Source organism: Sorex fumeus, unplaced genomic scaffold, assembly GCF_029834395.1.
Source record: "Sorex fumeus unplaced genomic scaffold, SorFum_2.1 ptg000128l, whole genome shotgun sequence".
Taxonomy (NCBI): domain Eukaryota; kingdom Metazoa; phylum Chordata; class Mammalia; order Eulipotyphla; family Soricidae; genus Sorex; species Sorex fumeus.
The window spans coordinates 13,217,929-13,506,286 of NW_026606185.1; the positions used below are offsets into that span (position 1 = coordinate 13,217,929).

A 288,358-nucleotide genomic window follows, 5' to 3' on the forward strand; every position below is an offset into this window, starting at 1 on the left:
TGACATTGTTTTAATAACACCAAACATCAGCCAAGCGGCACAAATGCTGGCCGACTTTGACCATGAGTGTGGAAAGGTAGGACCCGTGGATATGACAAATTATTCTGAAATTTTCACAGACTCATTTTCTTTCCATTTGTTTGGAAGCCTTGCAGGGTGGTGCTCAGGGAGCATGCAGTGCCTGGGCCCAAACCCAGGCAAAGCCCGGACATGGCCTTGGGTTCTCTCGCATTGTCTGTGTGTCTTACTGTCCGCCCCACCCCCAGCCCTCAGCAATCCCGAGCATGTTGCCCCCACTTGAGGGTCCGCCCCTAGCTTCTCTTTCCTGCAGCCCTCCTGGGCTCTCCCCCTGGGGTAGAACACCTAGAGGCAGACTGAACTGGGTGCAAATGCCGTGGGTGCTACTAGCTCAGACCTTGTGCACTGCCTTCCTGCAGTTCTTCCTTGGTCAGCTGCACACCCGTGGGTCTAAACTAGAAGCATAAGTGACTTTAGGAAGTGAATGACACATGGATAAAAGGGGCGGTGGTACAGCGGGGAGGGCATTAACCTGGCCTGTGGCTGACCCAGGTTCAGTCCCTGGCATCCCATATAGTCCCGGAGCACTGCCAGGAATGATCCCTGAGCATAACTGGGTGTGGATCAACACTCCTCCACCACAAAAAAAAAAAAACCCAACCAACCAAACAAACAAACAAAAAAACCCCAAAGATCCAGCCTGGCATCTTTCTGTGTCCTTGATGCAGAGGCTCTTCAACTGTGCTTCACGGGCCTTCCCAGACTGTCTCTGCCCCCCACTTGGCACCCGCCCCCCATTTCCTGGCGCTGCTATTTCACCAGGTGATTCATCCCACGGCACCTTCTTCCCCCACAGTTCTCGCGCTCCTGCTTCTAAGGAACTGCTGCCTGCCCTCTCCTAGAAATCAGTTTCCTCCTTTTGGTCTCCCAACCCCCGTGCTCTGCCTCCGCACCTCCTTCCCCTCCTTCCGTCTGTTCCTTCTGGTGTATTCGCTCCACCCAATATCCCCATCCACCGCTCCTTCCTTCTGGCTCAAGCTGGGGTCACTGCTCACACCCTCTCTCCTCTCTGATGCCCCATGTGCCCCTGTGGCCTCGGGTCATGCCGGCACTTTCCCCATCTTGTCCAAGTCTCTTGAAAGTCTTCTGTGTCCGCTCAGCCGCCCGTCCCACCAGCTGTGATCTGCTCACGCAGCTGCCACTGCCTTGGAAGGCACAGGGAGACTTCTGGGATGAAAGCTGCACATAGAAAGATTTTTTTGGGTGAAGGCTGAACAAAGGAAGACTTTTTTGGGGTGAAGTTCACACCCAGTGGTGCTCTGGGGCTATTCCTGGTGCTCAGAATACCAGGCAGTGGGGGGAGGGGGGGGAGACACACCATACTCACCACAAAGCACGACCTCCCACCAGTTAAACTGTCTCCCTGACCCTCCCCACACGAATATTAAAGAAAATCCTTCTGCCCAGGGGCTAAAGTACAAAGTACAGTGGTAAGGGAGTTGCCTCCATGCAGCCTGCCCAGGTTTCCACAAGTCCTGCCAAGAGTGACTTGAGCATAAAGCTGGGAGTAAGCCCTGAGCGCCTCTGGGTGTACACTGTCCTCTCCTCCCCCCCCCCAAAAGCACCTTTTTCCGGTTTGATTTTTTTGGGAGCGTCCCAAGTGATGGCTGGTACCCCCCCACCCCTGGTCACATAAGGCAAGTGCCTTAAGCCCTGTGGCATCGCTCCAGCCCTTTTCCGTTTGGAATTCTCTCGCTGAGGACAGCTTCTCCTAGGGATTCTCTCGTTTGCTTCCAGGGCATCTCCAGCGCTGTCTCATCTTTGTGCTTCTCGGATGCTGGGGTCTTTGTTCACCTGTCGTCCAGGTCCACCCTCTTCAGCACTTCCAGCGGGTGTTAAGGGACTAGAGTCACGTGGCTGGCCCTGTCAGAGTCAAAGCACCAAGCACCAGTAAGTGCTCAGCAGACAGGCTCCCCTATCAGGAGTGATGGCATATGATTGCAGAGCGCCCCCTGGAAGAGATGAGGGGAAAAGGAGGCTTCCCCAGATGGAGAGGAAGGGAAGAAAGGAAGGAAACACCCCCTGGACCTTGCTGGGCAAGGGAAGCAGGAGACACATTTGCAGGAAGGGAAGTTTTGTTTTGTTTTGCTTTGTGGTTTTTTTTTCTTTTTTCAGTCACACCTGGCGAGGCTCGTAAATTGCTCCTGGCTCTGCACTCAGGGATTACTCCTGGTCCAGGGGACTATATGGGATGCCAGAGATTGAACTGGGCTGACCCTGTGCAAGGCAAGCGCCCTACCAGCTGTACTCTGGCTCTGTCCCTGGCATGATGGCATTCTGAACCGGAAGCTGCGGAGGAACTATGTTCTGTCTTAAGGCTCTGACCCAGGGCCGAGCTGCTCCCCCACGTTTCACTGCCCCACTCCCAACCCCTTGGAGACGTTGGAAGGTCTGGAGACATTTTTGTTACCCTGCTGGGAGTGGTATTAGCACTCGTGGGTAGACATCCCACTATGCCCAGGGCAACCACCCTCCCCCTGCACAAAGAATTGTCCAGCCCAAAGAGTTCATCATAACTCGAGGCTAAGAAATCAAGCAATACTCTAACTCCAGTTTGGGGAGTCTGGCTTCAGGCCCCAAATCTCCCTTTGATCTTTTTCAGACCTGCTCGACTGGTAGTGCCTGGGTTGCCTGGAGAACGTGGGAGGGCGGAGCGCGCCCCCTGCAGGCTGGATGGGGGCACAGCCTCAGTTCTTCAGCTTTTTTGAAGACAGTGAGAGGCTCAGCAAGTGCCCTTGGCCGAGGCCAGGGTGGAGGAGACAGGGCCTCAGTCAGCACCACCTTTTTCTACTTGGTCTTTTCTCTATGTTTAATACTTTCCACTTCTGGGAGCTCAGTTCCCTTCTGTTGCCTTCTAAACAGTCATGCTATTTGGTTGCTGTGTTTGGGGTGTTTTAAGATTTTAGAATTTTAGAATTTAGAATTGTATGCATTGTCCAGTTTCCAATTTATAGCAGACAGACCTAAGAGAAGAAATTCACAGAAGACAGAAAGAAGAAAATCTCAAGGAATGTAGGCAGCGAAGGTAACGCAGGTATGCAGGGGGCAAGCTGACCACAGCGAGTCCTGAAGGCTAGCTATCCGGTGGTCCTCTGGGGAAGGGGGGGGGGCAAGCCTTGCTGGAAAGGCATATCCAGTTTCTTGTATGCCATAAGAAGTTATTAAACACTGAAATATGTGAGTAAAGGCATTTCAATGTGTACAATACTCCTGCTGCCAGGGCCTGTGCTGACAATCTCCTCTCCTCAGCCACCCTGCTCTCACACCCCCACCTCCTCGCCCAGAGGTAGTGTGTGTTTCCACATCCTTCTGCCCTGGATTGGTGACACTCTGGAATAAACCAGAGAAGCCAGTGGGTGAACTAAGAGTGCGTATGGGGAGAAGGAAAGACTCACTGACAGTGGAGAATGAGGATGAGAGGATGAGGAATTTGACGATGTGAGAATGTGGAGAATGAGATGCGAGGATAAGGAGCATGAGGATGCGAGGATGCGGAGAATGAGTCTATAGAACAGGGTCTGTTCAGCGGGGTGGGGGTATGTGGGGGGGGGGAACAGGAAGGGATATGGTGTGGGCAAGAGACAGGACAGCAGGGAAGTCATTTGCCTTTCATGTGGCTGACCCGGGCTGGTCCTCCCACCCCCCCAGCTCATCAGGAGTAAGCCCTGAGCATCCTGGGTGTGGCTGCAACCACCCTACATCAAAGTAAGAAGGGACCTAGAAATGTAGGGGGTGGGGCAGTAACATTGTAAATTCTAAATATTAATATTACTGTTTTAAATCATGATACCTCTTTTTTGGGCGCTGTGGGTCTCACCCAACGAAGCTCAGGGGTTACTCCTCACTCTCCACTCAAGAATCACTCTTGTTGGTGCTCAGGGTACCATATGGGTTGCCAGGGAGTGAACCCTGGTCAGTTGCTTGCAAGGCAAGCACATTAGTTGTTGAACTCTCTGGACCCAAATCATGATACCTCTTTTAAAAAAATTCAAGAACTTCAAATACTCAATCAAGTTTCCCAAGTACTGAGCAGAGAATTCTCTCTTAGGAGAAGCCCATTTGGGGGACCAAGGATCGGTCAGGGGTCGAAGTACTTACCTTGTAGGCATGAGACCATGAGTTGAATCCCCAGTGCTGCCCACATGTGCTGAGTGCAGCCCAGGCAGTGTGTCCAGTTGGGGTCTCTGGCAGATGTGTGGGAGCAGCTCAGTCTAGCACCTGTATGAAGTCCAGCCATCACTAAAAACAAGATCCAGAATGGGAACGGAAGGGGCCCAAGCCCGTTAAAAAACATTGCTTTAGTATGCATAGTCCCAAAAGTGTGTGAATAAACAAATATCATGCCACTGTTTAGAGAAAAGACCTTAGCTTTGCCTGTATTTAGGTTTCCCGGAACTTTGCCTAGAGACCTGTCAATTGGATATTTGGTGAGGAGGGTAATATGAGTAAATATTTTATAATCAGTAGTCACTGTAGTAAAATTAAAAACTAAAGTTTCTTTGATCTTTATGCTTAGTCTATAAGTCTTACTGATCAGTCCCACCATCTAATAATGTTGAAAGAAAAAAAAAACTTTCCATGGGCTCAGTTTAGGTATACATTTAACAGATGTAATTTCTCCAAACAACTGCATTTTCAGACTTGGATAAGTTCATGCTACAGTTACGAATGCTGTCTCAAACTCGTTCAGACACTTCAAGTGCACACTAGACACCCACAAGCGAATCTGATTCTCTTGGTATACATTCCCTGGCACTTGAAGAGCTCTCTTCGTTCTAATAAATCATGCTTCAAAACCTGACAGACCAGGTTCCCTTCACCTACCACATGTGTAACGACAGTCAAAGCCTAAAGTAGCACAGTACTTTGAAAACTTGCTACTACAACTAGACAAACAACTTTACAAAGTCCCAAGTGCAGTGGGCTTGATTCTGTTCTGAAGTCTGCATTTCAGACGTGCGTCCCTAGCCGATAGACGGGAGCTGAGTGGATCCCGCTGAGTGGGCTTGGGCCTGTAGGCTTGTAGGATGCTGAGAATGGCAGGTTTCTGGCTGAGTCAGCAGGCCGAGGCCCTTACCTCTTTATATTTTGGTTTGGAAGCCACGCCCAGTAATGAGTGTTTACTGCTGACTCTGTGCTCAGGGGTCACTCCTGATGGGGCTTGGGGTACACATGGGGTGCGGGGATCCAATCCGGATCAGTTCAATGCAAGGCAAGTGCCCTATCCACCGTACTATCACTCCCATCCTGTTTTAATTCTTTTTTTTGGGGGGGGGGGGGGCGGGGGAGGTGGGAGGAGGCCCATACCTGACTGTGCTCAGGGCTTATTCCTGGCTTTGTGCTCAGGTATCACTCCTGGCAGTGCTCATAGATTGTGCCAGAGATTCAGACCAGGGTCAGCGATATGCAAGGCAAGTTATCTATTATTCCATTATGGGACAAGCCACAATTAATTTTTTTTTTGCTTTTTTTTGGGGGGGTCACACCCGGCTATGTTCAGGGGTTACTCCTGGCTCATGCACTCAGGAATTGCTCCTGGCGGTGCTCGGGAGACCATATGGGATGCTGGGAATCGAACCTGTGTCGGCCATGTTGGCTGCGTGCAAGGCAAACGCCTTACCCGCTGTGCTATCGCTCCAGCCCCCACAATTAATTTTAATACTGTAGTAGATATCCAGGCTTGGGTTGTTACACATAATGCTTCAATGGAGAGTTTGTTTTGTTTTGTTTTGTTTTGGGGGGTCACACCTGGCTTACTCCTTGCTCTGTACTCAGGAATCACTCGTGGTGGGCTGGGAGGATCATGTGGAGTTCCAGGGATCAAAATTGATGTCAAACAGGTGCAAGCAACTGTCCCCTTTCCCTGCCTCTGCAATGACTAGCCTTGCTCGGAGTTCTGATGCTCCAATATGTGTGTCTCAGTGTCTCAGATGTGGAATCCTTGTACTGGTGTACAAGGATTGGTGTCGTGTCCAACCTGGCAGTTCTCTGGAACATTTTTGCCCATGGCTGTCCACCAGCACAGGGCTGAGAGCTCGCGTTCTCCTCGAACGTCACTCCAGGTTTTGGGCTGTGTTGGTTGTAATCTTATTGTGTGTCATTGATTTCTGCAAAACAATGATCCAAATTAGGTCCCTTAAAAATGTCACGTTTCCAGAGATTCTTCAGAGTCCCCAGCAGAACAGGGCAGGTTCCATGCAATCTTTTGTGAATTGCTGTGAAGATACTGCAGGGCGCTCCTGAGCCATCTGGGCCACTTCGCTCCCCCGTGGCTCACAGGGTCACACTTCTCCATTCCCCTCTCCTTGGAGGCCAGGTTCTTTCCTGATAGGCCTCTCCTGGTTAGATTCTGTTTGGGTCGCTGAATGAGACAATCTGTTGATCCTGAACGGATATGGGAAGGGAGCATGCGCCCTCTGCTGGGGATTTACAGAATTCCTCTTTCCTGTCAAGACGTGAGCCTCTGCGTGGCGCTGATTCAAACTGATCACCTTCAGCATTTCATTTAAAAAAATTTTTTTTGGTTTTGGGGACGTACCCAGCGGTGTTCAGGATGTACTCCTGGATCTGCACTCAGGGATCACTCCTGGAGAGCTCAGGGGACCATATGGGATGCTGGGGATCGTTTCCAGGTAAGGAAGCTCCGTATCAGTTGTACTATTGCTCTCACCCCAGCAATTGGTCCTCTCTCCCCTCCCTCCCTCCCTCCCTCCCTTCCCTCCCTCTCTCCCTCCTTCCTTCTTTTTCTCCCCTCCCTTCCTTCCTTCCTTCCTTCCTTCCTTCCTTCCTTCCTTCCTTCCTTCCTTCCTTCTCTTTAACCTACATCCAGGGTGCCCAGGACTTATTCCTGGCTATGCACTGAGGAGTGCCCCCTGGCAGTGCTCAGGGGGCCACAGTGCTCATAGGTTCCATCCATATCTGCGATGGAACAGGGCTTGACCACATGCAAGGCAAGTGCCTTACCCTGTGCATCTCTCTGGTCCCTTTCTTAGCTTTTCTGACTGATAATTGTTTGCTTTGACATCCTTTACTTTAAAACTATGTTTCAGAGAGGAGAAAAAATATATAATTTAGTCCAGAAATGAAAAATAATAATTTGTGGGGGCTAGAGAGGTAACTCAGAATTGCTAAGGTGCAGCCTGGCAGGCACTGACCCCACATTTCATCTCTTGCACCTCAAAACTTCCTGAGCAAGGCTGGGTGTAGCCTGGTGGCCCTGTCCCATCGGGAAGCCCTCAGTGTCTTTTCTGTTTGTTCCTGGCCACACTTGGTGGTGCTGGGCGACCGTGCAGTGTCAGGATGGAACCTGGGGCCCTCAGCATAGCAAGCACGGCACAACCCTTAGGACTCTCTCCTTAGTCCCCTGTCAAAATGAGATTCAAATAAAAATATGCAGCTATTTCAGCCATTCCATTCCTATACTACACAAAGTCCTCAGGAGGGGCTAAGAAAATTGGTATAACTAGAATCCTGCTAATTTTTAAAGAGTGATCATTGTGAGGTATGTGTGTGTGTGTGTGTGTGTGTGTGTGTTTGCTTGCTTGCTTGTTACCAAATTGGCTTATTTCCTTCCTTCTTGCCTTCCTTTTATTTTATTCCCTTCAACCCTTTCATTCTTTTTTAAAAATTTTATTTTTATAAACTTCTTCACAATGATTTATTACATTCAGTATTTCAACACCAATCTTACCACCATTACACCTTCCCATCACCATTATTTCGAATATTCCCACCACCCCCAAAGTCTGCCCCCACAGCAGGATCTAAATAATTTATTTTGCATTGCTTATTATGAATAATCCATTAAAAATAATCTAAAAAAGTTTCCTTAGGGAAAAGTATGTGGCTATTATTGTATCTCACTCTGGAGTCATTAAGCCCTTGTATAAGAGATTACTAACTTGTTGTGACAGGTTGAGCCTGTGTATGAATATATATATATATATTTTTTTTACTTGAGATTGGTTGCCTAATACTTTAAACCCCATCAAATGTGGTGTGCCACTCTTGGTACATCAGTGGTGTATCAAGAATATGAGATGTCGTGTGTGTGTGTGTGTGTGTGTGTGTGTGTGTGTGTTTACCAAACTGCTGTCTATTTCCTTCCTGCCTGCCTTCCTTTTATTTCAGGAATTCTAAAATTTTAAATAACCCTTTCATTCTTCCTTCTTCCCTCTGACGTCCTCTCTCTCCTTTTGCATTAAAAAAAGTCATTAACTGAAAATAGAGCAAAGATATTGGGTGAAGTCTCTTTCCGCAGTCTGACTCTCCGAGTCCTTGCAGAAGACTGAGGTGGGCTGAGGAAGAGCAGCTGGCCAGGAACTCTATGGTGTCATGGTTCTGGGTGCTGGGCTGACAGCTACTTTGCGGCTCGCCATCTTTGGGGGGCCTCTGCCCCCTAAAGACACAGGAGGATGTGGCCAAGACCCGGACTGGGAGTTAAAAAACTCGGTCCTCATGACTTGATGTCAGTATCAATTGTTTCTTGGGTGACTATCTAGTTCCCTGGCAAAGAGATCCTGCTCACTGTTCAATCAGCTGGGAACCAAAGTTTTTGTTTGGTTTTTGGCTTGGGGGCCACACCACGCAGTGCTCAGGGCTCACTCTTGGCTCTGCACTTAAGAATCACTCCTGGTGGTGCTCAGGGGACATATGCAGTGCTGGGTTTACTGTGTGCAAGGAAAATGCCCTCGAAAAGCAATTTGTTGTTGTTGTTTGGGAGCAAACTCAGTGATGCTCAGGGATTACTCCTGGCGGTGCTCAGGGGACCGTATGGGATGCCATGGATTTAACCCGGGTCAACTGCATGCAAGGTAAGTGCACTTCCCTGCTGCACTATCATTCCATTCCAAGAAAGCAATTTTCTCAAATCATACATGTAAACCTCAGGAGCACCATCAATGTGAAAACCTACCATCACATCCTAAGGACAAGACAGACTTCATGTACACATATTCGGGGCATCTAGATTGGAGTCAGACTAGCATCTTGCTACAACCGCGCAAAGCACTGGACCAGGTACTCACGGGGGATTAAGTCCTCATTAAAGATGTCTGTGCTCAGAGCTAAATGGTTCTGATGCACGAGTGTGGGAACCCAAAGGCCAGACTCTAGACCATTCCAGAATGGGGGTGGTCGCAGGTCCACCCTCCCTACAATGATAGGCTTCCTACTGAAGACCAGTTCTCAGTCTTGGCAGCCTTTGGGTATTTATTGTTTCCTTACTGTGCCTCTAGATCCTGCATACGAGGGAGATCATTCTGTGGTGTCCCTCTTCTGATTAACTTCTCTCATCTTGATACTCTCCAGATTCACTCATCTGATGGCAAACTGCATGATGTCAGCATTTCTTATAGCTAAGTAGCATTTTATTTATTTATATTTTTGGCTTTCCTTTTTTTTTAACTTTCTAAACTTTTTTTTTTTTATTGAATCATTGTGAGATTGACCATTCCAGCAGCTTCACAGTGGACCATGGCTCTTCCGGTGGACACTGGAGTGCTACCCTGCTTCTGCTTCAAGGTATGTAGATGATATCTCACCCAATGGAACCCCACTGAACATTCCAGAGAGTCTTTGATTCACTATTGTCATCACAATCCCTAGAACATATTTTTGCTGTGACACTTTTCAGGCTTTATTTTGTTTTCTGGGGCACTTATGTAAACGTTTAAAAAATCTCGTGTGATGGACATTTCTTAACAAAAGAATGAGTGAAACTGCCTGCTGAGACACTGAACTTGAACAATAATAGGCGTCAGGATAAAGATGGGACAGAAGAATAAAAGGAGAGACTTTCCCAGAACCCTGAAACAATTTCCTCTGGAAGATGTGAAAGTCTCAGGACCAGAGCAATAGTACATGGTTAAGGTATTTTGCATACAGCTGACCTGGGTTTGATCCCTGGCACCCCACATGGTCCCCTGAACACTCCCCGGAATAATTACTGAGTGCAGAGCTAGAAGAAAGCCCTGAGTATCACCAGGTATAGCCCCCAAACAAACAAACAAACAAACAAGATATAACAGTCTTAGCAGTTAGTATTTATATTATTCTCATAATTTTACAAAATAAATCTAAGACAAATAGTGTCTAAGACTTTCAAATAGGTTTTGAATATTTTTGCCTGCCTCTACTCCTGGGCATCCATCATAATTACATGACTCACCCCCCCCCCCCCTGCCTGCATCCCCTGCCTCCCCAGCAGAGAGACAAAGACATGGAGAACCACGAACTGATGGTCAAAATGAACTGTTTAATTCAGGGCTGCTAGAATACTTCAAGAGCATTTGAAGGAGTCTCAGGTATAGGACTGCACGTAGGTGTGATTGGTCATTTATAGATGTAGAGCATTTCGGTGAAGGCAATTCTCTTGGGGATTAACTTAAGGAGAAGTTCTGTCTCCCAGGGACATCTATATTACTTTTCTCTTTCCCTTTAGTTGTACATATTAAACAATTAAGTTTATTTCTTATTGATACTTGCACTTATTTGGATAAACACAGTAAGAAATACAGATTCCAAACCTTAGTTCTCTGGACTCTGAGGGCAAGCAAGGCTTTTACCGTAAATCCCAGACTTAAGTCCTCCTACAGGTCCAGCTTGTCCTTCTGTATGGACTTGCATCAAGACTGTGTTTTTATGCTTTCTAGACTGTCCCATTTCGATACTAGGGTAGCTTTGCCGCTCGCCCCGGGTTCATCCCAATCCCACGGTGGGACCTCCCTTTGTGGGGTGTTAGGAACTATGGCAACGGAAGCTGGAGTCAAGTAATTATGATGGATGCCCAGGAGTAGATATATTTCAGAGTCAATCAACTCCCCCAAATTAGGAGCACAGTATTAATGGTTTATATTTAAGCAAAGAACACTAGTCTATAGTAAAATATGAAAAGGCTATAGGGGAAATAAAAAAGCAAGTAATTTACTCTAAATACGAAGTCCAGAATCTCTAGAAGTTTGGGCTTGTAAGTAACCAAGACTGACTTGAGGAATATTAACAATGAGAGGTAAAACACAAAGGAAAGATTAAAGATACATTCAGGGGATTAGGGGTGCTCACAAGAGCACTGTAAATTTCTCTGGAAGGAGGAAAAGGGGTGATCCACTGATGAAGCCTAGAACACTTAGGGTTAGCATCCAACAGGGTTGTTTCCAGGTTTTGGTTACTGTGAATGGTGCTGCAATGAACAAAGGAGTGAGATGTGTTTTCTAATTTATTTATTTATTTATTTATTTATTTTTGAGGGAGGGTTGGACCACATCCAGCTGTGCAAAGGGCTTATTTCTGGTTCTGCGCTCAGGGATTATTCCTGGTGGGCTCAGAACCCTGGGTTGGCCAGTACAAGGCGAGCATCCAACCTGCTGTACTATAGCTTTGACCAGCTGCAGGTATCTTATCTGAATAGCGTTACTGGGCCCTGGGTAAGTGGGTCATATTAAAGATCAATTCTTAGTTTTCTGAGGTGTGTCCATATCGTTTTCCAAAAAGGTTGAGCCAGTGGACATTTGTCATTAGCAGTGGATGAGGCTTCTGAAAGAACCACTTTATTTAAACTAATCATTTATTTTAGTTTTAGAGTCACATCTGGCTCTGGGCTCAGGGCTCACTCCTGGCAGGGCTCAGGGGACCTTATGTGGGGGGGGGGGGCATCAAACCCTGGTTCACCGCATGCAAGCAAGCACCTAACCTCTCTTGTTCGCTAAATTCTCTCTATGCCCCGCCTCCATCCCTGAAAGGATTCCTTTTATGTAATTCTTAAAACTGCCTGAGGATAGCCCGCAGTTGCATCTGTATATGAACGGGAAGGCAGAGGAGCTTCAGCAAGCGGTTGATCAGGATTCTAACCCTAGTTGGCTTCCTCCGTCAGGCCCGACCCTGCAGGTTGAGAAGTCGCTTCCTCTTTGCCTTCAGAGGCCGGTGATTACTTAAAAGTCTGCAGTGCGTAACCCAAACAGGCGTTTTGCTGGAGGGTTTCCAGATTTCGCAGGTTCCACGAAATTCAGCAATGCAGAGATTTGAAACAAAGAAACCAGAATGGGTCGTTTGGGTCTTGCCTAGCCCAGCTCAATGCCCACAGCGGGCGGGGCGGCCGGGAGGGACCCGGCAGTGCCCCTCAAGGCGGAGCCAACGAGCCTACCCCGGAGGGGACGGGACCCGTCAGAGGTCAACTGGGCTGGCACGCGCCCTGCGGCCCGCAGACACAAACGCACAGACGCGCCGGATCCGCGGCCGGCCCGTGGCGCTCGGGGTCCTCTGTCCCGGGGCTGGCACAGACCGTCCCGCCCCTCCCGCCGTCCCGGGCCGGCCCCGCCTCCCGGCCCCGGCCCGGCTTCGCAGCTCCCGGCCCCGCCTCTCCCGCCCTCCCCCTCCGGCATAGGACCCTCCCGCCGCTCCTCCTCCCGGCGCGGACCCCCTCCCCCCTCCCGGCCCTCCCGGGACAGGCCCCTCCCCCTCAGGCCCCTCCCATCGCTCCTCCCTCCCGGCACAGGCCCCTCCCGCCGCTCCTCCCTCCCGGGACAGGCCCCTCCCCACTCCCGGGCCTCCCGTCACAGGCCCCTCCCACCGCTCCCCCTCCCGGCACAGGCCCCTCCCGCCGCTCCTCCCTCCCGGCACAGGCCCCTCCCCACTCCCGGCCCTCCCGGCACAGGCCCCTCCTACCGCTCCCCCTCCCTCCGGGCACCCCCGAACCTGGAGCGATCACCCGCGGAGTCGCGGGGTCACAGGGTCTCGCTGGTCTGGGACGCGGAGAGTCTGACGGCTGCAGGACCGAGTGAGTCTGGGGGCTGATGCCCCGCGCGTGCTCCCGGCCTGTCCCCGGGCCCTGTGCTCGGGACTCGGGGCCTGGTCCTGCTGGGACAGAGCCGCGGGCTGGGCCCGCCTGGGTCTCGGGCCGGGGTCCGGTTTCGGGCTTGTTGGATCAGGCCCGGGTGAGGTGGCTCGTGCGAGAGCCGGGCGCCCGCAGCATCTCCCTTGTGTTCTGGCCTTCTTACAAGACTCCTACTCGTAGGTGAACTGTTTTCTTCCTGCAAACCGGAACCTCCTTTTAGAATTATGAGTCACCAACAGTATTGCGAGTAACCAACAGAAATTCATTTGACTATTTTGAGTAATCGACAGTATCCCGGAAATGAGTTAATTATTTGTTGGAAAGTCACAGTTACTTAAGGACCATGATGTATGTTAAGGGTCTTTTACATCTTAGTTTGCTGATGTAGATTGGCAAAAAAAAAAAGCAAACCAAAAAATCCTATCTTTTAAAAAAGACACCATTTAAGATGAAATGTTTAATATATATAAATAATTATTTTCATGTTAAACTCGGAGTAAACATTGCGGTCACAAGAGAAAAAATTACAGGAAGCCTTTTCCATCTACATTTGGGAGAGAGTTATAGTAGCTATAGTACAGCAGGTAGGGTATCTATCTTCCTTGAACAGGGCCGACCTGGATTCGATCCCCAGCATCTCATCTCATCCCCTGAGCACCTCCGGGAATAATTCCTGAGTGCAGAGCTAGGAGTAACCCCTGAGCATCCCTGAGTGTAACCCAAAAAGCAAAAAAAAAAAAAAAAAAAAAAAAAAAAGATTTTCATCTAACAGGAAACTCTTGTTATAGAACATTGTTAGCTTGTACGTTCTCTGTGTGTATGTCTGTTATTTTTTTCTGTTGTTTTTTCCTTTTTTAAAAAAAATTGTGGCAAAACATGCATCATATAAAACTGACCATCTTAGCCACTGTTAGGTCTGGTTCACTGTATATAGAGTGTATTCATTTCTCTGGTGTGCTCACAGCTTCCCATTCCTGAAACTGTTTTATCTTCTCAAACCTCGATTTCCTATTCATTAAGTAACAATTTCTTTTCTCCCCCTGACTCAGTTCTGGTAACCATTATTTTATTCTCCATCTCTGGGAACTTCTCGAAGGTTCTGAATGATGTCGGTGGACCCCATGGGTGGCTCACGTGAGTTGGAGAGGAGAGAAAGATGGTCACCTTCTTCCACTCCACCTCTGCCCCCCCCCCCCCACTGGGAAGACTAGAACTGGGAAAGTCTGCGATGAGCCCTGCTCAGCATGGGCCTGAGCCCACCCCCACCCCCCACCCCCCAGCTGCACCTGAAGTCCACTTGTTCTGCCAGGCATGGAGTTGATCCCCGCCACCCGATTTCTAGGGAGCCATGGACTCAGGCTGGAGCGAGGATTTGCTCTTTGCAGGAAAGGAGAAACCAGTCCCATCCTGACCCAGGGTTTTCCGGGTTCTTGTCTCACCTCGTAGAAAAGAATTTTAGGAGTAGACAAGCAGTGAAATAAAACAGATTTTATTTGAAGGAGGGAGGGAGGGAGGGAGGGGAGGAGAGAGAGAGAGAGAGAGAGAGAGAGAGAGAGAGAGAGAGAGAGAGAGAGAGAGAGGCTTAAGAGAGAACATGGGCTTATCCAAGGGCGGAGAAAGCCCTGCACATTTCATATGAGAGAGAGAGAAAGAGAGAGAGAAACGCGCTCAAGAGAAAACATAGGCTTCTCCAAGGGTGAAGAGAGCCCTATACATTTCATATGTAACACCTCACCATTAGATATGGAAGCATAAAAGTATACATCTCAAGAGGAGAGATGCGGGCGACATGTGCTTCGTCGCCACATGTTCTCTGCCACGTGGGCACAAGCAGCACATGGGCTCTAACAGCGTATTTGGTCAAGGTGGCTTTTATAGGGTTTTCAACCTGCCTCACGTGGGGCTTCTACCTAGATAAGAGTATTACAAGTGGGTAGAATTGGGTGTGGCCTTTGAAACTCCTTCCCTTGGTCCTGCTGGATCTTCTCTGGGCTCAATCACTCTAGTTAGTCATGATTAAGGGAGAGGTCGAGGGTGTTCGAGGGATTTCCCTTGTGGGGAGAGGGCCAGTCTCCTCAGGGTCCGCTGCTGTATGCACAAGGTGGGTCAGCGGTAGAACTTTCCTAGCTAGGAATTTCATTGCCATCCTGTGTGGTGGGGGGAAGGGGGGGAGTGGAAGGGCTTCCCTAACCTACCTGCCTGCATCATGAGTGCCTCAGCTAAGCTCACTCTCAGTAGTCTTTGTTGTTCTCTGATTGCCCCCTTTACTTAGTATAATTTCCTTGCAAATTACAAGGTTCTCCAGTGTTAGTAAAACAAACACAATATGAACACAATGTAAAATGTTTCTGAAAAGTTTCTGTCTTCAACCCAACTGTAATAGAATGTTGCTTTGCTTTGGATTTTGCATGGAGGTTTGGTTGACAGGGTCCTCTGAACACAGCAGGCAGTAAGCCTGAGCATTTCTGAGTGTGGCCCCAGCACAGGCACGGTCATGGTCACCATCCTCCCGTTGTTTATCGATTTGCTTGAGCGGGCCCAGTAAGTCTCCATCATGAGATTTGTTGTTACTGTGTTTGGCATATCCAGTACGTCACGGGTAGCTTGCCAGGCTCTGCCGTGCGGGTGAGATACTCTCGGTAGCTTGCCAGGCTGGAGTGATAGCAGCACAGGCAGAGCAAAACAAAATGATAAAGTTGCTACAAGCATTTGTTTGCAGTGTGTGTGTGTGACTTAAAACTTCTTTGGGCAGATACCAAAGGGCGTGTTTGCTGGATCATGGGATGGAAGTCTGCGTAGAACCCAAGTGACTGCCTCACTTAGCAGTCCCACCATCAATGAATGTGAGATCCTGTTGGTCCATGTCCTTGCAATATTTGTGTTGTCAGTGTTATGGATCATGACCATGCCAACAGGTGTGTAGTGCTGTCTCCAAGGTACATATCTTAGACATGAAGTTGAAGTACGTGACCCCCGCTGGTGCCTTATGTGAGGCGCAGAGGAGAGATGGTCACTTTCTCCCAGTCCACCTCTGCCACCCCAGGACCAGCTGGGAAGGCTGGAACTCATAAAGTCTGTGATGAGCCCCTGCATGGCACAGGACAGAGCCCCACCAGCCCCACCAGTTGCCATCAAACCACACCTGAAGGCCACTTGGTCTTCTCAGCCTAGGCTTTACCCAGTGTTGCTGGGTTCCTGTCTCCCCTTGCCGAAAGAAATTTTTCAGTGAAGCAAAACAGATTTTATTTGGAGGGTTTTAGGAAGAGGAAGGGAGAGAAGGGGGTTGTTGGTTTTTGGGGGGGGGGCAGAGAGAGAGAGAGAGAGAGACCTTGAAAAGCAGAGAGAGCCCCTACACACATTTCTGCATGAGATATAGAGATATGAAAGCATGAAATTACACATTTCAAGAGGCGAGATGCTGTTGTTGGTGGCACATGGGCTTGGCCACGTGGGCACAAGCAGCACATGGGCTCGGGTAGCATGGGTTTTTTCACTCCAGCCTAGGTGGGGCTTTCTAGCTAGGTAGGAGTTCATTGCTAGGGCTGTTGCCAAGGGTAGAGCTGGGTGTGGTCTTATCTGAAACTCCTTTTCTTGACCTTTGTTCCTGCTGGATCTTCCCTCAGAGTGGGTCTAGCCTTCTTGGTCTGGGTTAGCCGAGCCTCCAGGGTTAATCACATTAAAGGAGGGAATTGAGGGTTCTCAAAGATTGTAAATCTGTAACTGTACCTGTATCTCACTGTGATTCATAAAACAAAAAACAAAAAAACCAAACAACTCAAGGATTTTCCTTCCAGCCCTTTCTGTAGGGAGGGTCCAGTTTCCTCAGGGTCTGCTGCTGGGGAAGTTCCTGTCAGGCCTGGCTTTCTGTATCCACGAGGAGGGTCAGCCTGAGGACAAGTGGCTTTGTTACTCCCCAGAAATATTGCCTTGAGGCCCTTCCCTGTCTGACAGCCTGCACCAAAATGAATCCAGAAGTCAAATTAATTGAACACTTTTATCACCTCACATTGTTACCTCAGTGTGTGTGAACATATGAGACTTTCTTACCTTTGGATCACTTTAAAAATCAGTTATTTATTCTCTTCCTCAGTTTTAAGAGTTCTCTCTCTTCTCGGCAGCAGTCTTCTGTTAGATGTATCTGTTCCAAGTATTTTCTCCCAGGGCCTGTGTCTCTGTCTCTCTCCAACGTGTTGCTCATTTGTGTGTGTGTGGCTCTAGGGATTGAGCCCAGTGCCTCACACATGTAAGCCAGGTGCTCTACCACTCAACCCAATCCCAGTCCATCTGACCCTTTCTTTTTTTCTTTTTGGGTCACACCTGGCGATGCACAGGGGTTACTCCTGGCTCTTCACTCAGGAATTACTCCTGGCAGTGCTTAGGGGACCATATGAGATGCTGGGAATTGAACCTGGGTTGGGCCGCATGCAAGGTAAACGTCCTACCCGCTGTGCAATCGCTCCAGCCCATCTGACCCATTTTTAAGTGTAGAGTTCAGCTGTGGCAGAGACTAAGGGCCTGGGAACTAGCTGAGATGCTAGTGTGTGCATGCAGGCGCAGGGAGAGGGCTCAGACGCTGGAGCACGCCCGTGCAAGCATGAGGCCCCAGGTTCGATCCCCAGCGCCTACAGCTGCTCCCCCTGTGCTGTTGGGTGTAGCCCTGATGTCCCCTGAGTTCCTGAGATATACTTGAGTGCCTCCAGCCTGAGAACGCAGGTTTCGAGGAAAGTTTCATATTTATATATGTAGCTGCTGGGCTGGAGCGATAGCACAGTGAGTCGGGCATTTGCCTTGCACGCGGCCCACCCAGGTTCGATTCCTCTGCCCCTCTCGGAGAGCCTGGCAAGCTACCGAGAGTATCCCGCCCACAGCGCAGGGCCTGGCAAGCTCCCTGTGGCGTATTCCATAGGCCAAAAACAGTAACAAGAAGTCTCACAATGGAGACATTACTGGTGCCCTCTCGAGCAGATCGATGAAAAACGGGAGGAAAGTGCTGCTACAGTGCTATAGCTGGTGTGCCTAATCATCGCTGGACTTATTACAGTTGAGATCAAATTTAAGGTGCCCCTTTGGCAAGGTGACTTCAGATAGCATTAGAAAGTGCCCCCCACATGTGAGTGCAGAATGCAGCTGTGTCCAGGACGTCCGGTCTCGAGAGTCTCGCTGACACCTATGCTGATGCCATCTACTCCCCGGGGTCTCTCTGCGGCTGTTTGAGTTAGGCACTGCGATATCCAGCCTGTAGAACTCCCCTGGCATGTAAGGTTATCACTCTATATCCTGACCTATCTGCTCAGAAGAAGCACCTCACGGTTTTCTCTGGCTTTCCCTGAATATTATTCCCCTCAACAACCTGATACTGGTGATGAAGAGGGGAGATGCTGTGATCCCATTACGTGGTTTGCAAAGGGCATGTGGAATGCTGGCTTGGGCTCTCTCCCATTCAGCTGAGCTGTGCCCTGGTGGGTGTCATAACAGGATGAGGTACTGGCAGGGACAAAGGGGGGCTTAACCCACAGCACTAAGTTTCCTTTGTATTCCTGCTAAGATCAGAGGGCCTTTTGCTGTGTGTGTGTGGGGGGGGGAGAGGGGGCCAGGGGGAGTTGGGATGAGGGGTGCCTACACTCTGCAGTGGGGAGATCTATACTCAGCAGCATAGGGTGGGATGTCTACACTCTGCAAGGGGTGGGGGTGGGTGGGGAAGAGGTAAGAGCTGGAGGTGGTGTCTACTCTGTAAGGGTGGGTGTGTCTACACTCGAGGGGTGGGGGCAAGTGGGTGAGGGGTGGAGTGAGTGTCTACACTGCAGGAGTGGGATGGGGGAGGGGTGGAGTTGATTTTCATTGCTACTGCTGGTGGGCTGCAGATTTCCTTCTGTCATGTCAGAAAAGGAGGTAACAGTCTTGGCCCTGAGATTGGCTTGGAACTTGGCACAGGAAGTGAGGTCCCTTCCCCCATTGTTTGTTTGTTTTTTCTGTTTGGGTCACACCTGGCGAATGCACAGGGGTTACTCCTGCTTTTGAACTTAGAAATTACTCCTGGAGTGCTTGGGGGACCATATGAGATTCTGGGAATCGAACCTGGGTTGTCCACATGCAAGGCAAATGCCCTAGCCGCTGTGTTATCGTTCCAGCCCCCTCCCTTCCCCCACTGTAGGACTGTCACCTCATGTGATTGCTGTGCTGTTTCTGGGGTAAGAATGGATTACCTCTTCCCTCTCAGTGCTGAAAAATCACTGTTTATGTCACGAGGCCAAACGGGCTTTTAAAAATGTTATTCATATAATGTTGAAGGTTTGCTGGTGGCTTGGTCAAGACAGGGCCAAGGGAGGTTGACTCAAGAGAAAAGTGTTGTAACTCTGCCCTGACCACCTCACCATCAGCTCTTGGGGGCTTCTCCAGAGCACAGATACAGAGCGACAGGGAATGAGATGTGAGTTCCAGGGAGAACAGGAGCTTCAGATCCAGCCCTGAGTGACTTCCTGAAGGAGCATTTATACAATTCCGACAAATAGGACTTTCTGGAGTTTTGCACAATGAGAGTTAATCTGGGCATTGTCACAGGGCAGCCTTGCACATAGATGGTGCATAATCTCATCCTTTGTTGATCTCATGGATTCTTATGTACTTTCTCCTTTTCTGAGGGGTTCCCCCCTCTGTGGATGGGTCCTTAAGTTTCTGTATCTGGGTGCAGCCTCAGTTCCTCCTCTCCAAAGGTGTGAGGAGAGAAGGTTTGACACATACCTTATTGTGTCAGGGGAATGTGGTCTTCATGCCTCTGGCTACTTCAGAGCCAGGAAAGCTCTTAAATCTTATCATTTGTCTGTGCATTGACACTGTGTAGCAGTGTATCGCCAGGGTCCCTCACCTGTCTGCCTACACCAGGGTCTTCTCAAGAAAATCTGTGGTGACAGCAGCTAACTTTCTTTCTTGCTTCCCCTCTTACTTTTGTACTTTCCCCTCCCTCTCTCTTCCTTTCTTCTTCCCTTCGTCCTTCATTCCACATCTAGCCAAATGGCTCTCTGTAGGTTATTTTTAATTCCTTTGTGGAAAAGAGAACATCACAGTTTGAGGGCAGAGACATGGGGTCCCAGAAACCCCATATGGTGCGCCAGACCTGCCAGGAGTGATCCCTATGTGCAGAGTCAGAAAGAAGCCCTGAGTACCACTGGGCATAGCCCAGAAAGAAGAAACAAAGTCCCTGAAATCTATGAAACTTTCCTCCTCCTCCTCCTCCTCCTCCTCCTCCTCCTCCTCCTCCTCCTCCTCCTCCTCCTCCTCCTCCTCCTCCTCCTCCTCCTCCTCCTCCTTCTTCTCCTCCTCCTCCTCCTCCTCTTTCCTCCTTCTCCTCCTCCTTCTTCTTCTTCCTCCTCCTCCTCCCGTGTGCCTGCCTGATGGCTCTTAAAAAGAAAAAAATTGGGGCCACGCCTAGCAGTGTCAGGACTGGCCGGGCTATATCTCTACCTGCTGGACTATGGTTCTCCCACCAGTGGTTCTTGTCTGCATCTGCTAGGTTATCGTTCACTGCGATTGAGCCCCGGGGAACAGTCATGCTGTGAGTGAGGGCTGGAGACCGGTGTGTCCAGGCTCATGCTTGTTTTGGGGGGGGGGGGGGTCGGCCCGTTCCTGCAGGGGGCTGCCTTGAATGCTGCTTCTGAATGAAGTCCTTCCTTTCCCCAGACCTTTGATCTCTCCTGTGGCAACCTGGGAGCTTAGTCATCACAGCTGACACCAGCTTCTCACCAGGGAAGACGTGGGTGTAGGGATGATTCAGCCGTCATTCTGGTTTTGGCTTCAGAAAAGCAGGACCTGGGGAGGCCTAACATGGGGCCCCCTGGCTTTGTTTCTGTTTTTGGAAAGAATTCCATGGTTAATTCACTTCCAGCTGGTAGTTTACTTAGGGAGAAATATTATAAGGAAGACTTGTGTGCTCTCAGGGAGAATGAAGAACAATTTTATTTGAACAAATTTAAGTTTCATAGGTTTTGTTTAATTTGTTTGTTTTGGGGCTATGCCCAGTAGTGCTCAGGGCTTACTCCTAGCTCTGCACACAGGCAGGAATCACTCCTGGCGGGTTTGGATTGCCAAAGACGGGACCTGGCTTGGTGGCGTGCAAGGCAGACACCCTACCTGCTGTATGATCTCTTCAGCTCCTCAAGGGTTTTTGCTTTCCTTTTATTTTATTTATATATTTTTAAAGTAAAACAAGTTTTATTTGGGAAATAAAAGGAGGCAAGAAAAGAGCTAGATAAATGTGTCCTCAGAGAGAACAGGGGCTTCTCCAGAGTGGGAAAGGAAGTGTATTACATGTTCCATGCAGACATTTCTGGTCCTTTTAAATTATTTACTTATGTATTCTTTCTCTCTCTCTCTCTCTCTCTCTCTCTCTCTCTCTCTCTCTCTCTCTCTCTCTCTCTCCCTCTCTCCCTCTCTCCCCCCACCCCCGTTTATCACTATTGCTTCGACCCTTATTATCATCTTACTGTACACAGTTACCACATGTCACCATTACCAAAATTCCTCTGCCAATAACCGAATATCGTTTCTAGTTCACCTCATTTTACTTCCTCCCTTTCCCGTGCTATCCCTCCTCGACTCTTCCCGCCCCATTTGGTAGTCTATTTTGAGATCTAGGGTCAACAGTTTATTCCAGTTTGGTGTGTCTGTTCCCATGTCTTCTTTGTGTGTGTGTGTGCTTTTTTTTTGGGGGGGGGGGGGTCACACCTGACGTTGCACAGGGATCACTCCTGGCTCTGCACTCAGGAATTGTCCCTGGTGGTGCTCAGGGGACCATATGGGATGCTGGGAATCGAACCTGGGTCAGCCGCATGCAAGGCAAACACCCTACCTGCTGTGCTATTGCTCCAGCCCCTCCCATGTCTTCTTTATGAGATTATCTGGTATTTGACTTCTGATTTATGCCACCTGACAGCCTCCAGCTCTATCCTTGTTGCAGTGAAGTGCATGATCTCGTCTTGCAGCTTCAGAGTCTTCCGTTGTGTAGATGTACCACAACTTCTTCATGCATTCATCTGCCCCTGGATTGTTGTGCATTCATCTGCCACTGGGTGGTTTCCATATCCTGGCTATTGCATTATGTACATAATCTTTTCAATAACATATCTTTTCAAATGATCATTTTTGTGCTTTGGGAGTAGATGTCAGAAGAGGCTCACTGGGTCATATGCTAGTTCTATTTCTGGTGAACTGCCGTGAATGAAGTTTCCTTTTGAATAACAACCCAACTGATCCTGGTTGTTTCTAATCTTTAAAAAAATTTTTTTCTTTTGGGTCGGGGCGATAGCACAGCGGGTAGGGCATTTGCCTTGTACGCAGCCAATTCAGGTTTGATTCCTCCGTCCCTCTTGGAGAGCCCGGCAAGCTACTGAGAGTATCCTGCCCGCACGGCAGAGCCTGGCAAGCTCCCCATGGTGTATTCTATATGCCCAAAACAGTAACAAGTCTCACAATGGGGACATTACTGGTGCCTGCTCAAGCAAATCGATGAACAATGGGAGGACAGTGGTTTTGGGGATATACTTGATGTTCCTTAAAATTTCTTTCTGGTGGTTCTCAAGCTTCACTGTGCTCAGGAAACCGTATGTGGTGATAAGGATGAAACTCAGTTTAGCTGTGTACAAGGCAAGTGACCTACCCATGGTCCTATCTCTTCAGCGTGCCAGTCTTTTCAATATATGTCATTCTCACTGGTCACACCTTTTTTTTTTAAACTGGATTTTTAAATTTATATATATATATATATATATATGTTTAAATTTTTATTAGTGAAACACCATGAGGTACAGTTGTAGACTTAACAAATTTTTGTGCTTGGGTTTCAGTTATACAATGATCCAGTACCCATTCCCTCCACCAATGCCCGTTCTCCACCACCACTAATCCAGTATCCCTCCCACCCCCTATCCCCCCATCCCACCCTGCCTCTGTGGCATGGCACTCCCTTTTGTTCTCTCTCCTTTTGGGTGCTGTGGTTTGCAAAAGAGGAATTGGGTGGCATTCATGTTCAGTCTATAGTCTACTTTCAGCATGCTTCTCCCATCCTGGGTGAATCTTCCCAACACCCTTTATTTGGTGCTCCCTTTTTAGTTGAAGTACTCAGGAGAATTAACCCCTTTTATCTTGTTTACGGGTTGGAGCGATAGCATAGTGGTCATGCATTTGCCTTGTGCGCAGCCAGAGTGAGCCGGGTTTGATTTCTCCGCCCCTCTCAGAGAGCCCGGCAGGCTACCGAGATTATCTCGCCCTTGTGGCAAAGCCTGGCAAACTACCCTTGACATATTTGATATGCCAAACACAGTAACAACAAGTTTCAAAATGGAGACATTACTGGGCCCGCTCAAGCAAATCGATGAACAATGGGAAGACAGTGTTTGTTTTGTTTGTTTGTCATGCTTACCTGGCTCAGATGTGGTTGAAAATAATGTGTGGTATGGGACACTGCAGAGAAAGAGTGGAATAAGTTAGGAAAAGAAGTGAATCCAGGCTCCAACAGCTGCCAGGATTGCGTTCAATGCATGTGGGACACTGGAGATTTCAGCTCTCAACCACGTGCTTGAAAAATAACTTGCTATTTCCTCTGGGTCTCCTCCCAATCAGTTTTGGGGATGTTTCAAAAGTATTGGTGTTAATTTTTAACATTTACAATTTTCCAGGTAGTCCATCTAGTGGATTTCAAGTTTAACAAATTTAAGAGAGAAAGTGAGACAGAGTCAGAGAGAGAATGGGAGAACCAGCATGTCCTAAGGTAAGCAGCTTGTCCTAACAAGTCTTCAGTTTAAGTTAAAAGGGGAATGAGGGGCTGGAGAGATGTACAGTGGGTCAGGCGCTTACTTTGCACACAGCCAACCCTGGTTCAGTCCCTGGCACTGCATAGGGTCCAGGAGCCCTTCCAGCAGCAATCCCTTCAGTAAGCCCTGAAGGTTGCTGGGTGTGGTTTCAAAAGACATCAATAAAAGGCTTCAGGACAGAGAGGAGAAAGGAAGGGTCTGGTGTGAATTTTCAGAGTAGAATTCCAGGAAAAGCAGTTGATCCTAGATCATTTGCAAAATTGCATTTGGCTTCTCTGGCTGAAAGTACCTAATGAAACGTAGTATTTCTTTCCTGGTCCCTTTTAAATCAAGTATTTACTATAAATGAAATTTACATGCAGAGGAAGGATAGAGAGAGAGGAGGCATAGTCCCCAGAGCCATTTTACTCTCTGTTACAATTTCATTTTCTGAGAAACCACAGATGGAAATGATTGTTTAAGAGGACAATGTGACAATTGCCAGCCATCAGTTGGAATAACTCCACAGAGGTTTCCTCATTTTTCCATTCCTGAAGCTATTTCTGATTCTGAGTATGCTTTAAAGCTTTGATAAAGCTCAAGATAGATATTTGCTCTGGCTTATTTTTTTTAAGTAAGTTTAAAAAAAATTCCACATCTTAGTGGTTGCTTATTATAGAACACCACTGTGAAATAAGCTAGGGATTTTTACAGGTGCTGAATCTTAGTCTTAATTCCTGTGTGCAAATGTGAAGTTTTGAACTTTTATTTATTTATTTATTTATTTATTTATTTATTTTTTGCTTTTGGGTCACACCTGGCGATGCTCAGGGGTTACTCCTGGTTCTGCACTCAGGAATTACTCCTGGCGGTGCTCGGGGGACCATATGGGATGCTGGGAATCAAACTTGGGTTGGCCACGTGCAAGGCAAACGCCCTACCCACTGTGCTGTCACTCCAGCCCCGCAAATGTGAAGTTTTGAAGACTGAATTTCACAGAGATTAGTTTAGACCTTAACAGACATCAGAGTGTTCAGGACTTTTTTTGGGGAGGGAGGAGGAAGGGAGCGGAAGGCACACCTGGCAATGCTCAGGAGTTACTCCTGACAGTGCTCTGGAGTCCATATGGGATGCTGGAGATTGAACCTGGATTTGCTGCATGCAAGGCAAGTGCCTCCCTATACAATGTACTGTCTGTCAGGCTTCCATATTGCCAGGGTTTCTGCACACATTGTCCATGAATCTTCATTTCTTTTTGGATTAAAAAGTGCTGAACTTACACCCAAGGTAACATACTTCAAGAGTTGTATGGCCTGCTGACTTTGAATGTTCTGGAGGAGTAGTGAATCTTTTGGGGATTCCAACATAATATTCGATGATTTTCCTTATTTTGTATCCTACCTTAAAGATGTGTGTAACTGGGGATGTGGTGGTAGAAAATGTACACTAGTGAAGAGACAGGTGTTGGGATACTGTATAACTGAAACACAATCATGGAAAACTTTGTAACTGTGTCTCTCATGGGGATTCAGTTAAAAGAAAATCTGTATGACATATTCACTTTTGATGATTTTTCCAAAGTAGTAACCAAACTTATGCATCTTTGGATAAATAAGAATATCATTCTTGGAGGATCCTCCCAGGAGGGGAGATACATGTTGAAAGTAGACTATGGACCGAACATGTTTGCCACTCAATGCCTCTCTTGCAGACCACAACACCCAAAAGGAGAGAGAGAACAAAAGGGAATGCCCTGCCACAGAGGCAGGGGCCGATGTGGGGGATGGGGGTGGGAGGGATATTATCCATGGTGGTGGAAAATGGGCACTGGTGGAGGGATGGGTATTTGATCATTGTATAATTGAAACCCAGGCACAAAAAATTGTAACTCTACAACTGTACCTCATGGTGTTTCACTAATAAAAAGAAAAAGAAATGTAAAAAAAAATCATTCTAATGGTGTTATTCTGGCATATGGATGTATAGAGACGTCCTAGAAAATAAGTTGCCTTAGTAGTACGTGACATATTACCTTTGTTAGAGTACAAGGCAATTATTGAGTGCAGATTAAAGGAATTTGAGAGACCCTAGCTCTTAACAGAGGGAGGTAGTGATAGTATTACCAAACATATTCCGATCATTTTTCTTCTCTTTTTCCTTTAGGCACATGGCTAAGGCTTGGGCACCATCCGACTCTCACAGAATTCTACAGTTTTTTTCATGATGGTTTCTAGATGGACTTGAGTCTTGGCTGCTGGAGACTCCTGGTGCAGGGAAATGGCGATCAGTCTAAACTTCAGAAAGCAGAGTTTTCAGTTGTTAAAAAGGAGAATTTTTTTGCTTTTGAAACTTCTAGCTCTTGTCTTCACGGTGGTTCTATTTTGTGAATTTTTAATCTATTACATAGTGATTTTTCGGTGTGATTGGCCAAAGTTGAAAACTCCAGTCAATGATGGGCAGCACGAGAGACCAGAGCCAGTGCTGAAAGCTATGTTCCTGGCTGATACCCACTTGCTTGGACAAATTAAAGGCCACTGGTTCGACAAATTACGAAGGTAAGAGTGAGAATTGGGGATCTTCCCTTTTTCTTTTGCAGGAGTGGTTGTGTTGGTAGGACTGGGTGGGAATGCCCAGCAGTGCTCCAAAGCTGCTCTGGGGTCACAGGTCAAGGGTTGTTCCTGGTGGTATTCTGGCCATGGACCATGAGGTTTGGGACCAAAGCTGGACTGCTTGCATGCAAGGCATGTGCTTTGCCCATCAAGCTCTCTCCCTTGCCCTCTTTCTGAAATTCTATAGACAGAAAGAGGAGCTTGGCCCCTCCTTGTGCCACCTGCCCAAATCTCCTCCCTTTGTAAAGGGAAACGAGACCCCCACTGTCTGTGAGCACCATGACTTATTATTCCATTCACCAGTGGATGGACACTCAGGTTGCTTCAACCTCGTAGCTATGTGAGTAACACTCTACTGAAAGGTGCTTTCATATACTGGCTGGAAATTCTTTGTTGCTGGCCCTGTATGTGACTACCCTTCCTTCCAATGGCAGCATCTGTGCTTCTCTGAATAGGTGTTTGCTATTGCCTGGGGCTTCATCTCTGGAATGCCTTGGATATAGATGAAACTTGGTGCTAGCTGGGAGGCTAGTTACTTTCTTTCTCTGGAGGTGAGAGGAGGCAGGAGGAGAAAGGTGGAGAAGTGAAGAGTTCACCTTTGGAATGAACGGGAGGGCTGCCTGCCTGCCTCTCTTCTCATGCCTATAATGAATCATTTCTAATCACTAGATGGGAATGCCCGGTGGATCCTTGGGCAAGGAGCCATTTGAGTTCATCTGTTTTGTCTTTGTCAACTCCCAAGAGCTACTCAGGAAGCCAGGAGCATTCTCTCCCATGATTCTTGACCAACTGACCCATTGGTTCAGTGTGGTGGTTCTGTGGTGCCAGGGATTACCTGGTACCGGTGGATTACCTCCCACTGGCGCTAGGGAGAAAGGAGGTAGTCTCCAGGGCTGCACCTGGAGATGCTTGGGGGGTGGGGGGGGACCATGTTGTGCAGTGCTGGAGGTTGAAACAGTGTCAGTCTCATAAAGGTCCATGGTTGGCAGCTTGCCTCATGAGCTGGGGGAGAGGGCAGCTAGGATAGAGAAGACATCACTAAGTCAGTGATGGTTGGAGGGATAGTTCCATATAGGAGATGTGTGCTGAAAGTAGATAAAGGACCAAACGCGATAGCCTCTCAATATCTGTATTGCAAACCATAATGCCCAAAAGTAGAGCGACAGTATGGGGGAAATTGTCTGCCATGGAGGCAGGGGGAGGGCTGAAAGGGGGGTGGATACTGGGGACATTGGTGGTGGAAAATGTGCACTGATGGAGGGATGGGTGTTCGATCATTGTATGACTGAAACTCAAACATGAAAGCTTTGTAACTATCTCATGGTGGTTCAAAAATAACTAGTTTCAGTCTCGTGCAAGGTGGATCCTTAACTCCAAGTACTGTCTCTCCTGCTCCTTCACCTTTTTAATATGTGTTTATTTGTTTGGTCTTTGGGGCAGCATGAGGTGATGAGAATCTCACTGAGTGGTCCACGTGCAAAGCATGTGCTGTAGCCTTGGAGTTCTCTTCCTAGCCTTCAGTGGCCCTTTCAGTGTGCCTAGGGTGGGTTCCCCTCAAGAATCAGACTCACTTAACTTTTCTCTGTTGATGTCAAGGGAATGGCAAATGGAGCGAGCCTTCCAGACCGCTTTGTGGTTGTTGCAGCCGGAAGTTGTCTTCATTCTGGGAGACATTTTTGATGAGGGGAAGTGGAGCTCTTTTCAGGTAGGACCCGGGAATCCAAGTACCTAATTCTGTTCTGAGGGCCTAACAGAGGCAGTGCACAGCCTCCACTATGTAATTTCAGTGAGGCTGAAAGTTTTGCTTAGTTTGTCTGTATTGAAGATGGACAGTCCCCCTGAAGGGCTGTTAATGTCTTTTCAGCATTAGTAGTTAGGTTGGCTAATCTTATCTTTGTGTAAAAAGTACATAGATTAGTCAGACATCAGTTTGTTGAAATGAACATTTCAACAATGAATGAACCTCTAGGAAAGTGGAAATTTAGGTGAGAGGGTGCCATATTAACATGTATGTTTAACTTTTTATTCTTTTCTTTAACCATAATCTTAAAGAATTGCATTACAAAATTAGATTTTTGCCCCAAAACTTACTTGCCACTCTTTTTACTTGCCTCTGAGTGAGAGGTGTAGATGAAGGAGTTTGATATGAGGTCCCTTTGCCTTCAGGGGGTACTGAGGTGATGAATGTGTTCCCACAAACCAAAGAGAAAGTCTACTTATAGAAAGCTTTGCTGGAATTGTGTGTGGGGGGCAGAGAAGAGAGAGAGAGAGACAGAAGGAGGAGGAGGAGGAAGAGGAGGAAGGAGGAAGGAGAATAAGGAGAAGGAGAAAGAGAAGAAGAAGAAGAAGAGAAGTGCTAGGTCACAAATGGGTTTGGAAGGCATTTTCTTTAGGTAAAGGGCATTTAAAAAAATTATTGGTATTTCCCAGGAATTCAAAATTGAAAGGAAGTCTTGGTCCAGATGTGATAGAAACTCATTGTTTATAAGGTTGCAATTCTGTTATGTTATCTCATAATGAAATATTAGGTAATGGAAATGGTCTACATAAAAACCATCTCGTTATAAAATGAGGTTGGCTAGATGTTTCTTTTGCAAATTAAATTTCTAATTGTATGGTAGTCTAATTTTTAACTATTTATTAAAATGAAGTCTTTGTATATTTAGGATTCTCTAACCAGCATATTTCTAATGATTGGGCTACAGTAAATACCTTTGGACAGAATCAATATTAAGAGGTTTATTGCCTACTTTACAATATCTATCCAACAGATTCTTTTTTTTTTTTTGCTTTTTTTTTGAGGGGGGTCATATCCGGTGATGCACAGGGTACTCCTGGCTTTGCACTCAGGAATTACTCCTGGTTGTGCTCAGGGGACTATACGGGATGATGGGAATCGAACCCGGGTCGGCCACTTGCGAGGCAAACTCCCTACCCACTGTGCTATCGCTCCAGCTCCCCAATAGATAATTTTTAAGATTTAATAATAGCACAGCGGTAGGGCGTTTGCCTTACACGCAGCCAACATGGCTGACCCGAGTTCGATTCCTCCGCCCCTCTTGGAGAGCCCGGCAAGCTACCGAGAGTATCTCGCCCGCACGGCAGAGCCTGGCAAGCTCCCCGTGACGTATTCGATATGCCAGACACAGTAACAACAAAGTCTCCTGATGGAGACGTTACTGGGGCCCGCTCGAGCAAATCGATGATCAACGGGAGGGCCTTTACCTTTTACCTTAATAATAACCAACATATTTCTCAAGCTTTAATATCCTAAGCAAATGTTAGAGCAGTTGTGGAATTTTTTCTTGATTAAAAGACTTTTTAAATTGAATCTCCGTGAAATACACAGTTACAAAGTTCATGATTGGCTTTTAGTTGTAAAGTTTTCCAACACCCGTCCCTTCACCCATCCCTTCATCCCTACATTTCCCACCACCAGTGTCCCTAGTTAGCCTCCTGCCATGCCAGCTGTGAAATGTTTGACTTTCTCCCATGCCCATCAGTTCTGATTACCCCAGTCATGGCCATAAGGAAATGTTCTCACTGAGGCACGTGCTCATGTTTGGCCAGTTGGGATACATGAACAATTAACTTGGCACCTCCAAAGAACTGACTACAGCATGTCCAGACCTACAGCCATTGCTCAACTTGAGGTTCAGGCAAAGGTCTGGAAATGACAAGAGGTGTTTGAATCGAATATTCTGGTCATTGTCAGTTAATGTTTTAAGATGATGGGGGGGGGGGAGGAAGACCATTGAGCTAAAACTTGACCTTTTTCTAAGAGAAAAGAAAAAGAAAAATAAATTGGAAACATGATCCTTTTGAACTTTTGGCATTGTACAGGGATAACTTCTCACCATCAAGATGTAAGTCATGTTTTGCAGTAAGAGGAAAGAGAGGGTCTCTCTGGGATTTAGCCACGAACCCTTGTCCCCGCAGGCCTGGCAGGATGATGTGGAGCGATTTCAGAAAATGTTCAGACACCCAGGCCAGGTGCAGCTGAAAGTGGTCGTTGGCAATCATGACATTGGCTTCCACTATGAGTAAGTATCTCCCCAGCCTCACCCCGAGAACAACATGAATGCTCATGGTTTGTTTGCTCTTAGGCCACACCCAGCAGTGCTCAGCTTAGTTGTGGCGCTGTGCTCAGGGATCACTTTTGGCTTGGGGAACCAGAGGGGGTGCTGGGGATTGAATCTGGGTCAGGCGTGTGCAAAGCAAGCATTCTGCTGCTAGCTCTGGTGTTGGCCCCGGTGAACGCTCAAGTCAGCCCTGAGTTTTCCAGTATGGAAGTGGACATTTGTTTTCCTTAAAAGACAACCACTCCGGAAAGTCAGGTTCCACGAGGGCACCGGCAGGGAGTTTTGTCTGGCACGCTGAACTCCCTCAACAAACCTCTGTTGGGTCAAAGATTTGTATGTGCCCTTGGGGGAGTCTCACTTGATTTCATGGCCATTTGTTTACTCTGGGAATCTGAAAACAGGACATTTAGACACTCCCACCTAACTTCAGTGTAGCGCTTATGATGTGCGAGATTGAGCAGTTTACTCTCATATGTTAACTCTTAATTTTTTTGTTTGTTTTTGGGCCACACCTGGCAATTTTCAGGAGTTACTTCTGGCTCTGCACTCAGAGAAGTCACTGTGGCAGTGCTGGGGACCAAAGCTAGGTTGGCGGTGCACACCCTACCCACTGTACTTTCACCCCAGCCCCCATTCATTTAATTTTTACCATGATCTTAGTAAAACAGTTTCCACCACACCCTTCCCCCCACACCTTTTTTAAATTTAATTTTATTTTTATAAAGTTGTTTGAAACAACTAATTTCATTCAGTGTTCCAACACCAATCCCACCACCATTACACCTTCCCACCACCATATTTCAAATTATTTCACCCCTATCCTCCAAGCCTGTGCCTAAAACCAAACCCCTCCCTACACACCTTTGTATGTGGTTTTGGTTTTGGGTTTCAGTTACATGCTGTGATCTGTGGTCTGAAGGGAACATGATTGAGGTACTTGGAAAGACACCAGGTGCACATAATTTGTCTGAACTGTTCGATGTTATTATTGGCTATTGTTGTTCAACTCTCCCTAATTTATAAATTAAAGTTTGTCATGGGAATGCACATAGAGGAGGCAACGTGGTATAAGGTTTGGTACTCACCGTGTTTAGGCATCACCTGAGACGTATTTCCAGGGGGAAACAGGCCCGGGAGCTAAGTCAGCCCTTGAGACCTCATGGTTAGCCTCAGGGGATGAGAGGTGCCCCTCGGGGCTCCACCCAGCAGGAGACTCTAGTAACGCCAATTGGGCACTCAAACCATGAGTTATTTTCTGTATTCATACTAACCCGTAAATATTCTAAAATGACCTGTTCTCAATTATTTTCCCTCTTTTATAATTGAATATAGGATGAGCAGATACAAAATAGACCGCTTTGAGAAAGTCTTCAAGCCTGAAAGGCTGTTTTCCTGGAAAGGAATTAAGTGAGTATTCATTTGCAGATTTTCAGGAAGCCATTTTATCCTCAGAAACTGAATTCTATCAGGGGATCTGGGGGTCTATCAGGTCCCTGTGGGGTCTGGCCTGGCTCTGTCTGGCCCAGGAAGCAGACTTTGGTGTGGGCTGTGGGGAGAGGTCTCCACCCTCCTTCTCCTGAGAGTCCCCAGCCAGTTGGTCAGTCGTGGACTTTGCCCAGCCACTCAAGTTTTGTTCTTTCTGGGTGATAGAATTCATCAGCCACCGGTGCAGTCATTTATTCACAGTTTATTGATTCTGCTTTATAAAGAATATGGTTGTGGTGTGCTGGATCCAGATGGTACTCACCTTGTTTCAGGCATCCCCGAGATGTATTTCAAGGGGTCTAGTGGACTGTCTCCTGAACCTTATGGGCCTTGTGGTCTGAGCGGCCGAGAACTGGGTCTGGTGCTCTGAGTACTGGGTGCCTCAAGCACTGGGTCTGCTGGTCTGAGTACTGAGTCTTTGGCCCGAGCACTGGGTGTGTGTTCTGGCTGTGTGCTGTCTCACTGCTTCATGGCCACGCCACTCTGCGCCCCCAGCCTTGGTGCTCATCTTGAAGCCCCCTAGCTTGGTCTTATGTGACCATCAGCACCTGTTCCCCTCCGTGTGGCCATTTCCTTGCTCATCTCAGGGTGCTTTCTGGGGAAGGGTTGTAGCTCCCTGGACAAAACCATGTACCAAGTCTACTTGCTGGCACTGGGGAGAGATCTGGTGAGGAGCGTGTCCTGTTTGCCATGTCCTTCCCGTGGGCTTCAGTATCACATCGTCAGCTTTGGCTGTAGCAGTTCAAGGGGCCATCAGTTGAGACATTCTCTGTGAAGCTCCTGTAAACCAGGTTCAGTGGGTTTTCTGCAGATAGCCCCCCTCCCCCTTGCAGACACACCAGAGTGTATAGGGCCAAGTTTCTAGAAACTTCCTTTGCACTGTTGTCATGGAGGTGACACAGCCTGTTATTCCTCAATAGGCAGAGAGAAATGAAATATGCATATCTGCATCTTGGCATTTGACTGCAGCCCCTTCTCTCTAACTCGTTCCATTTTAATCGGCCTTTATTTTCTTTAAACCTGGTTGATCAGTGTGTAGGAAAGAAAGGAATATGGAAGGATATTTAAAGGATATTTCCATTAAAAGGATATTTAATAAAAGACTGTTGGAGTAGAATTACGGTCAGGGGGTGACAGAGTACCCTGACCACAGTTGGCTTTGCTCTCATCCTGGTTTGGAATCACCAGAGCCCCTTAGCGCTAATCAGCACCCCCCATCTCCCCTCCTCACCGCCCCCCCCACACACACACATCACTCTCTCCGTCCCGTCCCAGTGTCCCTGAGTGTTGCCTACCTTCACTCTCTGGAGCAGTTGTGACAGCTGGCAAGCCCTTTCAGGGGCCAGGCTGTGTCCTGGAGCAGATGATACTGGCGTGTGTGACTACCATCCCCAGCGTCCCAGAGAGGAAGAGAACCTGGGACACTTGGCCAGGAGCGAGCTTCCTGGGCCTCTGATCTCAGTTCTTGTTGCTTTAACATGCATTTTTCTCACAAGAGCAGAGTTTTACTTATTTTTGTGTTTTGGGCTTTACCTGGCTGTGCTCAGGGCTTATTCCTGGCTGCGTGCTCAGGGATCACTCCTGGCAGAGCTCAGGAGACCCACTGTGGTGCTGGGGATTGAACCCAGGTCAGGGTGTGCAAGGCCAGTCTCTCCTGCCCCTGTTTAAGGTTTAAATCATTCTACTCTCAGTCATGCCATTTGATTCTCCTCCTTGGGACTTGCAACAAAAGTTTCACCCAGAGTGAGGGCTGCTGTAGGGTGTCTGCACACTGGTTTCCTTTCATTTCCTGAAAACTCCTTGCTATCCCAACTCTCAGCCTGTTTTGCTTCCCCTCTCTCCTAGCTTTGTGATGGTCAACAGTGTTGCCATGGAAGGAGACGGATGTGAAATTTGCTCTGAAGCAGAAACTGAACTCATTGAAATCTCCCGCAGACTGAACTGCTCCCGAGAGGTAGGCGCTGCACCTTCGCACTGGTGCTTCTCTGGGCAGCCTCGCAGCCCCGCCTCCCTGAGCTGACTGATTTTTCTCCAACAGGAACACGGTTCCTACCAGTGTAGACACAGGCAGCGGCTGCCAGCCTCAGCCCCAATCCTTCTGCAGGTGAGCGGAGTTCATGGGTTTGCAGGGACGGTTCAGCAGTCTCTAACACCACATCTGATTCCTCTCTGAATCCTGGGCAGCATTTCCCGCTGTATCGGAGAAGCGATGCGAACTGTTCTGGCGAGGACGCAGCCCCTCCTGGGGAGAGGGACCTGCCTTTCAAGGAGAGATACGATGCGCTTTCCAGGGAGGCTTCCCAGAAGGTGAGCTAGCGGCCAGACATGTGCTTTTGTGATTATCGATCAGGGTTTGGTGATGCCTCATATTTTCATGTCATTGCTTTGTTTCTATCTCTCCCGCCCCGCCCCGCCCCGCCCTTAAATAGCAGTGAATGTACTTCTATTTGCTGATATCGAATTAATAACTATCTCAGTTATTTTTTTTTCTTTTTGGGTCACACCTGGCAATGCAAAGGGGTTACTCCTGGCTCTGCACTCAGGAGTTACTCCAGGCGGTGCTAAGGGGACCATATGGGATGCTGGGAATCGAACCCGGGTCGGCCTCGTGCAAGGCAAACGCCCTACCCCGCTGTGCTATCTCTCCAGCCCCTATTCTTTTTTTTTTTTTAAAGGAACTTTACAGACAGTTCTTTTTTCTTTGGAGGGTAAGGTTATTTTTGTTTGGGGGCCACATCCACTGAAGCTCAGGAGTTATTCCTGGCTCTGTGCTCCTGGTTCATTCCTGGTGGGACTCTGGGTACTGTATGAAATGACAGGGATTGAACCTGGATCTGCCATGGGATCTGCCATGGGATAGGCACCTACCTTGCAGTGCTAGCTCTCTGGCCCCACAGAGTTCATTTTTTAAATTATTAGGCTTTCATTTTTTTTAAAGGGTCTTGGGGGGATTCTTTGGACAGTTCACTTTTAAAATCAATTACTGTATTTTCATTCCTTTTTAAGGGGTGTTGAAGGAGTCTTTGGGCCACAACTGTTGTTGCTCTGTTCTTACTTTTAGCTCTGTGCTCAGGGAGTCACTTGTGGCAGTGCTTGAGGAACCATATGCAGTGCTGGGGATCAAACTGGGGCCAGCTGTGTAGAAGGCCTTACTTCCTGTACTATCTCTGTGGTCCCTAAATTATTCTTTACTCTTACTCAACTTTTCTCACCAATCTGAATGGGACTTAAAATGTGCCTACATGATGCATATGTAGCTCTAAGCTAAATTAATAAAAGTGCTTCTAAAATATTACAATTAAAAATCTGGGATGAGATTATATTGTCTCTAAGAACCTGTACTTTTTTTTTTCTTTTTGTGTCATACCCAGCAATGCTCAGGGGTTACTCCTGGCTGTGCACTCAGAAATTACTCGTGGCGGTGCTGGGGCGACCCTATGGGATGCCAGGGATCGAACTTGGGTCGGCCGCATGCAAGGCAAACGCCCTACCAGCTGTACTATTGCTCTGGCCCCACTTTTGTTTTTGTTTTGGGGCCATGCCTGACAGTGCTCAGGGTTTACTCTTGACTCTGCTCAAGGATCACTTCTGGCTGGACTCTGGGCACCGTATGAGGTGCTCTGGGTGAACAGGGGTCTGCCGGTGCAAGGCCAGAGTTCTACCCACTATACTGTCTCTCTCACTGCAATACCAGAACTTACTTTTCATAATAATTTCAGTGTTATTTTTAAACTGAGATGTTAAAACTTAGTTGAAAATAAGTTCAACTTACTCCTTGGAGTAAGTTTAGTCTGTCAGGATAAAGTGTTCTTAAGGGCGAGTTTTGTCTTTCCCGTACTGTAGTAGCTACTCCAGACTCACGTGCATCCGCCCCCCTCTGCTTTCTCGCCCCCAGCTGCTGTGGTGGCTGCGGCCACGGCTGGTGCTGAGCGGCCACACACACCACGGCTGCCAGGTGTTCCATGGGGCAGGCCTCCCAGAGCTCAGCGTGCCATCCTTCAGTTGGCGGAACAGAAACAACCCGAGTTTTGTCATGGTAACTGGAACGTTTATTTCCATCAGAAAGCTTTTATACGTATTGAAGTCAACACAGTATTCAACTACATCATTGCTGCTATCTGTTACAAATATATAAAGATCATAAATAAACTCTCCCACGGCACACAAACGCTAAGTTCAATATGAGCCCCCTATCCAAATGCTCTCTGAAGACAAACCCAGAGGGTGGAGATGGTTCCTGGAGGGTCAGGGTGAGCCTCAGCAGAGGGATTTACCTCTCAGGATGGCAGTGCCTCTGATACTAGGCTCTGTATGTTCAACTTCCAAAGGAAACAGCATTGGTTATTCATCACCTACACTCTTATTTTTTGCCTTTTTGTCTGCACATACCCATCTTCCCTGGAAGGAAAAAAAATACCATTTGCCAGGAAATAAATCTGTTTCTATTAATAACCACCTGATGGTTCAGCTTCACATTTTCATCCCTGGGCTCCACATTCCAGTTCATTATGCTGATTTATTTATGTATTTTGGGGGCCCATTCCCAGCAGTGCTCAGGGCTATTACTTCTGGCTCTGTGCTCAGGGATTACTCTTGGTGGTGCTTGGGGGACCCTGTGAGATGCCTGGGATTAAACCTGGGTCAGCTGCATGCAAGGCAAGTGCCCTACCCACTGTGCTGCTGAACTGGCCCCGCCGTTCATTATGCTTTTATGTCAGGTGCTTTTGCCTTCATAAAAAGATGGAGGAACCCTCCTGTCTTCAATTCAAAATAAATGAAAGCATTCTCCACTGCCATCCACATAACAGAGATGACTGCCCCCAGCCCCCCACCCCTACCCCCAACATTGAGATGTCCCCTGGGCATGTGTATTTCTAGGTAAGAGTTTATTTAAAATAAATAAACTAAGATAGCATCAAGTGGCATGAAAAATAAATCGCTTTGGATTCCTTGTTTCTGGACGATACTGGCTCTAGATGTCAACTGCGTCACTGATAGATGCAGCTCTTTCTGCGTTGGTCAACATGCCACTGTATTTTTTTGTTTATCTTGTTTTAATGCTACACCTGGTGGTGCTCATGGCTTACTCCTTGCTCTGTGCTCAGGGATCAAGGATCACTCCTGGCAGGGCTCAGGGGATCCTATGGGTTACCAGGCAAGCACCAGTCTTCTGTCCTATTTCTCTAGCCCCCACCATATTTTAGAAGAACTTGTGGTTCTGGTTTTAGTTTGCAGTGGGGAGGCCAGCACCTTATCTTTTCCCACTCAGCACTCTTGGACCTTCCTTTCCCTGGCCAGTGCTTGTGGTGGGCAAGTGGTCGTCTGACTCGGCGGAAGGCTGGGCCCTTTCCTCTGTGGATTGTAAGTCATGCTGATGTGTGGGGGCTCACACTGCTACTCACGGACTCACTTCCCTTTCAGGGCAGCCTGACGCCCAGAGACTATGCCCTCGCCAAGTGCTACCTCCCCACAGAGACCACGGTGCTCGCCACGTACGCTGGGACAGCGGGGCTGCTTGTGATCCTTGTATTGCTTCACTTGAAGTGTCTACCCTCACCGTTTCATTTTGGTTGGAGCCTACTCTGGAAATATAAGACAAAGTGAGGAGCCAGAGACCTCTGCATTGAGTCCTAAATCACAAAGCCAAGGACATGGAACTTCGGGCAGTGCTCAGGTGAGATGACACCAAAATAGGCTACCTTGATGTACATCGCAGGAGTCCTGAGTCACCGGTGTGACTCACAGGAGGGTACCTAGTTGATTCTACTGTTCTCATGCTATAAAAATGGGACACGTACTCTACAACAAGTCTGTTTTCTCATTTTATCAAATATATGTATAATCAAAGGTTGTATCTGTACAGTATTTAAAAGCTATTAATGTCATCATTTGCATGCACTAGAGAATCTCTCCTTCTCCAAGATGGAGCCTGCAGCCCTGGGACACAATCGGGATTATGTGAGCATAGACAGTGGATTTGCTTTGTCCATAACGTGGTTCTCAAATTCCTTTCTGTTTTAATTCTGTACACTTAAAAGTATGGATACTACCAGAAAGAATATATTGGTTTTGCAGATGTTTGTACTTCAGTGCTACATGAGGAATCCAGATTTTAAGATACTATTTTTCTCTCCAGAGGACCAAGTTTTAAAATCTGGATTTCATACTTGCTTGTGATCAAGAGAAACTTGAAATATGAACCAGGATATTGTTTTTGATATTTAAACATGTGGATAATTAGAAGCCTGACCTGATAAAATCGGGGTGTGTGTGTGTGTGTGTGTGTGTGTGAGAGAGAGAGAGAGAGAGAGAGAGAGAGAGAGAGAGAGAGAAAGACATCTGGCCCTGTAGCTTTTGTTTGCTTGTTTGTTTTGGGATCAAACTCAATGATGCTCAGCAATCACTCCTGGCGGTGCTGGGGGACTATATGGGATGCTTGGGATTGAACCCCGGTTGGCTATGAGCAAGGCAAGCACCCTACCTGCTGTACTACTGCTCTGGGCCCTGGCAATGTAGCTTTTAAATAGGAAGTTAGAGGAAAATTGTTGAGAAGGAAAGCATAGACTGTACAGTTAACTTCAATTTTGTGTGTGTGTGGGTGCATATCTTTAGATTTCATGTTTTACTTTGAAGATACAATGTGAAATGAAAACAGTCTCCACTGTATATATTTTAAGTTCAAATGAGTTTTATGAAATGGGAACTTGGTAACAATGAAATAAAGTGTGTTTCTGCTATTCATTGTCTATAAAGTGTGATCCTTCTTTTCATGGAAAAGTATCACCAAAATTTGGAAGAGTTTGTAAGGATTAAAAAAATGCTGATTGATAGATTAGACTTTAAAATATTACAAAAACCAAAAGTTCAGGAGGAAATGAATGCATCAGTGTTGTTGGATTAGACTCACTTTTTTGGACTTGCATTGTTTAATGTACTTTGAGAATCTTCACAGATTATCTTCAACCTAAGAAAACTACCCACAAGCTGTGTCTGTAATGTGAATTTGAAGTATCAGCAGACCTTGATCTTGCTTTCTAGCTACTGAGCCAGCATGTTTGAAGCTGCACTTGCAAATATTTCAGGTGTGAAAATAGCCATATAGTCTGACTTAATCTATCAAATACAATGTTCTTAATGATTGTTATTCACAAGCCAAATGAAGATGCCATGTTTTGATTCTCCTGGGCCAGACACAAACATTGATAAATTCTGGTCTTTTTCTTTCTCTTTATGATAGAGCCTGTGATCATGCCCAGGGGCCAAATGCTATGATTAAGGGAATGGCGGGTCTCTCCACTCAGGGAACATGTGGACGTCTCTAAAAGGCAAAATGACTGAGAAACACACTGTCTGGGTGGGGGAAAAAAATCTTGAGAACCCTGAAAGAAACTGTGGTACAGCATTCTTCATAAGATGTATATGAGGCTTACATATCATATATCTATAATTCCTTTATTTGATTATATATATATATATATAATCAAATAAAGGAATTTTTTAAAAGTACCAACATGAAAAAAAATGTTCTAAACTCTACAGGTACCGTTCATTCCCTTTTTCAGAGCAAGTGACAGAGAATGTTGACATTTAGCTGTTCAGCACAAAAAGAACACATTATTATTATTATTTTTACAAGTATAGCCATGGTCAAGGCACAAAGAACTATGAGTATTTCTCTTTAGTAGTTGTACAAAATAAGGTTACATTTGGTAAACCAGCAACAAACCAACAGCAAAAGATAATATGTGGAAGGAGAATAATGACCAAGCAGAGTGAAAGCTGGAGAAGCCTTTGACTGAGAGGCAGGACTTGGTTTGCAGGATTGAGCAAGTATGACAGGTCAGTCGCCTACTGGAAAGGCTCAAAGTTGAGTGGAAAGGCCTGAGGCTGGCAGCAAAGGGCCTGCTTCTAGCAGCAGGTAGATGTGGACTCATGGGGCCGTTTGCCACCCACCCCTCCATGTGTCCTCAGCTAAAAAGTTGAGGGGCTCAGCTCCTTCCTGCATGGGCCTCTCCTCCCCTGCAGGAGAGCTGAATAAAAGTGCATTTCTCACCTGTCTGCAAAGTCAGCAAGAATTGGTAGGTGATGATCTAGTTACTGCACAACTCCGAGGGGGCCACCCCAGATTTCCCTGCTGCCTCCCAAGAGAACGGAGGGGGCAGACAGTGAGTCCAACTGCTGGGGGTGGGGTGAGAGATGGTGGCAGGTCAAGTTCAATGGAAACAAAAGCTACGGCACCAACCCCGAGGGGGCAGGAGGGAGGGCAGAGGTAGCCAGCAGCTAGGGACACCAGGGCATACGCAGGAAGGAGGGGACAAGGGGACTCACTACTTTCTCCCAGGGCTTGGCCCACACAGGCAGTCCGGGGCGGAGGGCCGCACCTCACAAGAGTTCGTACTGTTTGAGATGCATCCTCTGGATGATATCTCGGCAGTCATTGAACACCCGGCGGATGTTCTCCGTGTCCACGGCGCAGGTGAAGTGTGGGTAGCAGTAGTGTTTGCCGTCTCCCGTGGCTGTGCTGATCCTCTGCAGAAACATACCCAAAAAACCATCAGCCCAGTGGCCCTGGGCCCCGGGAATTCTGGGGTGAGTCTCCAGCAAATTTCAGGTAAGTCTGCAGGTGGAGGAAGTGGGTAATAATCGACTGGACAGAGAGCAATGGGGGTGATCCTGCTGGAACACCAAATATTGAGTGGGATTCTGCTCCCTCAGAACCCTGCCTCAGCCCACAGAAGCTCAGACTTGCGCTGAGACAGAGCCTCTATTTCAAAGTCAGCCTCTGAAAAAGGGGTTTTTCCAGAAATTAAGATACAGACCAGAACCTTCCCCTAGAACTTTGTGCAAAGGAATGTTTTGTGGAAACTTGTTGGGAACTGTCTTTGGTAGCCCCTGCTTGTTTTCCCTGAGAAGGGAATGAGCAGGGGGGAAAACTGGGCATGTGGGCATACCATGCCCTGGTGGCTTACCCTGTAAAGGGGGGCCAAAGGGAAGGCTGCACCTGATCGGCCTTCGCCGGGCCAGGAGCCACATTCTCATTCCTGAACTGCCTGCATACGCAGTTGCAAAGCAGAATAACAGATAACGGCTCACTCAACTTGTAACCCTCGGCTTTCCCACGGAGTGTTCGCTGCATACTATAAAAGAAAGTGAGCTTTGGAATAAAGTCGCCATATGTTTCATGCAGTCCTCCCTACCCCGTCTTCACCTTTCATTCCCTCTCTCTGGTCGAAGTTCAAGTTGGCTGTGCGGGACACAGCAGCTCTTTCCGGGCTGAAGTGTCCTCAGGGATTGAATTTCTAGTTCTCTTTTTTTGGTTTTGGGCCATACCCGGAAATGCTCAGGATCACTCTTGGTGGGGTTAGAGAACAGCATGCTGCCATGCCAGGATCTGAACGTGGATTGGAACCACGCAGGGCAAGGGCCTTAGCTGTTGCTTTTCACATCTCTGTCTTGCTCTACTCTCTTGCCTTGCTTCAGGGGACTGAACCCCAGCATGTTGCAGGCAAAGATGCCAGGGTTCAATGTTCAACCCAATGAGCTATCTCCTTAGTTCGGATTCTGTATAGGCAGTTTCGAGGTACTGTTGCCTTCTCCTTGCTGAACACCTGTGCCTGGTCTGGTCTTAGTTATGAGGTATGCCATGAATTCCCAAGGAAGGGAATTGGGGAATTAGAAAAAAAGCCTGAAAGAGCTGACTGTGGTGCTGTTCCTTCAGGCACCTAGGATAGCGGGGTCTGTTTCCCCCTGGGTCCTGTCCTTGTCGGAAGCTCTGCGTCCTGAGATGAGTCTAAGAGCTCTCACTACAGTGTGCTCTGTCTGCTATGTTATAAAATAATCATTTTCTCTCCTGGTTTATCATTTGGAGGAGATGGAATGAGACCCCTAGAAGGGAAATGACTTGCTAATTAGGAAGAACAAAAGCACTTGAAGGTATCAGGGGAAAAAACAAAGGTTACCAAAAAAAAAAAAAAAAGATGTACTTACCAAAAATAGATCGCGGATGAAGAACTTTGCTCTTGTCACTTTGGGATCTTCTCCTGCATCTGGTGTCGCTGTAAAAATGACAAATGGAACTGCATGTTAGCAATGTGAGGCCGAAAGACAGTTCTGCAGACAGGATGGTTCTCAGTTGGGCTGCTGTGCACTCAAAGCATTAAAAGACATCAAAAATGAGACTAACTGGGCCGTAGAGATAGGACAGTAGGTATGGCGCTTCCCTTCCATGTGGCTGACCTGGGTTCAATCCCTGCTACCCTAACATGATCCTCTGCACCCACCAGGACTAATCCCTGAGCACAGAGCCAGGCCTAAGAACTGCCGAGTGTGGCCCAGAAAACAGAGAACAAAAAGTGAGACTGACTTCACTGCTATCTCTCCTCACAAACCATTTTCCTTTTGACGAGGAGAGCCTCTGAACACCTTGGTGGTGGTGTAAAGCTCCCTCTCATGAGAAGTGTAAGGCCTGTGGAGAACATTCCCCTAGCCGCTGTCTACACCCGCAGAGTACCCAGCCTGCAGGTTGCCTCCTAAAAGCTTGGAGACAGGCCCTGGCCTCTGCTCCTTGAGCTGCTCCTCATCCCACCAGCCCCGTGAGGGAGACCCCGCTTCCCAGTTCCCACTGAGACCCAGGCCGCTGGAGCCCCTTTGCTGCTTGTCACCGTTTGCCATGATGTGGTAAAGGTAAAGGCCCTCCCGTTGATCGTCGATTTGCTCGAGCGGGCCCAGTAACGTCTCCATTGGAGACTTTGTTGTTACTGTGTCTGGCATATCGAATACTCTCGGTAGCTTGCCGGGCTCTCCGAGAGGGGCGGAGGAATCGAACTCGGGTCGGCCATGTTGGCCGCTTGTAAGGCAAACGCCCTACCCGCTGTGCTATCGCTCCAGCCCTCATATAGTATTTCCTAGGGACCCAGGAAGTCAATTTTCCTAGACTCATGGCCCCTGTGAGTGTTCCGTCTCTCTTCTCAGTGTGGCTGTGGCAGTGACCTTATCGGTCACATTGCACACAGTGGAAGGAAGCTCTGTGGGTTCAGGAAGGGCCCAGCTGAGGCAGGTATGGCTCAGGGTACAAGAGAGGAGAGTGACGGGGAGCACACAGGGGAAAAGTAGGAGTCCACTGGACAGAAGTAAAGTGCCTGCGGAGCATGGGGGGAGAGGAGATCACTAAGCCCAGGGTATCGAGAGAGGAGCACAGGACACGGAGCAGGTAGGGAACCCATCTGTGGTATTGCCTTGGCCTGGCTGGCCTCTTAGCTCATGCTGAGCTGATACAGCCTCTCATCATTGATGGTTCGTTGGGATCACCAGTAGGGTGATGATTGTGTTTCAGAAAATGACTTTGGCAGAAGTTTAAAAAATGTTCTGGAATGATTCTGGAAAGTTCTGGAAAGATGTTGAACAGGAGCGAAGAAAATGGTGCAGAGGGTTTGGAGTGACAGCACAGTGGTAGGGTGTGTCTTGCATGCAGTTGACCAGAGTTTGATTTTGATCCCTAGCAGCCCATAGGGTCCACCTGAACCTGTCCGGAGTGCTCCCTGCACACAGAGCCAGGAGTGAGCCCTGAGCACCACCAGGTATGGCTCAAAAAACAAACAACACAAAGGAAAACGGCTCAGACATTCAGATTTGGAATCAGTGATTTGAAGATTGCTGTGTCCTCACAGGCTCTGTCTGAGGGCCATTCCTTTCCTCCACATGAGAGTAACAGAAACGACCATGTGAGGTCAGGGTGAAGGTTGAGGAACAGGGCTGGTAAGGACACAATGAACCCAACCCAATGGTAGCACCATGAGGCAGGACATAGCAAATGACAGTCACCCATGGCGTCCTTCTCTGTTGCTCCTGGTGAACAGAGAGATAGCCACATATTTGAATACTCTAGTGGAGAGGCTAGGGATAGAGAGGAGTGATGTAAGTTCATGGGGTTATTTGAATTCAAGTCATTTGTTGCCTTCGCTGCCAAGATGTGAGCTGAGAATGCATCATTGGGCAACATTTGTGAATGTCGAGTTGACTTACACAAACCTAATGGGTACAGCCAGTGACATACCTTGGCTATATGCTATTACCTATTGGTGCCCCCGTTCACCAAAATGTTAACAATAGGGTGATTAAAACATAATTCCTGTTTTATTTTTGTTTTTGGGCCACACTTAGATGTGCTCCAGGCTTATTCCTGGTTCTGTGTGCTCCTGGTGAATTTGGGGGGGGGCCGGTGAGGGGTGCCAGTCTGCCACGTGCAAGGCAAGTACCTGCTGTACTATCGCTACAACTCCTAATTTCTTTGTTTTTTTGTTTTTGGGTCACACCCAGTGATTCTCAGTAGTTACTCTGGGCTCTGTATTCAATAATCACTCACTCCTGGCAGTGTTTGGGGAACTAGGTGCCGGGAACTGAACCTGGGTTGGACACGTGCAAGAAGCGTCATACCGGCTGTACTATTGCTCTGCCCCCCAAATTTTATTTCTTAATCTTGAGAAACTTGTGTCAAAATCTTACCATCTTCGGGAACAGTATAATTTGCATACTCTGGGAAATAATCTTCAATTTTTGATTTCCCTGCCAAGACTTTTTCTGCCAACATATCCTGTTTGTTCAAGAACAAGATGATAGAAATGGTTCGTAACCACCTGAAAAGGAGAAAGAAACATACATTTAGCTTTTGCTAGCATGTCAAGGTAATTGCAAAGTTGGAGTTACCCAGTGGAAAGAACATTACCGTCTTTCTGAAAACAAATAGGATTAAGAATATTTTGTTATATTAATATTTCAAGCCCCCCCATACAAGCAAGACGTTTTATAATGATAAAGACATGATGTACCTAAAGCAGCACACATGTGTTTGGTTTTAACATACTTGCTTGTATTCTTTGTCCCTCTCGGAGAGCCCGGCAAGCTACAGAGAATATCCCGCCCACACGGCAGAGGCTTGCAAGTTACCTGAGGCATATTTGATATGCCAAAAATGGTAACAAGAACGGGCCTCATTCCCCTGACCCTGAAAGGGCCTCTGATACGGCAGCATTGGGAAAGATGAGTAAGGAGAGGCTGCTGAAATCTCAGGGCTGGAACAAATGAGATGTTACTGGCGCTCGCTCGAGTAAATTGATGAACAGCGGGGATGACAGTGACAGTGATACAGTGAAAGACATGCCAATAATTAGATCTGGGAGACTCCACTGGACAAAACTAAACGGAGGGACTCAGGTACTGCAAAGATGAAGGGTGTTAAGTTTTTCTCTGTGTTTTATCAAAAACAAGCAGAAAACTGGCTTAAGACAAGTTCAACTGTGCAAATTACTAAACACTTGAAAATTCCATTACTTAAAAGGAATTGAACTGACTGAGAAAGTAGGGCACAGAACTTTCCTAGGGGTTAGAAACAAAACCCATTCTCTCTGAAATAGAAAGCGTTATTATTTCTCCCAGTTACATAGTTCTTATACATGAATTGATACTTCATACATAGATGAATCTTTAATTATTAAAAAAGACATATTATACCCAGAAACAACTACTATGAAAATTTCTATAATTTTGTTTTCAGGGTTTGTTTCTGTCATCATGCATTAAAGCAAACTAAATCCTGAAGTTTTAGAATCTGTTTTTCCACTGAAATATTGTGATGATTTCCCATATTTCTCTCTAAATATACATCAATACCTTTATCTATTTACACCTATCTAGATCTCTCTCAGTCTATGATCTATCTCTGCATGTGTTTATACATACACACACACACACACACATACATATACACACTTGTATGACTCCAAAGTAGTGTTCCTCTGTATACCCAGTCATCCATTTTCTTAATTCTATGAGATTGGGAGCAGCTGTTGAACAATGGGTAGAGAAATACTTTTTATTTATTTTTTTTGCTTTTTGGGTCACACCTGGCGATGCACAGGGGTTCCTCCTGGTTCTGCACTCAGGAATGACTCCTGGCGGTGCTCAGGGGACCATATGGGATGCTGGGGATCGAACCCGGGTTGGCCGCGTGCCTGGCAAATGCCCTCTGCACTGTGCTATCGCCCCAGCCCCGAGAAATACTTTTTAGACAATTTAAACCCTTCGTAAGTTTAGCTTAGACTTCTTGTCTTTAGTGACTTTTTTTCCTAGATACTTCAGAAGAAGCCACTGAGCTACTAAAGGAGGTTTTAAATGGCACTCAATTTAAAATTTAGAAAAAAAAATTTAGAAAAACAGGGCCAAAGAGATAGTACAATGAATGGGGCTTTTGCCTTATAGCTGGCTGACCTGAGTTCCATCTCCAGCATCCCATATAGAACTCTGAGCACTTCCAGGAGCGATCCCTGAGTACAGAGCCACGAGTAAAATCTGAGCACTGCCAGAAGTTATCCCTGTGTGCAGCGCCAGGAGTATGCGCTAAATATCCCAGGTATGATCGCAAAACAACAACAATAGAAACAATTTTAGAAAAAAAAAACCACTTAGGCCATCTACTATATTAGGCTTTCAAAACAGATTTAGATTTTCCTGGCAAAGCACGAGGAAGAGTTTCCTTAGGGAATATACCCTATTTCGTCTTTCTATACACTAAATGGATTAAGAGAGACTTCCAATTGAGTAGAGATTCACCAGTAAGGAAAGCATCTGTCTAGAGCACAGAACCAAAAGTGAGCTGAGCTATGGGTTTTCAGGAAGGAACGTTGCAAGCTACAGAGACAGTGAACTTTGTTATCACCTGTTGTTCCAGATGCTCTCGAAGAGGTCCAGAGACTCTCGCAGCCGGTTGGTGTTGTTATCTTCCCGGATCACCATGTTGTAGCTGCTGCAGGCGGCCACATAGATGATGGCAGTGACATCTGAGAGGGAGGGAAGGCAGGAAACCCTTAGACACGGCCGACGTAGCCTGCTGACAGCATCTGCGGATGGCGTCTGCCACTGGCCACTGCCCACACCCTGGGATCTTTCCCTCCAAGACCATGGCAGTGAACGAGAGCAAGCACTGTATGTAGAGAGGGTGATTTCTACCTGTCTGGCCAGGAGCCTTCTCAGATGAGTGAATGACAGGTGTATATATGGGACCCTTCAAGTCTTTACTGAGGAGACTGCTAGAAAAGAAGCTTATTTTTTTTTTATGGATCATCTGGGCTTGCCTTGCACATAGCTGGCCTGGGTTAGGTCCCTGGCATCCTATATGGTACCCTGAATGATCCCTGAAACCCCAGAGCACCGCTGGGTGTGGCTCATCCCCCCAATTAAAATAATAATAAAATAGGTGATCTAAATCAAAATTTCTTCAACACAAGTGGCAGGAATGAAAGTGAAGTTGAAAGGCCAGAACAGAAGGAGAGAGACAAACGGAATAATCTCTCATCTTGGGAGATAAAAAAAATCAAAGTAGGGCAATAATGAAGGCCCAAGGGTAACAGAAACAAAGATCCTGAGAACTGGTCTTTAGTACGAAGCATGCCCATACAGGGAGAAGACGGGATGGGAGGGGACACTATGACAGTGGTTGAGACAAGTGGTCATTCTGGAGGAGGACACAGTGAGGAAGGAGCTAATGTGATATGTCTGAAACCATATAAGTAACAGCATTGCAAACCACGGTGGAAAGAACAGAAAGGAGAAGGAGAGAGCTCCTGCCATGGAGGCAGGCTGGGGGACTGGAGGGAAACTGGGGACATAGGTGGAATGAGATGGACACTGGTAGAAGGAGGAGTGTGGGATCACTGGACACCTAAAACCTAGTCATAAATAACTTTGCAATTTACAGGGATTCAATCGATTTGCTCACGCGGGCCCAGTAACATCTCCATCGTGAGACTTGTTGTTACTGTGTTTGGCATATCGAATACATCACGGGAGCTTGCCAGGGATTCAATAAAAAAGAAAAAAAGAAAAAACAATAAAATGCTGAGCCAGTCACCGTTGAAGCACTGGATCCATTTTCTTCTCTCGTCCCTCTGGCCGCCGACATCGAACATGCTGCGGGAGCAACAGGCCACAGTTACTGGATGCAGGGGCTTGCACGCTCTGCAGCTGTGCTGCTGTCTCTGTATGAAAGTGCATGTGGTATGCGTGTGTGTGTGTGTGTGTGTGTGTGTGTGTGTGTGTGTGTGTGTGCGCATGCATGTGAGTGTGTGAGAGACAGATCTTGGAGGGTATGTCTTAATTTGGGGTGTGTCTAGGATCTCAGGGTGTGTGATCTTGGAGGTGTGTGTCTGATCTTGGGGGCATCTATGGTGTTGGAGATGTGTGATCTTTTGGTGTGTGTGTTTAATCTTGGGGGTATATGATCTTGGGAGGGTATGGGACCATGGGGTGTGTGTGTGATCTTGGGGGGGTGTTGGTGTGATCTCAGGGTGTTTATATGTGTGTGTGTGTGTGATCTTGGAGGGTATATCTGTGATCCTGGGATGTGTCTATGATCTTGGGATGTGTGTGATCTTGGGGATGTGAATGATCTTGGGGTGTGTGTGTGATCTTGGGGGGGTGTTGGTGTGATCTCAGGGTGTTTATATGTGTGTGTGTGTGTGTGATCTTGGAGGGTATATCTGTGATCCTGGGATGTGTCTATGATCTTGGGATGTGTGTGATCTTGGGGATGTGAATGATCTTGGGGTGTGTGTGTGATGTTGGGGGGTGTTGGTGTGATCTCAGGGTGTTTATATGTGTGTGTGATCTTGGAGGGTATTTCTGTGATCCTGGGATGTGTCTATGATCTTGGGATGTGTGTGATCTTGGGGATGTGTCTATGATCTTGAGGGGTGTCTATGGTGTTGCGAGGGTGTGACCTGGAGGGTGTGATCTTTGGGTGTGTGTGTGTGTGTGTGTGTGTGTGTGATTTTGGGGGGGTGTGATCTTTGGAAGGTGTGTGATCATAGGGTGTGTATAAATGATCTCGGGATGTGTGTTTGTGTGATGTTGGGATGTGTGTGTGTGTTTGTGTGTGATCTTGGAGGGTATGTCTTTGATCCCAGGGTGTGTCTATGATCTTGTGGTGTGTGTGTGTGATCTTGGGGATGTATGTCTATGATCTTGGGATGTGTGTGATTTTGGGGGTGGGTCTATGGTCCTGAGGAATATCTATGGTGTTGGGGGGTGTGACCTTGGAGTGTGATCTTTGAGGGTGTGTGTGTGTGTGATCTTGAGAGGGTGTGAGATCATGGGGTATGTGTGAATGATCTTGGGGTGTGTGTGAATGATCTTGGGGTGTGTGATCTTGGGGTATGTGTATGATCTTAGGGTGTGTGTGTGTGTGTGTGTGTGTGTGTGTGTGTGTGTGTGTGTAGGGGCCCTGCTGGGGAGTTTGGTGTCTCCCAGTTGGCTGAGGGCTCAACACCTGATTTCTCTGGGTCACAGCAATGTGCACACATGCTGAGTTCCTGGATGACTCTGTACCTGGCTATCCCCACACCTCACTTCTGACTCTCAGATCTGTGCTCCTTCCCTGCACCTAATACAAGTCCTTTAGGGACACACAGTCAGACACGTAGTGGGGTGGCAGTTCCATTCTGGGGTTCCACTCCTCACAGCCTGTGCTTCAGGCTGAGTGCCCTGAACCACGACCCCTGGCCTTCCCATCACCTGCCAGGGCAGGCCATGACCCGCACACTTACTGGAAGTTTACTTTGTCCACTTGGAATCGAGTCTCAAAAATACCCGAGGTCAGCACTCTGCATCTGAGAAGGTCCTGAGAAGAAGAAAGAATGAAGCAAGTGATATCATTGCTCTTACACAGACCAATCACTCAAGTGACTGTTTTCATCACAAAGTAAGGATAATAACTGAAAGTGGGCTGAGCAATGTACAGGGTGCTTGCCTTGCATGTGGTCACTTGATTCCATCCCCAGCACCACATATGGTCCCCTATGTTCACCAGGAGTGACCCTGGATGTTAAATCAGGTGTGGCTGGGTGTCGCTTGAAAGCCAAAACTAAAACTAAAACCCGAACTATACAGGGCCGAAGACAAAGGACAAAACAGTTGCCTCATGTTTGTCGGACTTGAGACCTGCCAGATCTCTGAGCAAAGGTAGGTCTTCCTCCCCCCTCTTACCTCCAACCCCCAAATTGTAGATGTATTCCATTGGTTGGTCTTAGAGACTCGAGGCCTACGCTTTTATTTTCTTTAGGATTTTTTTTCCTTGTTTGGTTTTTGAGCTACACCCAGCTGTGCTCGGGTTACTCCTGGACCTGCATGTAGGGATTACTCCTGGTGGTGCCTGGGGAACCATATGAGGTGCTTGGGATTGAATCTGGGTCAGTCATGTGCACGACAAGCATCTTACTGGCTGTACTATCTCTCCAGTGGCAAGGATTTTTTTTGGGGGGGGGTTGGGGGGCTATGTGTGTGTTTGGGATACAACTGTCATGCTCAGGGATCACTCCTGGCATGCTTGAAAGATGACCAGGAATTGAATGGGGATTGAATCTAGAACTCTAGCATGCAAATCTTGAGCTCCAGGCCTTTGGGTCATCTCAACAGCCAGGAATCCTGTTTTTCAAATCAGTTATGAATATGCCCCAGTGGCCCCTGGCAACAGATCCCAGCTCCTGCTCCTGCTGTGATAGTTGTTACAAAACTGGCATCTTCTGGGCCTTTGTTAGATGCTTTTATGGCTTTATTTGTTTGTTATTGGGCAACACCCAGCAATGCTCAGAGGTTACTTCTGGTTCTGTACTCAGGAATCACTCCTGGTAGTGTTCAGAGGATCATATGGGGTGCTGGGGATCGAACCTGGGTTGGCCACATGCAAAGCAAGTGCCCTCCCCACTCTATTATCACTCCAGTTCCTAGAACTCTAGCAACTCTTAAAGAGGGTTCTGAGTCTTGTGACACTTTTCTTTTTGATCAAAATAAAATAGCAAAATGTCTAATTGATGTGAATTTATTGATAAGTCGATAAACTGAATGCAAGTTTCTGCCTGTAGAGTGAATTCTGGGTCTTTGCCAGATGCCATTCTGAGTCTCCTGAGGCAGCCGCTCAGCTCTGATTCTGCCAAGTGGAGGTGGTCAGCCCCTTGGCCCCAGAAGCACTTGGAGGAACTGACTCAAGGCTGGGAAGGCTCCACGGCACTCTTGGTTCATTTTGAGTTCATGGAGTCAGCAGCCTCAGTGGGAGAGATGGACCCAGGGGAGGCTGAGCTGTTCAGACCGCAGGGAGGCAGAGAGCACTCAGGAGAGTCCCAAGGCCAGGCTCCTCGGGAGACATAGTCACAGGAGCAGAGCTGGTAGCAGTGGGAGCTGATAGTCTCTAGTGTCACCTGGCTCTAGAGGTGTCTGGATTGGGGTGGAGAGTGAGCAGGGAGTTCTAAGCTCAGCAAATCGGTCTGCAGGGCCCGTTGAACATGTGTAAGTGATAGAGACCCCCCTCATGCCCCCTGGAATCCCTGCATAGGTTCCAGTGGGCACAGATAGTGCATCTGTCACTGACAAATATGCAGTGGGGACTTTTCTCCAACTCCACCTACCCAGTGGAGGCAAGCTGGGTCATACCCGCATAGTTTCTTAGGGTCCATGTGCTATTGCTTTTAATCATATCTGGCTTGCTCAGGACTTCCTCCTGGCTCTGCATGCAAGAGTCACACCTGGCGGGTTCACAGGACCATAAGGGATGCTGGGGATCCAACCTCGGTCAGCCGGGTGCAAGAAAAATGCCCTACCCGCTGTACTATTGCTTCAGCCTGGTCTATGACCTAGTACATGGCCCAAGACTGAAGGGTCAGTTTGTGAGGCTGGGGAAACAGTGGTTTAGTTTTCTTGTGGAAATTACCAGGAGGAATGGAATTGCACATTCTATTCTTCACTTTCATATTTTGGGTTGGGGGCCACACCCACAGGCTACTCCTGGCTCTATGCTCGAAGATGGAAGTGTAACTACTGGAGTTGCTCAAGGGCCATGTACGGTAGGGAATAAAACCAGGGCCATCTGAGTGCAAGGAAAGCACCTTTAGCCCTGAACTATCTCCAACTCTGCTTCCTACTCTTTTGCAGAAAGTATTTAGATAGTCAGGGGGACAAGCCACAACAAGGCATAATAAACACATCTGCTGCCCACATGGAGATACTGCAACTTGCAAGTAATTATTTAAGAACCCTCTTCCTGCTTCTTCTCTGACCCCTCCCCCCCACCATCAACTAACAGTTCTTAAACGAATAACACTAACCACAAAATCAGGGTTTCTGGCAGATGTTGGCAGGCTATACTGTACTTACCTGGTCTGTGGGTGTGTAGTCCACCAAGCTGACACTGTCGATTCTCTCCAGGAAGCTGGAAAGAGAGCAGCACATGTTCAGAAGCCTTCTAAGGTATGCTCTGTTCACTCCTGTGCAGTGAACAGGGGCCGCGAGGGAGGCTAAGTTCCCACTTTCTTTTCTGGGCATGAATCTACTTTTGGAGTGTCCTGTTCTCATGGAGCTAAGGTTGGGTTCACACTTGTTTTTCTCCCTCTTTCTCTTGCTGGAAAGAGGGGCAGGGCTGAGGGAAGGGAAAGGGGCCTGCTCCTGCAAGGCCCGGCTACGGGAGGGCAATGCCAATGCCAATCGAGGGAGAGATGCCCTGTTAGTCTATTAGTGCAAGTTCCTAATAAGCTCCTGGAGATGTGTGTGTGTGTGTGTGGGGGGGGGTGTTGCCAGGTCTGGTCTGTATGGGTACCTGGCAGGTCTAAGAAGTGTCAGATTGAGGACTGCTCCTCTCAGCAGTCTGAGGAGCGCCATGAACAGAGGGCAGGAGCACTAAAGCAAGGAATCACACGGTCTCTGCTAGCGGGAGGAGTCTAAAGCTATGGGGCACTTCTGACTCTAGCTCTCTCTTTGCTGAATCATCCCCTTCTCGCCCAAGTGCAGAGCTCATGCTGTCTGTCCACTTCTGCAAACTGCTTAAGAAAAAACTCAACTACAGTAAAAGTTGGGAAGGCCAGAGGGTGTTTTTACACGCTGCTCCTTGCCAGGTTCGCTGCACATTCCCTGGGAAAGCATAGCTTCATAAGCTTCTCAGCATGCAGATCCCTCGCCCAGTAGGACAAGAAGCTGCATCCCCACGTGTTGCATAACATTGGTTTGTCCCTGCTCCTCCCATTGGGAGCTTAGGTTGAATTACTCCTGTAACTGCTCCTGAGGCACACCCAATTCCATCAGGCACTAATCATCCTATATTGCTTTTGTCTTTTCTTTGTGTCCTTTGCATGATTTAGCAATGTCCTTTTTGTATAGACACAGGAAGATAGTTGATGCTGTGCTTTTGTTACTTGGGAGTTGATTGAATCCAAATAATATTTACTCCTGGGCATCCATCATATTTACTTGACTTAAGCCTCAGTTGCCCTTACTTCCTAACACCCCCAAAAGAAGGGTCCCAGTGAGGGATAAGGATGAACCCAGAGCAAGCTGTAAGCTACCCTGGCATCGAAAAGGGACAAGCTAAGTGCCATAAGAAGTATAATAAATTAAAAGCATGGTCATGGAACAAACTATCATGTCCCAAAAAGAAGTAACTGAATAACCCTCTTGAGGTTAGGAAATACTAACTTGGCCTGAGGACAGTAGTCTGGGATATATAATGAAATGTCCCTAGGAAAAGCCAACCTTTAAGCTTAATATATCTCTTGCTTAATATATCGCTTACTGTGTTCATACAAAATGACTTGAAATATTAGTAAGAAGTAAATTTATTATGATTGTTTAAATGGATTACTAGCTGAGGAAAAGAGAAAGCAATACACCCTAGATGAACTCCTACCCTTGAGCAGATCTCCTAGTAATCTAGTGTGTAGAACCCTCAGATGAGTTCTTGTTCTTGAGTTAATCTTCTGGAACTTCCCCTGAACAAGGGACTTTACATCTGTTTGTTGTTATGACAATGTTCAACCCCATCTGTGTGTACCCCCATATGATTTCTACATAACTATGCTATAAGGGGAGAGAAGGAATGATGTTGGGGGAAAGGGAGAAATGCTGACACTGTAAACAGGGAGAAATATGTGTAAGAGAAAAGTAAGGAGAATAAAGCTGTAAAGATGAGGATGATAATTAATAAACACTCACTGACTACCAACCAGCCTGGCGCCCTATTCCCAGTTCTTCATCTGTCCATTACCCTGGGCTGGCCAGAGGCAGTCCTCAGCCATCGAAAGCTCATGCTTCATTTACCCACACTGTTTTGAAACTCACACCCACGGGCTCCTGTTCTTCTCCCATGGTCATTCAACGAGAAGACACCAAGCTCCCTCTTTTATGTATAACATCAAGCTATCAATCTCTGTGAATTGGCCTTTGGTTCCACTATCATTTGCATTTCCAACTGTTCCCAAGGAAACCTATTTTGCTGTGAAAAAACTGGTTGATTCCCTTTCTGTCTCTCCCTCTCTGTCTCTGTCTCTCTGTCTCTTTCTCTCTCTCTCTCTCTCTCTCTCTCTCTCTCTCTCTCTCTCTCTCTCTCGATGGGGGAAGGCCTGTGCCTGGCAGGACTCAAGGGTTATTCCTGGCTTTGCACTCAGGAATTACCCCTGGTGGTGCTTGGGGGACCATACAGGATGCCAGGTATCAAACCTGGGTTGGTGGCATGCAAGGTAATTGCCCTACCTACTATCGGTCTGACCCTTGTTTCTTTTTAGAAATAATTATTTATAATACACGCTATATGGGCTTCCCTCAGAAATGCTTGGCATGGAAATGGGGCCTGATGCTTGGGTCCTGCAGGGACACCTGATTTTGGGGACCCAAAGCAGGTCCTCACATCCCTGATATATGCTCTTCCACTTGAAATGATGCCCTGACCTCCACTGACTAGGATTTTGTTTTTAAAAACTTTTCTATTTTTTTGGACCACACCTAGCTGTGCCCAGAGTATACTTCTGACTCTGTTCTCAGGGATGTCTGCTGGTGGGACTCAGGGTACCACATGGGTGCTGGAGTTGAATCATGCCAGCTGTGTGCTCTGTGTCTGCTTTCCACAACCTTTTTTGTTTGTTTTCGGGCCAAATCTGGCAGTGATCGATCCTGGTTCTGCACTTAGTAATCACTCCTGGTGGTGCTTGGGGGACCATATGGGATGGGGATCAAACCCTGGTTGGCCACATGCAAGGCAAGCACCCTACTCGCTGTACTATTGCTCTGGCGCCCTGTAACTTTGTTTTAAAGATCAATACAACTCATCTAAAATAGCACCCTTGTCCACGTTCATACACTCCTTTAATTTTTTTTAAAAAAGCACTTAATTGACCTGTTATTTTATATTTGATTAGCTTTGTGTTATTTGACTCTTCCTCCAAAATTTAAGACCCACGGGGCAGGTTACTGCTGGGGATGTGTGTATCCCCAGCAGAGAGCACAGGCCTAGCCCCCAACGTCTGTCAGATGAACGGCTGTCCGCTCCCTTCTTTCTCTGGCAGCTGAGAGCAATAAGTGAACTGAGTAGCCCACAAGAGCTCAGGGACAGAGCCCTTGCAGATAGGAGAGGTGTGAAAGGACAACTAGTACCCATGGGCCCCTTCCATGGGCAGCGGGGGCTTTGTTCAGGGAGCAGAGTTCAGAGTGGCCCAGGCTCCTTGATTCCCTGCAAAGTTAAAGGTAACCCTTAGTGAGTCAGCTGGGGGCCTGGTGCAGAGAACCTCTTGCTGACTGCATCCACCAGAAGCAGCTGCTTCAGACCCAGGGCTTGAAGCCGCACCCCACCTGCCCCAGGGGAGTGTAGGCAGGGCCCTTGGAATAGCTGCTCCTAGGAACCTCCTTTCAGAGACCCAAGCAGTGGGAGCAGCCACAAGAATGAGGCCTGGCCAGTTGGAAGACCAGGCCCAGCCCACCTGAGGGGAATGTGGGTCTCCTAGGAGGGGGAGACATGGTGCCTTGGGAGATGGCAAAGGCAGGCAGCTGCTCATCCCAGAAGGCAGGGCTGTTGAGGAAGTAGAGGGGCTGCGGCCGCAGGCAGCTCCCCTGTACCCCACAGGAGGTATCCTGCACCCGGTGTGGGAGCTGGTGAACCCTAAGGCAGGGGAACTGGAGAAAAGAGACTCCACCTCTGCTAGTTCTACCAGAGGGGACATACATGGGGGCATGTGCTAGGGTGGCATGTGGCCCTGCCCGGCCCAGCCCTGCCTGGGGCCTGGTGTAAGAATCTGGCACTTGGGTCTTGGCTGTTTTTGGTCAGAGCTGTGAGCATCTAGGAAGTACACTGAAGAAATATATCAGGCAGGAAAAAGGTCAAATAGGAGCACTGGGATGCAGTGACATATTTCTCCTTTCGGAAGGGTGAGAGTGTGTGTGTGTGTGTGTGTGTGTGTGTGTGTGTGGCGGGTGGATACTGCTGGGAGGTGAGCCCAAATACCGTGCAGCAATAAGAATTTGATTCAGAAATGGTCTGCCCTTCTGGCAGGGGCAAATGAGACACTCCAATAAGAAGAGCTAAAAGGGATGGAAAATGAAGCTAAATATGAAATCTCTGGCTATAGTTAAAGTTTAGGAAGCAACTAATTTAAAATAGGATGCAGTTCAGGTGGAGGTAGGTGGGTGCATTGATTCAGATGGTAATAGCTAGTGTTAAGTAGAAACAATGAAATGAGGTTAACAAAAAATACATCAGAAGTGCTTGATTGATGTGATTAAAGACTGCTTCCAAAGGAAACGGTGGGAGTACCTTCCTGAGGACTATTAAAAGCAAATGGTTTTGAGCTGGGGATGCTAAAGGCAAGATGTCAAGTTCTTTTCCCATCCTTAATCTCCAGGATAGAAAGCCCCGAGATTTCCTTCCAGCTCTGGTGTTTAACTCTCTCCCTGAAAGAAATACCCAGGCAGCATCAAGGAATATTTCCCAGAGTATCTTCTGAATTATTGCTAAAGCTGAATGGTATTGAGAATTCGTGGATTTCAAGTTTGGACAGTGAGAAAAATAAAATGAAAATTCACCCCTGAAGGTGCATTTCTTTGAAAGACTCTCTAAGGAATAAAATGAATGTGGAGAGTGGTAGACTTCTATCTGCTTTGACCTTAATCTTTTGGTTCTACTGGCATATTTCCCAGCGTGTAACAGTACTTTCAATTGGGGTTCTTAAGAGAACACATATACAGATGAATTTTAAAATGGTTTTAGAGCAATCGCAAAATCTCATGACTACATTTTAAAGAGTCAGTAGCATTGCCTTCTTAAGTATGCCTGTGAAACTGAAAAATCAACCAGATCTAAGAATAACCCTCCTAGTCAATTCAATCAGACCAGATATGAAATTGCATGACAACACTGAATTACAGTTATTAAATTTCACCCTTTGTGTGAAAACTATAAAAGGTTGAAAGTAATTTACATAAAATTAGTTTATTTTGATTTTTAACATTTCCTGTTATAGCAAAGGAATTCATGCTGGCAGAATTGTTTTTAGTCTCAGAGCCTGAGAGATGGTACAGAGGCTAGGGCACTTGCCTTGCACGTGTCTGATCTGGATTTGATTCCCTGCACCCTACAGGATCTCCCAAGCCTCATTAAAGATTGATCCTTGCTCTTAGAGCCAGAGTTAGCCCTAAGCACATCTGGGTGTTTCCCCCAAACTAAAAAACAAACCAAAAATCCAAGTGATTTTAGTCTCCTTGATTTTAGATCTCCTTTTCAATAATGGTATAAAATAATTCTGAAACAAAACTGAACAAAATGGCTTATTTCTCATCTTTTGTCTGCAGTCCTGCTGAAATAACTCAAAAGTCATCATTCTTCAGGCCCTCGAATTCATCATGAAAAGGGACAAAGAGTCACGAGGGGGAAACAAGAAAACTGGGTCTAAAGAAATAAAATTTAAACCGTTTCACACACAAAAAACCTAGTAATCTGCAAGCCTATTTCCTATGTTAATGGAAATCATGATGTTTGTGTGGAGCGATAGCACAGCGGTAGGGCGTTTGCCTTGCACGCAGCCAACATGACCGACCCGAGTTCGATTCCTCCGCCCCTCTCGGAGAGCCCGGCAAGCTACCGAGAGTATTCGATATGCCAGACACGGTAACAACAAAGTTTCTAATGGAGACGTTACTGGGCCCGCTCGAGCAAATTGATGATCAACGGGAGGGCCTTTACTTTTACTTTATGATGTTTGTGTACATGATGCAAAAACACTGGCGGAAAAGTGTTTCATAGACGGTGCCAAAGAACCAGGTAGTGCGGCATTCCGTGAGCATTCTGCTTAGAGAACTACATCAGAGGAAAATACTGTATGATTGCTCTCATAGGTGCTACTTAGAGAAACAAATGAGTGAGCCTTTTAGACTATGGGACCAAGGACTGGTTACTGGAAGAGAAGACAGGAAGGGAGAGAGGAATACAACAGATAAACGGGGTCAACTGTCTGGTGCAGAAATAAGTGTTCCTCGGTGAGCTTAGTGATTACATGCAGATGATACTTTATAATAATGCCCACCGAAGCATTTATAATACCATGTTACTTTGATAAAAATATTAATAACCACCAAACAAAATCATACCCAGACCCATGGTGCCCTTGGAATCAGCATTTTCGGTGCCTTAGCAACATGTGTTCACATCTAAACTGTGACACTTGGTGCATCTCTCTGTCCCTGTTTCGGCCCCCACGCTCCAGGCTCTGTTCTTCCCTCACCAGCACCTCTTTACTGATGCCTCTGCCTCTGCTTCTTTCCTCAGGGAAAAGCCAGTTTCCAAGTCAGTTTGATTTCTTCTTCACACATTTTTGGGGGGGGGGAGGGTGGAGGAGGATAGTGGAAGGAAGGCTTGGAGTACACCTGGTGGCATTCAGGGGCTACTCCTGGCTCTATGTGCAGGGAACACTCCTGGCAGAGCTTTGGGGCACTGAAGGCTAGAACTGCGAGCAAATCAAGTGCTTAAACCCTTGTACTACCTGTCCAGTTCTGTGCTTCACTCTTGATTGCTTCAAACAAACCTTTCATTACAGTCAAATCCTTAAGTATCTTCTCAAACCTTGGTGTAGTTCCCACTTTTAAAATTTGAAATGCCAGATGAAACCTCTTAGAAGTAGTGAATTCTTGCCACCACTGACACTGCTATCCCGTGCTTAGTGCCTTATGACTCACAGAGGTGGACACACACAGGGTCAAGTGATGTCTCCTGAGCTGCTAGTGGGGACTTTCATGTCTGTGTCCAGTCATGTTCATTTTCCTCTTCCTCTCCCCCCCCCAATATTTAAATTGAATCACCATGAGATACACAGTTGCAAAGTTGTCCATGATCATGTTTCAGTCATACAGTGTTCCAACCAATATTCTATTTCCCTCCTGCCACCCCTCCCCAGCCTGCTCTATGGCAGGCACTTTTCTTTTCTCTCTCCTCCCTCTCTCTCTCTCCACCTCTCTTCTCCCCCTTTCCTTTTGGGCATTATGGTTTCCAGTATAGGTACTGAAAGGTTACTGTGTGTATCCTTTTATCTCCTCTCAGCACTCAGTTCTCTACAGTGACCATTTTCTTTCTTTCTTTTTTAAAATTGAATCACCATGAGATACAGTTACAAGCTTTCATGTTTGAGTTACAATCACACAATGATCAAACATTCATCTCTCCAACAGTGTGTATTCCCTATCACCAATCTCCCCAGTATACCCCCACCCTCCTTTCCCACCCTCCCTCCCCCTGCCTCCATGGCAGACAGTTTCCCCCATACTCTCTACTTTTGGGCATTATGGTTTGCAATACAGATACTGAGAGGTTACCATGTTTGGTCCTTTATCTACTTTCAGCACATATCTCCCATCCCAATCGATCCCTCCAACGATCATTGTCTTAGTGATCTCTTCTCTATTCCAGCTACCTTCTTCCCCTGCTCATCAGGCAGGCTTTCAACTATGGAGCAATATGACCCTTGTATCTACTGTCTTTGACTGTCAGTCTCATGTTATGTTATTTTATATTCCACAAATAAGTCCTTCTATGTCTGTCCCTTTCTTTCTGACTCATTTCACTTAGCATGATACTCTCCATGTAGAATGACCATTTTCAACTATCGTTGTCATAGTGGTCCATTTTCCATCCTAAATACCCATCCCCTTTTTCCTTCCAATTATAGCAAGTTGCAACCATGGACCAATCTTCCCAGCCCTTGTTTCTACTGTCCTTGGGTATTAGTCTCACATGATTTTTTTCCCCACAAATGAATGTGATCATTATATCTCTCTCTCACTCATTTCACTCAGCATGATACTCTTTATGTCCATCCATTTATCCACCACCTTTCTCTTTATGAGATTGACACTTACCTAACTACACTAGCATTGAAGGCAGACAAATTTTTGTTTTAAAGGAAAACATGAATTCATTGTTGAAAAAGTACAAACTCCCTTAGCAAGCTGGGAGTAAATTCCTTTTTTTTTTTTTTTTCCTTTTTGGGTCACACCTGGCAATGCACAGGGTTTACTCCTGGCTCTGCACTCAGAAATTACTCCTGGCAGTGTTCAGAGGACCATATGGGATGCTAGGAATCGAATCTGGGTCAGCAGCATGCAAGGCAAACCCCCTAACCACTGTGCTATCGCTCCAGCCCCAAATTTCTTAATCTAGTAGAGGGCAAGCGACTTTGAATCCTCTTGAAAGAAACCTCCCAGAGTCAGCATCTACACATCTTAGTCTAAATTTTAGTTCATCTGTGTAAACACCGCTGAACTCTTGGTCCCAACACAGCAAGGGCCAACACTGATGTAGAGGTATGACCCCGAAGAAAAGGATAGGGTGCTGTAGGCATCTAACAGTGTTTAGGCCAAATACCCCTTGTCCCCATCTCATTGCTGTGGACATGGTTGGCTGCGATTTTCAGGGTGAGGACATCCCATCTTCATCCCACTAAAGGTGACAGGGCACCACACCCAGTTAGGCATCAGTGGGGCCTATAGTGCAGCCCATCCTCTAGCTGGAGGAAAACTCAGGTAAGCCAGGCATTCTGTGAGTTCTGCTTGTTGATTTAAGAAAGTCAAATGCGAGATGGTGTTCAAAGGGTGGAGCGCATGCCTAAAATGCACAAGGTCCTGTGTTCGATAACTAGTGCTACAAGTTTCCCTGACCACTGCGTGGGGTGACCCTGGAGGCTCCCAGTACCTCTGGGCTGCAGTGTATGGCAGGGCCTAGTACTGATCCATGAGGCCAACAGCACCAGGCCCCACATCTTTAAAGGATTTGCTTCCCTATTACTGTTGTGTGTGGTCCCTTGGCAAATAAGTTACAGGGGCCTCTTCATCAGTTTAATGTCTACCGGTGTGTAACTTTTCCAGCCCTAAGTACTTACTTTTTTTTTTTTTTTTGGGGGGGGGGCACACCTGGTGACACTCAGGATTTACTCCTGGCTCTGTACTCAGGAGTTGTTCCTGGCAGTGCTCAGGGGACCGTATGGGATGCTGGGGATGGAACCTGGTTGGCGTGTGCAGGGAAAGTACCCTACCTGCTGTTCCACTGCCCCAGCTCTTAATCTTTACTAATGTTGGGAGTTTAGGACTTGGGTTACAGAAACACACCTAAGGGAGTGCTGAATCACAGAGGAATTTAGTATGGAAAGTCCCTCCTCTGATTTATCTAAGACTGTCTGGCTGATCCTAAGCCTACTCAGTTAATAAAGTTAGTCTTTTAGGTACGTGTTTCCCAAGAGAAAGACAGCAGAGTTGAATAGTATTGAAACCTGGTAGTGTTTGTCAAAGAGGCACATAAATGCATTACAAGGAAATTTTACTGAGACTGCTCTTCAATACTGCACAAAGTTCTGAACTAAAATAAACTTACCAGTCATAAAATAAACTCAAAGTTTTTCCCTAAATGCCTGTTGGAAATTGTTCCTTTGAGAGCAAGAAATAGGAGAAATAAAAGTAAAAATTATATTAGTTGCTAAATGGAAGATTATTTCATGAGTATGTCTGACATGGATCCTTTTGTAAATGACACATTTTTAGTGTAGAGAACTTTCAGTGAGGAAATAAATCTTGACACAGATAAAGGATTATAAGGCAGCATTGGCAAGGATATCTAGAAATATTCATGAGAACTAAACAGAAATTCAGATGGTTAAGGGTGAATTTTAAAAATACCTTTTGTTTCAATGTAACAAATCTCCCTAAATTTTTCTTAGCCTTTTAAACAGGATGTACACTCAAATGCAATAATGTATCATTGAAAATGGTTTATTTGACACTTTTGTGATTTACATCTCAGCATTTCATTAACTTCAAAAGTAAGGAATTAATTCATGGGCCTGGTATGCTTTTGAAAATAATATTTATGGTCTGTAAAAATGTACATTCATATAGATCAAAATGAACATATATTAAGAAAGGTCAAGCATATTCAAGCATTGTTCAATCTCACAAAATATATTCACTTTGTTGGGAATATTTTTACTATAAAAGGATCAGTTTAACAAAGGGTTCAGCACTAAGCAATTTTAAAGTTGTAATTTTTTTAAAGTGTAGACGAGTTATTACACACGCTATTCTACAGCTGTCTCTGTGTAACCACAGGAATAGATGAGACACTCAAGGTGGGGAAATTCTAGAAATTAAATGACAAAGTTGGGCAGATTAACAACACGTGCCTTACAAGGAAGATTCTGGAATATCCAGTCTGCTGTAAAGACACTTAAATATGAAGGTCAGTCCTCATCTGCATATATGTGTTCTATTTTTTTTCACTCACTCAAAACATGTAATAATGAATTCTTGGTTACGAATCTTTTCAAGGGCTTGTGGAATGCCAATAATTATTTCCTGAAACACCAGAAATCTTACAGTGAAGGAAAGGACGGTTTAAAAGAAATTAAGTATTTAATTTAGGTTAAGATACTTGCTGAGGCAAAAGTAAATCTCTGTTAACCTTGAAAAAGTGATAGCCTTGCTTTTTAGCCAAAGAATAGAAGCTGCCACTCCTATAGAGAGGGGAACACAACTGGGCTCTGGCTTATGTCAAGGCCTGCTGTCCAATCCTGTCCTTATCCTCTTTCCCACTGGCTGCTGCTTTTAATTATTCTCATGGCAAAGAAAAACACTCAAATATATATTCCTATGGTTTTTAAAGCACTATTGCTTTAAGACAAATGCAAGTAATTAGAACTTAAAAATAATGGTTCTAATTTTCTGTTCACTTTTAGTTGCCACAATCAAAACAAAACAAAACTTACACACATGCGCGCACACACACACACACACACACACACACACACACACATACACGGAGTTCTGGGAATTTCTTAAACCAACCAACAGTTCTTTGGCAATGTTAGAGTGAGTAAATCCATGCTAGCTAACATACTTTAGGATGTAATTCAAGTGTTGAAATATGAAAATAACAAGAAATACTACCATTTGAAAGAAATGGTGGTCACATTACAGTCTGTCTTTCGAGAAACTCTTTAGATAATAAAAACTGCAAGTGAGTGAAGTTTTCCTTAAAATAAATGGGAACTAGGTGGCATTTTCCAGTTATTAAAAAAAAATCCACAACACAAAAAATTTATAGACCATATGCATACAGTGAGTATTAAATAAGTGTCCAAGTTTTAGTTTGCTAGTTCAGATCAACAATCAATTGCAGCTTCAATCTGATGTCAATAAACAACACAGGAAATTCCATTAAATAACGAAGTAATCATTTTCTTCCCTTTAATAGTTATGTACCATTTGTCAGTTTTAGATATTACCGAGTAAAATAAATGAAAAAAAAAAGCACTTAAATTAGAGCAGAAAACAGAATACAGAGGAAACAAGCGTTTCGACCAGATTTTTGGGAAGAGATTCATATACACTTAATTAGCTTTTCAAAAGGTAGCTAGAAAAATACACATCACAACCCATAGAGAACTTAAGAATCCGAGGAGAGTGGAGAGAGCCGGGAGGAGCTCCGTAACGACCCGGAGCGCACTGTAAACCCGAAGGCAGCAGCGTCTTCGGTCGGGAGCCTCTTCTAGCACTGGGCTCCGCCCGGCGGCTCCCGGAGTGCGCTGCCCGCTCCCGGCGCGGGGGCGGCGACGGTCATTACACCTGGTCGCGGAGGCGGGCCAGTCTCTGGGACAGCTCGTCCTGTTCGGCCGAGGCCACGCTGGTGCCCACCGAGCCGGTCTGGCCCTGCGGCAGCTCCATGTTGAGGTCGAGGCCTGCCTCGTCTGCCATCTCCTGGAGCAGCATATCCACCTGGTTCTGGGGAGTGGTCAGCGTCGTGGTGCTGCTCATCGTGTCCTCCATCTGCTGCGTTTGGACGTCCAGCGTCTCAAACTGGTGCTCGAACTTGTCCATGAGGGCGGAGATCTTCTCCAGGTTCATGGTCTTCAGCGTCGCGTCCATGGACTTGACCACCCCGGCCATGGACTTGGTCACCTTGCCCATCGTCACGGCCGTCTGGACGCGGGCGGCCACGGCGTCCACGCGCGCGCTCATGCGCAGGAAATTCACCGCCTGGTTCTTCTGGCGGATGGCGTTCTCGGCGTGGATGCGCGCCACTTCCATGTTGCCCTTCTGGATGGCCTTCTTGATCTTGGCCTTCTCCGCCTTCTCCTCCTTGTCGCATTTCTTGGCGCTGCGGCTCAGCTCTTTGGCCGCAAACTTGAGGTTGAACAGGTGTTTCTCCATGTTGGACATGGTCGGGGGGCCCGGAGTGGGCGGCTGGCCTGGGGCGCCGAGAGCCGGGACTGGCAGGACCGCTCCCCGCGGCCGCGCCTTTGTTTTGCTCCCGCTTCCTGTTTCGGCCGCGGCGGCGCGGGGATGACGTCAGAGAGCCGCGCCGGGCGGGGCCCCTGGGGCGGAAGTCGCGGGAGGGCGGGGCCCCGGGGAGCGGCGGGAGGCGGCGCCTGGGCAACGTCAGAGCGCCGCGCCGGGCGGGGGCCCCGGGATGGAAGTTGCCGGAGGAGGGGACCCGGGGAGCGGGGGTGGCGGGAGACTGGGGGGGGGGGGGCCCATACCCAATCCCCCCAACTCCCCGTTCTCTTTCTCTGGTTGGACGGGGCGGCGTGGGCGCCGTCAGGGGCTCCTCCCAGGTCAGTGCTCTGGGAGGCCTTAACGGCTCCTGTTGCACGGGCTGGGGTCGCTCCGGAGCTCCCTCCCGTCCTCACCCCGGTTTTGGGGTGTAAACGAATGAGGTCATTCAAACTGCGTGCTGGCAGCCCCTCTGATCCCCGGAGCAGCGCCAGGGTGTGGCCCCAGTACCGAACACCAACAGTACCCCCGCTGCAGCCCACACTCGGCTCCTCGGCCCCGGCCCGCTGGAGGAGGTGGGGTAGTGTTTGCTCCGCAGGCTTCGGGGGCTCTGGCCAGGCGCAGAGGAACACCTGCTGCACGCCATCGCGGGCTTGATTGGCATGGCTAGCTTCCATTTTCTCTGGGGTACCTGGGTCATCAGACGTATTAGGAAACAAAATGCGAGTTGTAGCCTTGGCCCTGGTGGGATTCTGGACTGCAGTCTCTGGTTACAGAGAATGAAAATACCTTTAAAACCGTTCACCACCTCCTGGCTGGCTATGGCTAGAAGTTCAGCTTCTAGGTGATTTAAGTCACTGTCACGCCAGATTCTAAGGTGGTTTAGGAATAAAAAGTCCCATCTTTGCTGACATGATTCTCCCTTTGATGTTTTATAAATATCCAAGAATCTTCACTCACAGTTAAGTCTGACAGGTTAAATTGTCACTTTAAATTATGTAGGCAGAGCATGGCGAAGTATTGGGACCCACATTCACTGGCTTACATCAAAACTGTCACTGTGTATTATAATCTTAAAAAAAAAATGCAGGCTTTCAAATTGCGGCATTGTGTGCTGAAGCTTTTTCTTTCAGGCCGAACTCAGGTAGTGGAATAACAAAATATCAGAAGGTCCAATCTGGGCCATGAATGTGGCTGAAAATGAATGCCCTGAGCTAATTTTGCTTGGAGGTAATTTTAGTCTGGTGTTTCATCATCGTCTTGGCCTCCTCTGATAATGTGCCGCCATTCTTGGGCAACGAAGAAGTGCTGCTGTCATGTGTGCCTCCTAAAACACAGCTCTGACTATGTCTTTCTTTACTCCAAAACCGGCATAAAGGCTGAGCTCTACGTGGCACATGGAACCTCACACTGAACCTTTCTTCTTTTACTGCCAGGCAAAGCAGACCAAAGCAAAGAAGCTGAGCAGCATTTGTTCACCAAATCAGGGGGATGAGGCGCCATATTCCTCTCATGGTGGACACTGTTCCTGCTATCAGGCCTTGCTGCCATGACTTGCATCTCTTATAGCTCTGCCTGCTGAGACCCTACCCAGACTCAAAAAGCTTACCACCACCTCCAGGATGCCTTCTAGGACACCCTTCTCTGTGCTGCCCCCACCTGCAATTTCTGTCCTAGCACCTGGAGCAAACCACTTGGCCTGGGGTCTCTTGGTAGAGGTCGCCTATTATGTTGTGAACTCTCTGGGAGGAGAGCAGTTACTCCTTTTGCCCTGTGGGACCCAGCACACACTTTGCATAGGTGGTGCATTCAACATCACTTTGCTGAACTGCATAGCAGCTGAGTGGTGCAAGTATGTTACTCAAGTTAGTTGAGATTATATTCTATATTTTCTTTCGAACTAATAGAACTAGGTCACACCAGACATTTCTAGGAATAATATCGACCAATGAAAGTGAAGAAAGTCTGGAGTGGAGCTCTTGTTTCTAACCCCAACTCTGTTTATTCTCTGTCCCACTCATTCCAGGGTTTGCCCTGCCATCTGCAAACCAGTTCCTTGACCTGACTCTGTCACTGTCACTGTCCTCCCATTGTTCATCGATTTTGCTCGAGCGGGCCCAGTAACATCTCCATCCTGAGACTTGTTACTGTGTTTAGCATATTGAATATTTCACGGGTAGCTTACCAGGCTTTGCCGTGCGGCCGAGAAACTCTCGGTAGGTTGCTGGGCTCTCCGAGAGGGGAGGAGGAATCGAACCCGGCTTGGCCGGGCCGGCTGCATGCAAGGTAAATGCCCTACCACTGTGCTGTTGCTCCAGCCCCCTGACTCTGTTTTGTCTTTGATTGTTTAATGACAAATTGGAATGAAATGAGTTGGTCTGAGACTCTGGCCTACAGACCTTATATAGTAGGGAAAGCACAGCAACACACAGGACCCTGGCTGGCCAACACTCGTCTGCCCTGTGTGGGAAACAGGACTCTCTGGCCAGAGCAGGAACCAGGACCATAGCACTGGAGGCATCCCCCTACGTAGCACGATTACAAGGTAAATTTCCTTTGTTCTATTATATGATGACTGAGCTGTTAATAAGCGACAAGGCAAGGTTGTTAAGTTAAATCCCTGAAGCTATCTTTTTAAACATTATTTTTTGAACAATAGCACCAATATTATTTTACTTTTGTTTTCTGAGCCGCGCCTGGATATGCTATTATTCCTGCAGTGCTTAGGAGACCATATGCAGTGATAGGGATTGGAACTGATAACTATTGCAAGCAAAGCAAGCAAGTGCTATCACTCCAGCCCAGTATCATTGTTTTATACTTGCGTACCGCTACACCATGCTCACCACCAAAGTTCCAAGGCCCCTCCAGCATTATCTCAAGGTCTCCTACCCCATTAGCAGCCCAGATCATACACAGTTCTATTGACAATATCTCAAGATTGTTTCCAATGGGGACTGGCTAGTTCCGTGCTAGTCTCATTTTTCACTTCCTTATACTCAGCATAGGAGTGTTTGTTCTTTGTTTTAGACTCACTTCACTCAGCATGATTTCCTCCAGTTCCATCCAAGTTGCAGCAGACTACACAATTTCATCTTTTCCACCGCTGAGTAGTATTCCACTGCACATGCACACCACACCTACTGTTGGGCACTTGGATTGTTTCCAGATCTTGGCTATTGTTAATAATGCTGTAATGAATATAGATGTATGTATACATCTATGTATGTATACATAGAGGTCCTTTCTGATCAGTGCTTGGGATAGATACCCAGGAGATGATGTACAGGCTTATATGGCAGTTCCAGTCTTTATTTTTGGGAGAAACTTCCAAACTGTTTCCCAAAGAGTCCCAGGCAGGCAACAATCTGAGCCGTCTCTGCACCAGCACTTATTGTTCTCAGACTTTTGATAAAGATCATGCTTGCTGGCGTGTGGGGATATTTCCTTGTCATTTTGATTTGCATTCCTCTGATGATTAGTGATGTGGCCATTTTTTTCCATATGCCTGTTTGCCATCTTTTTGTTATCTTTGGCCTCTCCTTTTCCCATTTATTTTCGGGGGGTGGGGGCGTACATCTGGCGATGCTTTGAAGTTACTCCTAGCTCTGTACTCAGGAATTATTCCTGGCAGTGCTTGGGGGACCACATGTGATTGAACTCGTGTTAGCCACATGCAAGGCAAAAACACCCTACCTGCTATACTATTGCTCCTGCTTTCTTTTCTCAATCTTGAATGGGGCTATTTGTTTTGTTGTTAAGCTTTGCGAATGCCCTTTAGATCTTGACCCTTTAGATTTGGTAGCAAATATGCACACATCACACAACAGAAAAAGGTGCTAAAATCCAAGAGAGTGGTAGCTACTTCTTTAAATGAGAGCAGGTTGCTGTTCTGGCTAGTCAGACAGTCCAGAAAACTGGGCAAAGTCCCAGGACCCCTACTTTCTGACAGCAGGACAGAATGGTAACCCCAAGAGTCTAGTGGAGCCTTGGCAGCTCATTCCTTGTTCTGGGGAATCCTGCTTGCTCCTGAAAACCCTGTGGTCCTCTGTGTGATCTAGATAGCAACTCTCATTTTCACATTTCCATATCAAAGTTCTAGAATCTCTGAGTTCCACGATGTCCCATAGACTCCTGCCTCTCAAGCACTAATCTGTGGCACAAGATGTGTGAGCAGCTCCTCACCATTGCCTGCCTTGTTCCCAAACCTGCTCATCCCCATTTCCGCATGGGCACCTCTACTCTCGGAATTGCTCCAGTAAGAACCTTAACTTTTCGCTTCTCTGCATTCCACCGAGGGGTAACACCTTTCATTTGTTTTCTTTTTCACGCATTTAGGAGATATGTGAAGGTATGTTTTCCACATAGTTTGCAAAGCTACAGTATGTAGGATTTATGAAGGGTTATCAAAGAATTCGGATTGTTCAGGAGAACCTTCTGGTTTTAACTCGAGTATGTAAGACCGTATGCAGTCACTGGATTAGCCAGCAGCTCTCCAGTGGCAGCATCTCATACCACCCTGAGCTGATACACATAGGTCCCCCCCCCCCCGCCCCCAGGACCTGGAAGAAAATTCTCATCAGAATGCCGACATTTTCAGAAAGTCATGAGGCAAACCAATTAAGTTATTTTGGTCATGAGTTTGATCTAGAGCCATCCCAGAGTGGAGTGTGACCTTGGTGGCTCTGTCACTGTGATCCCAGGGCACAGAGATAAAAACATGTAGCCCCTGTCATTGCAGAACAACAACTACAATAAAAAGGAGGGTTTAAAAAATATAGTGGGAAGAAATGTACTTTCATCAAGCCTACTGAACAGTAGTCAGATATGACCTACTTCTTTTCTTTTGCATCAATACAAAAGGTTAAACCTAAGATATCTAAGCAATTCATGTGGTTTGATTTCACTAGAAAAGAATCACTTGCTAAATCGAGAGATCAAAAAATGGCAATAAACTGATAAAAAATAATCTTAGTGTCACACAGTGTGTGGCATTAAACTCTGACTGGAATTTCATAAATAGGTTCTAGTTGCTTGGAAATATGATATGTAGAATTCTCTCTCTCTCTCTCTCTCTCTCTCTCTTTGTCTCTCTCTCTCTCTTTCTCTCTCTCTCTCTCTCTCTCTCTCTCTTTGTTCTAGTTGCTTGGAAATATGATAGCTGAAACTCCCTGTTTCTGTCTGTCTCTCTCAGTTCTTCCTTGCCATGATTTGTATCCATGTCTGTATTTCTGTTGCTTTGTTTAGTAACACAAAGCTAATGTTTCCTTGGATCTTTTAAAATGATGAACTTCAGCTTACTACTCCTACCAGATTCCTGGAAACTTCTCAAACATACTGGGTCTGTTTCTGTAGAATGAATGGATGCTGCAGAAGGAAATGGCAAGAGTCAGATATTCACTGGGGGACAGTTCAGTGACTACACTTGACTACATTATACAGATTATTCTTATATATATATCGATTTTTAATTTAGGAGCAGTTATGAAAAATTATGAGGTACCTTAAATCTTGTGAAATTGCAAAGTTGTTGTCCCTCAAATTATGTTTGAATGATATTAAGGTTTAAAGAGAGTATGCAGGGCCAGAAGAATCATGCTAGTATGTGTGAAGCTCTGGGTTTGATCCTGACACCACATGAACCCTGAGCACTGTGGGAAGAGGCTCTGGGGGCCTCTCAGTACCAGCTGTCCTCCACATTGAGCTCTCCCCAGTCCTGCACCTCAGCACTGTTGGGTGTGACTTCTATAATAATAGTAATAATAATAATAATAATAATAATAATAATAATAAAAGAAATTAAAGCAAGAGACAGACGGAACTAGAAAAGTAGCATGTGAATAGATTTCTCGAGTGCCCCACATGCAGGCTGGCAGGTGTGTGCGCTGTTTGTGCTGCCGGTATCAGTTTCTGCTGAGTATGGGCATCAGCTGGGTCTCTGTCTCAGTGGTTTCATTTGACAGCTACTATTTCACTTAATTGGGTGTGCTCCTTTGTTTGGGGGGGGGGCACACCTGGCAGGAATCAGTGCTGACTTCTGGCTCTATGCTCAGGGATTACTCCTGGGGGGTGTTCAGGGAACCTATGTGGAACCAGGGATTGACGGGTGATTGACAGCGTGTGCCCTGCCCTGTCTCTTCTGCCCTGACATCAATCTTACGCTAACAAAGGGCTCTCTGCTCCTCACACCGAACAACTAACCAAGTTGGTGGCAGGCTGACTTTGATAGTAAGGACTAAGGACAGTGAAGACCTGCTCTTGCCTCAGAGGAAAGTCATGGACACTTGCCTGACGCACTCACAGAAGGCGTGTCATATCCGTACCTGTCCCTCACTGGGCTACAAAAACAATCCGTATTTAGGATAAATCAATGGTGGTATTTCTGAAAAAAAATGTCCTGTTTATTTTCCTATTTGGATTTTTTTTAAAATTTATGAAAAGTGCCAGTTTCTTTTTAGTTCAGTCTGATTTCATGATGATTTTGGGTTTTTCCACCGAAGCCCGTCATGGAAAAATGGAAGGATTCCTTTGATTGGAGTGAGGTCCCTCACTCAGTTTCCTTCTGGGCGCAAGTGTGGGATATGCATGATTGATTCCTTGTGGGACTCACTTGGAGGCAGCTTATGCCCAATCTGTTTCCTCATTTCTTTTTGGGCCACACCTGGACCCAAAGTACTCAGGAGTTACTCACTGCAAACAGCTGGGACTGGGGAGTGAGTAGGTCATTCCCTGTGGTACTCAGGGGGCTGTGTGATGCCAGGGACTGAACCTAACTCTCTTGCATGTGTTACTAAATCTGGAAAGGGAGGATCCAAGGTTCAGCAGGAGAGGAAAACACCTTTCTTGGGCCCTTTAGCAGTAGCCAGGGAGGCTGCTTTAAACTTTTTTTTTTTAACTCACTGTGCTTTAGCACTATAGCATGGTCCTGTTGTTCATTGATTTTTCTCAAGCGGGCACCAGTAATGTCTCCATTTTGAGACTTGTTACTGTTTTCGGTATATCGAATACAACACGGGGCTTTAATAAAATAAAATTTAAAAAAATAAATGGGGACCACCACACCAGACTAGGGAACCTGTTGGTAGAACTGAGGGGGAGGGGGGTTAGGAGTGAAACAAGGTTGGAAGGAGGGGTTGTGGGGGTGGGGGGGAAGGAAGGTTGACGGACACTCTGCATTTCTCAACAACTGCCTTTCTTCTAGGTTCAAGAATGATATTTTGTTTCTAGGTTTGCTCTATTTGCCTTTACTCTCTCTTTTTTGTAATAAAATTTTAAAACTGAATTACAGTCAGATACACAGTTACAAAGTTGTTCATGATTGGGTTTCTGTCACACCATGTCCAACATCTTCCCTTCACCAGTGTACATTTCCCACCACCAATGCCCCCAGTTACCTCCTGCTACCCCTCCCCCACCTGCCTAGGTAGGCCCTTCTCTCTCTCTCTCTCCCCACATCCCCAACCCCTGCTTTGAACATTGTGGCTTACAACACAGATACTGAAAGGTTATCACGCATATCCTTTTACCTCCTTTCTGTGCTCAGTTCTTGTCCAGAGTGATCATTTCCAATTATTATTGTCATCGTGGTTCCTTCTCAATCCTAACTGCTTTCTGACCACTGCTTTAAACTATTCTATTAAAAGAAGTAGGGGCTAGAGAGATAGTACAGCAGGTAAGGGTCTTGCCTTGCATGCAGCCAACCCAGGTTCAATCCCTAGGATCCCATATGGTCCCCCAAACTCTGCTAGGAGTGATTACTAGGAGTATAGAGCCAGAAGTAACCCCTGAGCACTGTTTGCTGGGTGTGACCCCCAAATCAAAACAACATTTCTTTATTGTAGGTTTGGTAACATATTTACTATTATGAATTTTTTTTGTGGGTGGGGGTGGGGGGGGAGGAGGGCATTAGGGCTGTCTCTCAGGTTTACTCCTGGCTCTGTGCTCTAGTGCTCAGGAGACCAATTGTAGTGACAGGGACAGAACCTGGCTCAGCCAAGTGCAATGCAAGTGCCTTACCTACTGTATTATTTCCAGCCCTTATTAAAGAAATGTTTTTATAGAAAGACAATCTATTAGGGGTTGGTGCTTCAGGGAGAGAAAAATAGAAGCAGACAGATATGAAAGAAAAATAAAGACATGCTATATTTTATAGTCTATGAAAAATGCCAGATAGCTTCTCTTTCTAATCACTCTTTGCATTATTCACTGGAAATCTGTATTACGCTACATTTTTCTTTTAGGAAAAATGTATTCCTCTTGCAGAGAAACATGTTGCATTGTTTAACAGTCATCTGGCTAGTGGGAGATCAGGAGGTCCTCTGCAACCTGTTCTGGATGGAAAGTGATTTTACGGCTATGAAATCTGAGTGATGGACAAGAGTGTACAAGAATGCACACTGGCCTTGCCAGATTTGCGCAGGACCTTTCTGAAGGAAGCTGGAGGCTGACTGTTTCAATGTCACTTGAAACAAAGTGAAATCAAGCTTACAACCTTTAAGTTCAAATAGTTAAGGTGCACACCAGCCTGCAGATTTTGTTGAATATAAAACTTGCTTTTGGCACACCATTTGTGTAGAAAGCAAACACATCATTAGGAGCCAGGAGCTTCCCCAGGGCTATTTTGGGTGGAGCCCTGGGAGATGGGGAGGGAGGGAAACAGTCTTTCCATTCTTTATTGATTCTCTTGGGAACAAAGGTGTGGGGTTGACACCATCGCAATCACATCCTTAATCAGCATTGTATTTGATCTGTTGGAGACACAGCTTTCCCTAGCATTGTGGTGGAGGTCAAGTCAACTTAATTGCCCATGGCCACAGAATGGCCACTAGTTCTAACAACCCCATATTTTGAACTCCTTTAAATTTCTGTGTGAACTTCCTGTTTTATGTGAAGAAAGAAGTCACTGGTCATTAATTTGCTTTGTTTTAGTTTTGGGGCGACACCCTGTGGTGCTTAGGGCTTTCTCCCAACTCTGCTCAGCGATCATTCCTCATGGGTCTTGAGGAACATATGCAGTTTCCAGGGATCAAACTGGATTTGCCTATGCAAGGTGAACTGCAATATCTCTCTGACCTGTCACTGGCAAGGGCTGTTGCAGCTAAGCTTAGGCACCAAAGCGAGACTGGTTAGTTTAAGCTGGTAGCTTTAGTTATGAAGCACAATGGTATGAGAAATTAAGTATAACTCAATCCATGAGTCCTATTAGAAATAATGTACTTTTGGTTCTTTTATTTAGAATATAAACTGTTCCATAACAAAGCACACTGACTTTCACTCCCATACTTCTACAATGTACTTTCTCAGTATTCAGTTTTCTGATATAGAGCTCCCTGGGGCCTCAGAAAAAAAAATCTATCCTAACACAGTTGCACGGTTGTCTTTATTGGAGAATTAACTGTAAAACAGCTAAGTCATGGGAGCCAAGGCATCTCAAGTAGAATGCTGCTCTTTTTTTTTGGGGGGGGGGATTGCTTTATTATTTGCAGTTCTGGGGACTGAACTCAGGGCCTTCCACAGCCAAAGCAAATGCTCCACCACTAAGCTACATCCCCCATTCCAGATACGCATTCTTGTTTTATTATTTGATGGTTTGACTAGGTGTCTCTTCTAGCTTGTTTGTATTCCACAAATATTTACTGCATTAAAAGTTTGGGGATAAATGTTATAGGGGATAAGCAAGTCATTGGCAATCATGATGCCTTCACAACATTTCATAAAGCAGAAGCATTTATTCCTCCTTGGATTTCCTCTCATGGAAGGTTTTCCACATTAAGTTGGCTGAACTTCCCTGGCATGTTTGACAAGTGAGGGATCCTAGCAGCTATTTTCCAGGAACCCGCAGGCTGCCATGGGACATAATTAACCACGTCCTAAATATAATCCAAATCCTAGCCAGGATTGTATCTGGAAAGCCATACTGAAGAGCACATTTTAGCATATTGCCTTAGAAAGAAAATATATTTTTAGAATAGTTTGGGGATTAAGAGAGAATTCAAAGTTCATTGAATTTTGACTTTTAAATTCTTTTTGTTGTTGCTTTCTGTTTTGGGGTCACACCCAGCAATACTCAGGGCTTACTCCTGGCTCTGTGCTCAGGGATCACTCCTGGCAGTGCACCGGGGCCCATATGGAATGCCAGGGATTGAACTCTAGTGCCCTACCCACTGGACTATCTCTCCAGCCCCCGACTTTTAAATTCTTTATTGTCATCTGCATTAAGAAAAATAAAAGGAGGAAACAACCACAGCATTGCATTCAGCCTCGTCCTGCTCATTTCAAGTGCTTCAGAATCTCATCTGTGTTGACTCACACTTGTGTATGTGCCTAGTGCCACTCGCAGCAGGTACCCCTGAGACCACCAGCTCATCTCCCCCAGCTCCTTAAAAGACTCAAAGAAGGCTCTGCAAGACACTTGTGGTTGGACTGAGTGGAAAAGGACATCTGTGAGCTTGGGGCAGTTTCTCAGAGAACAAATCACCCCTTTGTTGAGATCACACACATGTGACAAAGCACTGGACTGAGAAATTGGCCTCTCTGGACTCTGATCATCTCACATTGAGTTTCCTATTTTAAAAGCAATCTAAGATGTCATTAAACATGTTCAATTGAGGATAATAAAAATTTCCTTTTTTGAAAAATGATTTATTAAGTCTTGTTGATTCCAGAAGCTCTACTGTGTGTATCTCAACCAAGAGGCAGAGCAATTGGAGGTCTTTTCTTAGCAGTTTCTGCTTGCCTCACTCCAGTGGCTGCATGAGGAATCTTTCATTTTCCCTTCACAGAAAAAGAAACCACCACTCCACAGCCACAGCCACAGCAGACAGAATATGAGACAGCTCAGATCATGTACCTGATTGTTGCTTGGTGAGTAAGTGTTGACAATCAAATAAAAATTCTACTTGTGCTTAGCTTTCCTTGAGTTAATGCAGTAAAAGACTAGAGTTTGTATTTCAAAGGCAGCATGGTGTTGATAACCTGGACCCCAGTTATCATGTGATCAGTGGGAAGCTCAGTACACCATGATAGTGCATTTTTACCCCTGAGGGGTACAGTATCTTAAGGAAAGCCCCTCCTCTTTTGGATGCTTTTTGATAGGAAATTATTACTATTATTATCTTTCTTTTGGAGGCCACACTCGGCAGTGCTAAGGGCTTACTTCTGGCTCTGCACTCAGGAATCGCTCCAGCTGATGCTTGGGAGGCTATATAAGATGCTGGGAATGGAACCCAGTTCAGTCGGTGCAAGGTGAGCTACCCACTTGCTTCAGCCCTGATAGAAAAATTTTAAGGTCAGAGTCTCTATTCCCTAACTCCCATTTTTAAAGCTTTAATAAATTTTAAATTGAGGTTTGGCTGACACCTTACTTTAAGGTGTACAACATAATTTTTGATATATTTGCATATGTAAAAGTAAAGGTAAAGGCCCTCCCGTTGTTCATCGATTTGCTTGAGCGGGCCCAGTAACGTCTCCATTGGAGACTTTGTTGTTACTGTGTTTGGCATATCGAATACGTCATGGGGAGCTTGCCAGGCTCTGCCGTGCGGGCGAGATACTCTCGGTAGCTTGCCGGGCTCTCCGAGAGGGGCGGAGGAATTGAACTCCGGACGGCCATGTTGGCTGCGTGCAAGGCAAGCGCCCTACCGCTGTGCTATATCCAAATATCTCTTAGCGCTGTAAGCATGTTCTCCTTCTCAGGAAGCCATGCAGCTCTCACACAATGTGCCAATTCAGTATTCCGTGTCTCTGAGGCAGGGAACTCTGCTATTTGAACAGTGGCCAGGGAAGAAGCACTGAACTTTGTTCCTTTTTCCTTTTTTCGGGGATGAATTGTATTCCCTGATGTGCAGACCACATTTGCTTCTCTACTCATCATTTATACTGTATCAAAGTTTTTATTTTGGTTTCTGACCCACACCTGGTGGTGTTCAGGGATCACTCCTGGCAGTACTCAGTTGACCATATATGGTGCTAGGATTGAGGACAAAAGCCTTATCCATTGTACTATATCTCTGGCCCCTTTATGATTTTCCTAATAATTTCTTTTCTCTAGCTTACTTGTCCAGATACATCATACATAAAGCATATAAAATGTTAACAGACTATATATAATATCTTCAAGACTGTGTGTTATCAACAGGTCATTATTAGAATTTCCATATGGGGAGAAGAGCCAAAAGTTACACTTGAGTTTTGGATCATATGGGGTGCTGGGGGAAAGGCTGATTCCCCTAACTCCTGTGATGTTCAGAGCTGAGCTATATTTCCATCCACCCTCCATGCAGGAGAAGCTGGGTGTTAAACTCTACCTAGGAGTTGCAAATTCCAGTTTTCTTTTTATTTAAATGGCCACATAGCTTTTATGAAGTAAATACCCACCACTATACATTGTGGCACTCAGCATAATAACTAAGACATGGAATCAATGTAGGTGCCCAATGAGTAAGGAAAGTATGGGGTATATACACACAATGGAATACTCTGCAGCTGCAAGGAAGGATGAAATCGTGCTGCAACTTGGATGGAACTGGACCTTATCATGTTGCGTGAAGTCAGCCAGAAGGACAGACAACTGATGACTTCGCTTATCTGTAGTATACAGAAGAATCTCAGGAAGAGGGAATGCATGGTTGCAAAGGGGGATACGCACATTACTTTTGCCCCCAGGTTATAGAAACCAAAAGGCCAGAGAAGGAAAGAAACTGAGGAGGGGAAGTAAGAAGAGACAGGTAACAGGGTGGGGGTGAGTCAGATGCCTCTAGCTCATCGGTGAGGTACAGGTATGTACAAGTACATATGTGTTATAAGTATAGAGAAACATCAAAACTACAGAGCCAGCAATACTGCAACCATGAGCTCTAAACTGTAGTAACCAAACTTGAAAATGTGCCGGCCATGGAGGGAACCTGGGGACACAGGTGGAGGAAAATTGACATTGGTGGGGAATTGGTATTGGACCACTGCAGTCCGGAAATTTAACTAAGACTAACTATGCAAACCATGGTGCCTTAATATTGAATCAATAAAGAAGGAAACACCGTCGATGCAAACATTTCGACTCCCTTTCACTCTAAGGAAATGCCACTCTGCTTTGATATATTTATTCTGATAGTTGGCTACCACTCTGACTTGGTGTTTAAGTCACATTTGGTCCTGCAGCTACCAATTTTATTTCCCAATGTGACTCTGTAGCCCAGTGTTTCCTGGTGCCAACAAAGGGGCAGGGAAGAGGTTAAGCCAAGCACTCTGGACTGACTCTTGCCAGGCTGACCAGAGCAGGTGTGACATCTCTGCATTCCTGGGACCCAGACAATTCTGCTGGACAAAGGAATAAATAGAAAGACAGTTTGAAGGGATCGACGACTTCAACAAATGATCTATAGTTCAATCACCTAATTTCCAAGCCAACAGCTGCATTTAACAACCTACAGTGAGTGGGCAAAACAGTTAGAAGCTGATGGAGCTGGAGGGGCAAGGACTGGAGTCTCCCTGTCACCATGTCCTCTCTTACAGGAAGTCTGCAAACTCTATGAATGACAAATGTGAACTTACCTGGATTCCACAAAGAGGCAGTTTTTTGGAGAGATTACAAAAAATTGTCTTTTTGTTTTTGTTTTTGAGTGACATCCAGCGATGCTCAGAAGTTACTCCTGGCTCTATACTCAGGAATTACTCCTGACAGTGTTCAGGGAACCTTATGGGATGCCAGAGACCAAACCCTGGTCAGTTACATGTAAGGCAAATACCCTACCTGCTGTACTATTGCTCTGGCTTCCCTCCAAATCTGCTTTCCTATTATGAAACAATAGGAGAAAAACTCAAACAAATGTATATTTGTGTCTGTCCTTGGCTCCTGGATCAAACTTGTCACTTCCTGGGTGACAAGGAGAAATCTTCTCTTCTGATGAAGGGTTATCTAGTGTATGTGTGGGGGTGGGGGTGTGTGGGGAGAGGTTGCAGGGTTCTTAGGCAGTCAGCACTGGTCATCAGAAAGACCAAACCAGGATCAGCACTTTGAGATCTGGGGCCCAACCTCTATTCGGAAAGAGAGGCTAGAGATTGGGTTATCATTGATCATAAAATTGTCCAGTTTAGGGCCCGGGAAAGAACTCAGGGTCAGGGTGCAGGCATCACATGTGCAGTACCTGGATCTAGCCCGAGGCTGCCAGCACTTCTGTGTGTGGCCTAGAGGAAGCTCCAGTGAGAATCGGGATTGGGGTGCTGTGTTTGTTCCAGGGACAGTGGTCTGTCATCACCCATCAGAACAAGATAAAAATGAAGCTTATATTTTGCCAATTTCTTGATTTCAAACAGAACTTTTTTTGTTTGTTTTTAATGTATGGGCACTCAACTAAGAGTTGGGCCCTTAAAGGAGAATAATAAAACACACAGTCAGAGGAGTTACAAATTTAGGTGAATGGACGAGATGACGGGAATACCATGGTCCTGGGGCTGTACTCTGAGATCCTGTCCCCTTTGGCTGGCACAGAGATGTCACTGCTTTTAGGACAGAACAGTGACCCTGGCAGCCACAGTCAAGCCTAACAAATACGACTGAAGCGTCATGTCTGAATCCTCCATTCCCAATGACTCCTGGCCAACCAGTCAGCGTCTCAGTGCTGGGGTGTGAGGAGTGGTGTTCTGAGGGCTCTGAGTGATCAGATCCTCTAGGGACACACCCAATAATGCTTAGGGGACCCGTGGTGTCAGGGATCAAATCCGAATTAAGCACATTCCCTATACTTTCTCCCTGACTGTAGCAGCCTTTGATTGGTAATGAAACGACAAATTTGAGAGAGGGAAGACAAAGGTTCTTGGAGGGGCCCTCACAGCATCCTTTGCCCATTCTCAGGGCCAAGCCTAACCCCGCCGGGCTCTCTTGCACCCAATGAGCCTGTTGTGGAATGAAAACCAATAGGCATACTAGCAACTTGAGAGCAGCACAAACACGTATCCACAGGAGGGAATACGCCCCAGGGCATAGCCATGTCAAGCAGGGACTGTGATCTGAAGGCAGGTCCTCAAGGGCAGCGAAGGGGAACCGTTAAGGAAAGACCTGAGCAGAATTCTTAGTCAGATAAAGCTATTTCTCCCCTTCACTTAAGTTTCTTTATCATATACAGTGGAGTATCGTGAGTTCACGCACTGGTCATCTCCACGCAGGTATCTTTGTGCCACTAATGCCCTTCAGACCTAGGATTGCTCTGTTCACTTTCTGTGGGCTGAGTGGCCAGTCCTTGGTGGGGATCAGGAGGTTAAGATAAACTTTAGTGACCTTTATGCACCACAAAGAACTGTCCCCACTTTTGTCTGCTGTCCTCCCCTGAAACTCTACCGCTTTCTACCCACTTCTCAGAAGTGAGTTGAGGGTCTCCCTCCAGAAACCAACGTCTGAAGTGTGGACTTTGCCAGGTGCAGCCCCTCTCCCCCCTAACCTCCCCCTCCCTGTCTTTGCGGACCCTCAGCCATACTTACATTATGAGTTTCTGAGCTTGGGGTTTCTACTATCTCTAATTAATCCCTTGGATTAAGGGCATCCCAAACTTTTTTAACTTCTCCAAATCCTTGCTGGGTATCTTTCTCTTCACCCCAGAATCCACACTCTGGGCCGTTATCTGAATCAGTGGCATCATGGCTAACATTCTGTTGTCCTCAGACAGCCTCGTTCTGTTCACTTGGCTCCCACTGCTCATTTTTCTGGTACCACCTGACCGGAAGGACCACAGTGGGGTCTCCCTTCCTCCATTCGATTCCCTACACACCAGCTGGAGCGATCCTGGTCATCTTATTTTTCAAGTTATGGGCCATTCGCTGCTTCTGGGAGAAAACCCAAGTTCCATGGCATGGCCTTTGGCATGTGAAAGGGCTGGCTCCCACAGCCCATGAGACCAGACTGCTAATGTTACTCTCGCATTACCTATCCACAACAAAGTGCTTCCTGTCAGGGCTTGAAGCATCCCCCACTGCCCCCCCCCCCCCCCTTGCCCTCTAGCTCTTGCCATCAACCAACAGTCTAGCCACCACAAGCAACGAAAGGGGGGGAGTGACTGCACCACCTTCAATTTCTCAAAATCACTACTCACAGGGGAGCTCCATTAATTCCTTTCAAACATTGTGAATTCCCAGATTTGATGGTTATGGCAATTCTACTGGAATCAATTTTTAGAGTTTGCAGACTTTAATGTGAAAGCACTCATTTCTTACTGCCCACAGAGGCAAAACACAGTTTTTGTTACCCAAATAGTGAATATACCTAGAACTTCTTGATTACCATTTTCCTGGGGCTCTCAAATGGTAAGAGAATGAAGCTAATGAAAAGGAGCTGAAAATGAGTGTTTCAGGGAAAAAACAATGAGCCATTTACTTTTTCAACATATTCTTTCATTAAATATTTACTCAGACCAATTATCACCTACTTTCCTGTCTCCTACTTTACTTCTAATGGCTATAAATGAGTTTCTCTGATAGCTTGGACTTGATTTCAAATGCTGATACCTAATTTGGGGTTCCTTGCTCCAAAATTGAAATATAATAGCAAATATCTAAGTGGATTAAAAACATAAAAATGCGCTTAACTCTATAGAAAGAAAAAATAAAACTGAAAACAGTGGCCAGAATAAAATGAATAGTCCTGTTCTGGCTGTTTATTGAAAATATGTATCGTATTAAATTTCCAATTTTCCACCTACAAAGCATGTTATTTTAAAGCTGATGTCTGTAGTGAGAAATGATTTGTTCCTGGCACAACTTTGGCTGCAACTCTGTCTTTCAAGAGGTCTGGCAAGGTTGGAGGACTTACTATTGTGCGCAGTCAATCAGCTGGTATTCGTTTGATCTCTCAAAGCATGCCTTCACGCCTTCATCATCCCAAAGTTTCTTCACATGATCAAAGAATTCCTAAAATCAAAAACAGTTGCAAATAAGAAAGCACATGCTCTATAACCTTTCAAACAGTAGAATGATTCCTTCTGTAAATATCCAGGTAGCACAAGAGTTTTGTTTGTTTTTTGTTTTTATTTTGAGGCCACACCTGGTGGTGCTCAGGACTTAGTCCTGGCTCTGCTCTCAGGAATTACTTTTGGCAGTGCTCGGGGGACCATATGGGATGCTGGGGATTGAACCTGGATCAGCTACATACAACGCACGTGCTTTAAGTGCTTTTCTATCTCTTGGCCCCTAAAAGACATTTCCCCCGGCCCCTTGGAGTTATACTCTGTGATGCCTGGGCTCCCCAGGACTGCTCTCAGTGATGACGCGGGGTGGGGGGGGGGTGATGGGAGCAGCAAAGGGTGGGCGGCATTTAGTGCTAGGCGTGAGCTCTGCTCCTTGAATCGTATTCAGGTCTCTTAACTTCTGAGGTTTTAATCTTGTTTTCATGGGTCCTGATTTCCTTCTAGAATCCTCTGATGCTGCTCCTATGAGTGGAGATTTTGTAGGGTTTTCTTTAAAAAAAAATTCCTGACCAGGGAGATAGCTGGAGAACATGCTTTTCTAGCAAGGCTGGATTCTCTCCTCAGCACTGTATGGCTCCCCAACCGTGTCTGAGATTCATCTGTATCACTGTGTTGGGAGGAACAATTTAGCATCACCAGGTGTAATCAAAGCCATGACCCCCTAGGGCTGGAGCTATAGCACAGTGGGTAGGGCGTTTGCCTTGCATGCAGCTGACCTGGGTTCGATTTCCAGCATCTGATATTATCTCCTGAGCTACCGCCAGGAGTAATTCTTGAGTGCAGAGCCAGGAATAACCCCTGTGCATTGCTGGGCATGACCCAAAAAGCAAAAACAAAACAAAACAAAAACAAACAACCCCCCCCCAAAACAAACAAAAAAACAACACCCATGACCCCCTAACAAAAGATTCCAAGAGCCATATGAAGGACACCCCCTCCACTGGACATACACCCATCAAAGAGAAACCCTCTCATATGTTATCAAGTCTTAGGAGAGAGTAATAACTCTGTTCCGGTCCTCTCCAGCCTTAGTTCTACCTCTCTCTTCACCTGGTCCCTCAAACAAAGTCTTCATCAGTGTCTTTAACAAATAGTAAAATCATGTTTTTAAAAAATAAAATTGGGACTGGAGTGATAGTACAGAGGATAGATCATTTGCCTTGCATGTGGCCAACGTGGGTTCAATCCCCGGCATCCCATATAGTTCCCTGAGCACTGCCAGGAATAACTCCTGAGTGCAGAGCCAGGAGGAACCCCTGAGCATCACCGGGTGTCACCCAAAAAAGCAAACAATAAAACAGAATTACAGAAGTGCTGGTGAAGTATATGCTCTCTGGGGGACATGTTGGTAACAGCAGCAAATGAATGTGGATGTTGCAATTTTACAATAACTGCAAAGAAATCAAAGGGTACCAAGCATCCCTATGGGCTTCAGCTTTCTGTTGGTAAGCAAAGATGTTGCATGAGGACATAGTGAGGTCTCCTGGAATCTTCATGTTCACTTTTTTTTTAGCTTTTTGGGTGACCCCTGGCAATGCTCAGGGGTTACTCCTGGCTCATACACTAAGGAATTACTCCTGGTGATGCTCGGGGGACCATATGGGATGCTGGGAATCGAACTCGGGTTGGCCACATGCAAGACAAATGCCCTACCCGCTGTGCTATCAGTCCAGCTCCCTTCATGTTCAGAATAGGGATTCTACCGGGGTTAGGGTGCAAGGTCCATCACAACACCATCCCCTCAGCATCTCTGGGTGTGGATGAGAGAGCCCCTGAGCACTGCCTGTTGCCCTGATGGTTCCTCGCACTACTGGGCCCAAGGAGCAGTGCACTGACCAAGACTGATTTGCAGGTGCGGTTGGGCCAAAGATTACTGGGAATGTTCGCTGGGAGATCTCCATTCCGGACATAAAAAGGATTGGAAGAACATCAGGGAACATTTCAGGACTGCTGCTACTGTTGCTTCTTCTGCAGTCTATCAGGAAAAACTTGAAACTCACAAAAGTAGAGAAAATCAGCCCAAGGGACCTGTTACCCAGGGTTACATGGATCAACAAGTGGTTGATTTACTTTCATGTAAACCTCATGCTTTCCCCAACGTTTATTAGTTTGCAATGAATCTCTTGAATGATTTTATGGCAACTCTAATTTTGAAGGATAAAGGTGAAAAAGGAAAGAAGTCATAACCATAGTGCTACCATCTTAGCTGAAAATACAGAAACCAAAAAATGATTCTGTCAAGTCATTAACTCTTCAGTAGTCAGTGAAACTTCTTTAGCTATAACCAAAATTTTGTCCAGAGCCAGGCTTGAGTTCTCACACATTTGCTGAAACAACTGCAAAATAATCACGAGGAATAATCTGAGCATGTCTTCATTAGTAACTCTGATGAATAATACTAAATAAAAATAATACTGTTATATAGAAATTGAGAGCATAAAATGATTACTAAGTAACAATTCTAACGTTTATTACTGAACTTGAGAATAACTATATATTTAGCAAGTGAAATTAATATAATTTATTTTTATACAAGGGGCCTTGAGTTATGTTATAAAAGATAAATATGATCATATAAAATTTAAACCTCCTTTATTTTGTGGGGGTCCACACTTGGCTATACTCGGAGCTCCTCGCTCTGTGTTTAGGGATCAGTCCTGATGGGTTTGTGGATGGCCTGGGACTGAACCCAGGTTAGCTGCTTGAAGGCAAGCTCCCCACCTGCTGACTCATATCTTCTATTTTAATGACAGAATCTTGATTTTTAAATTAAAACTAAAACAAAAAGTATTAATACCTAATTCCTCCACTCCCTCTCATACTATTTTCTTTCTGTTACTACTATAAACCCCCTTGACACATAAAAAATACTCAAAACAGAAAGAATTCTCAGAGGAATAACAGTACATTTTTGCCTTTAATTTGAATGATTTCTCTGATCATGCAATAAAATGACTTTTTGATTATATACTGACACCTGTCACCAACTTTTTATTTTTGAAATAAGATTCAAAATCTCATTTCTTATCTCTTGAAATTAATGTTTTCCAGCTACACACACAGACATACACACACACACATCACACACACAACTCATGAAGTACCATTTACACATGCAGTGCCCTGTCCTAAGGCTGAAGAAAACACCGTAGTTTGAGTACGAAAATTTTACAGAGTGATCCCTGAGAGCAGAGTCAGGAGTAAGCTCTGAGCATCACTAGGTGTGGCCCCCAAACACCAAAAAACAACAACACATAGTTACTCTTTATCTAATTGTACAGTATTTTTTCTAGGGTGACTTATGAAAACTATTTCCAATTTTAATGTCAGGATTTTTGTTTTTGTACTTGTTTTTGTACTTTGTTTTTAAAAGCAACTGCTTTTAAAACATTATTTTTAAAAATGGTAACCTTATGGATTCTGTGAACTATTTGTTGCATTACTGAATTGACTTCATGCATGCTTAGAAATAACATTTTGGGGGCTGGAGAGATAGTACAGTGGGTAAGGTTTTTGCCTTGCACGCAGATGATCTGGGTTCAATCCCTGGTACCCTATATGGTCTCTTGAACTCACCAGGAGTGATCCCTGAGCACAAGTCAGGGGTAAGCCCTGAGAATTACTAGGAGTAGTTCAAAAAACAAAAACAAAATAAACAAAACAAAAAAAAAAATGAGGCTTTGGGCTCAGTCCTGGTTTGTGGGTGCATAGTTTCAGTTATTCTATTAATGCATAACTATGTGAGCAATGATAGATCTTTTCTGGAACAAGATGAAGCATAAATAAATAATGTAACTTTTTATAGGAACATGGTGAATAATGTTCACCACCATAATCAAATGGACAGTAGAAATAGGCATTTTCAGGTCCGTAGTCATTTAAATCTCATTTCATAAAGCTCGAGTTTCAGTCAGATTCATTTAAAATACACCCACTCAATTTTATCTCCCAGATAACAAAACGATCTAATATGTTCTGTCATTTCTTTTATTTTCCCCCCAGTTATTTGATGGTTATCAAGTTGAAAATCGGTGGTATCTGTCATGCCTGGTAACAGTGTAATTTTGTTATTTATAACTTCTGCCTATCCTAAAGTCTAATTTAATATAGTCTGCCTAAAGTTCCATTTAGGAGCTTAATTCCCCCCCTCCCCAAATTGTGCTAATAACACAAATTAAAAACGATTAGCAATTCCCAGGCCTCTGTCTTTCCTTCTGTGTGAAGTGAGAGCGGCAGGGGCAACTTCTCAACAAAGAATCAAATATCAGAAAGGTCAATTGGCATTTATTGAGTGCCTGGAAGGTTCCAGAAACCTTTCTAAGAGTCTCATGGTCAAGGTATCATTTGAATTTCAAACAAATCTGCCATATAAGGAATTTCCTTCTCCTTTACAGAGGACAAAAAGGAAAACAATTCAGGACACTTGGCTTGTTCAAGCTTCCTGGACTAGGAAGTGGTCAAATCTGAATCAGATGCATGCTGAGCTCAGTTAGTTTCAGTTCTCTACTCAGTTTGTTATTGGTCCTGGGCGAGCACTGTAGCACTGTCCAACTGTTATTCTTCGCTTTGCTCGAGCAGGCACCAGTAACATCTCCATTTTGAGACTTGTTACTATTTTTGGCATATCGAATATGCCACAGGGAGCTTGCCAGGCTCTGCCACGCGGGCAGGATACTCTTGGTAGCTTGCCTGGCTCTCCAAGAGGGGTGGAAGAATCGAACCTGGGTCATCCACGTGCAAAGCAAACGCCCTACCCGCTGTGCTATTGCTCCAGGTCCTGGGCGAACAGTGAGGACAAACACAAATTTACAACACACATTGCTCTCACTAAGTTCCCCCCCCCCCCACCCCCTTAGAACAGCTTACTTGAGCTATCCTCAGAAAACATTTTGAAAAGATTTTGGATGTGTATTTTATTTACCATAAAGTCCACCCAATTTTACAGTCATATAAACTCCAACACAATCAAGTTTTACAAATACCCTCTGGAGCCACGCTTTGCCCCTGTCTCGATAGATTTTAATGTATTTCTATGTTTAGAGTATTTTTCCCCCTAGAAATTACTTACAAATGAAATGATATGATCTTGTGTCTGACTTCTTCACTTATCATGTGATTTCAATGATTCACAGGAAAATAACAATATTTTGTTATATTTGTTAGTGGTTTGTTCTTTAAAAAGAATCACTACTGAGTTCTGGGGTAGGAAATGTAGCTCAGTGGTAGAGTTCATGCTTTGCAGACTTATTAGATTTACTCTTCTTTCTCTCTCTCTCTCTCACCCACACCCACACACGTACACACACACACACACACACACACACACACACACAATGACTGCTATGTTCTATTTCATTGTAAAGATACAGCACAGTTTGTTTATTCATTTACCAGATGATGGTATTGGGGGTATTTTCAGTATTTTACTGTTAGGAATATTGTTTCGAGGAACATTTGTGTGTAAAGAGTTTGGTTTTCCGTTCTCTTGGGCTGATACCTAGAGAAGAGGAATTACTAGGTTAGATGGTAAGTAAATGTTTACCTTAAAATTTTTTGCTAGGGGCTGGAGCGATAGCACAGTGGGTAGGGCATTTGCCTTGTATGCGGCCGACCCGGGTTCAATTCCCAGCATCCCATATGGTCCCCTGAGCACCGCCAGGGCTAATTCCTGAGTGCAGAGCCAGGAGTAACCCCTGTGCATCGCCAGGTGTGACCCAAAAAGCAAAATAAAAAAAATTTTTTTTGCTAGATTGTTTTTCAAAGTGGCAAATCTGTTTTTAAATGGCCAAGAGCAAAGCTTGAGGGTTCTAATTTTTCCATGTCCTCAATCCTTGATTTTAATTGTGATTCTAGTAATAACTGAATAGTGGTATTTTATTGCAGTTTTACCATGTCTTCATGGTACATGGTACCATGGGGCATCGTCATGTGATTTTTGGCTGTTTGCATATCTTATTTTTGAAGTGTCTGTTCAAATATTTTGCCTACTTGAAAAACTGGGTGCATGTCTTTCTATTGAATTTTTTAAAAATAAGAGGAAGGGCTAGAGCAATGGTGCAGCAAATAGGGTACTTACTTTGCACTTGGCTAACACAGGCTCACACCCTGGCACCACATATAGTCCCCTGAGGCACAGAGTTATCTCTGAGCACAGAGTTAAAAGTAAGCCCTGAACACTACCAGGTATGGCCCAAAAACCAATAAATAAATAAATAAATAAATAGTAAGATCACTGTATTACTGTCATCCCGTTGTTGGTTGATTTACTCGCGTGGGCGCCAGTAACGTCTCTATTCCTCCCAGCCCTGATTTTAGTAGCCTCTCCTCACTCGTCTTTCCCAATGATTGGAGGCTCTTTCAGGGTCAGGGGAATGAGACCTGTTATCATTACTCTTTTTGGCATATTGAATATGCCACAGGGAGCTTGTCAGGCTCTGCCTGTGCAGGCGGGATACTCTCGGTAGCTTGCTGGGCTCTCTGATATATATATATATATATATATATATATATATATATATCTCCTCTTATTGTCTAATTCTCACTCTCAGAGAACCCAGCAAGCTACTGAGAGTATCCTGCCCGCCTATATGCCTGACTGGGAACACCTGTAAAGGTGATTAGAGGCTGCCCCAAAAGCCTCCATCCCTCTCGAGGGATAGTGATAACAACGAGGTGATAGTGATAGTGATCACTGTCACTGTCCTCCCGTTGTTCATCGATTTGCTTGAGTGGGCCCAGTAACATTGTGAGACTTGTTACTGTATTTGGCATATCCAATACGCCATGGGTATGCTTGTCTTGTAACCTTGCTAATTTCAGTTCTTAGTAGTGCAGTAGTAGCTAACCATCATTTCCTGAGTAGCAGCATAAAGAAACCATTACTCAAAGATCTCTGGCCACTCTTCCCCCCACCCCACCCCATCTGTCCAGGGGCAGAATCAGAATTCCCTACAGACCTGAAGACAGGGAAACTGAGTCAGGGACTTCTTAGTGCCTACAGGAGCCAGGGCATGCATTTTGCTGCCCTGACACTAGGTTGGAAAAAAAATGTTTTAAGACGCAATACAGTTTACCCAGGGAATCTTCTTTTCCATTTCTAAAACAATAATGATAATCTAACTATGGTTATGGGAACATATGATCTGCCTCAAGTATTTTCCCCCCATAAAACTAGATTTTCAGCTTTTAGTTTTCCCCTCACAACACTCCCACTCCTTTGCCGCAGGTTCTATAAAATCCTGATGCACTGAGGAAAATGTGCACTTGGAGCAAACCAGCAGAGACACACAGGAGAGACTTATTTGTGTGGGAACAGAAATAAAATAATTAGGTATTTTCATAGGGGATAAAAGACTCACAGAATCACGATTTTAATCTTTGCTTCTAGACAAGGTTCTATCAAGTGATCTGACACACACACACACACACACACACACACACACACACACACACAAACTCTGGTAACATCAAGCTGAGGTTACATAACACTTGAAGGTATTCTTGGTCTTCTTAGTCACCCTGAATCCTCTGCGCCATGTGTGCAGAGGCAAAATGGAGGCAGCAGATGTCTTCGGGAAAACAAGACAGGATCTGAAGCAGACGCCTGTGAGTGTGGTTTGCTGAGTCTCACTGATGAGGGCAGCTGAACTGGATACCTGGCTCTTTGGCAAACTATTCGTGTGAGACACAGGGAAGGTGCCTAGTGAGAAACCATAGGCAATATCTGTGCCGTGGGCAGTTAGGTTTCTGAATGCCTGGGTTCAAATCCTGGCCAGGGGCTCCCTGACACGGAGGCTTTGTTAGCCCCCAGCCCTCCAGGGGGCAATGGTAGCTCTGCAGGGCAGATACTGACTCTGGCACCCAGCACAGGTGCAGGTAGGTGGGTGAAGAGGGCCACAAGGAGAAGAAAGGATGAGATAAAGGGGCTGCTGGAGAGAGCACAGACAGCAGGAAGGGGTGACACCAGGGAGGGGGGTCTCTCTGGTCTGTCAGGGCGAGATGAGCAGGAATGTGAAGGGTGGCAGGGGTGAGGGTGTGGAAGGCGCTTCAGCTCTGAACACACAGCAAGATATCAGGTGCATGGCAATGTAGCTTTGGTCAAATCTGCCAAAGCTTGCCAGATCCCAACATGTCAAGAAATCTATGGTGAGGTAATACAAGCGTGAAGATCTGAGAACCTGATTCTAGAAACGTCTACATTATACCTTCTACCAGGACGAAGCATTGTGCCGTGGGTGTGATGTGAAGGAAGTGGGTGAGGGACTTCTAAACAGGAACCCTAGGCACCTCTCCAGGAGATGCAGATAGAAGCGTGTCAGCTGAGCCTGTGGAAGTGTGTCTGCTGTTGTGTGCTGACACTGAGCCTCCAAGTGCTTTGACATGGGCCAGTGATCCTGCACTGAGACCAGCACTCACCTCTTCAAGCAGCTGAGGGTGGGGGGGGGGTGTGGAAGATGAGGGAAGCCCAGAGAGAGGTGCTGGGACCCACCATCTGCTCCTAATAACCAGCAGCTACCCACATGCCCAACACCCTAAAATTAGCTGTGGGAAGCTAGTGGGGGAGGAACACAATCATGCTTGGGGTTTTTGACTTGAAAAAGTTCAGTCCCGTACTTTACGTCCCCAGAACGGTGGATGCCTTTTCCTGAGAAGTGAAAAGCTAAAAAGAAACTCAGCACCTCAAATATTTTGGAGGTATCAGCTAATTCAAACTTCAATGCAGATAGAAAAGATTTGCGAGCAACTCTGGTTTTGTTTCCTATTTCCCCCCCTTCCTTTTTTATTGCATATGTAACTGCCCCATGCCTGGCTGTCCTCACTGGGGCCCCTTGGAGGGGGGTGGGTTGAGTTTCCCTCCCCGCCCCAAGCAGCGCCCCAGCAGCTGAAGACCTCCAGAACCAGCCACAACCATGCTGAGACCACTCTCCACATGCATGAAGGTACTGGCAGAGGAACAAAGGCATGTGGGTCCCGGGGCTGAGATCTCCAAGCCTGCTCGGATCGGGGCTGATCATCCTCCACCCAGATCCTCCATCTTCCAGTAGGCAGGGGTCACACCCACCAACTGCCCGCACCCCCCCCCCCCCCCCCACGCTGTGTAATCCCATCAACGGCCAAGACCCAGAGACTATAAAACCCAGCTCCTAGAAGTGCGCGGCCGCATTTGCAGCCGTGCGACATCTTATGATCTCATTCATGCTTTGGACAACCTGGCAGGCTACCGAATGTAACCTGCCCACACAACAGAGTCTGGCAAACTCCCTGTGGCGTACCCAACATGCCAAATACCAGTAAAAATGTGTCTCATTCTCCTAACCCTGAAAGAGCCTTGAATATGGCACTTTTTAAAATCTCAGGGCAAGGACGAAGGAGACGTTACTGGTGCCTGCTTGAGGTAATCGACGAACAACAGGATGATCATGATCATGATCGTAACTGTATCAAGATACAACCAACACACCAGAAAACCCACCTATTTAGGGTACACTTCAGGCTGGAGAGATAGTACAGAGGTTAAGGCACTTGCCTTGCATGTGGCTGACCCTGACTCCATCCCTAGCACCATATGTGATCCCTTGAATGCTATCAGGAATGATCCCTGAGCACAGATTGCCTAAGCCCTGCAAGGTGTGCCCCCCAAACTAAAGAAACAACAACAACAACAAACACTTCTCCCTTCCCCCCAACCCACCCAAACTAAAACTCCTACTCAAGCGTGCAGTTTAAGGCTGCTGGGTCGATTTGTAGAGTTGTTCAGTTTCATCATCTCCAAAGGAGAATCCCCTGCCGAATGGTGGTCACTTCTTCTGCACTCCCCCTTTCTTTGACATTGTTAATCTGCTTGCCTTTTCTGTGATTTTTGTCTACTCTGGACATGTCCTGTAAAGGGAGTCATATAAATATCCTCGTGTTTAGCTTCTTTGACGTATTTTCAAGGTTTAGGTATGCTGTAGCAGGAATCAGTGCTTCATTTATTTTCATTGCTACTTAATATTCCACTGAAAAGATCTCCCATATTAATTTTTTCATTCATCATTTATATGGGTTATTTTCATTTTGTGGCTATTAGGAGTAATGGTGCTGTAACTGTTATTTCTTCCAAGAAAATTTTTGGGTTTATCTATAGACCTAGGAGCAGATCTCTATTTTTTTTTCCCATGAGAGATGCCTGGAACTAATTTACAACAATGACTTGTTCCAATTTCTGCTTCATCATGGCTAACTCATCTCAATCACTTAATAACTTAATAAACTTCTAGTTATTCAGTCCAATGGGGGTGAAGAGTCTTGAAGATATTATTGGATAGGCCATCAGATTTGCTTTTGGGTATATTTTAGATTTCAGTTGAAGACTTGACTGACCTCCTTGGGATGCCTGGCAGTTTCAGATCAGCCAGTGAGTCTCTGAGATGGTCTAAGGGTGCAGCTTCCCGGACCTGGCACCTTTCCTCTGATGCTCAAGCACAGCCACTTTGGGGCACGCTATGGCAGAGGAGGAGGTGACAGAGAAGAAGACAAGACTGGACTTTCCCTCCTTTATGAAGTTGAGCGACCAAATGGGTGCTTGGAGGGAGACGTGTTTGGGAAGGGAGAATGATTCTTTCTCCCATTCTCTTCACCATGGACTCAACCAAAGCAAGACTCATGCCATCAATCAATTCATTCAGCAAATTATTCACAGATGGCTGGGAATGGATAAGATTTTTAAGGTCACAGTGAGAGCAAACAAAATTTTAAAAAAGCAAAGCCAGGAAGTGCAAGAGTTAATAATCTCTAGGCTATTCATTCAGTGATTGATTCTTGGTCTCTGTCTAATGGGTAGCACCCAACATGGTAGGTATCGGCCTCCTGGCCATGCTGCGTCCTGGCTGAGCTGGGCTTGATTCCTGGGATCACATGTGCCCCTCGCCCCCACCCCAAGCACTGCCAGGAGTGATCCCTGAGCCCAGGACTAGGAGTAAGCCCTGAACACAACTGGTGTGACTCAAAAACAAACCAAAGCATGTTATCAGTTTATTTTTCTACTTTCTTGTTAACATAACTAAAAATATCAATCAAAGGGAATTTTTTTTTGGCAAATGGTTATGGACATAGTGTGGTATAGAAGGCAGCTGACAAAGGACAGAAAGCCAAAATATTGTTCCTGTGTGCTTTGTCTGAAACCCATCAAACTGGGTCGCTTCCTGCCACATGGAAACTGTCAGAGAAACCGGGAAGCACACGGCCACAGCTTTGAGCAGTTGAGGATCATACAGCAGCTGCGTGTGAGACCTGTTCCTGGGGTATTGGGCGGCACCTCCAAATCCCTGACACAGAAGAGCTTCTGCTTCCCAATGGTGGGGGGTGCTCTACTCCCTGCAACCTAGGAAGCTGCTCAAACTCAAGACGACTAGCACTCTATTCCTCCAAACAAGCTGAACTCGCCACCCTTGCCTCTCAGAGCTGCCCACTCTGGCCTTCCAGAGCTCTACCAAACCATGAAGCCAGCCTGAGGCCTCTGTAGCCACACTGAATCCATCAGCATAACTGTGCTCTGCATGGAATCACAGTCAATTTGTTTTTGCTTGGGGGCCACCATGAAGGGTGGAATTCAGGGCTTGTTCCTGGTTCTGTGCTGAAAGATTGCTCCTGGTGGATCCAGGGGACCTATGGCGTGCCAAGGATCAAATCCAGGTCAGCTGCATGCAAGGCGAGTGCCCTACCCGCTGTACAATCTCTCCAGTCCATGGAATCAGGGTTGAACTTCTCCCACCTGCTTGGGCCTAACTCCTAATCTCCCCATCTGGATCACAACCCACTCCCTCCTAGTTGGGCTCACGGTTTCCACTGAGGAGCTAAAATAGAGTCTGGTGGCAGGAAGATGCTCCCACAGGCCAGCCAAGAGCGTTCCTGTAGCCTGAACCTCCTACAGGGTCAGTTCCCTCAGAATCTACAGTCTACAGGTGGTGGTAGAGTCTTCCAAACAAAATGCAGGAGACTCTCTTCTGGCAATACTAGGCACAGAGGTCAGTGATGATGTCACTTTCCAAACAACTCTGTGGTTTTGGGAGCCGCTGGTACCAAAATGGTGGAGCTTGGGTCAAATACAGGGGTTTATGCATGCAACATGTATGCTTCAGCGCTTATTTCTCTGGGTCCCTCTTTTTCTTTTTTAAAAAATGTAACTCCCTCCCAACCTCTTCACAGTTCCTTCCCTTCATTGCTATTTCCATGCCTAAGGGCTGTATACTTGCTCTTGTGTTAGGGACCCCAAAGGGGGTGCTCCAGGATCACACTCTAGATCTGGGGTCCTGATGGGACAAAACCATCCCTGGGACCCAGAACCCCTCTTTCCTTATCCTTATTCTTTCCTTTCTTATATATGTTCCAGTTAATATACATGCCAGTAACTCTGACTTGATGGGAACCAGGTCTGTGTCTGCTATGAGTTTTGCCTTTTGATTTTTAATGACATGTTTGTCCTGTCTTTGCTCCTTGAATGAGTAGGAAGGCACTTGATTTGCAAACAACTGATGTCAGGTTTGATCCCTGGCATCACATATGGTCCCCTACGCATATGGTGCCAGGAGTGATCCCTGAGTGCAGAGCACGAAGTAAACCTTGAAAAGATAGTGAGTTCTGATAGAGAAGGGAGCACCAAATAAAGGGTATTGGGAGGATCCTCCCAGGATGGGAGATGCATGCTGAAAGTAGACTATAGACTGAACATGATTGCCACTCAATGCCTCTTTTGCAAACCACAGCACCCTTTGGGAGAGAGAGAACAAAAGGGAATGCCCTGCCACAGAGACAGGGTGGGATGGGGGGGTGGGGGGTGGGTGGGAGGGATACTGGGATCAGTGGTGGTGGAGAATGGGCACTGGTGGAGGATGGGTACTCGATCATTGTATAACTGAAACCCAAACACAAAAATTTGTAAGTCTACAACTGTACTTCATGGTGTTTTACTAATAAATATTAAGGTAAAGGTAAAGGTAAAGGCCCTCCCGTTGATCGTCGATTTGCTCGAGCGGGCCCAGTAACGTCTCCATTGGAGAGTTTTGTTGTTACTGTGTCTGGCATATCGAATACTCTCGGAAGCTTGCTGGGCTCTCCGAGAGGGGCGGAGGAATTGAACTCGGGTCGGCCATGTTTGCCGCTTGTAAGGTGAACGCCCTACCCGCTGTGCTATCGCTCCAGCCCCTAATAAAATAAAAAGAAATAAAAATTGACAGCTATTGGGGCTGGAGCGATAGCACAGTGGGTAGGGCGTTTGCCTTGCATGTGGCCGACCCGGGTTCAAAGCCCAGCATCCCATATGGTCCCCTGGGCACTGCCAGGAGTAACTGCTGAGTGCAGAGCCAGGAGTAACCTCTGAGCATCACCGGGTGTGACCCAAATAAAAAGTAAAAAAAAAAAATACAAACAATTGACAGCTATTGCTTGTTTGATGCCTGTGAGATCCCTACAGTAACTTGAGCCAATGTACTATGTGCAGTAATAAGTTTAACCCAGATTGATGACAAATTTTGTTTCTTATAAGTATTCTCAGTGCTTTAAGCTTAGTAATTTATATTACTTTGTCTTACTGTGGACAATGTTTTTAGCTTATGTATAATTTCTTTCAATATTTTCTTAATGGTGCTAATATGACTTTCTAATACTGGCCTGCCATTGTACAACCAATCTTTTATCCTAGTGAAATTTAAAAAAAATTTTTTTAAATTAAATCACGGCTTTTTTTTTTTTAAAGAAAAGATACCGAGTTCTGAGTTTTGTGGCTTGTAGAAGCAGAGATATATGAAAATGGAAAAGGAAAAGGCGGAGAGGGAAGCAGACACATACAGTAAGTGTCAAAGGAAAAGGAGGAGAAGGAAAGATAGGGAAGGAGGTGAGAGAAAGAGAGCAAGCAAGAGAGAGAGAGCGAGCGAACGCATGCGGTTACTAAGGGGTGTGTGTGTACAGAGTCTGCAGGAAGAACAGGGATGTGTGGTAAGCAGGTTCACCTGCAGAATCACTGCCAAGCTTTAAATCTCTCCTTTCACTGGTCGTCATCCCCACAGTGGGCAAGTGGTGAATACACATTGACTACAGGTGACCACAAGGGGCTGCAGGTACCTCTCTATCTCTATGTGTCATGGGGAAGCCAGGGAACCCCTTTCGCTGTAGAATAACAGCACAAGTGTTGAAGACAGCACAATGGAAAAATGTCACAAGACCTTCAAATGATGTGATGCCACAGCATGCAGAGCAAAGCACTGGCTGTGCTCTCGGGCTGGAAAGATGACAGGTCTTCCAAAAACACAGTCTCAGAGGCGTGAATTGCCTCTGTGCTTGGGGAAGCAGGCATGGGGCCTGGGGGCTCATTAGCTGGAGGTGTAATTTCTAAAGATGTTGTTAGAGGTAAGCTCATTTAAAATTTGTTAAACAACTTAGGCGCTTTTTGCTTATGATTCAGCAACCCCTGTATGATTCCAAACATCCTATTTTTATGATAGAAATATTGAAAAATAAGAGAGAACATGTCTGCAACCCTCAGAGGGATTTAACATCTTTAAAACTCAACATACATTGAACGGTGCATTAAAATATTGAATTCTGAATGTGACAGAAGTCAGAAAAACCATTAATATATCCATGTTGTAAACAGAAATATAACTCATATATCTTTGCAGAACTGAATTAGCATCTGGCCTTTATTAGAAAGTCGAGAATGCTGGAGAACACTGAAATGTTCACCTCTTCGGCCACACAAAGGAGAAAGAATCACCAGGTAGGGTCAGGCCAGTGGAGATGCATTCCATCCTACTCTATTTTGTTTCTTTTTGTTTGGGGGCCACACCTGGAGGGGCTCAGGTCTTAATCCTGGCTCTTCACTCAGGGTTCATTACTTGAGGTGCTTGAGGGAACCATATGGAGGGATGGGAACCAAACTTGGGTCAGCCACAGAGAAGGCGAATGCCCTCCCTGCTGTGCTATTGCTCTGGCCCCTACTTTGAGCTTTGCTTCCAGGAAGCACAAGCTTTAGTTTGTTCAATAGGAACCGGTGGGAGAGGAAGCACAGCCACGTGTTCTTGTTCATTCCAAAGGCTCCAGAGACTTAGTTCAGAGAATGTAACACTAACCAAGGATTGGTTACCATAAATATGTTTCACATGGTTTCTGCTGAAGGTATGAATTTGCTCATTACATCAGTTCTAAAGGACCCGTTGGGTTTTAGTTCTTGTAGAAAATTCAAGTTTCTTATCTAGATCATAATGGTGACTTTGTACTTCATAGCCAACTCACTCTTTTTCTCTCTTCAGTCCAATGCAGTGACACTTGATTAGTCTCCAAACACTGGAGTCTTGTATGTTTGACCTCAGTGTGGATCTGTTTGCCAAAACCACAGAGTCTTTCTTAAATTCAGTAAGAAATTTGTGTCTTTGTCCAAAAGAGCTCTGCAAGGTGGGGGGTTGTGGCTCAGAGGCACAAGGCCTGCGTGCCTTGCAGGCCTGAGGCTGTTAGCTGGATGCCTGGCACCATCCCATAGGCTCTTGGCCCTCCTAAAAGCACCACCATTTGTGAGTCTCAGTGCTACAACATAGGGGTGAGCTCTGCCACAGCTCAACCGAGAGTGTGCAAGCATCACAACCAAAGTGTGCAGTTCAGTCTAGCACTGCAACCAAGGCGGCGTGACAGGAGAGAGGGGGAGAGAGGCGGGTAAAATGTCCTATGGGTTAGTGAAGGGATTGGTGCTAGGACATTGTGTAGCTAAAACTCAGTCAAGAATAACTGTATTAAAATCAGGGTGATTTAATAAATTATTTTTTCTTCTTTAAAGGAGGAATACCGAGAGTATCTCGCCTGCACTGTAAAGCCTGGCAAGCTACCCGTGATGTATTCAATATGCGAAGCACAGTAACAAGAAGTCTCACCATGGAGATGATACTGGGCCCGCTCGAGCAGATTGATGAACAATGGGAGGACGGTGACAATGACTCAGAAATCAAGAAGTTTGGGAAAATATAGCAGCCAGAAAAAAAAAAAAACCTTTGTTTCTAGCATTTAAACTGTTTAAATTAGATTGGTACAAACAAGCAAGGTAAGTGCTTTTAAAAGCAAGATGAAGGCTTTACAAAATGTTCTGGTCTCTCTAAGCAGTTCTATCAGGAACTTATAGTAAGGGGAGGGGAGGGTTGAAATCTAAGAGTTGTTAAAAAAAAAAAGAGACAAGTTTCTGTAGTAATGTGAACAATAGTAAAAAAAACTGGTGTATAGAATAGAGATTTTGTTATGTGAGTAATGGGATAATCACATGATGAATACCATGAAGTCATTAAAACTCAGGTCATAGAGGCACCTTTACAAAAGGAAAACTGATTCTAAAACTTTGACAAAGCAAGCTTAAATGAATTACTACACTAAAGGTCCAAATTTAGTCAACAGGAGTTCTGCTTGCCACAGGCTCCTGAGACCACCAAAGGCTTGTGGTGTGTGTCTCTGGGGTATGAGATGAGGGAAGGATTATCTTTTTTGCAGAGCTGGGCTTGGAACCTAGGACCTCAGAAATGTGAGATAGTGCTTTATCACTGAGTTACATGCCTGGTTTTAGGGTCTATTTTTTTTCTTTTCATAATAACTTTTACTCTCTTTTGCCTTCCGAGGCCCCCCCCCCCCCGCCCACCACCCCCTTTTCATTTCTTTGCATCACACACCATGGTGCTAGGCTCTGTGCTCTGTGCTCAGCAGCGCCCCCCTGGCAGTATAAGGAAGCACATGCTGTACAAAGTATGGAAATAGGGTCAGCTGCAAGAAAGGCAAGTGTTTTACTGTCTGCACTGTCTCTGGCCCTCACAATACCTTTTTGTATTAAAATGAAAAAGTCCTGATCTGGGAATGTGGCTCAGGTAATAGGAGTACACAATTTGCATTGCAAACCCAGGCACATGCCCGGGCACATCCCCAGACCTATCCATGCCCCTGGGCCCCCAGTATTGCTCTGTGTGATCTACCCAGAAAGTCCTCCAGTAAACACACACCCTCTGGCACAGAGGGGTCACTTCCGCTGGCCTCCTGCTTATTCTGCTCATCTCCAGCAAAGGGCATGTCTGCGCAGAGTCATTTAAACCTGACAGAATGAAATGGTCCCTTTTTTCCAAGTATGCAATATTTTTGGGGGGCAGTGTGTGTGTAGGGGGGATGTGGGGTGGAGGAAGGCGTGGAACTTGCTGCCTCTGAGCTGAGCCCAGCTTTGATGCACCTCACTGTTGGGTCCTCCATTCTACCAGGGCTGATGAAACGAGAAGGGTTTTAGCCCTAATCCCCAGGGAGGGCCGCTGCTCCTTAGAGAACACTGTTTGCCTGCTCATTGGAATCTGATGAGATCCTCAACACCCTGCTGAAATCTAGACCTTCAGCGGACGCCATTCCTCTCGGCCCTACATGCCTCTGAGAGCCAGAGGCCTGTTGGGGAATGGGGGGAGGAGGGTCCTGCTGTCTTCCGGCTCTGTGACACAGCTCAGACTCACAGACCAAGACCTAAGCGCTATTATGCGTCTTCAAGGAACTATCTGCCTACAGGAAAAAGTTTTTTTTTTCCAAAAGCTCAACTTAATTTTTTTCCTAAGAGAATTTATATTGTATAGGGACCACCGCTGGGGTGGGGAGGTTCGAATTCAGGGCCGAACACATGCTAGGAATATGCTTTGCCTCTTGAACTCTATCCCTGATCCTTTATGTAACCAGGCCCTTCTGTAACCAACCTTAAATCTGCTGTTTAACATGATTGATAGCTGGCAAAAATGTTTCCTTGATTGTGATTTAATCTACCTTCCATAAAACAAATTTTAAGAAAGCTGTTTCTTTCTGGCTGTGCTCAGGGTTACTCCTGGCAGGGCTCAGGATATTGAGCCAGGGTCAGGTGCATGTGAGGTAAACACCATACCTGCTGGACTCTCTTTCTGGCATGGAAGCTATTGTCTCTTGAGGATGGGCACTGACATTGTTAGGAACTTATATATGTCTTTACGTTTTTAAAGAATTGAAGTGAAATTCATCTAATACAAAATGAGTCACTGAAAAGTGGGTCATTCTGAGGCATTAGTACATTCACCATTTTGTATAAACAATACCTCTGTGTTCCAGAATGTTTCTCTCTTCTCTTTCCTTTGTTGTTGCTATAGCTGAGGGGACACATACACTTGGTTGTGGGGATTGCCGAAGGTGGCACGGCTGATTGTGGTGCTTTGTGTGCTTTCCTGGGCATGGGGCTCACTGGGAGTCACACACTTGACTGTGGTGCTCATACATGAGCTTGGGGCCTCACACACACACACACACACATACACACACGGCTATGCATCAGAGAGCAAATGCTCTGCTGAGACCCTGGTTTGTGAAGTGCATGCAGGGAGCTGCAGGGACTATGCTGGTACATGGCACATGTAGGAGATATCAGGAATCCAACTCTGGCCTCACGCTTGCAAGACAAGTACTTTTTGCCACTGAACCTTCCATGAATATTACTTCCAATAAATTTGTTTAAAAAACAAGTTTATAAGAAAACCCTGTGATCATTAGGAAATCAGTTTTTATTCTCTCCTCATTGCTCCAGGCCCAGGTAGCACTAATTTGCTTCTACAATTTGTTTCTATGAATTTGCCTATCCTGCATTATTTCATAGAACTTGAATCATATGATAAGTTTGGCTTTTTTGACTCAGCATACTCAGTATAATGTTTTCAAGTTTCATCCATATTGCAGCATGTAGAATAACTTTATTTCTTCTACAGTATTACACACACACACACACACACACACACACACACACACACACCCCACATTCTGCTTATCTATTCATTTGTTGATGGGAATTTGTATCGTTCGTACCCAACTATTATGCATAATGCTGCTGTCAACATTTGTTTACAGAGAGCTATCTGATTTTTTTGCCTTTAATTATTGGAAAATGTCAGAGTTATGTAGTAATTTTAAGTTTAACCTTTGGATTACTATCATGATCACGCTCATCCTGTTGTTCGTCTATTGCCTGAGCAGGCACCAGTAATATCTCCTTTGCCCTAGCCCTGAGATTTTAAAAAGTGCATATTCAAGGCTCTTTCAGGGTTAGGAGAACAAGACCCATCATTGTTACTGGTATTTGGCATATTGAGTACACCACGGGGAGTTTGCCAGACTCTGCCGTGTGGGCAGGTTACATTCGGTAGCCTGCCAGGTTGTCCAAAGTAAGAATGAGATAATAGCGGCCACGGGCTTCTGGGAGCTGGGTCTTGGCCTGTTGATGGGATTACACGATAGGGGGGGGGGGGGTGGGGAGGGGATAAATGGATAAATGGCCAAATTGTTTTCCACAGTGGCTATACCACTTTATACTTTCCCAACAGTATTTGAGGGTTCCAGTTTCTTCTCCTCATTCATACATGTTATTTTCAGTAATATATATGCATATATATATATATATATATATATATATATAAAGGGCGATAGCATAGCGGGTAGGGCATTTGCCTTACTTGTAACCAATCTGGGTTCGATTCCTCTGCCCCTCTCAGAGAGCCCAGCAAGCTACCGAGAGTATTCTGCCTGCACAGCAAAGCCTGACAAACTACCCAATATTTGGTATTCTGTATGCCAAAAACAGTAACAAGTCTCACAATGGAGACATGATTTGTGATTTAATCTGTCTCACAATGGAGACATTTCTGTTGCCTGCTTGAGAAAATTGATGAACAATGGGAGGACAGTGCTATATATATGAAACAACTTTTGTAACTCTGAAGTGGTCTTTCATTATGTGGCTAATTTGAATTTTCCTGATGATTATTGATACTGAACTTCTTCTCATTTGCCTATCATATCTTGGGAGAAAAGTCTTTTCAAGTTCTTTATTCTTTTTGAAGTTGAACTGTTGATCTTTCACTTGTTGAGTTGAAAAGTCTTTTTCTATATTCTTGACTCTAGAACTTTCTTGGACACATGATTTGCCCATACCTCTCCCCATTCTGCAGATTGCTTTTTCACTTTCTTGACTGATGCCCCTTGATGGACATTTTATAGTTTGATGAACTTCAGTTTATACATGCATACACACATATATATTTTGTTTGTGGGACTTCTAGTATCATATATGAGCAATCACTGCCAAATCTAAGGTCATGAACATTGAACCCTGCTTCCTTCCAACTGTTTTATGATTTGAACTCTCCTCTTTAGTTCACTGATCCACTTTGACTTAGTTTTTGTGTATGGTGTGAGATTGTGGATACGACTTAGTTTCATCTAGATGATGTCTCAGATTCATTCAAATATTTTCTTGGGGAGAATTGAGAATGACATATTTCAATACTATGAGATATTTATGATACACTATAATATTTAACTGTAGGAAGGAATTTTGGTATTGCGCTGTTTTTCACAAATGGATAAAAGAATTTTTTCTTTTCTTTCATTCTTTCCCCGCCCCCCTCTCTGTCCACACCCAACTCTGCTTGGGGATTACTCCTGACTCTGCACTAAGGGATGGTTATGCTTGGGAAGGATATGTGGTACCAGGGATCTCAACCCAACTGGCTGCAAGGACAAGGGCCTTAACCACTGTATTATCTCTCTGGCCCCCGAAAGAAGAATTTCATATGAAAGTTGCATCATTGTGGCAGTGTGTCTTAAAGACATTTGAAAACAGAGACAATCTTCTCCCTTTCCCTCAAAAGTTGCTGTCCACAGACAAATATTTTCTAAATGTCATCAATCATTACTTATTGGGTAGGTACTGAGTTAGGTAAGGTAAGAGAATGAAAGGAATGAGAAAGAGGTGGTACCTGGCCTCAGGGAGTGGGAAATTTGCAGATATGTGTCCAACACCAGTTAAGATGCTGAGGAATAGACCACAAAAAGGAAGCACAACTCCTGTTGTCAGGAACTTTGCAGCTTAGCAGGACCCCAGGGAAAGTAATCAGAAAACAAGAAGGAGAAAATTCTCCATCCAGACGGTGACAAAGCTAAGGCACCAAGTATGGAAGCCACTGAAAGCTGCAGGGACAGGGAGGGCCAGCGCTGCTCCCAGGTCAATGGGTCTCCACAGGAGGGGGCCTGAAATGCAAGCAATCTGCAGGATGTAAGAAATGAAGGTGGTTCTGAGCAGGGAAACTGATTCCAGGGAGCTGTGAGAAGCCAAGATGGAGGGTCTGCTGCGGGGTTTTCTGGCCTGTTCCCTCACTCCCAGGTCACTGCAGGCCACAGGGAAGCCAGGCTTTCCTCCTCCAGCACTCACAAGCTTTGCAGTGATGCCCAAAGCAAAATAAAAATGTGTTTTAGACACAGTCATGATGGGATTGCATCTCTAGCTAATTTCATTCTTCCTCTCTCTTTCCTTTCCTTTTGGTGTTGGTGTATAGTGGGCTCAGGAGTCATTCCTGGCATGATGCTTAAGGGTCACTCCTGGCAGTGCTTTGGGGAGCCACGCGGTGCTGGGGAGCTAACTCAGGCCCCCTACATGCAAAGCATGCGCTCCTGCTGACTTATTCTTTATTTCTTTATTCTTTAATACTGACATTTTACCTAAGACGATCATACGCACAGGCAGGTTGCCTGTGCCTGTGCAGCTGCGTGAGTTCAGGATCTTATTTAGACAGTGTTGATGAGGTGAGAGTTGGTTTCTTTTTCTTTTTAAAAAGCTTGTACAATGTTTTACCAAGAAAAACACTCAGGAGAGAAATCAGCTCATTTATTTCAAACAAACAACCACGATCTCTTGCTAATCAACCTTCTGTTTAGAAGGCAAATAGAGTCCCCGAGGGCTGGCCTGGTGTCCCTGCTCGCCAGGGCGTCTCTGTCCTGCGACTAGGGAGCCCTTTCTGCTGTGGCTACGGAAAAACATGTCGCTGTTCCTGCTCCTGGGGCTGGCAACAAAGACACACACACACACACACACACACACACACACACACACACACACGGGCAGGGAATTTAAAAATAACAGTGACGCTGCCCTGTTTCAATGGTGCCCTCAGAGCCTCCTGCCTCAAAATCCTTGCAAGTCCAAAGATTTCCAGGAAGAAGCTTCACTACCTATCACAGCTGCTCTGGGGCGGGATCTGAGACCCTTTCTCCTTCCCAGGAGTGCTGGCCCAGAAGATTCTCAACTGTTTTCTTCCTCTTACTAAATATTGAGCTCAGCGTGAAGGAAAAATCAAGAGGCGATATACTACATAAATTCACACCCTAGTAAGTGCCAAAGGGGAGATCACAAGCATCCCAGACTGGCTTCCTGCCCAGTGAGGGCACCAGCCGCTCACGGTTGTGGTGTGACAATTGCCAAGCTGCAGTAAGTATTGCAAAACTCTAGGCAGAGCAACACTAACAATCTCATAAACAACCCTTGCCCTCCCCCCCCCCCCCCCCCCCCCCCCGGGACACAGTGACGTCAGCATCCTAGAGGCTGGAGACTGACAAGCACTCTGGAGAATTCTTCTGCCCCAGCCATGATGTGCTGAGTCCCAGCAAACAATGGCACCAGGCAGGGTTTGGAGCACCCCACCTATGGGCACCCCTTCCCCCCAAATACTCAGCACTCAACTCCTCATCAAAGGATGGCAGGGGTCACTGGAATCCTCAAATGCCCTTTAAGTTTTACTTTGCATACATGTGGTATCTCACTATCTTTTTTCTCTTTTTTTTTGGTTTTTTTTTTGTTTTTGGGTTGGAGGATCAAGGAGGACCATATGGGAGGCTGGGGATTGAACCCAGGTTGGCCGTGTGCAAGGCAAGTGCCTTAATCCTGCACTATCTCTCCTGTTCTTTCTTATTATTTTAGTTTTATTTAAAATCTTTTTCTCACTTTTTTTTTAAAGAACACTTTTCCTAGATCCTTGGAAATCTCTTTATAACTGGAGCCTAGAATTGTTTTTCTACAATTTTGTCTTCTCACTTTCACTCTCAATAATCTGAGCCATTCCTTCCTCAGTACCTTGCAAGTAATCAGGTTTCAAATGCGTTTCGCTCCAAGTCAACCATCTACTTCTACTCTGAGCACAGCAGCATCATTATGCATTGGCAGTTAGAAGATTGTATCATGGTCTCTGGGTCTAAACTTTGCCTTTCTTCCTCCAGACTAGATAATCTCTATTTGTATTAACAGTGTGTCACTGTTAATCTATTTTCAAATCATGATAGTGAGTAGGATAGAAGCAGAAACAAAGTTCTTGCTTTAAAAAATGAACTTAACAAAAGAATATTTTGTTTATATTTAAAATTCATCCATCAGCACAGCGGGTAGGGCGTTCGCCTTACAAGCGGCCAACATGGCCGACCCGAGTTCGATTCCTCCGCCCCTCTCGGAGAGCCCGGCAAGCTACCGAGAGTATTCGATATGCCAGACACAGTAACAACAAAGTCTCCAATGGAGACGTTACTGGGCCCGCTCGAGCAAATCGACGATCAACGGGAGGGCCTTTACCTTTTTAAAATTCATAAGGTTTATCCATTTATTATTAGATTGCTATATGGGGAGTCTGGTTGTCTACAGCTAGACTTCCCAAGTACATTAAGTTTTCAGGAGGGAGGTTTGGGGCCACATCCAGCTATGCTCAGAGCTCTGTGCTCAGGGATCACTTCTAGGAGTGCTTGGGTGACCACATGTGGTGGTGGAGCTTGAAAACACGTTAGTTGCATGCAAGACAAGCACCCTCTCCACTGTGCCCCAGGCACCATGGTCTTGTTACCTATACCAGGAGTCTCCTGAGCGAGCTGAGAAGCTGGAAGGAAATGCTGACCATCACCGAGCAATACCAACAAAGCAGGAATCGATTCCTCATTGTCTGTAACTCTGCATAGTGTGGCTGGAGCAAGAATTTTTAACCCCACTGTATGCTTATTTTATTATTGACTGCTTCCCTGGTGTAAAACACATGGAGAAAGGAAAAAGAGATGCCTCCCTCCTTCTTTTTTTTTAACAGACTCCAACATTTGGGTGGGGCTGGGCTGAAACTTTTTGGCAACCCAAAGCAATATGACTATACTTAGAACCAACAATGCGCCCACATGACAAATAACACTTCACTGCTTATGACAAGAAATGTCCTTGTGCTTATGCCCACGGCACACAAGACTGCAGCTGAGAGCTTCACATCCTACCCTTGCCACCTCTGTGGCCTGGGAATGGATGCAAGGATGGATTGATAGATGAATAGATGAATGGACGGGTTGACGGATGGATGGGTCCGGATGGATGGACGGGTGGATGGATAGATGCAGGCTGCCAGACACAAGGGCCATGGTGCCGGGAGCTGGGAAACCACTCTGGGATGGACTCAGCTGAGACAGGCCTAGTACTGGTGAGGTCTGTGGTGTCAAGATCTCTATAACAAAGCTTTGGTTGTTGTTTTGTTTTGGGGGGATCACATGTGGCAGTACACAGTCCTGACTCCTGGCTCTGTGGTCAGAGATCACTCCTGGTGGGTTCAGGGGAACCATATAGCGTGCTGGGATCCAACTTGGGTTGGCTGCTTGCAAGTCAAGCATTCACCTCTCTTGTCTCTTTTGCTCCCTATCAGCCATACCTTACAGGTTACTTTCCAGCACACCATCTGTCTTTTAAACAGAAATAATGTCCGTGACCTAAATAATCAATAGTAAATGTGAAGGGCTACCGGAGGGCCCCATCCCCATATCCCTGACAGTGTAGGTGAGTTTGCAGACAGTCCAGACTGCAGCCCTCCTTGCACTCAGCACGGAGCCACACCCCCACGTTCTGTCACCACTGCCAAGCCTGAGGGCCAGCAGATGCCACCGGCGCTTTCTAAATAAATAGGTTCCTCAAATCTGTCCCCCAATTCCTGAGTCCAAATCTCAGTGGGTGGGTTGGTTTAGGGATCTTGCTTTTCAGTTGCACAGGGAAGCCAAAGCCCCAGGCTGGTCTGGGAGTAATGCCTGGATCCAGGCGAGCATGACTGGAGGCTGTATGGAAGTTCGAGGTGACCTGTGCTCATGGCTCTGGGAGCATGGAGCATGAGCTATCTGGAGTAGCAGAAACGAAGAAAGGGGAGGTCTGCAGCAGGAACCGTGAAATTAGTTATGCAAATGGTTCTTAAGCCCACTATGGGCTTTTCTTCATTATCAAGCCACTACAGTGCCGTTGCTTATGATCCTGTTAAGTAGATTGTTCAGGTTATGAAAAGTCACTAAGGATATAGGGCCAGAGCAATAAACAGTACAGCAGGTAAGGTGCTTGCCTTGCATGCAGCTGACCCGGGTTTGATCCCCAGCATTTCATATGGTTCCCCAAGCACCGACAGGAGTAATTTCTGAGTGCAGAGCCAGAAGATCCCCCTGAGCATTGTTGGGTGTGTCCCCCTACCTGCCCGAAAAAGTCACTAGGGATAGATAAACTTTTGATAATTCCATAAAAGTCACAAACCGCCTCAGCCCAGCTGGCAGAATAGTCAACCATCCCTCAAGGCACAATGTTTTGACAATTGCCCAAAAAGTGATGTTAGGAACAGAAACTTTGGGGTGGGGGGCACAAGAACATCCAGCAGTGCTCCCGGGACCATGTGGCATTGGGGAGAGGACTGAGGCTCCCATACAAAGCATATACCCTAGCCATTTCACCAGGACCCTAAATAGCTAAACATCTTAAGGCAACATAGGAAGAATTGTCTTAAAATGCGTACAACAGAGTTTGCCACCATCAGATCCTTCTTTCCCTTTTGTTTATGGGAAGTAGAGACCATCTTTTTTTTTTCTTTTTTTTTTTTTTTGGGTCACACCTGGCAATGCACAGCGGTTACTCCTGGCTCTACACTCAGGAATTACTCCTGGCGGTGCTCAGGGGACCATGTGAGATGCTGGGAATCGAACCCAAGTCGGTCATGTGCAAGGCAAACACCCTACCCACTGTGCTATCGCTCCAGCCCCTAGAGACCATCTTTTAACAGAGATTTTTATTCAATCCTATGATCTCTTGATTGCTTGCTTCTTAGGAGTGTTGGCCCTTTCTTCCAAATTAGACACAGCAATAAGGGGTTATTTCTAAAACCCTTTCTACATCCCTCCTTGTCCTCAGAGCCTAATCAAGCTCCTCGAATAATACTAGAGCTGAGTGTATATGTAGAATATATTCCTGGCATGAGCAAAGATGAGTTGAAGTAACAGGGAAATGATGCTTGCATCCTAAAATAGAACAAGAGTGAAGTGGAAATCTGTGGAATCCATCTCACTTTTGTGACTTTTGTAGCCATGTGCGAAAGAATCCTAATCCAACACCATTTCTCATTCGGATCTGAGCCCTGCCCTCAGCAAATGGTCTTACTTCTCATGCCCCCCCCCCCATAGAAACATAAATAGTGTTTCTATTCCCCTTTCTATTCTTTATTTTTCAGTTATCAGGGGTCCTTGAGTGAAAGAAGTCAGAAGACCTCGCCCCTCTGACTTGAGGTGTGCCCATGCAGAGGGCACTGACCTAGAAGCTCAACAAAGTACAAAGACCGAAGGACAAAGCTCCCCTTCTGAGTTCTGAGAGCATCTGCTCAGCCCATTTCTGATGACACCCCTCCCAGGTAGGGAACAATTAAGGGGAGGCAGGACTGCAGAACTCGCTTTTCTGCTTTTCTTCTTTCTCCTTTTTAGAACACAGAACAGTCACTTGCTTTCACTTTAATCATTTTCTCCCCAGAGAAAGGAATTTAAATGTCTTTCACTTGCTGTAGGAGTGGGAGGAAGGTGGGCGGAAATCTTTAAAGACCTTCAATAACAGTTTGACACAGAAAGGAGTGCAGGGGCTGGTGCTGTAACCCGTTCAGAGCCGGGCCCTACACTTGATGCTCTGCAGCAGGAATGAACCCCAGTCCCAGGTGCTCATCACTCCTCAGGGGTTCATCTGCACCAACCTGGACCCTGGTTCGGGAGGGTGCATTGCAAAAAAAAAAAAAAAAGCTAAAGACCAAAGTGAAATGAAGCAATGCAGGGTGGCTGGCACCACCTTTCTGCACCTAAGATGCTTGTCAGCTAGAGGGAGAACAAATGAAAACCTACACACAGGCAGGCTGGGTGCTCCCTGGGAGGGGCACGGCCTGCAGAAGCTCACCAGGCTGGCGGGCAAAGTGATCTCTTCCCAGGCACCCACTTTGGCAATCCTGAGCACTCTGGCTTGGTGTCTTTACTGTCTGACTGTTAGAGATCTGTGAGATGGATTTTCCATTTGTTCCACTAGTTAGGAGGCTCCCTGGGTAGGCTTACTCTCGAGCATCCCGTTCTTCTACCTGCCCCACAGAAGGCCCTCATCTTTGTTCTTATTTATTTATTTTGGGGTTTGGGGCCACTTCCAGCGGTGCTCAGGGATCACTCCTGATCAATGGTCAGGGGACTCTGTGGTGCTAGAAACCAAGCCTGTGTTGGCCAAGCACTTTCTCTGTCTCTGTCCTATCTCTCTCCCCACCATCCAGCCCTCCTATTTAGATGTTTATTCCAGGATGAAATCACGGGAAAAAGGGGATCCATGTCCACCTGCCTGAGCTTGGTCCCAGTTTTCAGACTGAAATTCTTGCTTTTCTGTTTTCCAAATTCTATGAGGCAAACATCTTGCAAAATACCGCCCCCCCCCCAAAAAAAAAAAACCCACCTCACCACTGTCTAGAATATTTTACTGGATTCAAGTGGAGGCAGAAAGGTGCTGCTTTAAATGGCTAATCAGGGACAGAAACTGAGTGGGACAGACAGAGTCTGAGTCACCATAATTCCAGACTTTGAAGGAACTGGAAAATGCCTCAATATCTGGAATTTTCTCTCTACGAATGCTATTGTGTGTCTTCTGATTCCCAGCTTTAAATAATAGTAACCGAGTTAATGCCTCTTGTTTATAATCTCCCTGTCCTAATTCCAAATTCTTATAGACTATGAGCCATGCATTACCCCCGTTCTACTGCCTCCCTGAATACGTGGCTGGATAACTGCTAACCTCTCATTATTTAACAGGGCACACATTCACAATGACTTCCTTTAGTGTTGGTTTGTCCTTGCTCCTCCCACTGGGAGCTTAGGTTTATTGAGCTACTCCCACTACAGTGCTCCCCAGGCACACCAATTCCATCAGGCACTCCTAATCCTACATTGTTTTTCCTCTTTCCTCTATGTCCTTTGTGTGGTTTAGCAATGTCCTTTTTGTATAGACACAGGAAGACAGTTGATGCTGTGCTTTTGTAACATGGGAGTTAATTGAATACGAATAAAATTTACTCCTGGGCATCCTTAATATTTACTTTACTTAAGCCTCAGCTGGCAAAACAATGCAGAGAAGCCATCAAGGATGACCTCAAAGACAGGAGAGCAGCAGTGCTGGTAGATGCAGCAGAAGCTGAGAAAAGCATTCGTAATGCCCGCCTCTCCTTCACCAACTACAAGACCAAGATGACTGCCCTCCGACATCCTGATGGATCTATCACATCTTCCAGAAGGGCAATGGAGAAGATTATTCATGACTTCTACTCAGATCTCTTTAATAGCCACGTCCACTTGCCCACATACCACATTCCGCATGATGGATATATCATTCCCAATGTTCTCCCTTCCGAAATCCAACATGCCATCTCGTCGGTAAAGAAACAAAGAACACCTGGCCCAGACAAGATCAGACCTGAACACCTGAAGAACGTACCATCAGTACTCATCAATACACTGGCTCGGCTCTTCACACGCTACCTGTCTGAATGCAAGGTTCCATCCCAATGGAAAACCAGGAGGACTGTACTACTATACAAGAAGGGAGACATCCACGACATTGGCATCTATCGCCCAATCTGCCTATTGTCTGTCATCTACAAACTGTTCACTCGAGTTATCCTGAATAGGATTAGCAGAGCACTAGATGAAGGACAACCATGTGAACAAGCCGGATTCTGAAATGGATTCAGTACCATCGACCATATCCACACAATTACTAAGCTCATTGAGGTTTCTCGGGAGTTCAAGATGCCGCTCTGTCTAACATTCATTGATTTAAAGAAGGCCTTTGATTCTGTTGAGACAGAAGCGGTCATAGAAGCCCTAGCCAATCAGGGTGTACAAACTCAAAACATAAGGATCCTTCGTGAGCTCTATTACGGATTCACTACCAGGATCTCACCATTCTACAAAGAAGTAATCATCCATGTCAAGAGAGGGGTTTGGCAGGGTGATACAATTTCACCAAAACTCTTCAGTGCCACCCTCGAGAACATCATGCGATGACTGGAATGGGAAGGAATGGGAGTGAAGATAGATGGTCGGCAACTACACTACCTCCGCTTTGCTGATGACATCATTCTAATAACACCAAACATCAGCCAAGCGGCACAAATGCTGACCGATTTTGACCGTGAGTGTGGAAAGGTCGGACTACAGCTGAATCTTACGAAGACAATGTTTATGAGAAACAGCCTCATTCCTGATGCTCCATTCGCTCTCAATGGAACCACCATCTCCGAATGCAACAGTTATATATACCTAGGTCGAGAAATCAACATGATGAATGACCTGGCACCTGAGTTGCGCAGGAGGAAGAGAGCGGCTTGGAATGCCTTCAAGAGCGTTGAAGAAATAACTAAGAGGACAAAGAACCTCCAGCTACGAGCACATCTCTTCGATTCCACTGTTCTTCCTACATTAACATGTGCCTCAGAGACCTGGGCCCTATGAAAACAGGATGAGAACGCTATTCGGGTCTCTCAAAGAGGAATCAAAAGAGCTATGCTTGGAATATCACGATTCACTCAAATAAGAGATAGAATCCGGAGTTCTGATCTCCGTCAATGCTCAAGAATCAGGGACGCTGTCTCATTTGCCAAGGCATCAAAAATCAGATGGGCTGGACACGTTATGAGGCTTACAGACAACCGCTGGACTAGAGCCATTACTGACTGGATTCCACGGGACATCAAAAGATCGCGTGGACGCCCACCTACAAGATGGTCAGACTTCTTTATCAAGACCCTGAATGATCGGTTTGAGGCTCTGCATGTTCCAAGAACGAACAGATGCCATTGGGCTACGCTAGCATGCAACAGGAATGAATGGAGATGTTACTGGCACCCGCTCAAGTAAATCAATTAATAACGGGGATCAAGTGATCAAGTGAAGCCTCAGTTGCCCTTACTTCCTAACACCCCTAGAAGGGGAGTCCCAGTGAGGGACAAGGGTGGACCTATGGCAAGCTGTAAGCTACCCTGGCATCGAAAAGGGACAAGCTAAGTACCATAAGAAGTATAATAAATTAAGAGCATGGACATAGAATAAATTCTGTCATGACCCAAAAAATAACTAACTGAATAAAGACCCTGCTGGGGTTAGGAAAGACTAACCTGACCCGTGGTCTATAGTCTGGGATGTATAGCAAGATGTCCCCAGGAAAAGCCACCGTTTAAGCTTAATATATCTCTTATTGTATTCATACAAAATAACTAGAAATAAATGGACTACTAGCTAAGGAAATGAGAAAGCAATAAACCCTGCCCTTGAGCGGATCTCATAGTAATCTGGAGTGCTAAACCCCCAGATGAGATTTTTGTCCCTGAGTTAATCTCCTAGAAGAACTTCCCCTGAAGGAGGGGCTTTACATCTGTTATGATAATGTTTAACCCTACCTATGTGTACCCCCACCCTTCATGATTTCTATATAGCTATACTGTAAAGAGAAAGAGGAATAAACGGTCCCTGACTACAATCAGCCTGTGGGCCCTTTTCCCGGTTCCCTTATTCCCCCATTCTCTGTTCATCCATCACCCTCAGTAGGCCTGGGGAGACGGTTCCAGCCATTGAACTCATGCATCCTGCACACCAACACTTTTTTTTAACTCACACTTTAAGGCCAGAGATCTTTTGCTGCTTTTCTCTTTTATTTTTTTTCAGTCCCACTGACATCATAAAAAGCATCCCCCAGCCACCACATATATCCTACTGAGATTCGTAATCATTTTAAATATCCACAGAACAGAGGCAATTTGTGTGTATGTGTGTGTTGGGGCAGTGGGGGAGAGGGGAGCATTAACAGCTTAATGCTCTTCTGGGTTTTGTTGTTGTTGTTGTTGTTTGTTTTGGGGCCACACCCAGCAGTCTCAGAGTTTACTCCTGGTTCTGTGCTCAGAGATCACTCCTGCCAGTGATGATATGGAATACAGGGGTAGACCCACATTGGTTGTGTGCAAAGCAAATGCCCTGTCTGCTATAGGATCACTCCAGCCCCTCATTTGTATGTTTATAATAAATTATGGTATGCCTTAAACAAGAAATACATAAAAGAATATTGAAAGCAGGTAAAGGGATATACATGATAAACTTTCAGTATTTGTATTGCAAAAAGAGAGAGAGAGAGAAACAGAGACAGAGAGGACAGGGAGAGACAGAGAGACAGAGAGAGAGAGAGGGACAAGAAAGAGAAGAAAAGTGCCTGCCACAGAGGCGGTGGAGGGAGCAGGGGAGGGGAGAGGAGGACAGGTATTGGAACATTTTATGACTGAAACCCAATTATGAACAACTTTGTGTATCTCACTATGATTAAATTATAAAAGTAAATTAAAACGAAAAAGAAATACATAAACGAAAATAAAAAGAATGAAAGTACAGTCTACAGTCTACTGCTCCAGCTGCACATAATCAGACTCTTTGTGAATAAAGGGAGCAAGAATGTATTTGATCAACACAGCCTGAGGCTTAGGGCTGCTTTCTGCAGCTTTGGGAAGGGGGTGCTATGGGCAGGGGACGAAGGTCTCCTAGTCACATCTGTTGCACACACCGATGCATGCACATAGCGTGCACACATATGTAACCGCTGTCTGCGACAGCACCTGGACAGCAAAGGGCCTGTGGCTGCTTTGGTTCCAGAGTAGGTCAGGGTGACTGTGGGAGCACTCACAGGAGACCCAGAACCACTCAGCTGGATTAGAGGTCACGCCCACTCAGAAGACGCTTCTTCACTGACCTGAAGACAGAAGAGGCCCTGCAGAGAAGGTTCCAGGTAGTAAGGGATTCTCAGCAGCATTGGGAGGACAAAGGCCAGTTCAGCTGTGCCCAAAGAGGAGGAACTCAGCTGCGTGACCTGGGCAGTGCCCACTCTGGGCCAGGTGGATGTGAGAGTACCTGGGGAGGCAGAGAAGCCACACCAGGCCTGGCCCTATAAGTATCAGAGATGCACAAGCTGGGGAAGAAGAACTATTTCTTTTGCTGCATCCTCCGGCTCCACCCTGCTTGCCTCTGTGGCAGCGACTAGCGATGTGAGTTCTGAGCCTTTGACACGGGGCTTGCTCCTGCTGTGTATGTGGAGCTCACGGTGAGTTTGGGGTATTGATGGGGAACAGAGAGGAGGAAACATGTCATTAATAGTTTCTAGAAATTTCATGGTGAAATACTATTTATCCTATAGAATATTTAAGATGTGTATCACATTTCACTTGTTCGTATTTCACTTCTTTAAAAAAGTGAAAAAAAGTGGCTATCCGTTAAAGCCCAGTTATATCTGGAGCTGGTATTTGTGGATACCATTTATTTCTATGTTCTGTATTTTGTCAGTGCTGGTCCAAAGAAAAATGTTTAATTTTAATCCTGTATTTCTTTTTCTTTTTTCTTTTTGGGTCACACCTGGTGATGCACAGGGGTTACTCCTGGCTCATGCACTCAGGAATTACTCCTGGCGGTGCTCGGGGGACCATATGGGATGCTGGGAATCGAACCTTGGTCGGCCGCGTGCAAGGCAAATACCCTCCCTGCTTTACTATCATTCCAGCCCCTAATCCTGTATTTCTTCTGAAAATTACACAGCATACTTGTGATGTGCATTAAGAGCACTACTGTGAAGTAGGTCCTACTTTCTGTCCACTGCAGAAGGGATCAGCCTGGTGCGAATCATAGCATCAGTGCTTGGAAAGACAGAACTGAATTCTGAGCTCACATGGCCAGGTATCCCTTCATACTCAATTCTTGGCCAACCAGGACATTGGTTCAGCACAAGGGACTGTGGATGTGATATTGTTTGGGTCCTAGAGTGACAGGGATACTCAGTTCTCCCCAGCAATGTTCAGGGCACATGTGGTACTGGCTGAGACACATCCTAGACATGTGCCCTAGCTACTGAACTATCTCTACTGAACTAGGTCAATATATCTTTATAAAAATAACCTGGATTATATTATAGAAAAGACAAAAAGAAATGAGAAGCTTCATCTTTGGAATTATAGTCTGATTAACAGCAAGAATAACTGCTAGACTGTGATAGGAAATGTACAGAAAGATGAAAGTCATTCTCTTATGAATACTGATGGTTTACCCCTGCAAAATTAGAACCAGTCTTCCTGAAGGTAATAATGTGTTAGTGAATCTTAAAGCACTGCCATTGACCTCAAAAAGCACAAACCTCAGGAAGGGAAAGAACTCAGAGAACTGAGCCCATGCCAGCCAGTGTGAGGTCCTGAGTTCCATTTCCAGAACCACAGGCCCCCAAGGTCAACTGGATGTAGCTTTGTTGGCCCCAAGCACTAGCATAGCCGTGGGAATGGCTTAAGGCATTGAAACACTGTTTGGAGAACTCTTTCATATGAATCTCAAATACAATACAAAATATTTAAGATTTTCTTATTTTGCTGTCTGCCCACAAAGCCACTTCAGTCATCTATGTAAAATTGCCCTACGGGCCAAAGTGACAGTACAGTGGGTAGGGCACTTGCCTTGCATTGCAGCCAACCCAGGTTCCATCCAGATTGACCCAGGTTCAACCCAGGTTCCCTGACCACCACCAGGAGTAATTCCTTGGTGCAGAGCCAGGAGCTATCCCTGAGTAATGCCGAGTGTGGCCCCAAAACAGGAGAGAGAGAGAGAGAGAGAGAGAGAGAGAGAGAGAGAGAGAGAGAGAACGCAAATTTCAAGGGGTGGGGATGTCTCTGTAGCAGAGAAAATGCCTAGAGTGTCAGACTCTGGGATACTGGCTTGAGCATCAGTCCCCACCCCTCAAAGGGCCACAGTATCAAAAGAATGTATGCCAATAAATTAGAGAATTCTTATGGTGGTGGTGGTGGTGGTGTGTGGATCATACCTGGTTTACTTCCAGCTCTGCGCTCAGAAATCACTTCTGGCAGTGCTCAGAGATGCACCTTGTGCATACAAGGCAAGTGGCTTACCTATTGTATTCTCTCTTTGGCTTCTAATTTCTTTTTCTTTTCTTTCTTTTTTTTCCCTGACTATTGGTAAATTGAATTCAGTAATGATATAAAGTCATCGTTGGTATTTACATGATCCTCATTGTTTGTATTAATTATTATATTTGTTTCTAGAACAATGAATAACCATAATCTCCTTTCGCTCCCCTCCTCTAGTCAGGATCATAATTTACCTGCATTTCCCGCTACATGTCCTCTGCCTCCTCTCCTCTTCCTCAAATAGTGTTTTCTCTTTTATTATTTATTTATGTTTTGTTTCTGGGCCACACCCAGCAATGCTCAGGGGTTACTCCGAGCAGGGGATCAGGGGACCACCCCATGCAATGCCAGGGATGGAACCCAGGTTGGCCGTGTGCAAGGCAAGCATACTTCTGGCTGTACCATCTCTCCAGCCCCAGTCTTTTCTCTTTTACAGAAAATTACCTCATGCTTTAAAAGGTAAGGTAAGGTAAAGGTAAAGGCCCTCCCGTTGATCGTTGATTTGCTCGAGCGGGCCCAGTAACGTCTCCATTGGAGACTTTGTTGTTACTGTGTCTGGCATATCGAATACTCTCGGTAGCTTGCCGGGCTCTCCGAGAGGGGCGGAGGAATCGAACTCGGGTCGGCCATGTTGGCCGCGTGTAAGGCGAACGCCCTACCCGCTGTGCTATCGCTCCAGCCCGCATGCTTTAAAAACACATTGAAAAAAATCTATTATTTTTTTGCAAAAGAGTTTTGTATTCTATCTATCTATCTGTCTGCCTTGTCTGTTTATCTGTCTATCTGTCTGCCTGCCTGTCTGTCTGTCTGCCTGTCTGTCTATCTGTCTGTCTGCCTATCTGTATATCTGTCTGTTGCCTTTCACCTCTTCTGTGCTTCAGCCAGCACTGAAATTCTGAGATTCCATCCATTTTTGTAGCATGGGTAGATTTATTCACTTTCACTGCTGTACATTTCTCATGTGGGCTTTGACATATTGCATATCATGCTAATTTATTTCCAGTTGTTTGCTCTTATAAGCAGTGCTATTAATATCCCTAAACATTTTTTCAGTCCTATATTGACTAGAAGTAGCTTTATTTTTTATTATTAAAATTATTATTATTAAAAACAACTTCATTGTAATCCTTGTCCTTCTAGAAGTAACAACTCCTAGATTTTTCTCAGAAATGGCCGAATAGAGACTGAAGAGATAGTACAAAAGCTAAGATTCTTGTCTTGCATGCAGGTGACCTAGGTTTGATTCCTGGCACTATATGTATGTATAGATACATGGTCCCCTGAGTTTCACCAGGAGTGATCGCTGAACACAGAGCCAGGGGTAAGCCCTGAGCACTGCCAGGTACCAAAACCAAAAGATCAAACAAACAAAATGGAAACATAAACAAAGAGGTGGAACATCAATGATTCTATTCTGTGCAATTAAGAATTTTCTGTTAGGGCGTTCGCCTTACACGCGGCCAACATGGCTGACCCGAGTTCGATTCCTCCGCCCCTCTCGGAGAGCCCGGCAAGCTACCGAGAGTATTCGATATGCCAGACACAGTAACAACAAAGTCTCCAATGGAGACGTTACTGGGCCCGCTCGAGCAAATCGACGATCAACGGGAGGGCCTTTACCTTTTACCTTTACCTGTTACTTAATTAATATAGGCCTTTAGTCCCATAACTTATATGCATACTTATTTCACAAGGTAATTTATCATTCTCACAAAATGATAGGTTAATCTATCACAATTATAGATCACAAAAGGCAAGGTTGATCTTCAAACAACTCAGTAATTTGTTCATGTGTAAAATGATATCTTTAGAGAATTATGCAATTAGCCCAGGGAATGTCTACAACTACTCCTTTCTTTTTTCTATGCAATATGATATTTAATTTTGCACAAAATTCTGTATTTTCTCTTCTCTTGATGTAGTACAGTTTTAATAATAGATTTTTGAGGGTGTGAGGGTGTATAGGAGCAGAATGCTATCACATTAAATGTGCATATCTATTATAAGATACTTGGCAATCTCAGAAATTCTACATTTAAAAAAGGTGTATATTAAGGTTCTCTTAATCCCTGGTAGGCTCCCTGGCTTGGGTAACACAAAGGAACCTTAAGAATTATTCAGTGCCAGAGAGATAAAGTGCACAGGGATTAACGTGCTTGTCTTGGACATGGTCCTGACCACAGTTGATCCTTGGACTGCATCTGGTTCCTCAAGCACCACCAGGAGTCACCCTTGAGCACAAAACAAGGAACCCCCAATTCTCTACTGCTCCCTCCCCAAAGGTGTTTTTTTTATAGTCTAATGGCTAGGTATTTGTAATTCCTATTTTTTGTGTATATACTGGAATTGCTTTCTTTTTGTTGCTGTTTGTTTGGGGGCCACATCTGATGATGCTCCTGGCTCTTCACTCAGGAATTACTCCTGACAGTGCTTGGAGAATATATGGGATGGCAGGGATTTGACCCAGGTTAGCCGCATGCAAGCCAAGCTCCCTATATGCTGTGCTATCACTCTGGCCCTATAAGCTACTGTATTTTTGCGATACATATACAGCATGTTGAAAACATATACTTAAGAGTTAAGTGTCCACACGCCACTGGCCAAGCAAGTGAAAACAGAAATAGACAAATGGGACTATCTTAAACTAAGAAGCTTCTGCACCTCAAAAGAAACAGTGACCAAAATACAAAGACAGTCTACAGAATGGGAAAGGATATTTGCTGAATACACATCTGATAAGGGTTTGAAATTAAGGATATACAAGGTACTGGTTGAACTCCACAAGAAGAAAACATCCAACCCCATCAAAAAATGGGGCGACAAAATGAACAGAAACTTTCTCAAAGAAGAAACTCGAATGGCTAAAAGGCACATAAGAAAATGCTCTACATCATTAATCATCAGGGAGATGCAGATCAAAACAACAATGAGATATCATTTCACACCACAGAGACTGGCCCACATCCACAAGAACAAAAGCAACCGGTACTGGCATGGATGTGGCGAGAAAGGGACCCTCCTTCACTGCTGGTGGGAATGCTGACTGGTTCAGCCCTTTTGGAAAACAGTATGGACGATTCTCAAAAAATTAGAAATTGAGCTCCCATTTGACCCAGCAATACCACTCCTGGGAATATATCCCAGAGAGGCAAAAAAGTATAGTCGAAGTGACATCTGCACTTGTTTGTTCATTGCAGCACTCTTTACAATAGCCAGAATCTGGAAAAAACCTGAGTGCCCAAAAACAGATGACTGGTTAAAGAAACTTTGGTACATCTACATAATGGAGTACTATGTAGCTGTTAGAAAAAGATGAAGTCATGAAATTTACATACAAGTGGTACTACATGGAAAGTATCATGTTAAAGCAAAATGAGTCAGAGAGGGATAGACATAGAAAGATTGCATTCATCTGGGGAACATAAAGTAACAAAATGAGAGACTAACACCCAAGAGTGGCTGAGATTAGTACCAGGAATTCTGCTCCATGACTTGGAGGCCAGCCACACATGCTAGGGGGAAAGGCAGCCCAGATAGAGAAGGGAGCACCAAATAAAGGGTGTTGGGAGGATCCTCCCAGGATGGGAGAAGCATGCTGAAAGTGGACTATAAACCAAACATGATTGCCACTCAATGCCTCTTTTGCAGACCACAAAACCCAAAAGGAGAGAGAGAACAAAAGGGAATGCAAAAGGGAATGCCCTGCCACAGAGGCAGGGTGGGATGGGGGGTATGAGGGGTGGGAGGGATACTGGGACCCGTGGTGGTGGAGGATGGGCACTGGTGGAGGGATGGGTACTTGATCACTGTATAACTGAAACCCAAGCACAAAAATTTGTAAGTCTACAACTGTACCTCATGGTGTTTCACTAATAAAAATTTAAAAAAAAAAGAGTTAAGTTTTCACAGATAGGCATGAGATGATCTCACTCATCAGTGATGTACAGGAAACAACACAAAGGAAAAGATCATACTCATTGATAACTGCAGACTGGAGTACAAATTGAGAACCCCAGATGGGGAGAATATGTAGATAGAGGTGACATAGGGGCATGGGTACGGGGTCTTGGGGAGTTTGGATGTGACACAGTTACATAACTGTGTACACCAAGACAATAAACATCATTGTAAACACATTACCTTAATTTCAGTAAAAACTTTTTTTTAAAAATAAAATAGTAAGTGTACACAGGAAAGGTCAGAATTGATATTTTTTTTTCAAAGAAAACATACAAGTGACCAACAAGTACATGAAAAGATGTTTAATACCAGTAATCATCAGGGTAATGCAAATCCAAACTACTCTGAGATAATCACCTCACATCTCTTTTTTTTTTTGTTTGGTTTTGGGGCCACACCAAGCCATGCTCCTGGCAGGGCTTGGAGGGCTTATGTGCAGTGCTGGGAATTAAACCTGGGTCCACTGTGTATGAGGCAAGCGCCCTACCCTCTGTACTGTCTCTCCAGACCAACTTCACACCTCTTAGAAAGGCCATTATCAGAAAGACATGTGTTGGGCTGGAGTGACAGCACAGCGGGTAGGGCGTTTGCCTTGTATGCACCTAACCCCGGGTTTGATTCCCAGCATTCCGTATGGTTCCCCTGAGGGCCGCCAGGAGTGATTCCTGAGTGCAGAGCCAGGAGTAACCCCCGTGCATAGCTGGGTATGACTCAAAAAGCAAAAAAAGAAAGACATGCACTAACACCCGTTAGTTGGGTGGAGGGAAAGGGGACTCCTTGTATACTGTTGGTGGGAATGTAAATTGTGTGGCTACTATGGAAACTGTATGGAGATCCATAAAAAAAAATACAATGATCATATAACAATTCCCCTTGGGGCTGGAGCAATAGCACAGTGGGTAGGTTTTTGCCTTGTATGCGGCCAACCCATGTTCAATTCCCAGCATCCCATATGGTCCTCCGAGCACCACCAGGAGTAATTCCTGAGTGTATGAGCCAGGAGTAACCCCCGGGCAATGCTGGATGTGACCCAAAAAGGAAAAAAAAAGTTACTGAGGGTAAATACTAAAGATGCTTATTACCAAAGGATAAACAATTTTTTTAAATTATGCAATTGATTTATTGTAGTGGCCATGTGTATTAAATACAAATATAGGATTACTCTGCAATATACCTGAAATGAATATAAATAAGCTGATTATCCTTCAAATTAAAAAAGTAGATGCCAACAATGAAAAGCAAAGCATATTTCCTATACACTCTAAAGTCTTAATTGGAGATAGGCATAATAATCGCTGGTACATTTTTATTATTCAGTGGCTGACATTTAAAATTTAAACTTGGTGGGGCTGGAGCGATAGTACAGTGAGTAAGGATTTGCCTTGCATGTGGCTGACTTGGATTCAATCCCTGGCACCCCATATGATCCCTGAGGACAGCCAGGAGTAATTCCTGAGTGCAGAGTTGGAGTTAACCCTGAGCATCACCAGGTTTGGCCCCCAAATCAATAACTAGTAAGTAAGTAAAGGCCCTCCCGTTGATCATCGATTTTGCTCGAGCGGGCCCAGTAACATCTCCATTGGAGACTTTGTTGTTACTGTGTCTGGCATAGCACAGGGCTGGAGCGATAGCACAACGGTAGGGCGTTTGCCTTACAAGTGGCCAACATGACCGACCCTAGTTCGATTCCTCCGCCCCTCTCGGAGAGCCCGGCAAGCTACCGAGAGTATTCGATATGCCAATAACTAAATAAATAAAAATTTTAAAAAACTGAACTTGGTACAGGAATACAATAACACAATCATTTGGCAATTTTTCATTTCCAAAAGGAATGAAAACAAATGTGTACATAGATTATGCATCTGGATAATTAATAATTTACATATTTTTTCTAACTTGGTTAATGCTTTTGCAATAATCCATAATGAAAAACTGGGAACAATGCACCTGTGAATGATCTGAAAATCAGTGGGCCACTTAAAGAAAGTCCAGTCAAAGCTGCATTCGGTAAGACTATTTTTTCAAGGGAATTAGAGAAACTGCCTCTTATGGAGGTAAATAGCAGTGTTTACTTAGGGACAGGAGTAAAGTTATGATAGTAAAGGAAATTTGGGGGGGCGGGACAGCTGTGTTCTTTATGTGACAGTCGTTGATGGATATATGCACTATTCAAGACATATGCATTGTATACTTAAAATTGGTGTATGCAAAGGTTACATCTCAAAGTTGATTTAAAGTATTAAAAAAGTTTAAAAGAAGATACTCAGGTTAAGAAAGCAATTGGCCTGTGAAATCATTTAAAATTGTTTTATCGATTTAAAAAAAACTGAACTTGGGTCGGTCTTGGAGATAGATCAAAGCCCGGGTTTGATCCCCACAGCAACGGGGGTGTCTTGGTGACCCTGGAGCAGCAATAGTTGGTGCAAGCATCAAAACTGTCAGGCCCACACCACTGGCCTGAATGTCACTGGGCTGGAACTGCTGGGAATGACCCCTATATCATTTAACCTATTTAATTATTAGCACTGTAGCACTGTCCTCCTGTTGTTCATCGATTTGCTCGAGCGGGCCCAGTAACGTCTCCGTGGTGAGACTTGTTGTTACTGTGTTTGGCATATCGAATATGTCATGGGTAGCTTGCCAGGCTTTGCAGTGCGGGCAAGATACTCTCAGTAGCTTGCTGGGCTCTCCAAGAGGGGCAGAGAAATCGAACCCGGCTCGGCCAGGCCAGCTGCGCGCAAGGCAAACGCCCTACCGCTGTGCTATCGCTCCTATTATATTATAAAAATTTAACTTTCAAACTCTCAACCCTCTAGTCAGAGGATCCACCTGAGAGGGTTCACGCAGAGACTCCTGGAAGGAAATAATTTAATGGCATTCCTTAATGTGTGTCAGAACTTCAGGGGCTAGGAAGGGAGTATTAGAAATGTTGGTCAGTGCTTTCCATTTCTTGCTAATTTTTTTTTTTTATTTATTGAATCACTATGGGAAAGGTTACAAAGCTTTCAGGTTTATGTCTCAGTCATGTAAATATCAAACACATTTCCCTTTACCAATACTTATTTTTTACCATGAAGAACCCCAATAAAACCCCACCCCCCACCCCTCCCCGTCCCTGTGAGGCAGATGAATTCTAGTTAACACTCTATCTGCTTTGATTAGATTCATTGTTTCAATAAAAGATTCACCACTATTATTTAGAGTTTACCCCCCCCCCCCCCCCCAATCAGGCATGCTGAAAAAGCATTGTGAAGTGATTTGCTTTCTACGGCTGGGTTCAAGAATTAAATGTTGGTTTTGGATTTCTGCTCTTTTACCTATTGACCCTGGAAGTATTTCTACTGAAAGTCAGATAGTTAAGAAATTGGTTTCTGTGTTCTGGAGTCCTGGCCGTGCTGGAGAGCCGCTCGCGGGGGGCAACCGGTGGCCTCGGTAGGGCGTGAAGGGCGGAGCGAAACGCCCCCCTTCCCATGAGGTTTTAGTCGCCCCCACACTCCCGGCTCATACCTGCTGTCCACAAGGCTCCCATGTGGCCGCCATCTTTCTTTCCAGAGAGGAGAGGGCGAATGGGGCAACACCCTTTCCCCTCCGGCAGACTTGATGGCCTGGATCAATGCATAGTCCGTTCACTTTTCTGCTCCAAGCTTCTGGGTTCTGCATTAAGCCCTTGTGCTTCTGGGGCTGTGGCCGTGCTGGAGAGCCGCTCGTGGGGGGCAACTGGTGACCTCGGTAGGGCGTGAAGGACCAGAACACCCCCCTTCCCATGAGGTTTTAGTCGCCCCCACACCCCCGGCTCATACCTGCTGTCCACAAGGCTCCCATGTGGCCGCCATCTTTCTTTCCAGAGGGAGGAGGGCGGAAGGGAGCAACACCCTTTCCCCTCTGGGCAGAAATGATTGCCTGGATTAACGCATAGTCCTTTCACTTTTCTGCTCCAAGCTGCTGGGTTCTGCATTAGGTCATTGTGCTTCTGGGGCTGTGGCCGTGCTGGAGAGCCGCTCGTGGGGGCAACTGGTGGCCTCGGTAGGGCATGAAGGGCGGACCGAAACGCCCCCCTTCCCATGAGGTTTTAGTCGCCCCCACACTCCCGGCTCATACCTGCTGTCCACAAGGCTCCCATGTGGCCGCCATCTTTCTTTCCAGAGAGGAGAGGGCGAATGGGGCAACACCCTTTCCCCTCCGGCAGACTTGATGGCCTGGATCAATGCATAGTCCGTTCACTTTTCTGCTCCAAGCTTCTGGGTTCTGCATTAAGCCCTTGTGCTTCTGGGGCTGTGGCCGTGCTGGAGAGCCGCTCGTGGGGGGCAACTGGTGACCTCGGTAGGGCGTGAAGGACGGCTAATTTTTATTACAATTTTAGTCCCTTTCTTGGTTTGGGTAGTTGAACTTGGCCAATAGTAATAATACTAATTCACACTTATTGTATTCCTTTTTACCTACCAAGTTCTTTTCATGATGTGATCTAATTAGTTTCTTTTTGTTGTTTGTTTGGTTTGGGGGCTACATCCAGTAGTACACAGGGCTTACCTGGCTGTGCACTCCAGGATCACTCCTGAGTGGGCCTTTTGGGGTGCTGGGGATCGAACCTAGGTCAGCAGCATGTAAGGCAAATGCCCTACCCTCTGTGCATTGCTCCTGCCCTTGTTTCACAGAGAAACTTCATGGACTAGACATTACTTCTTCCAGTTTACAGATGGGAAAACTCAAAGGCAAATTTGCTGAGACATGGTGTCTGCTCAGAATAAACTTAAATCTTTTCAATCTTGGGCTTAATTCACAATATCACACCTCTCTGGGGCTAAATGGAGTAATTCTGAAAACTGTTTGGATTGTGAACTCAAAATAAAATTTATATCTGAAGTAATTTTCATTTAAAGAACCAAAGAGGGTCTTGGGCAAAACTATTAGTACTCTATTTCACATATTTAAAGATACAAAATTTGCATATCTTAAACTTAACAGAAACTTTTATTTTTGATTTCTGGTTCATACTGGGCAGTGTTCAGAACTTACTCCTGGCTTTGTGCTCAGGTGTCACTCCTGGTTGCGCTTGGAGGACCACATGGGGTGCTGGGGACTTGACCAGGGTTGACTGTATGCAAGACAAGTGCCTAAACCCGTCAACTTTTTCTTAGGCACTGACAAAAACATTGAAAAAAAAAGGAATATAGCACCAGGGAGATATTCAAAGTGTTGGTTGTACTGTATTCCTGACATGCGTGAGGACCCCAGTTTGATCTCAGCACTTTGCCATGGCGCCCAGCCCTGGGTGCCACAATCAATGCCATATCCCTAAGCCCTGGCACTAAACAGTTTGGATGCATATCAATAGACAAATTATCACCAGGAGTAGTCTTTAGGTGCTAAGCACTGCTGGGAGATATCCCACTTCCCCCGCACAAATAAATAAAAGATAAATACAAATGGAAGGCATGGTACCTTTTTTTAGGTATTTACTTTTTAACAAAGGCATTATGCCATTATTTTTAGGATTCACATATTACCATTATTTTTAGGATTCACATATTACCATTATTTTTAGGATTCTCATATTACAAACCGTTCATAGAGATAAGCCCCTGTATGAGATAATTACCATGATTATACAAAAATCCCTCTACTTAAGGGACTTAAGGAGATTCACATTCTTTTTTTTTTCTTTTTGGGTCATACCTGGCCATGCACAGGGGTTACTCCTGGCTCATGCACTCAGGAATTACTTCTGGCAGGCTCGGGGAACCATATGGGATGCTGGGAATTGAACCCGGGTTGGCTGCGTGCAAGGTAAATGCCCTACCCACTGTGCTGTATCACTCCTGCCTTGAGATTCACGTTCTTATGGAATTATTGTAGGTAAAAACGCATGAAAAGAAGCTTACAAAAATAAAAAAAAAAGGTGAAGCTGGGGAGACAGCATAGAGGGCAGGATACTTGCCTTCCCGTAGCTAACCTGGGTTTGATTCATGGCACTCCTTATGGCCCCCAAGCACTGCCAGGAGTGATCCCTGAGCACAGAGATGGAAGTAAGCCCTGAAAAACATTGGGTGTGAACCAAAAACAAACCAAAAAATGCAAAAAGAAACTTTATTACAGAGATATTTTTATACTTGATCTAAGAAATGTCACATCGCCCATAAAGGATGCTAAGAAAGGATAAAAGCATAAAATAAAAACTGCCAGAAAATTACTCTTTGAGCTAATGAGCCATGTTCTAATGGCATAATTATATCACAACAACAACAAATGATTAAAGACAGCTTTCACTGTCTGCTGCAGAATACTCCGAGTGAGTGGAAACTTAATCCCTGGTTGCTACTTTCCATCTTGATTTCTGTTAATGATGGCACAATTAAATTTTTATTGAATGATGCAAGAAAAAGAATAAAATGGCAAGAGTATTCAAGTGAAAACGGATGACTTTAAGCAGAGTTGAATTTTGACAGACTGTGTTTTATTTACTGTGCTATTCCAGACTTCATATTCCCCCAGACCACCTTGTGAGTGTTCAGAAATTCTACCGAAGTGAGAGAGAATGGAGGGATTGAGTGACTGCTAGATTTCACTCTTTACAGAGGAGCTGGAAGTTGGTTCCAGTGAAGTGACCAAACATCCATGTAATTTCCCTTTTCAGGCTGCAATATGAAGTGATTCCCCTGCTACAGAAGTCCATAGGCCAGTTCCGTCCACTATACTAAAGTCTACCCATTAATTTTAATGCAGCTTATCAAGACTATTATTATTCCACCTTGCCTCAACCATCAGTATCACGCACACATATACATACACTGTGCACTAGGATTCATAAAACAGAAACCATAGAGCTACAAATTGTTTAAAAATATTTAATGATAAGAAATTTTAGGGAGCATGACAAACTCTCAAAAAGGTACAGATTGGCATACAAGAAAGTTGCTTCTATTGTTAAGTCTCACTTATTTCTTGTCTTCCATTAAGCATTATCATGAGGTATACTCTCCAATCCTGCTTTTTTCCCATACTCCACTAATGTTATCATCTCTGGACTAAGAAGAACTGGTCCCAGCCTAACTTCTACACACTGTTTCTCATTCTTTACACTGTCTCTATCTGTTCCTATATAGCTCCCAGGCCAGGCTGGAAACTGATAAAGCAGGTTCTTGAGAAAAGAACCTACTTATTTTTTGCTTCTTATGGGAATTTCCATCAATGCATCCATTGCATTGATCAAATAATATCTTTATCATAATTCTACTGAGTTTTTCTGAGCTGGAATAGCTTTCAGAGTACCTTACCTAGTATTTTTATAGATGATGTTATGGAAGCTCCGGCAATTGAGTGACTTTTCCTGAGGTTTCAGTAATAGTACACATCAAGGGAGGAGAACTAAGCTTTGTGCTGTTTCCCTCTAAGATCACTCTGCCTGTGCAAGTGTGATTCCAGCTAACAGACTTGAGTCATAAACAATTGCATGTTCACGCTGTGTTCATCTGGAAACATTATCCAAAATATAGCTAAAATATTGTCCACCTTGCATATGGCCAACCTGGGTTTGAGCCCCAACATCTCATATGGTCTCCCCAATCACCACCAGGAATGATTTCTGAGTATAGAGCCAGAAGTAATATAAAATCATTGCCAGGTGTGCCCTGAAACAAAAACAATCAAACAATAACAACAACAAAATATTAAAAACATGAGGACTTAATGGGACTAAACATAAGACATGTAAGTAATCTTGTCTATAGACTCATTCGCTCATAGTTCATACAGCCTAGAGAATTTAACTGTTTTTTTTAAAATTCAGCTTGTTCATCTATTCCAAAGATGAAAATCATAATAGGTCAAAAGAAGAACATTAATTATCATTTGGGCATAGGTAGGGAGGCCACCCCCGGTTTTTGTTCCTGGCTCTGCTCAGGAGTGAGCCATGGTGGTGCGCAGGGCACCATCTGCAGTGATGGGGAATGAGCCAGGGCAGCAAGGCAGGTCACAACAAGGCAGATGTTGTGACCCCTCCCTGCACTATCTCCCTATGCCTTTCTTTCTTTCTTTCTTTCTTTCTTTCTTTCTTTCTTTCTTTCTTTCTTTCTTGTGAGGCACCATGAGGTACAGTTGTAGACTTACACATTTTTGTGCTTGGGTTTCGATTATACAATGATCAAACACCCATCCTTCCACCAGTGCGCATTTCCCACCACCATGGACCCCAGCATCCCCTCCCCCCGCCCAGCCCCCATCCCACCCTGCCTCTGTGGCAGGGCATTTCCCTCTACCTCCTTTTGAGTGCCATGGTCTGCAAAAGAGGCATTGAGTGGCAATCATGCTTGGTCGACAGTCTACCCTCAGCATGCTCTCCCATCATGGGCGGATCCTCCCAACACCCTTTATTTGGTGTTCCCTTCTCTTTCTGAGCTCCCCCTTCCCCTAACATGTGTGGTTGTCCTCCGGGTCATTGAGTAAAATTCCTGGTACTAATCTCTGCCATACTTGGGTGTCCTATGCCTACTTTTCAATTCTCCAGGCAGATTATCAAGCAAATGCTGTTTTTCTTCGGCCCCAATAGTCACAATTCATTGTGATGGGTAGTTTTATATATTTCTTTTTTCAGAATTGCACATGCTTTTCAGAACTACAGTCATATGTGGGAAGAAAGCTAGCAAGGAAAATTTGGGGTGCCATACAAGATGGTAGGAAGGTGCAACTTCTGATGTCCAGAGGCAGTTCAGGGCACAAAGTGTATGGATTTGGTGCTGGAACCCCCCCACTGGCTACTTGTGTGGTCTTTGTCTATGCCCTCTAGTATGAGTCTGCAAAATGGGGTCCTAATTCTTCCCCTTCTTGGGTACTATGAGGCTGAAGTAAACTATTTCTAAAGCCTTTGGTGAGTCATGAGTCTATATGAGTGTCCTCTAGTGTGAAAGCTGAAATCCTTGGAAAACTGCAAAACATGTAGGTGCCATTTACAACTTGCAATGAAGAACATTAAAATATCCAAGTGCTTGGGTCTTGAGCGATAGAACAGCGGGTAGGGCATTTGCCTTGCAAGTACTTGACCAGGGTTTGATTCCAGGTATCCCATATGGTTCCCTGAGCACCTCCAGGAGTATTTCCCGAGTGCAGAGCCAGGACGAACCCCTGAGCATTGCCGGGCGTGACCCAAAAAGCAAAAAAATAAAAATAAAAAAATCCAAGTGCTAATTATATTGTAGGCACAAGATGTTTTCTCTTATCTCAGAATCCATATTAAGCGCTCAAACCTCTTCTCTTCAGCCTACTCTTTGCATTCCAAATGAAGAGTTGCTTAGATGATGAGCATACCTCTCCATTCGCCTTTTAGAGAGTTTTCATGACAAACATCATGCCTTTGCCATGTTCCAAACACATAATACTATGAAGGGAAGCCAGTATTGGTATCAAGATTTATCTACAGAAAGGGAAGGTGATGCATTGACACAGCTGTTGGAATCTGTTGACTGGAGTTTAATGTGACTTCATATTATACGGTTCACTGTATCTTCAAGGTGAGAAATTTTCACTGAATTCCATCTTATCTATCACATACCTAGTTGAAAGTGCCAGAAGAAAGTTATGATCCTGCCAATACTATGCTGTGAGCTTGGAAAAATAGCCTGGAATTCTCATCTATAAAACTCACTTGACTATTCTCTAAACTTGTCTAAAGAAAATAAATGTGTGTGTAAGATAGAGAGACAGAGAGAAAGAGAGAGAGATAGAGAGAGAGAGCCAAGAGAAAGATCAAAATGGTATTTGGCCTTCTAATTCCTGAAGTAAAGTAAAAGAGATTTTTACCTTGCTCTACAATGATTTTTGTTTGTTTTGTGGCCATACCCAGTGGTACTCAGGGCTTACTACTCACTCTGTGCTCAAGGATTTTCCTGGAAGTTCTCAGGGGACATATGGAGAGCTAGGGGTCAAACCCCAATTGATTATGTGCAAAGCAAACACCTACCCACTGTACTACTCTCTGGCTCCATCGTTCTATAATCCTTGTTTTTCATGATTTATTTATTTTTACTTCTTTCTTGGAGTGATACCTTGGTTTGAACAAATGACTGATAACATGAAGGGTAGAGAAGTTTGACAAATGACAAAAAGAACCTATAGACTATAATCTAGTAATAATTCTCAGCGATGAATAGAAAGTAAGTTTTCAACAAAAGAAAAAGTTTTTGAATAAGCCAAAAAGACAGAAGACTGTGATATTGCTACATTTCTAAGTTACGAGTTTTACTGTTGGGAATCTCTTTAATAAGCTTGCCAGTCAGAACTCATGTAAGAATCAAATGCTTTTTTTCATAGAGATTCTCTTGAGGTTAAAAAATACTTTCTTTCCTCCCTGAGCACCCCGGCATGGTCATTGTCCCCCCGAAACTTCAGGGCCTGAGCAGCATCCTTGGGCCCTCCCTTACACAGAAACACTGGTGGTTGGGCCGAGAATTACCAGTGAGGCCCTCAGAATTCCTGAGCATAGCCTGAGAGGCCCCAAGTCCCAAACAAGGAAAATAAAAATCAAAACCAAATAAACCTCCTTTTCTGAAGAGTATGGATTGCTGGTTTTCCTAATGAGCTCATTGAAATAGCTTACAAAAACAGACACAAATGTGTCTTAAGAAATTTTTTAAAGCAACTTTCAAAATAAAAAGAATCAAAAAAGAGTTGAATTTAAGAGGGAAGCAACTTCCAAACCAAATAGTTGAAGAAATGTGAATTCCCCAGAATTTCTCATCTACAGAACAAAGAGTATTCTAGAAACAGAAGCTGTTGTTTTGTTTTAGGCATCAGTGGGGCAGCATCACGACCAGGATAATGCTTGACTTCAGCACAAGTCACTTCTCTCTCAAGGCATTAACTTTTTTTTTTTTTGGCTTTTTGGGTCACACCTGGTATGCACAGGGGTTACTCCTGGCTCTGCATTCAGGAATTACTCCTGGCGGTAACTCAGGGAACCATAAGGGATGCTGGGAATCGAACCCAGGTCAGCTGTGTGCCAGGCAAATGCCCTACCAGCTGTGTTATCGCTCCAGCCCCAAAGGCATTAACTTTTAACAAGGAATTCCAGGTGAACAGCCACTTGGTGAGATTACGAGAATCTACTAATCCAAATGAAAGATTCAGGTGATTGTGGGCTTAATTATTTATGGGTTCTGTTCATTCATCAATAAAATCTTTTTCTTATTGGTGCTTGTTGAATATGCATCTTTCCAAAGTAGTCCACAGATCAGTACCTTCTGAAAATATTTTTGGAATTTTCCTTCTTACTTTTTCAAGACCTGGGATCTAGGTTGGTGGTATTCAGGGATCAGAGAGATGGTACAGCAGGGAGGGTGCTTACCTTGTACACAGCTGACCTAGGTTTTGATTCCTGGCACTTTATGTGGTCCCCAAGTGCACCAGGAGTGATCCCTGAGTGTAGACTCCCATAGTGGCCCATAATCAACAACAAAAGACTAGATCAGAGGTTTTTGACTCTTTTTTTCACCTATGGACCAGCACTAGTCTATGAACAGGTAGTTGAAAACCATTAACAGACTATGGTCATCAATTACTTTACTTGTGCCATAGGCACAGTTAGCAGCCCATGAAAATTGCCATCCACATGCTGAATGTCTCATGTATTCTATCTTTGCCTATTCCCTTACTTACTGTACTTTTGGGGAGTTTTAATGTCCTTTTAACGTCCTCTCTGATAGAGGCATAACTGTTATATGCTGCCACATAGACAGTAGTTTCAGGTGCAGATAGATCCTGTGCCACTGTGGTCCTGAGTGTGGCCCAAGAGGTAAGCAGGAGTTCTTCAGTGCCGCCAGTTCTATAGTGTTGGGCTACTCACTCCACTTGAATTTCTTTGTCCACTTTACAGAATTCTGTCGGTGGCTACTTCATAGAGGCATGTGTGAAACAAGAAGGAATGTCATGAAGCACGGTAATCAATGATCACCCAAACCAACTGTTACCAGATGTCCCATAAAGGAACTCTGATGGGAGCAGTAATATGGCAAGGAGTAGCCACTGAGGGCCCATGTAGTTTCCCTCCTTGCCTCATACACTGAGCATCCACAGTTGGTTATATGTGAACAGGAAAAAAATTTCTCCTAATTAAGTTCTTCCAGGATTGATGGCTTCTGTTGGGGGGCAGGTTGAGGGTGTCCCAAGCAATGCTTAGGGGTCTGAAGGCACTCTTAGCTAAGGGAGCCAGATGGTACACTTGGACAAGGCAACGCAAGGGGAGAGGGTATGGGGCACTGGGGACCAACCTCAGGCTCTTAAGCTATCTAGTCCTTTGCACATCTCTCTGAAGCCCTAAACTGCTTATTTAGAGTCGGGAAAGGCCACCAAATAATTCTGTCAAGGCAGAAGGCTGTGCTGGGGTGTTGGGAATCAGAATGAAGCTGCAGTCAGGAGAGAGTTGTGGGAAGGGTGGCAGCAAGTTGGGGTCTCCCAAGAGATCGCAGCCAGGCCTCTGTACTCTGTAGGGAAAGTGGGTAATGCAGAGGTAAAAGTCCCTAGTGCGTGAATCCTGCTTATTTATTTAATGTTGGGGGCCACACTCAACAGTGTTCAGGGGCTATTCCTGATTCTGTGCTTGGAGATTATTCCCTTCAACACCCAGGGAAACCATATGCGGGGCTGGGATAGAACCTGGGTTGTTTGGCTTCATGTGGGGTAAGTGCTTTACTGGCTGTGTTATCTTTCTGGCCCCCTCAGACTGACTCTCGTAGTCAGATTCAGGACAACCCTCAATTATGGATCACTTTGTAGCAAAGGTGTATAAGCAAACCAATGATTTGCCCTGGCCTATGGTCTGAAAACCAAGACCACAGTGAAAGATGGTGAGGGTCTTGATCAAACTTCACCTGCAGCTGAAACGACATGGGCTCAGCCATACTATGGACCAGTAGTTCCTGAACTCAGGCACGTCCCCCAACAGATCTGTGGAGTCCAACACTTTGGGCTCCAGACCTGATTTTCTCCTCTTCAGCTCACTGACCTGGACAGCTGACACTTTCTCTATATTTCTCTCTTCCCACTTGGGACAGGGAGATAGTCATGCCCGCTGCAAAGGAGTAGTGCTGTGAATTCACAACTTGGGATGAAACAGCATATAATTTATTTTTCATTGATGTTAAGCCAATTTTCCAACATGACTAGAGAAAATTTGGGGTAGTGCTCATTCATTTTAAAACCCCAACTTAGGTTTCCTTTATATTTTATCTCAACTGTATTGATTTATTCCAGAGCAAAACATTTTCTCCAGAACATAGTCACTGTCACTGTCCTCCCATTGTTCATTCATTTGCTCGAGCGGGCCCAGTAACACTGTGAGACTTGTTACTGTGTTTGGCATATCGAATACGTCATGGGTAGCTTACCAGGCTTTGCCATGCAGGCAAGATACTCTCAGTAGCTTGCCAGGCTGGAGCGATAGCACAGGGGGTGGGGTGTTTACCTTGAATGCGGCTGACACGGCCGACCCGAGTTTGATTCCTCCACCTCTCTTGGAGAGCCTGGCAAGCTACCAGAACATAGTATTCCGGATTTTCCATACAGTCTACAGCTTTGAAAAAAGCTACAATTCCATCAATAGCCATGATCCAGAGGCTCATTGTCCTTCTCTCTCAGAGCATAAAACGATTCACCATAGCCATGCTGCTGGACCTTGCACCAGGAGGCTTTATTCGAGATCCCTCCCCAGCCCAAGGACCCAGCCCCGGCAGCTGAACACCTCCAGAACTCAACCACCGCCACGCTCATGGCTGCTCTCCACATGCTTCGGCGGAGCCTCACCCATGAGTGAACACCACTAGAAAGATTAAGGTTGAGCACGGAGCACTGAGTACAAGTTGTATGAATTTATCCAAGGTAATACAGATGTAAGAGGCAGAGAAGAGATGGGTACTACAAAGTTACTACAAATACTTGTAGTAACTAAGTATTATAACCAGGAACTACATTTTTACTTAGAATGTTAATTAATCCTTGCTTGAACCATCCAAATGACTCGGATACCATTTTTGAAATATAGTTATGTATGTGTAAATGGGGTCTTTGGTACTACTTTGCTATTTGCCCTAACTTTTCTTAAGGTCGAACAAAAGTCTTGGCTCTAAGAGAGCCTTAACGCAAAACCTTTGCTCTAAAAAGCAGCCTTAAGGCAGGATACCCAGCTAAGGGAACGATTTCAGGGATAAGTTACTCGGAGGATGAGCCTGTTTATCTCCAGCATTGACAAATACTGAAACTCTTCCAGGGTCATCTCGTGCAAAATCCTTTAACAAGGCTACTGGAATTTCCCATCATCATAATTGTAGATCAACAAATGTTCTTAGCCACCCAAAAAGGTTATAACTTTGATTCCACAAGAACTGAAGAAGCACAGATGAAATTAATTGGGGGTTGCAACAAAAAAAATGTGAGTGCAGAGTGAAAGGACAGTGTGATGCTGTACAGCTGAAGGACTGCTGTGCAGTTAAGTGTATGACTCTGGGGAGATTTTCCACATTTCATAGGCTGGAGAAGACTCCCAGAGGAGAGGGATTGTTGAAAGGCTTGTGCTACCCTGTAAAGGGAGGTAGAAATGTGCCCCAGAGGTGATCCAAGTGAGGGTCAATTTATGTTACTGGCCAGAGCGAAATGAAAGGAAGGTAAGAGCAGGGGATGCTGGAAAGGTAGAGGAGAATCTTGCCCTGCAGTAGCCCAACAACAATGGTGCCTCTCATGTAGCACATGCCATCTGGATGCAAGTCTCCTAGGAACGAGGGACGTAAGAGGCAAGAGTCTGACAGGTAGATGCAACCTACAACAAGGTTGAGTCAAGGCAACTGTCATATTCCAAGTCAGTGTTCCATGATTCGATCTAACAGATTACAAAATACTCCTATAATTTCAGATCTGGGCTATAGATGGATGAAAATGATGAAAAGAGAAGTAAACGGAGAAGTGATTCTAGTCTTTACTTCCAGGTCAACATGTCTAGGTAACTCTAGATAAGTTTCTCGAGATCAGCCGTCCACTATAAAGTAACTCTCAGACTACATAAATTTCACTCACTTGTGGCTCAAATGCTAAAGTTAAAAAGAACCACTACCAGAGTATAGCCAAGAAGGCAAGATCAAGATCAAGAGAGGGAACTAAGGGCATTTGCTAGAGGAATACAAAATCATTAACACATGGAGTTAGAATCTTCATAATTCCAAAGAGCAAAAATATGGAAACAAATGAAATGCCTGTGGTCAGAGGATCAGATGTTGACATACCTCTCTGCCCCTGTAAAACATTTTTGAATGTCATCTTTTAATAGGTGGGCTGGAGCGATAGCACAGCGGTAGGGCGTTTGCCTTGCACGCAGCCAACATGGCCGACCCGAGTTCGATTTCTCCGCCCCTCTCGGAGAGCCCGGCAAGCTACCAAGAGTATCTCGTCCGCACGGCAGAGCCTGGCAAGCTACCCGTGATGTATTCAACATGCCAAACACAGTAATAACAGAGTCTACAATGGAGACGTTACTGGGAACGCTCGAGCAAATCGATGAACAATGGGAGGACAGTGATACAGTGATACTTTTAATAGGTGGGCTGGAGCGATAGCACAGCGGGTAGGGTGTTTGCCTTGCAAGCAGCCAACATGGCCAACCCAAGTTCGATTCCTCCGCCCCTCTCCGAGAGCCCGGCAAGCTACCAAGAGTATCTTGCCCCCATGGCAAAGCCTGGCAAGCTAACTGTGACGTATTCAATATGCCAAACATAGTAACAATTGTCACAATGGAGACGTTACTGGGCCTGCTTAAGCAAATCGATGATCAATGGGAGGACAGTAACAGTGACAGTGATCCTTTAATAGGTAAGGTGATATAAAATTCGGGTGATGCCAGTATCCCTCCCACCCCCATCCCCCCATCCCACCCTGCCTCTGTGGCATGGCATTCCCTTTTTTTCTCTTTCTCTTACTGGGTGTTGTGGTTTGGGGGGTGGGAGGGATACTGGGATCCATGGTGGTAGGAAATGGGCACTGGTGGAGGGATGGGTATTTGATCATTGTATAATTGAAACCCAAGCACAAAAATCTGTAAGTCTACAAATGTACCTCATGATGTCTAATAAAAATTTTTAAAAAGCTCAAAAAAATAATAAAATATATTAAAAGTAAAAAAAAAACTGGGCGATGTTTAAAATTTAAGAGTTTGGATAGAGTTTAAGCTTTGGGACAGGAGTTGGTGCCTCTGAACAAGGATGGATCCCTCCTTCAACCCTTGTTAAGGCGGGGGGGGGGGAGGCAAAAGGCGGTTATTGCTTTGGCTCTCCTGAGTCTCACGGAAAAGGGGGAAAGTCGGTGTTTTGATGTCATGAATTGTGGGAACGTGGGGGGAGGGAGTCCTGGATAGGGTACAGGTTAGTTGGAAAAACTGGCCGATACCAGATGGTGGCTCTGGGTGTCATTTGAGTTGGAATCACTCCAGTATGGTGGGGGGGGGTCCCCACTGTTGATGGGGGCTGAAGTCTCTGGGGCTGTGGGCTGCCTGGGCCTAGGGGGCTGCTGCCGTTGCCGCTGGAAGTAGGGGCGGTTTCGTGGGCGCTGGGGCTCAGGCCAGTTGGGAAGAGGAGTAGAACTGATAATTTTTCAAATCAACTGACTTTTGATATTTTCACAAAAAGTATTTTTTTAGGGTGATAAATACATTGCCGGGCTGGAGAACAGTACAGGGTTAAGGCCCTTGCCATGCAAGCAAACCTGGTTTGATCCTTGGCACTGTACACAAACCACCTCCGGCTCAGCCGTACAAACTCATTTATTGGCCTTGCGTCAGAGACCCATAAATAAATCTTGAAAGAGATCAAAATCCGCAGTTAATCTTGGACCCATGCAAGGTCGAACACCAAGCTGATCCGCACCAGGGTAGATTGGAGGAGGGGTACGGATCAGCTTGGTGCCCATCCAAACAGAACCCCCTGGCAGCTGCTTGCTCCCACAATCCAAAATCTGCTATGTCCCTGGCCGGACTCCACTGTTTAGGGATGAGCCTCACTGAAATATTAATCTGCCGAAAATTCAGGTATGTGGTTTTGTGACTGAAATCTCCAGGCTTTCTCAAGGTTGGGATGGACTACCTACCCCCATCTTTATGTACTTCCAGAAGCCCCGGCAGTCACATCCACATCCCAAAGCCACCACCCAGTTTTAAAAAAAAAGTTACTCCAGCTGTGCCTTCCTGATAAAAATACTGAAAGCCCTGAACAAACACGATGACCTCTAAGTACCTGTATTGCAAACCATAATGTACAAATGGAGAGCAAGAGAGAAAGAAGGTGATTGCCACAGAGGCAGGTGGGGTGCGGGGGAGAGATGGGGGGGTGGGGAAACTGGGGACATTGCTGGTGGAAAATGTACACTGATGGAAGGATGGGTATTGGAACATTGTATGATTGAAACCCAATTATGAATAGTTTTGTAATGGTCTATCTCATGGTGATTTAATTAAATAAAAATAAAGAAGTGAACTTCTTTGGCAAACCAAGCAACAAACCTGAGGCAAACTTGATAGAAATCTTTATTGGTTCTGGGCTGTAGCAGTAGTACAGTGGGAAGGGAGTTTGCCTTGCATGAGACTGACCTGGGTTTGATTCCCAGCATCCCATATGGTACCCTGAGCACTGCCAGGAGTAATTCCTGAGTGCAGAGCCAGGAGTAACCCCTGTGCATCGCTGGGTGTGACCAGAAAAGAAAAAAAAGAGAAATCTTTATTGGTTCAACCCTTATACATTCAAGGGATTTTAAGTTTTAATAACAGCATACCCAAGGAATTAGCATATATATATATACATATATACATTTTTTTCCTTTTCTATAAAGAACAACACTTTAGGGAGAAGTTGTTTAATTTTCATTATAGTATTTAAGAATAATAAATATAATTTCCCCCTTTATGTGTGGGTAATTATTTTAGTGTGCTAAAAATTTGAGTGAGAAAGTTTTGATAAACACAAAATATTCAGACAGTCCCAGGAGACATTCCCCAAACAACTCAGAAATGAAGGTGCATACTGTCTGAGCCTTTAATGGTTCATAAAAAATGTGTTAGTGGCAAATGAAAATATTATACAAACAAAATGGCACCCTAAACAGGACCAGGAGTGGAGATCCTCTGTCTGTTTCCCCCCAAGTCTCTGAGCACCCAGGGTTCACGCCCATAAGCCACCTCCTGCCGGCCCCAGATAATTTCATCACCAGCCATTATCCAGATCACATGACTTTTTCTCCAGGAAGAGAGCAACATGACGCCCACCATAGCCATGCCACCAGACTCTGTGCCAGGCTGTCTCACTCGGGGCACCCTGGAGGAGGGTGAGTAAGAGCCCTCCCCGCCCCAAGGGACCCAGCCCTGGCAATCGAGAACCTCCAGAACCCAACCTCCACCACGCTCAAGGCCGCTCCCCATACGCTTGAGCCAAGCCTCACTATGAGTGAACATATTCCTGGACCATGTTGCCACAAATGTCACAAATGCAGCTGTGTAACACATCATAAGACACTCCCTACCATTTTCCATAAGTACTACACTACATTTGATGGGATTCAAATAATAGGCAACCAATCATAGAAATATATATGTATATGTATATATGAATATACACATACTTTCAGATACATACGAAAGCTCACATCACTCAACCTTTAACAACATGTTAAAGAATATCTTAATGGCCCTTGTCAAAATAGAACAATCTTCACACTGTTTCCTCTATGGATACTTTTTTTGTAGCATTTTCAGCAGTTTTTCATAACAGACGACACAAAATATATTATTTCGGTTGTGCTTTGGGACCGGGATTGGGGTCTGGAATGGAAACACCCCAAATTTGGTGGTGGAATGTGTAATGGTGACAGGATTGGTGTTCGAATATTAAATGTAATTAAATATTGTGAACTAGCTTATAAAATAAAAAAAATAAAAAAACAACAAAAACAAAAAACAAAAATAGCACCCTATTGAAGGGAAGAAGATATTTGTAAATCATACCTAGGACAATGGATAGTATTTAAAATACATATAAAAATTCATAAAAGTCAACAACCACAAAATATCCCAATCAGAAAATGAGAAGATGGGTCAGAGAGATAGCTCAATGGGCGGATCACAAGCTTTGCAAATAGGAGGTCTGTATTTGATGCAATTCCAATAGATATATGCATCCCCCTGTTTTTTTTTTAAGATTTACAATAGTTTAGAGTTGCAAACATCTTAAGGGTCAATTACCATTTTACTGGATAAAGAAGATGTATTAGATATACACAACAGATATTTCAGCTGTTAAAAAAGAGGAAATTCTACCTTTTGCAATAACATTGATGAATCTAGAGAGTATTGTGTTCAGTAAAATAAGAGAGATAAACACTAAATGATTTTACTCACACATGGTATACAAAGGAATAAACAAAAAACAAAGTAAAAAAAATAACCTTTTAGATTATAAGGCAAAATTAGTGGTTATAGAAGCAAAGCCAGAAGAACAGTAGGTAAATTGGATAAAAGGGGTCAACTGCATGGTAACAGCTAGTGGTGAACATATATATATATATATTCACATATATATATGCGTGTGTGTATGTATATGTATATATGTATATATATATGTGTGTGTGTTATGTGTTTTGATTTGTAGTGATGTACAACTGAAACTTAAACAGTCTAATAAACCAGTGCTATCTCAATTCAAACATTATTCCATTGGTGACAGGAAGTTGGCTGTAAGCACTGGAGTGCATGTTTTTCATTGGGGAACTCCAGCTCAATCTCTGGCACTACACAGATACCCATGCACTGTGACTCTGACACTCCTCCCCCCCAAAATTAAAAAATATGTAAGCATAGAGAAAATGAGAAAGCAGATGTGTTAAAAGCATGAACTGTTGGTGAAATGGGACAGTTTCATTCAGTTTTGTGAAAGTTCTTTGTGCTACTTTGGTAAGCACAAAGTAAGTTTTAAAATGTTGGGCCATGCAGACCAATGGGATAGAGCTGAATGTCCTGACACAGACCATCAAATATATGATCACTTAATCTTTGATAAGGAAGCAAGAAATATGAAGTGGAACAAGGAAAACTCTTTAACAAGTGTTGTTGGGAAAACTAGACAGCCACACATTAAAAAAAAAAAAAGAACTCAAGCCTATTCCAGATGGAATCCTGGTGACCAAGAGCTTCCACAAGCAAGGCCCAGGTATGTGGGTGCCAGGACTAAGTCTCCATGCCGCATGGCAGCAGAGGCACCGGGTGGTCCCTCCCCGGCTCCCCACCTGCTTGTCAGTCTGGTTGTCACCCCGACAATGTGCCTCTGGACGCCATCTTAGCGCACCAACAGCCCTGGTCCAGAGATGCCCAACTGAATCCAAAATGGAGTAGTGCCCTACAAAAATATCTCTGGAAACTAACCATTTACAATCTAGAATTCCAGAATCACGCAGCCACGGCACCCAAGATATTCAAAATGAGCTATAGAAAATAAACGATCTAGTATCTGCCCCTGGCAGACAGGCTTGAATGATAGTGGGAAAATTCAAGCAAAACATGATGCCCCAAAATAAAGAGAGAGTATTGGGAAAACTGCCTGCCATGGAGGCAGGGTGAGGACTGGGATAGGGGAAGGGTATATACGGCGATACTGGTGGTGGAAAGTGTGCATTGGTGGAGGGATGGGTGTTCGATCATTATATGGCTGAATCTCCAACATGAAAGCTTTGTAACTGTATCTCACAGTTGGAGTTCATGCCTAATTCAAACAGCTTAATTAATGGCTGAGTAAATAGCAGTATCCCTACATTTAAACAACTGAACTCAGACCTCTCTTTTACAACATGCACAAAAGTCAGATCAAAATAGATTAAAGGATCATTGTATAATTGAAACCCAAGCACAAAAATGTGTAAGTCTGCAACTGTACCTCATGATGTCTCACTATTAAAATTTTTTTAATTAAAAAAATAGATTAAAGGCCTCAACAACAGATCCAAATCCATAATGTATATGGAAGAAAATGTAGGCAAAACCCACTATGACGTTGAAGCTAAAGTCATCTTCAAAGATGAAAGACCACTGAAGCAAGTGGAAACAAAGATAAACAGGACAACATTAAACTAAGAAGCTTCTGTACCTCAAAAGAAACAGTGACCTAGATACAAAGACAGCCTACAGAATGGGTAAGGAATTCACCCAAAACCCTTCTGATAAGGGGTTAATATCAAAGATATATAAGGCACTGGTTGAACTTTACAAGAAAAAAATCCAATTCCATTAAAAAATGGGGAGAAGAAATGAACAAAAACTTTTTCAAAGAATAAATTCAGATGGCCAAAAGGCATATGAAAAAATGCTCTTCATCACTAATCATCAGGAAGATGAAAATTAAAACAATAACGAGCTATCATCTCACACCACAGAGACTGGCACACATCCAAAAGAACAAGAACAACCAGTGCTGGCATAGATGTGGGGAGAAAGGGACTTTCCTTCATTGTTGGTGGAAATGCCAACTGGTCCAACTTCTTTGGAAAGCAATATGGACATTTCTCAAAAAATTAGAAATTGAGCTTCCATTTGACCCAGAAATACCACTTCTGGGAATATACCCTGGGGCCCCCAAAACACACAGCAGAAATACCAACTGCACTTCTATGTTCATGGCAGCACTATTCACAATAGCCAGAATCTGGAAACAAACTGATTGCCCAAGAACAGACAAGTGGATAAAGAAACTTTGGCACATCTATACAATAGAATACTACACAGCAGTTCGGAAAAATGAAGTCATGAAATTTGCCTATAAATGGACAGACATGGAGAGTATCATGCTGAGTGAAATGAGTCAAAAGGAGAGGGACAGATAAAGAATAACTGCATTCATTTGTGGGATATAGAAGCAACAATGTGAAACTAATATTCAAGGCCAGGGACAACAGGAGCCTGAAGACTGGTCAATGGTGGGAAGTTACCACAAGTGTTTGGGGGGACAGAGGGTAGGTAAGGCAGAGAATTAGTATGACAATAATAGCTGAAAATTATCACTATGGACAAGAACTGAGTGTTAAAAGTAGGTAAAGTGATATACAGTATAACTTTTCAGTATCTGTACTGCAAACCATAATGCTGAAAACGAGAGAGAGAGAGAGACAGGGAGAGAGAGGAGAGTGAGAGAGAAGAGAGAGGCACTTCCTATAGAGGCAGGCTGCCAGAGAAAGAGGTAGTTGAGGGGTGGTGGGAGGGAAACGGGGGACATGGGTGCTAGGAAATGTACATTGGTGGCTGGTGGAGGCATGGGTGTTGAAATATTGTATGATTGAAACCCAACCATGAATAGCTTTGTAATGTTCTACCCTACAGTGATTCAGTTAAAAAATATTGGGCCAGAGAGATAGTACACAATGGCTAGGGCATATGCTTTGTACACAGTTGATGTGGATTCGATCTCTGGCAGGACCTATGGCCCCCTAGGAGAGATTCAGAGAGCAGAAACAGGAGTAATCTCTGAGAACCTCTATGTGTATCCCCAAACAAAAACAAAATAAAAAGTTCTGGGCCAAAGTGATAGTTCAAAGAGCTGAGTGCAGGTTTGCGTTTGGGAGGGCTGGGTTGGTCCCTGACAAAGCAAGTTTCCTGGAGCAGCTGTCTGTGGTGTAGCCCAAGCAAGTGCCTTCCCAGGCAGAAAAAAAAAAAACAAAAAGTTGTCATTTGTTAGGAATACCACTTGCTATACAATTTCAAGGAAAAAGTAAAATTTCCCAATATGATCTTTAGCATAACTCAGTACAGTTAGTATAGCTGAAATATTTCTTACAATGATTGGAGTTCCTCTCACTAGCATGCCAGACCTGCAGAGCAGGGGAAAATTGCTCTCAGCAGGGCTTCTGTTCCTCCTCACTATTCTGGCATACATGCTTTAGGGCCCCAAAGTGGGTTTCTCACTGGGGAAATGTCTTTTGCCTAAATGACAAATTCTCTCAGCACCATTCCAGGGCCAGATGAGTGGCAACTTGCCTTTCATCACTCCATGACAAGAACATCTGTTTATCCTTGAGGAGGGGACCAAACCCTTTGTCCAATCACAAATGGCCTTGTTTTTATTTTATTTGGTTTTTTTTGGGGGGGGGCACACCTGGTGATGTTCAAGGGTTATTTCTGACTCTGCACTCAGGAATTATTCCTGGCAGTGCTCAGAGCAACTATATGGGATACCGAGGATCAAACCTGGCTTGGTTGCATGCAAGGCAAATGACCTACCACTCTACTATCTCTCTAGCTCCGAACATAGGCCCTTCTTGGCCAGTCCTCTTTCTCCCTTCATTCTTTCTGTTCTTCATGGTTTCCTACCTGCTTTCCCAACCCACTTCCAATAGCTCCCTACAGTCACATCTCACAGATGTGTTTATAAGTTTGTCATCTCCATGGACTATAAGTTCTCTGAGAAAATATAGTGCTCTTTGCATTCATATCCTATCCTTAGACATGTTTTTGGGGACATAGAGGAACTAACGTGCCTTCTTCCATTCTCAAAAATATCTTTCAAAACTTGGTTTTGGCCAAAAAGTCTTTGGGATCATCAATGTTAATCCACTAATGACTGCTGTCCACTGGCCATTTGATTATAAATTTTTTTACTGAGAAGAAAGTCAGGGAAGAAAAGTTCCCTCTGTGCCCCCCTGCCAGAGTCCCGTCACAACTAAGAAATCAACAAACTTAGAAAGAATCAGTGGCTGCCTACTAGCTCCCTTCCTTCCTGCTGCCATTTCCGCAGCTGGAATAATAAGACAAGATGGCCCGTGTTGCCCCATGAGTATCATATTTCCCACATACACCATGTTTTCATCTATGAAATCAGCATGGTGGTCTGGAACCTAAGCCACAGGAGTCAGCACTTCCTGGAAACTTCAGAAAAGCAGGGGAGAAGCACTTAGACAAGGAAAAAAATTATTACATCTCATTAAAATATTTTTTAGGGTTAAAAATGTTAAAGGAAGGTATGGATGGATAGCACAGCAGGCAAGATACTTGCCTTGCATGCAGCCGCTCGTGTTTGATCCCCAACACCACAAAGAGAACTCTGCGCCCTGCCAGGAGCAATCCCTGCACACCCTTAGGTAAGGCCCCCAAACCAAAATTAATAATGAAATAAACCAGTCGAGAGGCAAGTATTGTACTAGGATATTTAAGTATTGTACTATTGTACCTCACGGCAGAGCTTGGCAAGCTCCCCGTGGCGTATTCATATGCCAAAACAGTAACAATAAGTCTCACAATGGAGATGTTACAGGTGCCCGCTTGAGCAAATCGACGAACCATGGGAGAACAGTGCTACAGTGCTACTATCGTACAGCAGATAGGGTGTTTACCTTGCAGGTAGCCAATCTGGGTTCAATCTCCAGCACCCCATATAGGCCCCTGAGCACTGCCAGGAATGACCCCTAAGTTCAGAGCCAGGAATAAGCCATAAGCACTGCGAGATGTGACCACCAAACAACAACAAAAACAATCAAAAATCCAACAGAGATCTTGCAAATACAGGTGAGCAAATGCAGGGCCTTGGACAACCTGCAGCTAAGGGGAAGCACAGAATGAAAGGGCAAGACAGAGACAGGCAGAGACAGTGAGAGGAGGAAGAAGAAAGTGAGTTACAGACTATGAAACTCTGTTATCAAGACTTTTGAAAATTACAGAGGACTGGAGAGATTGTACAGCGGATAAGGTGCTTGCCTTGCATGTGTCCAGCCTGGGTTAGATCCCTGGCAGTTCCCTGAGCCTGACCAGGAGTGATTCCTACATGCAGAACCAGGAGGAAGCCTTGAGCATAACCAGGTGTGACCCCAAAACTAAAAAAAAAAATAAAAAAAGAAAGAAAAGAAAATTATGTATCCTCTAATAGACTGAAGCAGGGGAAAAAAGCATCTCTCAATAAAAATACAAAATTTGAAAGTCAAAGAAGAAAACAAAAGGAACATCTAACTGAAAATAGGTAGAAAAAGAGGAGAGGCCTGGAGTGTGAGGCTGCTGGGAGAAGCCTGTCCGGAGGTGGCCCGAGAGGGCTTTCACAGTGGTGCTCCGTGGACACATGAGGATGGGGGGCACAGAGCAGCTGGGGCTGCCAGTCACTAGCCCCTTCCCCACCCCTGTCGGGATATTGGAGACACTCCCCAGGCAGGCCATGAGGCATGAGAAAGCAGGACTTGGGGACACCAGTAGGGCTGGGTGAGATTGGCCAGACACCCAGTCCCAAGCCAGCTCCAGAGCTGTCTCTGTAGTTGACGACAGCGACACTAGTTTAGAAGCTTCTCTTGTGCTGTCCCTGCTTCAGGTACTAATGCATATGACATTCCTAACACCCCTGGTGGCGGGGTACTCAGGCAGGAGCACTGCTCTCTGGGTGCTGCTGCTCCAGAGTCTTACCTGAGACAGGGATGCAGCATGCTTCACACACTCGAGAACACCCATCAGGGGCTCTGAAGCATTGTGCTCACCTCCAGGCCCCACACCCACTCCCGAAGCTTGGTGCCAGCTTTTGTCTCCTGAGGCCTCTGTCCTTTCCGGGGAACAAGCCCCCCAGCTGGTGGTTTGGGACCCAGCACCCACAGCAACACCCCAAGGCCTGCCTCAACCCATGGGGGAGTGACCCAAGGCGCCTCACCTCCTCAAGGTCACGTGGACAGATCTTAGCTTCAGAACTGCCGTGGAGTACACAGCAGCACCCCCCCCCCCCCCCGCCACACACACACACACACACACACACACATCTCCCCATCTCCCACTTGTTCATGTTTCTTTTTTTTTCTTTTCAAACACATTAAAGCATGATGTCCAAGGGCAAAGAACAGGATGGTTGCTTTAGAGAGGAACAGAATCTCCTCTAGCATGGGAGTGTTCGTTTACTGCTGTGCTGTGTGGGTGAGGCCTTCTCTGTGCCTGTGCCCTGTCCCCACCCACCCACAGCTCCTCAGCAAGGGGACAAAAGATTCCCTTAGATGCCAAATGAACAAGCACTCAGAGGGGTTTTGTCATGTGCCCAGCCCAACCAAGGACAGCGCCACTGTGAGAAGGAGTGGAGCTTGCTTCTCCACATGCCGATGCCAGCAGCCGCCATTCTCCCACGCTGCTGAGCCTCAGACAGTGGCCCACCCATTGTGGGGGCTTCAGTCTGGGGCATGCAGGGAGCTCCATCCTGTCACTTCATTACCCTCCCACCCCCTTCCTTCCACAATTCCCCCAATGCTGCTGCCTAGAGCTCCGGTGTCTCAGTGCCAGCTAAGCAGTACATTGCATGGCCCAAACACTGACCAGTCAACATCACAGAGCAAGCTGAGTATTGCTGGGAGCGATTCTGGGGAGGCCTTCCCCTCAAATAAAAATATAAAAAACACAGGGAAGGCCACTAACGTGGCTTCTGGAATGTTCGCAAGGACACAGACAGGAGCAGCTGGAAGTCTCTGAGTCCTTTTTGGACGAATTCATCTGCCCTCCCAGGAGCTGACCCAGGCGTCCCTGCCCTGCCTCTGCCCTGCTTCCACTTTGCCAAGTGGCAGGGCAATGGCTGCGGCCACATTTTTAGACCACTGTGGAACTATGCTAAGCAGGCCTTATTTCTCCCCACGAAGACGTGCTAGCAGTGAGGTAGGCTGCACCCTCTGGCCTGATACGTAAATCATACAGATAAATTCTGTGCTGATGTAATTCTACTAGAACGTCAACTTGGGAATATCTGGGTTGATGGCACTGATCAATAGATCAGAATGCTTTCACATTTCTTGTTCAGTTGTATCCTCTACCCCTTAAAAAAAAACCCTAGCAAAACACAATTGGAAACACACAAATATCTACATTTTAAAAGAAAAAATTAAGTAAATTAATTCCAAACAATAAGAGATTTGTTGTTGTTGTTGTTGTTTTCTGGCGGGACTTAAGATGTGCAGGGTTGCCAGGGAAGCCATGATAGTTTTCCTATGTTATAAATGATCACGTGATTCATACGTGTCCAACCATCACGTAAAACTTTATTCTCCATCACTTCATATGTAAAAGAGCTGTATGACAAGTCGTGGTAGAAACCAGTGTGTGGGAGTCCTATCCAGAGCAAAGACAACTAAGGTTTCAGATTTTAACGTAAGAACAAAATGGTGAACAAACAACTGCCAGTTAAACATACCTCCCCACAGCCAACTGTCCAGCTTTCACCTGGATCGCTACAGCTTCCCCCAAACAGTCACCCTACTTAAGTCTTGCCTTGATATAATCCATTCTTCATCCACAACCAGAGTGATCCTGATGAAACACAATCTGATCACACAGTCGTACATCTCAGAACTCTCAGAAAGCTTCCCGGGTCAGTGCAGACTTGCCCAGGAGGACTGGCCAAGTTACGTGGGCTACACCTTGTGATGCTCAGGGCTTATTCCTGGTTCTGAGCTCAGATCACTCCTGGCAGTGCTCGGGGGACTGCACGGGATGCTGGAGCTCAAACAGAGGATGTCGTCCCCACATGCTCTGATATTTTACATGCCATGGAAGTCACCCCTAATGACAGATTCCAAGATTAATTCAGGGGATGCATGTTAACCTGTACAGACATATATTTGAGTTTTAAATTTTGTTTTGTTATGTTTCCATAAATGTTACTATGAAACAGCGTGTGTATGGTTCTGATTTTGAAGCTAAGTTCCAAAAACAAGAGGCTCAGGAAATCATATGTTGTACTGGGGATCCAACCTGGTTGGCTGCATGCAAAGCAAGCACTCACCTGCTATATCATTGCTCTGACCCCTGGCCCCTAATATTTCTGTGACCGCCCTACCAACATTTAGTGTGACAGGCACTAGCCTCTGTTCATGCTGTCCTTTCTGTTACAAGTTAAGATTCCTATAATTCATATGAAATTCAAATGAAGGGGGGAAAAGTATACCCAAATATGATAGTCTTAGAGAAAAATTTTACACCTCTAAGACAAGTTTAGACATTTTATTAAAACAAGCAATCTCATGTAGAATTCTAAATTAATTTTCTTCTATTTTCTTAACGATAGAGCTTTTAAATTAACTTCTAATAATAAGATACGTTTAGTTCAGAAATTATTTTATGTCTATAGGAAATTAAACCTAAAATCCTCAAGAATTCGATTGTGACACTGAAAGACTTTCTTAAGGATTCAATCTCAAATAAGTACTGGATTTAGTAAATTAGTATTCACTTTTAGTAGGTTAAATAAGTTAGCTTAACTGACAAATAATTTAGTTGATCTAGTAACTTAGTAACTTTCATAATATTTACATTTTCTTAAAATAAAAGTAAATTTTCTCCAAATTTACCAAGTATTTAAAAATAGTATAAATTACAGGAGTATTTCAGGGCACTATGGGATAAATATTGCTGAAAAATAAAATGCATATTAAAATTAAAATGGCATTTCAGAAATACATTTAGATGTGTAATTTCCTCATTTATACGTATTGGATTTTTTTATAAATGAACACAACTGCACTTGAATTGAACAAAGACACATGCAATAGAATGATGTAATTTTTTTTTAAATAAAAGCATATGCCGATTCCTAATTTTCTTTCATTTATCAACTTAAGAGTTCTAAAAATTATTTATATATAGCTTTCATGTGTCTAAGTGAATTCATAGATATTCATGAATTCAAAGGAAATGTTTGGAGTCTGGGTGCAGAGTTCAAAGGGCTGGAGTGCATACCATACACTTTGGGCCCGCCTGCAGTGCCATCCCACCACTGCGTGCCCCCCCTCCCCCCAGCACTGCTGGGCCCCAACAGCACTGCAACCTCAGGTCTAAGCATCTAACTGCCAGGCCCATGCAGTGAGGTCAAGTATTATTGGGAATAGCCCCAGGACCTCCTGGACACTGCTTGGGAGGTCATCTTGCATGTAGCCAACCCAGGTTGGATCCCCGGCACCCTATATGGTCCCTGAGACCCACTAAGAGTTATCCCTGAGAGTGAGTGACTTCAAAGCCAAAAAAGTTGGTAAGGGGAAGAAAACCAAAAAATACTCATGAAAACACTTCCACAGATTAGGTGCTTTGATTACCTTGGAGTAATAAAGAAATGATTAATTTCTGAATTGAATATGGGATCCTTCTCATGTATGAGTTTGTTGCAAACAAAAGAACATACATGATTGATTAATACATCAGTACTCTAATTTCTCATTAAAAAGAACTTTGCTTCAAAATCATACATACATATGTTGTTTTATAGTAACATTTATGGAAACATGACAAAACAAAATTAAAAACTCAAATATATGTCTGTACAGGTCAAAATACGTCCCCTGAATTCATCTTGGAATCTGTCATTACGGATGACTTCCATGGCATAGGGGGAGAACACTCTCTATTTCATTTAGCTGAATCAGTATTGTGGCCCACCATCCTACATCCAGCACTTCTCTCTCTCCTGTCCAATCCAACCATTAAAAACACAGTTTGTAAAACAGGATTCCCTACATTCACTTTCTAGCTAAGTTAGTTTACCATATATAATTCTTTTTTTTTCTTTTTGGGTCACACCAAGGGTTGCAAAGGGGTTACTCCTGGCTCATGCACTCAGGAATTACTCCTGACAGTGCTCGGGGGACCATATGGGATACTGGGAATCAAACCTGGGTGGGCCGCGTGCAAGGCAAACGCCCTACCCACCGTGCTATCGCTCCAACCCCTCCTTTTTATAAATTCTAGGGACTTCACTGGTGATAGTGGAATGCGCGCGCGCACACACACACACACACACACACACACACACACACACACACAATCATGGGAAAGGCTTGGAACCAAAGCCTTTCCAAGGAATAATTTTTTCTGCTGTCTTGATACAGAACCTATCCAACAACCAGACTCGGCTATAGAGAAGAAAGGTGAAATTCAGTCAGAGCATGCAAGGACTGGGATCTGCATCTGCTTCCGATGAAGATGTGTTCAAAGCAGGGAAATTGTCCCAAGGCCACTATGTCAAGCAGTGAAGACACTGAAAGGTGATTACTGATCAGCACACATGCACACACATAAATATGCTCTTTTAACACAATCCAATAACTTCCTAAGAAATTTAACTAATACTTTCCCCATGGAAACTTGCTCAACCAAATAATCAACAAAAATTTTTTAAAGAAACATATCTCTACCCAATGAGAAAAGATGAATATTCAAATCATCCATTTGCACAAGCAGTACTGTCATCCAGGGATTAAGAAATCAATCCCAAATACCGGGAATGAAGCGAATTATCTTGCAAATGTTCAGAACAAAGTGATATTATTTATCATGACACACATTCTCTTGTCATTTGATCTGAAGGATAGCATCTTAAGAGTAAACTGAATTTATCCTTTCCCATGGAGGGTATTACATACCATAAAGTACTTATATAATTTATACTTATATTTTTTATTATCTGGGAGATGAACTGCGAATTTAGAAATACATATATATGTACACATAAATACATGCATGCACGCGCGCGCGCAACACACACAGAAAGGAAAAAAGTACTCTCAATATTTCCAAAAAAATGTACTTTACCTTTACACCAATATATTCACAAAAGCCTTTCTTATAACCTCACAGTCCTTAACATTTTATTTTAAAATATTAATTAATTAATTTATTTATTATCTTTTTGGTTCACACCCGGCGATGCTCAGGAGTTATTCCTGGCTCTGCTCTCAGGAATTACTCCTGGTGGTGCTTGAGGGATTATCTGGGATGCTGGGGATTGAACCTGGGTCGATCATGTGCAAGGCAAAAGCACTGCCCGCTGTAGTATTGCTCCAGCCCCAAGTCCCTAATATTTTAAACAAATGTATATATTCTGGTACAGAAGAAAGCAGTACTCTTAAGCTTTGAACGAAGTTACTAATATAGCAATACTGACGGTAATTCTCAGTGAACAACCTTATGACAAGTGCTTCTATTCTGCACATCTCTAGTATTTCAGGAAGTGTTTACTTACTTGGGAATATTCAAAGTCAGTGATAGGTGCTATGCTCTTGATGTAGTCTGATCGAAATTGGTTTTCTGGATTGGCCAGAGGTACTGGAGGGATGATAGTACTCATTGCTGAAACAATTGTCTAAAAAGGGGTAAAGAAAAAAAAACACAGATCAATGTAACACTTGGAATAGCCATGTAGACTGAATCATTGTATCGTTTCTGTTCACTTGGTTTTGGAAAGCAGCCGTGCTTCATTTTTCAAGTAAACACCCATTAGAGAAAAAAAAAAGGTCTTACCACAATAGCATCTTTCACATTTTTCCGAATGTCCAGAATTTTCTGTTTCTTTTCCCTGTATTAGAAGAGGATCACCATTAATTGTAAGTGATTGCCATTAATTGCAATTGCAGTTGCCTTAGTACTGAATTGAACCAGCTGAGTGGGATTCCAGCTCAGCGTGGGTTTAGACTGTTTGGGGGTTTGGGAATTATTTTTTGGTCCCTCAAGGTCAATATTCACTGTCAATAGCTGCCAACATTTCCTTTGAAAAAGGGGACTTTCCCTTTCCTAATTTTTACTATAAACGATCAATCAGGTTACACAATACATGGTCAAACCCTTGAATGCTGCATGCAAAACCGACATGTTTTGAGTGTCCCCTTATGTTGATAGTTGTAAACTATCAACATATGGGTACAGACGCAAATAAATTTTATAGAAAAGTACATACAGTGCGGGGGTGGGGTGCGGGCATACTGGTCCCAAACAAATTATATACAGACCTGTCTGTTAAGTATTGCCAGAACAACCCCTCAAGAATAGCGAATACATTACATTTGATTAGGCAAGTTATGATAATTATTTTTGGATGTAGATGCTACCAGAAGAATCCGGCTAGCTAGACCTGATTCAACAATCCATTTCTATTTTTAAAGGTCTAGCCAAGACCAGATCAAGAGCCAAGCGCTTTGGGGAAGGTTAGGAGAGATGAGCTACCATTCCATGCAGTTTGAACGCAAAACCGAAATCCATGGATGCCTTACTCGGGATTAAATCCATTGACGTGCAGGATCCTCATCTGTTTGACGATGGTGCTCTTCCCTGACTCACCAGCCCCTACGAATGAACAGAACAGAACTCTGTGTGCTGCGGCCAGAGACCCCGACATCGCTCAGCCAGCCCCGACCGAAGGGCCACCCGACCCCGCGCGGGCCTGGCGCTCGGCGCGCCGGCCTTACCCAGCAGCAGCAGGCGGTGGGTGGCCTTGTATGCCAGGCGCTCCTTCTGCAGCTGCTTCTCGATCTTCTTGTTGGCCTCGCGCCGCTCCTTCTCATCGACGCCCTGGTCCTCCGCCGTCTTACTGTTGCCCAAGCACCCCATGCCTGCCCGCTCCGAGGGATGTCAGGCGGTCAGGAGCGCGCCCCAAGCAAGCGCCGCGCGCCTCGGGCCACCGCCTGTCTTCCCGGCTGCTGAAAGAGACGCTCTCGGTGTCGCCGGGTCCGGAGCGCCCGTCCCGCGCCCTCCCCGCCCACCCAAGCCCGCGGCCCGACAGGACGCAGGAAGGCGCGCGCGGTCGGAGCGCTCGGCCGGGAGTGCGAGCATCAGCCCGGGAGCGCCACGGTGACGCGCACGGGGCGCGAGCGAGGTGGAGCCGAGCCCGCCCCGCCCCCGGGGGACCCGGGGGACCGGGGAGGACCCGGGGGGAAGTCGGGGTGGACCCGGGGGAAACCCGGGGGGTACTTGGGGTGGGGACCCGGAGTGGGGACCCGGGGAGCTCGGAGGGATTCGGGGGTGACTAGGGGGACCCGGGGTGACCCGGGGTGAACTCGGGGGGGGACTAAGGGGTACCCGGGGGGGGACCCGAGGGGGACTCTGGGGTGGACCTGGGGGTACCTGCGAGGGACTAGGGAGAACCGGGAGTGACTAGGGGGGATTCGGGGGTAGGACCTGGGGGTACCCGAGGGGGACTAGGGGGGACCCGGGGTGACTAGGAGGATCCGGGGTTCTCGGGAGGGGGAACGGGGGGACCTGGAGGGACTCAGGGTAGACTGTGGAGGATGGGGGAGATTGGGGGCACGGGGGAACGGGGAATACTCGGGAGGACCTCAGAGGGAGACAGAGGGGACGGAACTGGGTGGGGGGGCGGACCCGGGGGAGACCCGGCTGTCCTGCAGGGCAGCGAGGGGCGCGCCGCCGGCTCCGCGCGCTCGGCACCTGTCTGCCGCCCCCTCCAGGACCCAAGCTAAGCCCGGGCCCTGGCGGGTCGCGCCGGAGCCGCCTGCCGGGGGTCGCAGTGGGGCTGTCCTGGAGCTGACCTGCGTGGGGTCCGGCACGCGGGGCCGGGGCCGGGGGGGATCGCGCGGGCGCTATCGGGAGGAGGCCGGCGCCACCTGTCACCGCGCCTCGCGCGCCCACGCCCCGCGCCTCCTGCCGTCACCTCCAGCCCCCGGCTCTCCTCGGCTTTTCTTTGAACAAGCGCTAAGATTTTCTCGAAGGCACCGTGTCTTCGAACTTGTCACTGTCGCCAAGGAGCAAACGAGGGCAAGAGCCGGGTTCTCACCCCCCCCGCCGCGGCCACATTGCTGGACGTGGGGAAGGGGAAGAGAGAGGTGGGGACGCCAGAACGCAGCACTGGACAAAGATCACTTTCGTGCGACTGGGGTCACAGGTCCGTGATCTTCCAGCTTAGAAGACCACGGCTCTGAGCACAATTTATTTCTTTTTAAAAATTTTTATTTTATTTTAGGCACCGTGGTTTACATGAAATATTCCAGCACTACATCTCACCCCCAGGTGTTCACTTCCCTCCACCATTTTCTCAATCTTTTTTTCTGAAAATGTTATTAAATAAAGAACTGTGATTTAAAAGTTGCTGATAGTTGAGTTTTAGGCATACAATGTTCTAGCATCCGTCCCACCACCAGTGTCTCAGGTTCTTTCCTACCAACCACCCCCAAAACCCTTCCAGGCCCTGACAAATTCTTTTCCATGCCTTTGCCTGGCTCTGTCCCCAACTCCCCTCCCCCACCCCATTTTCCCTCAAAACTCACAGGGTTTCTCTCACTTTGCGCTGGCCTGGACATCTTAAGAGAGCAAACTCCACCCCCAGCGGGGGAGGGGGGCCACTGCTCTCTTCTCTCCCTGATCTCTGTGGGGCTCGCAGGTTGAAGTACCACACAAGGCCAGTCTCCTGTCCTCTGCCCCTCTTCTTTCTTCAGCCTTCCACCCCCCCCCCACTTTTTGAGCCTACCAAGGTTTTGTTTATTTTTAAAAATATATTTATTATAATTAATACATGGCAGTCTATTTTGAATGTTTGCTGACAGAACAGCTGAAAGGTGCTTGTGAGGGTACCATGGAGAGAGTTAAGGTCCTTGCCTTGCCGCCCACGGGGGCGGGGGTGTGTGTTAGATATCCAGGGCCCTCTGTGTTCCCTAGAGCACCACCTGAGGTAGCTGGGTGGATCCCAATTTGCTTCTCCCTTTCTGCTGGTCCATTCCGGAAACTTCCAGTATCCATCTGAAACCAACAGAGCGTCTCTCAAATGCACTAAAATATAGACGTTTCCCACTTGGTTAGACTGAGACACTAGCACAAAAGGTAACTTTCTATTGTAGACTTGGGGGCCCTATTTGGAGAGGGAATCCTCTGGCATGCACTCCAATCCTTGAACTATCTAGCTAGTTTCCCAAAGATAGATTTTTACATGTGAGATTTAATCAAGATCTGCTATAAAAGCATGCATGAGGTTAATTTGTCGTAATATATAGTAATTATACGTGTTACAGTAAAGTAGCTTCTACCAGTTATCCAGCGATTGCTGGCACTGAGTTAAATCCTTCCCGTAGAATAATTTGTTTGCAATAATCCTAAAGGAACCTATTGTCACTATTTTACAGAAGCTTAGAGGGGTAAGAGTGCTATATCTGTGCTATAAATGAGGGTTGCACTATTAGACCTGCAGTATGCTTCACCGTACAATGTTAAATGTAATATATTTTAATATATTGCAACGTCTTTATATAGCAATACAAAATGTCTTACAAATTCAAAGCCAATTTGTAATCAGGTTGGATTTGTTAGGTAGGCGCTCAAGACGTTCTCTCTCTCTCTCTCTCTCTCTCTCTCTCTCTCTCTCTCTCTCTCCTTCCCTTTTCAAAACAACAACAACAACAACAGAAAACCACTCGACCTTTTCCCTCGGACTTGGAGACAGATCCCCATTCGATCCGAATCCAGACTCCTGGCTGACTCACCTGCCAAGGCGGGGGCGGAACGCGGGGGAGAGCGGAGCAGGCTGTAGCCCCTGGCAGTGCGAGCATCTGTTGCTAGGCAACGGCAGTGCAGCGCGTCCCCTTTCGCGCAGCGCACACCCACCTGCAGCGGCTCAGGGCGGCCACAGTTGGTCCCGCGCCCACAGAGCTGGCGGCGAGGTCAATAGGTGCTCTTGCCCGACATCACCAGTTGAAAATTGGAATTGCACCAAGCTTGGGGCGAAAGGGGCAAAGGTGAAATGCCAAAGGTGGAGTCTTTTGTTGATACTGAAGTTAAGATAGGGTACTTTAGAAGTCTTCCTATATTGCAAAGTTTATTTCAAATTTATCTTATACTTAGTTTGGTGAAATTTGAATCATGAGTTTATTTTTAAACATTCTATGAATAGAGGGTATTTTGGGGGGTGGGTGGGTGGGGAACAGTTCTAGGTTTACAGAAAAATTGACCAGAAAGTACAAAGATTTCTTATATACTCTCTCCTCCCTTTGCCCTTGGGCAAATGCTGGGGATAATGCTGGATGTGACTCCCCTCCCCTGCCCTGAAAAAAGAAAGAAAAAAGAGAAAAAGTTCAAGAACTAGTCTTTCACTAGCATGTTTTTCTTTAGAGAGTTCTAGAGAACCCCCTAGGGTGCCAGGACTTTGAAATAAATATATCAAATGTCTTAAAAGAAGGGGAACTAAAAGCGTTAGAAAACGTACTCACTAAATTTTATTTTTATTAATTTATTGAGTCCTGTTGGTTTATAATAGTGTAAATGTTTACATGTTTTAGGGGTTCAGTATTAACAGAATATACCATTACCAAAGTGCAATATCCCTCCACTAGAGTCCACTGGACCTTCCTTATACACACACGCACCCTGGAAGCCTCAATTATCTGAGCAGAGTCTAAGGATTTGTTTTCACCGGGCATCACCTACTCCCTTGCTTTGCTTCTTTGTATACCACCTGTAAGTGAGATCATCTGGTATCTGTCTTCTGAATAGTTACTAACTTAATGCAATGGCAGTGCTCTAAGAAACTAAAAATTATAATAAGTTTTTCAAAAACAACAACAACAAAAACACATGGTGCAGCCAGCTTTGGTGGCTCGTTGCCTGCTAAGTGGCCAGTGTGCATGCAGCCACCATTTTACTTCCTGCCATGCATAACTTCCTGTTGTTTTACAATTCTTTCTTGGTATGTTGCTGGAAATTATCAGTGTGCGTCATTTTCTAGTCTTAGTAGCACAGACATTCCATATTCTAACTACCATACTTTTTAAGGAATAGTTTGCAAGGACCTTTGGCCCCAGAGTATAGGGGGAGAAGGAAAGAAACTGAGTGAAGGGGAAGAGGATAGAACAACGAGGGCAGGGGTCAAGGAGATTCAGGTGCATTGGTGGTGTTATGGAACGATAGAGCTAAATATCCAAACCACAGGGTCAACAGCACTAAAATCATGAAATAACTCAATTTTAACTCAATAGCTCAAATCACTCAAATTTAATAACTCAAATTTTAATAACCAAACATAAAAGATGCCTGTCAACATGACAGGCTGGACCTGGGGCAGGCTCAGTGAGGAGGAGGGGTGGCGGGAGGTAAGAGAGAGAGAGAACCTGGGGACACTGGTGGAGGGAAGTGGACACTAGTGGCTAGGTTGGTGATAGAAACCCAACTCTGAATAACTTTGTGACTCATGGTGCTTTAATAAAATGAAATTTTTGGGAAAAAACAGTTTGCAAGGGCCATGGGATTTAGTTCAAGTGGCAGAACACATGCCCAGCAGGAGTGAGGCTCCAAGTTCTTTCCCCAGCTCCAAATGGCTCCTGCGCATTGCCTAGTGCCGCAACCGGGCTGCTGGGTGTAGATCCTATAAAAAACATTGTAACAAAATTTATCCCTTTTCCTCCTAGAAAACAGTAACTTTTTCAATTTACCTTTTGTTTACTTACTACTCTACTATAAAAATCGTTGAAATGTACTGAAATTTTTTTTTTTCTTACAAAGTAATATTTGCTCCAGCGGGCCCAGTAACATCTCCATTGGAGACTTTGTTATTACTGTGTCTGGCATATCCAATACGACACAGGGAGCTTGCCAGGCTCTGCCGTGCGGGCGAGATACTCTCGGTAGCTTGCCGGGCTCTCCGAGAGGGGCGGAGGAATCGAACTCGGGTCGGCCATGTTGGCTGCATGCAAGGCAAACGCCCTACCGCTGTGCTATCGCTCCAGCCCTTTTAGGGCCTTTTAACAAAGTAATATTAGTAGCTTTTGGACCTAGCATTCATAAAGGGTGGTAAAATTATTTGTTTCACTGACAGCTTTAAAAGTAAACATATAATGGTCCAGGAAGGTAGCACCAAGGACTGGAGCACAGGGTTTACATAAACCAAAAAGATCATTTATTTGTAGGAGAGGCGTGTGAAACATCTTTGACTTTGCTCCATTGTCCTCAAACCTAGGACTGAAACGGTTTCATTGTGATACACAATTTAGTGTCTCAAACAAGAGCTTAATTCTGGAGGAGAGAGGAGTTTTCACTCATCCAGTGAAAAAACCAGGAGGTGAGAGGGCTTGTTGGACACAGAAAACAGAACAGAATCTGCAACAGAATGAAATCGTAGATGTTCTCATTCAATGGACTGTTTGTGTTGGTGAGAGAACCCACTCGTATCCAAGTTGAATTTAAAACACCTTATTAATCACTGTCACTGTCACTGTCCTCCCATTGCTCATCAATTTGCTTGAGTGGGCCCAGTAACGTCTCCATTGGAGACTTTGTTGTTACTGTGTTTGGCATATCGAATACATCACTGGTAGCTTGCCAGGCTCTGCCATGTGGGCTAGATACTCTCGGTAGCTTGCCGGGCTCTCCGAGAGGGGCGGAGGAATCGAACTTGGGTTAGCCATGTCGGCTGCGTGCAAGGCAATGCCCTACCCGCTGTGCTATCGCTCCAGCCCATATAATATATATATATATGTATATATATATATATCATAATGTATTCTTACTGTGTCCATACAAAATGACTTATATTATTACTTTTTTTATGTAGGAGTACTGCTATTTATTCAGCCACTGATTAGGCTGATTGAATTGTGCATGAACTCCACCTAACTTTTTTTCCCCATTTTTTATAATTTTATTTATTGAATCACTGGAGAGCAATTACAAAGCTTTTGGGTTTAAGTCTCGGTCATACAATGAAACACCCATACCTTCACCAGTGCCCATTATCCACCACCAAAATTCCCAGAATACCCCCATCACATACCCTCCCCCAACCTGTGGGGCAGATGATTTCCAAATTATTCTCTCTACATTTTGATTACATTTAACATTTTGATGCCACACCCACTACTATTATTTGGGATTTTACCCCAACACTCAGATCTGCCGAAAAGGCAACAGTAGACAATTTGTTTTCTATTGCTGGTTATGAATAACATATGATGTCGCGTGGCTGCAATAGTGGCCGCGTGATTTTGAAATTCCGAAATTTTAGCACTTAAATCTGGAGGGATTTCTTGCCAAAACCTGCTGGGTTCCGAGATTTGTTTCTGAGTCTCTGGAATCATAGCCATTAAGCACCTTGATCAGGAACCAGAGAGGCCATTTGTGGTCGGCGACTCGGGGTCTCGTTGGGGTGGGGAGGAATGGGCCAGCTCCACCCCCATCCCATGAGGCCCCACGTGTCTCATCACTGTGGGCTCAAACTTGACTGTCCAGTGGCCTCTGGAGGATGACGACCACCGGGCTACCAGGGGGAACAGGCCAAGGCATGAAACCTATTCCCACCTGGGGTGGCCTGGCGCCAGTAACCTACTGCAAGGACCGGACGTATTTCTGCCAAAAGCTGTTGGGTTTTGAGATTTGTTTCTGAATCTCTGCGATCATGGCCATTAAACAGTTTGATCAGGAACCAGAGAGGCCATGCCTCCAATTATATAGCTGAGCCGGAGGAGGTTTGTGGGTGTGTCTCCCACATACCTAACTTTGGCTGTTTACTTTCTTGGTAAACTTTGCCCCAAGTTTTTGGGGTTTGGCCAAAGGCACAGCAGCAATTTTGGGGTATCTGGAAGTCTGACGGTGCCATCAGGCTGCTGATTCACTTGCCTCACAGGTACAGATTGACCTGCTGGCGGCACCATACCCCCAATCAACTGGCATATATTTTTTAATAATATTGTCACTTGTCACTGTCCTCCCATTGTTCATCAATTTGCTTGAGTGGGCCCAGTAACATTGTGAGACTGGTTACTGTGTTTGGCATATTGGATACGTCATGGGAGTTTGCCAGGCTTTGCTGTGCTGGTGAGATACTCTTGGTAGCTTGCCAGGATCTCTGAGCGGGGTGGAGGAATTGAACTAGGGTCATAAAAATATACACATATAAAAATATATACATATAAATATGCATGTGTTCATACCTTTAGCAAACTAAAATAAATATTGATTGCTTCTGATATTCAAGGCACTATGTCAAAGCATTACTACTGCCAAAGATGAGAGGTATGTTGAGGAAGATCATGTTTAAGATGCTAGTAACAATGTTGGAGTGAAATTTTCTTTCAATCTGGCAGCTAATATGATTACTCTATGGGTACTTTGGCCTTTGACATTTTCTTAGAGAGTGCATTAGAGTCTGAAACGTCCTAATTTTGAGTTAGTGGAAATACAAGCAATGCCCCGTGAACTTTAAATGCTCACCAATATTCTCCTGGTATCTGTGAGGTGCCTTAGGAGGATTCTAAAGCCTCAAAATGCATGGTGACATGGGCAAATGCCCTAACCGCTGTGCTATCGTTAATATATGGCCTTAGTGTTGTACTTTAGCAATGTCTGCAGGCCTTAAATATTTTAAGCAAATCACATAACAATCTGCTTTATGGAAAGATGTTTTTATTTATACAATATATATTCAAATCAGTGAACATAAAATGACTATTTCCACAAAGAGGACATCATCTGTAGAGATATACTTCTAAGGATAGGTTTCATAAGACATGCAGAACAGGTAGACATATGATTATAGAATATGTGATCCTTCTGTCCCCTCACTCACTTTTTATTGAATCACTGTTAAATACACAGGTACAAAGTTGTTTATGATTGGGTTTCAGTCATACAATGTTTCAACAACTGTCCCTTCACCAGTGTCTATTTCTCACAACAAATGTCCCCATGTGATATAAGTCCCCCTCATCTGTTTGTGAAGCCCTGAACCCATAACCCATTTCTTAAATCAGAATAAAAACCTCAGAATTTAGCGTTGTGTAGATTAACCATATATCAATCACGATCACGACCACCCTGTTGTTCGTCGATTGCCTCGAGCAGGTGCCAGTAACGTCTTCTTCGTCCTAGCCCTGAGATTTTTTTTTTTTAAAGTGCCATATTCAAGGCTTTTTCAGGGTTAGGAGAATGAGACCCATCATTGTTACTGGTATTTGGCATATTGGGTATACCACGGGGAGTTTGCCAGACTCTGCCGTGTGGGCATGTTACATTTGGTAGCCTGCCAGTTTGACCGAATTAGGAATGAGATGATAAGATGATAAGATGATAAGATGTATATATATATAATATATATTATATATACATAATCAAATTTGTTCTTTGATTCTACTAATCCATCCAATGTTAATTTGTTTGCTTGATCATCCAGAAAAGAACCGGGAGGAATAGGGAGAAATTTCCTCTCCACCCCAGCACTATTAAAAGTTATGAAAACACTAAGAACAGTTTTGTTTGTTTTTGAGTATTAGGGAAGATGAGTCTGGTACACTTCAGCCATTCAGAGGAGGATGTATGACATATATATGAGCCAAGGTAAAAAACGTGTGGTAGAGATGCTGAGGAGATGTGAGGGTTATGGAAATCTTCATCCAGATGGAGGGACCAAAGGTCTGTCTTAAAGAGTGAGGAGTTGGCATGAACAGAGAGAAGTTGAGGAATAATGTGTAAGTATAAGCAAAGAAAGGGAATTGGCATCATTCAGGTGAGAGATGACCAAATAGTGAAGATTTTGTCAAAGAGGTAAAATGAAGCACAGGATAACACATATTCATTATCTGGTGATTTTCCTTCAGGTGTAAGCTCTCTTATGAAGTGTTATGAAGCACTTAGTGGTTAAGAGCCTAGGCTGCACAAAGGCAAAAGAAATGAAGAGCAAGGGAACTAGTTCTAAGAGGAAGCTTTTCACTAGGTGGAGGAATAGGCCTGGAAGGGACCACTGTGACAATGATAAAGGGAAGTGATTACTCTGGACCAGGGCTGAGTGCTGAAAGGAAGTAAGGTGACATGCACAATTCCCTATCAGCAACAGTATTGTCAGTCACAGTACAAGGTGGGGGGGGGGGGAAGTGCCTGCCATAGAGGCATGTTTGGGGTTGGATGGAAACTGGGGACATAGGTGATGAAAAGTGGACACTGGTGAAGGGACTGGTGTTGGAATATTGTATGTCTGAAACCCAATCATGAATAACTCTGTGACTCTGTAATTCATGGAGATTCAATAACTTTTTGAAAAAAATAAAAAGAGAAAGGCTTTTAAGCTCTTAACCACTGGGCCAATATGCCTCTTCTGTTTGGTGACCCTCAGCCTCTGTAAATCACAGAGAGGTTAGAATGAAATGAATTGCTTCCTCTTGAAAAACAGAGAGCTCTTAATGTAAAACAGAGAGCTCTTAATCACACCTGTGCTGTCATTCAACACAAACTTAACAAATATATATACATTTTATCCTTCTACATGAGGCAGTGGGTTGGAGCGATAGCACAGCGGGTAGGGCCTTTGCCTTGCACGCAGCTTACCCAGGTTTGATTCCTCGCCCCTCTCAGAGAGCCAGGCAAGCTACCGAGAGTACCTCGCCTGCACGGCAAAGCCTGGCAAGCTACCAGTGATGTATTCTATATGCCAAACACAGTAACAAATGTCACAATGGAGAAGTTACTGGGCCCGCTCGAGCAAATCGATGAACAATGGGAAGACAGTGACAGTGACAGTAACAGTGACATGAGGAAGTATTCTTGATGTCTTTGAGGACCTCCCGACCTCTTACTACTAAGGCAGACACATAATGAACTATATTATAGTCAGCAAAGATGTGTTGATTAACTACCTATACTTAGTTAACTATTAGCTGCTGGTTGGGAACATAAAAAGGCAATGAGAATTGTTAATAAAATGTTCAAGTGATGAATGGATAAACAAGATGCAACCTACATGTACAATGGGAATCTTAAAAGAAATAAGAAAATTCTGACACATGCACTGAAGACACAGACCAAGTGAAATAAGCCAATCACAAGAACTAAAAGACTCTATGATTCCATTTGTATGAGGAACCTGGTGTAGAATAAATTATGGGGACAGAAAGTAGAGTGGTGGATGCTAGATGCGGTGGGAAAGGAAAATTAGTGTAGAGCGTTTCTGTTTGGAAAGAGTCTTGTTGGTGAAATGGGGTGGGGAGGGGTGGAGATGGTTGCATGGCAACTTCATGTTACTGAGCTATACATTTAAACATGGTTAAGGAGGTCATTCTATGCTACGTATGTTTTACCACAAGGAAAACAAGAATAAATTCATCAAGGCCATGTATTCCAGGGAGGGGGGAGGGAAATCTCTCTCACTTTTTCCTTCTGGATTCAGCAGGTGTTATGACACCTCTGGTTCAATTCTCTGTTTAGAAACATTTACTGCAATTATAGATTATTATCCACAGGAGGCGATGGAGAGCCTTGGAGAAGATGGAAGCCTTAAGGCCTTAATATAAATAAGATGCTTTTATTTTAAAATTTTTATTGACGTACTGTGATTTACAAAGTTATTCGTGGTTGACTTTCAGGCATACAATGCTCCAACACCAGTCACTTCACCAGTGTCTACTTCCTTCCACCAATGACCTTAGTTTCCTTCCTACCTCTCGGCCTTCTTCTATGGCAGGAAACTTAGTTTCCTTTCTTTTGTAGGCACTGAGCTTTACAATATGTTATAGAAATGGCTTCATGTATGCCACTATACCCAGTTCCAGCACTCTCCTCCTCACCCCACACAGTGGCCACTTCCCTCCACCACTGTCATAATGTTCGCCTCCTTGTCTTGTCCTCCCCTTGACACACCCTTCTCCAAGTGTGATGCTCTTTACTGAAGACCAGTTCTCATGTTCTTGATTTCTATTGCTTTGGGTATTTGTAATTCCTTTTAAGAACATTTTTTCCCCTTTATTTTTATTTATTTATTTATTTTTTACAGTTGTAGATTTACAATTTTTTGTGCTTGGGTTTCGATTATACAATGATCAGATACCCATCCCTCCACCAGTGCCCATTTTCCACCACCATGGATAATAACCCCCCACCCCCATCCCCCCATCCCCCCCTGTCTCTGTGGCAGGGCAATCCCCTGTGTTCTCTCTCTCCTTTTGGGTGTTGTGGTCTGCAAAAGAGGCATTGAGTGGCAAACATGTTCAGTCCATAGTCTACTTTCGACATGCATCTCCCCTCCTGGGAGGATCCTCCAAACATCCTTTACTTGGTGCTCCCTTCTCTATCTGAACTGCCCTTTCCTCTAGGATACCTGGCTGGCCTCTAAGTTATGGAGTAATCCTCCTGGTGCTGATCTCAGCTATTCTTGGGTATTAATCTCATACTTTGTTACTTTATATCCCCCAGATGATTGCAATCTTTCTATGTCTATCCCTCTCTTTCTGACTCATTTTGCTTAGCATGATACTTTCCATATTGTACCACTTGTATGTAAATTTCATGACTTCATCTTTTCTAACAGCTACATAGTACTCCATTGTGTAGATGTACCAAAGTTTCTTTAACCAGTCATCTGTTCTTGGGCATTCAGGTTTCTTCCAGTTTCTGGCTATTGTAAAGAGTGCTGCAATGAACAAACAAGTGCAGATGTCACTTCGACTATACATTTTTGCCTCTCTGGTATATATTCCCAGGAGTGGTATTGCTGGGTCAAATGGGAGCTCAATTTCTAATTTTTTGAGAATCGTCCATACTGTTTTCCAAAAGGGCTGAACCACTGGACATTCCCACCAACAGTGAAGGAGTGTCCCTTTCTCGCCACATCCACGCCAGCATCGGTTGCTTTTGTTCTTTTGAATGTGGGCCAGTCTCTGAGGTGTGAGATAGTATCTCATTATGGTTTTGATCTGCATCTCCCTGATGATTAATGATGTAGAGCATTTTCTCATGTGCTTTTTTGCCATTCGGATTTCTTCTTTGAGAAAGTTTCTGTTCATTTCATTGCCCCATTTTTGGATGGGGTTGGATGTTTTCTTCTTGTGGAGTTTAACCAGTATTTTGTATATCCTTGTTATCAACCCCTTGTCAGATGTGTATTCGGTGAATATCCTTTCCCATTCTGTAGACTGTCTTTGTATTTTGGTCACTGTTTCTTTGGAGGTGCAGAAGCTTCTTAGTTTAAGATAGTCCCATTTATCTATCTCTGTTTTCACTTGCTCAGACAGTGGCGTGGCATCTTTGAAGATACCATTAGCTTCAATGTCATGGAGGGTTTTGCCAACTTTATCTTCAATGTACCTTATGGTTTCTGGTCTGATGTTGAACAGGGTTGAATACACTGACATCTCCCCTCAATCATATGATCATCTAATCTTTGATAAAGGTGCAAGTAATGTGAAGTGGAGTAAGGAAAGCCTCTTTAATAAATTGTGTTGGCATCACTGGACGGCTACATGCAAAAAAATAGGCTCAGAACTCTGCCTAACACCATGTACAAAAGTAAGATCAAAATGGATTAAAGACCTCAACATCAGACAAGAACATTTTTTAAAATGTTGTTTTTGGTTTGGGGGTTACACCTGGAAGTGCTCAGACTTACTCCTGGCTCTGTGCTCAGGGATCACTCTTGGTGAGCTCAGGGAACCATATGGGGTGCCAGGGATTTGAACTCCAGTTGTCCACTTGCAAGGCAAGTACCCTGCCCACTGTACCGTTACTCCAGCACCGCATTTGTTATTCTTTAAGAATGTACTTTCATTCACTAATTTATTCATAGATCCTAAAGAATACTTTAAATGCCTCCATTTAATATAGTCTTGAGATGAATAAGACATTGTCCTTGAGCACAAGGAGTTCAATTATCTTATTGGGACAAGTAAATGCAATTAAATTCTATAAATTTTGTAGAGGATACAGGGCAAATGTGTGTGTGTTTGTGTGTGTGTGCGCGTGCATGTGCATGTGTGTATTTTAGTTATAAAGCAAACCATATTACAGTTCCTTTTCCTAAAAATGTATGCTAACCTTTGTTACTCACTTGTCCTGTCATCTTAATTTTAGAAATACACTGAAAGGTGCTCACTTCAAGCATTTCATCTGATCACCACAGAAAGGTGCCCACTGTTTTCTCTGTTTTGCAGATAAAGCTGTTGTTACAAAGGTGCCACAGGGATCTGTTAGGGGTTGGGGGGCCTTTGTTCTCTAAGCCTGTGCCCTTTCCAAAAGATCTCTGAGGCCCTTACATATGGGAAAAAATTGCACCCTTTTCTCTTCCACTAATTCCAAAAGGAAAAAAATCAAAAAGCCCACCTCCTTTCTAACTCAGGCAGTTTAATCTGCATATAATGACTGATGAATTAATTAACTCTTTGCCCAGTTGCCTTAGCAACTAGTTTCTTTTAGAATTGGCTTACAGCATTTAAAGCAACAGTATTCCTTATAATAGAATGTCAAATTGTATATAAAATTAAACAGAATATAAACTTGCTTAATCATAGGCAGGAACTATTGTATTCTCCTTAGAAACGCTGGAAGGCTCTTCCTTAAACTTAGACGGTTCTGAACAAATTAAAAGGGAGACAGAATCTAATATTTGCCTATATTTGCCATTACATCATTTGTTTTTGTCATTAAGTAGGATCCGCTCGAGAGATTTAAATTACAGGTAAAGACTGACGTTCAACATAAAATCTCTGATTGCACACAAATGCCAAGCTTAAATATGGTAGCTTGGAATACCATAAATAAATATGGTAGTATGGGATGGAACACATGACTAAATAGGCCCATGTTGCTATTGACAGTCAGGATTTTCAGCGCAAACCATGTATAAATACCAAATGAAGGCAAGATAAGGCTGTGGGTCTGGCCTGGAAATTTCAGTAATTTCTATGGACCTGTAATTTCTGAAGTATGTAATATGTGTTATGCTTATATGTACATATATGTGTATGTATATTTGTGTGTATTTGTTTATATATGTACATAAATGCATAAATTTCCTAATTCTGGGCTGGAGCAATAGCACAGCAGGTAAGGCATTTGCCTTGCACGTGGCCATCATGGCTGATCCGGGTTCGATTCCCCGACCCCTCTCTGAGAGCCCGGCAAGCTACCGAGAGTATCTTGCCCTCACGGCAAAAGCCTGGCAAGCTACCCGTGACGTATTCAATATATCAAAAACAGTAACAACAAGTCTCACAATTTGTTGTAAGACATTACTGGTGACCGCTCGAACAAATCGATGAAAAACGAAAGGACAGTGCTACATGCTGAAATTAAGAGACATTATAGAGTAGCAAGCACATCTAGTGCCTGGATCTTGGTCTCTAGCATTAAAAGGGTGCAGAAGATTAGCACAGAAGTTAAGGCACTTGTTTTGCAAACAGCCAGCTTGAGTTTGATCCCTGGAACTACATATGATCTTCCTGTGCCCTGCCAGGAGTGATCCCTGAACACAAAGCCAGGAGTAACCCTTACATACCACTACGTATGACCCCTCAAACCAAACCAAATCAAACCAAACCGAACCGGGGTCTGGAGAGATAGTACAGTGGATAGGTAGGGCACTTGCCTTGTATGTGGTTGACCAGGGTTTGACCTTCAGCACTCCATTTGGTTTCCCGAGCTAGCCAGGAGTAATCCCTGAGCATAAAGCCAGGAATAAGAGCTGAGTACCTCTGGGTGTGTCCGTAAATCAAATAAAACCCTAAAGCCAAAACCAAACCCCAAAACAAAACCAAAGAAACCAGGACTCCACAGAGTAATGGCTGGTTCCAGGGTGGAGAATGGATAGCACAAGACAAACCTGAAACATTTTATGTGGAAAGAGTGAAAAAATATTAGGAGACACAAAAGCCAGATTGAAGGGGCTCTTATTTGTCTGAATCTGGGATAATTTGAGCACTATAACATTTAAAGTACCATAATACTACTCAAACTACTGAAAGGTCTATGAGTATCATATGTTTATGCTAATAATAAATAGATAAACACATGGGAAAGAGGGAACCCTCCTTTCAATTGGTGACTGTTAAATGTGGAAGGATTTCTAAAAGGGAGAATCAACATTCTCATCCTGTAGAGGCAAATGGGCTCAGGTAGGAATTAGTGTTGAGGGGGCAGAGCCAGAGTACAGCAGGGAGGGCATTTGCCTTGCATGCAACCAACCCAGGTTCAATCCCCAACACCCCATATGATCCCTGGAGCACCACCAGAAGTGGTCCCTGAGTGCAGAGCCAGGAGGATACCCTGAGCACTGCTAGTTCGACTCAAAAAGAAATAAAAAAAACTCCAGCCAACCAAACAAAGAATTAGTGTTGAGGCTAATATTGGAGAAATATTTTTTACAAGGAGCAAGGTATCTGCAAGGCATCCCTACAGACTGTTTATTCAATGAAGAGTGAAAAACACTAACCAGACAGGGAAGAGGTGATTGGAAAAAAAAGTTGGGCCATCAAAAATTAACAGCATGTAAGGGGGTATGTAAGGGTGTGGAGGTGGGGTAATATGCCCTGGAAAATGACACCCAACCTAACCCCAAAGCAGGGAAAACCAGAGGTAAGTAAGAAATGTTTTAAAAAGAAGGTGGGAAGGGGATAGCAGTTTACAAAAATAGCAATATTATAAAAGGCATGAAAAAGCTGTGGAAACATTTTGGGTCAAGAAAAATGAAGAGGCAAGCAAGGCAGGCTCTAAACTGGTTCCTGCCCTGAAGGAAAACCAATGACATAATTGGGTCAACTGGTAAAATTGGAATTCCAGATGGTAAATGAGATGTGTTTACTGTACCCGTGTTAAGCTCAGGCATGGCTCAGTTATTTAAGCGAGCAGCTCTAACTCCTAGGAAAGCTTGACCCAAGTCTTTGATGGCACGGAGAGCCAGGTGTCCATGATACGTCCACAAATTTCAGATGATTAAGAGAAAATCATCTCTGGACCTCTGTATCCACAGAGAGAATGCAAATGATGGGGTGAGCCGGGGACAGGTGAATGAGGCAGATCTGGCGTCAGGTCTGCAGTTCTATGAACTCTTTTTCTTTGGGGGAGGGTGTTGGGGCCATATATAGTAATGCTCAGGCCTTACCCCCGGACTCTGCACATAGGGATCGCTCTTGACTATGTTCAGGAGACCATATTTGGTGCTGGGGGCAGAACCTGGGTCAGCTGCCTGCAAGACAAGTGTCCCAACCTCTATCATTCAGCTCTCCTTTGCACTCTTCACACTTTGCCACGTTTGAAGTTATTTTCAGCAAAAACTTACACAATACAAAGATGCCCACAGGGATATTCTCTGCTCTGCCAAAGGCTTGCTGTGCCTGAACAACCCAGTGCCCTCAGGTACCAAGGTCTGTGCGAAGTGCTCGCTCTCTGGTCTACGCACTTCTCCTTTGCCTTCAGTGCTGCTGCTCATCCAGGACATGGAATGTGGGAGCAACATAGCAGCCGGACCAGGTGGCCATCCTTAGCTGAGGGATTTGAGGAATCTTGGAAACCTTCTGCCACCCTGCTGCCCATCACCATCTTGTGCCCAGACTGTTCCACAGGGACTCACACTATTCTGTGTCCTCGGTCAGGCTGCCCCTCACTCCCTACTCAGGAGGCAGGAGGTGGGAGACTGGACAAGCCCTCTGAGGATGAGGCCCACAGGGCCTGCTCACGGGAGGTCCGATAACCTTTGATGCCAGCCTTCCCTCTCAGGGACCCATGTCTCCCTGCAGGCACCTGACAACGCCAGTGCACTTTGCAAGCCGTCAACACTAGGGAGCCAGAAGCCAGGGGAAGCGAGCATGCTCTGCTCAAGTGCAGCAGAGCATGCTCCCTCAGGGACCGGGAGGCCGGGGCAGGACAGGGCTGGGAGGGCATGGGTCGGGCTAACACAGCAGGGCTGGCCCGTGGGAGGTCGGGAGAGTCATGTACTCAGTGTGGGCCAGGCCTTCAGCTGCAAAATGCCGAACAACCAGCTACCACAGGCTGGAGGCCCCCAGACCCACGATGTGTTGTGAAGGAAACAGACCTCGGGCCTAGACATGGTGCTCTGCCGTCCTCCTCTGGGCTCCAGGCCCTGGTCTCCCGGAGGTGAAGAGGGCCTGGAAGTGAAGGGGTGAGGCCAGGTGACTCTTCCTCTCCTCCCAGTTCTGCTGCCATCCATACACGGATTATCATGCATGGAAAGCAGAGCTTCAGGCCAGAGGCCCCATAGCTGCCTGGGGCTAGGGGCGGGGGTGGAGGGTGCAGTGGCTCTTGCAGCTGCCATTCCTGGGAGGCAGGACTGTCCCCAACTGATTTCCCTAACACTCCACCCCTGGATTAGGAATATCTGGACCAAGTGTCTCTTAAATTCTTGGTTTGGATGGCAGTTTGCTTTCTGCTTGCATTCTGACCCAAACTATACCCTCCCTCTTCGTAGCGGGCCCCTAGGTTGCCTCTGCAGCCATTTCCCTCCCGCAAGCAATGGAACCACAGCATGGGCAGCCGGACAGAGGGGCAGGCACTGAGCAGGCCTGTCCCAATCCTGCCGTCAGACAGCAGGTGAATTTATGGGGTGGAGCTAGAGAAGAGACTTCAGTCTACCCTGGAGGACTTGATATCTGGCACAAAAGAGAACAGACACTAGAAGGAAGAGTGGACAGGAGAAATCTTCAGAAAATTTTGTGGAACGTGATAGCATGGTGGCAGGGGAGAGTGAACAAATGGCTCAAGACTTTGAATCTGACCCAAAGACAATACGCAGTCTAGAGCACCTGTAGGTCACGATTGTAAAGAAGCAAGGCATTTTTTTCCCTTAACATGGATGATTAAAACATCTACTACAAGCTATCGCTCCAGTCCTATAGCACAGTGGGTAAGGCGTTTGCCTTGCACGCAGCCAACCCGGGTTCGATTCCTTGTCCCTCTCGGAGAGCCCAGCAAGCTATCGAGAGTATCCCGCCCTCATGGAAGAGCCTGGCAAGCTCCCACAGGCTTATTCGATATGCCAAAAACAGTAAAAACAAGTCTCACAATGGAAATATTACTGGTGCTCATTCGAGCAAATTGATGAACAACGGGAGGACAGTGCTACAGAGCTACCATAAGCTAATTTTGTATATATCTCCCAGAGGGATATTTAGCCACATATATATGTTATATGTATTTTGATTTTAGCTGTGAAATAATCTTGGGATTATAGAAAAGTTGCATCACATTTGCTACACACTATTTACCCAGATACTCAAATAGTAGGCACTTTGCTATATTGGCTCTCAACCCTGTCATGGTTTCATATTCTGTATTTCTATAATTTGCTTGAATCTTTTGAGGGTAAGGTGCAGGCTTTACGTCCTTGTTAATGTATAATGTGGAAGAACGACATTCTCCTACCTAACCACAAACCTTTCGAGCATCTTATTACTTGTCAATGAAGTCACTGATGGATGCCCTGAGGACAGGCTGCCCCACCTTCCAGCCCACCCACCATCAAACAGGACGTGGTTGACACCTCCCTTCTTTACAGGTGGGACATTAAGCCCACACCCGGTGTTGCTCAGGGCTTACTTCTAGTTCTGCACTCAGGGATTCCTCCTGAGGGTCTTGGGGAACCAATGGGGTGCCAGGATCAAATCCGGGTCAGCAGTGTACAGGGCAAGCTCCCTACCCACAGTACTATCATTCCATCTCTGGCATCTCCCGCCTTTTATACAACAGAGGAATTATCGCGAGTTCCTATTATTACTCTGCAAGACACTTGGAGAAAACAAAGATGTTTTCACATAAAGTTTCCAAAGTCTGCAGAAGCAGACGGACAGTTTAGTGACCCACAGGCTCCGGGTTTTTCCTAGGCTGGCTCCATCTGTGGCTGGTCTCTGCCCCCTAGTGGCAACTCACACCTGTTTCAGAAGAAGTTCCACGGGAGGCATCTTCCAGTAGAATGACAGGGAGAGGTTCTTTCCTCCACTATTACTCCTTAAACTATTAGCACTTCTTTACTGTTTTCACCGCCTTTTCCTGGTGGCTGTTGTTAAGGCCGGGCTGTGGTGCTCACACATGTGGTTTCGGAGTTTCGGGGCACCGCACAGACACTTTTTAGTGGTGGTCCTTGCGCTCGTGCTCACTGGGGTTGCATCAGAAACGGGACCCACATCTGCCACATGTTGGAGATGGCGTCGCCTGTGTCGCGTATGTGAACATCGCTGGGATCGAATTTGTGGCCTCCTACTTGTAAAGACACACTGAGTCAGCCCTTGGACCCCTAAGATAGAAGCTCTTGTTTTATTTGTTTGTTTTGGGATCACACCCAGTGGTGCACAGGGATTCCTCCTGGCTCTGCTCAGGGATCACTCTTGGTGGGGTGCTGGGAACAGAATCTGGGTTAGTTGCATGAGAGGCAAGCACCCTACCCACTGTACTGTCTCTCCAGCCCCAGGTTTTTTCTTTAAAAGTGAAAAAGTATCAAGTGTCTTTATTGTACCTGGAGCAATGGACAAAAATGGCTTAATATAACCAAATACTCTGTGGGTGCTGGAGAAGACTCTGGACACAGGTTTACTTTAATTCAAAGTTCTAAGATGCAGCTGGTTAGTGAACTTTGCCAACTGGTCCTTTTGCCAATCCTAGATTAGGAGTTACTGCAGCAAGATATGCTGATGAAGTGTATGTGATGTAAAAAGGAAGTGACTTCTCTGACTCTTAATGCTCTTCAATGTAATTATCGGAAAAATACATTTTATAATTGACAAAAGAAAACCACCTACTCACCCCAGATGCACAAGAAGGAAACGTACGAAAGTCCTTCTGAGGGGAGAGAAAGCACAGTGGGTAGGGCACTAGCTGTGCATATGGCCACGCAGGTTTGATCACTGGCATTTCCAGTGGTTCCCTGAGCACCTCCAGGAGTGGGTCCTGAGCACAAAGCCAGGGATAAGCCTTAAAGATTTCTGGGAGTGACCTGAAAAAGAAAAAAATGATAAAAACCCAAACAAAGAAGCCCTGTTGATGGATATTGATTTGGAGTGAGGAGTGTGAAAAATTTCTTTGCCATTTCACCTACTTTTTTTGTTGTTATTTATTTATTCATTGTGGCAATACCTGGAAGTGCTCAGTCAGGGGAATAGTTCTGGATCAGTATTCAGGGGTCAGTCCTGTGATGCTTGGGCAACATGAGGTGGGAGGGATCGAGCTGGGGTCAGTGTCATGCAATGCAAGTGTCTGAGCCTGGTACTCCTGGCCCTCTCCCTTGCCTTTAAAAGTTGAATATTGGCTAAAAGAAATAGTGTGGTGAATTTGAACCCAGCTAATCACATATATTTTAACTGTACATGGGAATGATCAAGGTACAATTAATTGCATTCAGAAGTTTCCTCTCTGAGAGATGCTCACTTAGGCCTCACCACCTGACGTGAACCCCCAGAGACGAGGACCTTCCAACTCCATCCAGTCTCTGTGGCCTGGAGTATGTGTGTATATGTCTCTCTCTCTCTCTCTCTCTCTCTCTCTCTCTCTGTGTGTGTGTGTGTGTGTGTGTGTGTGTGTGTGCAGGAAGATGAGCTTGAGGACTTGAGGCTATTCCAGTATTCCAGTACCCTTGGTCAATTGCAGGTTCTGTTCTTTATCTTTGGGACAGTACTGCCAGAAACCCAAACACCAAATGATAACACCATGGTATAAAGAAGAATAACAGGAAGAAAGAATGCATGTTATCAACTATCATGATACCCATATTACCTGTGACCCTAGATCATAAAAATGAGAAGTATAGGGAAGGAAAGAAATGGGTTGGGGGAGTAAGAAGAGATGGATGGGGGTTACAGTGACAGGGGCAGACCTTGGGCACACTTGTGGTATAGAGTGGTGAATGTATAGATCTGAACTATAGAGCCAACAACACTGGAAGCATGAGATCCCAACTACAACAACCAGACTTACAAACGTGCCTGTGAAGGAGGCAGGATGGAGGGTGGAAGGGAAATGGGGGGACACTGGTGGAGAAAACTGGTGGGATTGATGCTGGAATGTTGTACACCTGAAACTCAGCTATAATGACTAGGTAAATTATGGTACCTTGATATTCAATTCAATTAGGCTGGAGCTATAGTACAGAGGGTAGGGCATTTGCCTTGCACGTGGCCGACCCTGGTTCGATTCCTCCATCCCTTTTGGAGAGCCCAGCAAGCTACCGAGATATCCCACCACATGGCAGAGCCTGGCAAGCTCCCCGTGGCATATTCGATATGCCAAAAACAGTAACAAGAAGTCTCACAATGGAGACATTACTGGTGCCCGTGCGAGAAAATCGATGAACAACGGGAGGACAGTGCTACAGTGGATAGATATTCAATTAAAACAAAAAAAAATTTAATGCCAGAAATAGGGTAGTGTCAGAGTGAGTTTTGGTTTCCAACTCATTCTGCTGTGTTGAGAACTGACTGCAGGTAGACAAAACTGGAACTGGGGCAGATCGGGGCTGGTGCCAGTTCCAGGACAGAGGTGATGGAGCAGGCTTTGCACACCAGACTGGGTGCAGGAAGGAGGCAGGGAGTTGGTTGGGGTCCTTGACCCTGAGGTTCAGGAACAAAAAGAAATATGTCTAAAATAAGAGACTTACTCTGTCTGTCACCCTCCCTTTTGCCAACCCAAAGCTCTAAGTCTTGATCCCTTTGGAGATGCAGGAAATGAGACCTGGCAACCTCTGAATGATGTCAACACCTGCTCAGAGGAGGTGGGGCCCCTTCAGGAGAGGGAAGAGTTTAGCAGGAACTAAAGGTCTGGGAGGGGAGAGAGAGAGAGAGAGAGAGAGAGAGAGAGAGAGAGAGAGAGAGAGAGAGAGAGAGAGAGAGAGAGAGAGAAGAAAGGCCAAATCTCAAAGTCTGTTTCCCAGGCCAACACCCTAGTAATGTATTCTTGTCTATATAGCAAGCCCCATGTCAGAATAGTTTGAAAAACTGACAAAACCACCACCTTTTCAAAATGTGAGTTGCAAGCGGAACTGCTCACTCCCAGCTTTGGACGTGTAATTTCCTATGTTTAGATTTCTTGAACCCTTATGGAGTTCCTACTTCTCTCTCACATTTTCGCAATAAAAGTACTTTTCTTCACTATTATTCTTTCCCCTAAGATGCCTGTGGTAAACGGGGCCGATGTTGGGACTGACTTTTCTCTTCTGAGAGCAAGTCTGGTCCTTGCCCGAGAACTGTGGTACCCTCTCTCAGAATCAGGGGAATGTGACTAGTTCCCATGCTCTGTAGATCAAGTGGGGTTCAGGAACAGCTTGATGGCTGACTCAGGGACTAGTGGTCGACCAGAGTTCACACCATTCAGGTTCTTGGGGCAGAATTTGCCAGTCAGACACAATTGGATATTAACCCTAAGCATTTTAGGTTTCATCAGTGAATTGCCCCTTTTCCTCCTCCCAGAAAAGTTTATCATGTTCTTGCTAGCATCCCTAGTTTAGTTAAAGTTCATCTTTAACCTTTCCTATGTGTTTTACATCTCATTGTCACTGTTCTCCAAGTCAGCTTTGATTACTTTGTAAGTCAAAACTTTCTGGTAATTCTTCACTTGATCACTTGATCACTTGACTTCCCGTTAATAGACGATTTGCTCGAGCAGGCGCCAGTAACATCTCCATTTGTCCCTGTTGCGTGCTAGTGTATCCCAATGGCGTCTGTTCGCTCTAGGAACGCGAAGAGCCTCAAAACGATCGTTCATGATCTTAATGAAGAAGTCTGACTATCTGGTAGGTGGGCGGCCACGCGGTCTTTTGACATCCCCTGGAATCCAGTCGGTAATAGCTCTAGTCCAGCGGTCGTCTCTAAATTTCATTACGTGACCAGCCCATCTGGTTTTTGACACCTTGACAAACGAGACAGCATACCTGATTCTTGATCGTCGACGGAGGTTGGAACTCCGAATTCTTTCTTTCATTTGAGTGAAACGTGATATTCCAAGCATAGCTCTTTCAATTCCTCTTTGGGAGACCCGAATAGCGTTCTCATCCTGTTTGTGTAGGATCCAGGTCTCTGAGGCGTATGTTAATGCAGGAAGAACAGTGGAATCAAAGAGATGTGCCCGGAGCCGGAGGTTCTTCGTCCTCTTAGCTATTTCTTCGACGCTCTTGAAGGCATTCCAAGCCGCTCTCTTCCTCCTGCGCAGCTTGGGTGCCAGGTCATTTGTCATGTTGACTTCTCGACCTAGGTACACATAGCTGTTGCATTCGGGGATGGTCGTTCCGTTGAGAGCGAATGGGGCGTCAGGATCGAGGCTGTTTCTCATAAACATTGTTCTTCGTAAGATTCAGCTGTAGTTCAACCTTTCCACACTCACAGTCAAAGTCGGCCAGCATTTGCGCTGCTTGTATTTGTAGTGCTTTGTATATTTGTATACAAATATGCAAAGTGTTGTATATTTGTATACAAATATGCAAAGTGTGCTGTATATGTGTACCTGCTTTTCTATTTCCCATATACCTTTTTATATTTTACTATAGAGTAATGTTCTTTGGTTAAATACAGAAAGATCATCAATGCTATGCCCTTAACATTTGAGTTGATTGACTCTGAAATATATCTATTCCTGAGCCTTGGTCATAATTATTTGACTCAGGCTTCAGTTGCTGTAGTTCCTAACACCCCAAAAGGGAGGTCCCACCATGGGACTGGGATGGACCCAGGGTGAGTGGCAAAGCTACCCTCAGCATTGAAATGGCACAGTCTAGAAAGCATAAGTGCATGGTCTTAATGCAAGCTGTTATGCCTTAAGAGACATGGGGAAGAACAAGGTGAACTGGCTTGAGGAGATTTAGTCTGGGATTTACATAAAAACCTTGCTTGCTTTCAGAACCCAGAGAACTAAGTATTGGGATCTTTGTCTCTTACTGTGTTTATCCAAACAACTGCAAGTATTGATAACATGTACAACTAGAAAGATAAAAGCAATATAGATGTCCCTGAGAGACAGAGTGTCTCCTTGCATTAATCTTCCCAAGAGAATTTCTTATGCTAATTACTTCATATGTAAATGATCTATGTAAATTTCCAGATGTAAATGATCAATCACACCTAGGTGCTATACCTCAACCCCACCTCAGATGTTTTATAAGTATGCTAACAGCTCTACATTAAAGGACCACCTCCATCTCCCTGTCTCTCTGGGGAAGCCTGGGGAGAACTTGGGGAGAGCTTGGGGAGAACGTGGGGAGAACTTGGGGAGAACTTGGGGAGAACTTGGGGAGAACTTGGAAGATGGCTCTCGGCCAGGCCACCGAATCCATGTATTGTTGCAATACCTCCCCTGCCCCTCTCTGCACCCACCCATTATTTTGTGAACTCACAGACCCTTCTACCTCCAGACACTTCCCAGGGCAGACCCAGGTGGGTGAAGCAGGGGGCAGCTGTGCCCGCTCCTTTCAAGGAGGAAGCCTGACCCAGCAGGAATGCAGACAGCATCTCTGCACCAGCACTGCCTTGCATTTACACAGAAGAGTGATTCAGAGAGATGAGAGCATCTCATGAGAACTAGGCCCTACGGTTGCCACATGGGTGTTGGAAAAGCACTGCCCAGGCCTCCCTAGGGGCTCCTCCGGGCCACAGGGTTGCTCAGCTGGGGCAACATCACACTCACCACTTGAACTTCCCTCAAAATCAAGGGAATATTGGGAAGAACTCAGGACTCAGCCACTTTACATCCAAGAGTTTAATAAATTCCAAGTTCATATCTAGGCCTAACAAACGATAGGTTTTGATCTAACAGAGTGCAAATATTGGTGGATGCCACTTTATGTTTACAGCCAGACTTCAAGACCCCTTTCTTTTCTCCAGTGAGGCAGGAGAGAGTCCCCATCTTCTGTGTGGTGGTACCACCTAGCGGCCAGTCCGAGGAACTACACAGTGTGCACATCTTCAGCCTCTCCCAATACATCGCAGGAGCTACAGGCTGCCACCCCGGTTTTCCTCAGTCTGATGAGGTAGGGTTCTGCTTCTCTTTGCTTTTCTTCTCATGGTAGTTAATCAAAGCTCAGATAATCACTGTCACTGTGATTGTCATCCTGTTGTTCATTTCCTCGAGCAGGCACCAGTAACGTCTCTATTCCTCCCAGCCTTGAGATTTTAGCAAGTGCCACAATGGAGGCTCTTTCAGAGTCAGGGGAATGAGACCCATTATTGTTATGAAGACTTCACTACATATCAGACACTTTTAAAAGACTCAATATTAAAAAAGGAAACATTTACATATTGTGAAACGCACTGATTGTGATTCATAGGTTTTGTTTTCATGGTTTTTGTTTAGTTTAGTTTTTTTGTGTGTGTGTCACATCTGGCCATCCTCAGAGCTTACTCTTGGCTCTGTGCACAGGGATCACTCCTGGTGGAGCTGGGGAACCTTATCTATTGCCGGGGATGGAATATGGGTTAGTTACATGCAAGACTTACCCACTGTACTGTCTCTCCAGCCTCCTCTTGTTTTTTGATTGATAAGTTTTGACATGGCTACCATGTAAAATCATCATTGCCACAAGATAGATAACATTTCTGACCTAGAGTGATCCACCCTTTTTTTTTAATTTTTATTTATTTATTTTTTTACAGTTGTAGATTTACAATTTTTTTGTGCTTGGGTTTCAATTATACAATGATCAGATACCCATCCCTCCACCAGTGCCCGTTTTTCACCACCATGGATAATATCCCTCCCACCCCCATCCCCCCCATCCCCCCTGCCTCTGTGGCAGGACAATCCCCTGTGTTCTCTTTCTCCGTTTGGGTGTTGTGGTCTGCAAAAGAGGCATTGAGTGGCAAACATGTTCAGTCCATAGTCTACTTTCGACATGCATCTCCCCTCCTGGGAGGATCCTCCAAACATCCTTTATTTGGTGCTCCCTTCTCTATCTGAACTGCCCTTTCCTCTAGGATACCCGGCTGGCCTCTAAGTTATGGAGTAATCCTCCTGGTGCTGATCTCAGCTATTCTTGGGTATTAATCTCATACTTTGTTACTTTATATCCCCCAGATGAATGCAATCTTTCTATGTCTATCCCTCTCTTTCTGACTCATTTCGCTTAGCATGATACTTTCCATATTGTACCACTTGTATGTAAATTTCATGACTTCATCTTTTCTAACAGCTACATAGTACTCCATTGTGTAGATGTACCAAAGTTTCTTTAACCAGTCAGAGTGATCCACCCTTTCCAGAAGTCTGTCCCCCAGTAGTTGCTGTTCTGATTTCTAACATCATAGAGTCACATTACTGATCTTGAACTTAATGTAAATAGAATTTGAAGTAGATACACTCTTGTATGGTTCTTGCAAATCCGTTGTGTATACGCACATGGTTCTTTTAAGGCTCATCAATACTGATATGCTTGTCAATCAGTAGTTTGTTTTCATTGTGGAAGCATTGTACAAATCCACAAAATTTGTTTATCCATTCCCCGTGTTGGATGAAAATTTGGGTTGTTCCCAATTGTTGGCTCTCTAAATAAACTTGATATAAACATTTTGTAGAAATCTCTTTTTTTTCTTTTTGGGTCACACCCGGCAACACTCAGGGGTTACTCTTGGCTTTGCACTCAGGAATTACTCCTGGTGATGGTTGGGGGACCATATGGGATGCTGGAAATTGAACCTGGGTTGGCTGCATGCAAGGCCAATGCCCTACCTGCTGTGCTATTGCTCCAGCCCTGAAGTCTTTATATGGCACATTTTCATTGTTCTCGGGTACATTTCTAGAAGTGATATTGTTGGGTTATAAGGCAGGTAGATGTTTACCTGAACAAAGAACTACCAGGTAATCCTGCAAAGTAAGTGTAGTTTTACATGTACCACGATCAGAGTGAGGGGCTCAGATACAGATCAGGGTTCAGCAAACTTTGGTTTGTCCCATTTTTGCATACTCTGAGGACTAAGATTAGGAAATGGCTAGGGAAAAAAATAGAAGAAAAACAATGTTTCATGACACTTAAAAACACTATGAAATTCAAGTGTGTGTGTGTGTGTGTGTGTGTGTGTGTGTGTGCATCCACGCGCGTTTAGGGGGAAGCCACACTTCAATGTGCTCAGCTGATTCCTAGCTCTGTACTCCAGGGTCACTCCTGGTGGTTCTCAGGGGACCAAATGGGGTGGTAGGGATTGAACTCAGGTCAGTTAGGTGCAAAGCAAGTGTCCTGTCTGCTGGACTAATGCTCCAGTTCTCCTCAGCACCTTTTGTAATGACACAGTTCTGCTCACCCTTTCTGCTATTAGTATTCTCTGAAACACATAAAGAGAAATTTAAAAAAATCGATTTGAAGGAACTGTATAGAGCTTCATGGGTAGGCAACAACTCAGGAACTTCACAGCCTTGAAACCGGTTTTGCAAGAAGTATTTAAAGAGCTCCTTTAAAGGACAGGAGAAACTTCCCATCTTGTGGCATTGAGTACGACAACACTAATGGTGCATAAGGTTATCCTTTATTTGATTAAGAAAGGTTAAGACATAGCAATTAATCATCACACATTGACTTTTATTGATTTGTTTTCTAATAATTCTATTTGTCATTTTCTTAAGTAATCTGGGCTGAGTAATAAGAAATAAATTTGTTATATGCTTATCAAGGGGATAAAAAAAGCCTCATTTATGGCAGGAAAGTTATGATGATTAGTGCAATAAGGTTCAAGTACAAAATAAAATTTGATGCAAGATGTTTTAGATGTTAGAGTTGAAAACTTTGTTATGCAAGTGAGAATAGGCAGTATTTTATATTGTGCTAAATGATCCGAATTACCATACTTACAGGTTAAACTCAAATAGCAATTAATCATTACAAATTGGCTTTTGTTGATTTATCTTCTGATAATTCAATCTGCTATTCTTAAAGTATTTTTTGGAGCAAGCAATATGAAATAAGTTTGTTAAATGCCTACCAAGCGGGGCAGACTTGGGCGTGACAGGGACCTCGGGGACACTGGTGGTAGGATTGGTATTACAATATTGTATGCCTGAAACAATTCTAGTATGAACAGCTTTGTAAATCATGGGGTCTTAATTTAAAAAAAGAGTGAAAAACTTAAAAGTTTAAAATTGTAAAAATAACAAATGCAAATCCAAATTGAACACCTCCACTGCATCACCTCAATAATCAAGTTTCTATAACTTCAGTAATCATACCTAATGTTATATATCTACTTTTATTTTCATAATTATGCAACTCAGGCATGAGTCTCACATAATTTGTTATGTTTTGTTTTGAGAATTAAAAATATGCAGAAAGCACTCAATATGTGCTGGCTTCTTCCAACAGCAAGAACGTGTGACTCCTCACCTTCTCTCCCTCCTACACCCACTTCATCAGCAGATTACTGTGTTTATCTTTTGGGGGAGTCTCCCAAGCACTGATCAGGGGATCTAGAATCACCCCTGCAATTCTCAAGGGAGCTAGATGTTTCCATGAGTGAGCTGGCAATGCAGCTCTGCCGGGGTGGCAGTGCTCAGGGGACATGCGGGTCCAGAGGCTGGACCCAACATTAGTTCTGGCTCTGAAGCCTGCTTCTAGGCCCCTCATCAGCAAATTATTCACTGTCACTGTCACTGTTCTCCCATTGTTCATCGATTTTCTCGAGCGGGCCCAGTAACGTCTCCATCACGAGACTTTGTTGTTACTGTGTTTGGCATATCGAATACATCACGGGTAGCTTGCCAGGCTCTGCCATGTGGGCGAGACACTCTCGGTAGCTTGCCGGGCTCTCTGAGACGGGCGGAGGAATCGAACTCGGGTTGGCCATGTTGGCTGCGTGCAAGGCAAACGCCGTACCCACTGTGCTATCGCTCCAGCCCAGCAAATTATTAATTAAAAAAATTTTTTATTAGTGAAACACCATGAGGTACAGTTGTAGACTTACAAATTTTTGTGCTTGGGTTTCAATTATACAATGATCGAGTACCCATTCCTCCACCAGTGCCCATTTCCCACCACCACGGATCCCAGTATCCCTCCCACTCCCCCATCCCCCCATCACCTCCTGCCTCTGTGGCAGGGCATTACCTTTTGTTCTCTCTCTCCTTTCAGGTGCTGTGGTTTGCAACAAATTATTAATTTTGAATCTGGATTGTGAGGATTTAAAATCTAGAAACTGACCTTTCTTCGTATTCTTTTGCTGTTGCTATTTCCAACTATAGGGCTGGAGTGATAGCACAGCGGTAGGGCGTTTGCCTTGCATACAGCCAACATGGCCGACCCGAGTTCGATTCCTCCGCCCCTCTCGGAGAGCCCGGCAAGCTACCGAGAGTATCTCGCCCGCACTGCAGGGCCTGGCAAGCTCCCCGTGACATTTCGATATGTCAAACACAGTAACAACAAAGTCTCCAATGGAGATGTTACTGGGCCTGCTTGAGCAAATCGACGATCAACGGGAGGGCCTTTACCTTACCTTACCTTACAAAGAAACTGGCACGAAATCCAAGAAAAAATTTTATTTTTTTGCTTTGGTTTACGGGTCATACCTCCACACCTGGTGATGCTCAGGACTTACTCCCGGCTCTGCACTTAGGAATCACTCCTCATGGAGTTTGGGGGACCATATGCAGGACCATAGGCTGCATGCAAAGCAAGCCCCCTTCCCCTGTAATATTTTATCTTTAAGTACGCGGTTTGGCTGCCCTCTGCTTATTCCTAGACTACGAGGCTAATGCAAAGGTCAGGGTTTTTTCACTTGCCTCTCAATATTCTGCACTGCTTTTCTCCAGAGAGTTACCTGGCTCTTTCTTTCAGATTCAGTCTTGGAGCCAATATCCACCTTCTCTCCATGCAAGCTTCCCAGCCAAGTAATATGCAAGGGCTCCCTTCTCCACAAACCCTTGCCTTTTGCTGCGCGTGTCCTGAAAAGACGTGCAGGAAACCCCATATCCTGCTCCACTAACGTCTGTGTTCTCAAAAACCCTGCACGTCTGATCTGCTTCTTGAGATGCAACCTGGGTTTTGTGACCCATTAGAGGCAGGTGGTGCTGGGAAGGAAGGATCAGCCCACACCCCCTCTCCTCCAGTGAAACGGGGGAGGGAGGGGAAAAGCAGGGGTGTAGGTAGATGCAGTCACCACACAGTACCCTGCTGTGTCTGGGTCGCATGTGGGTCCTCTGGGGAGGACTCTGACCATCACACTACTGAAGAAAAGGAGCTCTGAGAAATCACTTTCAGAGTTCGAGAGCCCTGACTCCATGGCCGTTGTGGGCCCAAGGGCAGTGCTTCTGTCTACAGACACTAGCTCCCCCTCCTGCACCCGAAGGGGGCAAACGCTGACCCACAACCTGCAGTGCCCAGCACAAAAGGTCAGCCCTCTCTGTGCTGACCCAGGAAGGGGGCGAGGGCCCTGTCTCTAGCAGCTAGTCCCAAATGTCAAAGAACGACCCTGCGACAGTCATACCTAACCAGGACTTGGCTGATAATTGCGAAGGTCCCTAAATCCGCACCACAATCACCACTCACCCCTGGCCCTTTTCCAACTTAGACCCTGCTTCCAGGGTGCTGTCTGCAGCTCCTGTAGGGTCTATGGACAGGACGATAGGATGGACATTGACGCACAGGTGTAGAAAGGTTGCAGCTACTGATCTCAGGACCGGAGTGACAGCAGTCAGTAAGGAGCTTGCCTTGCATGTGGTCGGCCCTGGTTTGATCCCTGACACCCCATATGGTCGCCCTAGCATCACCCCAAGCATCACTTGCATGCAGAGCCAGGAATAACCCCTGAGCTTCATCAGGTGTAGCTCCAAAACAAAAAACAAACAAATACTGATCCTAGAAAACCTTAAGATAAGGAGAAACAAAAGGAAAACACCTCTACTACAAAAGAGGAGACAAACACGCAGCTGGTAGAGTCGCGACCCCACCATGGGTGCAGAGACAGTCATGAGCTCGGTGCAGGCTGGACAGCCACAGCAGCTCTGTCTCCTGGATCTTTGGGTGAGCAGGATCATGGGTGTGTTCAAGAGGGGGTGCCCATGGTTAAGGCTCCTGGTCCTCTCCAGAGGCCTGCTCTGGTGGCGGGCACTCTCAGTACTGGGGGTCTATGTTGTGACTCCAAATGCCTTAGCTGGACACCTCACTCAGCAACACGGGGCGCTCATATCAGAATGGATGCTTTTCTTTTTCAGGGGGTGGGGGACAAGGCCACACCCAGCAGGGGCTAATTCTGGCTCTGTGCTCGAGTGACCCTTGGCAGTGTTCACCATGTACAGTGCCAGGGACTGAACCAGGGTTGGCAGGACTCAAAACAAGCCATAACCCCTGTGTTCTCTCTGACCACCAGAGAATTTTTCCCCCTTCCCCTCCCCTCCCTTCCCCTTCCCTCCCCTCTCCTCCCCTCTCCTCCCCTCCCCTTCCCGCCCTTCCCTTCCCCTCTTTCTTTTCCTTTCCGGTTTTGGAGCCATACCCAGGGGGTGGTCAGGGTTTACCCCTGACTCTGTGCTCAGGGAATGACTCCTGGTGGGGTTCGGGGGCTACAAGTAGTGCTGGGGATAGAAACTGGGTTGGCTGCATACAAGGCAAGCACCCTGCCTGCTTTACTATCTCTCCAGCCTCAGAGGCATTTATTTCTCATGATGGGTGGTGACAGAATTGGGAGGAGACTTCAGAAATGTAAGTGAACTTCTTACCATCACTGATGAACTCCAGTGACTCTGCAGTTAGTGTAACTTCAGGGACTCAGGGGAAAAGAGATGCTGAGTGCACATATCTGCTGACGTGAAAGGAAGGCATTTTTGTAACTGGGGAATGTGGGGGACCCAGTCCCCTGCCTCCATCCCTCACTTGCAGCTCTGGAGAGCAGCGTGGCTGACTCGGCACCTGGACAAGATCATCCATCCTGGCTCTCCCAAATCTCTTAGAAAATCATTATTGTGTCCCTGCCCAAATGGGAGAGGTTTTCTTCTGAGATAATACCATTAGGCAAAAAGGGGAAAGTGGATCAGAATATTAAATAAGCATTTTCCATTAGGATAGCAAAGTATATTAGACCAATTGCATCTCTGCATGCTTTTTAGTTCTACGAAGCACTCATCAATGGCTTGATGCACAGTGCGCTGTTACAGTAAAACATAATTCTAAGATAAAGCACTGGTTTAAATGATTTCAGAGACGAAGAGAAGAATTATGAAACTGTCCTTTTCAGGCCCAGGGAGGAAAGACAGATATTAAACGGTTAATTCTCCTGTTGTTTTCAGCACACTGCATTTCTCTCTGCCACAAAAAAACTATGGTAATAATAATAGAAGAGGGAGAAAGCATTTGATTCCAAAGAAGGTGACACAGACCCATTAAAAACCTCGGGGAAATGGACTCGGCAATAGCAGATGCAGAGTTTTAATGCAACCATGGATGAGGTGCTGACTGTTTTTTCTTTTCTCTGAGAGAAAATAAACCTCACAAAATGAAAATGAAGGCTTACTTAAAAAAGACCCCCCCCCAAAAAAAAGTCTATTCTGCAAATGTTCTTTGACGGCTGAGTGAGAAGGTATCTATCTGGGAGACACCATTGTCCCTCTGCTTCTCTGTCACCTTGCTTTCCCTTTTCACTGGGTCTGGTGCCTCTGCTCTCCACTGAGCATGGGCACTGCTTCTATATGCACTTGTTTCCCGCTCAAGGTCATGGCTTCCCAACTGTCGTATCTTTTAATTTTTTATCTGTTTTTTGATTTTTTAAATTTTACTTTCCCCTTATACTTTATATAAACACTGTGGTTTTACACAGCTGTTCACTTGTCAACTGCAAAACAAAACAAACAAACAAACAAACAAAAAAACCCACTAAGTGAATGCCAATCCATGTTGCAGAGAGGCAGGCTTTCTCTACATGGCTTCTGGTAGGGTCAAAGAGGACTGCACTGATGCTATTTTTGCATCCATTGTCTTCTGTGGTCCACTTGATTTTTTTGTTTTTATTTTTCTTTCATTTTTTCTTAAATTTTTAATCGAATCACTGTCAGATAGTCACAAAGCTTTCATGATTAAGTTTCAGTCATACAACGATCAAATACTATCCTTCCACTCGTGTACTTTTTCCACCACCAATATCCCCAGTATCCCTCCCATCACCCTCACCCTACCCCAACGCCTATCTCTATGGCAGACAGTTTCCTTCTTATTCTCTACTCTTGGGCATTATGGTTTGCAATACAGATACAATACAGATACTGAGAGTCTATCATGTTTGGTACTTTATTTACTTTTTAGCATACGTCTCCCATCCTGAGTGATCCCTCCAACCATCATTGATTTAGTGATCCCTTCTCTATCCCAGCTGCCTTCTCCCTCAGCTCATGAGGTAGGCTTACAACCATGGAGCAATCCTGAAGGCCCTTGTCTCTATTGTCCTTGGGTGACATGTTGCATCTTCACTTTTCACCAGAACAGAAAGTGAAATGCCAATAGCAAGAAGGGTCCATGGGACTCCTCAATATCCTGGCTCAGCAGCATTAGGCACAATCTTTCATAAAACAGGCCCTCCTCTACAGATCCTGATCTGGGCATCAAATTCACTTACCTCTTGTCCAGCAATGGAATTTAAAATACAAGATTTCATTTCAATTTTTTTAATTGATTGTGGTGCTGTAATTTACAATACTGTTGATGATGGCTGTCCTTGCACATAATTCCAACATGACACTCCCACCAGTCTACCTGACTCCCTCCCTGAGGACTTCAACACCCCTCTCCTTCAACTCAATCCCCAAGCACCTGCCTCCACTCAAAATATGGATCAGTTCTCCAGTTATGTTGCCTCTGGTCCTTTGGTGATGTATCTGGAAAAACTTTATTTTTATTTGACAAGTCTTATTTATTTTTTTTCCTATTTAAAGCCAAATATTTTAATTCTTATTTTTTACTGAATCACCATGAGCTACAGTTATAAAACTTTCAGGTTTCAATCATACAATGATGGAACACCCATCCCTTTACCAGTGTACATTTTTCACCACCAATGTCTCCAGTATCCCTCCCCCCATACCCCCAGCCTACCCCTTCCCCTGCCTTTATGGCAGAAAACCAAATATTTTTAAGGGGAAGTTTTAAGTGCACAGCAAAATCAAGTGGAGAGTACAGAAACTTCTCGAACATCCCCTACACCAACATATCATAATCACCCAAAGTCAAAAGTATACATTAAGTTCATTCTTGGCACTTTATAGTGTAAAGATTTGGGTGAAATTATCATGCTTTAACAATCCTTATCGTATAGTCACAATAGTGTCACTGTCCTAAAACTCCTTTGTGCTCCACTCTTTCATTCATACTGACTGAATTTTAGAGAAATAGGGGCAGTGTTCACTCGGTTCCTAAGTCAGTTAGAGTTCATATGAGAATCCAACAGAGAGGGCATTAACCCGGAAGGAAAAAAAGGCCTTTGTTATAAAAGAAAATAATTAAAATAGAAACCCACCGTGGTAAATGTTCCATGATTCTTTGATTGTACCAAATATTTCCTCTTTGATGAACTAAACACACAGATTGAGATTCTGCAAGAATTCTGATTTATACTAATCACGATCATGATCACGACCACCCTGTTGTTCGTCGATTGCCTCGAGCAGGTGCCAGTAACGTCTTCTTCGTCCTAGCCCTGAGATTTTTTTTTTTTTAAAGTGCCATATTCAAGGCTTTTTCAGGGTTAGGAGAATGAGACCCATCATTGTTACTGGTATTTGGCATATTGGGTATACCACGGGGAGTTTGCCAGACTCTGCCGTGTGGGCATGTTACATTTGGTAGCCTGCCAGTTTGACCGAATTAGGAATGAGATGATAAGATGATAAGCTTCCAGGAGCTGAGTGTGATGATCTCTGGATCCTGGCCGTTGTTGGAGTTACACGGCAGTTGGTGGGTGTAACTGTCTAGTTACTGGCAGGTCCAGTCCCAAACTGTACAGGCTTGGAGATCTCAGCCCCGGGTCCCATTAATTTACACTAATAATTAAGCAAAAGAATAAAAAGCAGTTCAATGTAACAGAGAGACTCCTTTTTTTCTGGAAAGAGGTGTCCTAGGTAGAGAAAAATCAACACATCAAAACATACAGGAAATGACTTAATAAAGCAACCCACAAGAATTCTACCCACAACTGGCCATTTAAAAGAGTTAAACAATAATAATCGGAAAAAAGAACAGTATCAAATGAATAGTCAGGCGGTACATGGTGGCACCCCAAGAGGAATATGGGGAACAGGGATTGTACATCATCACTGAAAAATGAGAAAATATCAAGTTTATCTCTAGGTTTATATAATTCTATGAGCTCTGTGGCAGGAAAATTTAATCAAGAGACTGGCGGGTGATTGGAGCTCTACTTGCTAAACATGTTTGAAATTGAATATTTGGATCCTGTATCTTGTGGCAGTTGTACTTTGCACTGGTGTAGACCCCAATGCTGCTTGGGAGCCCAGTGCACAGCTTGTAAAAATGACTGAGGCTCAGGAGGGATTAGAGATAAGAATCTATGTCCAATGAACTACACCAGGCATATAAACTGCATTTTGGTAACTCAAGACAATGCTTAAAAAATAATATATTTTGGGGCTAGTGAGATTGTACAGAGGGGAGGATGCTTGCTTTGCACATGGCCACCCAAGGATCAACTCAATTGATCCCTCTAAGCACCATCAGGAGTACGCCCTGAGCACAGAGTCAGGAGTAAGCCCTGATCACTGTCGGGTGTCACCCAAAAACAAAATATAAGCATGTTTCAAATTAAAAGGCATATTTTCATCTTATTCTGAAAATTCAGAGCAGATGGTAACACTGGCTTGCATTCTCACAGGGCACAAGGTCACAAAGGGGTGGAGCTAGTATAAAGCTGTCCTTCTTAGACTGGACATGCTCTCCTGAAAGCACTGTAGGGCTGAGCTGCCCACATGGGCTGAGCTGCCCACATGATGCCCAAATCCCCAGAGCAACTGGATCTGGAGAGGGTCGTGAAGGAGGTAGCACTGTAGCACGGTTGCACTGTCCTCCCATTGTTCATCCATTTGCTCGAGCGGGTACCAGTAACGTCTCCATTGTGAGACATGTTGTTACTGTTTTTGGCATACTGAATACACCATGGAGAGCTTGCCAGGCTCTGCTGTGCGGATGGGATACTCTCTGATAGCTTGCTGGGCTCTCTGAGAGGGATGGAGGAATTGAACCTGGTCGGTCACGTGCAAGGCAAATGCCCTACCCTCTGTGCTGTTGCTCCAGCCTGCGAAGGAGGTAGTTAAAGGTAAATGAAGTCATAAGATTGGGACTCAAATCTGATGTTCATTTCCCCTTGCCCTCTTGAAGGATGACACAAGAGAGGCTCTGTAAAGTCACAGCAAGAAGATGGCCATCTGCAAACCATGAAGACATGCCTGCTCAAACTAGGGTCGGCAGCGTGCAGATCCGGCTCCTTAACCCCTGAATGATCTCTCTGGCTGTTTGTGTTGTTTTAATTGTTTATTCTTGCAGCAGTCAGTGTTACTTTCAAATATAAGACTTAACACTTTCCCTGGATCTTAAATCAAAGTCGCATCTTCCTGTGAAGCAGGTGTCTTACACAAATTGTGGGCCAGGGTCTTTCCACATAGGCACGAGTAGAGCACAGAAGTGAACAATCATTCTTGCTTATATCTCACAAAGGTTGAGTAAAGAGCCCACATCTTAACCATATAAAATATTCCCTTTAGAATAAAAAAAAAAGAAGAAAAGAAATAGGGTGGGTCTAAGCCCACAGAGACCCTGAAAGGGCCCTGTAATGTCCTTTCATAGTCACAGTCAGCCACTAGTCCTGAGCCCAGGATGGAACGAAGAGATACTCCCAGCTGTACTCCTAAAGATCATCAGTGACCCCATAGTTAGTTCCAGCCCCCTGCAGCCGGGGTTCATAAACAGAGAGCCCAATGCAGTGGGAGACACTATATACCTCAGGAGGTACTGAGTGGCTCTGCACCTTCTGGCCACTGTTAGTTAGAAAGAAAAAAAAATTCCCTTACAGTGGAAACAAAACAAAACACCACCAGCAGCATAAGCGATTTGTAATTTCCCTCCTTTGTTTCTACAGGAGAGGGCATCAGAAATGTGTCCCAGTCGCTTACTCATAGAGGTACAATTCAGCTCGCTCCGGAGCACGTCGAGAAAAATAATGGCAACTCAAGTTAATTTCTTCAAGAAGGTGATGGATGTACACCCACGGTGCCGCGTGCAGTGGACCCACCGTGCCGGGCACCTGCCACATTCTGCTGTTGTCCGGGCGTGTGTGGGGGATTGGTGTGTGTGTGTGCGTGCGTACGTGTGTGTGTGTGTGTGTGTGTGTGTGCGCGCGTGTGTATGTTAGAACAGCAAAGGGTGCGCGGGGGGCCAGGGCGGAACCCGCTCCTGAGCGACAAGGGACAACTCCCGGGCGGTTGAAGTTATTTCTCAAGAAATCAACAAGACACACCCTACCGACAATTCTATTATTTGGCGATTGGAATGCAAGTTTTGCGTCAGGCTAACGGGTCACAGAGGTCTCCTTCCATTCGCTCCCCAATAAGTGCAGCACGCCTTATTCCTGTTGCCACCCCTGGGGACGGTCCGCCGACTTTGGAAATAAATCAGTGGAGGCGGAAAGTTGCCCAGAGGGCCTCATGAATTAGTAACTAACCCGGTCTCCACGCGGGCGAAAGCGCAAATCCGACGGGAGCGTGGTCGAGCTGAGTCGCGGGGCGGCGGCCGGCCGCGCCCCCACAGCCCCTTCCGTCGACGCCCCGCGCCCCGCGCCCCATCGAGGCGCCCTGCCCCTCCCGTCGCGTCCCCGCCCCTCCGTCGAGCCCGCGACCCCCTTGCTTGCACCCACCGAGCAGCAGCAGCCGGTGCGTGCGCTGCAGGTCCCGCCGGTGCCGGCGCCCCCCTCCCCTCCGTCGAGCCCCCCGACCCCCTTCGTTTCCACCCATCTAGCCGCAGCAGCCGGTGCGTGCGCTGCAGGTCCCGCAGGTGCTGGCGCCCCCGGCCCCTCCGTCAAGCCCGCGACCCCCTCGCTTGCACCCACCGAGCAGCAGCAGCCGGTGCGTGTGCTGCCGGTCCAGCCGGTGCCGGCGCAGCTCGCTGTCGATGTCCAGGCTCACACTTCGGGCCTCTTGCGCCGCCGCTCGCCTCTGCTCCTCCTCGGCGTCGGCCCGGGGGGTCAGAGCCGGGGGTCCCTGCCGCTCCCGGACCCCGAAGAGCAGCGGCCGCAGACTGTAGCACAGCCCCATGCGCTCGGGGCCGGCGCGACGGCCGCCGCCCGGCACTGCCCGCGCTGCCCCGCAGGGCCATAGTGCGCTTCCTGCGGGGGACCCGAGGGTGGCGGCCGCCCGGGCTGCGGGTCACCTGACAGCGCTGTCCGCTGGCCGCGCTGACTGGCGCTCCCGAGCCCGGCCCCACTTTACCGTAAATACTGCCGCCCGGGCCAGCCCCCGATACCGTAAATGCCGCCACCCAACTGAGCACCTTGATCTACCGCGAATGCCACAGCCTAGGAGTGCTATTGGCGTGAGTTCCAGCTCTCAGTACCGTAGAGGTCACCGCACGGCCGCCAGTCCTCAATACGGTCAGCATCCTTCGCAGCGCCTGCGGGTCTTCCATACCGTAAATAACAGCGGCCCAAGCGCGGCAAGCAGCTGCGCACAGTTGCTGCAGTGGCAGTGCACGCAGGCTACCACTGCAGCACCTAAAAAAAATCAGTTGCTCTGGTCGTGGACAAGTGAAAATGGAAAGCCCTGAAAGGTTACCTGTACAGTTTTCTGCATCTTGCTTCTTCTTTTTCTGCTTTCGTGTGTGCAGATGTCTGAACACTCTATCCCTATCTAAGACCTTGATCTCAACCAATTCTTCAAGGAGTTCCATGAATTGTTTTTTAATGATCCCCAGTTATTAAAAAATTGGAAACCAGCACATATTATACATAATGTATTATGGTTGCTAAACCAAGAATGTGAAATTGCATTCTATATCCTGTTTGTAATCCATAATATATTGCAGAGAGGAACAAAGTCACTTTCCAATCAATGGCCTCTCTCTAGGATACAAACTCACCAGAGTTCCCATTTTCTCCATTGTTTCATACTTAGTATCCGCCATTTTACAGATTCTTGGAAATAGGTAGAAAATTTAATAACATTAGAGCACTCTGCTACAGTTTGTTCCTTCATTTTGAGAAAAAAAAATAAGTCCTGGATTATTGGGAGAGTGTAAATCCCAGGCATAGAGCAAATAAGACTTGCTTCAGGAAGCACAGCCTGTCAAACTATGTACATGAATACTAGTTGGCACTTGGCATAAGCCTTCTATTTAAAATTTGATTTTTGACTGAATGTTAAATTGGAGGGAGTTAGGAGATGGTATGATGGTTGAGCTCCTGCCTTACAAGCATGTGGGTGGGAGTTCATGCCTGGTGTTACAGGTGCCCCCAGTGAGATGCTCTGTGTGGCAGGGAATTGCTAGTGCCCTGGAGAAAGGCAGAACTGTCAGGTAGCAAGGTCCTGATATCCAGAACACTTGCATCACTGCAAAAAGCTACAGAGGCTCTTGTCCTATGACTGCTTAATCTCTGCTCTTTCCCTGCAAAGGACACAGTCCTTGAGATAGAGGCTGGTTCTAAGGATGTTTGTCCCTATATACCCAGAGAATTGTTATGACAATTGACCAAAGAATGTTGTTGTTCCTCTACATCATTAATCATCAGGGAGATGCAGATCAAAACCACAATGAGATACCATCTCACACCTCAGAGACTGGCCCAAATTCAAAAGAACAAAAGCAACCGATGCTGGCGTGGATGTGGCGAGAAAGGGACACTCCTTCACTGTTGGTGGGAATGTCCACTGGTTCAGCCCTTCTGGAAAACAGTATGGACGATTCTCAAAAAATTAGAAATTGAGCTCCCATTTGACCCAGCAATACCACTCCTGGGAATATATCCCAGAGAGGCAAAAATGTATAGTCGAAGTGACATCTGCACTTGTTTGTTCATTGCAGCCCTCTTTACAATAGCCAGAAACTGGAAGAAACCTGAATGCCCAAGAACAGATGACTGGTTAAAGAAACTTTGGTACATCTACACAATGGAGTACTATGTAGCTCTTAGAAAAGATGAAGTCATGAAATTTACATACAAGTGGTACAATATGGAAAGTATCATGCTAAGCGAAATGAGTCAGAAAGAGAGGGATAGACATAGAAAGATTGCATTCATCTGGGGGATATAAAGTAACAAAGTATGAGATTAATACCCAAGAATAGCTGAGATCAGCACCAGGAGGATTACTCCATAACTTAGAGGCCAGCCGGGTATCCTAGAGGAAAGGGCTATTCAGATAGAGAAGGGAGCACCAAATAAAGGATGTTTGGAGGATCCTCCCAGGAGGGGAGATGCATGTCGAAAGTAGACTATGGACTGAACATGTTTGCCACTCAATGCCTCTTTTGCAGACCACAACACCCAAAAGGAGAGAGAGAACACAGGGGATTGCCCTGCCACAGAGACGGGGGGATGGGGGGATGGGGGTGGGAGGGATATTATCCATGGTGGTGGAAAATGGGCACTGGTGGAGGGATGGGTATCTGATCATTGTATAATTGAAACCAAAGCACAAAAAATTGTAAATCTACAACTTTAAAAAAAATAAAATAAAATAAAGGGGGAAAAAAAAAAGAATTAAAAAAAAAAAGTCAAAAAAAAAAAAAAGAATGTTGTTGTTCTTCTGATGGTTTCTGATTCTAAGCAATAAATATTGAAAGTGTAGACATTCGGGGCTCTCAGTCCAAAGACTATTAGAATCCCTGACCTCATGTTTTTTTCTCTTATTTCTGTCTCATTTTATTAGTCCTCCAGGGTGACCTGGAGGACTAATAAAATGACTCTGCTCATTTGACTCTGCTCATCCAGGGCTAGTTCCTGGCACCCAGCAGCTGGGTGTGTTCAAACACTGCAACCAAAGTCTGTGATCCCCAAGGAGTACCACTATTAAAAAGATGTGTAGGCTCTGAAACCAGAACTCCAGCAGATCAGGAGCATGAATGCAGGCATTGGAACAAAAGAAGTGTGACTTTCCCATGAGCACTGAGTGTGTGAGCATTGGAGGCCTCATGTTAAACCCTTGGTAGGCATCACTACTAGTGTGAGTGCCAATTGGTCGTCAAGACAACACAAGGGAGGGGGAATATGTGTAAAAAAGATTTGTGAATCATGTTTAGTTAGGAGTTTTATTAGTAAAACTGAACTTACCAAATATTTTTGACATAGCATCACCATCACCCCTATTTCCCCCCAAATTAATGTTAGTCTTTAAAATCTTTGAGTAATAGGATAAGAGGACTATAGAAAATCTAACTTGGGGAAATAGAAAAAGCTACTGAATATTACTGTTATTTTAATATTATATTCACTTATTAATTTCCCATGTATTGATTCTTTAAAAATAGGGATGTGGCATCTACAATGTGGTCGGTATTGTGTAAGACAAAAATGTATTAACTGAGATTATGTACTAGTGTGTAGAAATACGGATACATATAAATACAATTTATTTATATGTTAAATATTATATGTTGTGATTACACAGGTACCATGAAGAGAAAGGTTTCTCAGAGACAGGAAGGTCCAACTGAAGGAGACCTCTGACTCCATATGGTTTGCCTATAACTGAGGAAGGCATTTCGGATAGAGGAAGGAATATTTTCACCAAGTCCTGAAGGATCCATCTCAATTTCTTTGTTATAACTTATTAACTGACCTTTCTTGGCTAGTATTTCATGAGAAAACTATTCATATATTGAAACCATCTGAAAATAAAAACAAATATACTTAGGAAACCTAAATACATATATTAAAATGTGAGAATTCACTTACATTTAGGGACTTAGGATAACATATACAAAACAATATTAAATGTTTTCTACATAAGAAATTTAAAAATTATTACTATACTAATAAAACAATTCAAGGGGCAATAGTTTATCCATTTTGCCACATTTTAATTTATTTTGAGTACTTCTAATAGTCTTACTATCACTTGTCACATGTATCAGTTCTCTTCCCATTGATCATCGATTTGCTCGAGTGGGCTCAAGTAATGTCTCCATTCGTCCCTGTCACGTGCTAATGTAGTCCAATGGCATCTGCTTACTCCAGGAACATGAAAAGCCTCAAACCATTTGTTCAGGGTTTTGATGAAGAAATCTGACCATCTTGTAGGTGGCCACATGTTCTTTTGATATTCAGTGGAAGCGGGTTGGTAACAGCTCTAGTCCAGCAATCCTCTCTAAATCGCATTACGTATCCGGCCCATCTGTTTTCCGATGGCTTGGCAAATGAGACAGTGTCCCTGATTCTTGATCATCAATGGAGGTCAGAACTCCGGATTCCTTCTCTGACTTGAGTAAGGTAAAAGGTAAGGTAAAGGCCCTCCCGTTGTTCATCGATTTGCTCGAGCGGGCCCAGTAACGTCCCCATTGGAGACTTTGTTGTTACTGTGTCTGGCATATCGAATACGTCACGGGGAGCTTGCCAGGCTCTGCCGTGTGGGCGAGATACTCTCGGTAGCTTGCCGAGCTCTCCGAGAGGGGCGGAGGAATCGAACTCGGGTCGGCCATGTTGGCTGCGTGCAAGGCTGACGCCCTATGGCTGTGCTATCGCTCCAGCACTCTGACTTGAGTGAAACGTGATATTCCAAGCATAACTCTTTGGGATACCTGAATAGCGGTGTCATCCTGTTTTTGTCATCCGGCTCCCGGCACATCTCATTGATTCCACTGTTCTTCCTGCATTAACATATGCCTCAGAGACCTGGGCCCTACGCAAACAGGACGAGAACGCTATTCCGGTCTCCCAAAGAGGAATCGAAAGAGCTATGCTTGGAGTATCACGTTTCACTCAAATGAGAGAAAGAATCCAGACTTGTGACCTCCGTTGATGATCAAGAATCAGGGACGCTGTCTCATTTGCCAAGGCGTCAAAAATCAGATGGGCTGGACACATGAGATATGGAGGCAACCGCTGGACTAGAGCCATTACCGACTGGATTCCATGGGACATCAAAAGAACGCGTGGCTGCCCACCTACCAGATGGTCAGACTTCTTCATCAAGATCCTGAATGATTGGATTGAGGCTCTTCATGTTCCTAGAAAGAACAGATGCCATTGGGCTACACTAGCACGCGACACGGACAAACGGAGACGTTACTGGAGCCCGCTCGAGCAAATGGACGATTAACGGGAAGTCAAGTGATCAAGTCATCAAGTGATCCTGTTTTTGTAGGGCCCAGGTCTCTGAGGCATATGTTAGTGCAGGAGAATGGTGGAGTCAAAAAGATGTTCCCGGAGCCAGAGGTTCTTCATCCTCTTAACCACTTCTTCGACGCTCTTAAAGGCATTCCATGCCGCTCTCTTCCTCCTGCCCAGGTGCCAGGTCATTTGTCATGTTGAGTTCTCGACCTAGGTACACATAAGTGCTGCATTCAGAGATGAACATTCCATTGAGGGCAAATGGAATGTCAGGAACTAGTCCGCTTCTCATGAACACTGTCTTCGTGAGATTCAGCTGCAGTCAGACCTTTCCACGCTCATGGTCGAAGTCGGCCAGCATTCATGCCGTTTGGCTTTTAATTACTTCTAATTATGTGCTAATTATTAAAAATTAATTATGTGGTCTATAGGTAGCATGAATTAGAAAAATTGTATGTCATTGTTAATTTTAATGTTTCAGTAATCAATAATTATCTTCACAAATCATTGAGTCATGTAATTGGGTAATTCATAATAAAAATATGACATAAATCTGAAAATAGAAATGAGATTTTTTAAAAATTTTATGGTATCACCATGAGATAGTTACAAACTTTCATATTTGGGTTACAACCACACAATGATAAAACACCCATCCCTCCACCAGTGCATATTCCCCACCACCAATATCCCCGGTATACACCCACCCCTTCCACCTTTCCCCTGCCTCCAAGGCAGACAATATTCTCCATACTCTCTCTCTACTTTTGGGCATTATGGTTTGCAATACAGACACTGAGAGGTTATCATGTTTCGTCCTTTATCTATCTACTTTCTGCACACATCTCCCATCTCGACTGGTTCCTCAAGCCATCATTTTCTTAGTGATCCCTTCTCTATTCCAGCTGCAGGCTTCCAGCTATGGAGCAATCTTCCTGTTCCGTGTATCTACTATCCTTAGGTGTCAGCCTCATGTTATGTTGTTTTATACTCCACAAATGAGTGCAGTCCTATAGAAATGAGATTTAAAAGGAAAATTTAATTTGCTTTTGGGCCACACCTGGCAGTAGTCAGGTGCTAGTCCTGATTCTATTCTCAGGATCACTCCTGGCTGTGCTTGGGGAACCATACACAGTGCTATGGATTGAACCAGGGTTGACTGCAGTCAAAGTAAGTGGTTTAGTCACTGTAAAATCTTTTTGGTTTCTCTAAATATAAATTTTTAACATTTAAAATAATTTTAATTGCTGTTGGTAGAATCATATCATTCTGGATTCATATGCGTTTGAACTTGCTAAGACCAAACAGAGTTACGATATTGTAAAAACCTTATCTAAGTTCTTTCTATGAATATAGTGTTTAATAAAAACAGCATTTTGTTGCTGCAAATTATTGTAGATTTTGACACTGTAACATTGGAAATTTAAGATTATAGAAAGGCCTAAAGGCCAATTTGGCTTCTTCCTCCTCAGAAGCTGAATTATTTTTCATTAGTATGCTATAATCAGTGGACTTATTACATAATAAAGCATCCATCAGAATGCAATAATAATGTAGTTTTAAAATGAAAGGAGAAGGTCTGACTTTTATGGTGCTATATTTATAAATGTCAGTTCTACTGAAACTGAATAATTTGTTCTGGGTGTGGGAAGGGGGCTATTATGTGCACACTTATTTGGTGTTCAGTAGTTTTCCTTGGCCTCTATCTAAAGTTTATGACAGTAGCACCCTTCCTTAAAGTTGGCGACAAAAATTGTCTCCAAGTATATTGAAGGTCCCTCAGTAAAATGATCTCCACTTTAAAATTATGATTTAAATAACTTGAAAGAGTAGCTTGGTTGAACTGATAAATAAAAAATATATTCATAGTTTCTTTTTAAATATACAGGAGAATACAACTGAGTCTATCTTTGAAAGGTAAGTTGAGTTTGTTTTTGTGGATTCTTCATAGAGGTACTGGATGCTTACAAATTCTAGAACCCAATATACCACAGGCTGATTAATAAGCAGAAAAAAACACAAGGGCCCTACTAAAATGGTGAGAATTGCAGTTTTATAATAAGAACTAAAAATAGGGAGAGGAAACCAATTAAAGAGGAAACATTATGAATAGGAATTTGTATGAGAAATGCTGGTTATAAATATGAAACAAGAATTCTAAAGGGCCACTTAAAGCAAAGTTCAAGCACTGTACTAAGAGAAAAAAGCAATCAATTCAATTTTATATCTTGCAAAGGTATACTTCAAAAATAAAGATGAAATAATTTAAGATGAAAGGAAATGGGAGTACTCGACATCATCTGACTTGCACTGTAGAGTATTAATGGAACTTTTTTGTGTAGAAGGGATGTAGGTGGAGCTGAAGTGTGAGCACCAGGTCTCTTTAAATCTCCACCCATGAAACAGGTCGCTCATCAGAATGGAGAATGGGATGACTGGGGGTGGGGTTTGGCAGCAGATGAAAGGAAGCCCCCAGCCATTTCTCTCTCCAGTGCAAAATTTTCTGGACTCATTCCTCACTTAGGTAGGGCTGCGTGCCTGGGCAACACAAACCAATACAGGTAGGTCGCATAGGCCCAAACAGGGTCAGAATACCAGACCCAGGGGTCTTGTGCCATGGCCAGAGACTGGGGGAAGCATACACAGGAAAAAGAGAGTGGAGCAGGGACAAGACCAGAAAGTCTTTCGTAGGACGGGACAACTTGGGGCAAGACTTGGTCTTTGTTCGGTGGAAGCAAGTAGACTGAGCACTAAGTAGGACAGGACAGGGAAGTTTGCTTGCTGGACCAGGCAACATCAGGGATAGGACCTGGTTATCATCCACGGGTGAAAGAGAGACCTGGATATCTACGGAGGGACCTGGACCTCTCAACTTTATCTGTGCAGTAAACTGATTTTTCATCTCCTGAGTTTTGTCTGCAAATCTTCTATCTTCTCTCAAGAGCCCATCAGCACAGGAATCCACTTTTTTTGAGTAATATTTATTTATTGAATCACTGTGAGAAAAGTTACAAAGCTTTCAGGTTTAAGTCTCAGTCATACAATGATGAAACACCCTTCCCTTCACCAGTACTTATTTTTCACCACCAAGAACCCCAATATACCCCCCTACCACACCTCCCGATGCCTGTGAGGCAGATGATTTCTACTTAACTCTCTCTCTACTTTGATTACATCCATTATTTCGACAAAAGATCCACCATTGTTGTTTAGAATTTCCCCCCAACAATCAGAACTGCTGAAAAGGCATTGTGAAATAATTTGTTTTCTATAGCTGGTTATGAGAACCATATGATGTCACGTGGCCGCTATTGCAGCCACGCGATTTTGGATTTCTGATATGGAAAATCCACTGTCATGCTAACAAAAGAAACATAGAACTGATTTACTCAGATACAGAAATAGAAGATATAACGTCTATTTTTTAAAAACTTCTATTAAAACATATGCCTAATAGAAGAAAAGATTAAGTATATTTTGGGTTTTAAATATGTGCAGAGAAATTATGTAGGAAATATATGAAGACAAAGGATAGGGTAGGGTAAAGCTCCAATATTTTGTGTAGAGAAGTCTTAACTGTTAGTAGAGTGTGATGTTACCAATAGAATTTTCTGCAGTAATAGAAATCTTCTGGATCTACATTTTTCTGCAAGATAGACACTAGGCTTATGTATTTTTTAATTTTTATTTTTTGGTCAGGAGGTGGGGCACACTTTGCTGTGCTTAGGGCTAACTCATGGCTCTGCACTCAGGGGACCATATCCCGACTGAACCCCAGGTCAGCTGCATACAAGGCAGACATGCTGCTCGCCGTGCTATCTCTTTGACCTCTAGTACCATGTAATTTTTGAGAACTTGAAATGTATTTATATTGACAGAAAAATTTTATTTTCAAATTAAAATTTAGGTACAGTACAATGGCAAGTTGCTACCATTTTGTACAACTCCTGAGAAATGACTAAAAATAATTTTAAAAGAATGAAAAAAATCAGTAAAGTAATAAAACTGACTTCAATCACATACAAAATAAGAAGCAGAGGGAAAAATGAATCAAATATAAAAATAAGTAAACACACTAAATTCAAACATTTTAACAATCAAATGTAAATAAAACTTAAAAGCACAGTATAACAAGAGGATAACTAACAAAACGCAGAGATAAAAATAAATGATGCTGAGCAAAAAGTCCCGGCAAGAACCACAGCACTGGAGAATCCTCCAGGCCCCATACTGAGCCGATATCACAAAGATGCCCCAGATGGAACAGGTGCAGTCTCTCCCGCCTTCTCCAGATGAAAGCCCAGTGACCATTAGATTCTACAAGCAAGGCTCCAGTATGTGCGTGTCAGGACTAATTCTCCAAACTGCATGGCGGTACTGGAACCTGTTAGTTTCATCCAGGATCCCAGTCCACTCCTGATGCTGGAAGTCAAGCCCACAATCAGCTCCAGGTGCCATCTTGCCGTACCCTGCAGCAAAAAGTCCCAGTGGGCACCACAACACCAGAGAATCCTATGGACCCCATACGTATCTGATTTTCCCAGAATGCCCCAGAAGGAGCAGGTGCAGTCTCCCCACCTTCTCCAGCTCAAAGCCTGGCAACCAGGAGCCCCTGTAAGCAAGGCTCCAGTATGTGCTTGTCAGGACTGATTTTCCAAACCACATGGTGGCACTGGAACCAGGCAGTTTCCTTTGGATCCCAGTCAACTCCTCATGCCAGAAGTCATGCCCTCAACCTGCTCCTGGCGCCATGTTGCCATACACCGCAACAAAATGTCCCAGCGGGCACCAGAGAATCCTCTGGACCCCATACGGAGCCAATTTCCCCGGAACGCCCAGACAGAGTAGGTGCAATCTCCTTGACTTATCCAGATGGAAGCATGGAAACCATGGGCCTGTACAAGGAAGGCTCCGGTATGTGGATGTCAGGACAAATTTTCCAAACCACATGGAGGCACTGGAACCCTGCAGTTTCATCTCAGATCCCAGTCCACTCTTAATGCCGGATGTCAAGCCCTCAACCCCATCCTGGCACCATCTTGCCTCACACAGCAGCGAAAATTCCTGGCGAGCACCAGAGCATAGGAGAATCCTCCGGGCCCCAGACCGAGCTGATTTCTCCGGGACACTCCAGATGGAGCAGGTGCAGTCTCCCCACGTCCTCCAGATGGAAGCCTGGCAACCATGAACCTCTATAAGCAAGGCTCGGTATGTGCGTGTCAGGACTAAATCTCCAAACCACATGGTAGCTCTGGAACCTGGCAGTTTCATCCCGGATCCCTGTCCACTAACCCTAACCCTAACCCTAACCCTGTCCACTTGATGCCAGAAGTGTCACCTTCAATCTGCTCCAAGTCCATCTTGCCACACACTGCAGCTAAAAGTCCCAGCATGCACCACAGCACAGGAGAATCCTCCGGGTCTCATATGAAGCCAATTTTCCTGGAATGTCCCAACTGAAGCAAGTACAGTATCCCCGCTTCTCCAGATAGAATCCTGGCAACCATGAGCCTCCACAAGCAAGGCTCCAGTATGTGCGTGTCAGGATTGATTTTCCAAACTGCATGGAGGCACTGGAACCGGGTAATTTCCTTCAGATCAGAGTCCACTACTCATGCTGGAAGTCATACCCTCAACCCGCTCCCGGCGCCATCTTGTTGCACAGAGTAGGAAAAAATCCCCGTGGGCACCGCAGCATTGGAGAATCCTCCGGGCCCCATACAAAGCAGATTTCCCTGGAATGCTTCAGATGGAGCAGGTGTAGTCTCCCCGCCTCCTCCAGATGGAAAGCCAGAAACCATGAATCTCTACAAGCAAGGTTCCGGTATGTGCGTGTCAGGACTAAATCTCCAAAATGCATGGTAGCTCTGGAACCTAGCAGTTTCATCCTGGATCCCTGTCCACTTGATGCTGGAAGTCTCACCCTCAACCTGCTCCAGGCGCCATCTTGCTGCACTCTCCAGTGAAAAGTCCCAGTGGGCACCACAGCACTGGAGAATCCTCTGGACCCCATACCTATCCGATTTCTCCGGGATGCCCCAGAAAGAGCAGGTGCAATCTCCCCACCTTCTCCAGATGGAAGCCAGCAATCATGTACAAGAAAGCTCCAGTATGTGCCTGTCAGGACTGATTTTCCAAACCACATGACGGCACTGGAACTGGGCAGTTTCCTTCGGATCCCAGTCAACACCTCATGCTGGAAGTCATAACCCACTCCCGGCACCATCTTGCAGCACACTTGATCACTTGATTTCCCGTTAATGGGCGATTTGCTCGAGTGGGCGCCAGTAACGTCTCCATTTGTCCCTGTCGCATGCTAGTGTAGCCCAATGGCGTCTGTTCTATCTAGGAACATGAAGAGCCTCAAACCGATCGTTCATGATCTTGATGAAGAAGTCTGACCATCTGGTAGGTGGGCGGCCACGCGGTCTTTTGACATCCCGTGGATCCAGTCGGTAACAGCTCTAGTCCAGCGGTCGTCTTTAAATCTCATTACGTGACCAGCCCATCTTATATTTGACATCTTGGCAAACGAGACAGCATCCCTGATTCTTGATCGTTGATGGAGGTCGGAACTCCGGATTCTTTCTCTCATTTGAGTGAAATGTGATATTCCAAGCATAGCTCTTTCAATTCCTCTTTGGGAGACCCGAATAACGTTCTCATCCTGTTTGCGTAGGGACCAGGTCTCTGAGGCATATGATAATGCAGGAAGAACAGTGGAATCGAAGTGATGTGCCCAGATCTGGAGTTTCTTCGTTCTCTTAGATATTTCTTCGACGCTCTTGAAGGCATTCCAAGCCACTCTCTTCCTCCTGTGCAGCTCGGGTGCCAGGTCATTTGTCATGTTGACTTCTCAACCTAGATACACATAGCTGTTGCATTCGGAGATGGTCGTTCTGTTGAGAGCGAATGGGGCGTCAGGAATGAGGCTGTTTCTCATAAACATTGTCTTTGTAAGATTCAGCTGTAGTCTGACCTTTCCACACTCATGGTCGAAGTCGGCCAGCATTTGTGCTGCTTGGCTAATGTTTGGTGTTATTAAAACAATGTCATCAGCAAAGTGGAGGTGGTGTAGTTGCCGACCATCTATCTTCACTCCCATTCCTTCCCATTCCAGTCGTCGCATGATGTTCTTGAGGGTGGCACTGAAGAGTTTCGGTGAAATGGTATCACCCTGCCAAACCCCTCTCTTGACATCAATGATTACTTCTTTGTAGAATGGTGAGATCCTGGTAGTGAATTCGTAATACAGCTCATGGAGGATCTTGATGTATTGAGTTTGAATGCCCTGATTGGCTAGGGCTTCAATGACCACTTCCGTCTCAACAGAATCAAAGGCCTTCTTTAAATCAATGAATGTTAGACAGAGTGGCATCTTGAACTCCCGAGAAACCTCAATGAGCTTGGTTATCATGTGGATATGGTCGATGGTGCTGAATCCTTTGCGGAACCTGGCTTGCTTGCATGGTTGTCCTTCATCTAGTGTTCTGCTAATCCTATTCAGGATGACTCGAGTGAACAACTTGTAGATGACAGACAATAGGCAGATCGGGCGATAGTTGCCAATGTCATGGATGTCTCCCTTCTTGTACAGAGGTACAGTCTTGCTGGTTTTCCATTTGGAAAGAAGCTTGCATTCAGACAGGTAGCATGTGAAGAGCCGAGCCAGCGTATTGATGAGTACTGATGGCAAGTTCTTCAGGTGTTCAAGTCTGACCTTGTCTGGGCTGGGTGCTCTTTGTTTCTTTACTGATGAAATGGTGTGTCGGATTTCAGAAGGGAGAACACTGGAAATGACATATCCAACCTGTGGAATTTAGTATGTTGGCAGGTGGACATGGCTATTGAAGAGATTGAGTAGAAGTCATGGATAATCTTCTCCATTGCTCTTCTGGAAGATGTGATAGATCCATCAGACGTCAGAGGGCAGTCATCTTGGTCTTGTAATTGGCGAAGGATAGGCGGGCGTTACGAATACTTTTCCTGGCTTCTGTTGCATCTACCAGAACTTCTGCTCTTCTCTGAGGTCTTTCTTGATCGCATCTCTGCACTGCTTTGCGAGCTCGGACGTTCGCTTGTGGTTGCAGAAGGCATGCGCCAAACCATGTTGGCAAATAAGCTCAAGAGTTTTCAAAGACAGGAGCTTTTTTTTTTTTTTTTTTTTTTTTTTTTTTTTTTTTCCCCCTTTATTTTATTTTATTTTTTTTAAAGTTGTAGATTTACAATTTTTTGTGCTTTGGTTTCAATTATACAATGATCAGATACCCATCCCTCCACCAGTGCCCATTTTCCACCACCATGGATAATATCCCTCCCACCCCCATCCCCCCATCCCCCCGTCTCTGTGGCAGGGCAATCCCCTGTGTTCTCTCTCTCCTTTTGGGTGTTGTGGTCTGCAAAAGAGGCATTGAGTGGCAAACATGTTCAGTCCATAGTCTACTTTCGACATGCATCTCCCCTCCTGGGAGGATCCTCCAAACATCCTTTATTTGGTGCTCCCTTCTCTATCTGAATAGCCCTTTCCTCTAGGATACCCGGCTGGCCTCTAAGTTATGGAGTAATCCTCCTGGTGCTGATCTCAGCTATTCTTGGGTATTAATCTCATACTTTGTTACTTTATATCCCCCAGATGAATGCAATCTTTCTATGTCTATCCCTCTCTTTCTGACTCATTTCGCTTAGCATGATACTTTCCATATTGTACCACTTGTATGTAAATTTCATGACTTCATCTTTTCTAAGAGCTACATAGTACTCCATTGTGTAGATGTACCAAAGTTTCTTTAACCAGTCATCTGTTCTTGGGCATTCAGGTTTCTTCCAGTTTCTGGCTATTGTAAAGAGGGCTGCAATGAACAAACAAGTGCAGATGTCACTTCGACTATACATTTTTGCCTCTCTGGGATATATTCCCAGGAGTGGTATTGCTGGGTCAAATGGGAGCTCAATTTCTAATTTTTTGAGAATCGTCCATACTGTTTTCCAGAAGGGCTGAACCAGTCGGCATTCCCACCAACAGTGAAGGAGTGTCCCTTTCTCGCCACAACCACGCCAGCATCGGTTGCTTTTGTTCTTTTGAATGTGGGCCAGTCTCTGAGGTGTGAGATAGTATCTCATTGTGGTTTTGATCTGCATCTCCCTGATGATTAATGATGTAGAGCATTTTCTCATGTGCTTTTTTGCCATTCGGATTTCTTCTTTGAGAAAGTTTCTGTTCATTTCATTGCCCCATTTTTGGATGGGGTTGGATGTTTTCTTCTTGTGGAGTTTAACCAGTATTTTGTATATCCTGGATATCAACCCCTTGTCAGATATGTATTCGGTGAATATCCTTTCCCATTCTGTAGACTGTCTTTGTATTTTGGTCACTGTTTCTTTGGAGGTGCAGAAGCTTCTTAGTTTAAGATAGTCCCATTTGTCTATCTCTGTTTTCACTTGCTTGGCCAGTGGCGTGGCATCTTTGAAGATACCATTAGCTTCAATGTCATGGAGGGTTTTGCCAACTTTATCTTCAATGTACCTTATGGTTTCTGGTCTGATGTTGAGGTCTTTAATCCATTTTGATCTTACTTTTGTACATGGTGTTAGGCAGAGTTCTGAGCCTATTTTTTTGCATGTAGCCGTCCAGTGATGCCAACACAATTTATTAAAGAGGCTTTCCTTACTCCACTTCACATTACTTGCACATTTTTGTGTGGCTATCTCTCTCTTGGCATTCCTCGCACAATCATGGAGGTGCTGAACCAGTCGATTGTATTCCTTGTCAATGTTGTCAACAATGGCATCTTCCCATGTTGCTGCAATAGTGCCAAAGAGCTCCCAGTTGGTGGTCATTCTGGGAGTTCTCTTTTTAAACTTTGCAGCCCTTTCTCCCTGCTCTGTGAAGTAGAATTTTGCACGAAGGAGATGGTGGTCCGATCCCATTTGAAATTTTGAGACAACAGCGACATCGGTCAGGCAAAACCATTGATTGAATATGATGTGGTCTATTTCATTGTGGAATCGTCCATCGGGAGAGTCCCATGTCCAACGTTTAGATTCGGCCTTCTGGAATCTTGAGTTACCATGGATGGTCTTGGTCGACATGATGAACTCAGACAGTCTCTCACTTTGTTCGTTCCATTCTAGGCCATGGGTCCCGATGTGAAGTTCTTAGGCTGATCTTCTCGGTCCTATCTTGGCGTTAAAATCACCCACAATGATTTTGTAGAAGGCATGGTCTTCTTTATAGAACTTCTCCAGCTCCATATAGAACTTCTCAATTTTCTCCATCATAATTGTATGTTGGTGCATAGACAACGAAGATAGAAAGTGCTGGCAGTGAGCCACATCTATTCAAATGTAAACATCTGATTCAGGTTGTTAGGCATTCGAATGAATCGATGCTCATGGCCAAGTTTGTGTTGACAAGGACACCGACGCCTTTGACACCTCTTTTATCGTATGTTCCGAGGAACAGTTCTTCTCCAGTGTCAAAAATGGCGTGATGAGATTGGTACCTTCTTGTCTCGGTCAGACCAATGATGTCGTACTTGATCTTTCGCACTTGTAACATCAGGTCCTTGATGGATGCATCTGATGCTAGCGTATGTGCATTGAAAGTACAGACGATCATTATTGTCTTCCTTCTTTGTGGCAGCCTAGTTCGGCCTTGAGATTTTATCGGCCTCTCCTTTCTCATCCTTCTCAGTGCTGCCATATTGCTGACACCTTCAGGGTCAGGGGAATGAGGCCCATTGTAATTACTGGTTTTGGCATATCGAATACACAGCAGATAGCTTACGAGAATCTGCCATGCGGGCGGAATACTCTCGGTAGCTTGCCAGGCTTTCTGAGAGGGATAGTGGTTTTTGAGGCGGCCTCTAACTGCCCTTGTAGGTGTTACCATATTTGAACCCTATCAAATATGGTACAGCAATTCTGGAAGATGGGTATTTAATGTCTTATAATGTGTCTTGCAGCCACGCGGGTCTGGAAAGCTTCCTGGAGTGTGGCGGCGGCTGGGTAGTGGAGGTAGTGGAGGTAGTGGACGTCTGCCAGTGAGGTATTTATCTGGTCCAGGTAGGGGTAGGGTAGGTCTTCTGTGTGCAATCCAATCCCTGAGTCTCTGGTGGTTGGTGGGAGCAGACAGGGCAGGGTAGGGTGGGGCTCCTGATTTTAATCCCTTCGTCACCTGTAGTTGGTCGGAGCAAGCAGAGAATCTCTGTCCCTGGGTTCCTTGAGCCTGGAGTCCAATGTCTCAGAGTTCCGCTGCTTATCTTGTTCTGTGGTGCTTCAGTTGTGCGTGAGTCTCGGCTGGAGCACCCACGCGGGTCTGGAAATCATCCTGGAGTGTGGCGGCGGCTGGGTAGTGGAGGTAGTGGAGCACACAGCAGCAAAAATCCTGGTGGGCACCAGAGCACCGGAGAATACTCCGGGCCCCATATGAATCCAATTTCCCTGGAACACCCCAGACAGAGTAGATGCCGTCTCCCTTCCTTTTCCAGATGGAAGCCCGGCAACCATGAGCCCCTACAAACAAGGCTCTGGTATGTGTGTGTCAGGACTAATTTTCCAAACTGCATGGCGGCACTGGAATCCTGAAGTTTCATCCTGGATCCCAGTCCATTCTGATGCTGGAAGTCAAGCCCTCAACCCACTCCCAGAGCCATCTTGCCACTCACAGCAACAAAAACTCCTGGCAGGCACCATAGCACCGGAGAATTCTCCGGGCCCCATACTTAGCCGATTCCCCAGGATGCCCCAGATGGAGCAGGTGCAGTCTTCCTGCCTTCTCCAGATGGAAACCTGGTAACCACCAGCCCCTACAAGCAAGGCTCCGGTATGTGTGTGTCAGGACTAATTTTCCAAACTGCATGGTGGCACTGGAACTGGGCCATTTCATCCTGGATCCCAGTCCACTCCTGATGCCAGAAGTCACACCCTCAAACCACTCCTGGCGTCATCTTGCCGTACATATTAGCGAAAATTCCTGGCAAGCACCAGAACATTGGAGAATCCTCTAGGCCCCATACTGAGCTGTTTTCCCCGGGACACCCCAGATGGAGTAGGTGCAGTCTCCCCGCGTTCTTCAGTTAGAAGCTCGGCAACCATGAACCTCTACAAACAAGTGTCCCATAAGTGCATGTCAGGACTAATTCTAAATATCTCTGGAATGGAACTATTTACAATTTAGAATCTAAGAAGCACTGAGAAGTATACCTTTCATGGTATGCAAAGTGAGCAATGGAAAATGAATGATCTTGCGTCTGCCCCTGGAAGGCAGGCTTGAATGGTGGTGGTAAAAATCGAGCAAAATATAATGCCTAAAAGTAGAGAGAGAATATCTGAGACATGGTATGCCATAGAGGCAGCATAAGGACTGGGGTGGAAGGGGGTTGGATAATGGGCACAGTGGTGGTTGTAAGTTTGCACTGGTGGAGGGATGGGTGATTGATCATTGTATCAATATCAAACATGAATTTGAATCTAAAATTTGAATTTGAATCTCAAATATGAAATCTCTTTAACTGTTTCTCATGGTGGCTCAATAAAATTTTTATTAAAAGTGAAATGATGTAACAATTTTATATTATTTATAAGGAATATACTGTCAGTCTCCTGCCCCTGTGCCTGGCTGTCCTTACCGGGGCCCCTTGGAGAAGGGAGGGTCTGAGTTTCTCTCCCCGCCTCACCCCGAGCAGAGCCCCAGCAGCTGAGGATCTCCGGAGCCAGCCACGGCCATGCTGGGACCACTCTCCACACGTCCAGACGGGCCTCATGCATGAAAGAACTGGCAGAGGAACCCAGGCATGTGGGTCCCGGGGCTGAGGTCTCCAAGCCTACTCAGATTGGGACTGGGCCTTCTCCAACCAGACCCCCCATCTTCCAGTAGGTAGGCATCACACCCATCAGCTGCCGCCAGCGCCAGGTTTGTCCCATCAATGGCCAAGACGCAGAGACTATAAAACTCAGCTCCTGGAAGTGCGTGGCCACATTCGCGGCCACACAACATCTTATTTTTTTCCTTTGGAGAACCTGGCAGGCTACCAAAAGTATCCTGCCTGAATGGCAGAGTCTGGCAAACTTCCCGTGTTGTACTCAATATGCCAAATACCAGTAACAATGATGGGTCTCATTCTCCTAATCCTGAAAGAGCATTGAAATGACTTTTAAAATCTCAGGGCTAGGAAGAAGACGACGTTACTGGTGCCTGCTCGAGGCAATCGACGAACAACAGGATGATTGTGATTGTGATACTGTTAGTACATACAAATAGACTGGGAGTGAAAAGCACAAAAAATTTATATGAAGGGGCACTAGATTTTTCTAGTTCTGTGGGAATAGATTAACAGAAGTTAGAAGCCTAAAACAACATAAATTCATTTATTTTCAGTTGAAATCACATTTTTTGCAGGGCCACATACCTCCTTGAAGCCCTAGGCTAGGGTTTTTTCCTCACTTCTAACATTTGTAGACTTGTGAAATCATCACCCCAGGTTCTCCCATCTTCACCCGCATTCTGCCCTGTGTCTTTAATTTCTTTTTATACTTTTTTAATTTTAATTTTTAAATGATATACACAGTTACGAAGCTGTTCATGATCAGATTTCAGTCATTCAGTGGTCCAACACGCATCCTTCCACTAGTGTCCCACCATTAATGATCCCAATTTCCCTCCCTCCACCCTTCATCCCTAGCTTTCTCTATAGCAGGTGCTTTCCTTATCTCTTTTTCCTTATTTTCTTTCCTTCTTTTTTCTTTCCTTTTCTTCCTTCTTTTCCCTTTCCTTCCTTCTTTCCTCCTTCCTTCCTTCTTTCCTTCCTTCCTTCTTCTTTCCTCTTTCCTTCTCCTTCCTTCCTTCCTTCCTTCCTTCCTTCCTTCCTTCCTTCCTTCCTTCCTCCCTCCCTCCCTCCCTCGCTCCCTCTCTTTCTCTCTTTCTCGCTCCCTCTCTTTCTCTCTTTCTCGCTCCCTCTCTTCTCTCTTCTTTCTTTCTTTCTTTCTTTCTTTCTTTCTTTCTTTCTTTCTTTCTTTCTTTCTTTCTTTCTTTCTTTCTCCCTCCCCTCCCTCTCTCCTTCCTTTCTTTCTTCCTTCTTTCCTTCCTTTCTTTTTCTTTCTTTTCTTTCTTCTTTCTTCATCCCTCCCTTTCTTTCTTTAGCGGTAGGGCATTTGCCTTGCACACAGCCAACATGGCTGACCCGAGTTCGATTCCTCCGCCCCTCTCGGAGAGCCCGGCAAGCTACCGAGAGTATCTCGCCTGCACGGCAGAGCCTGGCAAGCTCCCCGTGACATATTCGATATGCCAAACACAGTAACAACAAAGTATCCAATGGAGACGTTACTGGGCCCGCTCGAGCAAATCGATGACCAACGGGAGGGCCTTTACTTTACTTTTTTCTCTTTCTTTTCTTCTCCCTTCCCCCCTCCCCCCTCCCCCTTTCTGGGTACTATGGTCTGCAACACAGACACTGAGAGGTTATCATGTTTGTCTCTAGATTCTTTTTCTATCTTTTAAATATCCTCATCTGATTAAGGGCCCACTCTAATCAAATAAAATGTCAATTCTAGTCAATTAGAACCAGCAAATTTTTTTTTTACGAATAAAATCACATTTGAGATTTTCAGTGGATGTGAAGTTTTCAGAGATACTTATTTTACCCTATCAATCTGTCAGTCCTACATGTTGGAGCGATAGCACAGCTGGTAGGGCGTTTGCCTTGCACATGGCCCATCTGGGTTTGATTCCTCTGTCCCTCTCAGAGAGCCTGGCAAGTTACCAAGAGTATCCTGCCCACATAGCAGAGCCTGGCAAACTCCTTGTGGCGTATTCAATATGCCAAAAACAGTAAAAACACGTCTCACAATGGAGACGTTACTGGTTACCAACTCGAGCAAATTGATGAACAATGGGAGGACAGTGCTACAGTGCTACTATTTTGCCCACAACTAGTGGAAAAATTGACTGTGAAAAAGCAAAATTGGCCTCACAATAAAATTAATATAGATAAATTAAGATAGAAACAATAAGATATGTAGAGCCCCTCCCATTAGAAATTAACCAACTTCTAAAAAACTCCATGGTCCTTTGAAAAAAGTTAAATAAAATCATTTCTAGATAGAAAGAGATAATGCAAACACCAGGTATAAAGGAGAGAATATTGTCATGGAGACTATAGACACCTGTCTCATGTGCCCCTGGCAGGGGAGGGAGACATGGGGGAAGATTGGAGTAACCCCCTGGCTTAGACTACATGCTGACAAATATCGAGGTTTCTCAGGTAACTATGGTATTAAGGTGAATCTGGAAAGAATACAGACCTTATGTGAGGATGAGTGGCCTTCCTTTGGGGTGGATTGGCCCTCTGAAGAAAATCTTGATTTAACTATTGTTAGAGCTATGTATCAGCTCTAACTGAGGTGTTATGTTGATCATAGTTCCAGGACTGCTCAGGTGCTTGATTCCCCCAGGAAGACAGCTCCGCCTGAAGGAAAACCTACTGGATCTCAGCCAGGCAGTCAAGGACTTCTCTATGCTGACAAATTAACCCATGCCTGCCTGGTGACCCATTTAGAGAAGTTCTCTCCCTGATATAGTTCATTGTCTTTGTCTGGGGTGCCTGTCACGAGGCCTTATTTAAGACCTCTAAGCCTCATTTGAATCCTTGCCACAGGATAAGAATCTGTAGGATAAAGAAATGGGATACACTCTGCCCCCCTTTTATTGGTGGAAACTCTGAAACGTTGAAGATAGATAGGTTGGGATCAAAAGTAAAATTGTGTAAGTGTAGACCTGGCCCGGCCTGTCAGCAGGCAGGGAAGGCTGTGTCCTTGCTGGTGAGCAGGGTAATGGATGCATGGTCTGGTAATACATGGGCTGGTGGCTTTGAAGGCCCAGCTGGCTCAGTTCATTTACCTTAAACTTGTTGGACTACATTTTAACTGAACAGTGCCTAAACTGGCCATTGAGAAATTCTCACTCTGAATTTCTTACTGGCAAAGTAGTAAAAGGATCAAAAGGGCCAAGAGCCAGCACAAAAATGCTCAGCTATTCAGGTATTTCATTCTCTGAGATTCTGTTGAATGTCAGCCCACACTGTTTAAAGACACAGACCTATGAAAAAAAGGATAAAATGATCCAAGAAGTGAGATAAGAGATGTCGATAAAGCTACTGCAGGGTTTTATCTTACAGAACTTAACTAATGACAATAGGAAATTAGGCTGCTTTGTACTGTTATCAAAAAGTTGAGTAAAACCAAAGATTTCTTACACTGTTTAAAGGTATATATTTTTGTTTTGCCTCTGCATGAAATTATTTGAAAATTCCCCTAAAAAAATTGTGGTTTGAATTATAATGAGTAAAACTGGCTTCAAGAGTAATTGTTTAAAGTATGCAGCCCTTAAATTCATAAAATTGAATGCACAAATTTCATTCTATCAATGTTTAGTTATCAAAATTATCTCATGTGATTTAATGGGGAACTTGGACCTGGTTGATAGGTTGAAGACTTTAATTGACGCAGCCTGAGCGACAAAGACAAGTACAAATGAAGGGATAGAAGCAGTTTATTGGGATGTTATCTATCGAGGCTGGGGTAGAGCCATACCCTGGGAAAGAATAAGGGGGCTTTTAAGTTGTCTTGTGCAAGAAAAGGGAGCAGAGACCAGTGGGACCCGGTGCATCTGGTCTGTCCTTCTGTCATCTGTGGGGTGTTGACCCGAGGAAGCATGGAATGCAGCCTGATGGCCTCCTCTGTCGCCAGATGGGCCTTAAGTCCTGTCCTCTGTGATTGGGGCAGGGTGACCTCTCGTTCTGGGAATGGCACTATTTTGTTAGCCGGCTACCTTTCTGAGGTTGGTGGGTCCCTGTGGGTGGCTGATGTGAGGCAAGGAGGAAAAAAGACGTTCCCTTTTTCCCGCTACTCTGCCACCCAAAGTTGTCAGGGAAGACTAGGGTTGATAAAGTCTGTGAAGAGCCCTTGCACAGTTCTGGCCAGAACCCCACCAGCCCACCGGCGTTACCAGGTGGCTGTTGGGCCAAACCTGATATCTTCCAGGCAGGGTAGTTGATCCCCACCATCTTATTGTTCTGGGACCCATAGACTCAGGCCTGAACTCACAAGGAGGTTCTTTGAAGCATTGGGCTATTGGTTTTATTACATCCTAGGAATTCCATTGCCCATGAGCCCTTCCCTGTCTAAGTGCCTACATCAATTCAGTCCTAGCAAAAATAACACTGGTATCTCAACATTTTGGGCTAGCCCAAAGAAAAAATAATGATGTTTATATTAATTACTTTCAAATCAGGTTAACTCAGTTGAGTGGCAAAAGAGTAAACTAAAATATTTAAGAAAATTTTCCATATCTGAATTTTTGTTAACCTAAAGTTAGAGAGCTCCATAGTGAAAGTAAGTAATAGGTTATTTCAAAGGAGAGAGAAAACAAACCTCAAAGTGATTCTAATACCTGAAGAGCTGTCTTCTCTTTGAGAAAATGCCTTGAAGGCACCACTTGTGCTTCTGTTTGAAATCTGACTCTTGTGTTTGAATGTGTTTAGAATTTGGTTATGAGTTGCTTTGAACAGTTTGTATCCGTGTTTGAAATTTGGCTTTGGTACCCACTGCTTGGAAACCTACTTTTGTTATTTTTGATTCACTAACTTTGCCTGGCCTGTGCGTGTGTTAGAACTTGAGAGGCTGTGGTCTCTAAATGCTGATACAATCTCACAATTAGAACTGCGCTATCAAATATCTGGCAAGTGTGGCTCATGCCCAGGCTTTTATCTTACCGCGTAGCACCAGAGATGAGGTCCTCGTTGAAGAGTAAATGGAAGCAAGACAGAGCTACTCCTGTACACAGGAGTGAAACCTGAAGGAGGAAGATGAAAGAAAGAAGTCTGAAGAAGTCTGAAACTCTCATCCCCTCCTGCATATGCCCTTGTGCCTTTGTCATCCACACTGCAACCTCAGTAGCCACCACTGCTGCCTCCCCCCCCCCCCCAACCTCAGCAGCCACCACTGCTCCCTTCCCTCACCCCCCAATGTGACCCAGCAGCTGTACAGAGGCAGCTGCCTCCCTCAGGGAAAGTGAAAGTTGGGAGTGTTGAAATATCACTCTCATGTACTGTTCAGGTTTGAAGTTAAGAAGTCGACAAATTGAGGGTTAAGAGTTCTGAATGTGGGACCTGAGCAATAGTACTCTTGCCTGGGCATCATCAGGAGTGGTTCCTGAGCACAGAGTCAGGGCTAACCCCTGAGCATCTTCAGGTGTGGCCCAAAAAACAAGCACACACACAAAGAGTTCCAAATGTCTTGTGAATTAAAATTAACTTAATATCAGGAAAATAAAATATGTATTTATAGTAAAAAGGGATATAAGATTGAAAGCATTTTGGTAGAAGGGTTCTGTCTCAAGGGAAAATTGGTATGTAATACAAAATAAAAGGGAGGTAAAACACAAAACATTTCTTTCTTCATTTTTCCTTTACCGAGTGAACACAAGCATCGTAAGGCCAGCAGGTCTGTCTGAAATGTCAGGCCCCTGCTTCTTGAGGTCAGACCCTGTAGAGGCTCATCTTGCCCTTTGATTGGCTCCGACAGAGAAAAACTTGACTTTGAAACACCAGCCACAGAAAGGGAGGCAATGAGGCAGTCCTAAAGGACTAGTCCTTTATCAGAAATCCCAATTCTGGGTGATTGGATTCCTGGTCACTGCATTCCTGACTTGACTCTGGAGTTCTCTCCCATCCCTGGACACTCATACACTCATTCTATGATCTTTAGGTAGGAAAATAAATATCCATTCTAGTCTTTTCTTTGTTCAACTTGTGCTTAGGAGAATACCAGTTCAAATGTTTCCTAATACTTCCTATTCAGGAAAATTTTCAGGTCATTTAGGAAAATAGAAATCAATAAGAAAGCAATTTTAGTTGCTGCCCATATTTCAAACAGGTTAACTTCAAGCATGCTAACACCAGAGATCAGGAGTTGCCAAGCACATCAAAGTCTGGGACACATAACAAAGTGCATTCATGCTATCCTCGAGATGGTCATAGTCTTGCTTTGCAAACTTGGAACCCTGGAAATGCATCCCAAACGTGCTTATGTCTTTGGGGTAGTCCATACCCTGCTTTGCAAAGTAACATGCTTGGGAGTTTCTAGTTCTGTACCTCCTGCTGTCTGGGTGCGAATCCTCTAGCTCATCCCACTTCTCAAGGCAAGTTGATTGGTGATGTTTTATGGCTCTTGATAGGAATTTCCCAAACAGTTTTGGAAATCCCTTTGAAAGACCCGCTGCTTTGAACCCTTGTGCCACAGGTCCTGAATCCAGTCTACCTTGAGAAAAGCAAACCCAGACTGAAGGAGTCAGCATGACACCCCCCAAATCTTTAGGTCTTATTTACACTGTTAAGAGTCTTCTACAACTAAGTCTTTCAAGTAACTTGCTCACCCATCTCAGAACTGACTTGGACACACTCATCAGAGCAGCTAACTGAAATGTCTTCAATGGCACAGGATAGGCCTGTGAGGTAGAGGGATGTCTGGGTGATGGTTACCAACAGGTCTGCCAGGTCATCTTAGGAGCTTTGTTGAAATCTCAGAGGGTGTTTGTATGGCATCCCTATAAGTTCCGTCAGGTCCCTTCCATTCATCCGTGGCCCCTGATTTCTCAGGGTCTTTATTTTCTCTGCAAGCCAGCAGTTAACAGCTCCCTCAAAAGAAAACATAACAGACCTCGGCCAGACAGTTAAGGATTCTCCCTGCTGGCAAATGAACTCATGCCTGCCTACTGGTGACCCTTTGAGTGCAGCTCCTCCTCACCCAGACAATATGTTATGTCTCCAGTATTATTTCTTTGTCTGGGCTTTATCTAAACCTTTAGGTCTCAACTGAAACCCTTGCGCAGGATAAGAACCTGTTGTATAGTGAACTGGGGGACTGGGACACCGCCCTTCCCTCATTTGGGTGAAACTGAAGCATTAAAGATGGGTTGACGGAGGGGAAAAGGTGTTGCCCCATTCGTCCTCTCCTCTCTGGAAAGAAAGATGGTGGCTGCAAGGGAGCCTTGTGGACAGCAGGTATGAGCCGGGGGTCTGGGGGCGACTAAAACCTCATGGGAAGGGGGGCATTCCGGTCCGTCCTTCATGCCCTACTGAGGTCACCAGTTGCCCCCCACAAGCAGCTCTTCAGCACGGCCACGGCCCCAGAAGCACAAGGACTTAATGCAGAACCCAGCAGCTTGGAGCAGAAAAGTGAACTGACTATGCGTTAATCCAGGCCATCATGTCTGCCCGGAGGGGAAAGGGTGTTGCCCCATTCGTCCTCTCCTCTCTGGAAAGAAAGATGGTGGCTGCAAGGGAGCCTTGTGGACAGCAGGTATGAGCCGGGGGTGTGGGGACGACTAAAACCTCATGGGAAGGTGGGCGTTCTGGTCCGTCCTTCACGCCTTACCGAGGTCACCAGTTGCCCCCACGAGTGGCTCTCCGGCATGGCCACGACTCCAGAGCACAGAAACCAATCTCTTAATTATCTGACTTTCAGTAGAAACACTTCCAGGGTTAATAAGTAAAATAGCGGAAATCTAAAACCAACATTTAATTCTTGAACCCAGCTGTAGAAAGCAAATCATTTCACAATACTTTTTCAGCATGTCTCATTGGGGGGGGGGTAAACTCTAAATAATAGTGGTGCATCTTTTATTGAAACAATGAATCTAATCAAAGCAGATAGAGTGTTAACTAGAATTCATCTGCCTCGCAGGCATTGGGAGGGGTGGGGGGTGGGGTTCTATTGGGGTTCTTCGTGGTAAAAAATAAGTATTGGTAAAGGGAAATGTGTTTGATATTTGCATGACTGAGACCTAAACCTGAAAGCTTTGTAACCTTTTCCACAGTGATTCAATAAATAAATAAATTACTAAAAAAGAAAAGATGGGTTGAGATCAGAAGCAAAAACGTTCAAATATAGACCTAGTTTGTCCCTTTGTCATGTGGAGAGGGCTGTGTCCTTTCTGGAGAAGCACAGTGGTGTGTGGTCTGGTGACCTGGAAGACCCCGGTTGCTTTACCCATTTTTCTTATGGGACAAAAGTTTGGCCAAAAATTTCCTAAACTGTTCACTGAGCAGTTCGCTCTAAATTTCACATTGGTTAATTTTCTTATTGATTAAAAGGCTCAAGAAATAGCACAAGAATGTCTATACTATAGAGGGTTTGACCATCTAAAGATTCTCTTGACTCTGACAACTTGAACTGTTTAACAGTTACTATAGACCTAAGCAAAAATATAAATAAAAATGGTGAAAGAGAAGAAAGTGACATGAAGAAAACAATCCCGTTCACAATTGTGCCCCAGAAAGTCAAGTACCTAGGAATCAGCTTAACTAAGGAAGTAAAAGACCTGTACAAAGAAAAATACAAAATGCTACTTCAGGAAATAAAAGAGGACACGAGGAAATGGAAAAATATCCCCTGCTCATGGATCGGGAGAATTAACATTGTCAAAATGGCAATACTTCCCAAAGCACTGTACAAATTCAATGCGATCCCTCTTAGGATACCCATGACATTCTTCAAAGAAATGGAGCAAACACTCCTGAAATTTATATGGAACAATAAGCCCCCATGAATAGCTAAAGCAATTCTTGTGAAAAAGAAAATGGGAGGAATCAACCTCTCTAACTTCAAACTCTACAACAAAGCAGTAATAATTAAAACAGCATGGTACTGGAACAAAGGCAGAGCTGTAGACCAAGGGAACAGGGTTGAATATACTGATATCTCCCCCCCCCCCAAGAATATGATCATGTAATCTTCGATAAGGAGGCAAGAAAAGTGAAATGGAGCAAGGAAAACCTCTTTAATTGTGCTGACAAAACTGGACAGCTACATGCAAAAAAGTGGGCTCAGATCTCTGCCTAACACCATGTACAAAAGTAAGATCAAAATGGATTAAAGACCTCAACATCAGACCGGAATCCATAAGGTACATTGAAGACAAAGTTGGCAAAACCCTCCATGATATTGAAGCTAATGGTCTCTTCAAAGATGTCACGCCACTGGCCAAGCAAGTGAAAACAGAGATAGACAAATGGGACTATCTTAAACTAAGAAGCTTCTGTACCTCAAAAGAAACAGTGACCATGTTTTCCACGCCACCATGCCTGCCCAGAAGGTAAAGGGTGTTGATCCCTTCCACCTTTTTTTCTCTGAACAGCAAGACGGAGGCTGCCTCAGAGCTTTTTGGAAATCCAGGTATGAGCAGATTGTGATGGTGCGATTGAAACCTCATGGGAAGGGGGGCATTCCCGGCTTGTTCTTCACACCCTATGGAGGTCACGAGTTGACCCCCAAGAATGGCTCTCCGGAATGGCCATGGCTCTAGAGCCACAGAAACCAATCTTATAATTATCTGACTCTTGGCAGAAATACTTCCAGGCTTAATAAGTAAAATATCAGAAATCCAAAATTGCGCGGCCGCAATAGCAGCCACACAACATCACTTGGTTCTTGTAACCAGGTGTAGAAAACAAATTATTTTACAATGCCTTTTCAGCAGGTCTGATTTTGGGGTGTAAACTCTAAATAATAATGGTGCATCTTTTGTCGAAACAATGAATCTAATCAAAGTAGATAGAGTGTTAACTTGAATTCATCTGCCTCACAGGCATTGGGAGGGTTGGGAGGAGGGTACATTGGGGTTCTTGGTGGTGAAAAATAAGTACTGATGAAGGGAAATGTGTTTGATGATTGCATGACAGAGACTTAAACCTGAAAGCTTTGTAACTTTTCCCAAAGTGATTCAATAAATAAATAAATTAAAAAAAACTAAAGTAATTCCAATTACTTGCAGAAAAAAAAAAACAGTGACCAAAATACAAAGACAGTCTACAGAATGGGAAAGGATATTAACCAATTACACATCCAACAAGGGGTTGATATCAAGGATATACAAGGTACTGGTTGAACTCCACAAGAAGAAAACATCCAACCCCATCAAAAAATGGGGCAATGAAATGAACAGAAACTTTATTAAAGAAGAAATACGAATGGCTAAAAGTCACATGAGAAAATGCTCTACATCATTAATCATCAGGGAGATGCAGATCAAAACAACAATGAGATATCATTTCACACCACAGAGACTGGCCCACATCCAAAAGAACAAAAGCAACCTGTGTTGGCGCGGATGTGGCGAGAAAGGGACCCTCCTTCACTGCTGGTGGGAATGCAGGCTGGTCCAACCCTTTTGGAAAACAGTATGGACGATTCTGGGCAGGAGAGATAGTACAGCCCTTACCTTACACTCTGCCAACCCGGGATTAATCCCTGTCATCCCATATGGTCCCCTGAGCAACATCAGGAGTAATTCCTAAGTGCATAGTCAAGGGTTAACCCCTGGGCAATGCTGAGTGTCCCTCTGATCCCACACTCCCCCCCCCACAAAAACAAACAAACAAACAAAAAAAGCAAAAACAAAGAAAAAAAACCCGTACAAACCCCAAACAAGTTTCTAAATGCCTCAATGCCTCTTCTAGCCCTCTCACTCACTGCATTAGTATCCTTGCAGCTAAAAAGGTCAGATACTACCACCTTCTCCTTTTTCAGGATGAGAGCTGGGAACGGTGAAGTAGCACTGATTTTATGCCTTTAATAATTTTGAAGCTCGGAAGTTGTTATTTTAAGAGTTAAATGCCTTATGACAGGAGAATATCAGGAAAATATATGTATTTATTAAAAAAATAATAAATAAATAAATAAATAAATTAATAACACTAAACATCAGCCAAGCGGCACAAATGCTGGCCAACTTTGACCGTGAGTGTGGAAAGGTAGGACTACAGCTGAATCTTACGAAGAACAATGTTTATGAGAAACAGCCTTGTTCCTGACGCCCCATTCGCTCTCAACGGAACGACCATCTCCGAATGCAACAGCTATGTGTACCTAGGTCGAGAGGTCAACATGACAAATGACCTGGCACCCGAGCTGCTCAGGAGGAAGAGAGCGGCTTGGAATGCCTTCAAGAACGTCGAAGAAATAGCTAAGAGGACGAAGAACCTCCGGCTCCGGGCACATCTCTTTGATTCCACTGTTCTTCCTGCATTAACATATGCCTCAGAGACCTGGGCCCTACGCAAACAAGATGAGAACGCTATTCAGGTCTCCCAAAGAAGAATAGAAAGAGCTATGCTTGGAATATCACGTTTCACTCAAATGAGAGAAAGAATCCGGAGTTCTGACATCCGTCGACGATCAAGAATCAGGGACGCTGTCTCGTTTGCCAAGGTGTCGAAAATCAGATGGGCTGGTCACGTAATGAGATTTAAAGACGACCGCTGGACTAGAGCTGTTACGGACTGGATTCCACAGGATGTCAAAAGACCGTGTGGCCGCCCACATACCAGATGGTCAGATTTCTTCGTCAAGACCATGAACGATCAGTTTGAGGCCCTTCATGTTCCCGGAGCGAACAGATGCCATTGGGCTACACTAGCACACGACAGGAACAAATGGAGACGTTACTGGTGCCCGCTCGAGCAAATCAACAACTAACGGGAAGTTAAGTGATTAAGTGATATGTATTTATAGTAAAAAGGGATATATTAAAAACATTAAAAACATTTTGGTAGAAAAATTCTGTCTCAAGGGAAAACAGAAAAGTGATAGAAATCCAGAAAGAATATTTCACTTTCAAACTAAGGTAAACGTTGACAATCTAAAATTCTTCCACCTCTCTCTAGATTGTGTATTTTAAAAGGTTGTGTTAAAGATACATATTTAAATTGTGTGTAAGGTTGTGGAGCACAGCCAGGCACTGCACTGGAGCAGATAAGACCCAACCTTGCACAGTGGTCCTGAAGCGAGGTCCCAAGGAAGGGAGTATCTCGGCAAAGTTGGCAAGAACGGGGCATCAGAATCAGTCTTGAGCCCCACTTGACCTCCTAGTTACTTGCGCCCAAGGCACAGAAACTGTCATGTATGGTTAGCAGGTCTGCCTTAAGGCAATATCTAGACTAGATTGGGATTGGACCAGAGCAGAACAGCGTAAGAAAGGTAATAGGCCAATAATGCGAATCTTTATGTGATCCAACCATCCTATAAGCTGAGACCCTATATAAAAATGTGTGTGTTTGCAATAAAGTGAGCTGCCATTAAGCTGCTCCCCAAGGGAGTTTCTCCACGTGACCGTCATCTGCCTGGATCTGGTGCACAGCATGTCCGGGGACCTTGGGAAAAACTGTTCCCCAACATAAGACTATCTGAGCTGTGTGGTGTAAGAGAAAATTTGAGGTCAATGTCATTTAAAATTTGAGAATCAGTCTACCCCTTAATAAATTTAATTGTCAGACATATTTTGAAGACTACCCCTCAGCTGAGTTGTCCTCAGGAAGGTCTGCTGAAAATCCAGGTTCTGCACCCGGGATGCTCGGACCAGGCCAGAGTGTGGCAGGCTGGTCTGTGTAATGGACTTGAGAGGAAGTCCTTCCATGGGGTCCACTTTATTTCTTACTGCAAGGCAGTGGACTTGACAGGTTTTCGCTCAGAGGAGCAGCAGCCTGATTCCATTGAGACTTGAGGTCATGATATGCGGCTTTTACTGTTGTTCCACCTGCACTCAGAGCAGCTCAGTGATCCACACCCTAGAGTGGTGCAGACAGGCGCCTCCCTGTCACCAGCTGCCTTTGGGAAGGGATACATGGGCCTGGCACTTGGAAGGTCAGTGAAGAACTCTACACTTACAGTGAGTTGTTCATAGTTCTCCCTTACACTGGGAGCAGCAGCTTCTTGTTGAAAATTCTTTCTCTGTCAGATACAATAATGCATGTTGGGTGTGTGTTTTTTTTTTCAGGGTGCTTGCATGTGGCCCTGCACTAAGCTCCAGTCTTAGGATATACATTTGGGATGTACATTCCGTCTTTCAAACCAGTAATTGTTTACAGAGAGTCTGACTATCTTCTAAGCTAAAAGGGTAAAAATCCGTATTTCACAGTTGTGTAGAATAAGGACTTTGATTAAATAGTTTTTAAAGAGTCTTCTGAAAGGTACAAACTGCAGGAATATTTTCATTGGCTTTTAGAGCCCATTATAACTGGCAGAGTGGACAAGATATGAAAGAAAAATACATGTGAATGGAAATGTGTGAGGAGAATACAAAGAATAAATGCGTTGTTTGGATAGAGAAGGATGAAAGTCAAAGTGATATAGACAGTTATGCAGGGAAAGGCCCCCATGGCAATGGAATTCCTGTGAAATAATAAAATCAATTGTCCAAGGCTGCAAAGAGCCCACCCACCTTGTGAGCTCAGGTCTGATAAGGCTGCACCTGGTGCCAGCAACAGACCCAGAGCAGGCTGGACCCCCCTCCAAGAGAAGCTCTGGCAGGAGCAAGGGCCAGGACGGGAATTTCAAAGAGGACCATCAACCACTCACAACTACCTTGCTAGTAGCCCCACATGGGTCACTTTGGGAGAAACCCTACCTTGAACAAAGGAGGAAAAAATATGCCACCAGAAACCACGTGGTCAAGCATACGTGGCACCCAGTGACAGTGTCTCGGCATCTCCCCTCTTGAGCTGTGGACTTTCATGCTCCCATATCTAATGCTGGGATGTGTGTAGGGGCTCCTTCTGCCTTTGGAGACACCCGCGTTCTCTTTTTTTTTAAAAAAATTGTTCTAATTGAAAAACAATTAGCTACATGAGCTACAATTACAAAACTTTCATGTTGGAGTTTCAGTCATACAATGATCGAAAACCCCTCCTTCCACCAGTGCACATCTACACAGTGGGACACACTATGCCGTGTTCTCTCTTGAGCGTTACTCTCTCCCACTTTCTCTCCCTCCTTCCCCTTCCTAAACCATCCAAATAAAACCTGTTTTTACTTCACTGTCTACTCCTGAAATCCTTTTCTGCAAGACAGGGCAAAGTACCTGGAACCTTGGGTAAGGCCTAGGACTATCATTTCCTGCAAAGAGCAAATCCTCACTGTAGTCTGAGTCCACTGTAGTGGTTCCCTGGGAAATCGGATGGTGGTGATCAACTCCCATGCTGAGAAGACCAAGTGGACAAGATGTGATCCGATGGCCACCTAGTGGGGCTAGCAGGCCTCTGGCCCTAGTCATGCAGGGGCTCATTGCAGGTTTTATTGGTACTGGTCTTCCCATCCAGGCCCTGGGTGACAGAGATAGGCCGGGGAGAAAGTGAACTTCTCTCTCTTCTCCACCTCACAACTTGTGGGGCCTTGTGGACTTCAGAAGGAACTTAGTAAGTTGAGAAGATGTATGTAAAAGGGAGTGAGACTTTAAAAAAAAAGTAAAGGGAAGTGAGCCTTTTTTTTAAAAAAAAAGTTCTGTGCCTAAAGCAATTCTATTATGAACTGTAAATTATGATGTCAACAACAACAAAAAATTAAATATTTATTTTTTACTATGTTTTTGCTTTTTGGGTCACACCAGCAATGCTCGGGGGTTACTCCTGATTCATGCACTCAGCAATTGCTCCTGGAGGTGCTTGGGGTTTCATATGGGATACTGAGAATCGAACCTGGGTCAGCCTCATGCAAGGAAAATGCCCTACCTTCTGTGCTATCGCTCCAGTCCCTAAAAATATATTTAAAGAAAAAGAAATACTTTTTCTTTTCAAAACCAGAAAATAAAAGCTGAAGTATTATCCTAAAAAAAAGATTTTTATATATAGGTAAGCAAAATTATTTTCAGAATTTTAAAGTCAAAGAAGGAAGCCAAGATATCTCTCAGAATAGCTTCATGGACTTACATCAACATGATCTTGATTTTAAAAAAGTTGAATCTTATCTGCAATCTTAAATTTTATACGGTTTTTGGAAACTCTGCTGAAACATGTAGTTTAGTAGTCATAACTTATATGGAAATTTTATGAAAATTTGCAAAGTTTATGAAAAACTGGCCTCCTAAGAATTGTGGGAAAATTGAGTTTCTGTATGAGAATGAATGAATTATTAGAGATGAGTATAATTTCGTTTCATACCATACCATATATGTATTTTTTATGCTTAAGCAACTCAAGAGACTTTAGTCTTTAAGCTGAAACAATCTGGAAGACTGTAACATGAGAAAAGTGAACTATCTGTTTTTCTCTCTGCTTTATGCCTTTACTATGTTGCTGGCTTCATGTCAATGTCTTATTTCTATAGACACAGGAATACAGGCAATGCTTGCCTTTGTAATGAATAACGAGAGTAATTATCAAAAAGTTATTATAAGGTAATTTATATTAATAAGTGTAATAAAGAATTAACTCCAAAATTCTGATCTTAAGTTAATCTTATAAAATTCCAGACATTTGTCATATTAATTTAACTTAAGCTTCAATTGTCGTAAGATTGGCCTCAATTCCAAAGACCTCAAAGTGTGGCTCCCCTCCATGACCCAGGGCATGGATTGACATGGGTGAGTCTAAGGGCCCACAATAATGAAGAATGCTATCATGGGACAGGCTCTGACCCAGAGGAAGAATGAAGCAATTGACAGGGACCCAATGGAGATAGGAAAGGCTGAAACAAATTTGCCCTAGGCCTGCCTGTGAGTGGGACTAGTCCCCAAGAAGAGACACCCTGCTATAGTTTTTAAATCCTGAGGCCAAAGAGGACATTAAACCTTAATCTAAAGTCACAGCCAAAATAAATATGTCTATTTATTACTGTTTATGCAAAATGATTGGCAGCATTTATCAGAAATAAATGACCCAATTATTTAGTGATTATTTAGTAGATCACTGGTAAAGGTGGAGAGAAAACTATGTTTCAGTAACTTGCCTTTCAGTGTAAATTATTGCCAAGAACTACACTGCAAAGCAAGTATATTCTAGTAGGCAGATTTAAAAGATATCCCAGAGGATAATTCAAATGACTGATTGTAACAGCCTGGTTCATGAGAGAGGAAGCAAGAGCCCCCCTGGATATGCAGAAGTCCCTGACCTGGTGGTGGTGGACTTGCCTGACCATCCCATGTTGAGCTTATGGCAAAAGCCAGTCCGGACCCAACCAAAGTCCTCCAATTGACTGTCGGGAGATTCTCAAAAGTCGCTTGGTGCCCAGATCACCTGGTGACCTTGCTCTGATTACACATAGGAAACTAGTCAGTCAATGCACAGTGGAGACCTGAGCATAACAGAAACCTGAGAAGTCCAGTGATTCCTCATTGCCTCCTTCTGCTCTTGGCAGCAGAAGAGGAACCAATCCTTTCTCTTGCTGCAGAGCTGTCTGGTATGTCCTGTTTGGGCACTGGAAGAGTTCTATTTTTTTTTAAATGCAGGAGTACTGCTATTTATTCAGCTATTGATTAAGCTGATTGAATTGGGCATGAAATACAAATTACTTAAAATTATTTTTAAATTGAATATCCGTGAGATAGACCATTACAAAGCTGTTCATAATTGGGTTTCAGCACCCATGATCCAGAACCCATCCCTTCACCAGTGCACATTTCTTCATCTCTCCACTACCATCTCCCAACCCCCCATGTCCTATCCCCAGCCTTCCTCTATGTGAGGCACTTTTGGAAGGGTTCTGTTGATCCTACAGTATATTTTCTGTTTGTATCATTTTTTCCCTTTCCTGCAATGTGGGTTTCCAAAATGATGGGTGAGAATTGCTATGAGTTATGCCACTTATGTAAAAGGATGAGGACATCATTCTATAACTAGTGTTCAGTGAATGTTCTTTACCAACTCCCAAAGTTAAACCAATCATCCCCCAATGATACTTTGCTTGCTCTCAAGACATCTTACACTGACTGAGAATGACCTGAGCCAAAATATGTGGCTCAGTCAGTTGTTCCCTGACCATACTGTGGCTCTAGGAAAGAAACCACTCACTCCATAGTGACCTTTTCTGAGTGAGCTGGGCACCTGTGGCTAGCCCCATCATCATCAGATTGATTTGGCTAACGGAGCTGCCCTGGGCGGGGGGGCACAGCAGTTGGCCTCTCACAAACTCAGTACCAAGAAATTTCTGTCCAGATTGACCAAGATCTCTCAAATTTTGAAAGCTCAGAGAGGTAAGGCAGGGTCAGAGAGAATCCTTAGCTTCAGTAGCTTTGCAGCGTAAGAGAGAGCTAGATCTCTTGACAGTCACTAAAGGAAGGCTACCTGTATATTTGGGAAGGAATGCTGTTCACACTAACCAATTTGGGATGGCTCAGAGACCACATTCGGACTTGAGAAGATAAATGCAGGCAAAATATTTGGTGGAACTGAGTCCCATTGATGACTCCCTCTTCTGGGATTCCTTTCTGTACAACAATGGTGACACTAATTGTTGTTGTCTGCCTACTCAGTATAGTTATCAGTATTTTCCCAAAGGCTATTTCAGAGTGTTGGGGCCTTGATCCCTAATGAGCAAAGGCATCAATAGGGGGGAATGATAAGGAAAACACACCTCCACCCAAATTTTAAACAGGCTAACTTCAAACAGACTAGCAGCAGAGAGCAAGAGATGGGAAGGGGCAGCTGAGACTGGGCAACATGTGATAACCATGGATTGCAGTCAAGGTGCCCTTGATATGGTTCTAGTCTCGCTTTACAAACTTGGCAACCTGGGAATGTACTTCAACTGTGCTCATGTCCTTGAGATGCTTTGAAAAATAATATGCCTGAAAGTGTCTGCTTCTGTACTTCCTGCCACCTGCCTGCAAATGTCCCATGCCCCGTCAGTTATGTTATAAAATGGAGTTCTCACCCTTGTTCTAGGCACAGTTTTTTGGAGCATAAGTTCAACTGGGTCTGCTAGTGAAATAAAAGTGCTTCCCCACTTCTCAAGGTGTGCGGTTTGTTTTTCAGTGGGAATTTTCACAACACGGGGATCAAACTCAGGTTGATCACCTGTGAGGCAAGTGCCTTACCCATTATACTATTTCTCTAGCTCTACATTTTCTAGTTTTAAGAGAAATTTCCATATGGTTTTCTGTAGAGGATGAACCAGATGAAGTTCCCACCAACAGCTAGAGAGTTATTTTTCACCACATCCCCACCACCATAGGTTGTTTCCAATCTTTTTTATTTTATTTTGGGGCCATACCCAGAAGAGCTCAGGGCTGACTCCTGGCCCTGTGGTTCAGGATTCACTCCTGATAGTGTTTGGGAGATCTTATGTGGTAATAGGAATTGAAGCAGAGTTGGCCATATGTAAGACAATGGCCTTACCCCCAGGCTATCTTTCTGGTCTGTGACCAGTCTTTAGTCTTTTTTCTTTTTATTTTTTTTAATCTATGCCATTTTCACAGGTGTGAGATGACATTTCATTGTCATTTTTTAAATTTGCATCAACAAATAAGTAACAATGAATACTTTTTCATATGTCTAGTGGTCTATCATAAGTCATCTGGAAGGAAATATCTCCTCCATTTTTTGGTTTGTTTTTGAGCTTTGTGAAGGATTTATATATATATATATATATATATATATATATATCTTGGATATTAGCCCTTTATCTGATGTATGATGTATAAATATTTTCTCCCATTCATAGGGTCTTGATTTATGCCCTAAGTTTCTATTTCCACAAACCTTTTAAAGCCTAAAATAGTCCCATTTTGGTTTTGTTGTCTTCAACTGAATCAAATCATTGAAGGCACCTGCTTATGTGTTTCTCAGTGTATTTTATGGATTTTGATCTAATATTAATCTTTTTAAATGCACATTGAATTAAATTTTGTGTATATATTCAGTGTTTTGTGTGACTTTTATGGTACCCTAATACTACTTGTTGAAAACACTTTTCTTGCTCCACTTATGCACTCATATACTTTGTCACAAATTAACTCTGTTCATATATCTGAAAGTTTCTCTCTTGGCTTTAAATTCTAGTCCTTTGGTCTGAGGACTATTCCTAGTCTAATATCACTGTTTTGAATTACTATAGTCTGTATAGTATAGTATAATATACTATAGTATGATTTAAAATCAGAGAATGTGGCATATCCCTTATTTTCTCCCTCTGAATTACTTTGTCTTTTTTGGAGTTTTGTAATTCCATACAAATTTACTAAAATTTATTCTAAAGCTTTAAAAACTGTTAGTATTTTGATGTGGTTTGCTTTCAATGATTGGGGTAGGATGATAATTTTGACAAGGTTAATTATTCCACCCCCAGATTATGCTATATTTTTTGATTCCTAGTATCCTTTTTTTTCTTTTAATAGGGACTTTTGACTTATTTTCTGTGTGTAAGTGTCCCACCCCATTTATAGATTCTAGATATTTGATGTTTTGGGGGCACTATTTTATTTTAATGTTTATTTTTAGAAAATACTATCATATTTTATCATTTAAAAGATTGCTTTAAAGTTTGTACATGTTTCTAAGTTTTACATATACATATATTCTATAATTACTTAAGGCAGAAAGAAATTTGCTAAATAATAACACAAGAAACCTCTAAACAGTGTGTCCCTATGGAGGCAATATGGAGGGTCAGAGTGAAAGGTGAGAAAAGGTTTTTCTTTTTGTTGTATTATGATTTTCTCTTTTAAAAGTAGGTAACAAGTAGATTTAATTTTCATAAACCTCTGAAGATTTTATAACTACTTTCCATATAGAAAGAAGATATTCTTGGGAGCTGGAGTGATAGCACAGCGGGTAGGGTGTTTGCCTTGCATGCGGCTGACCCAGGTTCGATTACCGGCATCCCTGAGCACTGCCAGGAGTGATTGAGTGCAGAGCCAGGAGTAACCCTTGAGCATCGCCAGGTATGATCCAAAAAAAGCAAAAAAAAAAAATAAATAAAAAAAAGATATTCTTTAAGGTGTATTAAATTTCTTTTGATCTTAGTCCTTTGTAAAAGATAAAATCATTAACAAGAAGTCTTTTGTCCCCTTATCCAACTGTCACAAACATGATACATTATTGTGCATATTGCTAGCAGAAGACAATGTGAAATACTACACAAATACAGGGATTCACATTACAGACATAATAATCAAGCATCGAACTGATGCCAATATGATGCTTTGCAATTTTATGGAAAACCATGTTGGCTGTTGCCCTGCTGGGGTAATAATATAATTATAGGTATAATATAATTTAGCCCTACTGGGGTAGCTTATGGAAAAGAAGTTTTGATGAGCATTCTAGAAAAAGATAAACTAGGGAAAAAATCTTATATCCATAACACTGTTTGCCACAAAAATGGACATTTGCTTCACTGTGTGAAAAATTAGGGTTCTGCCATTTCACCTGTGATTAGACAATCACTCTTCAGTTTAAACCAAGATAAAACCACCAATGAGGCTAGAGTGATAGCACAGTGGGTAGGGCACCTGCCTTGCATGTGGCTGATCTGGGTTGGATCCCCTCCTCAGTCCCTTACATGGTCCTCTGAGTCCACAAGGAATGCTCCCTGAGCACAGAAATCCTGATCACCTCCAGGTGTGGCTAAACCACACACACACACACACACACACACACACACACACACACAAACTGCAAAGTGCAGGAACTTGTTCACAAAATATTTTTGGCTACTATTTCTAGGGATTGAAGCATTTAAACAATTTTTGACTTCTTTTCTAGTTCATTGTTTGCATCTATAAATGCAGTGTATTTTTGTGTATCAATTTTGTAACCTGCTACTTTGCTGTACCGGGATTTTGTTTCTAAGAGCTTTTGTGTGTGTGTGTGTGTGTGTGTGTGTGTGTGTGTGTATGTTTGTGTGTGTATTCTCTAGAGTTTTCTAGGATAATCTCTTGTCACATTATCTGAAAATAATAGGTAAAGGTAAAGGTAAAGGCCCTCCCGTTGATCGTCGATTTGCTCGAGCGGGCCCAGTAACGTCTCCATTGGAGATTTTGTTAGCACAGCGGGTAGGGCGTTCGCCTTACACTCGGCCAACATGGCCGACCCGAGTTCGATTCCTCCGCCCCTCTCGGAGAGCCCGGCAAGCTACCGAGAGTATTCGATATGCCAGACACAGTAACAACAAAGTCTCCAATGGAGACGTTACTGGGCCCGCGAGCTGAAAATAATGATATTGTTTAATAGTTTTCTTTTCCAGTCTGAATGCCTTTTATTTTCTTGATTGATGGAGTGGTAGGTACTTCTGGAGACAATAATGGTGAAGCACTGAAAGCTTCCTTCCTAACACTGAGAGCATGTTAGGGATGTCTGCTCTCACTTTTTCTGCTCAATGTTATGATTGAGATTCTAGACATAGAAATGAGCCAAATCTGTAAAGATTTTAAAGGAAAATACAAAATGTATATCCAAATAATCTTATGGTCTATATAAAATTATCATGTAATAACCTTAAAAGCATTTTATTTTTATTTTATTTTTTGTTTTTGGGAACACACCTGGCAATGCTCAGGATTTACTCCTGGTTCTGTGCTCAGGGCTCACTCCTGGCAGGTTTTAGGGGACCATATGTGGTGCTGGGAAGTAAACCCAAGTTGGCTATATATAGACAAACGTCCTCCCCACTGTACTATTGCTTCAGCCCCATCTTAAAGTTTTAGTATATATGCATTTAGCTAGGTCTTAGGTTGATACACACAAAAATTATATTGCTACTAAAAACAACAAAATTATTGGGAGATAAAATTAAAAAATTTCAAGTACTAGGCTGAATAGTACCAGGGTTTATGTGGTTGCTTTGCCTGGGGCTGATACTAGTTCCAATCCCTGACACCACAAAATACCTAGAAATTGTAGCCATAAGGTGCCCTGAACACCCTGAATAATTCCTGGGCACAGCCAAATATGGTCAGAAAACAGTAAATAATTTCAACTACAACAGAATGCAAAAATACTTAGAAATAATTTTGATCAATAACATGTAAAATGTCTATGCTGACAACTACAAAATTTGCTGATAAATTTAAGACACACATTGGTGGAAAAGGATGACATAAAAAATCTCATTATCATCCTCTTAATCTGTAAGTTCAATGCAGCATCAATAATTATTCCAGAGATATTTTCATGGAAATTATAAAATTAATATGCAAATTCAAATGACATAGAATAGTGGTTTTGACCTCTTTAGATCTGTGAACCAGAGAAATGTTTTACAGAGTTCTAAGACAAAAATAATATTCATTATGTTACTGTTTTGTGTATTGGCTCATAAACTTACTATTATAAAAAATAAAAATAAGTAGTTTTATAATTTACATTTATAATGAGAAATTAAACTGTAAGCAAAATTACTAACAACAGAATAGCTTGTACTTTTGAGAAGAGTTTAATTTAAATAATGTGAGTTTAAAATCTGATGCTGTTTCTCTGCTGAAATATTTGATAATTGTGGTTATAATATTGTTTCAGAGAGATGAAGCATACCATACAATTCATTTAACATATCTTCTTGTCTTTGAGGGCTGCAAAATTCTTTACTCACAAATTCAAAAATCTGATATACAATCTGTACTTGGGAGATGACTATTTTTTCTCTAGTGACCCAAACTTGAGCAGGATTGCATTTTATGTTTGGATACCAGTAACATCAACAAACACCTTCATTAATTATACTTAAATGTTGACTTACTATGTTGAATACAATTTTCTGATTAGCATAAATAACTTCAGCATAAATAAGAAATCCTCATGCAAGAAGAAATATTTCTCTATCATCTTGTACAAGACTGTCCCAAGGAGTCAGTTTATTTTTTAATATGTCTATTTTATTTTCAGTGTAAAAATATTTGTGCACACCACTGAGGAGAAATAATAAGTTTGTTGAAAAGCATACCCTGTTTCAAGCTCATTCCTTGTCCAATAAAGGCTCTACCATGCAGAACTTTGTTCTTAAAGAAACAACTTTCAGTACAACATACAAGATTATATCAATTCATTTCCTTTTGACTTCACTCAGCATGATATCCTCTAGTTCCATCCGTGTTGCAGCAAGTTTCATGCCTTTCTTTTTGCTTTTATACAGCTTGGAGCATTATATGTGTGTGTGTGTGTGTGTGTGTGTGTGTGTGTGTGTGTGTGTGTACTACAGTTTCTTGATCCATTCATTCACAGTATTTGGGTTACTTCCGTTTCTTTGGTATTGTAAGTCCTATGATAAAAATAGGTGGCAAATATCCTTTAGGAATAATTTGGGGGACAGAACTCAAGAAGTGCTATCACTGGGTCACACAGGAGGTCTATCCCCCCTACCTGCCCCTATTTTTTTGAGAAATCTCCATATTGCTTTCCAAAGAGGTTGAACCAGATGACATTACTATCAATAGTGGATGAGGACTCCTTTCTTACCACAACCCTACCAACATTGGGTGTTTTCAGATTTTTTGATATATGCCATTTTCACTGGTGTGAGATGATTTTTCAGCATTGTTTGCTCTAGTTGCGAGTGATCATGAGCACTTTTAATATTCTATTGGCCAAGGATGATTTTTGTCTTAATGCAAAAACAAAGATTATGATTTGGTTCATCCAGAAACGTGCAAAACAATTTACTTTTCCCCTCCCAACTCAATTAAAGAATCTGTGACCACACAAGAGGAATCACTTATGACTGTGATTTACAGCTAGGCAACTACCATGCCCCAGTGCCCCTGTACTCACTGTTCCCAGTCAACAAATATTCTAGGGGAGGGACTGGGGAATGGAAGTCATTGTGTTTGGAACAGTTTTTAGACTTGAGGAGTCACCTGTGTGCCCTTCCTTTAAACCTTTCTTCAGTGACGTCATATTGAGAATTGGAGATCTGCCAAGAAGGAATGTTCATATAGTGGTAATTATCACATGCTCAGGAAATTTCTTTTCTTTTTTCCTTGGCAATCCTGGCTTACTAGAACATCACCAAGAATCAACTTGTCTTTGATGAAGGATTACAATTTGGGACAATGAGGTTTCTAAATGGAAGTAGGAGGAACCCAGTTAGGTGGGATTTCCCATGACAACAATTCAGCTTCAGCCAGATCATGAGGGAGCCCTGGAAGTTATAGTATAGTCTTGGTTCTGCCTTTCAGCATGTCGTACTTAGTTGTACCTTAGTAATCAACCACAGGTTATGGGTTGGGTTGCTTAAGGGGTCAAAATTTTTATCTACTTTTAGTACGTGCTACAGTGCTACAGTGCAGTACGTGAAGAGGCCTGTAAAGGGCAATATTCCTAAAGTAGGTGTGTGAGTAGAAGTTGGAGAATAGCTTAGAATCTTAGGGTATATCTGGAAAGCAGCACCACTCCCTCCAGTGGATTAGCAGAAGATGAAATTGATTTATCGTCCTCGACACTTAAAATTTTTTAAAATTTAATTTTATATTTTGAATTGAATCACAGTGAGATACACAGTCACAAAATTTTTCCTTATTGGGTTTCAGTCATACAATGGTCCAACACCCATCCCCCTTCACTAGTGCACATTTGCCTCCACCAATGTCCCCAGTTACCGTCCTGCCGAGGGAGATGCCTCTATGGCACTCTCTCTCTCTCTCTCTCTCTCTCCCTCTCTCCTTCCCTCCTCCCACCTTTGGGCATTATGTTTTGCAACACTGGTAGTGAAAGGCTATCATGTATATCCCTTTGACCAGTCCTTCTGGCCCCGTTTTCCCTGGCCTTGGATATTAGTCTCATACTTAAAAAAATCCCACAAATGAATGCAGTAATTCTATATCTGTCCCTCTCCTTTTGACTCATTTCACTCAGCATGTTACTCTCCATGTCAAACTATAAGTTAATTTCATGACTTCATTTTCCCTAACAGCTGTATAGTATTCCATTGTGTAGATGTGCCATAGTTTCTTTATCCAATCATCTATTCTCAGTTACACAAATCATTTCCAGATTCTGGCTACTGTGAATAGTGCTGCAATGAACATAGGAGTGCAGATGGCTTTTCTACTGTGTGTTTTTGGGACCCCAGGGTATATTTCCAGAAGTGGTATTGCTGGGTCAAATGGGAGCTCAATTTCTAGTTTTTGAGAAATGTCCTTATTGTTTTCTAAAAATGCTGGAGCAGTAGGCATTCCCACCAGCAATGAGTGAGAGTCCCATTCTCCAAACATCCGCTACAGCACTGGTTGTTTTTAATTCATTTGAGTATGTGCCAGTCTCTGTCGTGTGAGATGATATCTCATTGTTGTTTCAATTCACATCTCTTTGATTTGTGTTGAAGAACATTTTTTTCAATGCCTTTTGGCCATCTGAATTTCTTTTTTGAGGAAGTTTCTGTTCATTTGTTTCCTTCCTATTTTTTTGATGGGGTTGGGTGTTAGTTTTTCTTGTAAAGTTCTACCAGAGCCTTATATATCTTTGATTTTAACCCCAATCAGATTGCATTAAGTAAACATTTTTTCCCATTCTATGGGTTGTCTTGTCACCATTTTTTTAAAAAGCACATACAGCTTTATTTTAGCATTTCAATAGAGACAGCTTCAGTCTTGTATGGGGGTGGAGGATGGGGAAGGACGTGGAGATTTCTGTTAGAAATGCCCCAAGCTGTGAACATTACAGCTCATTCTGCTTTCAGTCCTTTAAAGAGGTTCCCAGCCTTTTAGTAAAGATCAAGTGTAGTATCTGTTCTTATCAGTCACCATTTCTTTTGAGGTAAGAAGCTTTTTAATTTAATGTAGTCCCATTGTAGTCCCTTAGTTTAATGTAGTCTCATCTTTGCTTCCACTTGCTTGGTCAGAGGTGTTCCATCTTTGAAGGTGTCTTTAGCTTCTTTAACGACAAGGGTGCCCACTCTCACCACTCCTATTCAATATCGTACTGGAACTACTTGCCATTGCATTTAGTCAATATCATGGAAGAAATCTTCTGCTGTGTGCCTACTAAATGCCTATGTTTTGTTTCATGTACCTTATGGATTCAGTTCTGATGCTGAGAACAGACTTTTTAATCCATTTTTATCTGACTTCTGTGCGTGCCATTAGAGGTCTAAGTTAGTTTTTTTTACATGTAGCTGCCCGGTTTTCTGAAGAGACTTTCCTTGTTCCATTTCATATTTCTTGCTCCTTTATCAAAGTTTAAATGATCATATAGTTGAGGGTCTATGTCAAGGTAGTCAATTCCATTGGTCGGCAGATCTGGGCAAGGTGATGCCTCCCATCTTCTTTATCGCAAGGATTGTTTTAGGTATTTGTTGGAATTTGTTGTTCCATATGAATTTCAGGAATGTTTCATCTATTTCATTGAAGAATGTCATGGGTATCTGTATAGGGACTGTATTGAATCTGTATAATTCTTTGGGGAATATTGCCATTTTGACAATGTTAATCCTCCCAACCCATGATCAGGGAATATGCTTCCATTTTCTCATATTCTCTTTTATTTCTTGAAATAGTGTTTTGTTGTTTTCTTTGTTTAGATCTTTTATCTCTTTAACTAAGCTGATTCCCAGGTACTTTATTTTCCAAGGTTCAATTGTGAACAGGATTGTTTTTTAATACCTCTTTCTTCTCTTTCATTATTTGTACATGGGAAAGTCATGGACTTTTGAGTATTGATTTTTGTAGTCTGCCACTTAACTATATAAATTTATTGTTTCTATGATATTTTTTAGTAGAGTCTTTTGGATTTTCTAATTATAATATCATGTTATCTGCAAGTAGTGAGAGCTTGACTTCTTTTCTTATCTGGATGCCCTTGATATGTTTTTCTTCTCTAACTACTATGGCAAGCACTTCCAGTAATATATTGAATACAAGTGGTGAAGATGTGCAACCTTATCATGTGCCTGATTATAGCAGAAAGGCTTTTAGGTTTTCCCCATTGAGAATAATGCTTGCTGTGAGCTAGTAGTAGATGGCTTTGACTATATTGAGGAACATTCCTTCAACTCCCATTTTGTTGAGAGTTTTTATCATGAATGGGTGCTGAATCCTATAAAATGCTTATTCTGTATCTATTGATATGATTTTATGGTTTTAACTTTTTATTTTATCAATATGGTGTATTATGTTGATTGACTTGCAAATGTTAAACCATCCTTGCATCCCCGAGATGAATTGTACTTAGACATGGTGTATGATTTTTTCGATGAGTCATTGGATTCTATTTGATAGTATTTTGTTGAGGATTTTTGTAATTGTGTTCATCAGAGATATGGGCCTGTAATTCTCTTTTTTTAACGTCTCTGTTTGCTTTAGATATCAGGGTGATGTTTGTCTCTTAGAAACTGGGAGTGTTTCTGCTTCTTCAACTTCCTGGGAAAGTTTGAAAAGGATTGGCGAAAGGTACTTATTCAGTGCATCATGGTCTGAAAAGATAGTTGATACAGTTTTAACCTCTTTAATTTTATGGAGCTATGTTTTGTAGCCCAGCATGTGGTTTATCTTGGAGAATGTCCCATGTACATTGGAGAAGAAAGTGTATTCAGCAAATTGAAGATGAAAAGCCCTATATATTATGTACTAGCCCTCTCTCATGCCTTTCATCCTTCAAATCCAGTATTTCTTTGCTGAGTTTTTAGTCTTATTGATCTATCAGGAGGTGACAAGGCAGTGTTGGAAGTCTCTAATTACTATTGTGTTGCTACCAATGTCCTCCTTAAAAGTCTGCAAGTTGTTTTAGGTATTTTTATGATCCTTTATTAGGTACATATGTGTTTAGGAGTGCAATTTCTTCCTGATGTACATACAGCTTGATTTTTAAAAAATGACCTTCACTACCTCTTGTATCCTTTTTTAGCTTAAAATCTATGTTGTTGCATACTAGTATGGCCACTCTAGCCCATTTAAAAAATTTTTTTTATTAGTGAAACACCATGAGGTACAGTTGTAGATTTACAAATTTTTGTGCTTGAGTTTCAGTTATACAATGATCAAGTACCCATCCCTCCACCAGTGCCCACCCTCCACCACCATGGGTCCCAGCATCCCTCCAACCCCCCACCCTCCCATCCCACTCTGCCTCTGTGGCAGGGCATTCCCTTTTGTTCTCTCTCTCCTTTTTGGTGTTGTGGTTTGCAAAAGAGGCATTGAGTGGCAATCATGTTTGGTCTAAAGTCTACTTTCAGCATGCTTCTCCCATCCATGGAGGATCCTCCCAACACCCTTTATTTGGTGCTCCCTTCTCTATCTGAGCTCCCTTTTTCCCTTGCATATGTGGCTGGCCTCCAAGCCATGGAGCAAACCTCCTGGTACTAATCTCAGCCACTCTTGGGTGTTAGTCTCCTATTTTGTTACTTTATGTTCCCCAGATGAATGCAATCTTTCTATGTCTATCCCTCTCTTTCTGACTCATTTCACTTTACATGATACTTTCCATGTAGTACCACTTGTATGTAAATTTCATGACTTCATCTTTTCTAACAGCTACATAGTACTCCATTGTGTAAATGTACCAAAGTTTCTTTAACCAGTCATCTGTTCTGGGGCACTCAGGTCACTCTAGCCCTTTTGAAGTTGTTTGCTTGAAGGATTGTTTTCCAGCTTTTGAGTCTGTGTTTGCTCTGACTATTCAAATGTGTTTCTTATAGGCAGCAGAACATCGGATTCAATTTTTATTATTTACTTTTTTAGTTTTGGGTCACACCTGGCAATGCACAAGGGTTACTGCTGGCTCTGCACTCAGGAATTACTCCTGGCGGTGCTCAGGGGACCATATGGGATGCTGGAAATCAAACCTGGGTTGGCAAGCACCCTACCTGCTGTACTATTGCTCCAGTCCCAAGGATTCAATTTTTAAATCCTGAATTTTTCTTTCAAAATTGGTTTTGAGCCTATGAAGTTCATGAGATTTTGTTTAACCATGAATTTATTATTCATTCAAATATGAATGAGAGTCTACCTGGGTCAAGTTTTCATGATAAAGCCTTCATTTTGTTAATTTTTTTTTAAACTAAATGCCACCATTGTCCTTGAGTCCAGAGCGTTTTATTTGATAGGTCTGCTGTAAATCTATGGGACACTGCTTTGGATGTAGTTTTCTTTTTGGATCTTGATGCTTTCAGTATTGTATCTCTATCTATGGTGTTCATCATTCTGATTAGGAGTCTTGGAGTCTTTTTATTAGGGTCCATTTTAGCTGGTACCCTTGGTGCTTCTTGGATTTGGATGCCTACATTCTCCAGCTCTGGGAATTTTCAGCAGTGATGTCTTTAACTGTTACTGGTTCATTGGGGTTGCATCCCTGTTCCAATGGGGGAATCCTCTGGGACTCTGATGATTCTTATGTTGTTCCTCTTGAATTCACCCCCTAGGTCTCTGCTCTGCCCCTGAATTATTTTGAGGTGTTTCCCCATCTTTTTGCTGTTGCCTGGAGGTTTTTTGCATCTTACCCTTGAGCTCACTAATTGTCTTCAGGTGTTATTACTTACTGTTGATGGCACCCATTGAGTTTTTCATTTCATCTACAGCATTATTTATGAATGCTGCTTATTTTTGTAGTTTTCTTATTTCTGTTCTCATTTCCTCCTGTAATTTATTGGCTATCTGTTCTATTATTTCTTTGATATCTTCCTGTATTTTACTGTAGACCATTCCACTGTTTCTTTGAGCTCATAAAATATTCTCATATTTTATCTCTGAATTTTTTATCAGAGAGATTATGTATATGGGCATTCTTTGTTGAGGCTTCAGGGTTTCTATCTTCAATCCTTATGGTGGGGTTCTGAGCTCTTTCCCTTGGTGACTGTGGTAGTCTGGAGCTGGTTCTTTCTAATACACTATCAGCATCCTCCCCCACCCTCCCTCACTTCCAGGGAGGAATCTAGGGGAGGTTGGTGGGTAGTGGTCTCTTCTTTCCCCATATAGGCTATGGTGGGGGAAATTAACTGGAGTAACCAGGTATTAGGGCTGTGAAGCTTCCATTACATTATGCCTCTGTCTAAAACTACCTGTAGATTTCTGGCCTCCAGGAAATATTTTCCTGCCACCACTGGGTCTTATCCTTGATTCTTGGTCCATTATCTTCACTCTGTCTGTACAAGACTCTATCTCATTAGCTTTTCTGCTGCATTATCCCTATGTCTCGACTCCTCACTCTAGTTTACCCTATAATGTGTTGCAGGTGATCAGTACAAATTATAACATGTGCATCATGACAAATTGATATGTATGTGTATGTGTATGTGCACATATTACTGTGCATCTGTTCATTTGGGAGGCTGTTGCTGTGATTTATGCAGACTTTACTTTTAGGCAGGTACCTACATAAGCCCAGAAGGAATAGGCATGCCTGGGAGTATGGGAAATACATCCCACTATACATCTTCCTTCTGGATAAATTATAAATCAGAGAGTGGGCAGTCAGCTTCAGGGCAGGTATGCAGGATATTGCATACTTTGGCAGAACTCTGGTATTCTGGTAACTGCCAAGGGCAGATTGCCTATCACTATCAGGAAGAGTAGAGAAATAATGTTGATTGCATCCTCTGTGGAATATACAAAGTACTTTGAAAATAACTGAGCTACGGTAGCAGTGCCCTTTGTCTATAGCAGTCAGCAAAGTTGGAATGAGGTTAGGGAGGTTCCAGTCAGTTGGAAGGGTTATCCAGAACCCCTTCTGGAAGATCAGGAAAGACTGACTCACACAGGTATGCTTCAGTTTACTTTTAGCGTAGGAGTGCCTGATGATAAAAAACACTCAAGAAAGACACGATACACAAGTGAATTTATTCTATTTGTTAAGAGAAAGTGAGCTTTTTAGATGCATGAGCAACAAGACTCAACCCCAAACCTACACAGTAGCAGCTCAGGCCTACCTTCCACCTAGACTACGTGAGCTTGGCTTGTTTGTCATAAAACCCCTTTTGCAGACACTGGTCTCAGGGGTCAAAGTTGTATGAGTCCCTGCATGACTTTCTCTGCAGGGTGGGGTAGGCATTGGGTTTAGATAGACCAATGATAGTTAAGTGTGAGTACCAAGACAGTGGGCCATCTCTGTTTGTTATGCAGCAAGCACACTCAGGAGTGATATGGTAGCTAATGGACCAATAGGAGAAAGGCAATGTGCAGAGAGAAAAGATAAAACATGTTTGTGTGGGCTTAGATGAACGAGGAATAGAGATTATTGGTGGGAGGAGCTTTCTGGAAGTTGATTCCTGGCCCTTTTGTTTATTTATTGAATCACCATGAGAACAGTCACAAAGCCTTTTAGTTTAAGTCTCAGTCGGTCATACAATAATCAAACACCCGTCCCTTAACCAGTGCACATTTTCCACCACCAAAAAACCCAGTATTGCCCCCCTCCCACCCACCCCCTGCCCGTGTGGCAGATTTCCAGTTTACTCTCATTCTCTCTTGTTGATCACATTCAATATTACGACAAAAGACCCAACATTGTTATTTGGAATTTTCCCCAACATTCAGACCTGCCACAAAGACATCATTAGAAAAATGTTTTTCTATTGCTGGCTGGAGCGATAGCACAGCGGGTAGGGCGTTCGCCTTACAAGCGGCCAACATGGCCGACCCGAGTTCGATTCCTCCGCCCCTCTCGGAGAGCCTGGCAAGCTACCGAGAGTATTTGATATGCCAGACACAGTAACAACAAAATCTCCAATGGAGACGTTACTGGGCCCGCTCGAGGGCCTTTTTTTTTTTTTTTTTTTTTTTTTTTTTTTTATTTATTTATTTATTTATTTATTTTTTTTTTTTTTCCCCCTTTATTTTATTTTATTTTTTTTAAAGTTGTAGATTTACAATTTTTTGTGCTTTGGTTTCAATTATACAATGATCAGATACCCATCCCTCCACCAGTGCCCATTTTCCACCACCATGGATAATATCCCTCCCACCCCCATCCCCCCATCCCCCCGTCTCTGTGGCAGGGCAATCCCCTGTGTTCTCTCTCTCCTTTTGGGTGTTGTGGTCTGCAAAAGAGGCATTGAGTGGCAAACATGTTCAGTCCATAGTCTACTTTCGACATGCATCTCCCCTCCTGGGAGGATCCTCCAAACATCCTTTATTTGGTGCTCCCTTCTCTATCTGAATAGCCCTTTCCTCTAGGATACCCGGCTGGCCTCTAAGTTATGGAGTAATCCTCCTGGTGCTGATCTCAGCTATTCTTGGGTATTAATCTCATACTTTGTTACTTTATATCCCCCAGATGAATGCAATCTTTCTATGTCTATCCCTCTCTTTCTGACTCATTTCGCTTAGCATGATACTTTCCATATTGTACCACTTGTATGTAAATTTCATGACTTCATCTTTTCTAAGAGCTACATAGTACTCCATTGTGTAGATGTACCAAAGTTTATTGCTGATTATGAAGAGCATATGATGTGTGGCCACAATAGCAGCCCCTCGAATTTGTATTTCTGATATTTTAGTAATAAACCTGGAGGGATTACTGGATTCCTGGCCCTTTCTGAGGCCTAGTTTGATCTTGCCTTTGAGCATTGACAAAGAAGAGCATTGGCTATGAGAGCCCTCTTTTTTGGGGGGAGGAGCTTCTTGCATTTTCTTTCTTTGAGGACTTCCTCCTAACCCTTTAATAATAGATCTACACTTTTCTAGACTAGCATGGCTATTAATTTTTTGTGTTTTTACAGAACACTTGAGCCTGCATCCTCTAGCATACCTAGAACTTCTTGACGGGGCAATATCTAGCTTCATACTGATAGCTGTATCCACAAACCTGACAATACGAAAGACTCAGAGTTTTAAACAGAGTCTTAACAAAATAGGAATCCCCAGACATGTCCCAAGACAAGGATAAAAATGTAGCTTTTGACTATAAGGAAGAAGCTCACTGGTGACTTTACAGGAGGTAGTTCTGGCCACACTGTAGAAGGAAAATACGGGATGCAGATTATGGTATTATAGTAGTTGTTACATGAGGAAAAAAGAGACCAAATTGAGACCAAATTGTAGAAAGAGACAAATTTCAGGACATATTTTTGTGGAGAGAGAACAGCGTATAGTATACAGCGATGAGGGAGGATGAGGGACAAAGATGGTTTTTCTGGGGCAAGGGATGAGCCCAGAGGTCAAAGTATGACATGCTGGGTAGAGCTTGGCTTCAAGAAGCCTCCAGTACTAACTGCATATTTTTCATTGGTAGTATTTGATAATCAAGTCTGGAAACCCCACTTAATGTTGAGGCCGAAGGGATTGGCATACCCAGTACCAGACTTCAGGTAAATCTAGTGAGTGGTCAGGTCAGGTCAGAAGGTCCACCCAATCATACTCTTAGAAAATTTCTAAGAGTTTCTGTGTGCTCCTGTGACACTTTCAACTAAAGCATTAAAGAATGACTCTAAGACAGATATAACAGATGAACTTGGGATCCCTTGATGAAGACAATCACCAGATGCCTCGAGATCCTTGAAAGAATCTAGAAAAGTTTCTGATTCCAGGGTGGCGAAGTGGGGCAGTGGCAAGGACCTCAGCTGAGATGAAGGTCTGGTCTGGTGTGGGGAGCCAGGACTCAGAAGCAGTTTTGAGTTAGTGGCAGTTGCTTAGAAGCTGTTGAAGGGTGGGGGGGGGGGGTGGTGGAGATGTTAGAACCCTGGGCAGTTGGAAGGAAGTTATTCCAGCCCCAGAGGGCCATGGGAATGCTGGGGAAGAGGGCAAGGGTACAGAAGGTCCTGTGGCTCTTCCCTTTCTGGGTTTTTAACATTTTCAAGACATGAGTTGGTGTTAAAAGGCTTGAGAATTTTGCAGTTTTTGGGTGGGAGGACATGTATCCTGAATAGGCAGTGAATAAGACATGGAGGGATCCAAAGGTCTGAAAAAATGTCCTCTCCTTTTTCAGCACCGATGGTCAGGTTACCCTCCTGCACATGGGGTGCCGTGGCATGGAGTAAGGGGGTAGGCATGTCCTTTCTTAGAAAGCTTCTCGGTCTGTGAAAGCTTTGCCTTGTCTTGGTGTCTGGTTTGACAATAGGGAAGTCTCCTCTTTTTGTGGGCCTGGCTGGAATGGGAAAGGAGCAAAGGTGGGAAATTCAATTCCTTTATGCCCTCTTTTCTGCACTTGCGATTGAATTCTTAGTATTTCTGAGTTGGGCTAGGGCTAGCAGTTTTTGTCAGTAATTTTTCTGACTGGTATCACAAAGCAGCTGGGATTCCAAAGACAGTCAGAAGAAGCTCAGACACTCGCATAGCAAAGCCCTGGAATCCTCTTAGACTTACAGGGACCTATAGGCTAGTCATGACCCTCCTGTCTCTGGGGAACTCCCATGCCCAGCCATGTTACGTGACCTCAGAGCCACTGTTCTGTTATGTGAGTTGAGCCTTGATCCTGCTGATTCCTTCTCAGACTCTGTTCCTTCTTTCCTCTTTCCAAAAGCTTTCCCTGACTTCAGCATTTGGAAAGCTTCCCAACCTTCATCTAGGTCCCAACAAAACCACCACTTCCTCTTTGGAGACTTTCCTTTGAATAATACCTTCCTGTAGAACTATCTCTGTCACCTGTGAGCTCATAATTCTTGCTATAGTCTGAAGCATCTTTGCTCAGTTTCAGTGATCATTTTCTCCAGGTAGCCACATCTGGTTTCTGGCCTGCACAGAGTGCATCTTAGGAAGGAAGGCATGCATTTTAATTTCTTCTATATATATATTTTTTGACACTTCCCTCTTTTCTTCAAATCCCAGTTTGTATGTTAGCTCCTCCTTGACGAAACATTTGGTAGCTTTAATTTTTTTGTTGACTGAACCAGTAGCACCTTTGTCAGATTTTAAAGGGGTTCAGGCATTTCTTGCGCTATAAGAATGGATGACATTCCACTGTCCCAGTCAGTTGGTCTATTTGGTTGTGTTCTTCAGCTGTGCCTTTCTCACACCCTTCGCTCAGTGAGGTTGTTATTTCTAAACTTGGCACTCTGACTTCTCACTCTTATATTCAGGATTCATTTATAATAAAATGAACCTTTCCCACTTGATCATATGTTTATTGACCATTGTAAATGTGTGTGTAGTCTGTTTCCCCTTTCCCCAGATATTTTTAATTTTCTTACAGATCAAAAATATAAATTTAGTACTTTTTATAGTGCCTTGCAAGCACATAATAAAAGCCCATTAATGTCTTTTGATCCTGGATTAATTTATAACAATAAAATGTTAGAGTGTAAGATCATGTGATTACAGGAGAGGCTTGAAAACTTGTTTTGATAACTCTTTTTTCAAGACTGGAATAATAAGCATGGGTCATGAACAAATAATGCTGAATTATCTTTGAAGATAAGGGGAAAGTGTCCTCATTCCATCAAATGCTCAGATTTTCTAATGCAAAATACCATCTACGTGGAAGGAAAACTATTTTGGAATGTTATTATCATTTGATATATTTTACATTGAGTTTGGCAGAATCATGAGCTAATAGGATTGACATTTCATCAAAAGATCAGTATGAAAGTAGTATTTGGATGATAAAAATTTGCTACATGGACAAACATTTAAGAACATGATCCCTGGGCAGAAAGACATAAATAAACAATTTATGGGCAGTGGGACATGTGAGGGTAAAATTCCTGTATTATTATTAACCAGTGGTATGGCTATGGATTAAAATTGAATTTTTGCCCCATGAATGTCTCATAAACTTGAAGGAGATATTTTCCTAGTAGACTAAACAAATATCTGATACGCAAGAAATTTTGCTTGTTGCTTGCATGAAGGTCCCATTTAAGTCATCTCTGAAGTTTTCCCTCTTGTAACATGTTTCCATTAAATAAATGATCCAAATTTTACAGCAGTCCTCTCTTGGATGAGTTGGAAGAATGTAAGAATGTCTTTCCTTTCCTTTGCCTGAACAGACAACCAGAGGCATGATTTTTATTAATCAGTTTCACCTATTTTGTTGATAAACCTTCATGGTAATTGTATTTATCATTAATACCATTAATAACATAATATGTCTATGTAACTTTGAAATTCTTTACAAAATTACTGAGTATACATTTCAAACACAAATTAGGATCCAGGGACAATAACATAGTTTAAGGGGCTTGCCTTGCATCCCACGATCCCATTTCAAGTCCTGGTACTACAGATCCCAGGTACCAAGATGTGTATCTCCTGAGTACTTAGAGCCAGGAGTAGTCTCTGATCACTCCTGAGTGTGCCCCCGATCTTCCACCAAATACAACTAAAACACCAATAATCTAACTGAAGTACTTGACATTTGTCAATTCTCTTGGTTGCAAACCCCACTCAAACTTGTTCAAGTCAAAGGAAAAGAAGTATTTATTGTATCAGATCATTCAGATGTCTTGGGATGTGGTGATTTTAAACTTGGTTATATCCAGGGCATCAAACCTCTTCCTGAAACTTGATGTATCTCTTAGCTTTCCTTTCTCTCTGCGTTGACCTCATTTTCAAGTAGATTATTTTACTCTGTGGGAAATGGCTTACTATATCCTCAGAGCTGGTTCTCTAATCCCAAAAGAGAGATTTCTTTCCTGATAGTTCCAGTGAAAGTTCCAGTGAGAGGTCTGATGAGACTCTCATTTGGGTCACATGTTCACTCCTGAATCATCACTGATATCTTGGATCAGCACCTTTGAAACTGGGTTGGAAGTGTTAGGACCACTTATGGGAAAGGTATGCGTCCTTACACTGATGTTGAGCCAAGTAACTATAGCCTACTAATGCTCCCAGGAATGAGCAGTGTTCTTGGAGAAGCCACTCAAGTTACACCACAATAGGTTAGAACCAATTTAATGTAGGCAGAGCAGCTTCCTGGTTCAGGTGTAGACGCTTAACATCCTGTGCCTACTCACATATCTTTTTTTGTTTGAGGGGGGCACACCTAGCTCTGTTTTCAGGGATCACTCCTGGTGGGCTTGGGGAACCATGTGGGATGCTCAGTATCAAACCTGCATGCATGGAAAATGCTCTACCCACTGCATAATCACCCTGGCTCCTCACATATCTTCTAACTAATTATATTAGCTTCCAAAATATTTCCTGAGATACAATACTGTTCAACAAAATTTTGCAACTGGGATGGATGCATTCTCTTGTAAATGAATGAGAACAGAGTTTTGGTGCCACATCCTTTGCCGAAGGATGGCCCAAAGAACTAGGAAAAAACTTTGGTTATTGAGTCAGAGACCATGGCTTCATATTTAGCTCTTCATTTTTATAGCGTGGTATAGCCAAGGAATAGCCATTTCATTTCACTTTTTTGGTTGATATGATGGGGGTGATAACATGAGTTTTTTTCTACCATAGAGAGTTGTGTTGGGAACAAATGAGATTATGCATGGGAGCCCAAGAGCTCTCATAATATGTAGATCTTTATATAGAAAAATGTCATATGTGTTCAATAATTAAAGGAATATATAAACAGCAAGACCACTTCTTCATTAATACATAAAGAGGATTAAATATTCTGATGGATTTATAAGACTCAGGTTTGCTCTTAGCTGAGATATCACTAATCTATTTTTGCTTTGAGGCTAAGTTGCTATGCCACAATTCTGCTTATGGTATGGATGTCCTGGGGGCCTAGATAGGAGAGAGAACTCCTAGGAAACCCCGGGGGTCCATGAGGCTTCCCACTTGTGGTATTTGGTGTTTTAAGACATATTTAGTTCTATGCACTCAATAAAATTTAAAATGGGCAGGCCAAGGAGTGACTTTTTCTAGCTTCCTTGAAGGTGGTACCCAGTGTTGAGGGGATGACATAATTTCTAAAAGAGAGATGTCTGATGCAGTAACCTTAGTCAGTCGGTATTTTAAGGGGCTACTTCAAAAGAGTTGTTTTCTAGTAGCAAAAGAATCACCAAGTTTGATGTTTGATATAGTAGAAGAATTCTTAATGAGCCCATGGCACGAATCTGGTGGGGCTGGAGGTGGTAATGGTACAAACCGGGAATGGTCTGTGACTGCCATGACACTGATGGAATTTTGTTTTTGGAAAGCATACCAACATTCTGGATCTACCATACAGAAATAATGCATACTTATCCTTTCCCCGATTTCCCATCTTGTCTTTTCTTTTTCTTAAAAAGCAAAAAGGGAACAAGTCTTAACTTTCTAAGAACACTGTTTAATCTGAATAAAAATCAAATCATAAGCTTATTTCAGAAAAAATATGTTCTTTTCTGGACCTTTAAAGAGTCTGAGAGATGTTGTGGTGTTGGATGACTGATTTCAAGATAACTGCATTATCACAGGTACTACCACCCCATTGGGGTAAGGACATGTGACCATAAGCCACAGAAATAGGAGGACCCTTCTATCCTGGCCACAGATCACTAGACAGTCCCTCCTAGGCTCTCTCCAACCAACAGAAAGGGTCAATCTGGTTTGCAGAGTATTTTAAGTAAGTTTGAATTGTTTACAAATTTAATATTAGTGGGACATGACACATCAAGATTTGTGTTTTTGGGTTCCCTCGATAACATCAAGATCAGGTCACAGTAGACAAATGGTGAATGCATTGCTCTTGGTGGCAATTGGTGGTGGTGAATCTGCTCCTGGTTGAGTGATGGCAGCCTCTGTGAGGACGGTGCATTGGCGCTGCTGGAACTGGACTCTCCAGCTTTGATCCTGCAGTTGAGCTTGCAACCCTTGCCCCTGAGATCTTTCTATGAGGGAGGTAGGAAAGGGAGAGAGATGAAGTTACTAAAGTTGATAAAAAGGAGATTTTCTTAGTAGTTAACCCCCTGAACATGATCTTGCGTGTCTGGCAATGATACATTAGCGATGACAGGGAGTGAAATTTTACAAACTGATGATTCTTCCTTGATGCCTTTAAGCACTAATTATTTTTAAAGTCCTTAGGAAAATACCTTCTTCTGACAGGCTGAGGGTAGAAGCCACAAAAAAGATAGGTCATCAGTGAGGGCAATGGTTGCCTCTGGTACAAGGAGGGTCCAAAGAGATTCAAGAATCACACACAACCAGAATCTTCTTGCCTCATGCCACTTGGACACAAAGGTCTTCTGTGCTTTTTATTTTGGTTTGTTTCTTTAATTCTGCTTCATTCACATTTGTCACAGTTAGTTGGTGGAGGATGGGGTTGAGAGAAGGGATAAGACAAAACCTCAAGAGAAGGAAAATGGAAAAAATGTGACAGGAAGATCATTTTTTCTTATTTTTTTTAGACAGACATTGAAATTGGCCTCTGTGTGTGTGTGTGTATGTTTGTGTGTGTGTTTGTGTGTGTGCGCTCACATGCATGCATGCTTGCACATGTGCTGATAAAGATTATAGAAACCCAGTGGCAGGAAAGGGCTCCACAATGTGATTTGGGAGTCGTCTCCTTATTCAGAGAGTAATGGTTTAATTTTTCTGTTCTGGAGGAAGCTTGAAGTCAATTTCTATCTTACTCTACTGGTTTGTGCCTGGATGGGTACTTTGTGGGTATTATCTTCTAACTTCTAACTTGAGTCTGACATAGGGTGGAGACAAAAATTGGATGACTGTGTGGGAAAACACTGAAATCAAGGGGGAAGGGAAGGATCTAATAATTAGGGTCATGTTCTCTCCTAAGACTGGTCAGGGCTTGCTTGGGATTCGCAGTGGAACACTTGGTCAAGTACACATTGTCCACAAATGCTTTTGTGCAACTTGAATTTTTAGGGGAACTTGGAGAGATCTTAAATTTGAAGGCTGAGACCCCTCACCCAAGCCATGTCTGGGGGTGATGGTGGACTCTGCAGACCTAACAAATCATGTTTCATAAAGGCCTCTTGGTTACTCTTGATCGCCTTTTTCTTTTTAACAGAAAAAGCCACATTCTTAGAAAAAGGGAAGAAATGGTGGGGGTGAGGGAGGGCATTCCTCTGGAGTCCCTACATCAGTGATGTGCGGAGGTCAGAAACCCAGCAGTTCCCACGCTCCTTCCTTCTGAGTTAGGAAGAACAGCACCCCACATGGTATTTTGCTTTGTGAGGATGGGCACAATGTTCCCATTGGCCAAAGACTCTGGGCCTGCTCCAGTGGCCATGTTTTTAGTGCATCCTTCCTTGCCTGCAACCTGGAAGCCAAGACAGGCCTCTATCTACCTCATAGGATTGTTGTGAACAGCAAGTAAGAAGTGTAAGGTGTCTTCTCTAAGAATGCCAAGTTGATCTCAGATCTGTCCTGTGAGAGTTGTATCAACATGGAGTCAAGTGAAGATGACCTGACTATGTGGCATTAGGGTGTGATAAAGTTCCTGAACCTACCATAGTTCAGGCCACCTTGATTTTACTCTGAATTACTGCTCTGCCTCCTGAAGAGCCCCACGGATGGATTCCACCCTGCCGCCCGTATTTTCAAAGCCTCAGATGTCTTCTGCTGGGGGCTGGCCTGAGAATCTGGACATGCATGCCCAAGTTAAGATTGCAGTGAAAGTCTATTTTCTTCTCCAAAAAGCCAAAACTTGAATCTTACTGTCCTCAGACCCCTGAGCTACCTCCTGCCGGCCTGCCCTGTCCTGTCTGCTGCTCCTAATTTGGCTCTGAAGCATCTCTCTCCCCTGTTTTCTTCTTCCAGGCACCATCATTATCAGCCTCTTCCACATGCTAGCACCTCTAGGAGGAATCATAAAAAATGATCCTGCAAATTTATCTTGGGGTTATAAAAAGTTTCTCTCCCCTTCACCCCCCACCTTTGTAAGGCAGGCATGCACTCCATTTCTCTCTTTTTGGCCTCTTCCTTTGTCCAGAAGCGACCCCCCTCTCCCTCCCTCCTGCACTTTGGGCCCCTGTCTCCCCTGGCCCTTCTCTGGACAGATCATGCTGACTCACCAGAGAATTCCTGCCACATCCTCCTTCCTCTCTGTGATTGTGCTCACACAATATTCTTTCCCCAACATGACATCCAAATTCCTTCTCTGGGATTAAAGACTCATTCTGGTTTCTGGATTACCAGAGCTCAATTTCCAGCAACCGTGGTGTGTATGCATAAGATGTAGGAATCTGCGCTTGCTTCTCCCTCTGCTTTTGGAAAGCATCTGTCTTTGCAGATGGCTTTTCTGCTTACTGGGCTATATCAACTCAAGTCTGGTTTCCAACTTTGGAGAGCAGTCTGGATGCTTCTCTCATAGCACTCACCATTGTTTGCACCTTAACTCAGTTGTTTATTGACCAAATTTTGTGCAACTCTGCCTCTGGACCAAAAGCCCAGCGATGACAGGAGGGCTGACTAGTCCTCGGATTGACAGATGCCTGGGTCTTTGTTAATTCAGTCTGACCTATTGGGAAAATGTCTTGTTTCTCCAGCTAGATTGTAAGCTCTCGAGCCCTGGAACAGCTTAATCTTACTTTGATTCCTTTTCAAAGCACCTGGCACACAGTAAGTGCTGAGTGCATGTTCATTCATAGGTGGCTGCGCATGGTTGATGTTTTACCTAGAGGATCCTAACTGGAGACTAAACAAGTTTCCACGTGGAGCAGTATATTTTCTTTGACCAGTTACTAAAAATTGGCAGCATATGTGTAGCAAAAGCTTTGATTTGGATTCTAGTTCTGTTGTTACCATTAACTAACTGTGAGCCCCACGGGTGCAAGGACTGAGACTCAGCTTCTCATTTTTTTGAAAAGAAGAAATAAATGGTGGTGGTGGGGCACATCCTAAGTCTCCTTTCGGCTCTCTGAATTAGAGCCTGGCTGCTTTCAGGTGGACATTATCACCATCATTGAATCAAGGCGCTTCTTGCATTGTCTTTTTTTCTGAATTGGTGTGTGAATAGCTATTTGTCACTTAATCCAGTGCCATAGGAAGCATCATTGTTTCCACAAGGGGACAAAAGAACCCAATGTGAGACTTTAAGGGGCAAGTTAAGGACAAATATTGAGGGCAAGTAAAAGGTCCCGGTTTGGGTTTGTTGTCTCCTACTTGTTTAACACAGGTCTGCTGTGCATGGTGAGTTGTTACTTTCTAAGCTTGTGAGAACCTACCTGAAAAAAAATCTGGGGACAGAAGTGAAGAAGGCAGTGAATGAGGGTAGGGGTGGGTGGGAAGGGCTAGGAGGCTAATTCCAATCCATGTTCTGTTACAAGCTCAACCCAAACTTCATGAAGAAAAAAGTAAAACGGATTCATGATACAGAATAAAAACTCCAATTGTCCTCCCCAAGTTCCCAAACACATTTTATACTTCTAGAGGGTGTAGGAGATTGTTTCTAGGTGAATTTGGGGAATCTCTATCAGGAATTGCTAATGTGTCACTGAATACAAAATAAGATTTGTACACAGGACAAATCTGCCTTGATGTGTTCCTTCCTCTGGCATTGGTACTCATTTCTGCACATTTCTAGGAGCTTCATTTCTAGCTCCTGGAGTCCAGTGACAGAGGCCTCAGACTACACCCAGTGGTCTGAAAAACTGCTTGCTGATCTTTGTGTCCACTGTGATGGGTGCTGGGTGACTCTGAGACCCTGGACGCTTCTTGAGGCTATTTCAAGCAATGCATCCTGAGTGTCCATCTTCCCCCTGCCAATGTTAAGGCTCTTTTGACTTGATTTCTGCCTCAGTTTCCCCATTTAGTGTTCCAAGTCTTGCTGAAACTGATGTAGTACCTTGACACTCCACTTGTATGCTGAGGACACAGAAGCCCTGGCTGGGTCTTGAATAGTGACACTGGTTCACCTGCTTTTCAAAGCCATATCTGCCTTCATCCTCCCACTACAACCATCTGATTCTTACAGAAACGCCACCTGTATTTGCCAGAACCTGGGGTCATTTTTGTATGGACTTGGCTGGATAAATCTGCTCACCTGGGCCTCGCTCTGACGGTGCTCTTGAGTCAAGTCTCCTTTGTCCCCTTGAGAGTGTCACTGAAGGAATGTGAATGCTTATAGTTTGGTCTACACCCAACTTTTGTAGGGTGTACCTTAGTAGGCAAAACTCTCTGGAAGAGGAAATTCCCCCCCACCCCCCATCCCAAACAGTGTCTTGGTTTTGATCGTGCAGGACGTTGGAAGGAACTAGATTTTTGAATGATCAAAGCCTTGAAGGAGTGCGTGTAAAAATAAAAGGAATCAAGGACTTCTGAAATGATGCATTGCAAAAAGTGAGCAAATGGCTTGGTTTCAATTTGATCTCAGAGAAGTGTGTGTCTGGGTGCCCGTCCCGGCCTTGAACGTAATAATGCTTTCTCAGTAGATTAGGCTTGTGTGCTTTAATAGTCCTAAAGGTTCTTAGGTGCTTCATGATCATCCAGTCTTGATCCTTTCATTGCTACACATTTATCTGGACACACACCAAGCCAGACTGTTCTTGGAAAACTGCTTCTTTGGGGGAGCGGGGTGGGAGAGAAGGTCTATATTACAAAACATTTACCCACATTTCAATCACTTAAGCAGTTAAGGCAAATGAAATAACTTGGCACTTAACAGAGAAGAGAAATCTTTAGGTGATTAGAAATGAAGGGAACGTTATTTGATTCTGAAATCCTCTTCACAGCATCTCAGTTGGCACTGTAGCTCCTGCCGACGGAGAGCACCTCAGAATCCCTGGAAAGCTGAGCTCGTGCTGGTCTGCTCATTGACTCTTTCCTCAAACTCTTCCTTCAGTTCCCTGGAGGACACCAGGGAGATCAGTTCTGTTTTTGGGACCCAGTTCCCTGGGAACAAGTCTGTCTTAGAGGACCAAGTAAGAGAAAGGGGCAGGGAGGAAAAGTGGCCTGTGATTTACTGGTTCCTAAGGAGGTTCTGAAGGGTGCCTCTTGGTTAAGTCTTGAGGCAGGTCTCCTTAGCAGTGACCAAAGCTGGGTTTGGGGGCAGAGAGGGGAACGTCACTGGGAGGGGTGGTATCATGGCCAGGCTCTTCCTTCTTACACTGTAAGAAGGTGGTGAGTGCAGCACCACCACCTCCCTGGTGAGTCTGGACCCTGACTGATGTGAGCCAGAGCATTCTCCCTGGGGGTGAGCGCAGAGGGCGGTGCTGGTGGACAACGGGCCTGTGCCTGGTGCCTGCATGTAGCTAGCTGGTCAGAGATCGAGTGACTGTTGTGTGTGAAGATTCAACTAGGACATTGGAGAGTGAAAGGGGGGACCCAAAGGTTATGCCAGAAAAAGGGATCATTAACAGGGTCTGCGAAACTGAGAGGCACAGACCCCATCTACTAAAGACTCAGAACGAGGACTCAAAGGTAGGGGCTTCATCTCTTATGAGGTACCTTTGCGCACATGAAATACCTGTGCACACATATAATAACTCATCCATGCTGTAGAAGGAACCAAGTGTTCATTCATTTGTTCAACAAATACTTATTGAGTTGCTGCTAATGCCTGACATGGCGCAGTCAACCCGGGAGGCAATGTGGGCCAGGTCAGGCCCAGGTTTCTGCTCTCATGGAGCTTGTGGTTTAGGAGAGTGGACATCCACCTAGCTGAAGATGCACTTGTTATAATAGTGTTGTTTCATGCTGTGAAAGGGTAAAGAATCACCCTGGGGTGGGGGGGGGAGGGTGATGTGGCCATTAGGAAGTGGCTTTGGGATTAAAGTCAGGGATGAGTCACATGAGAGAGGACAGTTTAAAGTGGGAGCAGAATCAGCTGTGATCCCCCTGGGAGGGGCCAGGGGCCTGGATGCAGGAGGGTAGGACCAGGGTAGCAAATCTCATTCGAGCAGGCTTTGGGCTGGAAAAATCTTGGCGCCTGTGATGCCGCAAAACACATCCCTGTGAGTGGCAAAGGGCTGAGAAAGAGTCAGAAATAAAAGAAATTCTTAGCACAGCAAACCTGACACCATACTAAGGACTACATTGTTTGGTTATTGAAGATGCTAAAGGAATTTCCTTACTCCTGGTCGCCCCAGCCCATTGGTATATATGGTGCTAAGTGGGTGGAAAAGCCTCTCGGATGCTGTTGAGAAGTGCCAGATGGAAAAAGAAGAAAAGATGGGGTGGGAAAGAGGTGGGTTGAGAATATATTCAGGAGACAGATAGACAGAGCTCAACTACCCACTGGATGCGAAAGGGCAGGAATCAAGGTTGAGCTTTGGTGTTTAGCACCAAGGGCTTTCTGGGAGTTGCCCTTCTGAGAGAAGAGCTGACAAGAGAGGGAGGGCTATTTGCGTGCTGGAAGAGACCATCTGCAATTTGTGTTGGTCTACTGGGATTGAGGTGACGTAAAATCCTTCCTTAAAGGGGTCAAATGTATAGGATAGCATCTGTTCTAACATTGAACAGAACCAGGTTTTAATACCTGGCATCTCACATGGTCCCCCTAGCCCTACCAGGAGTGATCCCTGAGCACAGCATCCAGGGTAAGCCCAGAGCACTGCCGGGTGTGCTCCAAAAACAAACAGGAAAAAAGAACTCTTTTCCTTGAAGATGTAAAGATGATCTGGCGGAAAGAACTCTGAGCAAGCCACATAGCCTAGAAGGAAACTGAACATTATGAACCTAGGTGAGAGACTGTGGGAGTGAAAGAGAAAGAATTCAGATAAACTCTAGGTGGAAAGCCAACACGGAAAGGTTTAGAGGAGGAAGAGGAGGAGGAGGAGGAGGAGGAGGAGGAGGAGGAGGAGGAGAAGGAGGAAAATGAGGAGGAGGAGGAGGAGGAGGAGGAGGAGGAGGAGGAGGAGGAGGAGGAGGAGGAGGAGGAGGAGGAGGAGGAGGAATGAGCTCTCAGAGGAAGACATAGAAGCCAGAAGGTGAGATGCCTTGGAACTGGACTCTGGGAAAACTGAGGGAAGAGTGTTTCAAGAAGGAACAAAATTGTTAACTGTGCCTGAGGTTCTGAGAGGCCAAAGAGGACCTGCAGGTTGCAGGCTTACTCAGGAACAAGCTTCTGGAAAAGAGAAGAAGTGGGGTATTGGCAGGGTGGTTCGACTTTTGAGGAAATGCAAACAGTGTGAGGAAGCAAAGCAAAGCAGAAAGGCTTGGAACTGGAGGCTCAGCTGGTGTCAGAGGAGGGTGTGGTGGATGCATGAGTGCTGCGAACAGAGGGACTCCAAAGAAAAGAGGCTCAGGTCACGGTAGAAAGATGGACCAACGGGACAAAGGAGGGAGGCAGAGGCCTGACTCCAAGGACCCTCTTCAATCTTGGTCTTTGACTGGGACAGAGGGTAGACGCTGCAGAGATGGGGCATCTCAGAGATTGCTCCCAAATGGGGTCATAGTGTATTTCCTTTGAGCATCTGATACAAATGCACTGCTTGCCTGGTCACCACAGGGAAGACTGGCCACTGGGGGTTCTCAGGGCTGTGTGGAAGTTGGGCAGGGGGCATCATTATGACATTTCACGACATGAGTAAGCCAGTAGGCAGAGTTTTAGAATAAAATTTCCTCTAGAGGATGCGTGGCCAAACAGGCCATTGGGAATGGCAGTGACAGTCTCAGATACGGGCGAGTATCCAGTGGCACTGGCAGCCCGTGCTTCTTATTTTTTTCCTGAATGTCCACTGTCACTCAAGCAGCTGAGAAGCAGTTGAAATGTTGTCCTCTGAATTTCAGTTTAGTCAAAAGTGACTTTTCTGTAGATATATAAAAGTTGCTTTTAAAATTTTTTAAAATAAATTTACTTATTGAATCACCGTGAGAGCAGTTACAAAGCTTTCGGGTTTAAGTCTCGGTCAAACAATGATGAAACAGCCGTCCCTTCACCAGTCCACATTTTACACCACCAACACCCCCCCCCCCATCTCACACCCTCCCCCTACCTGTGTAGCAGATGATTTCCATATCACTCTCTCTCCTCTTTGATTACATTCAATATTTCGACACCAGACCCACCATTATTATTTGGGATTTTACCCCAACACTCAGATCTGCTGAAAAGGCAACATTAGACAATTTGTTTGATATTGCTGATTCTGAATTGCATATGTCATGCGATTTTGGAATTCTGAAATTTTAATAATTAAAATTATTAAAGGCAATTCTGCCAAAAGCTGCTGGATTCCAAGATTTGCTTCTGAGTCTTTGGGATCATGGCTTAAGTGGCTTGATGAGTAGCCAGAGGGACCATTTGTGGGTGGTGACTAGGGGTCTCGTTGGGGCAGGGTTAATTTTTTTTTCTTTAAAAAATCCATGGCAATACTTCTTTAGAAGTGGAAGAAAGGATTGAGCTCCTTCAGACACCACCTTCATTTTGGTGGTTTTTGTTCTTCTGCTTGTTCATTGAGGTGGGGTGGTGATGAGAGGCTCTTCCCTGCAGAGGCTCTGCCTCCCTCCCCCATACAGCGACTCTCAAAGGCAGCAACAGTACCCAGTGCTGGACTGGCTTTAGCTTTGTACTTTGTGTGTAGTGCAGCCCATGCCCAGAGGGCCAGCCAGGGAGCTTGGACTTCACTGAGTGCCACTGCCCAGCACACACTGGACACATTGACTGAGAAACTGCTTACAGGACACGAGGCCTCAGAGAAAACCCTGCACAAGATGCCAGGGAGTCAAAACTTTGAAATCTGTTTCAAAGCCACACTTTGGTGACCTGCCTAATTCTGAAATTGGCCTCCGACCAAGACGCCCTCATGGAAGGCTTGAGGTGACTTTGTGGAAAGAAGGAGGGTTGTCGGAGAAGGAAGACTTGTGAAAGGGGTTAGTCTCAGACACAGAGTGTCTGATGAAGTCTCTTACAGGGAGAAATAGACTTTGTGTCTTGAATTATTCCTGTCATGAATTTTGTGCCCTGAAATAATCCTATCGTGAATACTGACAGTGATTCATGAACACAAACAGAACAGCACTTGGCTGGTAGCATCCCACAGTCTGACTTAGCTTTTAGTTCCTGACAAGCTTCTTCCACTCTCCTCGCACATATTAAATACAGGTGGGAGCCCTGGAGTGTTCAGCTGAGGCCAACAGGACGGAAGGGGCCTCTGGAGCCCAGTTTTCAAATTTACTATTTGATTGTGGTGCTTGTGTGCTAGAATTCCTAGAAGACATACGTGGCTAAAGAGATCAAAAACTGACTCTGCCACAAAAATTTCTAAAGCTCTGAGGCCTTCTCTCCTTTGGTTGCAGTGTCAGAGGACCTGATTCTCTGAATGTGTCTAGTAGGGGAGCAGTGGCCTAGGGTTTTTCTGTTGTCCAGACCCGACCCTAAATCTTTGGTATTTTACATCACCTCTCTATCACTTTGTTGATGAAATGAATGATACTGAGAAGTGTAAGCTGTTTGAAATTGAATTCCTGGTAGTCATTGGTGAAAAGGCAATTGATCGATTTCATTCTAAGTCTCTGAGGCCTTTGGGACTACAATGGCCTATAGTGCCCTCTGCTGGCAATCCCAGGAAGGAGCTCAGTTTTGTGCCAGGCTAGAAATGTTTGGAAATCCAGACACATTGGATGTGTTCATGTCCCTTGGAAGTCCATGTCCCCTATAGCTGATGCTTTGAGTTACTTGGGAGACATAATGGGCCAGCAAAAACGCATGGGATTTCTGTTTCATTGTTTGACTAAATCTAGGTGCTCAGTGATGTCATCCTCTTAAAGACTCTTGCTCCAGAAATAAGAGCACACTGCCTATGTGGTCTGAAGTGGGGAGAGGTGGTTCTGTGCTGTGGCAGTAGTGTGGGCCTAGGGGGTGGCACTTGTGGCCATCTCAGGAAGCCAGTATTGGGTTCTGCATCTTTCTCCAAGCTTGGCGTTTCCTTACAAAACAGGGTATAGCGAACTAGGTGATTTCTAAGGACCCTTTCAGTTGTGAGTCTCTTCCAGGCTGCACTGTCTTTGCCTTCCAGGAGTATCCATGTTTCTATAGCTACATGAATGAAGTTGGGGTGAAGTTGGGGTGGTGAGTGGTTTAAGGTGTTCTCATGCAGTGGCTGGCTGGCTACTCCTCCACTGGGCTAGAATAGACTTGTGGGAAACTCCCTCCCTCCTTCCCTCCTTCCCTCCCTCCCTCTCTCTGTCACTGACTCTGCCTCAGTAATGGTATGTTTGCTAATGTTACTGGGACACCTTGAAGAACTTGGCAAGTCTCATCTTTTCTTTCTAGTGATCCTGGAAGTATTTGAATGCTTCTTTCTTCCCCTAACCATTGATTTGGACATGTTTAGGCCATGCACACAATATGTCTGTGCCTCTCGCTTGCTCTGCAGAGCTATCGGAAAAGAAGCCAACCTGAGTCACTGACCCTCTCTCTCACGGTGGCTGTTGCTGTAGGTCTTGGACCTGCTTATATTTGCCACCACTTTTCCACCATCCATCCCAGTGTCCCCCTCAAGCTCTCCTTGGGTACAGCATCTCCGTTCTGTGTCTTCTCTCACTGCCCTTTCTGTCACACCAGATTCTTGAAAGCATCGTCTACACTCTGCTTCCCTCAACTGCCTTCCACCCACCACCTTTGCTCCACTTTGCGCTCTCCTGATTTTGCCACTCTACTGAAACTCTTCCCACGGATGTCAGGTTGCTAAATTTAGTGGACAAGGCGTGGTTCTTTCCTTCTCTGAGTCTGGCTGCTACTCTCTCTCTCTCTGTCTCTCTCTGTCTCTGTCTCTGTCTCTGTGTGTCTTCTCCCCTTTTCCCTGACTTCTTGACTTCCAGTTACCTTGGAAACTTCTCTTCCTCACTTCTTTTTACAGGCTGCTTATTTCTGTCACTGAGAGTCCTGTTGCTCTTGTTTATCCTTTTGGGTAAAACCTAAAAGCCTTGAAGCTTTGAAGCTTTTAGGTTTCACTCCACAATTGCCCCTATTCAGATGTAGTGGATAGGAGGCAGGGAAGCGTCCACTCTGTATTTCAGAGTGGAAATACAGAGAGTCCTTGATTCTACTTCTTCAGTCTTAGGAGAGAAGTTACATTAGATTACAGAGGGGATGAAGTCTATGTGGGTGCAGAGAAGGTACAAGCTAGCACACCTGAGCTGATGAGTCACCCCATGGGTGATGTAGGGACCGGGTACCACTACAACCAGAAGGCATGTACCAGGGGAATCCAAGACCCTCAAGTGACAATATCCTCTAGAAGGGCCCACCAAGATAGGGATGGTAGGGTGTGAGATGGGAAGTGGATGAACAATAATGGCGATCAGGTGAGCTATCTGAACCAGGGATTGAGTCAGGGTTGGACTGAAAGTGTGATTGAAAGGGGTCTCTTAGAAACTGATTACAAAAGCAGAAGGTGGAGCAAATCAGCAGGGGAGGTGACCAAACACTTTGGGAGATATGTCTACATGGAAAGAAAAGTCTTGTTTTCTAGCTGAGTTCTCTGGTCATGACCTGCCTGGTGAAGGCATCATCACTGACCACCTGAGGTGGTGACCAGCAGAAGGACCCAGCGCCTCCTGGACATCAGCACCTAGAAGCTCTCAGTTAGGAAAGATGGTCAAAGGACAGGAGTGGATGGGGAAAAGTAGGACATTTTTATTTTTACCCCTAAAAATCATTCAAAAAATTCTATTTCAGTAGACAGGAACTGGGAATATACATTGTTAGCTCAGTTACACTATATTGTGAGGAACTTTTATCAGTTGGGATAAAAAAAATCTAATTCTGGTACACTTTCGAATACAAGGTGAGGAAATTATACATTTTGCAACTGTAAAACTGTAAAACTGTAAACATGGGCAATGAAAACACTTTAAAATGCTGATTTAATAACAATGATAGTTCATGAATCAGCTTGAAAAGCTTGAATTATTCTCTACTAAGTGGACTGTGTTGCTTTCACCACTTTTGTCCTTTGGTATGTATGTATGGCATTTGACTTAAAAACCTGGAGAAAATCACTGAGCAAAAGAAAACCGCCAGCTGGGTACATTTTAAAGATATATTCTCACAGAGAATGGAATATATTCCTTTTCTCAGTTGTGGCCTAAAAATAGTGAACAAAACCATAATTCCATTATTTTTATGGTGCATTTGTATTTCCTCCTCACTGGAGCGATAGTTTTTATTTGAAAACAAATGATCAAAAATCTTTATAATGTCCTATGATTTTCTTTTACTCTGGAAAAATGTCTACAATTTCTTCACTGTATCACTGTTATTGTCATCCTGTTGTTTATCGATTGCCTTGGGCAGGTCCCAGTAACGTCTCCTTTGTCCTATCCCTGAGATTTTAAAAAGTGCTACATTCGAGGCTCTTTCAGGGTCAGGAGAATGAAACCCATCATTGTTACTGGTTTTTGGCATATTGAATGTGCCCTGGGGAGTTTGCCAGACTCTGCCCTGTGGGCAGGATACTTTTGGTAGCCTGCCAGGTTTTCCAGAATAAGAATTTGATAATAAGATGTTGGCAGCTTCTGGGAGCAGGGTTTTATAGTCTCTGAGTCTTGGCCGTTGATGGGATTACATGGCTCTGGGGCAGTTGGTGGGTGTAACGCCTACATACTGAAAGATGGGGGATCTGGGTGGAGGAGACCCCAGTCCCAATCCGAGCAGGCTTGGAGATCTACGTCCCGGGTCCTGCACACCTGGGTTCCTCTGCTGGTTCCTTCATGCATGAGGCTCATCCGAATGTGTGGAGAGTGGTCTTAAGCATGGCTGTACCTGAACCAGAGGTCTTCAGCTGCCGGGGTTCTGCTTGGGGTGGGTAGGGAAACTCAACCCACCCTCCTCCAAGAGGCCCTGGTGAGGACAACCAGGCGCGGAGGCAGGAGACTCTACAATTTCTTAAAAGCATAAAATCTGTTATATAACGACTATTGTATGATCCCAGATGTTAAAATTCCTCAGTATGCTCCCAATTGCTCTGTGCTTCAGTAAACTGTTGGTAAAATTTTTGTGGTGAAATATCTTAGCTAAGTACTGTTTCAGAAAAAAATATTTCACTCCTAATCAGCGAATTTAAACAACAGTGACTTAAAAAAAAATTGGCCTTGGGGCTGGAGCGATAGCACAGAGGTTAGGGCATTTGCCTTGCACGCGGCGTACCCGGGTTCTATTTCCAGCATCCCATATGGTTCCCTGAGCACTGCAAGGAGTAATTCCTGAGTGTAGAGCCAGGAATTCCTAAGTGTAGAACCCCTGTGCATTGCCGGGTGTCACCCAAAATGAAAAAAAAAAATTGGTCTTGCACTGATTAAGCAGAGTAGAAACCCGAGAGGACTTAGGTTTCTCATAAGGCGGAAGTCAAGACCTTAGGTAAATTGGCAGTTGTCTGAAAGCGTTGCTGGGTTGACAGGTGTGGACAGAGTCAGTGTCTGTTGTACTCACAACTACTTCCACGTTTTACCGTTCTGTTCCATGGTCCAAAGTCTGTTATTATAATAGATCGCCTTAACACTTACGAGCTCTGACATAATTGCAAATGGTCTCACTTGATCAGCAAATAGAATGACCTACGTTTGGCAGGAGTCTGTGGTTCCTTGCCATGTGTACTTTTTCAGAGTGGCCTCATGTTCTCAGAGTGTGGTGGTTGGTTAGACAAGAATGAGTGATCCCAGAGAACTCAAGCATAGGCTAAAATGTTTTTTTTTTCTTTTTGGGTCATACCCAGCAATGCACAGGGGTTACTCCTGACTTTGCATTCAGGAATTACTCCTGGTGTTGCTCAGGGGGACCATATGGGATGCTGGGAATTGAATCCAGGTTGGCCGTGTGCAAGGCAAACACCCTACCCGCTGTATTATTGCTCTAGCCCCTAAAATGTTTTTGATTTTACTCAAAAGTCATACTCTGTGATTTCTGTGACATCTCCTGGCTTGCACACACAGACATTGCTTAACTGAAGATGGGAGGGCATGAGGAAGTGAGGATCAGGGGTTGAGGCCCCTAGCAGTCTGCCCTCTGGCTCCCAGTGATTCATGACTTTTCCACATGCAATGTAGTTCCAGCTCTTCTCAAGGACCCCGAAGGGACTCATCCCATTAAAGCATCTCCTCAAAAATTTCAGGATCTCTTTACAAAAATCAGGCCCATGTATCGGAGTTACTTGATTCCTCACAATCCTGAAGATTACGTAAATTAAAGAGATGAATTATTTGCTTCTCACAGGTGTTTCAAGAATGGGACTGTCAGAGACACTTGGAGTGGTACTCTTGGAGTATGGGTAGGATATATAGTTTGAAGTGTTGCATTTGTGCAGTCCCGGAATCAGTTCACTCATGGGTGAGGCTCGGCCTGAGTGTGTGGAGAGCGGCCTTGAGCATGACAGCTGTTGAGTTCTGGAGGTCTTCGACTGCTGGGGCTGGGTCCCTTGGAGTGGGGAGGGGTCTCACCTGCCCTCCTCCAGGGTGCCCAAATGAAACAGTCTGGCATGGGGTCTGACAGCATGATTATGGAAAGTGTATTTTTTTCTCAATTAATCTTAGACAATTTGTTTCTACCTATTCAAATTCAGGAAACTTTTTGTCCATGAAGTTGTGTATCATTTTTTCAAATCTGAATGAGAGTCTAGCCTGATAAAGTATTACTGGTGAGGCATTCATGTCATTATGTTTTTAAAACTATATCCAACCACTGACTTCTGGCTTGGAGAGTTTCATACAATAGGTCTGCTTTAAATCTAATGAACCCTCCTTTGTATGTAATTTCCTTTTTTGATCTTGCTTCTTTCAATATTGTATTTCTTTGATATTTGATGTTCTGATTAGGACATGTCTTAGGATGTTTCTACTGGGGTCTCTCTTAGCTGATCCCTTTGGCCTGCATTCTTCAGCTCTGGGAACTTTTCAGTGATGATGTCTTTAACAGTTACTGCCTCATTGGGGTTGCTTCCTGTCCCTCTGGGCCTCTGATGATTCTTATGTTGTTCCTCTTGAGTTCATTCCATAGTTCTCTTGCCCACCCTTGAGCTATTTTGAAGTCTTTTTCCATCTTCTGTTTCCTGAACGCTTTCTGAAGCTCTTCTTCAAGCTCACTGATTCTGTCTTCGACTGTTGTCATTCTACTGTTGAGGGCACCCACTGAGTTTTTCATTTCACCTACCAAATTTTTATTAATACCATTTAATGCCACTTCCATTTTGTATTTCTGCCCTCATTTTCTCCTGTATTTTATTGACTGTTGTTCTCAAGTCTTCCTGTATTTTATTCAGTGTCTGTTTCACTGTTTCTTTGAGCTCATTGAACATCTCATCATTTCGTCTCTGAATTCTTTACCAGAGAGATTTTGTATACGAGTATTTCTTGTTAATGGTTCAAAGCTCCTCTCTTCTTCCACTCTTCGTGGTGGGGTTCTGTGCTTTTTCCCATAGTCTGGGAGTGATCTCTTCTTTCCTTTCTAGAATATTTTCTTCCTTTTTGGTGTTCCTTTGTAACTATGTGGAGCCTTTTTGGAAATGGATCTTATGGGCTATACAATGGGAGTATAACTGGCAGCCATGTTAGTGGCTGCCCACTGGGGAAGCCACGCCCTTCGCTTTTCTAACCTTGGTGTGGGGCATTAGCAGAGTTCCCTGTGTTGGAATCCTGCGTGGTCTCCTCTTAGGAACATTCACCCTGGGTCGGTGCTGCCGCTGCTACTGCCACCACAGCACCATGAAGGTAATTTTTAAACCTCCTGATCCTATACGTTCCCAATACATATCTTGAGCATATATCTGTTCTGTTCTTCAGGACACTTTCTGAAAACCAAGCTTGCACTCAGTCTGTTGACCTTTCTCTCTCTGGTCTTCTTAATATTTTGATTAGGGTCTCTTTGTCTACATTATATGTTATCTTTGTATCAATTTTTATCTCTACTTAAACTGATGGAATATATCATAAATATTTTAATGTTATTGTCTACAGATATGTCTGTCATTTCTGGGTCAAATTATTCTTGATTTCTATCACAAGTGGCATTATCCTATTAAAATTGCATGCCTCTTATGCATTTTGATTGGATTCTAGGCTTTGTGAATTCTAAATGGTTGAATGCTGGGTACTTTGTTATATTAAAAGAATATAACCACTCAATCTTTTGTTTTGGGACAAGACTACTTGGAACAAATTTGAACATTCTTTTTTAGTTGTATTCTAGTTTTGTTAGATAAAGTAAAGCAATATTGAAGCAGTGTTATTCTGGTAATCCTAATAGCTTTGTCAGTTACAAATGTAAAATAAACTTCCAAACTCTGTGGAATTCCAGAATTTTCCTTTGTGCGACATTTTATAAGTCTTTTATAGGTTGCTCTTATGCATGTGCTGGAAAGTTACACAGCAACATTTTGGTCAACAGAGGGCCACACAGAATAGCTTCTGATTTCTATTACCCCATGACATCACAGACTTGGTAATATTATAGCATTTTATGGATCTGTAGCTTTGTGCAACTGAGTCTTACTGTATCTCCTGAGGATATCCTGTTACCGTGTGTGATATAATCTTGTGCTGATTTCTCATCATGGCACCTAAACATATAAAGTCCACTGTTAATACTGGGTTTGTGCAATGATACTGCTTAGTGGTGAAATTCTCAGAACACATCACAGTTGAATGACACCTGACAGTGCTTTTAAGACTCAAGGAAGACCTCTGGAACTCATTTGTGTACTATGTAAAGTGCAACATCTGTATTTATGGTAAAGTAGCAGTTTCTCTCTCTCTGCTCTTAGAGATTCAGTTTCAGTTGCTGATGATGAATTATCCAAGATGATTATAATAAGTTCTTTTGAGCGAGTGAGAGAGGCTATAGTCACAGACTATAGACTGAACATGATTGCCACTCAATGCCTCTTTCGCAAACCACAGCACAGGAGGGCCTTTACTTTACTTATTATTGTTACTATTATTGGTTTTTGGTCATACTGGGCAGTGCTCCTGGCTTACTCCTGACTGCCCTCGGGGATCATCCCTGGCCAGGCTTGAGGGTGGACCATATGGGGAGCTCCCCCTTCCCCTAACATGTGTGGTTGTCCTCCGGGTCATTGAGTAAAATTCCTGGTACTAATCTCTGCCATACTTGGGTGTTAGTTTCCTATTTTGTTACTTTATGTTCCCCAGATGAATGCAATCTTTCTATGTCTATCCCTTTCTTTCTGAGTCATTTCGCTTGACATGATACTTTCCATGTAGTACCACTTGTATGTAAACTTCATGACTTCGTCTTTTCTAACAGCTACATAGTACTCCATTGTGTAAATGTGCCAGAGTTTCTTTAACCAGTCATCTGTTCTCGGGCACTCAGGTTTTTTCCAGATTCTGGCTATTGTAAAGAGTGCTGCAATAAACAGACAATTGCAGATGTCACTTCGGCTATACTTTTTTGCCTCTCTGGGATATATTCCCAGGAGTGGTATTGCTGGGTCAAATGGGAGCTCAATTTCTAGTTTTTTGAGAATCATCCATACTGTTTTCCAGAAGGGCTGAACCAGTCGGCATTCCCACCAACAGTGAAGGAGTGTCCCTTTCTCACTACATCCGCGCCAGCACCGGTTGCTTTTGTTCTTGTGGATATGGGCCAGTCTCTGTGGTGTGAGGTGATACCTCATTGTGGTTTTGATCTGAATCTCCCTGATGATTAATGATGTGGAACATTTTCTCATGTGTCTTTTAGCCATTCGAATTTCTTCTTTGTCAAAGTTTCTATTCATTTCATCTCCCCATTTTTTGATGGGGTTGAATGTTTTCTTTTTGTGGAGTTGAACCAGTATTTTGTATATCCTTGAAATTAACCCCTTATCAGATGTGTAGTTGGCGAATATCCTTTCCCATTCAGTTGACTGTCTTTGTATTTTGGTCACTGTTTCTTTTGAGGTGCAGAAGCTTCTTAGTTTAAGATAGTCCCATTTATCTATCTCTGTTTTCACTTGCTTGGCCAGCGGTGTGACATCTTTGAAGACACTATTAGCTTCTATGTCATGAAGGGTTTTGCCAAAATTTTCCTCAATGTATCTTATAGATTCCGGTCTGATGTTGAGGTCTTTAATCCACTTAGATCTTGCTTTTGTACATGGAGTTAGGCAGAGATCTGAGCCCATTTTTTTGCATATAGCCGTCCAGTTTTGCCAGCATAATTTGTTAAAGAGGCTTTCCCTGCTCCACTTCACTTTTCTTGCCTCCTTATCGAAGATTAGATGCTCGTATGCTTGGGGGGGGGGGGGAGTCAGTATATTCAACCCTGTTCCATTGGTCTACAGCTCTGCCTTTGTTCCAGTACCATGCTGTTTTAATTATTACTGCCTTGTAGTAGAGTTTGAAGTTAGGGAGGTTGATTCCTCCCATTTTCTTTTTCCCAAGAATCGCTTTAGCTATTCGTGGGGGCTTATTGTTCCATATGAATTTCAGGAGTGTTTGCTCCAATTCTTTGAAGAATGAAGTCTGACCATCTTGTAGGTGGGCATCCACGCGATCTTTTGACGTCCTGTGGAATCCAGTCAGTAATGGCTCTAGTCCAGCAGTTGTCTGTAAACCTCATTACGTGTCTAGCCCATCTGATTTTTGATGCCTTGGCAAATGAGACAGCGTCCCTGATTCTTGAGCGTTGACGGAGATCAGAACTCCGGATTCTATCTCTCATTTGAGTGAAGCGTGATATTCCAAGCATAGCTCTTTCAATTCCTCTTTGAGAGACCCGAATAGCGTTCTCATCCTGTTTTCATAGGGCCGAGGTCTCTGAGGCATATGTTAATGCAGAAAGAACAGTGGAATCGAAGAGATGTGCTCATAGCTGGAGGTTCTTTGTCCTCTTAGTTATTTCTTCAACATTCTTGAAGGCATTCCAAGATGCTCTCTTCCTCCTGCACAACTCAGGTGCCAGGTCATTCATCATGTTGATTTCTTGACCTAGGTATATATAACTGTTGCATTCAGAGATGGTGGTTCCGTTGAGAGCGAATGGAGCATCAGGAATGAGGCTGTTTCTCACAAACATTGTCTTCATAAGATTCAGCTGTAGTCTGACCTTTCCACACTCACGGTTGAAGTTGGTCAGCATTTGTGCCGCTTGGCTAATGTTTGGTGTTATTAGAACGATGTCATCAACAAAGCAGAGGAGGTGTAGTTGCTGACCATCTATCTTCACTCCCATTCTTTCCCATTCCAGTTGTCGCATGATGTTCTCGAAGGTGGCACTGAAGAGTTTTGGTGAAATGGTATCACCCTGCCAAACCCCTCTCTTGACATGGATGATTACTTCTTTATAGAATGGTGAGATCCTGGTAGTGAATCCGTAATAGAGCTCATGGAGGATCCTGATGTATTGAGTTTGTACGCCCTGATTGGCTAGGCTTCTATGACTGCTTCCATCTCAACAGAATCAAAGGCCTTCTTTAAATCAATGAACATTAGGCAGAGCAGCATCTTGAACTCCTGAGAAACCTCAATGAGCTTAGTAATCGTGTGGATATGGTCGATGGTACTGAATCCTTTTTGGAATCTGGCTTGTTCACATGGTTGTCCTTCATCTAGTGTTCTGCTAATCCTATTCAGGATGACTCGAGTGAACAGTTTGTAGATGACAGACAATAGGCAGATTGGGCGATAGTTGCCAATGTCATGGATGTCTCCCTTCTTGTACAGAGGTACAGTCTTGCTGGTTTTCCATTTGGATAGAAGCTTGCATTCAGACAGGTAGCATGTGAAGAGCCGAGCCAGCGTATTGATGAGTACTGATGGTAAGTTCTTCAGGTGTTCAGGTCTGATCTTGTCTGGGCCAGGTGCTCTTTGTTTCTTTACCGACGAGATGGCATGTTGGATTTTGGAAGGGAGAACATTGGGAACGACATATCCATCATGTGGAATGTGGTATGTGGGCAAGTGAATGTGGCTATTAAAGAGATCTGAGTAGAAGTCATGAATAATCTTCTCCATTGCCCTTCTGGAAGATGTGACAGATCCATCAGGATGTCGGAGGGCAGACATCTTGGTCTTGTAGTTGGTGAAGGACAGGCGGGCATTACGAATGCTTTTCCCGGCTTCTGCTGCATCTATCAGTACCGCTGCTCTCCTGCCTTTGAGGTCATCCTTGATGGCTTCTCTGCATTGTTTTGCCAGCTCAGACGTTCGCTTGCAGTTGCCTGAGGCATGTGCCAAGCCACGTTGGCGAATAAATTCAAGAGTGTTCGAAGAAAGGTGGTTTTTTTGTGGTTATCTCTCTCTTGGTATTCCTCGCACAATCATGGAGGTGCTGAATCATTCGATCGTATTCCTCATCAATGTTGTCAATGACGGCATCTTCCCATGTTGCTGCAACAGAGCCAAAGAGCTCCCAGTTGGTGCTTGTTCTGGGAGTTCTCTTCTTAAACTTTGCATTCTTTTCTCCTCGTTCTGTGAGGTAGAATTTTGCATGAAGGAGACGGTGGTCCGATCCCGTTTGGAATTTTGGGACAACAGCAACATCGGTTAGGCAAAACCGCCGATTGAATATGATGTGGTCTATTTCACTGTGGAACCATCCACCGGGAGACTCCCTTGTACAACGTTTAGATTCAGCCTTGTGGAACTGTGAGTTACCATGAAAGGTCTTGGTTGACATGATGAACTCAGACAGTCTGTCACTCTGTTCATTCCATTCTAGGCCATGGGTTCTGATGTGGAATTCATCAGCTGATCTTCTTGGTCCTATCTTGGCATAAAAATCACCGACAATGATCTTGTAGAAGGTGTGATCTTCTTTATAAAACTTCTCCAGCTCCATGTAGAACTTCTCAATTTCTCTTTCACTGTAATTGGATGTTGGTGCATAGACAACAAAGATAGAAACTGCCGGCAGTGAGCCACATCTATTCAAGTGTAATCATCCGATTTGGGTTGTTGGGCATTCGAATGAATCAATGCTCATGGCTAACATGATGACAAGGATACTGACACCACTGACGCCTCTTTTGTCACATGTTCCAAGGAACAGTTCTTCTCCAGTGTCGAAAACAGCGTGATGTGATTGATGTCTTCTCCTTTCTGTCAGACCAATGATGTCGTACTTGATCTTTCGCGCTTGTACCATCAGGTCCTCGATGGATGCATCAGATGCCAGTGTACGTGCATTAAAAGTACAGACAATCATTTTTGTCTTTCTTCGTTTTGGCAGCCTATTTCTGCCTTGGTATTTTATCAGCCTCTCCTTCCACATCCTTCTCGACTCTGCCATATTCAGGGTCAGGGGAATGAGATCCATTTTTTTTTTTTACTGGATTTGGCATATCAAATAGTCCACGGATAGCTTGCCAGGCTGTGCCGTGTGGGTTGGATATTTAAGGTACCCTGAAAAATTAAATGACTGTAAATAAAAAGTTGTGTGGCCGCGAATGTGGCCGTGCGCTCCTGGGAGCTTGGTGTGATAATCTCTGGATCCTGGCCGTTGCTGGGGTTACACAGCAGTTGGTGGGTGTAACTGCCTTCCTACTGGCAGGTCCAGTCCCAAACCGTGCAGGCTTGGAGATCTCAGCCCTGGGTCCCACACACCTGGGTTCCTCTGACAGTTCTTTTATACGTGAGGCTTATCCAAGTGTGGAGAGTGGTCCCAGCATGACCTTGGCTGGGGCCCGGAGGTCTTCAGCTATTGGGCTCTGGTGAGGACAGTCACACACAGGGTAGGAGACTCTGCCTTGTTCTCAAACCTTTATATTTTTATAAAATAAATAAAAATTAAAATAACTTAAAATTATTGCCTAGAAATACATGTCATAAATTCTGTGCTAAACATTGATACATAATCGAAAAGCTTATTTTAATAATAGCCAAACTTATTTGGTTATATATTAAATATATTTTTCTCTTTCTTCTGGAGTCTTTAATTTTTGTTTCATTATGGATTCATTTCACTTGAGGACATTAGACATTCTTCATTATCCTGGAAATTTTGAATAAATTTATCCACATCTGGATTTTGTATTGATGCTAAATTTTACTTTTGATTTTCTTTGCATGAAATAAACCCTCTGTGGTGGATTTTGGAAATAAATTCTCTCTTGTAATTTCATGTGAATGCACGTGTAATTGGTAAAATTTTGGAAGCTTAGGTCCTTGAAAGTGTATTCTTCATTTGGACCCAGAGTTTGAGATTTATAGAATTCAAAGTACTGTCTTCAGAATTTTGTATTGCTGCATTGTCTGGTAGACTATAGAAACTGAATACATTTTCATTGTCTCCTCCTTTCCTTTTGAGAATACTTAAAAAATTTCCTTTTGTAGATTTTTTTGCCCAAGACTGAGAAATTTTATAGTTATGTATATTTGGGATTGTAACTATAATTTTTATGTCCATTTAACTATTCTAACTGAAGTATGCATCATTTGAGCGTGGTATATAATTTTATATAGTTAGATTTAATCTGAAAATAAATTCTCTTTTATAAACTGCTGACTTAATTTCAATAACCACTACTGGTATAGAATTTTGTGTTCACGTGGTCAACCATTCTTCCATTTGGAGAAATATGAGCTGATTCTGGACCCTAGGACTTAATATGCAGAAGGTATCTGAATTGTTAGTTGTTCTCCAGATCTCATTTCTGATTTTATTTCCTATTCAGCATATGGTAACAAACAAATATTGATAGCCTTTCATCATATACTTTATTGGATGAATGGATATATTTTAGACATTCCACACCCTTAGCCCTCCCCCCCCGCATATGCTAAAAATGGGATATTTTTACCCTTTGGAAATTTTCGTACCTAGGTCTCTGCACTGGCATTGGTGGGAGGCAGGTCATCCTCTCTTTCCTTTCTTGCATGCTTGTGATTGGCTGATCTACAACTGGGATTGGTTATTCTCTTGTGTATGGTTCTTTTTTGGTGAGGACAATATTTTGTAGAGGATTTTTGCCTCTAAATGTCACATATTTGTAGTTTTTCTTCTTTGTAATATCTTTGATTGGTTTTAGTATTAAGATAATTCTGGGCACAGAATAAGATAGAAAATATTCTACTTTTAATGGAAGTAGAAAGAGTTTGTAAAGAATTGGCTTAATTTCTTAAGTATTTGGTGAAACTAACTGGTGGACTATGTCTTTCACTTTGGAAGTTTATTATTGTCTTCTTAATTTGGGGCTATCCAAATGATATAACACATTTTGTTGTATCTCTTACCTGGTATCATCCTGAAAATCATTTAAATGGCCTTTGTAAAAATAGAGGGATAAATATTGTTTCAGTATGACATGTGATTGTAATTGTCACCTTTAATTATTCATTTATTCACCAAGTATACTCTGAAAAATTTCTTAGTAAAATCCTGGGCTTGGATAATTCATCACAAAATTGTCACCCTTTCAGTTCTTTATTTTCAAAAGCTTTTGTTGAAAAATATACAATGTACAAGATATTAGGCTAAGTTCTTTACATGCATTGTGTTATTTAAAACACATAAAAACCTTTTGATGAAAAACTATTCTGATCTATTTCACGTAGGAGGAAAATGAGACTTAGAGTGGTTAAGTAATGTACTCAGAGTTATGCAGCTCATAACTGAAAGATCCCTGTTTTAAACCCAGGACAACTTATCTCCAAGATGAGCTTCAAAATGTGGGATATAACTCCCTACAAAGTAATAATATTGGTATATGATCCTGATCATAAAATAAAATAAAAATTAAACTAAAATGTGACTTTTATTGTCTTTTTATTTTTATTATGGTTATGTCTGTCATTCTTTTTCAAAAGACAAATGCTGAGACCTTCAGTCAATAAATATTTTAGAAACACATAAGGAGTATTTAATATTGGTCAGACCAGTCTGTAATTAGAAATAATGCTGCTAATCATAATCAAAATACTCCATAAATCTGCTTGAAGAAATAATAAAATAGTAAAATCTTAGCCTTAATTCAGACAAGTAAAGAGATCAGATTCTACAACTCATGCATCTGTTTTACTTAATATTTATATTTTCTTTACAGTACTAGGAATCAGACTCAGCCAGGGCTTCATACATTAAAGATTTTGGCTTTAGTTATTGAGCCATTTTCCACAGTCCGAAATTTGTCTATTACTTTTAGATGTAAACCAATGTATCAGAATATATTAATGTCATGCTATGAATGGCAGATAAAAATGGGGCTGGTTTATGTCTCTTAAATGTTTTGTGAATGCTTTTGGCTGTTGAAGAGTCTGTCTTACAGCTCTTCACAAGTGGTGAATCACAGATGGAACATGAATGAATGAGAAAAATTTCTTAATCACAAATTTCTTGCTCACAACCCTTTTCTAAAGGGGATTTTCGTACAATAGAAGGGGATATAGAGTCAAATTGAATGGATGACTTAGCTTAAATTGGAAAAAAATCCTCTCCCTTTGAATTGGGCATGAACTTTATCTTTTTTGAAGTCTATAACATGGAAAGCTTAGGAAAAATAAAACTTTCCAAGTACCTACAAACCAGATATGTCAATTTTACTGACTTTATTCAGTACCTATAGGGCTACAGCTATTTACAAGATTTTTTTTTCTGTTTCAATGTAGAGTTTTGAGAGAATGCACTTGAAACCTTTTGCTCCAGAAAGTTAAAATTTGAGTGTTCAAATGATTTGTTACTTCAGAATGCAGCAATTGGCGAACCACTGGGGCACGGAAAGGAGGGAAGCTATAATTCTGTGATACTTGAAGGGTTTGTCAAGTGTCCTTTTGTCATATGACCAACATAAAATTAAATTCCTTGACTATACCTTCAAGGACTTCCATTATATTCCTCAGCCTTTTAAGAGGTAAGGATATAGCCTCTTCCATTATGTCATTCTAAATTTAGATTTAGGCCTGTTAGAACAACTTTTTGTTTTTTGGACCATACTCAGGGACTGCCCCTGGCTCTGCACTTAGGAATTACTCCTGGCAGTGCTCAGGGGACCATATGGGATTCCGGGAATCAAACCCAGATCAGTCACATGCAAAGATAGTACCCTACTTGCTGTACTATCTCTAAGAATTAAAAAACTTTTTTTTCTTTTGGATGTGGGCCAGTCTCTGTGGTGTGAAATGATATCTCATTGTTGTTTTGATCTACATCTCCCTGATGATTAATGATGTAGAGCATTTAAGTCTACAACTGTACCTCATGGTGTTTCACTAATAAAAATTAAAAAAAATTATTTCTTAATTTTTTACTCTTCAGTGAATACCCACTGTAAAGGAAATATTAATTGCTGTCCTTGAAGACCTTTCTCACTGATGCAAAAGTCTTCTAGTTAAAAATCTTGATCTAAAAAATTTTGAAGCCAAGAAACTACTACCCAATTAGTGAGGAGACACAAAAATAGACTACTTGGAGATATCACAGCTACAAGTCACAGCTTTTTATTGAATGTGAATTTTCTAGAGGACAGGACAGGAGAGAAATTAAGAGAATAAAATAGAACTGAAAATAGATGGCAATTTGAGAAAAGGCAGATATGTGGTGACAGAAATGAAGATGGAAGATTGCCTTAACTCAGAAATATATTCACATCAGGACAGTGACTGCCTTCTCTTGAACAACCCTATTTTTCATGCATTTTAAGTTTCTCTGTTTATACCACCACTGGTCCACTAACATTTTATGAAGGAGCCACCAAGTCTCCACTAACATCACAGTCATTGTTGCTTGAAAATGGTCTTTCCTCCAGCTTTGCATTTTGACAGATAAGTCTCAGTGATACAGGTGAAAATTTTCAAACAATCCCATGAAGGTCAAAAACATAGCTGAGATTTTGCTTGAGCCCTTGCTTTATTGTTAATGAAAGGTTGGCTTGCATTATTTATCTCTCCATGCACTGAATGATTCCCAGTAATGTCTATTTTGGCCCTTTCCCCACATTCAGTCATTTCGTTTCTTGAAAGTATCATAATGGCTCAGATTACTCCGGTGTGACATGCACTGTCCTTGGAGATGCTGTGCAGCCAAGGTTCCCCAAGGATCTAAGAGGTAAACCATGCCTGTCAAGGTTCAGAAGCATCTTCCCTTATGCATCTGGTTCTTTGCTTATGATATTCCCTTGAGGTTCTTGATGAATGGGGTTTTCAGACAAAAACATTATTAATCCTCTGTTTAAAAATCTTTGAGGAATGTACTTTAGAAGTTTATGAGAAATAAACTCCTAAAACATTCCATTGATTGATCTTTTTGACATAAAAAATACTCCCTGGCTTTTGTCCGAAAGAGCAGTTGCAGTATTTCTTTGACTCAGTGTAAACAGATATATATATATATATATATATATATATATATACACATATATATTCATGCACTTGAAGGTTTTTCTTGTAATTTTTCCAGGATTAAACAGGAAAATTCAACTGAAGATAAGCACGCCAATCTTAAATTATTGAATATCAGAAGTTTTTTTTTTCCCCTTTATTTTATTTTATTTTTTTAAAGTTGTAGATTTACAATTTTTTGTGCTTTGGTTTCAATTATACAATGATCAGATACCCATCCCTCCACCAGTGCCCGTTTTCCACCACCATGGATAATATCCCTCCCACCCCCATTCCCCCATCCCCCCTGTCTCTGTGGCAGGGCAATCCCCTGTCTTCTCTCTCTCCTTTTGGGTGTTGTGGTCGAATATCAGAAGTTTTTATTTTAAAAATGTGGTATGAAAACCAGATGCCAGGTATTCCTGTTTTTTTTAAATTTTAAATTGAATTAATTTTTTCAAAGGTGTTCATGATTGGATTTTAGTCATACAACACCCATCCCTCCACCAGTGTACATTTTCCAGTACCAGTGTCCCCAGTTTCCCTCCCATCTCCCCCCACCCCCACCTTCTGCCTGCCTCTATGGCAGTGGCTTCTCTCTCTCTCTCTCTCTCTCTCTCTCTCTCTCTCTCTCTCTCTCTCTTTCGCTCTCTCACTCACTCACTCTTCTTTTGGCCACTGTGGATCGCAATGTTGACACTGAAAGGTTATTCAGAATATCCCTTATCTACCTTTACCCCTCAGCTCTTGTCCAGTGTGAGCATTCCCAGCAATAATAGGTATTCCTGTTTGAAGAGGACATTCTGATGGCTTTCACAGAAATTCTTGTCTCTTACCCTTTGGAGATGTGGACACAAGGTTTTATCCTAGCTCATTCAAGTGGCTATAGTTGAAAGTCACATAAAAGCTAGTTGGAGACCTGTTTTAGTTGAAAAATAAAACAAGTTCATTAGAAGTCAGAAAGAGAGGGACAGACATAGAAAGACTGCATTCATCTGGGGAACATAAAGTAACAAAATAGGAGACTAACATCCAAGAATAGCCGAGATAAGTAGCAGGAGGTTTACTCCATGGCTTGGAGGCCAGCTACACATGATAGGGGAAAAGGCAGCTCAGATAGAGAAGGGAGAACCAAATAAAGGGTGTTGGGTGGATCCTCCCAGGATGGGAGATGCATGCTGAAAGTAGACTATAGACTGAACATGATTGCCACTCAATGCCTCTTTCGCAAACCACAGCACACAAAAGGAGAGAGAGGAGAGAGAGAGAACAAAAGGGAATGCCCTGTCACAGAGGCAGGGTGGGATGGGGTGATGGGGGGTGGGAGGGATACTGGGATCGGTGGTGGTGGATAATGAGCTCTGGTGGAGAGATGGATACTCGATCACTGTATAACTGAAACCCAAGCACAAAAATCTGTTAGTCTACAACTGTACCTCATGGTGTTTCACTAATAAAAATTAAAAAAAAAGTTATTTAGAAACTTACTAGTGGAGAGAACCCTCAACAAAGGATTTAGCAGGATTTTTTGGAGAGGAGCTTGACATACGGGTGATTTTTCTCCATTTTAATTTTTTCTCTAATAACTTTTACCAGAATTAATTTCACTTATATAATTAAGAAAATATAGTTTATAGTAGTGTTAATATTTATTTTGTAGAAGTATAATGTTACTATATATCACACAGGATTTGTTTTCATTGGCCATTGTCTATTAAACAGGAAAATGGCCAGTGTCTTTGTTTTTTTATAAACTACATTAGAGTGATGTCATCAATATTTGCCTTTCTATTTCACTTATTTTGCTTAGCATGGCATATAAGGGTTATTTTGTGTGTGTGTGTGTGTGTGTGTGTGTGTGTGTGTGCGCGCGCGCATGCCAAATCCAGAGAGGCAAGGTTGGGTGAAAGTACTTTGGGACATCAGTGGAGAGCTCTTGGCATTATGGTGTGATTGTGGTACAGCAGCATTGTAAGAATAACGCATACTAAGTTAAACCATGATACCTCTGTACAATTTTTTGATTCATTTGATCCCTGGCAACACAAAGTCACGTGAGTATCACCGGGAGTAGCCCCAGAGCACTGCTGTGTGTGACTCAAACAAACACCCTCAAACAACTGATTCAGAGAAAAAGATGTCATTTTATTTTTCTGGAACAGAGCTATTGCTGGTACTACATATGATTCACTGAGCCTCACCAGGAATGATCCCAGAGTCTAGAGCCAGGAATGACCCTTGAGAAACATCAGGTATGTCCTCCAAATAAACCACACTGAAAGCGCATATGCTGCTTGAGCCCATGTGCTTCTTGCACCCACACGACTGAGCAGATGTGTTGGAGTAGTCTCTTGAGATGTGTACTTTCATGCTTTCATGTCTAATGCTGGGATGTGTATAGGGGCTCTCTCCGCTTTTGAAGAAGCCCTTGTTCTCTCTTGAGTGTGTTACTCTCTCTCACTCTCACTCTCTCTCCCTCCTTCCCTTCAAAAACTCCAAATAAAAGCTATAATTTCCAAAAAAAGAAAAACCACACTGAAAACCGAAACCCTGATTCTTTTATTTTACTATAAAACTTTCTGTTTAGCAGTCAAAGAGAAATTTGATAAAACAATTTTGCTCTGCTTCATGAATCCAGCTCCTTCATCTTCATCAGAAATTATAGATAATAAACTTGAAACTTTTTTTTCTTTTTTTAAAAAATTTTTATTAGTGAAACACCATGAGGTACAGTTGTAGACTTACAAATTTTTGTGCTTGGGTTTTGATTATACAATGATCAAATACCCATCCCTCCACCAGTGCCCATTTTTCATCAACATGGATCCTAGTATCCCTCTCACCCCCATCCCCCCCATTCCACCCTTCCTCTGTGGCAGGGTATTTCCTTTTGTTCTCTCTCTCCTTTTGGGTGTTGTAGACTGCAAAAGAGGCATTGAGTGGCAATCATGTTCGGTGTATAGTCTACTTTCAACATGCATCTTCCATCCTGGGAGGATCCTCCAAACACCCTTTATTTGGTGCTCCCTTCTCTATCTGAGCTGCCCTTTCCCCTAGCATGCCCGGCTGGCCTCTAAGCCAAGGAGTAATCCTCCTGATACTGATCTCAGCTATTCTTGTGTATTAATCTCCTATTTTGTTACTTTATGTCACCCAGATGAATGCAATCTTTTTATGTTTATCCCTCTCTTTCTGACTCATTTTGCTTAGCATGATACTTTCCACTTAGTACCACTTGTATGTAAATTTCATGACTTCATCTTTTCTAACAGCTACATAGTACTCCATTGTGTAGATGTACCAAAGTTTCTTTAACCAGTCATTTGTTCTTGGGCACTCAGGTTTTTTCCAGATTCTTGCTATTGTAAAGAGTGCTGCAATGAACAAACAAGCACAGATGTCACTTCGACTATACATTTTTTGCCTCTCTGGGATATAGTCCCAGGAGTGGTATTGCTGGGTCAAATGGGAGCTCAATTTCTAATTTTTTGAGAATCGTCCACTGTTTTCCAAAAAGGCTGAACGAGTCGGCATTCCCACCAGCAGTGAAGGAGGGTCCCTTTCTGGCCACATCTGCGCCAGCACCAGTTGCTTTTGTTCTTTTGGATGTGGGCCAGTCTCTGAGGTGTGAGATGGCATCTCATTGTGGTTTTGATTTGCATCTCCCTGATGATTAATGATGTAGAGCATTTTCTCATGTGCCTTCTTGCCATTTGGATTTCTTCTTTGAGAAAGTTTCTGTTCATTTCATTGCCCCAATTTTTAATGGGGTTGGATATTTTCTTCTTGTGGTGTTCAACCAGTACTTTATATATCCTTGATATCAACCCCTTGTCAGATGTGTATTGGATGAATATCCTTTCCCATTCTGTAGACTGTCTTTGTAATTTGGTCGCTGTTTTTTTTTTCTTTTTATAATTTTTATTAGTGAAACACCATGAGGTACAGTTGTAGACTTACAAATTTTTGTGCTTGGGTTTCGATTATACAATGATCAAATACCCATCCCTCCACAAGTACCCATTTTCTACCACCATGGATCCCAGTATCCCTCCCACCCCCATCCCCCCCATCCCCCCCTGCCTCTGTGGCAGGGCATTACCTTTTGTTCTCTCTCTCCTTTTGGGTGTTGTGGTCTGCAAAAGAGGCATTGAGTGGCAAACATGTTCAGTCCATAGTCTACTTTCAACATGCACCTCCCCTCCTGGGGGGATCCTCCAAACACCCTTTATTTGGTGCTCCCTTCTCTATCTAAGCTGCCCTTTCCCCTAGAATGCCCGGCTGGCCTCTAAGCCATGGAGTAATCCTCCTGGTACTGATCTCGGCTATTCTTGGGTATTAATCTCTTATTTTGTTACTTTATATCCCCCAGATGAATGCAATCTTTTTATGTCTATCCCTCTCTTTCTGACTCATTTCGATTAGCATGATCTTTCCATGTAGTACCACTTGTATGTAAATTTCATGACTTCATCTTTTAGGTGCAGAATTTTCTTAGTTTAAGATAGTCCCATTTATCTATCTCTGTTTTCACTTGCTCGGCCAGTGGTGTGACATCTTTGAAGATACCATTACTTCAGTGTCATGGAGGGTTTTGCCAACTTTGTCTTCAATGTACCTTATGGATTCCAGTCTGATGTTGAGGTCTTTAACCCATTTTGATCTTACTTTTGTACATGGTGTTAGGCAGAGATCTGAGACCATTTTTCTGCATGTAGCCCTCCAGTTTTGACAGCACAATTTGTTAGAGGCTTTCCTTACTCCACTTCACATTTCTTGTTCCTTTATCAAAGATTAGATGATCATATGATTGAGGGGAGATGTTAGTATAATCAACCCTGTTCCATTGATCTGCAGCTCTGCCTTTGAATAAACTTGAAACTTAATCTTTGGGGTCTCAGTTCTATTCCATTTGTCTGAGATTCTGTTTTGATTATAGTTCTACAGTTTTGATTGCTATAGCTTTACAGTGCAATTTATTTATTATTAAGTTTTTAATCGAATCACTGTCAGATACACCCTTATAAAGTTGCTCATGATTGGATTTCAGTCATACAGTGTTCTGATACCCATCCCTCCACCAGTGTACATTTTCCAGCACCAGTGTCCCCAGTTTCCCTCCCACCCTCCCCCACCCCGCCACCCCCCAATTTAAAACTAGGAAATACAATATCCCCCATATTATTTTTGTTTCAAAATTGTTTTAGCTATTTGGGGAGTTTTATAATTCTACACAAATTTTAGCAGAGTTTTAACTAAGTCCTTCAAGAATATCATTGGAATTTTGATGGGAATTGCACGGAAATGGCATATATTTGGAGTAGGATAGTCAACCTACAACAATGTTAGTTCTACAACAATGTTATTTCTTCAAACCTATGATCATGAAGCATTTTTCCATTTCTTTACATCCTCTTTCATCTTTTTCAATAGTGACTTTTGTAGTTTTCAATATAAGTATTTTACATCCTTTGTTATGTTGATTCTTAGGTATTTCATGGTTTGATCACTGTTTTAAATCGCATCATCTTTTCATTTTTATCTCCTCCATAGCTCACTTTTTGCACATAGAAGTCCAACAAATTTTTAGTGTATTTATTTTGGAGCCTGATATTCTGCTATATGAGCTTATTGTATCTAAGAGGTTTTAATGGAGTCTTTAGGATCTTTCATATGTATATTATGCCATAGGAAAAGAGTGATGGTTTAACTTCTTTTCTAATTGGTATTTTTTTCTTGCTTACTTTGTTCAGCCTCTATGGAAATGATAAAAAGACTCCCATATGATACAGAAAAATTCTGCTTCTGAGCATCTACCCCTCAAGCAGAAAAACATTACTTTGAAAGAGTACCTGGTCTCCTATGTTCATTGTAGTGCTTAGTCCAATAGCCAGGATATGGAAACAATCCAGACAGTAGACAACAGATGAATGGGTGAGGAAACTGTGATATAAATAAAAAGTTTAACCAGGCTATAGGAGTCAGTTGTATGGTGGATAAAATGGAAATTCTAGTGGCTAGTGGCTGGATTCCCTCACCCCATCAGATATCTAGAAAGAATACTGTGTCTATACTCTTTCACATGAAAGAGGAAGTCCTGAGGCTACTTAGAAGATATGTGAGGGATGTTTTTGATCAAACACCCCAAGATTTTATTCCAATCTGCCATTCCAAGATTCTTGTCTAGAATTCTGAGAGATATTCAAATCACACATTGTGTGGTCCCTCAGGAGATTCCAGGACTTGGCAGACGGTTCTTATTTAGGGATGATTTTCCTGAGTAGTGCCTGGTGATTGCTGGTATATCATAGGCATCAAATGGCCTTTAGAGTGGTTTCCTGTTCTTCCACATGTTTAAATAATGTTTCTACAAGTCTTTTTTTTTTGTAATTTCACTGTCTTAGTGAAAATTTTTAAAAATCCTATGACTCTATAACCACATCTGCCAAACAGCACTGGAAGGAATTTCCATATCTTTCACTTTGGTTCCCAGGGCAGAGATGCCCTTCGGGAACTAATTCTTACTATATAGAGACATAAGATAATGTTGGATAGAAATAAAAAGGATAGGTAAGAGGCCTTTAGGAGCAAGGCCTTCCCATCTGGCTGAAATTCCCTTTTGCTCCTCTTCTTTCACCCTTTTCCCAGATTTTCTTTTTTTTTTTTTTTCTTTTGCTTTTTGGGTCACACCCGGCGATGCTCAGGGGTTACTCCTGGCTCATGCACTCAGGAATTGCCCCTGGCGGTGCTCAGGGGACCATATGGGGTGCTGGGAATTGAACCTGTGTCGGTCATGTTGGCTGCATGCAAGGCAAACGCCCTACCCGCTGTGCTATTGCTCCAGCCCCCAGATTTTCTTTTTAAATTCTAACAGATTTTGTTATCAATCCTCAAGGTCCATGGCAGTGACTCATCCCCGAGAACCGTCCCTTCAAATTAATAACTGTTAAAGAGATTTTTAAAATTATTACCAGGTGTGGTGGTGTATATAAAGTTTTAAAAATGATTTGACTGTGCATGGGTAAATGTAAATATTTTATTGTTTTTATTTTAAAACTATGAAAATACTGTTTCCAAAAGCTGTTAAACAATACTGGTAGTGGTTAAGACAATAGATCTATGAGTTTCACACAACCCAGATTGAATTCTGCAACCATGTCATGTATGTGTAATTAAGTTAATTTTATTCATACTTCATGGACTTAATTTGTAAAAGAGGTATCACTTCATATCACTTCAGGTCTCAGTGTATTACTCAAAAGGTTCAGGGGATTACATGGAGAATGCCAAGTAGAATTTGGTGTATTACATACAATGAAATTTCATCATGACATATTGGATGGAAAATTGGAATCTTGGCATGTAACAGAGCCCTATCTTGTTGGTTAGGGTTTGGGAACTAGTCAAGGAAATAAGCTGAAAGAGAGGATGAGACTAGAACTCTTTAGAGAATTACTCAGATAAGACATGAGTCATCTAATAATTGAATGTAGTAGTCAAAAATAGTGCTCTCACTTAAAAAAGAATAACCACCTGGGCTGTCAATAAAGGGGAGAAAGGGAATCTAGTTAACTGTTGGTGGGAATGCCAATTGGTCCAACCTTTTTTGAAAAAAAAAAAGGGAATTCCTCAAGAAACTAAAAATTAAGCTTCCACATGACCCATCAATATCACTTCTGGGAAAATACCCCTGAGCTGCAAAAATATTCAGCAGAAATGACATCTGCATTTGCATGTTCATTGCAGCACTGCTCATAGTAGTCAAAATCTGGAAAAAACCCAAGTGCCTGAGAACAGATGACTGGTTAAAGAAATGATGGTACAGCTACACAATGGAATACTATACAGGTATTAGAAAAAATGAAGTCATGCCAATATTTTGCTTATAAATGAATTATAAAACCAATTCTCTTATAAATGAATGGACATGCAGAGTATTATGCTAAGTGAAATAATTCAGAAGGGGAGCAGATATAGGATGACTGCAGTCATTTGTGTGATATAAAAAAAAGAGGAAGAAAGAAGACATGGTAAGAGACTAACACCCAAGGACAGTGGAAACAAGGGTCAGAACGAATGGTTCACAGTTGAAAGTCTGGCTCAAGGGTCAGGGAAGAGGGTTGTTGGGACAGAGAAGGGACCATTATGACAATAAGAGTTGGAAGGGATAGCTGCGGATGGAGATGTGTGCTGAAAGTGGGCAAATGACCAAGCATGATTGGCTTTGCAGTATCTGTATTGCAATCAATAATACCCAAAAGGAGAGAGAGATATAGAGAGAGGAAGAGAGAGAGAGAGAAAGAAATAGAGAGAGAAGAAAAGTACCTGCCATAGAGGCAGTAGAGGAAGGCTGGCGGTGGGGTGTGGTGGTGGGAGGTATATAGGGGTATTGGTAGTGGTAAATGTACACTGGTGGAGGGATGGATATTGGAACATAGTATGAAAATCATGAAAACTTTGTAATCGTAACTCACTGTGACATGGTTATTCAATAAAAATAAAATAATTAAAAAATAGTGCCCTCCATCAAGGGATAAAAGTTATGTCCCTCTTGTCGAACCACATCTAGGTTGACTTTAATGTCAATAACACCTTTATTTAGAAATAAAGTTATGAACTATATAACAGAAGTTTTTAAAATCTAGGCTTCAAAAACTTCCATAAATTCTGGCTGCTTGAGATCCCGGTTGCTCTCTGAGCTCTGGAAATCCTTCTGGATCATGACAGACAGTGGCCCAGTCACCCTTGGTACCCTAGACTGCAACCAGACACAGAGATGAGGCTGTTCAAGACCATCCAGCTCTCACTGATCCTCTAACTTTTGGCAGCTATGGAGCAGTAGGCAAGCCCAATTGATGCAAAATACTCAGTAGACTAGTAAGTTCAGGCATTAGTTATCAGGATAGGGACTCTGCACAGGAAAGTGTGTGCTCCAGTTTTATCCTCAGCCCCACATGTCCCCTCCACCCCCCAGAATTAGCAGGTATAGCATCCCTGACACAGCATCCTGAGACCCTCATATTGAATTGCTCCCCTAGTTGAATATTGCTTGGGACCCTTGTTACCACATAGAAAGAACTCGTTGTCTTAAGAGAGTAAAACTTCAGTATAGAATCTAGGTAGTTGGTGTGTGGGTACAAAGAATTGTATTGTTCAGTATTTTCAATTTCTCTGAAAATTGAAAAATTTTCTCTAAAATGTTGTAGAACCCAATACCACCTGAAGATGTAGTTAATAGAGACCATGTTTTTTCCTCTTCCCCCCCCCCTTTATTTAAAGAATTGTCTTCTAATAATCTCTTTCTACCACAAGATCACAAAGATTTTACTTTTGTTTTCCTCTGGGGAGGTTCATTAGTTTTAGTTTAAATTTATGGTCGTTTTTAACACATATGTGTGGCTATTAATCTTATGTCTATTTATTTAGGCCACCTTACCCAGATATTTGTTAGACGCTAGAATTCTGTGAATATTTGTTAAGATGAGATAACATTTAAGTCAGCAGATTCTCAGTGAAGCACATTGCACTACATTCCTATGATTGCGTACGTGTGTGTGTGTGTGTGTGTGCGCGCGCGTGTGTGCAAATGAATCTCAACTTTGCATCTGAAGGTCTTAAGAGGAAAAAACTGACCTTCTATAAAGAAGAGGAAACGGACAGAGGATGGCCTGTGACTCTCACTGCAACATTATCTCTCCTCTGGTCTCTAGTTTTCTGGTGGCAGAAAATGTACACCGGTGGAGGGAGGGGTGTTCAATCATTGTATAAAACATGAAAATTTTATAACTGTAGCACATGTTGTTTCACTAAAAAAAGCTAAAATAAATAAAATTTCCCTTTTGTGGGGCGGGGGACTTGAGGGCCACTTCGGGTGGAATTTAGGGCTTATTCCTAACTCTGTGCTCAGGGATCACTTCTGGTTGTCCTTGGGACCATGTGAGTGCCAGGGATTGAACTTGGGTTAGCTGTGTACAAGCAAAGTGCTCTTTTCACTGTACTCTCTAACTCTTACATTTTTTAAAAATAAAAGCTTGCATTATTACAAATTTTTCTCTTAATGCTGAAAGAGGAAGCCTCAGTTTTCCTTTGCCAGCTGCTGCAAAACAACTTCATTTTAGCTATCCTCATCCTATATTTTAACCATTCCCTCAAATTCCTGGTTTCTTTTTGAGGCTGGAGAAATATACAATTTCCCAATACCATAAATTCTAACTTACACTTTGGGCTTACAGGAGACAAAGAAATAATCAGCAATACTTCGGAATATCATGAAACATAGAATCGAAAGGGCTTAAATAAACAGACAATTCCCACCAGCCTAAGTAGGTATGAAAGATGTTAATTTTATTTTAGCAATACGAATAGGCTCTAAATTAACAAGACAGATGGGTATCCTCTGATACTTTGATAAGTAACCAGTTTTTCTATAAAACCCCTAAGGAAAAAAAATGCTCCTCGAGGCATATTAAGTATGGCTTATCTCTGCCCAAGTTTCTTTATCTTCTACTTCCTAATATATATATTTCTAACTCTGAGTCTAAGCATCTTCATTACTCAATATTTTCATCCTTGAGAATATTGAAGAATTTGGGAGTAATGGAGGAATATAAAGACAGTATCAACTCCAGATGTCACCACTCCTGTATCAGTATCACTTTTCCATTTTTGCTAGCTTTATCTTTTTCTCTTTTATTTTTCTTCATTCCTTCCCCTCCCTCCCTCCCTCCCTCCCTCCCTCCCTCCCTTCCTTCCTTCCTCCCTTCCTTCCTTTCCTTCTTTATGAAACTAGATAGGCAATTACCTCTTTTTCTACAGTCTGAAATGTTTTACTTAGGTTTCTGATCATTCCCTTTTTAATGATTGTTTTGGGGTCACACCTTGGGTGTTCAGGACTCACTCTTGATTCTATGCATTTCTCTTGGTGGTGCTGGGGTTATGTGGAGCCTGAGATTGAAAACCAGGTCAGGTGCATACAAGGCAAGCACCTTATCTGCTGTACTATCTTTCTGGCCCAAATAATCCTTTGCTTTTAATTCTGTTTTATTCATTTATTTTTGAGAGTGGCTCCCAAAAGGTGTTTTTCTGCTGGGGTTCACACCCAGTGAATCTCAACTGGTTTTCATGGTAATGTGAGTCTGGATTCAGTGATAAGACCTGCTGCCATGGTCCTGCTGCAGCTCGTGGTGCTTCGGCTACCAGCCCTTCCTCAGTGGTTTGTTTCTAACTTTGGAAAATCTCCCAGGACCCAGGATTGTCTTTGTGTGCAGATTTGTAGCTCAATACCAAACAGTGAGCTGCATAATCATTCTTAGTTGCAGCTGGTCCTGGGGTGCCAGAGGAGGATCGGGAGAAAGTGATCAGCTCTCTCCTCTGCCTCACATACACCACCTGTGGGGGCCCACCGACTTCATAGGGAAAATACAGGCCATTATAAACTCTCCTTAAAACTGCGAATAAAGAGAAATCACCCACTTGGGATTTCAGGAATAACTCAGACTCAGAATGTATGTCTAGCAAACTACAACCTTAATTTTTTTTTACAGGAATGCAACCCTGAATTTTATGCTTTTCATTTTTTTGAAAAGTTATTTTAATAAATATTAAGGGAATAGTATAACAACACATGTTTAAAGGCATTGCCTGTGACCCTAGTTTAAGATAACCCATGGCTGTACTTAGATTTCTGAGGTCCTGACAATTAACATCACAGAAGGAATGGGAGGAATTCTTAGGGGAGTGAATAGATTACATATTTTTCCAATAATACTTTATAATGTGTTTTCTCTTATTGATTTTTTCCCCGGAAATAGATAAAAGGCACCTTGAGAGTCTGAGCTCTGAAGAATTTTACTGTGGTTTATTTATTTTTTTTGGGGGGGGGAGGAAGGAAGGGGGTAAATAGTCATCGTCTGGAAACATTGTCATTAATCTGACTACAACATGACCTTTCAGAATAACTGATGTTGTATGCTAATGTCTTTAATTCTTTTTTATTTTGTTTAATTCTGCCTTTAATTCTTTTTGCTTTGTTTTGCTTTAGACTATGCTCAGGGCTTAGTGTGCTTAGGGATCATGCTAGGCAATCAGTTCAGGGGACTAGTAGTGCCTGGATCAAGAATGAGGTAGACATGGGGGCTGGAGTGATAGTACAGTCAGTAGGGCACTTGACTTGCATGCAGCTAACCTAAGTTCAATACCCAGCACCCCATATGGTTCCCCAAGCCTGCCAGGAGTGGTCCCTGAACATAGAGCTAGAAGTCAGCTGTGAGCAATGTCAGTGAAGTCAAAGCAAAAAAAAAAAATAGAAAAATGAGGTAGACAATTATTGACTTCTGGACACCCCAATTCTAGTGCTGTTTAATAGAAATATAATATGAACTTCATAAGTATGCTTACACTTTTGGTAGCACATTAAATATTAACTTTAGCAACATATTCTATTTAAGATATCCTAATTATGATATGAACATAACATTAGGATAAAATTATGAGTGAGGAATTTTAATTATTGAAAATGCAGTCTTGATAGAGCTGCAAGGGATGGAAAACAGGAATGCAGACAGCTGTGGGAACCACCCTTTATCCTCCTCTCATCCAATCCAGGTATCCCCTCGCACAGGGGGCCTTTCCGGTGCAGAAGAGACAAACACGCTTTCCCTCCCAGGGAGGCATGGTGCCATAGTTTAACGCATAGTCCATTCAAATTTCTGCCGCAAGCTGCCAGGCTCTGGATTAGGTCCATGTGCCCCTGATGTCATGGCCATACCAGAGAGTCGCTCGCTCGTGGCCTCGGTAGGGCATGAAGCTAGTGGGAGATTTCAATACCGCTTTATCAGCTCTCTATGGATCAACCAGACTCAAGCTTAGCAAGGATATACTTTATCTGAAAGAAGAAATGGAAGAAAGGTGTTTAGTAGATATATACAGGACACTCCATCCTCAAAACACTGAATACACATTCTCAAGTGTGCATGGGACATTCTCCAAGATAGACCACATGCTGAGCCACAAAACATACCTCCATAAAATTAAGAAGATAGAGATTGCATCAATGATCTTCTCAGACCATGATGCACTAAAAATAGAAATAAATCTCACACACAAACAGAAAATCAAATCAAACACTTGGAGATTAAACAGCTCACTATTGAACAATGAGTGGCTTAGAAAGGAAATCAAAGAGGAAATCAAAAGATTCCTGGAAATGAACGAAATGAGGACATGAGTTACCAAAACCTATGGGACATGGCAAAAGCTGTGTTAAGGGGAAGGTTTATACCTCTACAGGCATTCCTCAGGAAGGAAGAGTGAGACCACATAAGTAATCTAACCTCACAGCTCAAGAGCTTGGAGAAGGACCAACAAAAGGAGCCCAACCCGGGCAGGAGGAAGGAAATAATAAAACTCAGAGCAGAAATAAATGAGATGGAAGTCCTAAAAACAATCCGAAAGATCAACGAAAGCAAGAGCTATTTCTTTGAGAAAATAAACAAGCTCGATAAAACTCTAGTCACACTTACAACAGACGGGAGAGAGAAAGCCCTAATAAATAGAATCAGAAATTAAAAGGGGGACATTACAACAAAAACTACAGAAATTCAAAGGATCCTCAGAGATTACTTTGAGATGCTTTATGCCATGAAACACAAAAACCTTGAGGAAATGGATAAATTCCTAGGTTCCTATAGCCTCCCAGGGCTGAACCAAGAAGAACTGAACAGACCTATCACCATCAAGGAAATTGAAACGGTAATAAAAAGTCTCCACAGCACAAAAGTCCTGGCCCAGATGAATTCACTAGTAAATTCTTCCAAATCTTTAAAGAGGACCTACTCCCAATTCTCTTTAAGCTTTTCCACAATATTGAAGTATCAAAAACATATCCGAACAGTTTCTATGAAGCAAATATCACCCTGGTACCAAAAGCAGACAGATACCACAAAGAAAGAGAATTACAGGCCAGTATCCCCGATGAACACAGATGCAAAGATCCTCAACAAAATATTAGCAAATAGAATCCAACGACTCATCAAAAAGATCATACACCATGACCAGGTAGGATTCATCCCAGGGATGCAAGGATGGTTTAACATTTGCAAGTCAATCAACATAATTCATCATATCAATAAAAGAAAAGATAAAAACCATATGATCATATCAACAGATGCAGATAAAGCACTTGGCAAGATCCAGCACCCGTTTATGATCAAAACTCTCAGCAAAATGGGTATCGAAGGAACTTTTCTCAACATAGTCAAAGCCATCTACCACAAGCCCATGGCAAGTATCATTCTCAATGGCGTAAAACTAAAAGCTTTTCCTCTAAGATCAGGCACAAGACAAGGTTGCCCTCTTTCACCACTTCTACTCATTATAGTACTGGAAGTCCTGGCCATAGCAGGTAGGCAAGAAAAAGATATCAAGGGCATAAAGATAGGAAAGGAAGAGGTCAAGCTATCACTATTTTCAGATGATATGATACTATACTTAGAAAACCCTAAAGACTCTACAGAGAAACTCCTAGAAACAATAGGTCGACATAGTAAAGTGGCAGGCTACAAAATTAACACCCAAAAGTCGATGGCTTTCTTACATACAAATGACGAAAGAGAAGAAAGAGACATTAAAAAAACAATCCCGTTCACAATAGAACCTCAGAAAATCAAGTACCTTGGAATCAGCCTAACCAAAGAGGTGAAGGACCTATACAAAAATTACAAAACACTACTTCAAAAAATAAAAGAGGACACTAGGAAATGGAAATACAACCCCCGCTCATTGATAGGAAGGATAAACATTATCAAAATGGCAATACTGCCCAAAACACTATACCAATTTAATGCAGTCCCAATCAGGATACCCATGACATTTTTCAAAGAAATAGACAAAACACTCCTGAAATTCATATGGAACAATAAATCCCCACGAATAGCTAAAGCAATCCTTGGGAAAAAGAAGATGGGTGGCATCACTTCCCCAACTTCAAACTCTACTACAAAGCAGTAGTAATTAAAACAGCATGGTATTGGGCTAGAAACAGATCTGCAGACCAATGGAACAGAGTTGGATATTCTGTCACAGAATCTCAAATATATGGTCACTTAATATTTGAAAAAGGAGCAATAAATGTGAAGTGGAACAAGGAAAGCCTCTTCAACAAGTGATGCTGGGAAATCTGGATAGCTACCTGCAAAAAAATGAACTCTGACCTCTGTCTAATGCCAGGCACAAAAGTCAGATCAAAGTGGATTAAAGACCTCAATATCAGACATCAATCTATAAGGTACATAAAGAACTCTCCATGACATTGAAACTAAAAGCATCTTTAAGGATGGAACAGCAGACCATGGAAATGGAAGCAAACATAAACAAATGGGACTACACCAAACTAAGAAGCTTCTGCACTTCAAAAGAAACAGAGACCAAAATACAGAAAGAGACCACAGAATGGGAAAGACTATTTACCCAATACTCATCTGATAAGGGATTAATATCCAGGATATACAAG

At 44.1% G+C, this 288,358-nt stretch overlaps 3 protein-coding genes across 4 annotated transcripts; 1 reads left to right on the forward strand and 2 right to left on the reverse strand.

The window, feature by feature from the left end:
• Positions 1–12,774: 12,774 nt before the first annotated feature.
• MPPE1 (metallophosphoesterase 1) lies at positions 12,775–38,603 on the forward strand. Its single transcript, XM_056137862.1, has 11 exons — positions 12,775–12,850; positions 23,575–23,666; positions 25,852–26,243; positions 27,894–28,002; positions 30,237–30,340; positions 31,712–31,786; positions 33,710–33,818; positions 33,903–33,968; positions 34,049–34,171; positions 35,760–35,900; positions 37,286–38,603. The coding sequence occupies exons 3-11, from the start codon at positions 25,966–25,968 to the stop codon at positions 37,466–37,468; spliced, it is 1,188 nt and encodes a 395-aa protein (XP_055993837.1). The 5' UTR covers positions 12,775–12,850; positions 23,575–23,666; positions 25,852–25,965; the 3' UTR covers positions 37,469–38,603.
• Positions 38,604–39,757: 1,154 nt separating this feature from the next.
• GNAL (G protein subunit alpha L) lies at positions 39,758–190,198 on the reverse strand. Of its 2 annotated transcripts, none has more exons than XM_056137860.1 (12): positions 189,984–190,198; positions 151,521–151,593; positions 150,775–150,829; positions 150,497–150,616; positions 81,258–81,355; positions 52,058–52,112; positions 49,459–49,532; positions 47,766–47,824; positions 46,575–46,695; positions 44,366–44,496; positions 41,852–41,919; positions 39,758–40,393 (listed from the first exon to the last, which is right to left on the reverse strand). In XM_056137860.1, exons 1-12 carry the CDS (start codon positions 190,186–190,188, stop codon positions 40,247–40,249), a joined length of 1,206 nt encoding a protein of 401 aa, XP_055993835.1. In that variant the 5' UTR covers positions 190,189–190,198; the 3' UTR covers positions 39,758–40,246. The 2 variants fall into 2 exon arrangements, with proteins under 2 accessions (XP_055993835.1, XP_055993836.1); XM_056137861.1 differs by lacking the exon at positions 189,984–190,198 and adding an exon at positions 151,716–152,095.
• CHMP1B (charged multivesicular body protein 1B) lies at positions 62,041–64,535 on the reverse strand. Its single transcript, XM_056137863.1, has one exon. It carries the CDS (start codon positions 64,406–64,408, stop codon positions 63,809–63,811), a length of 600 nt encoding a protein of 199 aa, XP_055993838.1. The 5' UTR covers positions 64,409–64,535; the 3' UTR covers positions 62,041–63,808.
• Positions 190,199–288,358: the final 98,160 nt, after the last annotated feature.

Excerpts from the sequence above, each read along its gene's own strand:
- MPPE1 (XM_056137862.1), top strand. The coding sequence starts at position 25,966 with ATGGCGATCAGTCTAAACTTCAGAAAGCAGAGTTTTCAGTTGTTAAAA. Across the intron at positions 31,787-33,709 it reads TTTTCCTGGAAAGGAATTAA|CTTTGTGATGGTCAACAGTG; the intron begins GTGAGTATTCAT and ends CCTCTCTCCTAG. Across the intron at positions 33,969-34,048 it reads CAGCCCCAATCCTTCTGCAG|CATTTCCCGCTGTATCGGAG; the intron begins GTGAGCGGAGTT and ends AATCCTGGGCAG.
- CHMP1B (XM_056137863.1), bottom strand. The coding sequence starts at position 64,408 with ATGTCCAACATGGAGAAACACCTGTTCAACCTCAAGTTTGCGGCCAAA.
- GNAL (XM_056137860.1), bottom strand. The coding sequence starts at position 190,188 with ATGGGGCTGTGCTACAGTCTGCGGCCGCTGCTCTTCGGGGTCCGGGAG. Across the intron at positions 47,825-49,458 it reads GTGGACAAAGTAAACTTCCA|CATGTTCGATGTCGGCGGCC; the intron begins GTAAGTGTGCGG and ends TTGCTCCCGCAG. Across the intron at positions 44,497-46,574 it reads GAGAGCATCTGGAACAACAG|GTGGTTACGAACCATTTCTA; the intron begins GTGATAACAAAG and ends TCTCCTTTTCAG.